This window comes from Enhydra lutris, unplaced genomic scaffold (assembly GCF_002288905.1).
Source record: "Enhydra lutris kenyoni isolate GAN:26980312 unplaced genomic scaffold, ASM228890v2 scaffoldscaffold4, whole genome shotgun sequence".
In the NCBI taxonomy this organism is placed as follows: domain Eukaryota; kingdom Metazoa; phylum Chordata; class Mammalia; order Carnivora; family Mustelidae; genus Enhydra; species Enhydra lutris.
In genome coordinates this window covers 7,479,520-7,764,468 of record NW_019154088.1, presented here as the reverse complement: position 1 = coordinate 7,764,468, position 284,949 = coordinate 7,479,520, and the positions used below count along the sequence as shown (strand labels likewise).

The window sequence follows — 284,949 nt, the reverse complement described above, 5'->3', positions numbered from 1 at the left end:
CAGGCTCCCTGCGGAGCAGAGAGCCTGCTTCCTCCCCTCTCTCTCTGCCTGCCTCTATGCCTACTTGTGATATCTCTCTCTCTCTCTCTCTGTCAAATAAATAAAATCTTTAAAAAAAAAAAAAAAAGATACTACTGTTGAATCTTTCAATTCTCAATCTATTATTTCTCCCTCTCAAGAGGTAACCTCCAGCCTGAAGTTGGTATTTTCTACCCACATTATTCTATTTTCACAGCATTTGTATATATCCATTTGAATAAGTAGCATTATTTTGTGCATTTTTTAATTTATGAAAATAGTATCATAATACAGATATTATGAAACCTGACCTTCTTTACTCAAAAGATTTTCCAGATCATTGCTTCTCCCGTGTTCACAGAAGTAGAGTCAATTCTTTCATTTTAACTGTTGTATTGTCAGGTATGTGACTATACAAATCTGTAATTATTGTCTATTGATTCACATTTAATTGGCTTCCAAAATTACCCTAATACAAGCTTAGGTTTTATTGCTATTTCAAATGTATATTTGTATATTTTATATATTATATATGTATATATGTATATGTATATTTTATATATATGTATAATATATGTATATTTTATGTATATGTATATTTTATGTATTATGTCTATATCTCTATATAAATATATTATGTATAAGTGTATGTATTATATACATATACAGTTTTTAAAATCAGCATCCATTAATTTATAAGAGTCATAGAGCTAGGTCTAGTGAATGGAAGTTCCAAGTCTCTCTTTCAGGCTGAAGCAGTGAAAAGCCATGAGAAATTTTCTGGTCCTTTTCCCCCCTTCTTCAGTGAAAAAAGTAGCTACTTGTTACAGATGGTAGAGCTAAAAGATCATAAGCCTCCATTAGCCACTGTAGAGAGACATAGTCCCAGACTCTTTTGGACGGAAGTTTGAGTGAGAAATAAATGGTGACTATTGAGTCATTAAAATCTTGTGCTTAAAATGGTACTGAGGCATCACCTCTCCTAACCTCACAAATACAGCTTGTTGATTATGTTGTTCAAATTTTTCTACTTCTTAAGAACTTACCATTTAGTGTATTGATTTCAGAGAAATGTGTTAAAACGACTTTGATTATATATAGACAGAAATTATAAATTTCTGTCTCCAATTTTGTCATTGTGGGATTTATATATGTTTGATGTGTGCAAATTCAAAATATAAAATCTTCCTAATGGGGGTGTCTAAGTGGCATAGTGGGTTAAATGTCTGACTCTTGGTTTTGGCTTAGGTCGTGGTCTCAGGGTCCTTGGGACGGAGCCCCTCACTGGCTCTGTGCTCAGCATGTAGTCCACTTGAGTTTCTCTTTCCCTCTCCCTCTGCCCCACCCTCTCATACTCATGTGCACATATATGCTCTCTCTCTCCCTCTCTCAAATAAATAAATAAATCTTTAAATAATAATAATAATAAAATCTTCCTAATGAATTGTTTCTATATCATCATATAATGACATTGTATCTAATAGCAGTTTTTATCTTGCATCTATTCTGACATTGATACAATATTGATGATATTAATATAGTTAAACCTATTTTATTTTAATTAATATTTGCCTACTACCTCCTTTCCTACTATATATACATATATGTGTGTATGTACACACACACAAATATATGTGAACATATTCACATATATTTATATAGTTGGAATATATTTTCACCCAATCAGAATCTCTGTCTGTCTTTTTTTTTTTTTTTTTTTTTTGAGTGGCAGAGAGTGGTGGGAGGGACAAAGGGAGAGAGAGAATCCCAAGCAGGCTCCACACCCAATGTGGAGCCCAACATGGGGCTCAATGTCACAACCCTGAGATCATGACCTGAGCTAAAATCAGGAGATGCTTAACTGACTGAGTCACTCAGGTGCCTCTCTGCCTTTTAAAAAATGTCTTTAAGCCATTCATATTGGTGGAAACGAATTTATTTATACTTGTTTGTATGATTGTATTTTGTTTTTTGTTACAGGGGTTTTTTTCTTTGCTTCTTTATACTCCTTTTCTGACTTAATTGGATAATCATGTTTTCTTCTGTCTTTTTACTGTCATTATTCTTAGAAGCCACCCCCCACTCCAAACACACACACTCTTCTGTTCAAGACTCATTGTGATACTACTCTCTGAAGATTAAACTTTTCATAAAATCAGGAAAAATCTCAGAATATCTCTAATAGTCTCACCAACTACTTCATTGAGAAATTAAGGCCCTCAGGCCCTGCATAGAAATCTGGGAATTAAAACATACAGCATACAACTTAAAACTTAACTCCCAAAATTCAAATAGTCACTCAGTGCTTCCAATGCTTCCAATTTTGCTTTAGATATTTCTAATTCTATCCCCTTTCTTGCATCCTCTCAATTACCATCTTTGTTTACACCATCAGCCTCTGACCTGGAGTACAGTGAAGTCCTAACAGGTCTCCCTATCTTAAGTCTTGGGGTGTTGCATCCTCCAAATCCACTCACCACACTGCATGCATAAAGGTATATGTCTGAAAGTCTGCTATGACCAATCACACCTCTGCTTTAAAACTCAAAGGCTCCCCAAATCCATAAGGTCAGACTTCCTAGCAAAGCATTAAAAAATGTACAAAATTCTTGGGTGCCTGTCTATTCTTGGCTTTCCAGCCCATCTCCTGCCACATCCTCCTGCAAATTTTAGACTCTAATAAAGCCTAAATACTTGTAGTTCCCTACATATTTCATGCTATAACATACCTTTGAGACGTTGTTCATAGGAGTACATTGTACTTAGTGTCTTGCAACACCCTTCCTATTTTTTAAAATACTGAAAAACTCAATCTTCCTAACACTACATGAATTCTGAGACTAATTATAAGAAGCTTTACAGATTCATCTGCAAAGATATACTGCAAAGAGATACTCACTGGTAATATCCAGGCTCCATATTGTGAGAAGCCGAAGGATATGGAAAGACTAATTGTAGAAAAATCAAGTTAACAGTCCTAGCTGAACTCCTAGATACTGACCAAGATCAACTGCCAGCCATGAGCCATCTTGGATAACCAGTCCTGTTGAGCCTGAAGATGATTCCACTGCTGGCCACCATCTGACTGCAATCACATAAGAGACAACCCCCCCCCCCACAATAGGACTTCCCAGGTTAGCCAAATAAACATATGGTAACATAAAATATAATAATAAATTGCTATATTAGCCAGTGAGTTTTAAGGAGATTTGTTATTTAACAATTGATAACCAGAGCAATCTCCTGAAATAGACACTCAATAATTAGTGGTTCAATTGAAAAGGAAACTGATGCCTCATATACATCCATTGGGGTAGCTTACATTTTTGAGATTCCTGTAATGCAGTTTACCTCTAGAGAGGGTAATTCATTCACAAACTCCATGTTTGTGAGAATGTTTACAAATAAATGGACAATTTATTTTTCAATGATTCCTTAGATGCATCACACTCCTTGAGGATGCTAAGCTAGAAACCATGTAAAAATCACATACCTCCGCTTCCCAACTTGAAAAATTAAATGGATTTTATCCACATGTGAGACAATTGAAGTCCGGGCCTATTGTTATTTGCTTATCACTTTTTATGGTGAATTCTAAAGCAGGATGTTTCTTCCCAGTGTTGGGGTCCCAGTCATCTTATATCTCATATCCTGAAGTGTCTACTTAGAAGACCAGAGGAGGCAAATGGCAAACTGGAGATAGAAGGAGATATCCTTAAATAGTTCTTTTGGCTTTACTTTCCAAAAAAAAAGAAAATGATTTGGAAAATGCTCAATATTAACTTCAGTAAGAATGAGCATGCCCACCTTAAAGGCAAATGGTTTGTAGAGAGTTCTTTATCTACCAACATTGTAGGATCATCAGTAAAACACGTAATTGCAATGGGCTGTGAATAAAGTTGAGGTGGTATGGATGTGATGTTCTCCACATAGCTGAAACACAAAGCTTGCCAGGATTTTGAAGTTTGGTGTGCTAAATATCTTCTTCCTTTTGCCCCTTCAGATCCACTCTCTACCCTGCTATAAACCCAGCAGGCTTTCTACCCTAATACAGACCCAGGGGAATTCCATTAAGGGGTTCCACTGATAATCTGACTTCCTGTTGGTTCAGAGACAATGGAAGGCTCTAGCAAGAGGGTAGGAGGCAGGAGGAAAGTGAAGTCAGAGTATTAATTCTCCAGCTCCCCTTTTGATGGAACTTGGTTACTGCCATTTGGCTGCTCCCACTCCTGAAGGCCACAGCTCCTGCTGGGCAGCCTTATACATAAAGTTCTTTCTGTCTTGGTTGCAACAACTAGTCCTTTTCTCGCTCCTTCAGATCCAGGGGTATTACTACCGCCATCCCTGGTTGCTTTCCCTAAATCCTGCTCACACTTTTATTAAACTCTTTAAATCCAAATTGAATGCATTGGACCTGACTGCTATAGAGAGTATATGCTGATGCATCTTTCTGTCTCTATCTCCCCATCCCCCATGACCACACCTATTTCCTATGCCTGGGTAGAGAGGACCAGAAAGGAGGAGAATAGAGTTTCTTGCCACAGCTTCTGGCATGGTTCTTTGAGAATCCCCTACTTGGGGATTACACAGGCAGGTTACTGTGGGGTAGCCAGACCTCCCATTTTAACAGACCCCAACCAACACTTAGGTCTTCTGCTCATGCAGATTCTACAATTTGCCACTGTTCCTCTCCCTGCCAAATGGGGACTGGATGAAGAGTGAACCCAACTGCATATAACCAGCAAATCAAAAACTAAGTCACTAGATCTGAAGAAGCAGGGGGCAGTGGAGGAGGATCTAAGACCTAGAGCCAAAACAGAGAAATAAGGGGACTCAATAAATGAGGCACATTCCAATAGGTAGAAGAGAATTGAGCTGGGAAAGTTCCTTGGCATTTTTTTCTATTATTCCCAGATTTATTATGTGGACATAGTATATTTAATGGGGCTAAAGAGACTGGACATTGTTTTCCCAGAATTTTCCAGTTTTCTCCTTCTTCTCAAACCCAAGAGATTTCTCTCAAGCCTCTCCTTAATGGTTTCAGACTGACTTCCAGGGAGCTCTGGTTCCAGAAAGATACCACAGAAACCTCTTTGAGGGTAAGGCATCTCAGTAGGTGGGACTCCAAGTCAGTGGCTGCTCCCAGTCCTGACCACTCAAATTAGTTCTTTATTTATTTTCAAAATTGGGTTCTATATAGCGTTTCATTTTGTAAAGGTGGGAAGGAAGGAGGAGTCTGCTACTTAAAAAAGAAAAAAAAAAGTGAGAATCATTGCTCCTCTCTTCTCTTTTATAATCTCCATTAGGTTTGCTAGTTCCTAAGGGCTAAGAACAGGCTCATGATCCTTTTTTCCTTATTTCACTGCCTCTTACAGCACAGAGGTGGAGCTGCAAAATTACTCACAAGCTGAGCATCTCTGAGTTGAAGCAATGCTATGGTCATCGCCTATAATCTTCCACTTTGTCACAGTGTTTTTCACAGCACACAACCAGCCTGTGTTTGGACACCTCTAAGGATGGGTAATTCTCTCATGAGAGCAGCCCACCTTATTCAACAGCTCTAATCATGAAAATGCCTCCAGTTATATGGTTCCAAATTATCTGTATGATTTGGGTCATTTTGCCTTCTAGGCATATACAAATACAAAGCAAGTCTACATGACAATGCTTCCAGTATTTAAATTAAGCTATTGAAGATGTTAATCTTTTCTCCTATCTAAAATTTCCATTTAAGTGCTTCACTGTCCTTACAGGAGTCCTTGTTTATCCATATCCACTTTAAAAAACCCAAACTGGAATAATTTAGATGTGGTGTGAGCAACTAGAACTAACCCTTGATACCACACTAGTATTAAAAGAGCCTAAAATACCTTGGTTTTAGCAGCTGCATCTCACTTAGAGTTCATTCACAGTTTGTGATAAATAAACACCAAAGTCTGCTTTTAAGCCATATACCTCTATCTTGTCCTTAACCAATTTTTTTTGGTGGGGGGGGGGTGTCTAAATGTAGAATTCCATTTATCTGTATTCTATTCATTCTACCAGTTTTAGTCTATCACCATAGCTTATCTTTTTTTAAGTTTTGATTCTATTATTCGACATACTCAACATAGTTTTGACATACCCATTATTAATTATGTATGGGTCATTAATTATGACATACCCATAATTAACAAGAAAGTGAACGTATAGCACTTACTTCAACTAACATCCAAATCATGAAGTTTCCAATCACTGCCATATTATATCTATATAACAGGTTAATCAAATACATTAGAAAATGGCCATTAATTGCTGAAGGGGAATGAACAAATGAACTTTAAAATTAAATTTAAATAAGATCCAATTACAACATGACACCCAAAAGGAACATTACCAGGTCTTCTTTAAAGGAGATAAAGAGTTGGGGACCTTTTGTCAGCCAATGAGCCAACAAAAGCATGAGATGTAAGGAACAGACAAAGGCGTAAGCAAAAATGTTGGTCCCAGGCCCTTGGGCCATGACAGTTTCAAGTCAAACAGCAGAGAATGCTGCCTTGATCCTTTCTAAACAATCCATTAAAACTCCAGAGAACAGAAAGCCTGGATTGAACTGATGAAACTGGCACTGGCTGGGAGTAGGGGGATGCAAGGAGACTCTTGTCTTGAACTCTCTAATAATGTGATTTTTGAGTCACTAAAAGAAGTGATGACCTTTAGGATCCTTGTAGTCCTGGATTTTAGGATTAGATGAAGGAAAAAAATAGACAAAACAGATTGGACTACATCTACAAAAGATAGAAGAGAAAGAAAGGGATAATAGAAACTTGACTGGATGTGTATCTCCATGTGTTTTCTCTCTAACAGGGTTTCCCCCTTAAAAATATGGCTGGAAGTACATTATAGGGATGGGAGAAAGTCTTCGGCAAAATGCAGCATTTTTTTCATTTAAAAAAAAAACTTTTAACAAATTAGGTATAGAAAGAATGTACCTTGATGTAATAAAAGTTATATATGACAATCCCACAGTTAACATCATACTCAATGGTGAAATGAGTAGGCACTCAAAGAATAAAGTGAAATTTGTGTTGTGTGTGATGGTTTAGATGTAGGAACCAAAAGGCCTATGTTTGAATCCTCTTCCATGACGTTATTAGTATGACCTTGGAAAATGTTCTTAAGTCCTCTGACTGTGACCCTTGTCTTTAAAAGGATGGTAGTTATTGTATCCACCTCACAGGTATTTTTGGGAGGATTAAATGAAGTAATAATCCAAAAGTGCATAGAGCAATGTCTAGTGCCTAATAAGCATCCAAGAAATTAGCTATGTTGTTAATTACAGTAAAGTACTGGTGCTAGAAAAGACGTTGGAAGATCTATATTCAAATCTCTTTATGAAGGAAGCCCTAGATAAGCATGAATAAGGTAGATGAGGAGACAATGATAAGACTAAATGGGGTACATTGGAGTGTATGTGCCCCTTTTTTCACTACATCTGTCTTTGGGGTAAATACCTAGTAGTGCAATTGCTGAGTTGTAGGGTAGCTCTATTCTTAACATCTTGAGGAAGTTCGGTACTGTTTTCCATAGTGGCTGTACCAGCTTGCATTCCCACCAACAATGTAAGAGGGTTCCCTTTTCTCCACATCCTTGCCCACATTTGTTGTTTCCTCTTTTGTTAATTTTTGCCATTTTAACTGGTATGAGGTAGTATCTCATTGTGGTTTTGATTTGTAATTCCCTGATGGCTAGTGATGTTGAGCATTTTTTCATGTGTCTGTTACCCATTTGTATGTCTTCTTTGGAGAAGTGCCTGTTCATGTCTTCTGCCCATTTTTTGACTGGGTTATTTGTTTTTTGAATATTGAGTTTGAGAAGTTCTTTATAAATCTTGGATACCAGCCCTTTATCTGTAATGTCATTTGCAAATATCTTCTCCCTTTCTGTGGGCTGCCTCTTAGTTTTGTTGACTGTTTCCTTTGCTGTGCAAAGCTTTTTATCTCAAGGAGGTCATTTTTGCTTTTGTTTCACTTACCTTTGGAGATGTGTCTTGACAGAAGTTACTATGGCTGATGTTGAAGAGGTTATTGCCTACATTCTCCTCTAGGATTTTCATGGATTCTTGTCTCACATTGAGGTCCTTCATCCATTTTGAATTTATCTTTGTGTATGGAATAAGGGAATGGTCCAGTTTCATTCTCCTATATGTAGCTGTCCTATTTTCACAGCACCACTTATTGCAGAGATTGTCTTTTTTCCATTGGGTTATTTTTTCCTGATTTGTCAAAGATTAGTTGACCATAAATTTGAGGATTCATTTCTGGAATCTCTATTCTGTTCCATTGCTCTATGTATCTGTTTTTGTGCCAATACCATGCTGTTTCGGTGATCACAGCTTTGTATGTAGCTTGAAGTCAGGCAACGTGACGACCCCAGCTTTGTTTTTCTTTTTCATCATTCCCTTAGCAATTCAGGGTCTTCTCTGGTTCCATACAAATTTTAGGATTGTTTGTTCCAGCTCTTTGAAAAATGCCAATGTTACTTTAATAGGCGTGGCTTTGAAAATGGCAATTGCTCCGGGCAGGATAGACATTTTAACAATGTTTATTCTTCTAATATTTTTGTGTCTTCCTCAATTTCTTTCATAAATTTTCTATAGTTCCTAGAGTATAGATCCTTTACCTCTTTGGTTAGGTTTATTCCTAGGTGTCTTACGACTTTTCTTACTATTATGAATGGAATCGATTCCTTCATTTCTCTTTCTACAGTTACACTGTTAGTGTATAGAAAAGCAACTGATTTCTGTGCACTGATTTTATATCCTGCCACATTGCTGAATTGCTGTATGAGTTCTAGTAATTTTAGAGTGGAGTCTTTTGGGTTTTCAATGAATCATTGAACTCTACATCAAAAACTAGTGATGCACCATACAGTGGCTAACTGAACATAATAAAAAAGAAAAAGAAAAGAAAAGAATAAATGGGGAAACTCACTCTCTTCAGACTCTACCAGTTATCTGCATCAGGGCATTCAAAGATTAATCAAGAAACCAGAATGCATGGAGTTTGAGGGGAGATGTTGGGTGTTATTGACATGTTAAGGTCCTGAGGCTTCCTCAACTTTAGAAAGATAAATTAGATGAGTGACACCATCTTCTATCAACAAGATAATAAGCAGGTTTCTTGCAGCCCTAGACAACTTTCTTCCTTGGGTATTTTTCTTTCATGGTGTTTGCCAGAAATTAACAATTGGCAGAGGTTGTCCTAGGGTTTGAGGTGAGGCCATGACATAAATGAGCAGCTGTTTGGTTTTCTCAGAGAGTTTATAAATGTTACTCTTTACCTTGAGAGACCTTTTGGGGATGACCCTTGGGTTATTGAGGATGGTCCCACTATTGGTTCTCTATACTATTCCTGAGACCTGATTCTTTGTATCTTCTAATGAAGGTGGCAATGAGGTGTACGTGGGGCAGTGGAAGGGAGTCCCAGTCTGCAAGTTAGGAGGCCTAGGTTCCACTCTGGCTACTTGTATAGTTTTGAAATCACTTATTTTCTCTAGGTCTCAATTTTCACATGTGTCCAGTATGGAGTAAAGTTAGATACTTGCTAATCGTGCTCTCAGCTATAATATTCTACCCACTCTGTGTAAAATGTCCCAATGTCTGGGGTGCCCAGTCATTATTAATTTATTTCATCTATTGATTTATCCCTTGATTTAATATTTAATATTTTCCTTTTCAATATTTTTAAGTTCATCACACATAAAACACAAAAGAACTACAAATTTTCATACATCTACCATCTAGAGCTAATAGATGTTAGCTTTTTACTATATTTGATTCAGATTGATTCTTTAAAAAAATAATAAAGCCCCATTTCCACTATCTTTAAATTAGTATCTATTCTCAATATATAGTACTATTTTTTAATTTTTAAAGTGTACATACATAATATACTATAAATTTCCTCATTTTTGCTGAACTTTATATTTTCCAAATTTAGTCACATTACCACCTATGGAATTATTCATTCATTCATTTTAACAGTGGCTTCGTATTCCAGTGTATGAATATACCACAGTTTATCCATTCCCTGTTGATGGCCTTTTAGATGGTTTCCAACATTTTGCTATTAAAAAATAATAATAATAATAACATTGCAACAACCAACTGTGTAGAACTCTCCCTGAGCACATGTGTGAGTTTCCCTAGGGTAATTACTTAGAAGCAAAATTACTTGGTGGCTGGGTATGTTTATTTTCAAATTTTCTAGATAATGTGAAATTGCTCTCCAAAGTGTTTGTAGATATTTATACTATCAGCAGTACTAAATGACATATTGTTTTCCCATATCCTTGCCAGCATGTATGTTATAAGACTTTTAAATTTTTTCCAATCAATGGGTATGAAATAATATTTTCTTGATGTTTTCATATATTTATTGGTTATTCAGATTTCTTTGTAAATTTCCTGTTCCTAACCTTTGCCCATGTTTTGTGTGTATGTGTGTGTGTTTGTTATTGATCTGAAAGATATCTTTGTGTATTCTGGATACTAATTCTTGTTTTAATTCTTTTAAGAGTTAGAAATATCTTCTCCTAATTTATTGCTTATCTTCTAATTGTTATGTTTGGTTTTTTCACCCAAAAGTTTTTCAGCTTTTTGTAGCTAAATTTATAATGTTTTTTAGTGTTTGGTAACTTTTGTTCCTTGCCCAAGAAAACCTTCCTTACACCAATATTATAAACATATGCCATATAGTCTCACAAAAGTTTTACAGCATTGCTTTGTTTCAATAGCCAGGCTTTTAATCCATTTGGGATTTTGTTTTGCCTAGAAAACTGATTTTAATTTACTTATTCTACATGAATAACTAACTGTCATTGGATCATCCATTAACTATCTTATCCTTTCTCCATTGACTGGTATTGCCACTACTCTCATTCACAAAGTTTCTATATAGATGTGGGTCCATTCCATTGGTATGCTGGGCTAGCCCTACCTTAATTTTTGTAGCTTTAGGGCAGTTCTTAATAGCTAGTATGGTAAGAACTGTTTTTATTCCTTTTCTTCAAAATTGTCTGGACTATAATTGACCCTTCACTCACTCATGTGACTTTTACAATCTTTTTGTTCACTCCTACACAAAAAAAGTATCAAGATGGTATTTGGAATGGCACTGAATTTATATGTATATTTGAGCAGAATTATTATAATGACATTGAAACTTCCCTACCATGTGTCCAGCATATCTCTTTATTCAGATCTTCTTTCTTTATTTGTAAAATGTTTTATAATACTTTCCAAAAGTTTTGTCCATCTTTTGTTAATATATTCCTGTTTACCTTATATTTTTTGTTGCTGTTGTGCACAGGATCTTTATCTAAAATTATACTTTCTAATTTTTTTCAAAAACTAAAATATCCCTTTTTTGGTCCCTGGAGTAGAAAAATGTCGATTTTTTTTTTTTTTTTGTATTGATTCTTAGCTTGCAAACTTGTTCTCTGTTCATGTAAATATTTTTGTCTGCAGAAGCTCATGAATTTTCTATGGAGGAAATCATATCTGCTGATAATGAAACATTGATTTTTCCTTTCCATATCTTTTACTTTTTACTTTTTTTCCTTGACTTATGCTAGCTGGGATCTCAAATTCAACATTGAGTGGAGGAGGTGAGGAGGAGATACTTGTAATTTTCTTGGTTCTAGAGGACCCTCTTGTATTGTTTCATCCTTAAGTATGCGATTCAGGCCAGGTTCTTGATTGGGATTCTCTTTAAAACAGTGTAAACCTATGAGAGTCCCTTTTCCTCCTCTCTCAACAGTTATTCCTGGGAGTGGGTGAGTACTGATCAGACATGCATTTAACACTTCAAGTTGTGGAGTTATTCATCAGCTAAGCAATCAATTGATTTGGCTTTTCCATTTTTGACTTGGTATAATAAATATTGGGCTAGATGAAATGCACAATGGTAAATTTCCTTACAAAATAGAAGTCATTTTTCTGGAAGATGTAGCTGTGGAAGAATGTAGGTCATGAGCCAAGTGCTTGGTTTGTCTCAAAGGTCTGACTATACCTCTAGATGGAACATGAAGGTGGTTGTAGAGTGGAGGGCACAACCTGGTAGAGGACTGGCTTCTTGGGCCCCACTCGGGCCACCAGACTTCAGTTATTTTGGAGGAAAAATTTCAGGGAGTTTTAGATTATGATTATTTTTGTAATATATGTTAAATGATAGAGCTAGGGAGTGAACTCAAATTATGAGAGATCCAGCACCTTTAGCAATGAGTGCAGGAAAGAGAACATCTTGATTACAAATAAACATAAATCCAACATGTGTTTATTTCCTGACCCTAACTGCCTGGCAGAACTTTGGACTGGGGCTAATGGTTTAGCCAAGTAATATTCTACAGTAGAAACTCATCAATCATAACAGGTTGTAGTTTTAAAGTCAGTAGGATGCAGAGCCACCATGGCAGACCTGGAGGGAAGAAGAAGTTTATTATAGAACAATCTCACCTGTTATCCATTCTTCTGGGATTGGCTCCATGGATGATGTTTTATGGACTTTACAATGACATGCACTGAGATTACCCGAAGAAAGCTTAGGCCAATGGATTCCCAAGGGCAAAAGTCTTATAAGGGATGGGGCAAGTGGTTCCCCCATAGAATAAATACCTAGAATGCTAATGCTTTTATTATGTTAAGATTCTCCTAATAACTAGTTCTACTGGAGAGCACTTACAGAGGAAGGAGGGAAGGAAGAAAGGAAGGAAAGGAGGGAGGGAGGGAGGAAGGAAGTAAATGAGGGAGAGAAGCAAGAAGGAAGGAAGGAGGGAAGGAAGGAAAAAGCATGGTCTGCAAAAAAAAAAAAACAAAACAACAACAACAACAACAACAACAAATTCTTCATCAGTCATCTAAAGAAGAAATACAAACTGTTGTTGATTTTGTGTCAGGAATCACCTAATTCTTTGGGGTGAACTCTTACCTAAGTAATGTGTGGCCAGTCTCAGGGTGACATAAGGGGGCTTAGTAGCCATACTTTCTCTTTAGCTGGAATGACCCTATGTGCTGGGTTGCCTGTAATGGGCTTAGATCATGAATTTCTGTGGGCATATTAGCTAGCATTATAACTCTTCACTCTAAATGGTAGTCCTAGTTGTACTCTAAGCAACACATGCGTCCCATGGAGCACTCCCCCAGATCTCTTTTGTAGATACATTGCAGTGATCTGTCACTTCCCTGACTCCCTGCTGAAGAGTGACCTCTATCAGGCTAGAGGCTCTATGTCACTCATCTTCATGTGCCCAGTTTTTATCCCTGTGCCTGACACTTAGTAGGTGCTCTGTATTTCAACAATGAATGGATACAATGCTACTTTAAGGAGTCCTTCTGTAAGTATTTGAATTAATGAAAGTACCTTTGGGAGGTGACATTGTGTGTCCTTTATGAATGAAGTGCTTAGGACTGGATCAGAGGATGGACCTCCCACCCCCTTGCCCAGGAAGAGTGTGGGAACTACGTGAGGAAGTACTTTAAAAAGCTGATGTGTAAGATCAAAGCCAAATTCTGTATGCTTCTCGGTTTGGCGTCAGTTCTGACTTTGAGCCTATCTTCTTCATGATGCTAAAAAAAAAAAAGCCAGAGTAAAGATGATTCAAACAGTCCTTTGAGATCTTAAAGGGAGCTTTACAGTTCTTAGGGGGCCCGGGCTCTCAGCCCTGCAGTCATTCCCTGTTCTGTCAGTGAGAGCAGCTTAGGAAGGGTATGCTCTTTTCTGCACTCTGCAGATAGAATCACAGATCTGTAGTTGCAAGTGGCATTGCACTGTCTAGTTCCAGTCTCTCATCCTAGATCTGAGAAAACTGGCTGAGGCAGACCGAACAACCGGCCAAGCCCACAGAGCGGGTTAGCGTCAGGAGCCAGTTCAGGTAAAGAACTTTCCCTCGGGCTCCTCCTGTCCTCAAATATCATTGTAAAACCTAATTTGCATCCCTTTTTTGAGTATCCTGATTTCAACCCCTTTCCTGCTTTCCAAGACCTCCACAGAATTAGGCTTTGCCAGTTGGCAAAGTCCTGCCTTGATCAGCAGAGCTCAAATTTGCACCAAGTGAGAATTCAGGCTCTCAGGGGCAGAGGAAAATGCTGCAGACCAATTTCCAAATAATTTTGGAAGCATTGAATGGCTCGGGCCCCTGCTGACGCTCCTGGGGGCAGGTTGCTTGTCCTGTGTACAACAATAAAGAGAAGAGTGAAGCGAGGCCTCAGAACAATTTGAGGGTATAGAAGGGAGAGTAATTTCCCACAGCCTGTGGAGAAGGACGGTTGTGTTTCCACACACACACTAAAGTGACAACAGTTCCTCTCGTGTGGCGCTTGAGGCGAAGACCAGCACTTTCCTTTTGTGTGTAACCCCAGCATAAAAACTGACAGGAACAGATGTTCCATCCATGAAATCCCAAGTTTGGCAGCTAATAAAGGGGCCTGAGACATGGCATAAATGAAGGCAGATCATCTTGGCTGCCCATCCTGTCATGTGGATGGAAAAATGTGCTGGGTAGAAGTAAACAGCCTGCAGGACACTGGGCTGGCTCGGGAGGGTGGTCTCCAGGGCAGCTTGGGAAGCTGGCCTTTCCTCCCGTCTCACTCAGACCTGTCTTTATTAACGACCTCGGGGAGCGAGCAAGGGCTTGAAGATGAACTTCGCAGATGATGCGGAATGGAGAAATGTGACAAACCTCCGCGTAAGCAAAAGGATCACCTAAAGGAATGAGAAAAACGGGAAAGGCCAGGGACAAAATACAGATCATCACGGGAAAGTGCAAATGGATACGTCTGAGGCCAAAATGATCCACAAACCAGATATTCATGGGGCAGAAAAATTTTGAAGCACATTAAGAATAGAAACACTTGGCTATGAAATGGTTGCTCTGACAGTTGCAAAGACCAAGGTGGGGTGCACAGGCAGGGAGGGAGGGGGCTGGGAAGGTGGGGGGGCCCTTACAGGAGGCCTACGTACAGGTGGGAAGTGACCTCCTCACCTAACACCTGCATGGCCCATTCCGATCCCCCGTGGGGTTAGCGGGGTGGGGGAGTGCACGTCTTGGTGCTGTGAGAGGTGTGTCGGAAGTAAGCAGGTAGCACTCCAACCTCCAGGCATCGGCTTTGGAGTGACTTGTCCAGACTGCACTCTTTTTTTCACTTTTATTTTTGTTACCTTTTTCTTCTTTTTATAAAATAAATTTCCTCTATCAAAGAATATCTATTCTTTTTTTTTTTTTTACTTGAGGTAAAATTGGCATATATCATTGTGTTAGTTTCAGGTGTACAACATAGTGATTCGATATTTGCATACACTACAAGTAATCACCACAATAAGTCTGGTTACCGTCCTTCACCATACAACTAACCCTCTTTACCCTTTTCCACCCCCCAACCCTCTTCCCCTTGGATAACCACCAATCAGGTCTCTGTATCTGGAAGTTTTGTTTGGTTTGCTTGCTTGTTTGTTTGTTTCTTTGAGGTTTTTATTAGATTCCACATATGAGTGAAGTCAAACAGTATTTACTTTCTCTGACTTATTTCACTTAGCCTAATGACCTTGAGGTCTATCTATGTTGTCACAAATGACCGGATTTTCTCCTTTTTATTGCCGAATATTCCATGTTTATATACACCACATCTTCTTTATCCATCCATCCATTGGTGGACACATATGCCGTTTCCATATCTTGCCTATTGTAAATAATGCTGCAAAGAACATAGGAATGCATATATCTTTTCAAATTAGTGTTTTTACGTTCTCTGGGTGAGTAGCCATAAGTGGAATTGTGGCATCGAATGGTAGTTCTATTTTTGATTTTCTGAAGAAGGTCCATCCTGTTTTCCACAGTGGTTGCACCAATTAACATTCCCACCAACAGTGCAAAAGTATTCCTGTTTCTCTACAATCTCTCCAACACTTATCTCTTGTCTTTTTAAAATAGCTACTCTGACAGGTGTGAGATAACTCGTGGTTTTGTTGGCATTTCCTTCATGATGTATGATGTTGAGCATCTTTTCATGTGTCCGCTGGCCATCTGTCTGTCTTTTTTGGAAAAATGTCTGCTCTCTGCCCATTTTTTAACCAGATTGTTTGGCTTTTGCTATTAGGTTATGAGTTCTTTATATATTTTAGATATTAGCCCCTTATTAGATATATGATTGCAAATATCTTCTCCCATTCAGAAAGTTGCCTTTGTATTTTATGGATGGTTTCTTTCACCGTGTGCAGAAGTGTTTTAGTTTGATGTAGTACCATTTGTTTATTTTTGCTTTCGTTGCCATTGCCTTTGGAGTCAGACCAAAGGAAAAAAAAAATCCAAGAGTGATGTCAAGGAGCTTACTGCCTATGTTTTCTTCAGACTGTTCTTTAAAAGAAAAGGAGTGAAAAAATATTTCCGTCATAGAACAAACATGTCCTATTTATGTCATGCGGGATAATAAATTTGGGATAATTTTGTCTTTGTTATTTTGCTTTGAGAAATTTGTTACCAAAATTCTCCCTTTTACCCCCACTTGTAAAACTTCAACAATTACAAACTGATGATGACCAGAGATCCTCACATTTTCCAAAACAGCCGGCATGTTTATAACTTTGGAAATTGCTCTGTTTTGGAAAGTCCTGCCTGAGACCCCACTGAAGTGCTCTCTATTGATGGGGCCTTCAGCCTAAGGAATTCTGAAGAAAACCAGAGCCCTCCACTCCTTTCCTATTATAGCGGAGTCGGAGGTCCCTGGCAATGACCTCCTTTCCCTGAAAGTCTGTCATCTTGTTAGGAGCAGCTCATCAGTTTGAAAAGCAAGACCAGCAATGACGGTCTCATGACTGCTGACCAAAATCACTAAAGAAAGTGCAGATTCCTGGAAATTTCTGTTCTCCCGGTGATATTACCCAGAGGAATTAGTCCAAAAATATAAACTGAAATGGCATATTTAACCCCTCATAATTGAAGAACACACCTATCATTGCAACAGGAAACCACTTAATACGATGTTGGGGTTTGGTTTTCTGATCTCTTTCCATCTTCTTTTAATCACAGGAATTCCCAACAGGGCAACAGATCAGAATCACCTGAGGTGCTCGTTAATGACTGGGACTTGGCATCCCCCAGAGAGGGGTCCTGGGGAGTGGGGTGGGGCCTGGTGGTCCAGGATGCAGTGAAGAGAGATGGAGGCAGAGTTTTTGTGTGGTTTGTGGAGCCTGGATGTAGGACTCGCTTCTAAGGCAGAGCATCAGTAGGTGACTCTGGGTTCAGAGGCCAGAGGAGGGTGGAGTCAGGCAGCTCAGCTTCCTGCCTCTCATCCCCTGCCTCTCATGATAATCCTGGAATACCCATTTCCAGGCAGTAGCTTGGCTGGTCTGAGCTGGGTTGAGTTGAGTCTGGACGGGGGAGGGAAGGTGAGGGTTTATCTCCAGGAAGTCAAAATCTGTTGTCCATTCCGTGGGGCCGAGAAACAAGAGGCAAAACAACAGGGTCTGAACAAGGGAAAACACAGCAGATGATGTGGGAATGAAGAGAAATAGAGAGGGAGTTGCTCTCAACAGTGAAGGAAAGCCTGAAACTTAAAGCTCGGCTTGTGTTTTCGAGGGAATGGGTAGGGAACAGCCATTGACCCTAGAGAGCTTGGATGGGCACGTCTGGTGTAGAAGTTCAGTGTTAGGACAACTGCAGCTGACTACATCTTGGCTGAAAGCCCACTTCTGCTTCTCCATGTCCCACTAAGTATGGCCTGTCTGATAGAAATGAATGTGGTTGGGATGTGGGACTTCCTTATAGCTGATAGAATATAGAAAATTGAAGGAATTTTGTGGATGTAATTAAGCTTCCAAATCAGTTCCCTTGAGTTCATCAAAAAGGAGAGCATCTGAGTGGGCCTGACTCAACCAGGGGAAGGCCCCTAAAAGGACATTGGGGCCCTCCCTCAGACGAGAGCCTCATTATAAGACTCTGGCCTTGAAGGCTATGAGTTCTCCAGCTGCAAAGAAATAAATTCTGCCATCCATCATTCCAGGCTAAGGAAGTGTAGAAGTGGATCTTGCTCTAGTTGAGTGAGCCTCTGATGAAAGTGTAGCACAGCTGATTACAGTCTTTGGCACTCTAGGCAGAGGACACAGCTTAGTCATGCCCGAGCTCCTCATCCCTGGAAACTGCCATAATAAGTGTGTGCTGTGTTAAGCCTCTACACTTGAAGAAATTTGTTATGCACCAAGAAAAGCTAACATAGCTTCAACTAGGAAATGACTCTTTTCTCTTCCTACAGCATCCTTCTTTTTGTTACACAGACAGAGAGATCATACCCAGGCAAGAGCACTATTATAGGAGAAAATGCTGAGAGGAAACTGTTATTGTCAAGCAAGACAAAAACCATTGAGTTGGGGCACCTGGGTGGCTCAGTTGTTAAGCCTCTGCCTTCGGCTCAGGTCGTGTTTCCAGGGTCCTGGGATCGAGCCCCACATCAGGCTCTCTGCTCAGTCGGGAGCCTGCTTCCCCTCTCTCTCTGCCTGCCTCTCTGCCTACTTGTGATCTCTCTCTCTGTGTCAAATAAATAAATAAAATCTTTATTTAAAAAAACCATTACGTTAAAAAGCAGTACAGAAAGCGTGCTGAAGATTGTACTGCCGTAAGAGACCAGTGTGGTGATAAATATGCAATGAAAAGAGAGTGTTGAGAATGTAGAGAACTCTTGCAACTCAATAATAAAAATATTTTAAATAAACATCTCTCCAAAGAAAATATACAGATGATCAACAATCATACAAAGAAACCCTCAACATATTGGGAAAATGCCAATCAGAACCACAGTGAAACACGACTCCACACATACCATAGGATAGCGGTCATAAACAAAGACAGACAACAAGAAGTACAGGTGAGAATATAGAGAACTAGAAACCCTTCTGGCTTTTGGGAATGTGAAATGGTCCGGTCACCTTGGGAAACAGTCTGACACGTCCTCAAAGAGCGAACATAGCCTTAACTCCTGGCTCAGCAACTCCGTTCCCACGTATACAGCCAAGAGAATTTAAAATGTGTGTCCACAAAATAACTTGTGTGGCTTTTGTAGCAGCATTATTCCTAATAGCCAAAAAAGTAGAAACAGTTCACGTGTCCATCAACTACTAGATGGATTAAAAATGTGAGATATTCATCAATGGAATATTATCCAGTTATGAAGAGAAGGGTCGCCTGGTTGGCTCAGTCAGTTAAGCGTCCGATTTTTGATTTCAGCACAGGTCATGATCTCAAGGTGGTGAGATCAAGCCCTTCACTGGGCTCTGCACTGGGTGTGGAGCCTGCCTAGGATTCATTCTTTCCCTCTGTCTTTGCACCTCCTCCCCAATTTGTGCATGCACTCTCTCACTTGCTTTCTCTCTAAAAAATAATAATTATGAAGAGGAATGAAGTCCTGATTCATGTTACAATATAATAAACCTTGAGATGTAAAAGATTGTAAGATTTTACTTATTTATAATTAACATATAATGTATTATTTGTTTCAGGGGTACAGGTCCGTGATTCATCAGTCTTATACAATACACAGCACTCACCACAACACATACCCTCCCCACTGTCCATCATCAAGCCACCCCATCCCTCCTCCCCTCCAACAACCCTGTTTGTTTCCAAAGATTGAGTCTCTTCTGGTTTGTCTCCCTCTCTGGTTTCTTCTTGTTTCATTTTTTTCCTCTCTTCCCTTGTGATCCTCTGCCTTATCTCTTAAATTCCACATGTCAATGAGATCATATGATAATTATGTTTCTCTTATTGGCTTATTTCACTTACCATAATACCCTCTAGTTCCATCCACAGCATTACAAATGGCAAGAATTCATTTTTCATTTTTGATGGCTGCATAATATCCGTGTGTGTGTGTGTGTGTGTGTGTACACACACATCACATTTTCTTTATACATTCATCTGTCAGTGGACATCTGGGCCCTTTCCATAGTTTAGCTATCATGGACATTGCTGTTATAAACATTGGGGTGCTTGTGTATAGGATTCTATTTAAATGAATGTCCAGGGGTGCCTGGGTGGCTGTCAGTTAAGCATCTGACTTTGGCTCAGGTCCCGATCTCAGAGTCCTAGGATTCTGGTCAGGCTGCCTGCTCAGCACAGAGTCTGTTTCTCCCTCTCCCTGTGCCCATCCCCCTAACCTCTATCCCCTCCCCCACTTCTATGCCCTCTCTAATAAATAAAAATCTTAAATAATAAATGAATGAATGAATGAATGAATGAAATGTCCAGAAAAGGCAACTCAGTAGGGACAGAAAGTACATTAGCAGCTTGCAGAAATTGAGAGAAGGGAAGGATAAGGCATGACTGGTAATGGATATGAAGTTTCCTTTGTGGGTAATGAAAATTGTCTTACAATTAGCAGTAGTGGCTGCACAACTTTGTGAATATACTAAAAAAAAAAAAACCACTGAATTGTACATATGAGAAAGATGAACTTCATAGCATGTTAATTATATCTCAATACAATAAGTAAATTTTGAGTTGCCACATCATAAGACACTCCAAACAAGGAACTGATCAAGTCCATTATGGATGGCATGGAGTGTGAACAGTGAGAGGTACCCAGAGGAGTATTTGCAGAGGCTGCAAGAAGTTTACATTGAAATAAATTTGGTCATCCTGACCCAATGTTTGTTCCCAAAACTTAACAAGCTAGAACTGGACAGACCTCAGATCAGTGCTGACTGGCCATGCCCATAGCAGCCTGTGATGGCCTCTATCCCTCACCCCCAGCTGGGGATATGCTTCCTCCTTCTCTTCCCTTGTTTGCATTGATCACCACACCAATCAGTGGCAGGATCAGTATAGGCTCAGGTGTTCTCTGCATGAACTCTGAATCACAAATGAAATATGTCTTGAGTTCACTCCACATTGATTTGGAGAACCAATGGGTATCTAAAAATTAAACACAAAGGAATTTGGATATTAGGGCATAAAAAGTGAATGATCCATGGTCTATCCTCTCTATCAGCTTTCGGGTTAGTTCAGGAGGTAGCTCACAGATAACAATTACACAAAGAAGCATATCACACACAGTTCTACAGTTATTAATGTTACTGAGTGAAACTATGACAGCTAATAGGAGGCTTTCTTTTTTTTTAAGATTTTTATTTATTTGACAGAGAGAGATCACAAGGAGGCAGAGAGGCAGGCAGAGAGAGGGGGAAGCAGGCTCCCCGCTGAGCAGAGAGCCCGATGCGGGGCTCGATCCCAGGACCCCAGGATCATGACCTGAGCTGAAGGCAGAGGCTTAACCTACTGAGCCACCCAGATACTCCTAATACGAGGTTTTCAACTAGACCATGGTGCCAAGGGAAGTTCCTCTGAGGAAGAGATATTCAAGACGTGTCTGGAAAGCTGGATTTGATTTAGATAAGCAAAGAGAATGGAACAGATCTCTAGGTTGGGGGAATGGCGGGCATGAATGTGTGGAGGCCAGAATGTTCACAAGATGTCCTAGGGAGTGTGATCTGACCAGTTTTTAAAGGAAGATTTGCTTTGGGAAGTAATGACATAGAGGTTTGGGAAGAAATGGAAGGGGAAGAAAGAGGAGGTCACAGTGAGATGAAGGTTCTGTGACTTCTTTTGGAGGTTGGAACTCGATTGAAAATGCCCTACGGGGTTCACTCCATTTGTTTGCTCTTCTCTTTCCCTGCCTGGAGGAAAAATGAATCTAGAGCTTCCAGAACCTTAGGATTAACTGCATTTTACCAGAGAAGACTACCTCTGCATGTGTGGGAAAGAGAAAACCTCAGGCAGCACAAATACAGCACTGTCTAATGTTCATGATGACATATGTTGAAAGATTTCTCTGGAAAACTCTTAGACTGTGGTGGTATTTGAGCCCAGTATTTACTCCATGATGCAGTTGTTCTCACACAGGATGCTCTCATGGACCAGCTTCATCTACAATGATACCATGACGTGTACATGTTGCTGTGGATACATAGAACAGGTTTCCAGCAGTGCTCGCTTACAAGTCAGATCCACAATCCACCCTGTGCACAAGCAGCTGCAAAAGTCCAGACAGAACAGCTTTGTATCTACTGCCTCACCTTGAAAGAGAAATGTAATTTTATGGTCTTTCTTGACCTAAGTTCTTGGCAGTTTGGGGCCTTTTTCCTTGGAGACATGTCACATGTGGCTGTGGCCATGAGGGGAGCTCTGCTTTTCCGTTCTGATCCAGGAAAGATGCCATGGAACACTGGGGAGATTGAGTATGTCTTCTCTAAGCACATGAGTTTGTGAATATTTCCCTCAAGTTAGAGATCTGTTGTTTACCAAAGAAACTCACCAATCCTTTAGCACAGGAAAATTCTTAATTTACAAAATTGCCCATGGAAAATTGATGCTTTAAGCAAAGGATGGGGAAATGAGCTATTTTCTCCTAATTTCCATCCTTGATTGCTTTATGATGGTGGCAGGGATGGGCAAAGGGCCACATAAGTTACTTTCTCCCCAAAACAAGTTCTCTGAGCCCTAGAGATCTCTAGGTGGTATCTCTGGACAGAGTATCTGGATTGCCATCCAGGCAGAAGTCAGTGCTCCAGGTGAATCAGTCTGTTACCACATCACATGCCTCGAATACTTCCTCTTCTGTACCTGTACACGTACTTTTCCTCTAATGAAAATACCCTCCCTCGGTCACATGTCATCCCTCTTTCATTCTCTGAATCCCAGGCCTTCCCTTTCAAGAACAGTCACTGGTTATCTCAGCCCACAGGAATGCCTCCCATCTGACTCCTGAATCCTCACGTGGCCCCACCCCCAGATGCTCCCATGTTTGTTTTTGTTGCTTCATTGACCAGACAGTAACCATCCCTGGCACAGGATCTCTGATGGACTGAATTGCTGAGATTGGAAGGAAAATGAAAATTCGGGACTTGTAAGAGCGCGGTGATAGCATTTACATATTTATTTTACTTCTAGGAAGAAACGTAAGTCATGCAAACTATCCAGAAACTATTACCATTAGGAGAACATCACCAAATGGTTATCAAAGGAGTGTTGCCTATAGCAACACATCCTAATTTCAGAACCAGGTTCTTTGCCCTGCCTAAACATCTCTCTTAGAAAAGCCAAAAATGGAGGGTCTGGAACCAAGGTTGGGGATAATTCACCAAGACTAAGTCACAATGTCTAGAGGGAGTGATGGGTAAGAACAGCAATACCACCCAGGCTCTGGAGCCTGTGCCCAAAGCTGTGGCATCAGAGGGACTCTCTGCTTTACAGTGACTTTATATTTGTGAGGGGCAGGGACCTGGGACAACCTTGCTTGCCATTATTTCCTCCATAGCTAATTAAGGGCCTGGCACGTATTTAGTGAATAAATATTTCTTAAGTGAATCAAAAATGACAGAATGATCTGTGAGAAAGGAATGTGCTAATGCTAAGTAAAGGAAAGGTGGTAACCCTCAAGGCGTCTCCGTGTATGAAAGTGGACTCCTGAATTGTGACTTAAATAAGAGTGACTTTTCTGATCCATCCCAGAAGAAGAGCCTGGGTGACTATTTCAAGGTTTCCCTTGGGGAAATTTAGGTCTAGCATTTGCTAGGTCAATTAAGTCTCTATTCAGAACATCAAATGTTCAACCATAGTTTTTATCTTAGCCCAGGAGACCCTGAGAACTCCAGTGAACCCCAGAAGACCTTTACCTTTCAACCTCATAGAGAAATTTAAAAATAAGAATAATATTTAATCTTGTAAGTCACATGGCCTTCTGTACAGTGAATTCTAAAAAGCTGGCTTTTAGAGTGAGCCAAAAACAAATGGTATCTGCCCACATATATCTGTCTCAATTGAGATTTATGCTTTCTCTGCCATACCCTAGAAATTTTAGAGTCATTATTTTTGTGTATTATAGGGAATTTGGGACTCGAGAATTCCCAAGGATTTCCGGTGACCCACTTTTACACAAATGTCTTTGTCACTCACCGAAGGCATGCATCCCTGAAGCTGGCCAGTGATCTCGGCAGCCAGGTCACAGGAAATTCCAGGTTACCCACAGACATTTCAAGGGTCCTGGAAATTCTCTAACAGACTAACCCAAACACACACAGGGGCAGGATTTTAACATGGCCAGATTGACCCAGAAAGCATGGAGGTATTTACTTTGTTGGGCTCCTGTGTGTTCCAGGGTTCCAGGAGGAGGGACCTCATCCAGTTTGGGGACCTCTCCTTTGTGTCCAGTAGCTCTCCCTAAGGAAGACCTGTGTTCACTTGCTGCTCTCCCATTCTTCCAGGATCTTCAGAAAGTGTTTTTAGTTGCTATTTCTGAGGACACAGCAGGCAGCAAGGGGCAGTAAGACTGTCTTGACTTTTCTGGCCACAACTCCTGGGCTCCCTGACCCCAGCCTGAATGCATACCTATGGAAAAGGGTGTCTGGAGGGGAGGAGAGTGAGGGACAAGCTCCCTTGCTATTGGCTTCACCTCTAACCCCAAGAAAATTTTCCATGACTTCCATTATTTCTGGCACAGAGCCACACCGTAGGAAGACAGACTTTCTGTTCAGAGAAGAGGAAAGATAGGGTCTAGTGAGGAAGTACATGAGGAGATTTAAGAGAAAAGGAGAGCAAGAAAGCAAGAAGACAGAAAGACAGAAAGGAAAGCAGTTGGTGCTGGCCATGGATGGGCAAAGCCAAATGTCTGAGCAAGCCTCTGAACAGCAAAGTGTGTGTAATGAAGTTAGAGTTGTCTAGTTAATTATGAATCATGTTCAGTCAATGTGTTTTGACTTAACTATACTTCAGTAGAAATTCCCTTAAATTCTGTGTCACTCAAAATAACTTCAATATTCATGAGGGAAGGGCTGTGGAGCTCAAGGTGCTTAAATTCGTTATTGAACAAAATACAGATATTTTTTCCAAATATTATTTTTAGAATATAAATATAATAAATAAACACACATGTGAACACACTGCCTTGTAGTACCCAGACTGACTGTGGGGTATCCTCATTTCTGATTACTTCTGCTATTTTGTGGCTTTCTCTTCTATTCAAGAAAACATGGGAATGCAAAGGGTGAGGATTATGGATTACAAGGATAACTTGCAATCCTCTCTGATTTCACTTTTCAAGAATTCACACACCTGGGTGTTAAGATTATTAATTGGTGAATTACTTGCAGTGCACCTCAGAAAAAATTGAGACATGCAGCTCTGACTTAAAAACCATAGTCTGTGGAGTGGACAATCCTAGATGTTCAAAGCACCAAGATTATTGTTGTGTAGACACAGGAAACAGAATGAGACACTTTTTTCCCATTTCCAACAAGAACTACAACATAAAGGAAGTGATGCCATCTCGAGAGTGAAACTTTGAGGTAAAATCATAATGGACCAGAGCAGATAGAAGCAAAATTCTGAGGCACTCTATGTCCTGGGAAAGAAAAGTAAGGAAAAGAATAGAGAAATATACAATGAAAGAGAGAGAAGAAGGGGATGCTGATGTTCCAAAGATTTCCCAGACAGAAGGGAAAGATAGTACATGTGTATAATCACACAGGAGAGAGAAGAATGGAAAATTGCAGAACAAGTTAGGGTACAGAGAACAGCTCCCTCCTGCCCTTGAAGAACTTAAAAATTTCTTCAGCTCATGAGTCATCTAAGGGCAAACTTCTATGGTTCTCCTCAATACATGGTATACCCTAAGAAGACATTTCTGGAAAAGACTACTAAGAATTTTGGTCATTAAGACAATTTCTCTATGTTCTTTCATTAAAGATTTACTTTTAACCATTGAACTTTCACATCTAAGATACATACTGTGATTGCTTCTATGAGTTTCTTCCAAGTTTTAAATTTAACCAAATTAATTGTTATAATGAAGGAATAAATTGGGCTTTGAAATGTAAGTCAATGCTAATTTTAGCATTTATGAACATTAAATAAGATTTTCTCTTACCTCTGACAGCTCTCTCTGCTATTTAACCTGGAGATGGTGGGATGTTCCCAGGCCTGCCCTTAACAGTTTAAGTCCTTTAGGATCCCATTGGTTAGAAGTTCCTAAAGTACCCAAAGGCCAGTCCAAACTTGGGTTAAAAGTAGGAAGAAAAAAAACAAAAAGAGGGAGAGGATTTATTTAGCACTTAACACCGCCTAGCGGAGTGAGGGCCCAGTTGAAGAATCCTAGCAAATTACACCAACAAAAGGTGCTGGCGCCAGCTCAGTGGACCAGGGGAATTTTTAAAATATAATTAGAGTCCGTCACCTTTTATCTTGGGTCAGTGGACACATTTGCCCCACTGACAGCCTGTTTAATCATTCACTCTATTCACTTGAATGTTAAGAGAATTATTTGGTGGAGACGAGCTCAAATTCTTGATTTCAATAAAAAGAAATGAGAGGGAAAAAATGGTTTTTAAACTCTTAGGACAATTTGTTTAAAACTCATAACCTAGTGGTCATGATGGCATCTTTCCTGCTACAGTCAGGGGTCCTCAGGCTCTGTCCTCAGCCCTGTGCAGATCACTCTGTACTCAGTGCCTACGGGGGGCACCCACCAAACACCCCAGCTGTTGATGGCTCCACAGGTGTGCCTCCCACCTAGGGCCAGGTTCCTCCAGTAGGAAACACGAACAGAACTCTAGAAGGTCCCCACTCATGTGCGTCTTGCCCACTCACCAGTGTATCCCCAGTACTGACCATAGTAGCTCATAGCGGGTATTCAGTAAATATCCAGTGGATGAATAAATGAGTGACTATTTCTAGTTGTCTCTCACCCAGTCTGCTCACCAGACATCTCCCGATTCAAACTCACAATGTTCCCTTTTAACCCCCCTCCCTATTCCACAAGAACCCCAAATTTGCGGCTGGCAGTCAGCCCATGTTCTCCTTCTCTGGGCCCTATACAGAGTCCTACCAACTTCCCCTTTAATGTATCTGATTATCTCCTTTGTCCCCCTCTCAGCAACCAAGGGCACACCATACACCTCAAGCTTTTAATATAGTAACAGTTTCCTTTCCTGTTTCCTAGTTTCTCCCTGTTTGGTACATCCAGAGGAGTGGCACTTTATCATGGCACAGCTTCTTTACTTCCTACAATGGCTTCATGTTCATGACCGGACCAAGCACGGGGGCAGGAATGTATGGAGGAGCAGGCATTGATGACTCGTCTGCCACGGATACCCTCTGAGACCCTGGGACAGTTGCCTTACTGCCCTGAATCTCCATTGCTTCACCGGTGAGACGTGAGGTTTGCCATAGATGGTTTGTAAAGAGAAGCCCACACTAAAATACTGTCATTGGTATCCTGCCAATTCCATAATATCCTCCATTAATTTTGCATTCCTCATCTATTTAAACTATGTCCCTACCCCCACTGCATACAGACCAGTTACCTTATACTTCTATCAGGCTTCCTGGTCTATACCAAGAGGCTCGATTCCAGCACTTAATCTTGGCTCATCTGACTTTGTTTTTCTCCATGTGATAAACCCCACCCCACCTCTCCCCCTTCCTTACAAGTCCTTCCTTCAAACCTGCACTTTCTTCAAGGTCCAACTCAAGTGCAACCTCTGTGGAGCCTTCCCTAAGTCACCAGTCTACACTGACATTCCCTTTATCCAAGTCCCTATAGCAAAGCATCATATTGCCTCCCAAGGCAAATACTCCAGGACAAGAAGTTCTCTGCAAGGAAATTTCCATGAATCTCTAAATGAAAGGGAGTGGAGGTAGATTCAAACCTTCTCAGACTATGTTCCCAAATTAAACATTTAAAATGAATTTTGTGTTTATTTATGTTGTGCTTTGAAGCTACGTGCATAATGATATGGAGAAAATATTATCCTCTTGGTAATTAATGTAGAAGAATTTTCCTTCGCAAGAATAGTGGATGTGTTTCAAGAGATAAGGGGGAGACTCAGAAAGGATGAAACCCCAGAGAACATGCTCAAGGAACAACAAATCCCTAAATGCCCTTTCAGGAGGGTATTTCCCATGAACTATAGGGTTTTCGTTTTGCTCAGCACTAAGAAGAGTGTAGTATTCCACTGTAACAGGATATTGAGTGGGTCTTTTCCTGTTGTCTAGAATTTTTGACACAGTCCCAAGTTGAGAACAATAGAGGAACAAATGAGGCTATCTTTCCTCCAATAGAGGAAAAAGTAGAGGAATAGAGAATTTTCTCAATAGAGAAAAAAATAGAGGAAAGATAGCCTCACATTCCAAGAAGAGATGTTCAACGCACACACAGGACTGACTAAAAAGCTGGGCCACTGACCCTATGATTCCTGACCTCACTACCTACCAGTTGGCTGTTGAAGAGAAGCACGGAGGCATATCTGAACACAGAAACTGTTCAGATGGACAGAATTACTTCCCATGGACAGAATTATAAGTATGTAGTCTTGTTTAGGAAAAAAAATAAATCAGATTGAAATTAGGTTGTTTTGGATAAGATACAGGTAGAATAGGATAGGATGGTGTTTAAGAACCTGACCTTGGAATTATATAGCCTGGGCTCAGATCATGGCTCTGCCTTAAGTTTTCTGCCAGCGAACTTACTTCACGTTTCTGAGCCTATTTTCTCGTCTTCAAAAATGCAGCTTTGAACAGCACTTGATTCACAAGGTTTGTGAGGCTTAAAAGAAGTGATGCTTACACTGTGTTAGCACAGAGCCCATCCCTTGGTCAGTGAATGTATGGTATTATTATGTACCAGACAATCAACTAGCCAGCAGCAGAAATCCAGCTCAGGGAGGCACTTTCTTCTTCATCTAGAACAAAAATATTTATTCTTTAAATGAAAAAGCCCTTTCCTGTTTCATATGAGATTTTGCTTCCCAAGTAAACAACTATAAATCTCAAGTACACATCTGGATCGCAGAAGCTAATAGGGAGACCCAGTAGGAAGCAGGCCAAAAAAATGTGAAAAACCTGTTTTGCACAGTTTCCCTAACATTTTGCAGCGGATGGGGGCCCTCCAGTGGGAGAATCATCCACTCAGTATTAAACTCTTTCCATTCTCTCAGCAAGCCTAGTTACCTTCTCATTTCTTCCTAATTGTTGTGTGTGACGATTAAAAAAAAAAAAAAATTAGGAGTCCCATAGAAAAAACTGAGTCAGGAACCATAGGTTCATACAATGTTATGCTCGGGAAGGTGGTTGCTCTGTAAAGACAAAACTGGCACTGCTGTTGGGGCTGACATCATGGAGTGCCTCTTCTGTTCAGCATCAAGGAGCATTGAGTTATGCTCATTATATTTTCCATGTTACCAATAACTCCCGCTTTTGCCTGGGTGAAAGCGCATTCCTCTTGGTGCCTGGAATACACAGGCTCTCTCTTCTCGGATTTGACCGATCTTGCCACAGATTGTTACTGTGACCTTGGATGTCTCAGAGCCATGCTCAAACCATCTGAGCTAAGTGGCTTAGACGTTCTTGGGAAGGAGGCAGGGGGACCCCCCCAACAAACTCTGGGATAACAACACCCCATTTCTAAAAGGGCCTGTGGGAAATTTACAGGGTCATGGCCATGTTATTTATATGCAAATAGGAAAAGAAAATCCATTCCAGCAGTTCACACTCTAACTACAAATACCAGAAGAAGTTATAAACATACAAGAGGAAAACCAAGCAGTCTGTTAGCATTATTTCAGAATGCCTAGGAAAGTGAGCCAGCTGCATCAGTGGTTACAAAGGGGTTGGGCAAAATCCTATGGCCCTTGGCATCAGATGTTTTCCTTATGCTAATTTTGTACATAGCGAGTTTTGCCTTACATTTCCATGGTTAAACCAAGAACAGCATAACATACATGTATTCTTTAGAACTCCATTTATATGGAATTCACTTATCTCTTCTGGTCCTGGAGCAGCAGGAAGTCCCAGACTGGTCTCCAGGCTTCCTCAGAAGTTTTTTCTGACCTCTTTCTTAACAACCAGAAGTTACCAGTAAACACTCCTCTCATGACCTCCTCCACGTTCAAGTTCAGTATGAAGTTCAGATCTGGTGACTTTAAAAGTGGAATTCAAAGTCAGTCCTTCGTCATTTTTCATCCCTAGCTAATAATTTTTTTTTCAGTCTTAAAGATTTCGTCTCGCTTGCAGATTTGAGCAGTTTATTAGTCCCAACAGAAACGGAATGGGGTGCCTGGGTGGCTCAGTGGGTTAAAGCCTCTGTCTTCGGCTCAGGTCATGATCCCAGGGTCCTGGAATCAAGCCCCGCATTAGGCTCTCTGCTCGGTGGGGAGCCTGCTTCCTCCTCTCTCTGCCTGCTTCTCTGCCTACTTGTGATCTCTGTCTGTCAAATAAATAAATAAATAATCTTTTTTAAAAAAAGAAAGAAAAGGAATGAAAGCTTTAGCTCTTGACATTTCACCTGGCTTCTTGGAAAACCACCAGCATTGCAGGATGTGGAGTAAAAGTTGGCCCACAGCACCATCTCCTGGTCCCATCCACTGTATTGCACTGAGAGAGAAAAGCAACTGGGAACAGTGGAACACTTCTGCATGAACTTCAGGCCCTTAAAGTGTGCCAAGCCAGCCATGCTGTCAGTGACCCATCCCTCAGATATGAACGTGTGAGTGTGGCCTTCCCAGAAATGCCCAGGACATTGACTAGTGCTAATATTAAAATCCACCAATGTGGTGTAAAACCAGGGACACTAAAAACTGGCAAGAACATACGGGTGTTAAAAGGCGAAGTGAAAACAAAGCCTCTGTAACAACTTGAGAAAACTTCCAGGAGGATGCTGGTAGGAGGCTACAGCACTGATTATGATCCCAAGCTTCAAAAAAAAGGAATAAAGACAAGTGAAAAGTGCAATGTGTGACGATGGCAACAAGGTGGATCTTTTCCTAGTGTCACTGAATAGTGCACATTGTATGTGCAATAAATGAGGACACATGGGTAATCAGCGAGTCGTCCGCATGAAACTGAATGAAACAGACAAGAAGGATGGATCCTAATTTTTCTTCATGATGGTGTACAATACAGGAAATATCCTCTCAAATGGAAACAAAGCAAGCCCACCCAGCTGACACATAGCGACCACTCTCGATCCTGCACAACAAACCCATTTCTTTTCTCCCCTAAATCAGAGCAGATCATGTGGGTAAGGATGTCCCTGAAACTGAAATGACTCGAGAGTTTTAGTACATGTCACTAATCCCCAGGAAATGTCACCTGCCAATCCGATAGTCCCTGAAGCAGTCATTTCTAAAACTGGCTTATGAAGAATCCCTTGGAGAACTTATTAAAAACAGATTTCCAGGCCCCACTCCCAGATCGGCTGTAACAGAATCTCTAGGGCTGGAACCCAAGAAACTGCAGGTTCAAAATGCTCCCCAGGTGATTCTAAGTGTTACCAGTCCACGAACTCATGACTGGAGCCCACGTGGGGATCACAGCTGTATCTTATTGAAAATGGAAAACAGACCCAAAATCCTTGCATTGTCAGTACTGCGGGGCTTACAAGAGACGTGGCTTCAGCTCCAGATCGTCAAAGGTAAACAATCTTTTACTACAAACGCTTGCTTATAGTTAACAGATTTTCTTTTAGGTAGACCATTTTTGAGTGAATAACCCGGTCTGTACATAATCCATGGCTACGTTCTTCCCATAACCTTTCCATATGAATTATGAGTCCGTATCATTGTAATGTTGATGAAAGTCTGAATTCAGGAAGAAAGATGTCTTGGAGGGTGACAAAGGGGGGTGCACAAAGGCCTGTCAGAAATTTACAGAGTCTCCAAAGGCGAGACCCCTTCCGGCCCAAACACTGTGTGGATGACTGGAACATTAACTGTGGTGCTGGGCTAGAAGGCAAGGCCAGGAGCTGGAGGATTCATCTGATGTAACTGCAGCAAATTTCTCATAGCAAATCTGGAATGAATGAGTGAATGCCAGAGCTAAGAGGGTGAGAGAAAGGAGGCACGTTTCCCTCAAAGTCCATGAAGGCCCTTCTTAAGAAAGGTCCACCTCTGTTCCCTTGTTGAAATTACTCTATGCCACGCTTCCCGTTTCACCCATTCTCATGTCCCGATCAGAGCCCACGTGTCACAGTATTAGAATTGACTGGATGATGTATGTCCCAGCTCCCAGTCCAACAGTCTGATGCCTCAGAGGACAGATCTGCTCTCTCACCTTTGCGCGCCCAGACACATGTAGAACAGGACTTTGGAAAGCTCATCAATGTTGGTTGAATGTTGCAAAGAGGTCGATGACTGATTTAGTTAAGGGGCAAGAATGTGTTGCCCCTGGTGGTGTTGATGAGAACAGGCACTTTGTTTTAAAAGACAGGAATCACAGTTCCTAATGATCAGATTCAAGGGAGATAACAGGTGGCTGTTGGGGTCAATTTAATGTTAAAACCTGTTTAACTATTAGGGCCTGCTTAGCCAGAGCAACTCCATATTGCCTAGGTAGCCATATTGTTGTTTACATCCACGGATTTCATTCCGGGAATAAACGCCCCAGTAGTTCCTGGTATGGTTCTGGGTATCCATTCCGGGAGTAAACGCCTTAACAATAGAAGCCACGTACCTTGGGTCTGCGGTTATGCCCTATAAAACCAGCCTGTGAGATCGGGAGGGGGTCGCTCTCTTTGGAGGCGGCCCTGGCCTGTCAGTCTGACTACTAATGCTTGGCATAGAATAAGGCTTTGCATAACTTTCACTTTGTCTCAGTCTCATTCCTTTGATAACGGATCCCAACAGTGGCCTTAGCAGAAGCTGTCACCTGTGATAGTACCCTCAAGAATCTTTCAGGCTGTGTGTCATTAGCCATGACAGTGAGGAGTGTGAACCCAGGACAGTCTCCTCAGAAACACTGTCTCATCTGGGCACGAGGCAGAGCAGGGATTATGAGACTTGGGGAAACCTCTAGCTTCCCCACCATCTATCTGAAATCTCACAGCTCAACATACTGATAATGAAAAAGGAAGGTGTGTACATAGAAGGTCAGGAAGGTCCCCGGGCGGCCATAGAAGAGACGTTAAATTAGAGAGTGGAAATCATGGGCTTTGAAAGCCAACGTGTTGTGACAGTCTCAGGAGCTCTGTGGGTTCTGTTGAATCATCTGCTAAACCCGTCTATAATTCTGCATTTCCTCATGCTGGTGGGGAAGATGGACAGTCTTCTACTCCTGGGAAATCCACAGGGGCAAAACAGATCATGAGTTGTTATGACCATAAATCCTGTAGTTGTCTTCTTGTCAGTGAAAACATCGGAGTAACCCACCTGTGTACCACTAGGCAGTTTCACAGAATACCGTTTTCATTTATTTTACTGTTTCTGTACGAAATCTCTGCCAAGCTAGAAGACATTTACTTTTGTAATGTAACATAATGTTGTGTAATCAACCGACAAACACATACCCTGAGCACCTATTGTTTTTACCCTATATGCTGGGAACCACAGCTTTAGAGATGGTCAGCTGATTCCTATCCCAGGGGGCCTTCATTTGTAACTAACTAACGAGACACAGGTTTATGAAACTCTGAGTGAGTAAACACCACACCACACAGGTTTCATGTGTGAGCTTCTCAGAACAGGACAACATACAATAAAACAAACCTCTAAAGTCCTTACTTGTCAAAGATCATTTTAAGTCACTATTTGCAGAACGCTCTCATTTATTATAAATTCATCATATAGGTACGTGCCTCCCCCCCACATCAAGTAAAGTTGATGTATATATAATTGTAGATTTTTACCAGATCTAAAACATGGAAAGTTTATAAAATCAATACGCATTTTAAAGGATTTATTATGGCTCCTTTGAAATTGTGAGCTCAAAAGAAAAGAAAAAGGAAAAAAGAAACTGTGAGCTCCTGGGAGCATTTGCAAGCAAGTTTTGGTAATTAAGAGCCCAGTCTCCAGAGCAAGACAGCTAGGTTGGATTGTGAGCTTGGCTGGTTTCTTGCCTTGTGGCTTTAAGCAAGGGATGCCACATCTCTGTACTTGAGTGTCTTCATTTGTAAAAAGGAAATAATAGAAGTGTGTCCCCATAGGGGAGTTTCAAAGATTAAATTAGTTCATGTAAGTGAAAGTTTTTGGCACCATGTCTCACACGCGACTGCCGCAGAAAGTGGGGCACAGGACTCTCAGGTCCAGGTGCGTGGGAAGCATCTGGACCAGGTAGCAAAGTTGGCACTAGGTAGACTTTTATTTTCTCCAGAATCAGAACATAGTTGTTTATATCTCTTCTTTAAAAGCAAATTGAAATTATTCCTTTGAGCGATGCAAGAAGAAATCCCAAGCACTATTTTTTACATACTTTCCCCCTTTTATCTCAGTCTTTTTTTTAAAAAAAAGATTTTATTTATTTTTTTGAGATAGAGAGAGCGCGCACAAGTATGGGGAGCAGTAGGCAGAGAGAAAAGCAGGCTCTCCACTGAACAGGAAGCCTGAAGCGGGGCTTGATCCCAGGACTCGGAGATGATGACCAAGGCCAAAGGCAGATGCTCAACCGACTGAGCCACCCAGGTGCCCCACCCTTTTTATCTTGATCTTAAAGCAGAGGTACTTCCTCTTTGACATGAATTGGTGACAGGATCATGCCCCCCACTTCAGAGTCTATCCTAACCAGCTAGAAAGGGAGAGAAATTTCCAGGGAAACCATAGAAATCACATTTCTAATTAGATGCTGAACTTCTTTCCATCAGGAATGACAGACAATCTTCCTATCAGAAAGACAGATAGGTGGCTGGTAGATAATAAATTGTTCCTTAAAGCATTGATGCTGGATGATAAGTATATATAATTTCTATACATAGAGAAGCCATGTTTTTTATCTGATACATGTTAGCAGTAAACATTTGTTTGGAGAAAAAAATGACCATAATAATTCTTTTCACTGAATTGAGGCCAACTTAAAACTAAATATAAAGATAAATTTAGCAAAAACTCATGGCAAATGAAGTACTGGTTTAGGGGCGCCTGGGTGGCTCAGTGGGTTAAGCCTCTGCCTTCGGCTCAGGTCATGATCCCAGGGTCCTGGTAATCAAGCCCCAAATCAGGCTTTCTACTCGGCAAGGACCCTGCTTCCCCCTTTCTCTATCTGCCTGCTTGTCTGCCTACTTGTGATCTCTGTTAAATAAATAATAAAATCTTTAAAAAAAAAAAAAAAAAGGAAAGAAAGAAAGAAAAAGAAATACTTGTTTAAAGAATATTCTTATGCTTTGATTTTGTCCAGGCCTAGTGTAGTTCAAAATTCCTGGTCCAATTAAGACTAAGTGGTTTCTCAGAAGAGTGAGTAGAGTTTAAAATATAATAATTTCATAGATTTTCTGGATATTGGTTCAACCCAATTTATTCTGGATTTTTATTTCAGTTCCTGATATAACTCTGTGTGTGTGTGTGTGTGTGTGTGTGTGTGCGCGCGCGCGCGTGTGTCTTACCCCAGCCAAGTTGTCCTTGAAAAATGGGTAGGGGCAAAGTGTTCTATCTTTATAAAATTTTGTATTTGGGTGTAATAAAAATATAGGGAAACATGCAGACTATGAACACACAACGCAATGAATTGTCACAAAGGGAACACAGCTGTGTAATTAGCACCCAGATCAAGAAACAGAACTTGCCCACAACTAAGAAACCCATTTCCTGCCTCCTTCAGGTCATTATGCACTTTTCAAGAGTAACCTCTACTCTGACTCTTAACTACATAGTTTAGCATATTCATTGGTTATTGCTATATAATAAGCAACCACACAACTTCAGTGACATACAAAATCAAGACTTCATGACACATTCACTTGAATTGTAGAGGCAATTCTGCTCATCATGGCTGGGCTCTCCCCCATGTGTCAGGGTGGGGGACAGCTCTCCTCCAGGCAGCTAGCCAAGGCACAGCCATGGTGCTGGCAGAGGATAAAAGAATGGACAGCAGGGGCACCTGGGTGGCTTAGTGGGTTAAGCCTCTGCCTTCAGCTCAAGTCATGATCTCAGGGTCCTGGGATTGAGCCCCGTATCAGGCTGTCTGCTCAGCAGGGAGCCTGCTTCCCTCTCCCTCTCTCTCTGCCTGCCTCTCTGCCTACTTGTGATCTCTGTCAAATAAATAAAATCTTAAAAAAAAAGAAGAAGAAGAATGGATAGCAATATGCAAACTTCCTATTTATGTCAGATAGGATCTGATGGAGCCAGGATGAATATGGGGCTAATACAGTCAGTTGTGCAAGTGCAGGGTCAGCTCCTGTCTTTACTGAAAACTGATAATTTGTTCGCTATGATTTTTTTTTGCATTAATTTTGATTTTAAAAAATTACATTAAAATCTTATTTTCCTCAACTACCAAGGTTTTTGGCAACCCCTTAAATTTTGTGCCAGGATAAATGACTTACTTATGTCATCTAGAGAGCTTGTAATGCAGTGAATTACCATTGGTTTGTGCCATTTTTGTATTAATGTGGGTGGTACAATATGTATTCCTTTGAGTCTGGCTTCTTTCTGTAACATGCTTATGACGTGCATCCATACTGTCATATGTAATTGTGTCTCATTCATTCTCATTGCTATATAGACTTCTATTGCACAAAGACACCACAATGTTGATGGGCATTTGAACTGTGACAGTTTAGAGCTATTATGAATCATTTTGCTTTGAACAGGGTAATATTAATTTTTGTTAAATACATATGCATTTTGGTTGGACACATACAGGAGAGCGGAATTGCTGGGTCAGATGGTGTGTTATAAACTTTAAGTAGATACTAACAGTTTTCCAGCAATTAATTCTTTCAGCTTTATTTTTTTTAAGAATTTATTTATTTATTTATTTATTTATTTGAGAGCGAGAAAGAAAGAGGAAGAGTGAGGAGGAGAGGTAAAAACAGACTCCACACAAGAAGGGAGCCTGCTGTGGGGCTTGATCCAAGGATCCTGGGATGATGAGCTGAGCCAAAAGCATGTATTTAACTGACTGAACCTCCCAGGCACACCCTCCTTTAGCTTTATTAAAAGTCTTGTCTGCTGGGGCGCCTGGGTGGCTCAGTGGGTTAAGCCTCTGCCTTCGGCTCAGGTCCTGATTCCAGGGTCCTGGGATTGAGCCCCGTATGGGGCTCTCTGCTCAGTAGGGAGCCTGCTTCCCCCTCTCTCTCTCTGCCTGCCTCTCTGCCTACTTGTGACCTCTGTCTGTCAATTAAATAAATAAAATCTTTTAAAAAAAATATTGTCTGCCCACTTGTGATCTGTCAAATAAAAAAAAACTATAAATTAATTAATTAAAAAATTTTAAAAATAAATTTTTTTAAAAATTTTTTAAAAAATAAAAGATTTAAAATAAAAATATAAATAAATAGGTAGTTCTTGATATCTGGTGGTAGAAGTCTTCTACCTTTTTTTTCTTGTTTTTCAAGATTGTCTTGGCTGTCCTCGGCCCTTTGTATTTCTAAATGAATCTTAGAAGTATCTTGTCTGTTTCTACAAAAGAAAAATAAACCTGGTAGGATTTTTATTGGATGCCCTTGGCATCTCCAGACTTACCTGGAAGGAAACTGTCATCTTTACAACATGCCCCCTGTATCTTCTTAAATTTCTCTCAATGTCTCATATCTACTCTTGTATCTACTTTGAATAAAATAAGTAGCCAGTAAGTACCTAAAATAGGTGGTCACTAAATGCATTGTGGGCACAAGGCTTCAGACTGAATTATATTTGTGAGACACACTTCTAGTTTGCTGACACCTGACCTTGTCATTTTCTTCCACCCTTCTGGGTCTTGCATGTGCTCTAGGATTCCCTATTAACTTCTATCCCTACTGCCTGACCAAATCTAATCTTCCTTGATGACTCAACTCAAATTTCATTGCTGTACAACATTAGCAGATCCTCCTATGGTCCCTACCGCATTCTCCTTTAACCAAATTTAAATCACCACAGTGTATTGTGATGAACTGCTCCATTAAACTTTTGAATGCTAACCACAGTCCACCCATATGTGTTGGATAATGAAGCCAGCCGTTCCATTTTTTGTTCATTTGTTTGGTTTCAGTGATTTGTCGGTTGGTTTGCTTATTTTGTCTGTGTAGGATTCATTTGGATTTAAGAGTTGTCAAAGGAAAAATGTAGTGTCCTACTTTGGCACTCTGGTACATGTCAATCTGATTTTTGCTTCACTATTCATCCTGAATTAAAAATATCCTTACACACTCTGTCTCCTCCCATTAAGGTTTTGATGCACATACATGGTTTGATCTGATTCATTTCACAGCTTCTAAGTTAGATGAAAAGAAAACCATCACTGAATTGTTTTCAGGTACCATTAACAAAAGAGCTCCTAAAGGGGCACCTGGGTGGCTCAGAGGGTTAAGCTTCTGCCTTCAGCTCAGGTCATGATCCCAGGGCCCTGGGATCAAGCCTCGAATTGGGCTCTCTGCTCAGCAGGGAGCCTGCTTCTCCCTCTCTCTGCCTGCTTCTCTACCTACTTGTGATCTCTGTCAAACAAATAAAAAATATTTAAAGAGAGAGAGAGAGAGGCGAGCACACGCTCTCCTGAAAAGGCGGTCACACTTCCAATGACCACTAGGTGGCGGATTCACTCTCAGTACGATCAACTTGACAATGGCTGTCATTTAAGAAGTCTGGGGTAGGCAGGATGAACCTTGGGGTGAAGCTAAGTAGGCCTCTCAGAGGCAAAATGAAGGTCCCAAATCAGCCCTGAAGAAAATGGAGTTATGGAAAGGAATGCTAGCAGATACTATTTCACTGAAAGTTAGCAAAAAGCTTAATTAACCATATCCAACAAATCAGTAAAAAAGGTATGTAGGACCGGAGACAGATGGTGTTGGAGGACAACAGATTCTCCTGTTGGCCCCCGACAACTGAAGTCCAGCCCCTTGGGGTGGGGGCGGGGGACAAAAGATGAGGCGATGTTGCTGGCAGAATAGAACCACTGGTGACATTCTTGAATTCTCCTGGGAGGAAGGAGGTTTCCAGGCTTTGGCCAACACTGGATGGGGCCTGCCCAAATGTTTTTGGTTGAAACTGCCTTTGGCCACAGGGTTATAGGAGTACTGGGCCAAAGTTTTGCTCTGCCTTTGAGAGGTGGGGTCAGAGGACATGTATTAATCACCTTTTCCATACAAGGAACTTTATGGATTTTATTTCACTTAATCCTCACAACTTTATGATTAGATAGCCTCATCTCCATTTTATAGATAAGATACCTGAGGTTCAAGGTAAGTATGTTCTCTAAACCCACAAAGTAAAAGGTTGGGGGTTGAAACCCAGTACTCTGACTTTTGCCATGACCGCAGGCTGATTCCCGAGGAATCCGTCCTCCATCCCCTGGGAATAAGGAGAGCATCTCCCTCCTTGGCTTGCTGTGGGAAGAGAGAGATCATGCTCATGGGGAGCCTTGGTACAGTGTCCGGGACGCAGTCTGCACTTGGTGCTTCTGAGGCTCAGGGTCCCTCCCCACCAAATGCCCTCCTTTGTTGAACCCTGAGAAAAGACAGCAGCCTGGGGATCAGCCTCCCTGTTTTGTCCAAGTTGATCTCTCCTAAGAGGGACAACTCCACCAGCCAAAGGAGAATTTCTCCGAGGTCCTTGCTGCAGGGACTGAGCCAGGGAGCAGGGTCTGAAAGCATCGACTATCTTCTATCAGAACTTGATCTTCTGATGCCACAAATTCCTTCTGACCTAGAATAAGGCCTCTGAGGCCCGCAGGAAGCAAGTGCTGGGGTAAATGGAACCTGTGTGACCAAGAAGGTCACTGACACCTTGGATGGGCCCGAGGAGACCGAAGCCAAGGGCCCAGCTGTCCTGCTGATGACTTGGTTCTTAAAACATGACATCCACTCTTAAGCCTGTGGTGGGGTCTTAATTGTTGCGCACAGAGAATCTGGGGAATCAAAGGAATTCTTCTTTATTCTCTCTTTGCTACCAACCCTCCAAAGACTGCTCAGAACAAAGACACTCGAGTCTAGGCCACACTGGAGCTTCAGAGAGCACTGCACCCGCTGCAAGTTAATCACCACTGGGGATTACAGTCTCAGGGAACAGAACTGGCTTCTTTGCGTGTCCCCCCTTGCTCCGTGTGAGCTGTCAAAGAGACTAAGGAGAAAAAAGAGAGAGAAGTTTAGAAGGAGAGCTCATACAAAGGGGCAAGTAGCTTCTGCACCGCCATGCCCATCACCGCAACCGATACCAACCCTCAGGCCTTTCCCACATGGAGTGTTGGGGAGGAAGAAAATAGGCAAGTACTCCCGGAGATCCAAGGAGAGGGGACAGTGTATGCTGTCACTCAGATGGCATTCCCCAAGTAGCAGCCTTCATAGATGCCTCTGCCACTGGGTCCTGGAGAGAAAGGAGGTGGAGAGTGGGCAAGGCACAGTCAGGTGGGAGGGGCTGGAAACCACTTTCGGGCTTCCCCAACATCATGTGTTGTCATGGAGGAGGTCCACACATTTCCTTGGACCCAGTGTGGTCTGAAGACATTAGCTGGAATGTGACACAACTTGCCAGCCCCAGAAGGATGCTTGCCAGCCCCTTGGAGGAGAGAAGAAGAGGTGTATGAGGGGTGGAGGTGGACCACCTGCCTGGGGTGAGGGGCCTCCCCGAGCAGCAGAGATGATGGGAAGCAGTAGAGGGCCCTATGTGCTTCATGAAGAGGACAGCCTTTAGTGACATCTGGCTGAGGGGCCATGTGGGTGGGGATGCCAGTAGCAGATAGCAGCATAGAAGTAAACCCAGATGTACCAGGAAGCATAGAGGACCAGAAGGAAGGATGCCTTCCCTGCCCCCAGGACATGGCCAACTAGGAAAAAGGACTTTACCACCAGCAGCCACCACAGAAATGAGGTGTGTTGGAGGCAAGAAAATTACATTCAGTTATAAAATACATTCCACTTTGTGTATTAGTATTCTGTGGCTCCCATAACAAATTACCATACTTAGCCCAAATATGTTGTTGTCCCCGAGTTTTCGCGTCCGAGAGACCACTAAGGAGCCAAGCACCGATGCAGTCACACGAGGGTTTATTCGACAAGCTTAAGCTTGGGCCCAAGTATAACCGATGCAGCGGAGTAGGGACTTGGACCCCGAGCTTAGTTAAGGCGGGGGTATTTATGGGTTCCTGTTACTAAAGCAGGGTGGGGATTCCTGGAACCAAAGCAGGGTGGGGGGGGGGGAGGCGGGGGGGGGGTCTCTGGAACTAAAGCAGGGTGGGGGTTACTAAAGCAGGGTGGGGGAAAGTTCGGCCCTTGGGCACAGGGGTCTGAGATGGCTGCTGGAGCTAAGATGGCTGTACTTATGCTAAGGCTAAACCTGAGGTGGGATGGCCTTGATTTTCTCGGCCTCCACAATGTCTCCGTGTTCATGCTGTAGGGTCAGAAGTCTCCCTGGACTACCATCAAGGCATCAGCAGGGCTCTGTTCCTTTGCGGAAACTCTCAGGAAGAAGCCATTTCTTTGCTCACTCAGCTGTCGGCAGTTCCGTGAGGTTGTAGGACTGAGGTCCCCATTTCCTTGCTCGCTGTTGACTGGACATGACCTTAGCTCTTAAGGGCTCTCTCTGGTCTTGGTGTGTAGCCCCTCACATCTCGGAACCAGCAGCGGGGCAGGAAATCCTTCTCATACTCCTAGCTCTCTGACTCTTCTTCCGTGGTCATATTCATCTCTCCAACTGCCCCCTGGGGAAGGTGGTCTGCTTTTAAGAACATGTGATTAGAATGGATCTGCCCAGATAACCCAGGATAACCTCTTCATTTCAAGGTCCATAATGTTAATCCTCCACCCCAAATCCCTCTTGCCATGTGAAGTCACATATTCATAGGTTCTGGGAATTGGGACATGAACTTCCTGGAGGGGTGGACATAATTCTGTTGACCACACCATTATCTATTCAACAAGTATTTATCCAGTACCTTAAGGGGCCAGGGAGAGTGTCAGGTGCTGACTTAAGTGATAGGCGCTAATTCTAGGGAAGTTAGGCCAGGGTAGAAGCTGGAGTGGGGCTGCACACGGAAACTTGTGTCTTCAGGCTCCTTTGTAGCTCTCCAGGGGGCGTCATTTATATAAAATGCACTGTGGATTGTCCCCATGCCCCACACACCCTACTAACCCCTTGACTGCTCTACCCTCATCCCTGAGTTATGCAGACTACAGCCTGGTCTAGAAGTTGCTGGAGATCTCTGGAGAGGGTCCATCGAGTTCTGCTGGATCCAAGGTTCATCCACAGCAGAGAGACAACAAAAGTAACATTCCAGAGAGGACTGGAGACAGATGCTTCTCCCCCTTTTACCCTGTTTTCTGACCTGGCTTCAGGCCCCTCCCCCTGCCCAAGGAAACCAGAGATGGAAATGCTAAGTGTCCTCTTGAGCCCCTTGTGACTTCACATTATAAAAGAGAGATCGTCAGAAAAATGTTGATTTTTCTCACTCAACTAAAGACCTTTCTGGCTGAAGCTCCCTGACCTTTATTTTGCAGCTCCCGAGCTCATGGAAGCCACCAGTCTGCTGGGTTTTTCTCAACCACAATCACAGTGAGTCAGCACAGTGTCCGCTCTCAGCCTGGAGGCTGCAGACCCAGCAGAGCTCCAGGGGGAGCTGCCTCCAGATGGGCCTGTCCCCACTGTTCCTTCCAGTCCTGGGCCTCACTGAGCTGATGGGCACCCCCCATACCTGAGCAGCAACCCCTCTGGCTGGGTGTGTGCTTCCAAAGCCAGGGCATGGAGGGTGAAGGTGACCAATCACACAGAAATCATCAGCCCAGTCTGACAAGCACAGGTTAGCATTTGGCCAGGAGCATCTCAGACTCTGTGCTGGAGGCCAGACTTGAGATGGGAGGAAGTGGGGAGGGCATTTGACTGTCCTTGGCTCCAGAATCCTACATCTGGAAGCCACGCCCTGATAACTAATATCCTTCAGCTCCGTCCACATCATACCACCTCATTCTGGCCAACCAGACTTCTGGAGTCAGAACAGCTACCAAGAAGGGGGTGCTCACTGCCCCCTCATTTAAATGGCTCTTGGCCGGGACGCCTGGGTGGCTCAGTTGGTTAAGCAGCTGCCTTCGGCTCAGGTCATGATCCCAGTGTCCTGGAATCGAGTCCCGCATCGGGCTCCTTGCTCATCAGGGAGCCTGCTTCTCCCTCTGCCTCTGCCTGCCATTCTGTCTGCCTGTGCTTGCTCTCTCTCCCTCTCTCTCTTTCTGACAAATAAATAAATAAAATCTTTAAAAAAAAAAAAATGGCTCTTGGCCACTCACACTAAACAACCCCAAATGCCAGTGGTAGTTGTCACTTTCTTCTTCTACCACCTAAAATGTGCTGGCAGGGGACACCTTGGAGGGTGGGGGGAGTACACCATCATGAACATAGCATCCTTTGGTCTAGCCTTCCTGTACCCCCTCTTTAGGACTAAATCATTGTCAGACACCCAAGTGACACAAAGCAAGTTGATAGCAAGGAGGAAACCTGTCAGAAATTATAAGCTCCAGACAAGATCCCCTTACTATTTGGTCATAATAAAGTGATCAAATCTGCAGTAGAAAGCAGTCACCAGAAATACAAGTGTTTCTTGAAAGGTCTTGTACCAGATTCCACAAGCGGCTGTATTTACCCTTATGGCAACAGAATTCCTGTCGCAGCAGTATGGAGGAGCTGCCTGAAGGGGGCGCTTGTGGGCGATGCTACCAGACCATCTCATCCTGCACTTTGAGCATCTGGAAAGAAAAAAGTCAATGCTGGTCTGTCTTTTCTTCCTGATAAAGTTAATTGCCTTAAGTTAACACACAGCATAAGACTTTGTGGCACAAAAAGAATAACAAGATTATAAAAGGTATAATTTTGAGGCTTTGTCACAAGCTGTGATGATCATACCGTAATAGGTATAAATGCTCGGAAGCACTCATGCTTGGTGACAGGGGTGCCTGAAGGAAGAACAATGCCTGCATTCGCCTTCAGGCTCCAGAGAGAAGAGCTTTTGGGTCTGCAATTACTAATCTGCTATTCTCTACTTCAGAACACATCGACTTGATGCCTGTTATTTTCTCAGGCTCCAAACTTCTCCCCTGACAGAATCACATGCACATTCACATGAGTAAAAGATGCTTTTTACACTTTGCTGGGTGTTAAAGCCACTGCCGGAAGGACTCAAATCCTCACCTTGGGGTGACTTTTCCTAGCACGGGGTTGTGAGCTTCGAAGTTCAAAACACAGGGTCATCTAGATGGTACCATACTGTAAGGCCACTGAGTTTGCGTTTTCTGCCCTCTTTCCCAAGCCTGAATCCTCATGTGTATCCTAATCATGTTCTCCCCACGGAAGCCCTGTAAAAGTGTGTCCTTGCTTCCACGAAGAGTACGCTGCTTCTAGAACAGGAAATGCTAACTAACACTTTCTCTTGTATGACTTTGGCAGTAACGGACCTCCCACCTCCCTTGTTGGTTCCACATCACCACCATCCCACACCCTAGTACTTTCCCACCTTGGGCTAAGACCAGCGTGGTGTCATGGCACATTGCCCTACTTTTAGAAGATCCCAAACTCTTAACTAGGGTTGCTCTGGTTCTTCACTTCATCCCTTGAAGATCAGGTCGGATCCTACCGAGGAGAGCTTTTGGGGGGAAGAAATTGAGTTGAAGAACTCTTTCTGATTCCTTATATCTTTAGGGATGCTGAACTGGGCTGAACTATGAGAGGTAGAAAGGTAGGCAAGATGGAGACCAATAGAAATGGACTGCCAGTTGGCATTGCTCCAGCCTCACCCCTCCATAACTCCTAAAGCTGCAACTTCCTGTAAGATGGAAGACCTTCCCCTCTGTCTTCTCTCCATCTTCCCAGCCTGTTGGCCTGGCCCAACTTTCTCTCTCCTGCTCCCTCGGTTTCTTTCATCCTCCCGGGGTTGTCTCTCGAGGGAAGTGGTTGAAAATGAGAGAACTAGAAAGGCTGACTTGGGGAATGGTGGTGAACGGCCAGGAGCCTGAGAACCCAGGTGACCTTGGCTGAGGAATGCCTTTTCCCCCTCTCGGGCCTCAGTGTGTTCCCCTACTCCACATGCATGCTTTGAATAGAGAGGTGCCAACACGACCCCTAATATCTCTTCTTTATGACCAATACTTGTCGCCCAGACTAACTGTAGGTCTTTGGAAAAGGCGTCTTTCCAAAGTCTCATCCATAAGCAATTTCACAGCCAGAGGGAAGGTTAGCACGACCTCTCACCTGTGCTAGAGCTTATGACATTTAAAATGTTCAATTGTCCTTATATTTGAAGGCTTCCGGTTTCTCCATAAATCTAGCCAAACCCAGGGGGTGAGCAAGTGCCCCAAATCTGCGCCCATGGGTGCGCAAGAATCACTGGCTAGGGTTCCTGAGATCCTCACTCGAAGAAGTCTCAACATATTTGTTCTTCCCAAATGTCCTTGCGTTGACCTGATGTTTATCAGGCCCAGTCACTCTGACCGCATTGCTGGATTCCCTCCCAGCAAATGACCGTTAACAGCCCTCCACTCCAGGTGCTGAGCACTCAGCGGGCTTTTATATATCACCTCGGGTCACCACCACACGTCAGCACTGTCCTCCTTCCCGACTGACCACTGAGGAGCCCTGAAGTGCAAAGAAGGTTCACAACGTCTCAAAAGTAAGTGACATAGTAAGTTATGTGTAGTGGACCACGGGAGCATGACAAAAGAACAGTTAAACCAAAATAGAAGACATAACTCCTGTTCAAGGAGCTCTGTGTGTCTAGTCCTGTGCCAGATGCCACAGAAACTTTCTCCCCTTGGGCCTCACCTCAGCTAGTCTGGAAATTACCTCAGAAACACGGGCAGCTTCTACCATCAAGGAGAGTGAATGTGTTTTTTAAAAGGCCCTGTGTTTTGACCATCTCCTCTGTCATCTCTTGCTCTGACCAGTGAAGTTTCGATGCACTTTGAACAGACCCAGCACCCTCACTCCTTCCTCTCAGGCCCCTCATCCAGGTCATAACGGTAGTCATGTCTGGGATAACAACTGTGCTCCCTCACATTCCCCCCAGAATCTCTAGGTGTACCCCTGGGAATTGTTATTACCCCCATCTGGGAGGTCAGTAAACCACTGCTCAGATGAGTAAATAACTTGTAGAGAGGCATTTGGCTTACAAAGGGAGGATTTGGGGCCTCAGGGAGAGAAGGGGCATAAGGCCAATGTCTAGCTCCAGAGCAAACAAGGGAAGTGAGGGCATCAGAGGCAGAGGAAACAGTCTGGACAGGAGTGTGAGGAAGTGTCTTTGGTCATGACCTACAGACAGGTGGGTGTGGTGGGCACATAGGACAGGGAGAGGGATGAAGAAATATGGCCTTGCAGTTAGCTGTTGAAGAAACTTGTATGTCATGCTGAAATGTGACTTTCTTCTGTGAGCCACAGATTTTTAAGCAGGTTTTAATGTGATCAGATCTACTTAGTATTAAGGCCATTGATAGGGTGCCTGGGTGACTCAGTCGATTAAGCGTCTGCCTTCAGCTCAGGTCATGATCTCAGCGTCCTGGGATCGAGCCCCATGTTGGGCTCCCTGCTCAATGGGGAATCTACTTCTCCCTCTCACTCTCTCTCTCTCTGCTCTCTCTCTCAAATAAATAAAATCTTAAAAAAAAAAAAAAAAAGACGTTTGACCAGAACATTTCCAGATAATTTACTACTTTTGATTGATTCCATTAATTAACAGAACCCATGAGACAGGACAGCAGCACTATCCTCGTGTGCCCACCCCCCCAACATTGTAGCAATAGAGAAACCGAAGCAGAGACACACTTAGAATCCTGGACTGTCACTGACAAAGCCAAAGCTTATGTCCTCATCTTCCAATTCCTGGTCCTAAACCCTGTCCCTTACAGTGACCCTATGTTGACTCCAAGATCACTGCCATTCCCGGGCACACTTACCCTGTGCTAAAAAATACAACCACCCCTGAGCCCCATCCACCACCCTGCGGCCTTGTTCTGTGCCTGCTTCTGCATCCTGGGCTCTGTGCACGCTCTCCCATTGTTCTGCAGAGAGGTTTCTACCATCCTCCATCTTTTCGTGTGTGTTGGTGCAAACATTCATTCACATAGCAAGAAAGTGAGCTCTGAGCCCAGCGGACCTTTCTCACCTGAATTACCTTTTGCCCTATCCCTGCCCAGGTCAGAGCAAACACGAACTGACCTTCAGAAAACTGACTTTGAACAAGTTTAAAGCATTTCGCTGAAGAAGATACTAAACTCTGATTTGGTGTTTGAGCAATACCCTGTAACCCTGCAATGCTGGGTTTATCCTTTGAAGAATTCTAAGAACCTTCTTACAGGAAAGGGCGGCTCTGGGGCCTCTGGCGGATCTCTCTGGGTGCCTTCGAGCTCTGAGTTTTGAAGTGTGAATAAGGCCAAGAAAAGTGGTTTGTGGGGGAGGGGAAAGAGTGGGAGGACTGGCAATGAAGAGACAGAAGAACCAGCCATGCAAAACCTAGGTTGGCCAAATACATCACTTCTGGGAACAGTGGGGTCCCTCCTTCACACGTGGCTATGTCGCTAGTCCCAGGCACTGCAGAATAAATAGGTTTTGATGATATTGAGTGTGGCTCTTTATCACTAACTAGGCAAGGAAGAATGGAGGGGTGCAGGAAAGGTGGCATAAAGGGACAAAATGAGTCGCTAGGAACTCTATGATGCCAAGATCTAGGAGTTACGATTCAGGGTGCAGAAGGACAGAGTGACCACTGTATGGACCCGTCGTGAAGGCCAGGATTCTGGGGACAGCAGGCCTAGAGTGGAGTCCTGGTCCCAGTCCTCCTAGTTACATGACTTCAGGCAAGTGATAGAACCTTTCTGAGCCCACTACTCCCCTCTGAAATGGGGGTCACAGCAACATCATAGCAACACAGAGTACCTGTGAGAATTGAGGAATAAACCATCATTTAGCACTTTTCCTACTGCCTGGCCCTACCAACTGCCCCAGAAATGTGAGTTTTTATTGATTAAAAATTCCAGATCCTCCTCGGTTCCCAAAAGGCTGCTGCCTCAGTGAGCTTTCTCTCATCGTTTTTTCTTGATTGCTTCCAGAAATGGTATTGGCAAGGAATGCGTATTTGTCATTCTCTGTTCGCCAGCTTATTGCCCTTTGGTGCATTAGTTCTTCCCAAAGCAAAGCAAACTTCTCAGCCTGTGGTGGAGAGGGCTGAGGTTCCCTCTCCTGCTTTCTTTGTTGTTTAACTACGTTTTGTTTCATTTCTTCTATTCTGGGAAATGGTGTTTGCCTTAGGTTCCTCCTCCCCGGGGCCAGTAACAGGGCACCGCAGTTTCCATATCACTGAGTGCCCCCCCACCCCGGGGCATCCTGGGGAGATAATGGATTCTGGAGAGCAAGGAGCCACTTACATGGAAGAGCCCAGAGTCTCTGGGTGCAAGATGACAACGCAGAAACCTCGCTAATGCACTCCTTCCATTACTGTTCTCCAATTTGCCCTGCTTCCGACTCTTACCTCCAATTAAGCTTTGCTCTTGAAAACCTTCTGTCCACCCCTGGGGTTATTAGCTTTCATCTGACACAGCAGAACTGGCCCTGGCACGTCTCAGAAATCTCCAAGTTTGGAGCCAGATCATTGTTTGGAAACCTCCCGAATGTGTTCTTTACCTTGAATGTTTTCAGCTTTGACAGCAACCACTTGAATGTGGATTCTGAAAGAGTGATGGACTGGCAGTGGGGATGAGGGGGTGGGGGATGGGAAGGGGAAGGTTGCTAATGTCGTCTGTTTTCTGTCCCCAGTGCTGAGCGTGGTCAGGCCAGAGTTCAGGTAGACCAATAAATCAGTTACGGGGAGATTTTTAAATTCTATTTGGTATAAAATTGAAAGTCCCTTTGTCTCCTGACAACTATGAAAACCCAGGCTACCTCAGAAGCTCTGACACAAGTCACACTGGGAAAGAGGGAAGACTTGGGGGGTGGGGGAAGGCAGAAATGAGAGGACAATTACCCTATGACATACAGACATTCTCACTCTAGGGTGTTTGTCTACTGAAATCTTGAAGCATCTCTCATTTTCAAACGTTCTGTTCCACCTCCCCACAAACCCACTCGCACACCCCCCAAACAATGGAAGTTTGAGAGCTTAGTCACTACAGAATTTGAGACAGTGCTCTGCAATACATGAACACGACCACCAGATGGCATCAAAGGTCACAGTTCTGTTGGTGTACTTTATGCCTGAAGCCTTACTAAGGCATTAAGAATCCAGTAGTGGACCAAAAAAGAGAGTCCCAAGCCTTCAAAAGGTCCACGTCTAGCAAGAAGACGGACACTAACCAAAATATTATAAATAATTAAATTACAATACTGGGAGGCAGTGTTCAGACTCAGACTGGGAGCAGGCAGAGACAGCAAAGCTTACCCCACATGCTCCAATCACCTAACCATTAGGTGGGGCCCTGTGACTAGTGCAGGGCAATGGGCTGTGAGTGGGAATCCCATGTGACACTTCAGAGCCAAAGCAGAGAAAAGTGAGTATAATTTCTCCACGCTTCTCTCCTCCTTTGCTGTAACAGCTAGTGACGTGACAGACCCCCGTTAGCCCATATCCCTGAGTGACTGTGTGGAGCAGAGCCATCACTGATCCTCATGCTCCATGACCTCCACGGCTCATGGAGGCTAGGTAGCAGACATCTTTATTGAATTAAGCCACAGGGATTTGGGCATTAATTGCTTCTGCGGCATAACCTCGTAAGTATGCTAATCTAAGGCTTAACTTTCTAGTTACAGAGTTAGACTAGGAATGTGTCTTTTAGCTCGGAGTGAGTGGGCCTTTGCACAAGAAGCAAGGACTTGGGAGAATGGAGAACACAAAAGCAAGCTCCATGGTCCCCGCCAGGCCTCCTAAGACCAATGGGAGGACAGGGAATCTCCATAACCGAAGAGGCTAGCTAAGGTAACCATCTCCAGCAGGATATTGAGCACACGGTAACAGACCAGGATGGTATGATTGTTCCAGCAGGCCTGGGTTTGGGCCAGGGGTAGGCAGAGTGCTAGGTGGCTCATCTGGGCAGAGGTAGCTCATAGACTTGTCTCAGGCTAGCCACAGAGGCGGCCACAAAATCTCTAGCTGCAGCACACATGCATAGTCGAAGAGAATAGTCAGGTGTTTTCTGGCTGGGCTGGCCAGGCCCCAGTCACCCACAAGGCAGCTTCCTTTTGGGTTATATATATTTTTGGAACTTCTATTTTGATATGACTTCACACTAACACACAAAAATGAAAGAACAGTAGAAAGAACACCGACTTACCCTTTACCTAGATTCACTTAAAGTAGGGTTTCGGGAAAGCAGTTCTCTCTTCCATATCAAACATAGATTTCATGCTTAGCTCAAACTTCAATATTTAATTGAAGCTTCATAACCCAGTTTTATATTTAAGACTTGTAAAATATACAGGATATAGCCTTCATATACAAAGAGTTGTTTCAAATCCATAAGGAAAAAGTAACCCCTCCTAGAAAAACAGGCCCTAAGTAGCCAGTTGGTCAAAAGAAGTAGAATTGACAAATGAAGCTATGAAAAAAGTCAACATTTCTAGTTATTAAATAAATACAAAGTCAAAGCCTTATTTCCACCTAGCAGACTGGCAGAGCTTCACATGAATGATCAGATCTGTGTTGGGGGAAACGGGCATTCTCATACATTAGTGCTGGCTCTGAAAAATTGGAGCAGCATTCTGATGGGTCTTTCTGGCAACAAAATATCAAAAGATTTTGAAATGCACTTGCCCTTTTACGTAGCACCTTCAATTCTAGGAATTTATCTGAGGGAAATGGGCAAATAAATATCCTAGATTGTCCCCCAGGTAGAAGAGCATTCATCACATTATTTATCAGAGAAAATACCAAAAAGTGGAGACTTAGGTTAAATAAATGGTGGTGTTTCATACAAAGCACTAACACCATCTACCTAGCACTTCCTAAACGCCAGGCTCTTATCTTAACACTCTACACATGGTAGCTCTTCTAATCTTCCCAAAAAACAGGTACTCCAATACCATCAGCATCAGACTGAAGGACTCAGAGCCTCCCCAACTCATCCCACCCCTGCAAGCCAGTGCATACAGAGCTAACATGGCCACCAGGCAGTGTGGTTCCAGAGTCTTCCTTCTTGGACAAACCCCATCCAGCCTCTCCTTCAAGGAAGCCTTTCTCTGCAGCCACTAAAATGACAAAATTGATTTATAGTCACTGTCAGAGAAAAATGTTCATAAAATATCAATGAGAAACGTAGATTACGAAACGTACAGAATGTGGAGACCCAGGAGGGGACCCCAAACTTCAGGGAAGGTGAAAACCCCAGTCAAGGCTGGTTGTTGTGCCAAAGTCAGAAATTCGGTTGGGGAAATTAAATCCTGACTCCTGAGATGAATTGTCTGGGTGGATTTCCTCCAAGCTCTCAAATTAATTTCCAGATTCCTTTAAACCCTCAGAGCCTAAAGAAATGCTCCACCTCTCCCATTAAGAACTAGGACCACTCCCTTGTTTAGAGATGATGCAGAGTCCTCTCCCTCTCCTCCTGATCCTGAGGTGGAGTTGCGGCTTATAGCAGCAGCAAATACACTGCGCTAGACCTCCTACCAGGTACCCGCGCGGAACTGGATCCTGAGGGTACTTGATCAAGGAGGCCAGGACATAGCACTCAACAGAGGGACGTTTATTGAAGTACAGATTTTAGCACCCTGGCAAGACCCCCCAGAAATGGGACATACTTGCTACTAGGCTGTTTTCTAGAAGGTTGGACAAAGCAATGGCTCCTTACAAGGGACCGCGAAAGGTCAGAATTACATAGCAGATGCTGGAAGAAAGGATTGAAAGATTCAGACAGGTGGGTGTGCTGAGTAGATACTCTTCTCTGGGCTACCATCCCTACCCAGGGATTACATTCCACAGGAAAGTAATGCATAAGTACACGAGCGGAAGGCAGGCCAGCATCCCTAAGAAGTACAGTGATGGCACCCCTTTTTGACCAATCTTCAAATGGCAGTAATATGAGAAAAACTGCTGATGTTAGTTGTCATCTCAGAAAAATACAAATTAAGGGACGCCTGGGTGTCTCAGTCAGTTAAGCATCTACCTTCAGCTCAGGTCATGATCCCAGGGTCCTGGGATCAAGTCCCACATTGGGCTCCCTGTTCAACAGGGAGCCTGCTTCTCTCTCTGCCTGCCACTCCCCCTGCTTGTGTGTGCTCGCTCGCTCGCTCTCTCTCTCTGGCAAATACTAAATAAATTCTTTAAAAAGAAAAATACAAATTAAGATCACAGTGAGAAACCATTTTTGACCCACTAACATAGCTATTACAAAAAAGACTGATATTACCAAATGTTGGCCATAATGTGGACCATTTGATTTGGGGATCAAAAGTCAGTCTCATAGTCCTCAGACAGTAGACCTAGTGTAGTCAGAGCACATGATTGGGGCTAACACTGCCCACCCCCAGACCCAAAGTATGCAAAGTGTTCAGGTCGTTGGTACTTTCTTCCATGGCTTCTTTTTTCCATTTATTTAAAAAGTCTTTAATCATGAAGATACGTAACCTCTGAACACTTCATTTTTCTGAAAATATTTTGGTATATAACCTTCTGGACTTCTTCCCATGCTGGGCAAACCAATCAGTAACCTATTTTTTTAGACTTAATTTTTTTTTAAGATTTTATTTTTTTATTTGAGAGAGAGCACAAAGGAGATGGAGAAGCAGGTTCCCCTCTGAGCAGGCTTGATCCCAGGACCCTGAGATCAGGACCTGAGCTGAAGGCAGATGCTTAACCCACTGAGCCACCCAGGTGCCCCTAGACTTTATTTTGGATTTACAGAAAACTTGAGAAAATAGCACCGAAGCGTTCCCATATACCTCTCATTCAGTGTCCCCTATTATTAACCTCTAACACTAGCATGGCACATTTGTTATAATTAATGAAGCACTATTGGTACATTATTGTTAACTGAAGTTCATGTTTTATTCAGGTCTTCTTAGTTTTTCCCTAATGGCTTTGCTCAGTTCCAGAATCCCATCCAGCGTACCACCCCACATTCAGTTGTCATGTCTTGACTGTGGCCGTTTCTTAGACTTCCCTTGGTTTTGATGACCTTGACAGTTTTGAGGAGTACTGGGCAGATATATCCTAGGATGCTTCTCTGTAGAAATTTGTCTGACACTTTCTTCATGATGAGACTGGGGTTATGGGGCTTCCTTGGCTTCTTTGTATCCAATTTTGGATAACTTTGGAAACATTCCCAATGACTCACTGAAGAGAGCATTCTTTCTGCTGCTTTGGTGGGTTAAGCTAATGTGCAAATTCTGAGCATTGGAAATTATAGAAGGAAAAGTCTCAGAATATCCGCTTTTTTAAAAGATCTACTCTTTGCCCTGTAGTACCTATTAAAAAAAAAAAAAACTTGGCAATTTCCATTAGCTTTTATTTAATTCCCATTTGTTTGAAAGTACTGTTTGCCCCATGGCAAGAGCACATGTCTTATTTCAGCTCCATAGAGATATTGTGTGAATCACTTATAATCCTTACATTTTAAGAAAATACCAATGAGCAATTAGTTTTCATGAAGATAATTGGCATTAAAATATTACCTGTGCTTGAGGTTGTTGTTATTGTTGTTGTTTTTTCTCTTCCAATACACAAGAGCAGAATCACATGGTGGAGAAAGCAAATTTATGCACATTTAATGGACTCAAAATAGAAAAGCCAGCAGCTGCTCTTGACACACATTCGTGGCACTTTCCTTCCCTTATCAATACCTCAAGCTGCACAAGTGACAAGCGAATTCAAGAGGAAAGAAAGGTGGTTTTCCCATATAAGAAATATGTGTTTTTTTTTATCATGAGGTACAACTTACTATAAAGCACACAGATCCGTGATGAGTTTAATGAGTTTTGACAACTGTACACCCACGAACCACTAACCCAAACAAAACAAGGAACCTTGCCAACAGCCCCGAAGAGTTCTTTTGTGCCCCTTTTCAGTGAAGTCACCCTTTCCCCTCTGGCCAGAGGAACCACTTTCTGATGTTCACCGTGGATCTCTTGCACTTATTCTTGGACTCCACATCCAAGGAATCCTACCGTCTGTAATCATTTGTGTCATCTTTCACTGAACATCATCCTCTGGGGTCAATGAGCTGGAACAGCAGCTCTGTGCCCAGCTCAGGCGAGATCACAGCCCCTCGACCTCTACGCTAGGGCAAGCCCGTCTGTAATACTTATTTGTCCAGGACAAGGGACTCTGAAAGCCCAGGGTGTTTCCAGAAGAAGGGTCTGGAAGTCAGTGCAGAACAGCTGAGAGAACCCAGACCTAGACATTCAGACCTGAGAAAGAACAGAGAAGAGAATGAGGGACAAGAAAGCGGTCACACAATATTAGAGTGCTGTCATCTGAAAGAGGAAATAGATTTTGTGCCTGTGGTTCCAGAATTAGAACCTGTGGGTGGAAATTACTGGGAGGCACTCTTCAGCTCTGTATAAAGAGGAACATCATTCAACAACAGGTCATTGGGGTACCCTGAAGTGTCCTTTCCTTGAGTTTCTCATCACGGAGACTGTTCAAAAGGAAACTACTAGCCATATATCATGGACGCCATTAAAGGAAATCCCCCATGAGGTGGGAGAGGACATCTTCCTATGACTTGTGGTTTTTTTATTCAGACAAAGCTGGGATCTCCCTGCACTGTATTCTAGTTGGTCTGTGTGGTTTGGCATAGCGTGTATGGTACATTGACAACAAGTTCATGTGGGTTTCACTCCCGAGTATCTCAGAACAAGCTGCAGTCATGAAAACTAAGCCCAAATATTTAGGACCCAGGGTGGATTTTGTGTTCTTATTTTCAAAGCATTCTCCACAAGAGAGAGTCCGTCCCTGCCTTGGCCCCCAAAGATCCTGCTGGCTAGCTCCAAGCAGTAGGAGGTCTTCACTCCTCACAAACAGGAACATATCATCCGAGAGGGCCAAGGCCACCAAAGGGTTTGCCTGAGCCTCCTTCAAGGTCCCACTTGAAACTAAAAATAAAAACCAGAGCTCTGCAACTCTTTTGTGAGCTGTGAGTTGGATAAATAGAGAAGAGGAAGTAATGAGAAGAGAGGCATCATTTATAAGAAAAGGTGGCTGTCCTTCAAGTAGCCAAACGTCTCCTGAATCTGTCTACAACTGCACACACCTGTCCTCCTCCATCTTCCAGCGTGAAGTTACAGGAAGTCTCACCACCTGCCTTGGAGACCTGGATGTAGTCTCTATCCCAGGCAACCGTCCTCAGAAGAAAAAAATAAGCAGAGGAAATAACTGGATCATCATCCAGTAGACCCAGAGCTGACCTCTTATCTTTCAATGAGCACCTTCTCTGTCCCCGTATCTTGTTCTTTGAGTGCTCCCTCTCCCACCTACTTTGAAGCTCCAGTCCATCAGTATCTCTACCATGCCTGGAACTGCCTCCCACTTTTCCAAAACCATGGTCTCAGAGAAGCCAGCCAGAGAATCTCACCCCTTCCCTCCCTGACCCCACCTCCTGCGCTTTGTCAATGGCCAGGTGTGTCCCTGTGACCTCATTTTCTATATTGCCTTGTAAGCATGCCAAAATCTCTTTCAGAGATCCGTGATACTGACTCAACAAAAACCTCATTTACTTTTCAGTCTGGACAGTTGACAAATGTGATCTTTAGGGGCAAAGTAGAAAGTCCTCTTATGTTGCAGCCCCAAGCTATTCCCTGAGACAACCCACTTCCAGTGCCTCATTCCAAGGAGGCTGGGTCAAAGGTGGCTCTCTCAGCCAAGACAGATTAGATTCTTGTACTGGCTCCTTCCTCCCACGACATTTGCATGAGACTCTGCCCCAGCCACACCCCTCAAGGGAGCTAAGAGGCAGGAAAGGGCTAAATGAGGGTTCAGATGGGCATGCAAAATAGCTAAAGCAACCTGGGCTTTCCCTGGGCTTTTCAGAAGGTCTCTGAGAGCAGAATCAGAGACCATCTGAGCCCCCAGGGCAAGGGGCTTCTCCAGGGCCTCCCTGTTAATGAGAGCTAGGGCCAGAGCCCACATTTCCCAATGGGTGCATAACCTACCTTTGGCAAGGAGCCAAACAGGATCCGGAAATGGAACTGTATCAGCAGGAAGCGGGTATAAGACAAAAAAGGCTGGAATTGACTTGGTCTGTGACTACATGCATCTGGCATTCTTTCCAGGTTTAACATCACCCCAAATACAACAAAAATTGTCTCAAATATTGGAAACCTGAAGCTTTGTGCCACATTAAAATCTACTCTTTAAAGTGAATGTTTATTTTACGTTATTTTGCTAGATTGCCTGCGATAGAATCAAACAAAGAGGAGATTTTTCAAAGCACTTTGTGGCTCTTAACTGCTGTTGGAAACATCTGGGGCTTGTTTTTCACCTTTGAAGAAGATCTTACCTTGTAATTTTACATCTTCAGGCATCAAATACATTGACATGTTGGCTGGAGATAACAAGCATGAGAAAAACCATCCTGATTGAACGATACCGAGATGGAAACTTCTCCTCCCTGAGAATCTCTTCCTTTAATTTTGAAATGCATTTGTAGAGCAGAAAGGCCCTGCCAGCATTGAGAGGAGCGTAGTCAAGAGAGTGGGAAACAACCACCACGTTTTATTGGTAGGGGAACCAGAGGGCTCTACAGTCAGCCTTTGGGTGGGGTGAGTGGGCCCAGAGCCTGGACTGGCCTGGAATATCCCACTGGGTCCTTAGCTGAGCTGTGACCCAGGCAGGAAGCGTGAAGAAGGTGAGACCATCAGCTAATGACCCAACCAGCCATCTGTTAAGGCCAAAGAGGTGCGCCCACTCTCCTATATCCCCTTCCCCAATAAGCATACCGTACACCTCATATCCCCAAGCTGTAGCCTGTTCTTTTATGACTTTCCCTTTCAAGCTGCCTTGGTGCTCTTTGTAACCTGATTTCACTTCTAAAAAACATGCTGTGGGAGATGAAGCGCCCAAAAGAAAATCTGCCCCAGCTCTATGCCACCAACTCTCCCCTCTCAGGTGGTTCTAGCTGCAAAAGCTCACATTTTGAGCTTATAGGTATGTTGGTATTCTGCCTTGAAAAGCTGCTTTGCTCCACATTCCCTCTATCCTTAGTGCTCCAGAAATGCCCACTCTCCCCTCAGAGGGATGCACCATGCCACCGCTCTCCAGCATAGGGCTATTTACTCTGCTGGCATCCTGCATACATTATCATTTTGAAATCCCAGCCCTGAGAAGCATGCCCTCTTATCTAGACTTTAGGGAGAGAAAACCGAGACTTACATCACTCAATACAAAAACAGAATTCTAACTAAGTGTGTCTCCTAACATTGCCCATCCTTCAATAATTTCTCCCTAAACTCAATCCACAATTAAAAAAAAAAAAAAAGCATTTTCTTTCTTAAAAAATAAATATGCCATGGATTTATTTTTCAAGCAATGCAGTGACATTCTCGGCTGCCTATCCAAAAATCTCGACACCTTCCTTCTTCCTAATAAAACCCCAACTTCACTTTCCATTCCATGTTAGCTCACGTCTCTTGGGGAAGTGCGCCCCCCCCCACCCCAGGTCAGCGATGGGACAGACTGGAAGGAATAATCCAATTCCTCTAGTTAATGATTGGTTCACAAGTGGGCATGTGACCGAACTCTGGCTAATAAGACACGAGAAGAGCTGTGACGGGGATCTTCTGAAAACTGTCTTTCTCTTAAGAAAGAACCACAGATAGTGACTGTCTCACCCACTGAATGTGAACAAGGAACCAAGCAGCCACAATTACTACGGGCAGCCTTCCTGCCGTAAGAAGAGGAGTTAGAACAAAGCCAGTACTGCAAATGTCACAGAAGAGGAACGAGATTCATGACCTCAGTAAGGTACTGGATCAACCAACCCAACGGTGAACCCACATCTCAGGACTTCCTACCTAAAAAGCAAACATGTTTTCATGCTACCTTAACAGATTGAAGTTTTTGGTTCTTCACAGCCGAAAGCAACTTTAACTGAAGCTGAGGTCCGTCACATCTCCTGCACCACATGACTGCACTCACCATTCGCATCTTGAATGATGGTCAAGAGACCCCACATAGTCCTCAGTCAACAAACAGGAGTTGGGTTTTGAAGGTGGCAGGTTTCGTGAGGTGCATTAAAGAGGCTCCACAGTTGGGGCGCCTGGGTGGCTCAGTGGGTTAAAGCCTCTGCCTTCGGCTCAGGTCATGATCCCGGAGTCTTGGGATCGAGCCCCACATCGGGCTATCTGATCAACAGGGAGCCTGCTTCCCTTCCTCTCTCTCTGCCTGACTCTCTGCCTACCTGTGATCTCTCTCTCTGTCAAATAAATAAATAAAATCTTAAAAAAAAAAAAAAAAGAGGCTCCACAGTCTTTGTCACTGGGAGGTCATTGAGAGACTGGGTCAGTTCCCCCTTCTCTTGAGTCTGGGCTGCCCATGGAGACTTTTGAGCAACAAAACGCAGTGGAGTCATATTGGGTGACTTTCATCCTGGACCTTAAGAGATTTGCAGCTCCCAACATGCCACATGGGATACTGTCTCTCAGAGCCAAGCACACCCCATTCCCCCGCCACTACCATGCTATGAAGAAGCCCAAGCCCACCATAATGAGAGAGAGAGAGAGAGAGAGAGAGAGAGAGAGAGACAGACCCTCTGGAGCAGCACTGAGGTGCCAGACATGAGGGAAAGCCTTTTCAAATACGGCCAAGTGAATCCCCTCAGACACCATATAGGTCTAAAGAAACCCCCAGCTGAACCCTATCAAATTCATGACTCACAAATAAAGGGTTGTTGTTTTAAGCTGCTGAGTTGTGTGGTGGTTTGCTATACAGCCATAGATGACTGAAACGGGAGGAAAATAGAGAAGCTCTTTTTTTCCACAAACTTCAGTAATGGAAACAAAAGACTTTCTTTCCAAATCCCTGTTTATCTAGAAACTTCATTAGTTGGGACACCACTCCTCAAGTGCCTCAACTAATCCTGGTTCTCAGAATGCGTGACTTTATAGGAAGCTGTGTTTGCATAGCATATGAATGTCTGTGAGGAAGGACAGTGCCATTCTACCCTCTCCTCTCCCTCCTTCTCTACCATAAGCAGATCTTGGGTTCTTATCAAAGTTTTCAAAACACTGAAGAAAACATACAGGGGAGTATTCCACAACCAAGGGGAGCCCAAGTTCTTGGCCTCACCAAGCATTCTCCATCTTCACATATACACATGTGTGAGTTCTGATTGATTCCTAGTCACTGTGCTTGGCTTGGCAGGACAGCAATTGTTTGAGCGTTTGTCCCATAAAAAGTCAGAATTTGAATTAGCCACCAGTTTCTTTTAAAGTTGAGCTGACGTTTTGAGCTAAATTTATTTTAACTAGGGATTTATGACAGGAAAGGAATAGTTCTAATTAAATAAGTATTAGCCTCAAACAGTGTGAATAATGACCCATTGGAAGTTTCCCAGTCCCCTAATAGCTAATTAACAGCTCATAACTGGGTTCCCTTTGTGTCCCAAGGCAAGTGTGAGAAGGAGGCCTTGACTGATTAATGAGATGGGCTCAAACCAGATTAAAAATGAAAATTGGCTTTAAGAACTCCAGACCTGCAAATCCACTCCATGTGAAAAGATGGGATTATTTTTAAGGCATTCGGGGCAATCACTGTGGGAAAAGAAAGTACAGAGCCAAAGGCATTGATCTCTTAACGCCCTCCCTGTGACCCCTTTCACAGCAGCCCGAAGGAAAGACAGCCTGCTCTGAGGAAAATGGCCTCATCCTTGTGAGGGCTTCGGTGCTCTTCCTCTGTCGTGTTTGTGTTTCAGATAAATATTAAGACAGACAGACAGCAAATTAGAAGCCAATAAATACCAATTTCCATCTCTGTGATTCTGTATTACAATGTGTTAGAAACTCTTCCTCAGCCATAGGTGGGGACAGGCTTTTCATCATTAAGGGAGATTGTGCTTGGCTTTCCTGAGGCAATAGTAAGGCTTTACCATGTTGCCTCCCACATAACGCTTTCTCTGACACTTACCAGAAAATGTTCTTGAATAGACAATCGTGGACTCTGGAAAAATACCGCGGGTGTTTTTGGAAGCCCCTCTTGGATGGAGAGAACCACTTGGGGCCCTTCCCATAGTTGTGGTCACACTGGCTGAGCCCTAGACAGGCCCCTGCTTTGACTTCCGCCCCCTAGAAACTTTAAAATAGTACGTAGAGCCCATATCTATTCGCCCCATAAAATTCCATTCAGGGCTTGGTAACTGCCTTCAGGTAAAGCAGGGAGGGCAAGCAAGGGGCTCCTGTATTACCATGAAGGGTCAACTTCTCTGTGAGCAGCTTGCCCATGCTCACCACCCCCCGCCCCATTTAAACTGCGGACATGATCGAAGGGTGCACCAGAGCAAGGCCTCATTTGTAAGCATGCTGAGCTGGGGTCACCACAGAGCAGTGGTGGGCCTTCGTCCACGGCTAACCTGAAAGGAGCAGGTCACAAGAATAAGGCGGAGGAGAAACACCTTTCAGAGTTTATAAGTAAAGTTTATGATCCACCACAGTCAGGAAATGGGATGCTTTCCGTTAACCACAGAGATTGCCACTGTTCAAAGACTTGGGATTATATAGAATTTAACTTAATCTGGATTTGATGATTTTAAAAAGGCATTGGAGACTCTGTAGTACTTTCAATTCTTCATAACAAACCTTATCAAAAGGTAAGAGCTAATGAATAGAGAGATTAAAAGCCTTTGTATGCCTACGCTACATCCCAGGAGATCCCTAATCTTCCAGTGTATCCAGTACCCACCCACCCACCCCCCCCAGCTCCACCCATTTTACCATGGCAAGGAGAGAACCACAGCAGGATTAGACAGTCGTTTGCCCTCTCCTCCGACCATATCCCCTCCAATCTGTGCCCCTCACTTTCATCTACCCAGAATGAAAAATGGATCAGGAATCAAGAACCATCCGGGGGTGCCTGGGTGGCTCAGGGGGTTAAAGCCTCTGCCGTCGGCTCAGGTCATGATCTCAGGGTCCTGGGATCGAGCCCTGCATCAGGCTCTCTGCTTTGCAGGGAGCCTGCTTCCTCCCCTCTCTCTCTGCCTGCCTCTCTGCCTACTTGTGATCTCTATCAAATAAATCAATAAAATCTTTAAAAAAATATATTTAAAAAAAAAAGAGCCATCTGAACTTGTAACGGACGGACAGCACAAAAAACAAGTCCGCATCCAAAAAGCAATGTGTGGAAAACACCTGACCTTTATTTAATCTTTGCAAAGCTTAATGCCAGCCTATTTGGTTGGCTGCCGAGGAAGGTGTTAACTCTCAAGAGATGGTAGAGACACTAAAAATCGGTTAATTAACACTCCCTCAAGGTGAACAGAAGTGCTCTCCTAGGCTGGAAAGAATCTCATTTTCTTCCCAAACTGTGACTTAGGACTGACACTTGAAATTGTCAACAGTGATTTGGGGAATGGGAATGTGTCTCTTTAGTTATTTTAATCAAGCAGCATGTACTGAGCACACTTCGGTGCAAAGCTCAGTCTGCGTGGGCTTCTGTGGACAGACAAGAAATGATGACCATGTCCGCCCTCAGTTAGTTGATCAGGATAGGTAGGAAGTTAGGACCAGCATACATCATAAAGGATATAGGCAAGTCCGTACATAACAAGTAATATTAGTGTTGTGCATGCATGGACTAAGAACGATTAAAGAATGGCCACCACTTACATTTTAGTTAAGGTCGAGGATGAGAACATTTTAAACAGTGTGTTGGAGGAAGTGGTGGGTGAGGATTAACCACAGAAGAGTGAGCCAGTAGATCCCATGGAGGGATTGGCCAGACAATTTGATAGAGTGGGAACATTTAAGAAGTCCATGGCTTTATAGAACATGAAATAAGAGGAAAAGTCACAGGATTTAAGTACCAAAAGTAAAAAAGAGAAGAACATAAAAATCAATAGCGTTAGTAACCAAAATTGGAAAAGGCATAGGGAGTGGGGAGACAGTAGGAACACTCTGATGCTTACCCTTCATAGAAAGAAGAAACAAATACTGTCCAAAGTGAAGAAATCAGGAAATAAAACCACTAGCATATGATGTAGTTATCGGGGTAACTACCGGGACAGCTAAAATTATCAATCATTATAAGAAGGGGACTAAGTGAAGAAAGGAATCAAATAAAAATTGGTGGTTGTCGTTTTGGATTTGGCCGCACCAGCTGATGCTTCGCCGCGTGTGGGTATTGCCTTGATGATTTATAACAGGCAGTGGTAGGCCCTGAGGTTCCAAGTACCTTTCATGTTTTTACCATCCCTATGATGACCTTCTCGGTACGCTAGGTACAGCTGGAGGGGGAAAAACAACAACAACAAACTAACTCCTTCAAAAATCCGTACTTAGTAAGAAAGAGAGAAGCTTCAGGTATTCTTTTTATATTATTCTTGCTAAACAAGTCCCAATATAGGGTGCTTCATGCTTGACCGTATATTTTGAAGCCTTTACTCTTATTTACTCTTATTTCCCTTTGAAGGGGTCTTGGTTATGGCCCAATAGTAAAACTGGGCACTCTCATCTAGAGCAAAATCAGCAGCATTTCTGGGGGACTTGGAAATATGACCATTATAAAATCCTTTATCCCATGAAAACAGCAAATCCAAAGTGAACCAGAACGTTCCGTTTTCTGGATGTCTATAAAGAGTTGATCTGATGTTTTGTTTCTAGTCTTTTCCTTAGCTCCCTCCCATATTATATTCCCAGAATACAGAACAGAATAGAATTAAATAAACAGAATCAGAGTAGAACAGAATAAATAGAATCCTAGTATTTAGGAGTTAATCTTAAGGGTTATCTGGACTAGTTTCCTCATTTTAAAGGTGAGAAAATTGAACAAACTAGTAAACCTTAACCTCTTTCAGGGGTTTTTGATAACTACGATTCTTTTCCACAGGTCCCTTTCCCCTCTACCCCAATGAGATCCTAGGAGAAAAAGTTGCTAAGAACAGTCATAATTGCCTTCGCAAGAAAGAGGTGAGTCACGTACCAAAATTTCTCTCCCACCCATCACTTCTTGTGCACTTCATCTTAAAGCGTCACTTTTATTCTGTGAAGGAAAAACAGCCTTTAAGGGTCGGATATTCTTACTTCAGTCAGTGTGGAAAGGGGGAGGTGAAAAAGGAGCTCTCCGAAGATAATCACAATGAGAACAAAAGCTTTTCAAAATTATGCAATGCATTATAATTATGCCATAAAATTGCTCTTCAGCTGGAGGTGTCAATGGAGAGCGTTGCAATTTTTAAATAGTTTTGTTCTTGATGGGAATTCACGAACATTTGAAATGTTCACATGTGTGCATACATATTCAGGCAAACCATGGGGCTATAAGCATTTGTCCAGAGCTCTGGCATCCATCTCAACGCCCACCCCCCACTAAAAATAGAAAAGAAAAAGCAAAAACCAAAACAAAACAAAAAACCAAACCAAAACTGAAACCAAAAAACAAAACAAAACAAAACCAGCTGTCTAGATGTACCGGCCGACGTTGCTGTTATGGTGGGTTCCTTGAGGGACGAGAACTATAGCTCTAAATTCAACACATCTGAAGATCTCCAGGGCTTCCCAAAGCTATCTGATTTCAATTTATTTGCCCTAAGCTGTCTGTCCACCCACAGATAAAGCCCACTGAGGAACAAGCAGGTGAGTGGGTTCTGTAAGAGAATGGAAAAGAATGCCAGAAGCAAAGGGATCTATGAAGGAGAAAATGCAAAGTGTTGATATTAGCTAAGTAGCTCTCTGAGCACAGCTCCATACTGGACACTTTGGGAAGTACAAGAAAGCAAAGATTTTTCTTATCTGTAGAATGGAGGAGATCTGTGATTTTAGCTATTGGCTCTTGCCATGCCCATTATAAGAGAGTCATGATTTATGAAGACACTACTTTGAAAGGTTGTTCTGAGTTTTAAATTCCTTCCCTAAGATCTCCTCTTTTCTTCCTCCTTGCCTTAAGGTTTGACCGAATCAACCATTTGTTGTTGTTAATGTTTTCATTCTTATATATCAATGGTACCCAATCTGGCCTCACATTAGAGTTTCCTGGGGAAATCTTAAAAAAAAAAAATCTCCCTGCACTCAACTAATACCAATTATATCAGAATCTCTAAACCTGGGCATTGGTATTTAGAAAAGCTCCTTCAGGGGCACCTGGGAAGTTCAGTCATTAAGCATCTGCCTTTGACTCAGCTCATGATCCCAGGGTCTTGGGATCGAGCCCTGAATCCAGCTCCCATCTCAGTGGGAAGCCTGCTTCTCCCTCTCCCACTCCTCCTGCTGTGTTCCCTCTCTTGCTGTCTCTCTCTTTGTCAAATAAATAAAATCTTAAAAAAAAAAAAAGAAAAGCTCCTTCAGTGTTTCTGATGTGCAGCCATGAGTGAGAACCCCTCTTATTATAGAGTGTAACAAGATTCTGTAGAAACTTCAGTTAAAATCAGTTTTGCCTATTGATTTAGTCAAAAGTTCTGGATGTGTAAATAGGCCTTGTGTGGGATATGAAATTAATGGTGCCTATTCCAAGACCTGTAGGTGTCAGTGGATGAATCTAAGGTTCATAGAAAATTCCAGAATTTTCGGACTTCAAGTCAGCCATTTTCTGTTATGGATAATGCATTCTGATTTGTCTCTAGGAAGCACTACTTTTCTACCCCATTATGTGGTTTTCTAAGACAGTCTCTTGTCAAAATCTTTCCCCAGCTGACTAAAAACTCTTTCCTTTCACAATGGCCCTGGAACTCTTTGCAAAATAGACATGTTCTAGGCAGATATATCTGGTAATAGCTATAATGGATCTCTACCCACTGGCTCGATTTTAGAACAATTTAAATCAGCCATGCTTTGCTTCCAGAAGGAGGACAGAGCTCATGTAGTATGAGTTGCTGCCTTCAGTAGCATTTCTCTCTCCATTTTGACCCTGTAAACTAAGTCTACACTGAGTGTGGGGGATGTAAGACTCAGATCAGGTGGGGACAGAAGACAAGGAGGACAGTGCTAAAGACTAGGGGCAGCAACATGGAATGGTGGCCCTTGGATAGCATTCTGTGTGAGTGGCCATGGAAATCTGGAATTTACATAGTTATATTAGAATCATTCTTTGGAGTATCATATTTTTACATATATATTTCTAAACACATATGAGTATGTGTGTGTTACATACAATTATATATGTACATATATAGTATATATGTATACATATATATAATTTCTTGGAAAAATATATCAGGGTTCTTGGGTACACTCAACAGAAACTAGTACTATCTTAGAATAATAAATTTTTGGAAAGATATTGTGTACATCAGAGAACTGACAGAAAGGATGAGATCCAGACTCAGATAATACAAGGAAGGCATGCTGTTTATGGTTCTTTGCTGATGCTATCATTTCCAGACACTTGCTGTCACCGCTGGCCCCATTGCCATGGGACACTCACCATGATGTTTGCTGCTGAGCTTTGGGTTCTCCAGTGTGTCAGTATCCCCAGTTGTGCCATCAGGATTGGGTACCTTTGCTGAAGGCGCATCAGAGTTGGGAGCATTAATAGAAACATAAACAAAAGATTGTAAGTTCTTTGGACAAAAAGAACATACTACGTCCATCTCTCCCTTAAAACACTGCCTTGCATAAAATGGTGCTCTATAAATACTTGTGAATATTAAAAATGACAAGAAATTAACTAGCCTGACACAGCATGATATGAGATGACATGGATGACATAGCATAAAATATACAGGCAACACATGATGAGAAGCAGACTGTTACTACGGAGTAATCTCTGTGGGAGAATGTTAGTCTTACCTCTACAGCTTAGGAGTTTCAGACAATGGATAATCGTTTACTCCATCTATGCCTTAATTTCTCCATGATAAAAGAAGCTGCCCCTTCTTGATAAAATGACCCTTGTTTCAGTACTAGGCAAGTTTTTTGGAAATACACATGCCATACTTTACAACTCTGTGGATATAAATGATTTCCTACTAAAAAGTACAAATCGAAGATCTTCAAGCAGCCCTCCCATCCACTTCATAGTCTCAACCCAGAGAGACATTGCCCGTCTTAGGAGAGTGTACATGCTGATAGATTCCTGACTTAGAGATGCAATGGGGATTTCTTGGGGAAGGTGCTTAGCTTGGTTGATGTGGGCACCATGAAAGGAGAAGAGTGAATGACAACTGGGGCAATTTACAAGAAGCTTTATTTCCCAAGGTCTCTGGATACAGTTAACTCCTTTATACATGCTACAGGCCACACCTGGAGTATGACATTCAACTTGATAACTTGACTTATACAGAAATATAGCATTGAGGAGAAAATAAACTAGTGTATGTATTATATTTAAAGGGCTACAAAATTCATGAACTGGGACTCCGTGTAGACAGGGAATATTTCTTATTTATCTTGGTATTTTTAAATAAATGTTGCCGAACTAACCACCGAATAAAGAATCATGTACATACATAGTATGATATAGAGCCATTTCCTTAGCCCAAGCTGCCAGTATGCTGTGTAAGTGAGCACATGGGAATGGTGAAAGAAGGGGCTAATGGATAAAGAATAAATGAGAAAACAAAGATCAAGGGAGCTCCCCTCTCCACTCTTACCCATATCGTCCTCAATCCAGTCTAAAATGCCACTCTCTGCCACCACTGATATTCCTGTGCATTAAATCATTTCTAAGCACTGATTTAAAAAGAAACAATTTCCCCTTCATCTCGCTTCTTCCCGGGAAGAAACTTAAGTACTGCCTATTGTCCAGGGTTATAAGAGCAGAAGAATGGAGAATATTTGCAGAAGATAAAAAAATGTGTTATGACGGCCTGCATTTGTATCATACCTTATACTTTTTTTAAATAGACTTGCTTTTTGAGAACAGTTTTGGTTCACCACAAAATTGAAAATACAGAGATACCCCACAAATCCCTGCCCCACACATGCAGAGTCTCCCCATTTTTGGCATCCCCCACCTGACTGATACAGGTGTTACAATGGATGATTCTCACCCAAAGATCACGGTTTCCATTAGGGTTCAGTCTTGGTGTATTACATTTTATGGTTTTGGACCAATGTATACTTGTATACAAATGTATATCTTACACTTTGTCAAAGTATGTTTACTACACCATTTCTGAACAATCCTCCAAACAAGCTAATGAAGTGAGTAGGAAATTTGTTGAAATACGAGTGAAGTGACTTATCTGCCATGATGAGTAGAAAGAGCCAAGAGAAGACCCCATGTCACCATGGTGAGGGGTCTTTTAGCTCCTGTCAGTCACTGTCTATGGTGTTTATTGCACATAGCGATAAGGTTAGGTGAGTCTGCCCTCAGTCACCACACCAGATATGAAAGCGCTCAGTTAGGCACCAATGCTGAGACTCAGGCCAAGAAGAGCTACTTATAAATAGATTACATAGAAAATGTGATTTCTGACTCACTATTTTGGGGAGGGAAGTTAAATAAAATGTAATTTCCCAGGTTGTTTTGCGGTTTTTTGGTTTTTTGTTTTTTGGGTTTTTTGTTGTTGTTGTTGTTGTTGTTTTTCATAAACTTCCTCAGGTAAGATAATTCTATACTCCAGAAAGAGCAAGAAGTAGTGGGGGAGAAAGGAGAAGGGGAGATTGACAGAGTATAAGAATAGAACATTCTAATTAAAAGCTGTAAAGTGAAGATCTTGCAAGGCTTTTAAGGGGGAGTACCTTCCTTGAAAAAAGATATAAATTGAAGAATTCAGAGAGAAACAATAGACGTTGGTGTAGGGACTTGACTTGATTCTTGTGGTTTGTTCACATATATCACAGTAGAAATGCTAGCCACTCAAATAATCTTAGGACCCTAGTTTCCCCTTGACTCAAGCTTCATGAAAAAGGTGACACAGATAAAGAAGGAAAGAATTAGTGCAGGGTCACCAGTCCATCAGCAGAGATGGACAACATGGTCATCACAACCTCCAAGGAGTTACTAACAATTTGAGAAGTTAAAGAGAGGCAGGACACAGGAACAGAGGAATTCAAGCCAACGAGTAGTCAAGTGCTTTGGAATGTAGAGAGGGCCACGGTTCCCCAATAGGGGGTGCATATACTGCAAGAGAGGGGTGACCCTAGGATCTTCGCCTAGACCCTATGCCAGATAGTCATGGTAATGAGGGAAGAATGGAATTTTCACAAGGTGGAAGAGTTGACAGTGGCTGCTCTGCTTTCCAATAATTGTGACAAATGGACCTCTGTGTCCCCACTTGAATGGATTTATCAACTGGTTAGTAAAGACTGGATAATAGAATTCCCATGAAGTGAACAAATGCCATGAAATTTTCTTTTTGTTAATTTCCATGGGTTGAAAATAACTTTAGCACAAATTAACTATAAGAAGATGGCAGGGCTGACACTTCCATCTCTTCTGGTACAAGCTCTTCATCAGTTTCAATAGGAGATAAACTTAAGGATGATCTTTTCAGATCTGGCCGGGTGTCAACAAATTTTTGAAATTATAAAAGAAGAAGTATTTGAAGTGTCAATTTACATCCAGTATTGTTAATTATGAGCCCTACCGCTAAAGGAATACTTCCCCTGGAAATATAAGTTGATGAGAACATGAAGACATAACAATGAGCATAATATTTTAAAATATTGTTTATTTCATTTTTAGCTCATCTTTTAAAATTTCTCTCATTTCTGTAAAATGTTTTAGAGCAGTTGCATGTATACAGTTTAAAGAATCAGTAAGTGGACGTTATCAGAAGATACGTTCAGAAACACTCTATTGGTAGGGATGTGCAATCAGAAAAGCAGAGATCACTGGATTAATAGTGAAGTGGTGGAGGGACGCCTGGGTGGCTCAGTCAGTTAAGCCACTCGCTGCCTTCATCTCAGGTCATGATCCCAGATTTCTGGCATCGAGTCCCGCAGTGTGCTCCTTGTCCAGCGGGGAGTCTGCTTCTCTCTCTGCCTCTGCCTGCCACTCGGCCTGCTTTGCTCACTCTGACAAATAAATAAATAAGATCTTTTAAAAAAAAATAGTGAAGTGGTGGAAACTCAGAAGATAAATCATCTGGAGCCAAAGTCAGGGAGAGTTTCACAGAAATCGGATTTGAAGAATGGGGCCGCATATAGAAGTTAAGTCCAGAAAAGGGAAAAAAGTGTCAACAGGGCCATAAAGAAAAGAATGTGAGGTAGAAGATGTGACTGATCAGGGGCTGATACTGCAGGGGAATGAAAGCACAATAGTTTGGTTTGGAACATACCTGCCTCCTAGTAACAGGAAGTCAGAATAACTAGACTTTGAATTCCAGCCTCGCCCTACAATTCTCCCTCAACTCCGTCCTTCCATAACCTCAACTGTCTCCTATAAAGACAGCCCCACAGGGGCATCTGGGTGGCTTAGTTGGTTAGGTAGGGGGGTCCGGATTTTGGCTCAGGTTATGATCTCAGTGTGGTGAGATCCAGCCTTACTTGGGGCTCTAGCTCAGCACGGAGTCTGCCTAAGACTCTCTCTGCCTCTCTGCCTCTCCCTGTGCCCTCTCTGTCTAAAATAAATAAATAAATCTTAAAAAAAAAATAGCCCCAGAGATCTGTCTTGATCTCTAGGCTAGCTTTGCCGGGTGCCTGTTGGTTATCTCCTCAAATCTCTGGCTCCCCAAATTCCAGAAGTTCGAAAACTTTCATCAGCCTGAAAGAACCTCTGCACCAAACTTGATCTTCAAAAATCCTACCTCCTTACATTTCAATCAAGTAAAGGGATCAGTTGAGCTAGTATCTATTTATGGTTCCAAAAGCTACATTTTACATCTTTTTTTAAAAAACTAAAAACAATTATTTATTCAACAAGTATTTAGTACTATGTGCCAGGCACTAATAAAGGCATCTAGGATACATCAGTGGAAAAGAACAGTGGCAAGAACATCTAAATTTAAGAAGATAAATAAACCTATAGGTAAAATGAAATGTCAAGTTCACCAAATAACTGATCTTTGAGAAATATTTATGACATATTTAGCAGCAACATTTTTTTACTTTATAGGGACAATATGCTGGGGTTCTTGGTGTCAGACAGATGTGGGTTCAAATCTGAGCTCTATCACTAAGAAGCTTATCCTTTTCAGACAAATCACCTTAAGTCTGTTTTCTCAGCTGCAAAGTGGGCAAAAAACCCCACAAAATCGGTTAAGCATCTGACTCTTGATTTCAGCTCAGGTCACAATCTCAAGGTTGTGAAATGGACCACTCTGCCCATCATGGGCTCCAGCCCCAACAGGGAGTCTGCTTAACCCCCACTCCCTCTTCCCCTGCCCTGCTCATGCTCTTTCTCTCTCTCAAATAAATCTTTTAAAAAAAAATACAAAATTGAGCTATTGTAGATCTCTATGAAATAAAATCTGTAAGGGCTTTATACATAGGTGGTGCTCAATAAATGCTAGTTTCTTTCTCTTTAATAAACTCTTTCTTATTGATTTCACTAAGAAATGGTATGTACATGTGGATGCCATGCAAATAAACCAAATTGAAAGGACAATTTGAGATGGGAGTGTTGAGGGAAGAAGGCCTACCCAACCACTGCTATCTCCTCTATGGAAGCTTTTCCACTTCCCAGTCAGAATTCATTTTCCTGGACTCACAGTATTGTTTTTAGACCACAGGGATTTGTCCTGTGGTGATCTCTGTGTCTCTACCTCTACACTTCTGGAAGACAGTGTCTTATGCTTCCTGTTCCCTTTAGCACCCAGTAGGGTGCCAACCACAAATGTAGGCCTGGTTGAATTCAGGTTGCAACTGAACACATCAGTGAAATATCCTGTTCACTCTACCCTAGTAAGACATTCTGTATCACTAGAAGAGAGAATTATGGGGTGGACTCTGTATTAGTCAGCATGGGTTGTCATAACAAAACACTAGAGACTTAAATATGGCTGTGCCTCTGTGTGTACAGAGAGTTCTTCCTCTTAGGAGGACACTAGTCCTACAGGATTAGGGCCTCACCCTTATAACCCCATTTGACCTTATTTATCTCTTTAAAGGCCCCATCTCCGGTTATAGCTACATTGGGGGTTAGGGCTTTGACATATGAATGGGGGGTGGAGGTGGTGGTAGAGAGAGACCATAAAATCAGGTCCAAAACTGGTCCGAAGCTTTATTTTTTTTGTCCACAAAGAGAAATGTTAATTAAATAGGAGAATTTTTTTGTCCTTGAACTCATGAAGCTCACATCTATCTCCATCTACTGAGACGTGAAGACAGAGCTAGAAATGAAGAGAAAGGAAGGAAATGAGGACCCGCCAATTACGCCAATATGTAAATTATGTCACCAAGATAAAAAAAATCATTAATCAGGGAATTAGGAGTTCAGCACTAAATGCCAACCAGGCCAATGACTTACAATGTACCAATCTCATGCAATGCATCTAACCTCTTTTACCTGATTTTCTAATCTGTAAAATGAGGTTAAGACATCCTGCTGCACCATCAAAAGAAATGAAATCTTGCCATTTGCAACAACGTGGATGGAACAAGAGGGTATTATGCTGAGTGAAATAAGTCTATCAGAGAAAGACAATTATCATATGATCTCTCTCATATGAGGAATTTGAGAGGCAGGGCAGTGGGCTTGGCTTGGGGAGTAGGGAAGTTAAAAATGAAACGAGATGGGATCGGGAGGGAGACAAACCATAAGAGACTCTTAATCTCACAAAACAAACTGAGGGTTGCTGGGGGGTGAGGGGTAGAGAAATGGTGGCTGGGTTATGGACACTGGGGAGAGTATGTGCTATGGTGAGTGCTGTGAAATGTGTAAGCCTGACGATTCACAGACTGAGGCAAATGAGACGATTATTACCCCTGAGGCAAATAATACATTATATGTTAATAAAAATAATTTTTTAAAAAAGACTTCCTGCTGCAAAGATGATGATTCTGCGATTCAAAAATAAACAAAGCAATATTTTCCATTTTAAATGATCTCCTTTCCTCTAATTAATGTCAGCACACTACCTTTGAAAATATATCTAAGCTTGGTTATTTTTTTATTGTTTAGTGCTTGGGATGAATTTGCTCTCCAATCACAAATGCCTTTGTGTTTACTTTTGCTTCGTGACCATTTCTGGTATCTGAGCAGACTGTTGCTCTTGCCCAGGGCAATTAAGAAGCTGAATCTTTGATTTCTTGTCAGAGGGAAGAAAAAGAAAAAAAAAAATAGTGACTGCTCCCTTGTCTCCTATTTGAACCTCCCCTGCCTGAAAATGTGTCTTTCTGGACCTTCCCCTCCACAAAGCTCAACATCGAGCTCCTATCCCTGGATATAATCTGAGTTTACTTCAGAACAACAAGCCAAGGTCAAAAAGATAGTCACAAGTCCTGTTCACCAAGTTGTCCACCTCTCTGCTTGACTTTTGGGTACATTGCAGAATTGCATTTCCTGGTCATTTTGGGATTGGGTGTAACCATGACACTGTTCTAGCCAATGAGGGGAAGCAACTCACGTCATTTAGTTGTGAGCCTGTTCAGAGCACTTTTCTCCTCAACTGTGGTGACCACCAGTGTTCCAGACAGCAAAATGCTCTGCCAGATTGGATCAGAAGCAAGCCTGAAGAGCAGTCTCCACATCCTTCCAAATCCCTCTTTTACCAGCCCAGGTTGGATGCATACCCAGCTTTTGTTGGGTGAAACCACCAGTGTTTAGTCTATCCCGACTAGTAAAGACAACTACGTTTCTGACCCTTTCCTACATTCTTAGAGTCACCTAAAGGACAGTCTTTCCACCTTGGACACCACAGTCCCAACTGTGGTTGTTCAACCATACACAACTAAATTTCACAAGAGAAAATAAACTCTGAAGTTCGGGAAAAACATAGATTTTCATCTAATTCCATTTTCTAGATCCAAATTTAAAGTGCTACAAGGTTCCATAATTTGAGGGCCCTTGTTCTAGGCTTGCACTTTCCAACATGGTAGCCACTAGTCACATGGGCTGTTGAGTACTTGAAATGTATGAGGAGCCAAATTTTCTATTTGAACTAATTTTAATTAACTCAACATTAAAATTAGTGTAAAATATCTCAAGCATTACTTATATTGGTTATATGTTAATGGTAATATTTTGGGTATATTGAGCTAAGTAATAATACATTCATAAAATTAATTTTACCTACTTCTTCCTTTTTTAAATGTGGCCCCTAGACGATTTAAACTTATATATGTAGCTCACATTGTATTTCTGTTGAATGGAGCTGTCTGGAACCTTATCTTTAGGGTTGCAGTTTCTTTATTCAAATCCTGATCTATCTTCCAGTCCCATGTGGACTATGCTGTCAATTCCCTTTAGTGTCTAGAGGAGCAAGTTTTTTCCTTAGAAAACCCTCCTTGGCTAGGGATTGAAAGGAGTGTTTCCCCTGCTTCACCAAGTCCTGAAGAGCTCCTCTCTAGGAATTCTACTGCATGGTTCTCCTCTCTCAGGCTCAGAGGCCCTCTCAGTCCTACTGATGGGTCCTTCCCCAGCTCTTCCTCCTTGGAAGGAAGGTTTCCTGTTTCCCTGTGTGTTCTTTTCTCAGAAGTACCGCCCAGATTATCCTGCTTAGACGTTATTCCTATTTGCGTGCTGACTCTATCACTCGGAGACATCGGAGACATCGCCATAATCTTCTCCTGAAATAAGGAAATTACAGGCCCTTGTGTTTATTTGCATTTTAAGGATGGGCTTCTTGTGTAACGTGGGTGGGGAGAGTGCCTGTCAGCTCACCATCGGGTTTTAGGAAAGAGGGGCTTTTATTCTCTCCTTCTTATGAAGAGATTTGACTTGATCTACTGTTTTCCTTAGATGGGTCTCAGAAAATAGAAATCTCTTGGATGCATTTCCCTCTGTCAGAATGGCTAGAGAGTAAAAAACTCCTGTTCGACAACCTTGACACTCAGTGACATCATTCTAACATCTGTCTACAGATTTCTCCTGAAGATTTCATGGTCTCTTGATCTTCACAGTGAGAATTTCAAGGATCCTGGATGGTTTAAAGTCAGGTCACTAGAGCACACTTCCAGAATCTGTCAGAACCTAGGGAGGAGCTAGCTTGTGAAGGGGTGAACCCTGCCCCTCAGTTGTTACCCTCAGATACTTATCTGGCCTTTGGTGCTTGGCCCCCTTTCAGAGCAGCCCCTCTGAATTTCAATTCGCTGACCCAGTCCCACATTCTTCAAAGATAGGTAGAAAGTTACCGCCACCATGGCCTATCACCTACCAAAGGCCCACTGGAGGTGGTTATCATTTCTGAAGCCTGCAAAGATCAAAGAGTTCTTCTAAAGTTGCTCAGACAGCCACAGAAAAACTCCACCCCCCTCCCCGACCTCACTTCCTGACCCCAAAACCCAGAGTCTAATCACCAAGCCAATAGTTTTAAGGTTGGGGTTTTGACAGCACAGAACGCCAGGCTGCAACAAAGTGGCTCCCAGACAAGGGCAGAGGAGAACTCACAGGAGGGTTACTTACTTACTTGAAATCTGCTGGGCCTTCTCATCTGCATGCTGCTTTGCATATATTTTCAGTCTGAGTACCTTCTCACTCCCGCCCTTGAAATTACTTCATTTCAGGGATTAAAGCCAAGGAGTTGTCGATTTTATGAATTAATCAGCAGGACAAGTCTGAGTATACCCTGCACGGCTTCTGTTCCAGACGGAGGGTCCCAGAACACAGAGGCCAACGCAGGGCAGAGTTTCAGATCCTATGCTTTGGGCCACCAAAATGATGAATGTGAATAAGTGAATAATGAAATGGATGAATGTTTTTATGTTGAGAGTATCACCAAGCTTCTGACCTAAGCTCCTTGACGGAGCTTCATACTATATAAACCTCAAGGCCTGGAGGCTACAGCGAGCCATCCGGCCGCAGCTGGACGGGCTCGATGGCCTGGGCCCTGGTCCTGGCATCTCTGCGCCAGTTTCACTCGGATCAAGGGTCTTTTGCCTTTGTGCACAGGAGTGTAGGAATACAGGTCACTTAACAGGGAGGGTTTATGCATGCTTTAAATGTGTTTAGGGCTGTAGACTGCTGTGTTTCTGCGTACGCGTGTAGGTAGCCATTCGTACGATTTTAGAGGCAGAAGACCCTCTCCCACACCGTCTCCCATTCATGAATCTCAGATGCCTGCCATGCCCCACAGAGTCATTTGTCTTAAGGTTAAGAGTATCCCCGGAAGGAATGGCACATAAAAGCTCATTAATTATCTATAGCATAGATGCCTCTACGGTGTCTTTCTATACTGTAATGAGAATACATTTTTATCACACCCTTTCTGAGAGCTACTTTGAGAGAAGAGAAGACATGGTCAAGGGACTTGGAGAAGTACTTCAGACAGAGACAGCTGGTGCAGCAAGTTCCCCTGGCAGTTCTCCGTGCTGGGCCCGCTCTGGGGGGGGAGTGGAGAACTGGAGAGGCCAGGAGACAGAGGAGTAAGTGAACTGGGCAGGTGGGCAGGACCCCCAGTTCTGCTTTCTCTTTCTTGCCCTTCGCTTCAGCGTGCTCATTGCCGGAGCGTTGAGGCCAGACCGGGGAAGGTTATCTTTGTCACCTGGAGGGGAAGGAGGTGTGGTTTTAACTTCAGCTTCCTTTGCTTTCTGAGCGAAGTTCTCACAAGTGTTCACTTGCTCTGCCCCTTGGAGTTCAGTAGTTACTACCTGAGCCCATATATATTGCAGCAGAGAGAGGAAAAAACTATCCCTTTGAAGAGAAGGTGGGTGAAAGAGAAAGCCACATTAAACAACGAGCCGGTGTTAAATTTGGGCTTTGCTCCTATTTGTAAGAGGTTTAAAAATACCCTGGGCCATTTTCTGCTTTTGCACTTTTTCTTAACCTAGCTACTTGCCCCATTTCCAAGCAGCCCCATGTAAAAGCACTTCCTTTGACTCTCTTACACCTGCCAAGAGCTTTGCTATCATTCTCTGAAGGTTCAGGGGCTCTAGAAACTCCTGTTGGAAGCTTGAAGACTCTGGCCCCAGCTAGTAAAGAAGGTCTAAATTCAAACATAACAAACAACAATAAAAAAGAACTCACCATCCTGCCCCACCCACCCGACACACACCCCAGGCAAACCAAACTAAACCCACACTCGAGGGGTGTGTCCCCTAAGGTGCTTACTCAAAAATAAGTTGATTTAATTGTTATTGTGTGAGAGTCGTGGCGTGCACTCCTGCGATGGTGGGGTGAGGTGGGGGGTTGCAACTGTCACAAGAGTGTCTTGATTTGTTTCTGACAGCTGAGCAAGTAACTGGAGCCACGGAGCCCCTTGTGGGAAATAAAACCCTTCCTGCGTCCTAAGGGAATGAGTTCTTAAATACTGCACTCAAAACAAAAAAACAAATGGGAACAGATATCAGTAAAGAGTGGGTTAAATATAATATGACATAACCATTAGTGGAAAACAGAACAGTTACAAGAAAAAAAAAAAAAACAGAATGAGGAAGCTCTCTGGGCACTGATATGGAACAATTACCAAGAGATGTTATTAAGTGATAAAATGTAAGGTACAGAATAATGTGGATAGTCTGCTGCTATGATTTCGGGGGAAAAAAAATGTCTTCTCTCGTTTTTCCACACATGGACTATCTAGGATCCACAAAGGAGCTTACTCTACACTGTCTCCCAGAACTCCAGAATGTCCAAACCCCAGATCCCCTCAGAGACCCATCCTCTGCGTGCTTACAATTTGCCAGGCCTTGTCTTGAGCAACTACAACCCAGAAATACTCAACATAGCAAACCACACAGAAACACTCAGCAACAACAGCATGAACTCATTGTCCCTCTTATTTTATCTATAACTCCATCCACTGCCAGTCTTCCCCCTGCCCCTCCGACATACTCATACTTAGGACTATTCTGAAGGAAATCACAGACATCATACCACTTTATCCACAAAGACTTCAGTATAAACTTCCGAAAACCTTAAGGACTAAGGTTTAAAATTAACCATCATGTCGGTGTTTTACCTCCAAAAATGAACAGTTCTTTAAAATCACCAAATATCCAGACCATGTTCCCTTTCATAAGATGACCAGGAAAATTTGAAGACTAGATTTGCACATAATTTTTATTCTTGTTCATTTTGATTCATCCAAATTAGGCTCTAAACAGAGTATAGTAGCATCTGTTTGATAGTGACCTTAGGGCTATTTTCATCTATATATGGCCTTTTTAAAAAAATGTATTTGTTGAATAAACTGGTTTGTTTGACCTTGGAGTCTCACTTTCTGGATTTGACTGACTGTATTCTCACCGTTTTGTTTCAGTTTTGTCTATTCAACTTCCTATGTAAATTGATTATCGATCTAGAAGCTGAGTTCGATTCAGATTTAATCTTTTTACAAGAATACTTCACTTGTGTGCATCCACTGGCTGTCTCTCTCTTAGTGCTATTAGGAGCTATTGATGGTTGATACCTAGATCTATTATTTCAATTAGGAGTTGTAAAATAGTGCTATCCCGATTCTGCCGTTCTTCCTTATTAGCTGTAATACTCCTGTAAAGAGAAAAATTCTTCTCATTAACTACTTGCTTACCCTGAGAGGAGTTGTCACGTAAAAGGAAAGATAAATGCTTGACTTTCTCCTTCTACCGTGAATAATTCAGGGCACTGCCTTGGTCCTTCGGCATCCCCCAAAGATGACCGATTAGCTTTAGTTGGCTCCTGAGAAAGTTTGACACAAGCCTAATAGTCTTTGATAACTTCCCTATGATCTAATATGACAAGATATCCAGGTTCCTCTTGCCCATTTGCTGCCTTTAGACCTGGAACATCCACTTCTCCAAAGAACCCTGGTTCTTTTTACTGGAAAATGTCCTTTAGATGCTATAGTCTGGACACAAGGGGTGTTTACTGCTATTGGGTTGACAGAACCAGGCAAAAAGTATTTTTTTAATATATCATAAATTCATACTCTTATTGTGAATTCAACTGTAGGATTACAAGTCTTTGCTTCTGTGATTGTGTATCCTTTCTCCTCTTATGTGGCAAATTTCAGTTTCTAATCTAACATAATCATTTATTTGCTTTATACTATAATATAAGTAACCATTTCAGGAAACTGCCTTTTCATGACAGACCATGCCATCATTAAGTTGTTTGTTTGTTGTTTTGGGGTTTTTTTTGCAGTTCTTTTTATCCTCACAGTTTATCACACTAGGGCTATAATATAGCCACATAATATATTCACATAACAAGTTTTTTATTTCAAGGAATTGCTTCTTTAATTTTGATTTAATTTTTTACCATTATATAAGACATTTACATTGTGCCAATGTTATATCTATGAAACAAAGTACATTCAGAAAAGTCTAACTTTGTCTCTATCCTCTTTATCCTCCTCCTTCTTATTCCTTTAAGTAATTATTTTATTTATTTTATGGTTCTTTAATTATCAGCAAGTATATGTACATATACTCATATCACACTTTCTTAGATAAATGTTAGAATACTATTATACCTTGCCATCTAATTTTTTTTTTTTTTTACTAAATATCTTACTGAGCTGATAACTCTTAGCAGTATATAGAGATTACCTTCCTGTTTGTAACTGCATAGTATTCCACTGGGAGAGCTTTCCATTGTTTATTCAATTGTTTCCAATCTTTCACTATTATAAAAAATTCTACAGTGTATAGTCATATATAAAAGGCTTTTTTTGTACTTTTCCAACATATTATTGGATAAATTCCCAAAAGTTGGATTACTGGATCAAAGGGCAAATGCATATGTAATTTTACTGAATATTTCCAATTCCCATCCATGGGATCTGTACTATCTTGCATTCCCCTAGCAATGTATTAGATTGCCTCTTTCACCACAGCCTCACCAACAAAATATATTGTCAATCTTTTACGTTTCTGTCAATCTGATAGGTAAGAATATTGTATCCCAGTGAAGTTTTATGTGTATTTCTGTTATTAAAAGTAAGGCCTTAAGCATTTTCATATGCTCAAAAACCATCTTCCTTTCTTTTTCCGCAAACTGTCTGAGATTTGGAGCACCATTCTTATTTTCCCAGGAACTTGCAGCCCTTCTTCCTGGAAGAGAAAAGCAGTGTGAAGATTACTAGTTAACATATACAAGCACTCTTCTTTGCACAGAAGGAAAATACATGTTCACACCTGCTAACACAGACACCTGGCCTTTGACCAACACAAATCAATAAAGATCCCTGTACCTTTGCAAGTGGCTTCTTGTGCAAAGTTTATCTAGGCACTTTCTAAGTTTTTTGTGGGAGTTTTATTTCTGTTTTGCACTCTGTGAATTCTTAGAACATTATCACATTCTCAGTAAACATTAGTGGCTGCTTATTTATTAATTTTACTTGTTCGGCTATCAAGAATCAGTTTCAGCTGCCATGCTGCTCTTGCAAGCAGCAACAACAAGGAGAGAAGCCAAGAAAATGATTCAAAATAAACATTTCCCATGCTTTACCCCCTTCTCCCTCCCATCCCCCACTGCTGATAATAAATGTGTCTTTTTCTACCTGAGAAAAACCTGTAGAATCTGGAAAGGGCAATGAAAAGCTAAATGAATAATTATCAAACAAATTATAAACTCCTGCCAAGAGTACAAGAGACCTAGGACAGAATATCAAATGCTGACTCTTTTTTAATAGGATGCTTGTTTAATTTGGGATATGAAATATTCTACTTGCGAAATGTGTTCCCTAAGCACTTTTCATCTTTGGCTATAAATGATATTCTTTTTCTTCCTGATGACTGTTTCTAACTTAGTAATTGATTTTTATTCCAGCGGACACTTATTCTCACACACAATTGAAGAAACTATTTAAAAAGAAACCCAAAATATAGATGTCTTCCTTAGATCCAGTTAATATTTAATAAGTGCCTACCAGATGCCTGGTACTTTCACAAACACTCTGATTAAATTTTCTCCTAGTGTAGTCAAGTTTTTTTTCAGTAAACATTTATTAAGCACCTACAGGTGCCAGTGCCATGCCAAATGCTGGGGATATGAATCAATTGGGATGGACTTGCTCATATTGTGATATCACAGAAGCCCACATCATAGTGGTTTAAAACAGAGAAAGTTTATTTTATATTCATAATAAATGTGCTCCATAGGTTGTCTAGGGATCTATCTGTTCACCATCTTCATCATCCTCACTCTGGGACTAGGTTGTCAGAGCAGTCAGTACCAGTATATTGCCAGTCAGCTAAGAGAAGCCGGAGTATTCTAGAAGGTTTCCCACTTACAATTCACTTTTCTGACCCAGGACTTACACAAATCACTTTCACACATCAGTCATTGGCCAGAACCAGTCACATGGCTCCAGAAGGAGCATAAGTACGATCCTACCATGAAGCAGAGAACTAGAGACAGTCAGTGACCAGCATTAAAGACATTACAAGACAGACAACTAAAATGACATGTTTCTTGCATTTGTTGGAGCAACCAATCCAGTTGGGTAGACAGACATAAACAGAAATTTTCAAACACTGTGTGCTGAGTGCCAAGACTGAAGTCTGCAAAAGAGGCTTTGGGGTGCGGGGGGAGGGTGCTGAGTTCAAGACGGGAGGTATGGAGGGTAGCAGAGGCTCCCTAGTGAAGGTAACACCCAAGTGAGTAGTGCACAATAGGTAGCATCTAGCAAGTGAAGAGAGCAGGGAATGGGTTAGCACTCTAGGCAGGTGGAGCCAAGGCAGAGGAGAGAAATAGCTCAGTGTATGGGAAACAGGAAGCAGGGCATTGGTGCAACATTGCTGAGTGTATTGTGCTAGACCAGAAAGGACAGAGGAGAAGACTAGCTATAGGCAGGAACCAGGTCCTGCCATTGTAGGGAGCGTGAGCCTTAACCCGAAAGAGGGAGGCATAGAAATATTTTAAGCAGGAAAGTGCTATGGTCACTGTGTCATCCCTTGGGACATACAGTCCAGCATTATCCCTGAAGTTCTTTGGAAATAAAAGAACAAGATGATACTTGGAGCAAAATTATGAAACCAACCCAAATTTGATTAAAGCTAAGAAATGGAAAGTTACCATAAGGAGACAGAATGTCTCAAGTGTTTGCAGACTAGAACCTCTATCAATCAATCTAAAGATACTTGGAAGTGAAAGGAATGGGGAAGTATTGTTCAGTCTGAATACCTTAAAAATGAAATTCACAAAGTCAAATGTAGACTCTGCCCATCCAGCTCTCTCCAGAGGAGAGACAAACTTTGCAAACGGACTTAGAGAATTTCCAATCACATTGCCAAGGTCAACCCAAGTATGAGACGGCTGCCTCAGGTGTTATCAGAGCCTGATGCTGTTAAACAAAATCATTGTTTAAACAATTCTACTTAGTCCGATCCGGTATGCATTGAACAAACTTCCCCTTAGGACTTTTATTCCAACATTGTATAAGCCTGAGAAGGTGTCCAACACCAGGAATATTAAGGTCACTGAATGCTTTTTTCACTGTGAATGATTTGCTATCAAATCAAAATTTTGAGTCTGAAAGATCTAGGTTCATTGTAGAATCACCAAGATAATGTCATCGTATAAAATACTATGAAAAAAAGGCCTGTTACCACTTCTTCCTTGATCAATAACCTGACTTTGAGTTACCCATGGACATGAATCTAATTCATCTGTAAATTTATTTTTTGTTCAATTTTTAAAATATGAAACATTTCAAATATACAAAAGTACAAAAATCATGTAACAGCTATCCACACACCTATGATCAGATTTAAACATCTTGATACTTTGCTATATTTGTTAAATTTATTTTTTAGAAATAATATAACCATTATTCTGTGTTTTCAAATGACATAAACATAGTATGTGATCCTTTTATAACTGGATTTTTTCCTTAACATTAGCTTCACGAGATGTATCCATTATCAATATATGAAAAAAAAAAATGCATTCCTTTTTTTTTTTTCCAGATTTTATTCATTTGTTTGAGAAAGAGAGAGAGAACATGAGTGGTGAGAGGGGCAGAGGGATAGCCAGACTCTCCACTGAACACAGAGCCCAACATGGGGCTCAATCCCAGGTCCCTGAGATCATGACCTGAGCTGAAGTCATTTGTTTAACCAACTGAGCCACCCAGGCACCCCAGTGCATTCATTTTTTTTTTTTTCAGAATTTTCATTCGTTTATTTTTAAAATTCCAATATAATTAACGTACAGTGGTATCTTAGTTTCAGATGCACAATATAGTGAACAGACACTATTTTGAAACTAATTTGAAAAGATATATTTACCCCTATTTTTATTGCAGCATTATTTACTATAATCAAAATATGGAAACAATCCAAGTGTTCAACAACAGAGGAATGGATAAAGATGCAGTGTATATATTCACAATGCAATATTACTCAGCCATAAGAAAAGAATGAAATCTTGCCATTTGTAACAATGTAGATGGATCTAGAGGGTATAATGCTAAGTGAAATACTCAGAGAAAGATAAATACCATATAATTTCACTCATATCTGGAATTTAAGAATCAAAACAAATGAACAAAGAAAAAAAGAGACAAAAAACACTCTTAAATATAAAGAACAAACTGGTGATTTCCAGAGAGGAGGCGGGTGGAGGATGGGTGAAATAGGTGAAGGGGAATAAGAGTACACTTACTTTGATGAGCACTTGGTGCATTCATTTTTAATTGTTTTATAGTGTTTCTCAACCCCAACTCACATTAGAATCTCTTAGGGAGCTTTAAAACAACTGATCCCCGAGATCCACCCCTAATCAATGCACTCCAAATAATCAACTTTTGTAAATGCTACAATTGCCCTTAAAATCAACATATATTTTCTAATTGATGGATATAGGGTTTTTATAAAAGTCCATCAGATCTACTATACTAACTGTATTAGTCAGAATTCCTATGTCCTAACTTGATTTTTATCTTCTTGAGCTATCAAATTCTAAGCAATATATGTGATAAAATTTCCTACTGTGTGATTGCTGATTTATCAGTTACTCTTTGGAGTTCTTCAATTTGGGGTTTATATACTTTGACACTTTCTCAAAAATTGTTCTTTTTTAGAAATTGCTTTTAATAACTGTCATTTATAATAATGTGTGTGTGTTGAGGGGGGTATTTTTAAAGTCTGCTTTATTTGATACTAGGCTTTCTTGGTATTAGTGTTTTCATGGTGTCACTTTTACTGGTATTTTATTTTCAACTTTTTGTGACACTGTATTTATGTACTTTGAAGCCATCATATATCTAGGTTATAGAATCGTGGGGTTTGTTTTTCTTGTAGTTGTTGTTGTTTTCTTCAAATATTTTATTTATTTATTTGACAGAGAGAGATCACAAGTAGGCAAAGAGGCAGGCAGAGAGAGGGGAAAGCAGACCCTGCTGAGCAGAGAGCCCGACGTGGGGCTGGATCCCAGGACTCTGGGATCATGACCTGAGCTGAAGGCAGAGGCTTAACCCACTGAGCCACCCAGGCGCCCCTGAATCATGGGGGGTTTTAAATATAATCTGAGCCTCTGTATTTGAACTTATGAAGTTAGCCCATTTACATTTATCACGATTCTTGATCTATTTGGCTGGGTCTATTTCTATAATTTTATATTGTGCTTCCTGATGACCCATTTCATTGCTACTTTTGCTTTTCCTAAATTCTTCTGGACTTACCATATTTTCTACTTCCTCTTTGCTTTCTACTGTGTTTGAAGTTTCTTTTTTAATTTCTATATTTTGAGAATTACTCTTAAAATACTACATACATGATTAATCAACAAAATCTAAATTTAACCAATATTTCTAACTTCCCCAAACATGATAGAAGACACTAGAACTTTTAAGTCAGTAAACTCTCCTACATATCATCATTACCTTCTACTTTAATTCCACCTTGAAATTACATCCCTACAGTAGTCATCATTTTTTTTGGTGCTGTTATTATTTATATCACTGCTTGACAATTTATCACTGTTTTACATCATTTATTATGCATTTTGAATTCCTGGACCATGTGGGCAATATAAATTTGGATATCAAGCCTATGCAAGGCATATGTCTGTAGTTTCATTTTCTCAGGTCAGAGTTTTTTTTTCATCAAGAACCGTATAGAAACAGAAAAGTTTCCTTTTAGAGTAGATTTTTTTTCCTTTTTGTCCTTTCACTGAGATTACAGTGTCAGCCTCTGAATGTCTTGGCTTTTTCAGATAGATCAAGTTTACTCTCTGCACCATGTAAACTCTAGCTCATTTCGCATGCACTAGTCCTACAAGCCCAAGGCCCTGGTTGCAGGAACCCATAATCTGCACCCCAAGGGCAGCCAATGTCCATTTCTAAGCTTACTGATCTGGTATTCAGTTCCCTCTTTATTTCTGGAATCTAGGGACCCCCCCCCACCTTTTTTTTCCTTATAGGCTCAGATATAAATTTCAAAGAATTTTTATTTTTTTATTTTTATTTTTTTAAAGATTTATTTATTTATTTATTTATTTGCCAGAGAGAGAGAGAGAGATCACAAGTAGGCAGAGGCAGGCAGAGAAAGGGGGAAGCAGGCTCCCTGCTGAGCAGAGAGCCCGATGCGGGGCTCGATCCCAGAACCCTGAGATCATGACCTGAGCTGAAGGCAGAGGCTTAACACACTGAGCCACCCTGGCACCCCTCAAAGAATTTTTAAACATTTTATTTAGCTTTCCTCAGAATTTATAGTGGGAGAGTTTCGGGTTCTCTTGGTCTGCTCTTTTTCCAGAAGCCACAGATTTTCTACGTACTTGCGCATGTGTGTATTTATGTATACATCCACATATTTGTACATGTTTTCTATGCATTTACATCTTATGTATTTTCTACATCCTCTATACACTTAGATATGTATATATACATGCATGTATATATGTGTATATGTAAAACACATATATAAATAACATGTATACAACATATCAATACAACTGCGACAGTGACACATGAACTCCCATAATTGCAAAAGGTCAGATTTCTGTAAAAAAACTCCTTATTATGATATAATGATCTAGAATTGCTCATAGTGGTTTCTGCTTCTTTGATTGAACCTTGACTAATATCAAATTTGTTTCTGGGAGTGGTTTGGTTGGTTGTTTCTAAATGCTCTGGAAGACTTAGAGAAAGAAAATGATGAAATCAGGGCAAATTTCCAGCTCAAGATCTGCATAAGGGGCCCAAAATATGTGACTTCCCTAATAGAATCCTCTATCTCCTACAGCCCTAGGGCCAAGATTTCCAAAAGCCACTCTTGCAGGTGGCCGAATTGTGATGCAAATTGACTTCCCTGTCACACAGATTCCCATATTAGAGTATTATTTGGCAAAGAGTGGGACCTTGAATATCAGGATGGGGTTTTATGGGTATATTCCAATGAAAATGGGCAATTTGAACCCTTGAACTCTACTAAGCCTCCCTTGTCAGGAGAAGCAGCCCATCATTCCCTGTCTATGGAGGTTAGGGTCCTTTTGCGTGAAGAACCCCAGAGATATTTTACCTTGCAGGGAGTTGCTGATCTTCCTTCAGACCAAATCCTACCACCTCTTACTGCTCTTATAATTAGACTCAAGTCCCAAAATATCCAAGAGAGCGAGGTACAAAGCATGAGTCATGAGGAGATAGAATAAATAACAAAAGAATTGAATGTTTTTGTCAGATTACATCAACAGAAATCTAACAACCAACTCCTAGACTTGAGCCAGCTCACAGACACAGAATCCCTTGAATAAAGAGGGGTCCCCTTGAATAAGGACCCTGCCACATGCACAATTTATATTGTAAATCTTCCTAACTTTCCCCAAAGGTACCTATGGCCATTTATCAGTGCAACTATACACTGGAGAAGGAACACTAATACTTTTTAGGGATTAGTGGACATTCCCTAATTTCCTGGAGATCCAGAGCACCACTGTGTCCACTAGTCAGAGTAAGATTTTACGGGAGACTGAGTGATGAACAGAGTTTGACTCAAGTCTGTCTCACAGTAGTCACACTGGTTACCCTAACCTTCGAGAAAATCAACATTATATGCCCTTGAAATTTTTGTGGTTGGTTGTTACACAACCTTAGTGTGGCAGCAGGTAACTGATACAGTTGATTTAAGGAAATGTAGGGTGGTTAAGTTCAAAGGGCCTGATTTTTTAGATGTGATAAAGTGGCATTAGCCCTATTTACAAATAAAGAGACTGAGGGATAAGGGAAGGCAATTTACTTGTGTAAGGTCACAAAGGATAATATTAGAAAGTGTCCCATTGTTATTCTTTAGTGTGAGGACATGTAAAAGTAAGGTGTAATTATATGGCAGAGAGGTTATCATACCCCATTTAACTAACAGACGTTTGCAAAGTAGGTGGTAGGATTTAAGAAATTCCTTTACATTTTGCAATAGGCTAACTACCATTTGGCCATCACGTTAATGGTTGCCCATCCCTATCTCAACTTCTTTGCTTAGTATCTCACAGAATGGGTTACAACTATAATACTACCAATTTTTTTTAAGAGTTTATTTATTTATTTGACAGACAGATCACAACTAGGCAGAGAGGCAGGCAGAGAGAGAGAGGGAAGCAGTCTCCCCGCTGAGCAGAGAGCTCAGTGTGTGGCTTGGTCCCAGGACCCTGGGATCATGACCTGAGCCGAAGGCAGAGGCTCAACCCACTGAGCCGCCCAGGCGCCCCTATAATACTACTAATTTACTTTATATGAAAACATTCTCCAAGCTGAGTCACCTTTTTTGCTTAAGACAAAGTAGTAGGTCCAAGTGTAGCTGTCTGCTTTGGCAGGGTAAGGGGCCAGCTACAAGATACAATTTTCAGGAGCACAGGAAATCAATTTGTCCTAACTGAATTCCCTAAGTACGTACTTGCTACCACCCCTCTTATATTAAAAGGAGCTAGTAAAATTCAAATATTCCTTGAGAAGTGTAACATAAAATGTAGGTATGAAAGATTTTTCTGCTGCTCAGGTAGGTTGGGGGGAAGGGAATGTATGTGGAGGAGAAAGGTCAGGTCCAGTGAGGTTGGTAGCGGAGCAGCCCAAGCTGATGGGCAACCACTATGCTTGGAGGCAGGCAGAACTCCAAGAAGCTCCTCAGGCTGGAGCAGGGAAGTCAGAAGCAGGTTAATCTACTACTTCATTTGAAAGAGGCAGGTGCTTGCTTCTGGGAGTCGGAGTGGGATATGATCAATTTCAAGAAGCAGGAACAAAAGTGGCAAAATGTAAGAATAATTAATAGATTGGAAATTAGGAGACCTAACTGGTGCCAGGTTCCACCTTGATCCCAACCAAATAGCTGTATGACCTGGGGGAGTCACTTCACCTCTTTGCCCTCATCCTCTTCCCCAAAGTGAGAATCCTCAGGGAACCTTTCCTGTTTTCATATACAGAGCCCCTAGAGCTAGACAAAAACACAACAGAATTTTTTTTTTTCAAGTAGACTCTACACCCCATGTGGGGCTTGAACTCACAACCCCGAGATCAAGAGTCACGCCAACCGAACCAGCCAGGCACCTGTGTTTTTGGTTTGTTGTTTTTTCTTTTTTAATCCACACAAGTCCCAAAGTCTCACTGCAGTTTGTGAGGACAAGTTTTGTGTTTAGTTCTCAGAACAACCACATTCGGCACTGCAAGACCCTGATTCCTTATCTTTGAGGCCAATGTGCCCGGGACTCATGGGGTCATTGCCATCGCTGGTATCTGTGGCCCTTGTTGACTTAACGGCACTGTTTCCAAAAAAGATTACTGCGAAGCCATCTTCGCTGTGATATTCAAGGTAACAGGTGGTTGTGGTTTCAGAATGCGTCTTTGTACTCAACCTCACACTTAACTCAAACTTCTCTTCAAGTCATATCAGTCTCCCGGATGCTAGAAGCTCTGAATCTTACTACCAGCTATAAAAGCTGCCACTGCAGATCATACCAAAAACACTGTTCCTGATGTCTTTAATCCCCAGCTTCAGAGTTCATTTAACAAAGAAGCCCACAGCAATCCATACTCCCCTCCCTTGGAGGAAAGGGCTATTCTGTTATACCCTCTGGCTGCTTGTCCAGTTATTAAAGGTCTTTGTAAATTCTTTGCAAATGCTGATTAATTCTCTCAACAGACCAAGAGGGAAATCTCTATAGTGAAATATGACAAAACTGAGACATGGAGAGCATGAACTGCCCTTCACTACATCACAAGTGGACCAAAGTCATATGATCCTGTCTCTCCTGACTCTAAATCTCTCTCACTTGGAAATCCCTGATCCATTTACAGGTTTCTCAAATTCCATCTTCACTGTTAAGAATATGGACTTTATAATTCTGCCAGATAGATGTGGACTACACCAACCTCATTCTATGACTACTTCACATTAATAAGTATCTATTGGGCTTTGTTGAGCATACTCCCACGTGCAAAAAACACACCTCTGTTCCAACATGTAGGCATGATAATCACCCTTTGGCAATAACATGACTCCTCCCAGCTAATACGTTAAAGTAGAGACAAGGCCAGATGGATCCAAATTTTGCTGGCCCAACTTGTGACTTCAGAGTGAGGAGGAAAGTCTTCCAAACCTGTCCTACTTGTAATACTCATTTTAATTCATACCTCGTGGTAGAAACTGAAAAGATTTCTCAAGAAGCCTTTGCTTTATTTCAACCACGTTTTCTATAGGCAATGTCTGAACTTCATCTGAGAGTTCTTTTAGCAAAGAAACCCACAGCTAATCCATATTCCCCTAACTTTGGAGAAAACAGCTGGAGTGGGGTCAAAGAAAGAAAGAGAAATTATCCACATCTATGCAAAGGGAATGTTCTCTTGAAAGCAGGGTGGGACACCCACTTTAGGCTAGTTGTACCCTGGTAGGCATTTGGACAATGGATTTGCCCAACATCGTATGGAGTAACTTGAACTTTTTCCAAAGATCCAAGAGGAGTGAAGAATGAGAGCTGCCTGGAAATTTAATCAAATTAATCCAACTCTTCCAATCAGTGGGCTTCCTGGCTTAAGGCAGGTATAAGTCTGCAGTGGGAGACTTTCTCTCTTTATACATTCCCTTGGTAAACAGAGAAGTTGTTTCAGGAGATAAGCTCAAGTTTAAATTGATCTTCTCCTTTCACTGTCACTACTGGTGCCCTAATGGAGGCCCTTGCCACCTCTCATATGTGCTCTTACAAAGTTTCTTGCCTGGACTTTGGTCTGTAGTCTTGCCTTCCTTAATCCATGCTCAGCACAGTTCCCGAAGTGTTCTTCCAAAAATGAATTGTTCTGGAGGACCCACAGAATAAAATCTGAACTCCGTAACTCGGTTCTCGAGGCTCTTCTAAAGGTAGCCATGACCTGAATTTCCAACCTCATCCATCATTCCCAATCTTCATGTGCCTTTTCTGCTGACATGTCTAAGGAGACAGCACCAATCATTTATTGCCACATTAATTCTGTGTCACAATCTCCCTAAACTTCGTGGCTTGAAACAATAATAATTTGTTCTCAGGCTCCCAGGTTTGCAAATTGGAAGGAGTGGCTCTGTTAATGTGTGCCCTTTATGGGGCCCAGGCTCAAAGGGCATCGGCTACCAGAGCAGCAGCTGCTGGCTCCTCTTTATGGAAGAATATGGAAGCTCCCAGAAAGTTGGGCAGAAACATATGCTACATCTTAAGGCCTAGATGGCTAAGAACAGACATACTGTCATATTTGCCCACATTTCCTTAGCCGGACCAAGTTACATGACCCAGTTTAATGTCAATGGAGCAGGGAAATATATTCTACCTCTAGTGGGAGAGACTGCATTATTATATAGCAAAGGGAACTGATGCAAAAAAAGGGGGGGCAAAGAATAAGGAATGAATATCTATTGTTGCATAATACATTTTCTTAAAACAGCAAATATTTATTATCTGGAAGCTTCTGTGGATCAGGAATCCAAAAGCAGCTTAGCTGGGTGGTTCTGGCTCGTTGTCTCTTATGAGGTTCCAATCAAGCTGTCAGCCAGAGCTGCGGTTATCTGAGGCTCGATGGCTGACAGAGGCGCTCTCAAGCTCACCCCATGCTTATGGGCAGACCTGATCTCCTCCATGTGGACTCCCAAGGCTGCCTGAGCGTCCCCGCAGAGTAAGCGACCCAAGAAGGAGAGAGCCCAAGACGGAGCCACCGAATGTGATCACCTCCACTCAGAAGTGATCTTTCATATTCTATCGGTCCCCCAGACCAACCCTGGCAGAGTATGAGAGGGGGGCTACATGAAGGCTTGGAAACCAGAAGGCAGGGATCACTGGGGGCCATCTGGAAGGTCCCAGTTCTGACTTAAAAGATCTTACTTATTTAGTAGTCCCCTATAAGCTGCCAAACTCTTTCTACACCTCTCTTCTACAGGGTCTAAATCATTGTAGCAAGTCAGGGTAAAAAGCAGTTGCACAAAATTCTTTGTCAAATCCTGTTGGTTTTTACCAAAAATGGAAGCCATAAATAGCAATGTTTTTCATCTTTTGGCCTTTTTTTTTTTTTTTAAACATATCTGTCTTCCTATCCATAAGCTTATTTCGCGCTGGTGCATCGTACCCATTACCACTCTTCTCCCTCCTCCCACCCTCAGCAAGCCGATGAGCTCTCGAACAGCCCCGTCTGTAAACCTTTCCTGTCTCCTGCACACCTGCGCCATCACCCTCCTACGTCCCCACAGCACTTGGTACGTCGTCTCTTGATTAAAAGCCCTTAGTCAAAATAAATAAATAAATAAAAATAAAATAAATAAATAAAAGCCCTTAGCTCATGGCGGAGTATTTGTATTCCTCTCATTCCGCTCTGTCTCCTTCATTAGACTGTGAGAGCGCCAAGACAGCAACTCAGGAGAAGTTTGGAGAAAGCTTGAGAGGGAGGGGAGGAGAAACAGAGAGAACACTGGGCCAAATCCCAACAGGCTTTCCAGCCACGGGTTTCCTACCATCTGCTGGTTGATCTCCTGCTAAGTGCCAGACAGCGTTGGATGCTTTTATAGTCAGCCCTCATTATGACCTTGCAATAATCTAGCACGTCGAAGAGTTACTTGGGGGAGGATTTGGTATTCAAGCTCAGAAAAGTTAAATAATTTTCCACGGAAGTGGTAAAACCAAGATTTTATTCTTGACTCTTGCATTCCAAACCCATGCTCTTCACACACACCCCCATGTCTCCCCCCACCCACACCGCCCCACCCTCCCCGCCCATCCCCGCAGCCTCTAAGGGAAGAGCCCCATGCTTTTGCTGTATTGAACCGTGAGTTCACTACCTGCTAGAACTAGTTCTCTCACTTAGTGATCTAGCTATGACAGTCCCTGGTAACCATTCGTGAGGCTTTTCCTCGAATGATTGATTTTTCTCTCTTCCCTGGTGCCTTGATTGTGTTCTAAACCCAGGTAAAACCTTGAAGTTTCCTTTTCCCATAAGAGAGTGAGCTGTATCTCGAGGAGAAGGCACATTACAGAGCAGCCTAGAGAAACCCCCGCAGGGCAGCAGAGCCCAACAACAGAGCCCAACTCCCCCACAAAGAATGGCATCTGACTGCTCCCAGTGTCTCCCTGTAGATATCCATCATGGGGGGGAGGGAGGAGCTGGGCAGAGAGCTCTATGGGCTTTGACATTTAAAGGTCACACCTCCCAGGATATCATGAGGAAGAAAAATAATGGTATACATAAAAGCATTAAGAATTCTTTGAGAGAAAACAGCTATATAAACTCAAGGTAGCATTAGCATGTCTTTGAAAATCACAGTTTGTGTTAACTTCTTCTTTTACCAGTTACACTGGTAACACATACAAAAATAAATATGCACATAAATATAACATTGTATTTTTTAAATTATAAATTAAATCATGTCACAGATATGGGAGTGAGGGTATGTTGCAGTCTTTTCTTCCTTTTTTTTTCCCCCCTTTTTCTGGCCTTCTCTTCCCCACATCCTCCCCATGAGGTGCTAAACCTAATAGGAATCCTTCTGTGTCTTTTTCTCCATGCTGACATGCACACTAGTACATCTACTGAGAATGGGTCATGACTTATTGGACAATAATGGAAATTCTGTTACATAAACTTTCTAACATCATGCATTTCTAAGTCAACAATGTGTCACAAAAATCCCCCCAAGTCAAATTCTTTTTTTGAAAATTTTTATTTTTTTTTTGAAGGTTTTATTTATTTGTTTGAAAAAGAGCAAGAGCATAAGAGATCACAGAGAGAGAGGGAGAAGCAGACTCCCCGAGCAGGAAGCCCGACAGGACGGGACTCCATCCCAGGACCCTGGTATGATGACCTGAGCCAAAGGCAGCCCAGCCACTTACCCGACTGAGCCACCCAGGAGGCCCTAAATTTTTCTTTTTAAAGTTGCGCAATATGTGATGGTGTGATGGGCCCATACTTTTTGTATTTTTTCCTTCTGAACTGGCCCTTACTTGTCTCCCAATTATTCTAGCCGTACAAACAGGCTGCAGTAAGAACTACAAGTAGAGCTTCGAGTTCGGTGTTTACTTCTGTGGAATATATACCCGGAAAGGGGATTGCTGGCTCAGAGGAAATAGATATTTTGTCTCTGAGAGACTGTTCCCAGTCCGGTGGCATTAAAGAGATGGCTTTTTGTTACTGGTGCATTTCCCTGAGTGAGAGTGAGCACCTCTTCCCGCGTTTGTCACCATTTCTATTTTTCTGTAGTAAATTGTTTTTCCATTTCCTTTGCCATTTTGTAGTTGTTGTTGTTGCTGTTGGATGATTTGTGTCTTATGGATTTATTTATAAGAGCTCTTCAAATATTACAGAGAAAATCTTGCTCTGTCTTCTACATTGGAGCTGTTTTTCCATATTTATCATTTGTTTCTGGACATCACTCATGGTCTCTGAATTCACTGGTATTTTTGTATACATATGTATACATTTATATATTCTTTCATAGCGTCTGCTTTTAGTTAAGAAAGTATCCTGTAGGCTCGATTATTCATGAGGTTTCTTAGATTTTATTGCATTTTTTGTGGTGGTTTTTTTTTTTTTTTTTTTGTGTTTCTTTTTTCTATCTTTAATTTATTTGATTTTTGAACATGGTATAAGATCGAGTCTAATTTTATCTCTATCCAGATGAAGAAACAGTTGTACCAGCACCATTTACGTAAAAATTCATCATTTCCCCACTTTTGAAGCATATCAATTCCTCACGTATATTTCAATTGTTTTCTGGTTTCCTTATTTGGTTAGGCTTGTCTCTTTCTCTATGCCTAAGACAACATCGTATTTATATAATTACAAATTGTTCTGATATCTTGGAGTGCAAATCCAACTCTAGAAAATCCTCCTTTTTAGTCTCATTTTTAAGCTATTTTTGGACATTCACTTTGCAATGTGATATTTAAGATTATTTTATCTGATTCCAAGGGAAAATCTATTGAGATTCTCATAAAACTTGATTCGATTTTTATATTAGGCTTAGGAAAATGTATTTATAATTCTACATCTTCTTCTCCAAGAACAAAGTATGCCTTTGTAAATCTCTTATAATTGTTACTGCTACTGAGAATGGATTGTTTTCTGCATGTTTATTTTAGGTGCTTATGGTAATATGGGGAAAATCTCATGATTTGTATGAGCTTATCTTATACATAGCCACCTCCACAATCCTTTTATTCCTCCTAGTATTTTTTTTCTAGCCACTAATTTTCCAAGAATACAACTGCAGATCCAGCAAGAGGGGTTATTTTCTCTTATTTTCCGAAGTTTATACAAACTATTTCATTTTTTTAAAACACCATTGCACTCACTAGAATCCCTAAGCCAATATTACGTAATAATATTGATGATAAGCAATCCCATCTGGCTCCTGATTTTTACCAGAACGGTTTTAGCAAGGTTGGATCATTTTAGAGAATGACTTTGTCCCTCTCCAGGAGCTCACTCCCTAAATACTCTTCACTTGCTGAGAGCTGCCCAGGGATCTCCCAGGAGACAGCTTGTTACTGCTTTCCTGTAGGTCCATCTAGAAGGGAGACTTGGAAGAAGAGGTGAGCAGGGGGAGCACCAGGAGTGGTGGAAATCCTTCTCTTTCCATGGAGGAGGGGGTGCTTCATGGAGCATCACACTTGGAGCAAAAGTGGGCACAGAGGCCAGAGCGCATGAAGTCATGTGTGCACTCGCAAGAAATTCTTCACCTGCCCCCAAAGCACCAGGCGTTCCGCTGCCCCCATTTATTGGATCATCACTTACCTTCTATCAAACTCTCCTTCTGCTTGTCGCAGACCAAACTTTTCGTTCCACACACCCAGGCATGGAAACCACCCGCCCCCTACCAACCCCAGCTCACTGCAGACTCCCTAGTCCCACCTCTGCTTCCCAGTGAGACCTACTGAGTGGGCTTCACGGGTCTCACTGCAGACACTTTACTACAAACACACGTGTAGCGTTATCTGTCTGCCCAGGCCAATCATCAACCATGGTAAAAGAACTGAATTTCTAGGACAGGGTTTCTCAACCTTGGCCCTATTGGTATTCTTTGTTATGTGGTGCTGTCCTGTGTACTGTATGATATTCATTTAGCAGCATCCCCGGCCTCTTTAAATGGCAGTAACATCCCCATTTCCAGTAGTGACAATCAAAAATATCTCTAAACATAGCCACACACTCCCTTGTTGGGGGGAGGGTATGCAAAATCATCCCAGTTGAGAATCACCGCCCCTAAGCTCCTTGGCCTGAGGCACACTACCTAGAGTTGCCAGGGTATGAAATAGCTCATTTGCAAATCATTGCCTATAAACTGAAGCATCTGCCCTTGTCACTTTCAATGTGAAACTTATCTGAAACTACCGCTTCTTTCTTCTATTCAAAGAGACTTAATACATATGGCTTGCCTCTCTTGACTGGCAGTCATCCAGGCCTCTGGTTGAAGGATGATGGCTTAGGGAGCCTGAAAGTTCATTTTGTGCATGTCACAGTAGGGTCAGTTCCCATCAATGTTATCTATTTTTGGTTGCAAGCGTAGGATCACTTTTATTTAGCTTGCTGGTATATCACTCAGCATGAAGATACATGTCCTTCAGTTCCTATTGGCGATGTAATCAAGTATGTGCAGCCTTCAGAATGGCAATTTTCAAAGGAAATTAGCTTTCCCCTGAGCAGCTGGTGAGATCCCGGTGAAAAACCTCCAAACAAACTCTCCACTCTAGAAAGAAGTGGGAGCTATTTATATGCAAAAACTGATTGTTAAGTGGGTAGGTCAAAAGAAAAAGCAAGGTGAGAAAAGTCAGCAAGGAAACTCCCCTTCACCCAGCATCTTGAAGTGAGGAACGGTAGGGCCATTCACCAAAATGGAAAGTCTGCGTCACTATTACTAACAGAGAGATGATGTTTTGGGGCATTTTCGGCTTGTTGAAAATGTCAACTCATTTCTTTAGACACAACTGCAGACTCCATTTAAAACATACAAACCTGAAGACTTAGCCTTAAGACACAGGAAACAAAGGGATTTCAACCAGGATCTTGGAAACATCAATCAGATGACAAGTATCCTAGCAACAGGGCTGCTGGTAACATGCTGTCTGCCAAGTGTGAGGTTCCCCACTCAGGCTCTTTGAGATAAGTCTCCATGTGCGCGTGAATGTAAAGTCCCTCAGCATTCTGAAAGGGGGTAGTGGCATGGCCGCTCTACTTTATGCTAAGGAAGATCAGGAAACTCTGACTTGGGCCTGGAGGAAGTCCAATCGAAGACTGGAGACAGGGTGGCAAGCAGCTCCGAAGGCAAGGAGATAGGGCCCTGAGCGCAGCCTTCCTGTGTGGGCTCTGCAAAGGCAGAGGTCAGTTCTTGAGGCAGTTGAGCTATGTGGTAGCTGCCCAGGGATGACAATCTCCTTCGCAATCAGCCTTCCAGAGCTGTGTATCCTGGCCTCGGCCATTCACGGCTCCCGACTCAGCTGGAATTTAGGACAAAGTTCAAGGCAAACAGCGGCTGCTGGTTGATGGGGAAAGTGTGACTCTCGGTGTCCAGAGGATTGGGACAGAGCTTGCTCTCTTTTACCATACCACTGATCTGAGTGCCCAAGTCCTGGGATATATAGATGTTGTTAACCTTGACCGGGTACCAGTAAAATTTGTCTGGAAAGAGTAAGGAAGGAAATCTGTTTGGCTTTTCAGGCCATTGGGTCTTAGCTACTACTACACCAGAAGCTGCCACAGACAATATGTAAAAGAACGGGTGTGGCTGTTTCCAAATAAAACTTCACTGACAAAAATAGGGGTGGGCCTGATTTGGCCCTCAGGCCCTCCTTTGCAAATTCCTGATCTTGAGGGAAAACATCAAAGTAGCGAATTCTCCATCTGGAAAGTCCACGCCTGCAGATCTCTCTCCTCTGTTAATACCTCTTCCGGACCCCTATGTCCCCTTCCTCCAACAATTATTTCCATTGCTGACAATAGTGTCTTCTCAGGATAGGTAATTAACCCACCACTCTCTACCTTAAAACCTTTCATAGTATCTCAGGGCTTAGAGGGGGAAAAAAAAATCAAAGTTCTTCAGTACAGCCTTCAAATCCCTCCACAACCCGTGGTGCCTTCGCAAATGCATTCTGAACTCCTTTGGTGGTGGCCAAGGTACCACTCCCCAAACATGCTGGGCAGCCACCATCTCCAGACTCCGTCTAGACAGGTTCTCTGCCTTGGGCAACCATGCCCACAGTATCCACCAGTCAGGGACACCTTTGCTTTCTGCCCTCTCTGCGTGAATTGTGCTTGCATGGGCTCCCATAGCATGGACAGTATCCCGCTCTTAAAACAGCATGCCTTAAATTAAAGTGATTTCCACTTGCTGGCCCCATTCAAGAAATCATGGGCTCCCTGGTCATGCCTTGTCTATCTTGATATATACCACCGTATGTTCAAGTCCATCATGTGATCATTCACCCATTAACAGAAATGTTTTGCATACCCACTGTGTGTTTTGTGCTATTCTCAGTGCCGGGAAGACAGCCATCAACTAGACAGTGTTCTTGCCCGCAGGCTTAAATGGCAGTAGGGGAGGACAGATAGGAAGCAATCAAGCGTGGAAGAAACCAACATGTAAGATCGTTTCAGATGGAAATAATCACCACTGAAGAAACCAAGCAGGGGAACTGTTTAGGAAGACTGAGAGTTTGGGTATGCACAAACTCTCAGTCTTCCTGAGACTCAGTCTCAGGAAGTCCTCAGTCTTTCTTCTTTTGCTGCAGTGAACAGGAAGGAAGACTCCCTGGAGGGGACGCTATTTGGACCGATACCCAGTTCGGGTATCAAAGATAAATTGAATATGAATGATGAGAAAGAACCATTTATGGCCCCACACAGAGGAAGCTCTGCACAGAGAAAGTACCTTTCAGTGTCCCTTAAATAAATGATCCATGAAAATAGACCTACAAGTAAAAAAATGATAATACATTTGTTAAAAAATTAGGTCGGCACATCTACATGCGTATATGGGAAAAGATACCTAAGAATACTGTTAAGTAAACGTAAGAGCAACTTGCAGAAGTATGTAAAAGCTTTTAAAAATTGAAATTGAAGGCACCTCGGTGGCTCAGTCGGTTAAGTGTCTGCCTTCAGCTCAGGTTGTGAGCTGATTCTGGGGTCCTGAAATCGAGTTCCGCATTGGACTCCCTGCTCAAAGGGAAGTCTGCTTCTCTCCCTCTCCCTTGCCTGCGTGCGCATGCTCTTTCTCTCTCTAATAAATGTTAAAAAAAAAAAAAGAAATTCAAAAAAATCTTATATATACACGTTAAATTTACAAAATTTCTAGAAGGATACACAAGTGAAAGTTAAGAGCAATAACTTCTAGGGATGACAATGAAAGGTTGTAATACATGTGTTTTCTATTTTATACCTGTATGCACAGTTGGAAATTTTTATAAGCATATATCCCTTCCATAATTGTACACACACAAAAAAAGTCAATTTATCATGGAAAAAATATTTTCCTTCATGAAGCCTTCCTCGGTGTTTTCAGTCTTTAACTTAGAGGTGAATTTTTTCCTGACATACTGGGAAAAATTCTTCTCATTCTCTTTACCATTAATGATGTTTTTTCCCTCCCTCCTCATTCCCAACAGCGAGCATCCCTGTCCCGTCAATACCTTTCACACCCACCCACAGCCACTCACTCTCACAGTGCATCAAGGGCCTCTTTTTTGAATATACCATTGTGTCTGGAAGCACTGATTGAGATTCACTGTTTTAAACAGGTGAGGGTTGCCAGATAAAACACCGGGCCCCCCCAGTTAAGGTAATTTAAGATAAACAGTGAACGATTTTTTAAAGGTATGTCCCAAATATTGCATACTAGAAAGGTACACTGAACAATTATTCTTTGTTCGTCTGAAATTCAAACTCGAGAGAGTATCCTGTATTTTTTATTTGCTAACTCCAGCAGCCCTAAAACAGGCACATGCCCTAAACAAAAGATGCTCAAACATTGAATGAAGGACATTAGATGTTGTCCATAAGCACTCCCTCCACTGAGTCCGAAGAACAGTGGTGCATTTTTTCTAAATCTTGACTCTCTCTGAACCTAGTCCCCATGGCTCCCTTTTCATTGCTTTCTCAAAAAAAAAAAAAAAAAAAAAATCAATCAATCAATCAATCTACACAGGCTAGGGCTTCATTGTGTACTATAGTGTTTATTCTAATGTCCTTCCTTGAGCCTGGTCTACGTCCATGCTGATTTAGAGAGTCCTCGTCTTTGTACAGATCCACATCCTCATGACGGCTCGTCCAGTTCTCCATAGCCAGGACTTGGCTTTCCTTTGGGCCATGGAGCTAAGCCCTGATGGCACCCAAGAAACTTTTTCGCGTATTTCCGCCCTAGATAAATGAATGCAGCATCGGAAGCAATGGGACCCAGTCTGTAATACGTTCTAGAGTTCCCCAGGTGATTCTAAGGTGCAACCAGCCTAGTGAGCAATTGTCTTAGCCTTAAACCGTCTGTCCCCCACCCTCAAGCTTTTAGTTCCAGAGGACAGTGCCTCCCAAATGTCTGGTGTACACAGAGAAGCTTGGGATGCTGTTAAAATACAGCCTCTGATTCCATAATTCCGGGATGAGGCCTGAGAGTCTGCATTTATTTTATTTTATTTTTTAAGATTTTAATTATTTATTTGACAGAGACAGTGAGAGAGGGAACACAAGCAGGAGGAGTGGGAGAAAGAGAAGCAGACTTCCTGCTGAGCAGGGAGCCCAGTGCGGGGGGCTTGATCCCAGGACCCTGGACCATGACCTGAGCTGAAGGCAGATGCTTAAGGGCTGAGCCACCCAGAAGCCCCAAGAGTCTGCATTTATAACAAGCTATCAGGTGCTGCTGCTACTGGTCCTTGGGACACACTCTGAGGAGCAAGGCCCTTAAAAAAAAATGCAGGACAAAACCACCTTGAAACCAAAGGCATGGCCACTTTATCCTTTATAATTTGTATCAGAAGCAGAATAAATATTATAATGAGAACATTAATAAAAACTTTCTCTGTAGGGGCGTCTTGGTGGCTCAGTCAGTTAACCATCTGCCTCCCAGGGAGTCTGCTTCTCCCTCTAGTCTTCACCCCTGCTCGTGCTCTCTCTCTCTCTCTCTCTTGCTCTCTCTCAGATAAATAAATAAAATCTTAAAAAAAAAAAGAGAGAGAGAAAAGAAAACTTTCTTTGGATCCACAACGGTCCTAAGACGGCACCATATGTGCGCTGCGGTTTCAAGTCGCAACTTCTCTGGATGCGTTTCCTATCTGTGGGAAGCTAATGAGAGAAGAACACTGGTTCGAGTTCCAGCACAGATTTCTCTCAGACGCAAATAGTCAGAAACCTCAGGCTAAAGCTTCCTGTCTCGGGGTCATGAAACCCCCATAAGATTGGTCAGACTTAGCTGTGGAATGACTTCCCTCCCAAATATTTTCAGGTAGGAGCGACAGCACCCTCCTTGCCATGTGGAGCAGACCGGGGTGAGACGCAGGTGCTCCCCAGGCAAGTTATGTCCCCTCCCTTCTCCTGAGACCCCTCAGGTAGCTCCCATCAAAAGGGAATACAGATGGGCCCACAGATGAGATTACAGCTCCGGTGTTTTGTTAGCCCAGTGCCTGGCTCATCTGTCACGTTAAATCTTCGCTAGCTATCGGCACGGGTCCCCCTCTATTTAGGAGTTAGATGGAAATGGGAGCTTTGACGTCCCTTGCATGGAAAAGCTGAATTGTCGCGTTCAAGTACCACGTGCACCGAAGTCCTGCTGCCCTCAGCCCTCTCCTCTGGCTTTTGGTTGTAGCCTGAATGAAGGACATCTGTGGGGGCCCACAAGAAACACGATAACAACGCTATCAGACCGGCACACACGAAGAAACCATATGACGCTTGAAAGCAAACAAAATCCGGCAGGTTTTTCTCCCACGGCATGGAAAAGGAAGCTGGTCTTGTGACCAGGGCTCCTTCCTTTTAAGGCCATGGAAGAGAGAAGCGGGGACAGCTTGCATTACTCTATGCGCCCTTTATAGGAGCAGAGCCTCACAGTGTGATGCTATTAGTGGGGTCTGCAAATGGCAGGGGAGAGGAGCCAGTGAAAAGAAAAGTGCCACAGCTTTTTAATATGGATGAGAAGCTGCCTGCTCTCTCCTAAGCTCCTGGGGAACAAGAGTGGCAAGGAATTCAGCCACATTTACAGGTAGCCTCTGGAATAAAGGGCAGACAGTAGAGGTGATGTTGTTCAGAGCCACGTTGCAGTGGGAAACCTACCAGTGTTGAGTCTGGCTTCTGGGAGACAATCCCTGATTTGTTTCGACAAAGAGACAACAAAAATGTAAAAATAGCAGATAACCCTTAAAGTACCAGTGTCGGCCTCAAAGAACAGCTCCCAGAGATGAGGAGTGGGTGGACTTCCAGAGACACAGATTTGGATTCTAACTTTAGCCTGGACTTTCTGAAGCTGCTCAGCAGTACTGGGAGGGTGGGGGGAGATTTGGTGTGAAGGTGGCTAAGAATAGCAGCTCAAATCAGGCAGTGGAATTAGAGGAGTCTCGATCAGTCGCATGCCCCCCCCCCACTTTCTCTTCCCCTTCTCCCAGCTCAGTGGGACATGACCCTCCCTAATGCTGGAGAGCTGGAGTTCCGGGACAGAACTGAGACCCAGAACGGTGACAACAAAAGCTGACATTTGAGTGATTAGGACTGCAGGCCTTACGCTAAGCATTCCACATAGATTGATGCATTTAAAACTCACCCAAATACTAAGAGTATCACCACCTTGCACCCGGGGATTGTTACTTAGAGATATCCAAACAGTCCTCCAAGGTCACAGAGCTGGGTAAGTGACAGAGCTGGAAAAAGAAAATGGAGTTCTGGGAAACAGGAAGAAAAATGGGAAGAAGTGGAAGATCAAAGACCTGGAGAAGGAGGGCAGACGTTCAAGTACAGAGCGGGCTGGACAATGAGGAGATGCTTGTCCTCTGGCTCTGTGAGAAATGAAGAAGGACTTCTTACACTTCAGCAAGAGTCAGGGTGTTAGGTTAGATCCAGAAAAAAAACAAACATCTGGGTTATGAAAATCTGTGACATAGGATTCATTATTGAGGGACAGCGAGAAGTCTGCTAAGTCAATTACAAAACACTCATGCATGGTGGTTTTGTGGTTCTCCAGGAACGATCCACAGAACATCAGATCTTGAAGACGTTAATAGGTATAACAAAACAGATCCAGGAACAACTGCGCTAATCAGAGCCAAACAAGTTTCCTGGCTGGAGGAACTCTAGGAGCTTTCCGTCAGCAAATCTATGTTGTGAATCTCTAGTGGTAGAATCTACCAGGGAGTGTCTCCCAAATGTACTTGACCAGAACCTTTTCGGCAAACTAGTCTTTCCTCAAATACACATGGGTTTTCTATGATGATTTCATTTGGAACTTTCTGGAGCCTGGGGACTAGCCTCCCCTTCTGAGAGCACTCCGTGTGCTGTGTCATCAGTATACACATGACTTAGGAGCTGCTGAGAAATACAGAATCTCGACCCCATTCTTGACCTACAGAATCAGAAACTGCCTTTTAACAGTATGCCCTGATGATTTTTTTTTTTTTTTTTTTGGCAGATTAAAGCTCGAGAATCTCAAAGTGTCTTCAGGCCTTGGGATTTGGTTGTATAAATTTCATAGCAACAACAGCCTGACATCAGCTGCTTGTGGCACAACAAACCAGCCCCAAATGTGCTGTCTTGAAATACTGATGATTTATTTCTCATGATGCTGTATGTTGACTTGGCTCAGTTGGTAGGTTCTTCTGCTTCAGGGGACATGGGCTAGGGTCAGTCACTAGGCTGAATTAATGGGCTGGACTGGAAGATTCAAGGTTTCACTCATATATCCCATGCCCCAGTGCTCCTCCCTGGGTTTCTCTACATGGATAGCATGCACTTCCTCAAAGCACAGTGTTCTCAGGGTTTGGGACTCCTTACATGGCAGCTGTTTCCTCCAGAAAGGAGGAAACAGATGTTCCCAATTCTAATAAGGATTGGGCTCAGAAGATCTAGAACATCACTCTGCTGCTTTCTATTTGTTAGTCAAAACAAATCACAAGCGCGGTCAGATTCAAGGGAAGAGGAAATGGTTTGCACCTCTTGAGGGGTCAGGTGGCATGCCTACACAGGGAGGAAAGACATTGGTGGTGGCTGTCTTTGGAGACTATCATACTGCCCCTCTTGGGTAATATCAGATGCCATACATGAGCTGTCCCTAAACTCCAAGAGCTTGAAAAGTGCTCTGGTGTAGGTCCTAGGCTAGCTCTTTCTCTGTAGTAACCAGGCACTTGGACCCATTTTACAAAAGGAAAGCTATGTCCCATCCATGAAGCACATCAGTGCCGTGGGGATGGGGTAGTGGGCAGGTTGTCATCATTCACCAACCTACCCAAACTATTGTGGACCTACAATGTGCCAGGAACCTACATCTGGGAAACAGTCAATAAACTAGTAAACTGTTAAATAAGAATAGTAATTCTACAAAGTGATAAGGACTATGAAAAGAATAAAATAGGGTTATATAATTGTGAGGGTTTCCTAAGTTAATTTAAGAGGTTAAACAAGGTCATGGAGGAGATGTCAGTGAACTAAGATCCAAAGAATGAGATGAAGGAGCCATTCAAAAAGCTGAGGTCAGAGTGACTAAGGATGCAAGTACAAAGGCCCTGAGGCAGGGGCACGCTCTACATGCTCAAGGCACAGAAAGAAAGCCATTGTGCCTGGACTGCAGTCTATAAGGGGGAGGTAGCCTGAGATGAGGTTGGGGGGCTGTGTGGGAGCCAGGACTTCACAGGGCTTTACAGGGCTGTGTAGACCAAAGTAGGAATCCAAGGACTGGACCAGGGCACGAATAACAAGAAAATGGAAAACCACTGGACAGTTTAATACAGAAGGTGACACAATTTGATTTGCATTTTTATGAGAAGACTGGAGTACTGAAGGACCATGTGGAATATTCTTGGCCTCTCTATCCTGCTACCATGGGGAAAGGCAGTCAAATATCCTTACAGCCCTGTGTCCACTCAAAGAAATACATCTTAATTTAGGCCTTCACAGAGTAGAATATTGCCCTGCATGTCTTTTTTCCTTTTATTGGGTTAAAGTAATGAGGATTAGGATAAAACTTTCCTACATATCCTTTTGCACCTAGAAATATGGTTACTGTGGCATACTTCATTTCCTTCCTTAGTCCTCCAGGGTCTTGACCTAAACCCAAATTGGTCAGAATGAGCAGAAGGCGAGTGTCATACCACAGTGAATTTGGGTAGCAGTTGATGACACCAGCTGACTAATATATTTATCATTACTCATGTTTTGCATATTTCAGCAAGAGCATCTCCTCTAGTCTTCTGAGATTAAACAGAAAGAAGCTGCTAGACGATTCCTGTCTTCCAGTTTGAATCCAGAATGCCCACAGATGCCTTAGCTGATACCCACCCCAATCCCATAGCTACTCCTGGGTTGTGACAGCACTAAGGGACAAAATTTGCATTTACTGTTTCTAAGATCATACTTTTAAATCCTTTACAGGTTGCAGCTTCTGATTTTGCAAGCCGCAAGCATGACCTTACATGTTTAATTTTCTGAGATCACCCCAACTTTTATATACTATTCTCTGCAATAAAGGTGATTCATTTAATACATAACAAAACAGTGTTTGGGTGTGTGTGTGTGTGTGTGTGTGTGTGTGTGTGTGTGTGTTTGTATTTTCATGTAAGTCTCAAAATAGGAAACAACTACTTGTCAAGCCCTCTCTCCAAATCTTGTTTCTAAAATGCCATCATCATCAGTAACCTCTGCCCCTGAGAAAGTTGCAAGAAGTGTAACTTTGTACATCACTGACCCCTTCAAAAGAAAGCACTCGATGCATTCTTGCTACCTGCCAGTCCAGTAAGAACTTAGTATATAACCTTTGGTCACCATGAGCTAATTTCTTTCAACTCTGTTGGGTAGAAGTTATAAAACATCGCCTAGGTAAACTACATGACAAGGAGACAGGCTAGGAGAACAGAAGATCTAGCAACATGTAATTCATTCCCACCTTCATTGGTTTCCCCAAAACCTCATTTAAAGTTTACAGCTAAGGAGAACAAGCAGTTTGGGGTCTCAACCCTAATGACCACTTTTCTACAAATTGCTAAGAGACAAGGGACTCAGTTTCCCTAGTAGTTCATCAATAAAGGCAAAGAGTGACTTTCTTATTTCTCTGAGAGCTGGAAATAACAATCATGCTTTTTTGTGTGTGCATTATGCTCTAGAAGCTATTACTTACAAACTAAGGCAATGGAGTTGATGGTCAGCTGGGCTGAGAAGCGGAAGGAAAAGAGAAAGAGAGAAGGGAGGGAGGAGGTTGGTTAAATAAGGAAGGAAGGGGGTGCCTGGGCCTCAGTAGATTAAACCTCTGCCTTCGGCTCAGGTCATGATCCCAGGGTCCTGGGATCAAGCTCCGCATCAGGCTCTCTGCTCAGTAGGGAGCCTACTTCCCCCTTCCCAGCGCCCCCCCCCCCGCCCACCGCCTGCCTCTCTGCCTACTTGTGATCTCTCTTTCTCTCTCTCTCTTTGTCAAATAAATAAATAAGCTTGAATAAATAAATTAATTAATTAGTTAATAAGTAAGGAAGGAAGGTAGGAAGGAAGGAAGGAAAATAAGGAAAGAGTGATGAGAGAAGATTAGAAGTGCTGAGATTAGAAGCACAAACTCATTTCTCCAACCCTCTCTTAAATCATCAACAGACTAAGGCCAAGTGGCAGAGGTAGGACCAGAACGGGGCTCTTTGGATTCTCAAAGCTTTTCTTCCTCCAGGTTAACCTTATTACATCGTGATTTTGCGGCTCTGGAGAAACTCTGTCTCCAGGTGTAAGTGTGACACAGCACCTTGTGCTGGGTGGAACTCTCTAAATATTTAATGGCACAAACCTAGGTAGTGATGATAAGCTCCTACTATCAGTATTAGCATGAAGGTTTCTGCAGGTTCCTGAGTAGTTTGCAAAAAGGGAAAGTCGATGACAAGGGTGGGGAGCCTTGTAAAGAGCTGTGGTTTGGTTCTAGTTTAGGATTCCTCTCACTTTCTGTGCTCTCGTTCCGTGGGCTTTTCTCCCTGCTGGCTGCCGGGTGGGGTGCAGGTGGTTGTCAGGAAGAGAGAGAAACATCTAAAAACAAATGGAAGCATGATCTTCAAGCCCTCAGGATCAACAAGACAGGCACCAACCTAACTAGGGGCAGCTCTTTGCTGAGGAGCTGGAATCCAAAACATGAGGGTCTCCGGAAAACACCTGGCATAGAGCATTCTATGAATTTTTGGAAAATACATAAATAACATATCCCCTTGCTCCATCTCTTGCAACACAATCCTGGGCACAGAGGAGAGGCTTGAACACACAAAAGGAGAAGCCAAAAGAAAGGGGGGTGGTGGTGAAAAAATAATAATGTGTTGGTTCCTCTCTTGCCTGCATGTTCATTTCAAATTACGTATCAGTTCTTGGATATTTCAATTACAGTTTAATTGCTTTAAATTTAATTTGCTTTAAAAGCTAGGAATGTCCCTCCTGAAACTGTAATTGAAATATCCAAGAACTGATACATAAGCACTCAGTGGCCAGTGGAAGGTGCAGATCAGTCTGTAATGCACAGGGCACCTGCAAAGTAACACACAGGTAACACATTAAGCCAAAGACAACAGAAGCAGGAGCTGCTCCACATCTCCCAAGGCAGAGAGATCTGAGGACCCTGGTGAGCTAATGGAAGTCCTGGACTCGGTGGAGAAGAGGAGGAGCTAAAAAGAGGATCCTTAATTCCAGGTGGAGTTGGGAGCAAAGCAAGCTCTGGCCTCCCTGCCTTGAGACGGTGGTCCCGACCCGGACCTGAGCAGGTGAAGCCCTGCGGCGGTCTCTAACACCTTGACTCACCCGTGTGAAGGAGACTGGAGGCTTAAGAGAGAAGGAGAAAAGGTGGGGAGTGACAATTTGTTTTTATATTGAGAGGCTAACATTCAGACCCAATTTGCAGTACATGAGATACCCAAAAACTCATTTCTGACCCCTTTAAAACCAGTGGGTTTTATCCAAGGGAGAACATGGGGCAGGGATACAAATGTACCCCTTAGCACCTCCATCTCTAAGACCCTCTGTTCTCGCCGTCTTCATGTCATCTTTTCTGAGATAGTAAGTTCCTTGAAGGCAGGACTCAGGTCTATTTCATCTCTGTATGTGTCAGTGTGGAGCACAGGGCTCTGCAGAGAGAAGGTACTGATTGTCGGGCAGCTTCACATGGAGGAAGGCTGTTCCCATAGACTTTGCCCATTCACTCCGTATATTACTCCACAGCCAGATTAACCTTTGTGATACATGATTCTGAGTATGTCTATCTGTACTCAAAACTGTCCATGGTTCCCTAGAGCACACACTTTATCAAGTCCACGGTCAGTGGCGGATGGGTGCGCCCAGTCTACCATGCCAGCCATGTCTCACCCCTTCCCCCTTTAAAGGCTCTCTGCTTTCCACCCTCTGTCTGCACTGTTTCCTGATTCCCAAACACTCTCGATGCTCTTGAGTTCTGTCCCTTTACTCATGCCTTCCTTCTGTAGGGGAAATCTGGACACGTGGCTTTAAATCTCACCTCTATTAGTTCATTAGCTATGTGACCTATGGCACTTGGGTTTTTTTTTGTTTGTTTTTTGTTTTTTTGTTTTTGCCTGGTGAGTCTCATTTTCTTCTTTTTCTTTTTATGAGAATTTATTTATTTATTTGACAGAGAGCACAAGCAGGCAGAGGAGCAGAGGGAGAGGGAGAAGCAGACTCCCCGCTGAGCAGAGAGCCAGACGCCTCAGGGTTCCATCCCAGGACCCCGAGATCATGACCTGAGCTGAAAGCAGCCTCTTAACCAACTGAGCCAGTCTCATTTCCTCATCTTTAAAATTAGAAATCATAATATTAACCTCGCAGAGTTGTCGTAGAGAGAAATAAAAAATTAGGTCACATCCGTGAAAGCATCAGCTGTTGTAGGTGCCTGATAGATGTTTATCTCTCCTCTTTGGGTTCCTTCAAGTTTGAGCCCATGCCCGTAGGCAGAAGAGCCTCTCTCTGCACCGAACCTGAGCAAGTAGTTCTGGGAGATGTTCAGGTAACAGTGATGGGGGGAATCTGTCTTCAGTTAGCCACAAGGAAGGAGGTGGCCAGTGGATGACACAGCCACGTGTCCTCACACGCACAAACCTGGAGCTGGAAAACCCCAGCAGATTATCTGGCCAATCTCCTCTTTCAGAGATACGGAAACCAAAGTTTAATGAAGAACCAGGGCTGGACTCCTCCCTTCTGCTCCTTGCTTTTCATCTGCTGGGAAAAACAGCCAAAATTTACTGAACCGACCAGATGCCCAGGAATGCCTCAGGCCAAAGCTATAACTGGACTCACGGGCTGAAGAGCCTCCTCAGAAGTTTCTAGTTCATTGTCTTGCTCCAGACAGTCCCGCACCTACTACTCACTCGGCATGTACTGGGCTCCTACAAAATGTTAGTGCCACACCTCCAAGGAGAATAATAAAATATCTGAGATGGACATCATCCAGCCCCAACTCACAGCCCAGCGAGGGAGGAGTCCCGTGTTCAATAATTGCCATGCACTGTGGCAACTGTGTCCACCCCGCCATTGGCACACCGAAGGTACTGAGAGAAGCTCCCAGGCAGAGCAGAAAAATCTTCACAAAGAAGAGAGATGAGTTAGGCCTTGAAGAAGAATCAGGTGAAGGGTACAGGTGTTGGGATGGGCATTCTCATGCAGTCACTGATTTCACAGTGCCGAAAATTATGGTAGCATGTGTGGCAGGGGCAGCCGCACACCTGTGTCTGCCGGGACAATCCAGCTCCATGAAAGACAGCCAAGGGCTGTCCCAGGCTGTGCCAGGCTCAGGGACATTCTTGAGCTAAATGCCAGTTACTGATATCATTCCTGATTTGTTTGTTTTATACAGATTACTTGCCAGGGTTCCTCATCACCTCCTTTATTACTGAAACTGAAGTGGGCCTCAATCAAATAAACTAGAACCTCAGATTTGGGAGTTTTTATCCAGAAAAAAAAAAAAAAAAAAAAGAAAAAGAAAGCCAAAAGCAAATGGGAAGTCTCTTAAGTAAGAAGTAAGTGGGTAACTTCTCAAAAGAAAAAGGATTGGTGCACAATGAACTGGTTGGGTCCTCCAGGAAGCAGACACCAAGACCAAGTTAGGGATCTGAGAGATTTGCCGGAGATAAGCCCCGTGAAAGGGAAAGAAGAGAGGAAGCAGGAGTGGGTAGGGAAACGCCTCCGACTATGACAGAGGCCTGACCCCTGTGAACGGTAAAGGGCAGAAAGGAGGGTGGGGTAAGAAGTCCAGGTGCCAAGACTGGTGGGAGAGATGAAACACTGGGCTCCTGGGCCTCGGTGAGCTCGGTCTTGGCTAGGGAGGCCTGGGCAGTGCTCGATCAGTCCCAAGGCCGGGCCAGATCCCCAGGGACCCTGCTGCTGACAGCAGGCCTCACCGCCAGCTCTTGTGGCAAGAAAGATCTCGGCAACACATCCCCAGGGCTGCCGCACACATGCGTCATCCTGGAAAAAAAGAAGTTAGAGGGGAATTGACTATGCTGGTAGTTTGGAACTTGTTCTGATCTTAACATTAATCATAGGTTGTTTTTGTTGGTTAATTACCAGTGTCTGGCAGGGAACATTCAATCCCTAGCATTTGTGACTGACCTGGGTTGAGGGTAAAGCTTTGGTCCTGGAGTACGTTCTTAGCTCCCTAGGAACCACATTCTTCACTTGAGCAAGCCACTCAGCTGTCTGATCACTAAATGGAAGGAAGGGCAAGGCAACGCTGTCAGCCAGAGAGAGGAAAAGAGGAATGAGCTACTAGACCTTAAGCACCAGGAGTACAGGATCCCATTAGTCTTTTCCCCCGTGATTGGCTCCTGCTGCTGGTATCTGGCACAGGGATGTCCTTACTCAATATGGGATGAAGGAATGAATGACCGGTGAATGTCACCCACCACTTCCAGATAAGACAGTTCTCTCTCGCATTTATCCTTCCCTGTGTTGAGCTTCTCAGACATACTCATTTTGTTTTCTGTTTTTTTTTTTTTACCTACCGCACTACATCCATTGGGGTTAAGCAGTAGAGGACAGAATCCTTTCTAACTCATTTAGGCAGGAAGTGCTTTACTCCAGGTATTAAGCGGCTCATAGACTTGTTGGTCGGGCGGAAGAAACAGACCGTAGGTCGAGCTGTGAGGACGCACTCCTGAGGCACACTACAGACCCGACCCAGCCCAGCCTGGGCACTGCTTCTCTCTTCTACAACTGGGAAGCTACCTCTGCCAGCACTACACTTAGGCTGCAACAATAAGGAAGCTGCCGGATTCTGGAATCTTCCAGGGCCACCAGCTCTGGATCATGCCACACCTGCCGGGATACCGGCGAACGTCCCACACTGCCTCTCACCACCCATGAAAGTAACAAAAGGTGCTGGAAAGCACATGCCTCCATGTGCTTGTTGGTCCTCAGAAGCAGCAAAGGGCACGTGAGCGCCACTGGTGGGTCAAACTTGAATCACCTCAGGAAGCCAGGCTTCCAGGGACTTGAGAGAATGTCATGGTTTTGTTTGTTTAGTTCCAGCCTCTGCGGGAGAAAGGCAAACACTCTCTAAGTGGAGCCGAATGAATGGATGGGCCATTCCACCATAGCCCCCCATGAGGAAACCCCAAAGAAGGGCTCATTCTCTACCTTCTATCAGTTACATCCTGGGCGCCGGGGGCCAATCCGAAGGTAGGGTTGCATCCTCACTTGTGGAAAGATGGAAAACAACTCGCCTCATTTTGTAAGGAGACAGAAGAGCAGGAATCATTGATTGTTAGCTGTTGTCCACAAAGGGACATCATCTATGGGCTTTGGCTCCCTGGACCCTCTACCCCATTCAGAATGTCATGTGGACCCTGATGTCACCCTGTAATGGTAACTTTTGTGAGGCCAAATAGTTAACAATCTTAAATACCTCATAGCAACCCCAAACCACAACTTCTAGGTTTGACTTTGGGTGCTCGTATAACTTCTGTATCTCCACATGGGGAGTTCTGGTATCATCGCCATAACCTTATTGTCATTACTCGGTAAGAACACCTGCTGCATGTCAAGTGCTGTTTATATGTGTAATAGGCGTGTTGAATAAGTATGACTCATGATGTACTCAGAACTGTTTTTGTCTCCCAATGTCCCATACTGGTTTTTTTCAGTGGGTTAACCTCTTGGGTAAAAACCCTGGTAGGTGTTTGGGCTTTTTGGCTCACTTCTAGGTAATAGCATAGTACTGGAGTCACTTTAAGTCACAAAGACATTCCCATTTTGGTCCCAGTGATGTCTAGCCCCGTGTAACGATCAAGAGGCTGAACTCAACTCAGTATTGAATCCTCTTTCCAATTTCCTCAGTAGTGAATCCTGAGGGCTGGACACCTACAGTGAGGAATGAGGCTTGACACTTCCGCTCTCCTCTTCCTACCACAATCTTGTCCACTCCCTCACTGTCAGACCTAAAGGAGGAAGGGAGAGGGGAGAGGGGAGGGGATAGGACTGTACTTACTTGACGATGGCTCTGTGCTCCCTGAGCCCGGCACATGGCTCAGGCTGGTGTCCCTGGGTAGGAGAACTCTTTCTCTTATGAAGTGCTTTTCTAGTTCTTCTTGGGTCTCATATGTCCTGCAGGCCCTTTTGACCTGGGCAATGCAATTCCACTCTTGGTGGCCTCTTCCAACTTCCTCATCCCCTGAGCATTGTGCAGTGTGCCTCTGGCTCTTTGCTGTAGGGTTTTTCCTGTGTCTTGAGATAGGACAGCAGTTCTTGCTAGATGCAACCCAAGCTGGCTCCACCTCATGTCTTTCCCAGGTAGCTTTTGTCTAGTCCGCAGGAAATGCCTCCCTGCGCTGCACTGGTCTTGATCTGACCAAGGGGCTGACAGACAGGAAGCATGTCCTCAGAGTTACTTCTGCAGAGGGTATGGAGGTGGTGGGCTTTGTTTTACACGGTCGTTGGCAAGTAATAACTCTTGTGTTGGTGCCTCAGTCAAAACAGAGGCAGGAGTGGTCCCACTGTAACATTCTATAATGCCTGCTCGCCAAACCCCTTCACAGAGGGTCCCTGACCCTCCCTTTAGACAGCGAGTTCCTCAGCAATAGGAATTGTGCTTGTGTCATTCTCCCCCATTACTATCCATCCCCTTCACATCCTTCAAGATCCAGCTCATTCTTTACTCCTTTGGTGAAGCATGAATTCTTTTTATATCTTTCTAACTGGCCAGTGTTTCTCAGTCTTTCACATTTCTCAAGCTTTCACATGTCTCCTCTGTGTTTGCCTCCTCCGTGAAGTCCTGACCCACAGCATGCCCCCCAACACAATTAACTCCCTCCTTAGAGCTCCCTTAGGACCCTTACATCAACCAATTATCATATTTTGTGTTGCTTTCTCCCCCAACTCTTTGCCTTACATAATAGCCTAAGAACTCTGAAGGACAGTACCCATGTCTTAGCCAATTCATACCTCTAAGTCAACTCATACCATACCCTACTTAGCTCATACCTCTAGCACCATACTCCATCCATTGAAAGCAATCAGTTTATGCATCCAACATGGGCTTATTGAGCCAACACTGAGGACACCATGGTGAACAAGACAGGTGAATCTTTGCCTTCATGGCACTTGAAGGAAACCAGGAACAATGGCGGCACCCCATAGACTCTCCCTCACTGAGGTCCTGGTCTGTGCTGGGCACGGTGAGATTCTCAACTACTGAACATGGAAGCCCAGCACACTTCTAAACAGCAGCCACAAATACTGCTGGAGAGGCCTGACCTATTTCCCTGATGTGGATTCAACCCATTCGATGACACAATTTATTCAAAACAAGGCCTGTGAGTGACCTGAAAGTCTAATATTGGGGACTTTTTTTACACTTCATGAGAGAGCTTATGCTCCCCAGAGGGGTGTGGCCCTCCCCATGAGTCACCTGAGCACCCACCCCACCCAGGCTTCCCCAGCAAATGACACCAGTCTGTGCATGCAGAAAGGGAGGAAAAAATATGCTCCCATAGCAAATGTCCTTGCCCTCACTTCTCATAAGAACGTATGGCTTATTGAGGTCCTAGGTTATGGGACTACTATTTTGTTGTATTTCTTTATGTGAGGTGGGGGAAGAACAATAACAATATGGCAGATCACGGGAGTAAAGAATATCTGAGTCTGAATCTATAGAGCTAGGAAATTCTGTGCAGCAAACTCATTGACAGCAACAGTCTTCTCCTAGAGGGTGCCCTAAGGACAATAGCGCCTGGAAAGGACCTTCCATTCAAAACATATTCTTACCCTCACTCTTTACCACAAAGCAAGAAATTCCCACCATGGAACTCTGCCTGAGGTAAGATGTTCCTAGAAGCTCCATGTTTAGATAGCCATGAAGGGGAGTGGACATCAGAAACTCCAATGAGAGTGATTGACAATAGTTTCCCTGAGCCCTAAATATTTTGATTCACGGAGCTGTCAGAGCCCAAAACACTATAGGATCTTCTGTCACTTTTTCTATATTTGTTATAGAATTTACTCTGCATAGGTTCCATTTGTCAAATGCCTGTGTTTTATCTCAAAGGATACAGGACTGGGGAGACCTACCAAGGGAAAAGTTGACAGACTATGTCCAGAGGTGGGGTAGACACAGAGAAGAGCAGTCCCAGGGAGGCAATGCTGTTGGAGACCAGGCTGTGGAAGAAGGGAATCCCTCAGAAAGACAAATTCCACATCAGATCCATGCCCAGGCTGTTTGTTCATGGAAGGAAGGGAGGTGTAGTCCTGGGTTCAACACAGAGTTACGTATAGCAAAGGCACATGGCAACTTTTTCTTTTAAAATCTTTCTAGTTTCTTAGAAGTCTTCCTGGCTAGTACTCCTCTGTCCTGTATAAATCTTTCTTGTAAAAGACAGTGTCGGTACCACAAAACCAAGTTGTGAATCAGCTGAGCTGCCAACTTCCTGGAGGCCATCACAGAGCATGAGGCTGGCTCAGATTGGACAGAACTGGCTTTTCCAGGCGTCTCAACTCAACCAACAGATCCAGAACTTCCTTGCAAAGATGAGGTGTCTCTTCAGCAACAACCATTGGTCTTCTCCTTGCATTTGGAGCTGGGTTTTGCATTTGGAGCAGTGACAGTGGAGTCCAAGAATAGAAATGAGACATCTTCAGAGCTAACTAGAGGTTACCTAGCTTTGCTACCAGGAGCGGCAGGAGCACTGTTCCACCTACTTTAGAAGAGACTGCTTAAAAAAAAAAAAATTAAAAAATAGGCCAAGATGATGCTGAATCTGCAAATGTCCATGCAAATTTTTAGCCTAACACTCTGCCCTTGTGGCTCTCCCTTTTGGACATGCTACTCCTGTTTCATAGGTCTCCCTATTTCATCCTCCATCCTCTACCCCCCCGCACAGGTCACAGAGAGCCCAAATTCCCTGCATCTGCTCCTCCTGTCCCCCTAGTCTGGAATGTTTCCCCCTTTTGTCTCTCTCTCTCTCACAGCCTCTGTAATCCAGTCTAATTTTCAACATTCTATCCAAGTATTGTTGAGAACCCCAGACTCCAGAAATTCTAACTATACTTGTGACCTCTAGGGGCAATTCCAAAGGGACAAGACAAAGGGACAAAACAAAAACAAAAAACAAAAACAAAAACAAAAAGTTTCTAAGGAGATTTTTAAATATTTACTATTGCCCTCCTCGGGCTGTCTGAATTTGAAATTTGGGAAGCTAGGCTAGAAAAATCTGTCTTCTGGTTTTGGTTTTGGTTATGTTTGTTGTTTTTTTTCTAATGTTCCTATAGGCCCTCATTTAAGAACCATTGGTCTGTAACGAAACATGTCATACTTGACACATACTATCATATAATCTTTCAACTGTTTTGAGTTTGCTATTTTGTTTTTTCTACCAACCCATCAGCTCTTCTGGCCAGAGACAGGGCTACACACACACACACACACACACACACACACACACACATGATTCAGCACACACACACACCCCAGTGTGGTATTAAGTACATGGTGAAAAGAAAATAAATCATTCTTGCCAAACTGCCACCCTTGATGAGGAAAGAAGGAAATGGAATGGTGGGAGAGTAAATTATTTATATTGTCTTCCTTTTGCTGTGATTCTATGAAGAAGAAATCCTGCATGTGCCCTAGACCATTCTCTCAAGAACTAATCTTAAAAGGGGTGGGTTTTGGCCAAAATCCAGGGCAGTGACACCACTGAATGCTGGTGAGGATGGAAATTAGCAGGAATTTTCATTCATTGCTGGTGGGAATACAAAATGGTGCAGCCACTTTGGAAGACACTTCAGCAGTTTCTTACAAAACCAAACATGCTCTTACCATACAATGCAATAATGACATGTCTTGGTATTTACTCGAGTGAGTTGAAAATTTAAGTCCATACAAAAATCTGAGCATGGATTTTTGTATCAGCTTTATTCATAATCACCCAAACTTAAAGACAACCAAAATATCTTTCAGTAGGTGAATGGATAAATCAACTGTGGTACATCCAGACAATGGAGTATTATGTCAGGGTAAAAAATGAGCTATGAAGCCATGAAAAGACAGAGGACACTTAAATGCATATTACTAAGTGAAAGAAGCCAATCCAAAAAGGCTACCTACCATATGAGTATAACTTATGACATTCTGGAAAAGGCAAAACCACGGAGACCATAAAAAGATCAGTGGTTGCCAGGGCTGGTGGAGAGGGAGGGATGAATGTATGGAGCAGAGGATATTTAGGGCAGTGAAATCACTCTATATGATATGATAATGGTGGATAAATGTCACTATTAATTTGTCCAAACTGACAGAATATACATCACAAAGATGGAACCCTAATGTAAACTATGGACTTTGGGTGGTAGGTCGATATATGTTCGTCAAGCTTTAACAAATGTGGTAACAAATGTACCATTTTGGGGGGATGTTGATAATAGAGAAGGCTCTGCATGTGTGCGGGGAGGGAATACATGAGAAATCCTTGTGCCTTCTGCTCAATTTTGCTGTGAACCTAAAACTGCTCTAAAAAATAAAGTCTATTTTTAAAAAGCGGGGGAGAGGGTAAGTTATCTCTGTACCATATGACAGCCCATGCATTCCCATCAAGTCTCACTCTAGTAAAAGGAGGGTTATGATAAGGATACAATGCTGGAATCTTATAGGAATAGAAATTAAGGAAAGTCAGACATCAGGAAAACAGAAAAGCCACCAGAAATATTAATAATAATGATAATAGCTACCATGTAGTTAGTGCTTATCCTGTGCCAGGCATTGTGCTAAGCAATTCACCTGATAGCAATATTCCTACTTTACAGATAGGGAAACTGAGTCCTAGACAAGTTAGGTAATTGGCCCACTTTCATAATTAACAGAGTCTAGATTCAAACCCCCGTCCATTGGACCCCGGAGTTGAAGTGTTTGTTTTTGTTTTTTTTCTCCATTTCTTAGTATCCTATGGCTCTTTCTTTTCTCTGCCTTTCTCAGTTCAAGAGTTCCCTCTACTTCCTCATCTACTTACATATGATCCAAAATGGCTGCTGCCTCTTCTCTAAAGCTTTTAAAGAGACTCTTATCTCTAGGACTCCTCATTCATTTGAAAAAATATGACTGGCCAATGAATTGGTGGGCTTTGAGACAGGTATCCTTCAAGGATCCAAGCAGCTATGGCTAGTCCAATCAGCTAAGGCTGATTGGCTCTTGGATGGATATCTGTTGGCTCATACCAGAGCTTCAGGTTGTCCAGGCAATTTGCCTGATATGTCTACCATATTAGGACATCCCTTACTATCCTTGAAACCAGAACCCTGGAGTGTACATTGTAAACCTGGTCCTTTCCTCACATGTAGAATCAAGTTAACAATGGTACACCCCCATGGTGTTATGAGATTTAAAGGAAACAATCTATGCCAGCTGCAGAGAACACTGCATAACACACAGTAGATGCTATGAATGGCATTATTATTCAAGCCCTACTACAGGTACTTCTGTGCTGGTCTTCCAGCATGCTACGCCCTTGACTTGCAAAGTAGTTTGTTTGCCAGACCCACCCCTTTCAAGAACATTTGTGTCAACAGTTGCCAAACTTAAATGTCCCCGGAAACAAATCCTTTTCTAGTGTGGGTTTGATAACACCCTTAAACAATGGTTAAAAAAAAAAAAAAAAAAGAAACCAAAAATTCAACTGAGTACATTTGAAGATCTATGCTTTATTAAATGGTTGACTCCAGCAGCATGCATACCTTCTAGGGGTTAGAAAGGCCCTCTGAGGAGTTGTACAAAGTGAAAGGTTTATATAAGCAGAAGAAGATGGGGCAAGGAAGTTATTAGCAAAAGAAAAAGAAAGATTGCTTCAGGCCAGTTCATCTTGTGGGGGAAGGGAATGGCAGGGGTCTTCTTATACAGATTACCAAACTAGCACAGATCAGGAAATTTCAAATTGACGGTTTAAAGATCACATTGCTGGGAGAAGTCTTGGTTTGTTGTAGTGGGGCAAATAACTCCATTCTGGACCCATTGTTTCTTCTTCCACACAACAAAGTTAGGTGATTCGCAGTCTGAAGATGTCCAGGGCTATTACTCTAAAATGATCTAAGTCAACGCTAGCCTTTTTTCTTTGGAAAGGTAGTTAAAAAAACAGTTCCGTTTTGTTTTGTTTTGTTTTGTTTTGTTTTGTTTTGTTTTGTTTTAAAGTAGGCTCCATGCCCAGCATGGAGCCCAAAACAGGGCCCAAACTCATGACGTTGAGATCGAGATGAGAGCTGGTATCAGGAGTGCATGCTTGACCAACTGAGCTACGCAGGCGCCCCACAAAATGAGGTCTTATAGGAAGAAAACTCAGCTCACAGAAGTGATAGGCAGAAACGCCCTACAGCAAAATCTGCCCCCGAAAGTCACGTTTCCCTCCACTGGTCCATTTAACAAGGAAACGATTCATTAATGACTGTGAGTAACAGGGGAAGAGGGCGATCAGACTGAGCTTGTCCGGACAACCAAAGTGATGTATGCATTTGCACAACATCCCTAACAATGCCACCCCAGCAATCTTGGGATTTTAAGTATTTCCCGATGATTGCTATGAATCTTAGCAGAGTTCTTCTAGAATCAACTCAAGCAGTGCTTTACACAAAATAGGCATTCAGACTCTTGTTCACTTGGTAAAGAGTAAATAAGGAACAAAGAGAAGCGGAGCTGCCATGAAGTCTCATCCAAATAAAGAAGATAAGGGATTTCCCAGCCCAGATAGCAGAACAATTACCAAGTTACACTGGTGCTATTGCAGATTCCTCCTTTGATATTCCCAACTATTGCTTTGCAAGCAAAGGCCACTATTACTCCGTTTTACAGATGATAGAATTGAGGCCCAGCAACTCACTACTACTTGCCACTGCTAGTAAGAAAAAATAAGACAGAACCCCAATCCCTGACTTGTGTTGATTCTCTGCCCCATGGTGGCTCTATGGTGTGCCCTGGTGAAAACGATGGAAGGAAACTTCCAGATGGTGAAGTCAACTAACTGATTGAAAAATAGTCAGTGTCTCTTAAAGTGTGAAATAGTGTCTCTTAAAGTGTGCTCCTTAAATCACTAACGTGCCATGACACTTCAAGATGAAGCTTTGGGAATTGGGAATTACTGCTCACCAGATAATCTCCCTTGATGTATATACCACCTCTGAGACCCCAAGGAAGCATCCTACCCCAAGGAAACATGTACGACATATTAACCCTGTATTCCTCAAACTCCTTTGACCATAAAATTCTGTGTGTTTGTGTTAATATCTCACGGAAGAATATTCTTTGAAGATATTTTAGGTTATGTTAAAAACAATTATCTGGGGGGTCGCCTGGGTGGCTCAGTGGGTTAAAGCCTCTGCCTTTGGCTCAGGTCATGATCTCAGGGTCCTGGGATCGAGCCCCGCATCAGACTCTTTGCTCAGCAGGGAGCCTGTTTCCTTCTCTCTCTCTCTCTCTGCCTGTCTCTCTGCCTACTCGTGATCTCTGTCTCTGTCAAATAAATAAGTAAAATCTTTAAAAAAAATTATTCGGGGATATAAGTAAATTAACTAAAAATTATGCCTCATTCCATTTCACCTAATCCCTAGTTTCTTAGGCCCTAACTAATTTCTAGAAGTAATACTAATTGCAAGGAACATTTCTGGACATGTTAGGAAGTATATAAGGAGAATGAAACTTTCAAAAATTGAAGTAAGCTTTAGGAGGGAAATTAATATAAAAATAGAGTTTCCATCTCCAACCTCCTGGTGGTCTACAGAAAGTCCAGGAGTTTCTTCATTTTTTTCTTCTCTACCTGCATAGTTTTTCATGTATCTACAGCTATGTCAGTGGTGTGGGGAATAAGATATTTCCCCTTCTCTTTCTCATCTTGTGGCTTTCTCCACAAAGAGAACTTTCTCTAAATTGGAGGGAGAAAACTTTGGCTTCTCAGAGACTAGCCTCCTATATGTAAAGTAGAAAGGTCACCCTGTGGTTGACGCAATGACTGGCAGCCTTAAGGAAAGGGGGACTGAAACTTCCTTGCCTTTCAAAAACCTTTCTCGAGAGTCAATTAACCAACCAACTGAAATCCACTGCACAAACAGAGCGAGCCCTTTCATTATCAAACTACTTTCCATGACCTTCTCATCAGTGCCTGCATGTTTTCTTCTTCATAATTAATGCTCCGAGACCCGATTTGTTTTTTTCCAGCCATTGATTTAAGACAGTTTCACTGTGGACACTTTGTAAGCTAACCATGTGCAGGATGTCTTTTAATAAGCCAAGAAAGAAAGAACCCCTCCAAACCAATGATAGATTAATCACACTATTGTTCCAGGCAAGGGCCGATGAACGGAATAAAGTCCAAATTTAGCTGACCCAAGACTTTCTCATGTCTAAGGTTTCTTCTTCATCATCAGGACAGTTCTCTCAGGAGACAGTCTTGAGGCTTAGGACCACATGCCTCAGAGGTCAGGCCCTCCTCCAGCCCGCAGGCTATAGGCATCACTTCCTTAGTGGCCTCAGGCCTCTCTCCACAAACAGTGGGTTTCTCAAGAGTGGTGATGGGTTAGCACCTTCCCGAGTGCTCTCTGGAGACAGGTGGGGGCCCACAGCTACTACCTCCATCTGCCCCACCTCCACTATCTCCCAACACCCCGAAGGAGAGCTTTCCCAGTGAGACTGTGTGCTTCCTCATAGCTCCCCTCTGGGAGCTTGGGCCCTGGAGCAGAGACCATCCTGCTCCATCATTTGGGATGGCCAACGCTGAGCACTTCGGAGTCCCGCACCTGGGAAGGCCAGTGTGCTACTCTCTCTTTGCTTTCCCTTTTGCTCCGAGCAAGAGCAAGTTAACTCTCTAGGCGTTACAGAGAGAAGCATTCTTCCTGGAGGATTTTAACCACGCAGGGCAGAAGAAAGCACGCCTACTCACGATTCCCCTTCTTAGCAGCTTGTGAGGTCTTTTGTGCTATTTATATCACTCTACCTAGGTGAGAAGTGGTGCTTTTCTTAAAGGTGAGGAACAACACCTTTAAATAATAAAATCAAACACGTGTGAAATGCACATAAGTACTCGATAAATGTTCCTGTTTACAGTGTATAAATAAAATCCGTATTATAAACTCACAGAACAATGCTATGAGATAGTTACTGTTATATCCATTTTACAGATTGGAAAACCGAGGAAGGGAAAGTTAAATCCTCTGTCCAGCCAGTACAGTGAGTGGGAGAGCTGGTGTTTACTTTTTCCCTCCCAGACTCTCTGTCCTGGAGTTCTCACTGCAAGGTGTTAGTCCCTCTAGAAAAGGTTCTCTCTCCCTCTTCTTCTTTCTCTCTCTTTCTCTCTCTCTCTCTCTCTCTCTCTCTCTCTCACACACACACACACACACACACACTCTTAAAGAAACAGCAATTCTGGCTTATTCAAGACTATTGCAATAAGAGTATTGCCATGGGACAGGATCCTCAACTCCAGATACAATAAGGACATGTGGAAATTGAAAGCCAAAGAGCAGAGTGAGGGGTCAGTAGATGAAACGTTACTAAGAGGAGACATCAAGGCTAGGGGGATTCTTGCTAAACTGGCTCACAGGCCCAAGACAGGACAAGGACTGACTGGGAGGCCTAGTTGAGAGGAACCTGACTAAAGTTTGGTTAAGGAGACAATCTTTATCAACACACACACACACACACACACACACACACACACACACACAAATACTAGGTTTGCCCTCTGGCAGTTCCACTAGTGTTCTTCCTCTTCTAAAACTTGGGGTCACATTAGTAATCAGAAAACTTGAGTTCTAAACATTGCCTCCCCTTGCTTTCCATCTTTACCCATGAACCCTCAGGATAAGTAAGGATACACGGAGCAAGCATTCCCCTCTTCACAGGACTCCCAGAGAACGTACTTCCTGGGTGGTGGAGAAAGGCAAGAGAGAAGTCATCTGGGGTCCCCGCCATCAGCACGAGGTCTGACCAGGCCCAGTCAGGCAGAGTTCTCGGGGAGCGGCAGGAAGCAAGAAGGTAAAGCAAGTCTGTTGCCCTGCACAGGTTTTCAGGAGAACCTAATGTTCATTTGAGCTGATTTTCAGCTGCATAACAATGTTGCCAGAGGGGATAGTAGTGCTGTGAAGTATTTCCTGTCATGATCTCAGACAAAGGCCATCTAGCCCCCTACAGATTGAAGCATACAGTCTGGTCAAGGGAAAAAAAAATGAGAAAAAAACTTGGAAATGGCCCAGATAATTGTATCTACTTTCAATGGAATGCTACATGTTGTCTGGAGGACCCTTCCAGGATGGTCAGGTTCATTGGAGGTCTCTGCCTTTCTTGGTCTTCAATGATTGCACAACTCTACCTTTTTAACTTGTGGAGAACTGAGATTTGATGAAAATGATTTCTGTCCATGAAAAAGCAAACGAATTTGGCCCATGAAATTACGATTGATTTCCACCCTGTGGTGCAGGCTGTTTTTGCATCTATGAGCAAGTGAAAATCAACATTTCTGGTTGCCCATGTAAATGACCATCTTGAGCTTCGCCTTTGACGTAATTGTAACATCTTCTTAGTTTCTCAATATCCGTGAGTTAAATAAAACCTTTGAAATGTTTTCATTCTATATTTGTGTGGGAGTGTCATGCTTGTACTTTTAAAACAATTTCCCCCTGGGGCACCTGGATGGCTCAGTCAAATAAGCAACTGACTTCGGCTCAGGTCATGATCCCAGAGCCTGGGATGGAGCCCCGCATGGGCCTCCCTGCTCAGAGGAGAGCCTGCTTCTCCTTCCCCTTCTGCCTGCCGCTCTGCCTATTTGTGCTCTCTATCTCTCTGTCAAATAAATAAATAAAATCTTTAAAAAAAAAATTACTCTCTAACAGGAGAGAGTCCACGATGTGATAGCCAACCATAAAATCCTTTCTCACTCCTCTGTTCTCAACCGTGACCCTAAAATTAGACTAGATGCCAGATCACGTTGCTTCTCCAGAGGACTCAGCTTTAAAAGTAAGTAAATGAAGATTTCAAAGGTTCCTTGCAAGGGGAGTAGGACCTCAGCAGCCATGTTTAATTCGTGGTTGAAGATGGCCTGGCCCCCAGGCTGGCAGGAAAGTACCAATGAGAAGCATCTGGCCAAAGAAAGGATGGGAGGGGTGTGTCTGCAAGAACGCCTCACGTACACTAGCCCTACACCAGAGGAGCTTGGACAAAATTATCTTAAAGAGGGGGGTGGCCAAAGCAGGGGTTCAGAGAGCGGGAAAGAGTTCTAACTCACATCACTGAAGTGATTTGAGAATTGGCGATTCATTAGCTGATCGAGTCTCACTTGTCTGTTTTTGCTTTTGTGGCTTGTTCTTTTGGTCTCACATCCACGGAATCAGTGCCAAGAGCAGCGGGATATTATTCAGCCTCAGGAGGAAATCCAGCCATATGCAAAAACTATGATGAGCCTGGAAGACTCTGGGCAAAGCAGAGGAAGCCAGTGTTTAGAAGGACAAACGCTGCATGACTCCACTTAAATGAGGTATTTAAAATAGTCAGACTCACAGAAACTGAGAGTAAAACGCTGGTTGCCAGGGGTGGGGGGAGGGGAGGGGAAATTGGGTTGCCGTTCAATGGCTATAAAGTTTCAGTGACACAAGATGAAGAAGTTCCAGAGATGGTTTTTGTACAACATTGTCTATAAATAACAATATCATATGGTAGATTTTAAAAATTTTGTTTTGTTGAGAGGGTAGATCTTGTAGGGGAGCAAGAATGTCCTGTCCCCTTCAAGGTTCTTCTAGCTGGACTAAGACTCAAATTAACATGAGATAGATTCATAGGAGAAAATCAAATTTAATACCGTGTGTATACGGAATCCACAGGGACATGGAAATTCCAAAGACAGGTAAAATAAGATATACATGTCATCCTGAACCAAGGAGAGGTGGGGAGGGGTCCGCAGTTCACAAGGCAATGAGAAAAGCAGATGTTGGGTAATTAGGTGTCATCCGACCATACAGATGGGTCACTCAAATAAAATTTATCTGTGGTAACAATCATGATTCTGGAAAAGACCTCCAATTTATATGTTTCCATATTGTTAAGGAAGGGCCAAAATTTCTCTGGAGCTGCAGGGTCTTGATTGCCTTCAACCCAGAATAATCTACATGCCACAGCGGCCATTCTGGGGGTAGCCTGCCCTCAGCCCTTACAATGTCATGTTACCACAACAAAGAAAGGAGGAAGGAAGGAAGGAAAGAAGGAATGCAGAAAGAAAGGAGAGAAGGAGGGAGAGAGGAAGGAAGGAAAAAACAGATAAGAAACTTAAAAAAGAAAAGAATTGGAGGGTCTTTAAAATTTCAACTTTTCTCTGCAATGGTTATAATGATAGAATAATCAGGGTACGCACCAACATCCATTCTATGCCCCCAGGTTTTGAGCTCCTTTAATTCTACTTTTACCTGAGGAAAAAGGGTCAGAGGTAGTGAAGTGAACTGTGAGTAATCCACCACCATTGCCCAATTCCCACGACAAAAGCAGACCAGAACCACCACCACCACCACCACCACCACCACCACAAGGAGCCTGGTGTCATTAAACAATAAACAGAAAGAAGGCCAAAGTATCAGCTGTTTCCAATCATGGTCCAAAGACTGACTTGCATCAGAATGATTTGGAAAGCGCATTAGAAATGCAGAATCCCATTCTCTATTCCTAAATGTGCTGAACCCATTGATGATTTGTATGTACTTGAAAGTTTATTTTTTAAAAATTTTTAAAAGATTTTATTTATTTATTTGACAGAGAGAGAAAAAGCACAAGAAGGGGGAGCAGCAGGCAGAGGGAGAGGGAGAAGCAGGCTCTCTGCAAAGCAGGGAGCCAGATGCAGGACTCAATCCCAGGGCCCTGGGATCATGACCTGAGCTGAAGGCAGATGCTTAACAACTGAGCCACCCAGGCGCCCCTGTACTGAAAGTTTAATTCAGACAGCAAACATCAAAAAGAGGGGAATGTGTTGCTGACCCTTAAAAACCTGTGTACCTTAAAAACCAGCCAGAGCAGAGCCAGAACTGGGCTCCAGCTAACACGCCATACAGGCTTTTCCCAACCATGCCCTGCTGCCTCTCCGGCACAGTGAAGGTGGAGAAATGAAACTAGCTTGATAAAAGTGTTTTGCTGTTCACCATCTGTTTACCATTTTCAAACCATCTGTTCCTTCCTGTGAATTATTTTGGCTATTAAGGCACTAGGGAGTGGTGATTAGAGCTGCATTCCTGACCTAGAATACCAAGAGTTATTCTTTTTCATTTAAATTCAATCAGCCAACATATAGTAGTACATCATTAGTTTTTGGTGTAATGTTCAATGACTCATTAGTTGCCTATAACACCCAGTGCTCATCACAACGCGTGCCTTCTTAATATCCAACACCAGGTTACCCTATCCCCCCGCCTCAGTTTGTTTCCTGGGGTCAAGAGTCTCTCATAGTTTGTCTCCCTCTCTGATTACTTCCCATTCAGTTTTCCCTCCCTTCCCTAACGATCCTCTGGGCTATTTCTTATGTTCCACACGTGAGTGAAACCACACGTCAGGGAAACTGATTGACTTATTTCACTTAGCATAATACCCTCCAGTTCCATCCATGTCAATGGGTGGTAGGTTATAATACCAAGATTTAAACTTTGACTTTGCCAATGGGGTGCCTGGGTCATGCTGTCGGTTAAGCATCTGACTGTTGGTTTTGGCTCAGGTCCTGATCTCCAGGTTGTGAGATCAAGCCCTGAGGTGAGCTCCACACAGAGCATGGAGTCTGCTTGAGATTCTCTCTGCCCCTGCCTGCATCTCCCACCTGTGTGGGCACTCCCTCTCTCTGAAAAACAAATAAATCTTAAAAAAAAAATAAATAAATAAATTCTGACTTTGCCACTTCTGAGCTTTGAAACCCTGGGTAAGTCGTTTAACCTCCCTATGCCTCGGTTTTCTCATGCATAATTATAGTATTTCTCCTATTGTTATTGTGAGAAGTATACTAATTAATACAAGTTGTGACAGTTGAAGTAACACAGGTTGTGTGAATTCAAATAAAAATGCAGGCAAAGAGCTTCAAGAAAGCCTGGTATGTAATAAATCTCAGTGAGTAATAATCGCCCCTTTTATGATTATTTGTTTCTCTCCTACAATTAAGATAGAAGGAGGGTTGAACTATTAATTTGGCTATCATGGGTTGATATGGAGAGGCAACAATCCAGCTATATTCTGAGCCCACTGGCTTAATCTCCTTTGTTTGGAGTCGAGTTCACTGACCTTGAAGTCTGCCCAGGTGCAGGTTCAGCGAGGACTGGGATTGGCTGGCACAGACTGAATGAGGTAAGGACGTAAAGGGGACCCAATCATGCCTCTGTGACTATGAGCTATGTCCTTGTTGGTGAATTTTCCCTTGGTTGGCTTCCAGTAGGATTAAAGGCATGCTTTAATATCCCATCCCCTGACAAAAGTCAGAGAGCATCTATTAAGACAGGGCAGGGCACCTCGGGTAAGAACAGTTTGAGACATCCACCTCCCAAGGGGACTGGACCTTGTTCTTACATACCTCACCCCAAAAGCTCTCCTTCTGGAACCTGGGAAAGAGGACTTTCTCAGGGTGGAGACGAATGTTGAGATCAATTCTGCACAACTGTTGCAGAAAAGAAAATGGGCCTCTTCTTGGGCACTTACAGCATGAATCTTGTCCTTTAAAAAAAAAAAAATGACATCAGGAAGTGGCAATTACCAAACCCAAGTTTGTCGTGGAAATAAAGAGCGAGCATGACTATGATAGAGCTGAGTGTGTTGCAGTATGCCCTAGAAATGAGAATCACTTCAGATCAGTGTTCCTCTTGCTTTCAGGAGAACCCAAGAGACTCAGCACGCACCCGGGGTTGGAAAGCCATGAAAACCGCAGGATCATGGTGTGTCACCGTGTTCTGTGTCGCAGAACCCCTTGACAACCCAGAGGCAACACAGACTGCATCATCTGTCTCGACGTGCACGAGTCTCCCAACGTGCAGCCTGCTCAGTAAGCAGTCGGCTTTGTCCCGCGACGCTCCGGGCACTGGAGGCCACGGGGCACGTGTGAGCGCCGCTCTGCACGGTCACCTGCTGTCTACCTGGCTGGGAGCAAATACTGCAAATCTCGCTGAAGTTCCATTTCCTCATCCGGGGCACAGGGAGCCAAATACTTGCGTATATTGGTTAGGATGCTTTCTTTGGGCATCAGTTCCCCCAAAAAGCATGACCCGAGCGCTTTGATAACGAGGGAAGCCCCATCTCATGTCACTGCAAGTGCACAGCTATGGTAGGAGCCGGGACCTGCCTCAGCTTTGCTCGGCTCTGGCCTTTTCCCTCTGCTCTGGCTTCCATTCCAAATCTAGAAATTCCAGGCAAACGTCCAGACACCACAAGGTCCACAGCAAGGAAGAGAGATGTCTCTTTCTAAGTACCTCTCTTTCGTCAACGAGGACATCCCTAGCTTCACTGGCGCCTCTCAGGCTGGAACAGGGTCACATGACCACCTCCGAACCAGGCACGGGTGACGGGTGCCACGACCGGTTCCTTCAGCACTTACCCCTGGCCAGAGGGCTAAACCACCTTTTCCAAGGACACGGTGGTAGGAACACAAACCTGAACAACAGCCGGACTTCCCAGACAAGGAGGAAGCGGGAGCCGGCTGGGGCCGTTGGTAACCGACCGTGTTTGCCACGACACCCTATTAAATTCTTACCATGAATAGATGAGATCATGGGTGAAAATAGCCACTCAGTGCCTGGAAAGTGAGAATAATGAAATAGCAGCTGATATTTTTGAGGACTAAAAATGTGCCAGCACTCTACGTGAATTCCCTGTCGGGTGAGGTAGGCACTACTAGTATGCCCGTTTTACAGATGAGGAGACTGGAGCACAGGTGAGTTAACTGACTTGACCCAACAGATGCTGCATTTAGACTCAGGCAGTCTGACTTCAAAGTCCTGCTCTCATGCCTACATTCTCTAAGATTTCCTGCACTGGAATGGTAGTCAAATTCATCACCCCATCTCTTCCCTAAGCTCAAGAACTATGTAAATTTTGAATTCAATGGGATTCACACACATGAAAAACTTAAATACAGTACAGCAGCTAATGACAATCTCGGTGGTATAATAGAGGAAAGAAGTAACCAACCGACGTGCTGAGCACAGGGAAGACAGCAGAGGATGATGCCATCAGTTGGGAAAGCAACAGGGTCTGGGCCTTGGTGGCAGTGGAGGAGGGGATGCAGTGGAGAGCGTGCCAGACTGGTGTAGCAGTTTGTAGTTCTCAGTAGTAAAAAGCTACTCTTGGGGCACCTGGGTGGCTCAGTATGTTAAGCATCGGCCTTTGGCTCAGGTCATGGGGTCCTGGGATCAAGCCCTGCATCAAGCCCTCCTTCTCCCTTTCACTCTTCCTCTCTCCCTCTCTCTCAAATACATAAATAAAATCTTAAAAAAAAAAAAAAAAACCCTACTGTTATATGATTTGGGCCAAGGGAAGTGGCTTTGGAATCCACTCGAAGGAGTGGGGAAGCAGAGTGAGACTCCAGCTACAGTTGACTTTAGGAGAAACTTTGAAGGCTCTTTTATTCACAAAACCCTGGGCTCGTGAATTACATTACAGTGGACTTCCTGAACCTTACAGCTTTTGTGCAAGGAAAACCAAATCCCATCAGTAAACTCAAGAGTTTTCCTAATGTTCTCGTAACTCATGTCTGTGTATAGCATTGTAAACTTCCAAGACAAGTTTGACATTGGTGGACAAGACCTGGAATGTCCCCTACTCCCATACCCCATCATGGCAAGATCTCCTATAGATCTGAGCTGGATGAAAACAGGTGTTCAAGTTCAAACTCAAGGTAAATATGCACATATCCTCATCTCTCCGGGGATTATATCCCATGCCTGCCATTTGGGGGCCCGCGTGTTCTGAATGACTGGAGATTTGGACCCAGGCCTCACATTCTTATGAAGAGTACCTTGGGTTTCCCCCTCAGAGAGGGCTCTACAGTGTCAAACACTAGATGCTCTTTCCCAGAGGAATCTGATTCAAGGCAGAGGATTTTTCTTTATGTTACATCTTTCCCTGTAGCACCAACTTTCATGTCAAGAAAGCATCTCCAAGGACATGTTCAGGGCAGGGTTTCAGGTCATATTCTGTTCTCAAGGTGATGTGTTTGAATCAAATCGCTATGGCTAGATCCTGTTTGGAGTTTTGTCTATTATTAGGTCTTGTTTATCATCTTTTACTTTATTTGTTCTTTTTTTTTTTTTAAGATTTTATTTATTTATTTGACAGACAGAGATCACAAGTAGGCAGAGAGGCAGGCAGAGAGAGAGAGAGGAGAAAGGAGGAAGAAGGCTCCCTGCCGAGCAGAGAGCCCGATGTGGGGCTCGATCCCAGGACCCCGAGATCATGACCCGAGCTGAAGGCAGAGGCTTTAACCCACTGAGCCACCCAGGCGCCCCTATTTGTTATTTTTAAAATAAGATTTTATTTATTTATTTGGCAGAGAGAGAGAGATCACAGGCGGGGAGTGGGGGGAGGAGGCTCCCTGCTGAGCAGAGAGCCTGATGTGGGACTCGATCCCAGGACCCTGAGACCATGACCCGAGCCAAGGCAGAGGCTTAACCCACTGAGCCACCCAGGCGCCCACTTTATTTGTTCTCAAAATTACTTCCCAAATTCCTCTGCAATCTGATATTTAGGCAACAGGTACCTCTCTAGGTTAGCAAAAATAGATCCAAGTTGGAGAAGGATGGTCTTTGATATCAGAGATGAAGTTCAGATTTGCAGTGTTATCGCTCACCACTGGGTGCCTCTGGGGCCAGGACCGAAGTTGTGAAGAAAAGACCCCACCCTGACCCCTGCAAGATGGCACAGTGCTCCCTCCAGGCAGGGTGAACCAAGTTAAGGGAGGCATCGATGATTGTTTGGCACATAGTTGGTGTTTTGAGTGTTAGTTTCTTCCTCCCTTCTCTCCTTTTCCCTTTACGGGGAGGGAGGGATGTTCAAATGTAGTAAAAGCAGAAGAGGGCTCAGCTAGTTTGCAGGATGCTGGATTGTGCTACTGAGTTGCCGTGTGCCTTGGGACAAAACCTTTACCTTCTCCAGTTCCATCTGCATAAAACAGGCTGCAGCTCATCTGCAAAAATAGGAGGTTGGATTTGATATTCCTGAGGTCACCCCTATATCTCAAATTATATTTCTATTCTATACGGTCTACATTCCCCAAGTTCTGAGTCACAGGAATTTCCCCAATTTGTCTGTCACATCCAGACTCCCCAGTCATCTCCCTCCAGCAGGTGTGGCCTGCAGGACCCCTCCGGCTTCTGGCCTGTTGTGAGTTGGCTGCCATCTAAGATGAACAAGTACCTACTGACCACCTCTTAGCTGGGGGGAGGGGTCTGGAGGGGACCCAGAGAGAGTGATCTCAGCATGGTCTAGACTGCTGGCAGTTCAATCAAAGCACTTGATAGCAGAGATGTCAGCGGAAAGGAATGTGAGGTCACCTTGCCCTGTGGTTTGCAGACTGTGTGTCTCAGAGACCTGAATTTTCGGTGGGGAGGCAGGAACAGATGAGCCCAGCCTCACTCCACCACAGTGCCAGTGCGCTCACCTCTGATTGATTTACTTCCCAGTTGCTGCAGAAGTTTCTGCTGGCAGAGTCTATCGGCTGGAAAGAAAAGAAAAGAGCTTGAAAGCCACCAATTTTATCTCACCCTTTCCCTTTGCAGGTAAGGAAACTGTACTTCATACTTCAAAAGCCTCAGAATGATTCCTATACATCCAGCAAGTCTGCTTTCAGGTAAGTTATCCCGTGGAAGTAACCATGGGTTTGTGAAAGCTTCAAGAATGTTCATCCTACTATGGTTTAAAACGGAAAATTGGGAACCCCAGCAAGAAAGTAGTTGTTGAACAAATATTGGTACAGCTCCAAACATTACTTACATGGAAAAAGTATTCATGATATATTGCTAACTGGAACACATACATGCACACATGTTCAGCCTCTGATATCTCCATTTGTGTCATAGGAGAACTCTCTGGAAGCCTCTAAATGGGGCATCATTTTGCCCATGATCATCTAGTTGACCTGTGGCATGCACCTGTCCCTTTTCTCACATACCAGATCTCTCTCATGCCCGACCTCTACCACTGGCACCAAAAGCATGAGCATGTCCATACCACACTGTCCTATCCAGCTGCCCCCATTCTTCCATCCCCAGTGCATGGGACATCTGTTGGGTCCTCAATAAAAGAGGTAACTCTGAACCACATTTTCTCCTGATCCCAAAGCAGGCCTGCATGTGCCCAGAGGCACAGAGACTTTTTCAAATCCATATCTCGTTGTGGTTTCCTCTCAGCAGGTGTCAAGCCCAGTACCTCAGCCAGACCTAGAATAGACCTCCAGAACCTTCCATTCTCCCCTTCTGCCTTTTCTTTTCTCTCTTACCACCAAACAAATTAAAATCTCACTATTCCTCCTATTATAACAATAACCATTTGCATGTACATAAGTGCAGACAAACAACAGAATGTGGGTTTTTTTGTATATTTATTTATTTGCCAGAGACAGAGAGAGCAGCAGGCAGAGGGAGAAGCAGGCTCCCTGCTGAGCAAGGAGCCCGATGTGGGACTTGATCCCAGACCCTGGGATCATGACCTGAGCTGAAGCCAGATGCTTAACCAACTGAGCCACCCAGGCATCCCCATCAGAATGTGTTTTGAGGATGGGAAGGTGATAGACTAGATAGAATGGTGGATCTCCCAAATTGTCCATGACCTAATCCCTGGAATCTGCTACCTAATCCCGTCAATCTGCTACCTTACATCGCAAAGGGGATTTTGCAGGTGGACATGAGAGATCTCAAGGAGGGGAGATTATCCTGGTAGGTGCAGTGTGGTCACAAGGGTCCTCATAAAATGAGGCAAGAGGGACAAAGTCAGAAAAAGGTGATGTGGCAATGGAAGTAAGATCAGGGTGCTGAGCTGTGAAGGGGGAGGAAATGACCACAAGCCAAGGAGCGCCAGCAGCTTCCAGAAGTTGGGAAGGATTTGCCCCTGGATCCTCCAGAAGGAACATGTCAACATGTGATTTTAGCCCACAAGACTCAATTCAGACCGTGACCTGCTCAATGGTGAGGTTGTAAATTTGTGTCAATTTACGTCACTAAATTTGGGGTGACTGTTACAGCAGCAATAGAGAATGAACAGCAGACCTTCAAGAAAATGGCTGTCATGCCAGGAACAGCCAAACTATCCTATTGTCTGTGGTCAGGGCAGAGTAAGAAATTTTTCTCCTTATCTATATTTCATATCTTTTCTAAAATGAACACACATAATTTTTGTAATAAAAAAGTGAAAAGTTGTTGTCTTCAAAACAGACGTCTGAGGACTCATTGCCTGACCGTCCTGGCAGGGAGCTGGCCCCGGGGTCAGGCGTCAGCCCTGCGGGAAGGGGAAGGGAAGACGTAAAGGATGATCCCCCATACAGTCTGGATCGTCTCTAACACCTCTTGATCTAGCCAGGCAACAATGTCCAGGAACTCTTGAGAGATGGCTGAAACAGCACTCCAGGGCACCTGGCTTCCCCCAAAATGAACTGAGAGGATGAATTTAGAAGTGAGCAAGCACAGGAAGGAGAAGGAAAAAGACTGAGAAAAAAAAAATCCACTAGGGAAAAAAAGAAAAATTAAAATATGACATGAAAGTAAATTCTCAGACACTTTATGAATCTACGTGAAGGAGATAGAGCAGAAGTCAACCCACCAGCCAGACTGAGCAAATGCATGACGTGGAGGGAGGTTTGCAAGACCTTCTTTCAGCAGATTCTTTGGGGTTCCTCTCATCAGGACATCCATCCAGGCCCTCCCAAGAAACAGCCCTTCCTGCAGGTTTTTCCTAGCCTTTTCTTTCTCACCAAAATGTATCTGTTATATTCTAAAGACAACTGTCAAACATTTAAGTCAATGTCATAGAGCAGAAAGGAACGAGGTATATTCTAGAACTGGTTCTGTCCAATAGAAATGCAATGCTAACCACATAAGTCATTTTTAATCTGCTGGTGGTCACATTTGAGAAATAAACAGCTGAAACCAATTTTTATAACATATTTTATCTCAGTATAGCCAAAATATTATTGCAACACGTTATCAACATTAAAATCATACTAATGAGATATTTTATGTTCTGTATTTTATACTAAGCCTTCAGAATTTGATGTATGTTTTGGACTTAAAGTATGGGTCTCGGGGCACCTAGCTGGCTCAGTTGGTACAGCAACTCTTGATCTGAGGGTTGTGAATTCAGGCCCCCCATTGGGTGTAGAGATGACATGAAAAAACTTTTTTTAGATAAAATACTCCGCAATTTGGACTAGCCACATTTTAAGTGCTTACTAGCTATATCTGGCTAATACCTACTGTACTATAAATACGGTTCTCGAGTAAAAGAAATTAAAGTGACATAATGACCAAAGTCAGTAAGTGATTCTAATCTGGATCCCAGTTCTAGAGAAAAGAGCTATAAAAGACATTCTTAGGGGAACTGAGAACGTTTGAATAGGAACTGGACAACTAGGGAAAAAAGAGACTATAGATGAGTTATTAGTTATTATTATAGAATTATTGTTGTTATAAATGAAAATTATGGGTATGTAGGAGAATCTTCTTATACTTATGGGATTTAAGCTGGTGTATTTAGTGGTAAAGTATCATGATATCTACAAATTATTTTTTAGTTTTTATTTGTTTATTTTTAAAGATTTTATTTATTTATTTAAGAGAGAGAGCAGAGAAAGAAAACACAATGAGGGGGAGGGGGTGCAGAGCCAGAGGCAGAGGGAGAAGCAGACTCCTCACTGAGCAGGCAGCCTGATGTGGGTCTTGATTCCAGGACCCTGTGATCATGACCTGAGCCCAAGGGAGACGCTTAACTGACTGAGCCACCCAGACGCCACTACAAATTATTTTTTAAAAGAAAGCAAGCAAATAGGGCAAACTGTTAATAGATGTTAAGCCTAGACGGAAGGTAGGTGAATGTTCCACACACTCTTCTTTCAACTTCTATGTCTGAAATTCATAATAGAAACTTGGAAAAAACATATCCACACTCATCTGCTCTAAACCGCATTCTAAATAGAGACTCTATCTTTATCTGTTGAAGGCCATTAGTCCACTGAACTAATTGTGCTAAAATATTTTTTTTAAAGATTTTATTTATTTATTTGACAGACAGAGATCACAAGCAGGCAGAGAGGCAGGCAGAGAGAGAGGGAAGCAGGCTCCCTGCTGAGCAGAGAACTGGATGCGGGGCTCGATCTCAGGACCCTGAGATCATGACCTGAGCTGAAGGCAGAGGCCTTAACCCACTGAGCCACCCAGGCACCCCTGTGCTAAAATATTTTTAAAGGTAGAATATTTTATGGAGGAAGCAACCTGGTTAGTAGTGAACAACACTAAAGGTAAAGACCAAAGATCAAGATGCCGGTTCTAGATTTACCATTTACTCTCTAACTTGAGTAACCATAGTTTGGAAGACTTCAATTCATACACGTAGCCATATGTATTTAGCTCTTTTGATAGGAATTCCAGGCCTTGGAGCCAATGAGTGACTCATGGCCAATGACTTTTTTTTGGAGGAACCCCAATGATATCACTTTGTTATGTGTTAGCTTGGCTCAAAATGCTGGCATCCTGGAAAGAGAAAGTTTCTCTGAAACCTCTGTCCCCAACCACATGCTCCAGAGCTATGGCAACAGAGCCCCTGCCTTGCCCAGGTGGCTCACCTTTGCTCCACCAGCAGGAGATGGGTGGGCAGGCTGGCTTAACTGAGAGCTGGAAGGGGCTATGAAACTATGAAATGCCAAATAACATCTGGAAGTAGAACTATCCAAATAATGTGGGAAGGGGTCATCCCTATGGACAAAGAACCCTAGACAGCCACAAATATAATCTGTTTTGGCATAGTGTCCATTCGTGCTCAGAGCACTGTAGTGGATATAAGATAGAGACAGGTATGTGGTGTCCACATCTGTCATTTTAAATCAGTCTTAGAACTGTGATCACCAAGACAGCATGGTATTGGCACAAAAACAGACACAGAGACCAATGGAACAGAATAGAGACTCCAAATATGGACCCTCAACTCTATGGTCAACTAATATTTGACAAATCGGGAAAAAATATCCAATAGAAAAAAGACAGTGTCTTCAATAAGTGGTGTTGGGAAAATTGGACAGCTACATATAGAAGAATGAAACTGGACCATTCCTTTATACCACACACAAAGATAAACTCAGAATGGGTGAAAGACCTCAATGTGAGAAAGGAATCCATCAAAATCCTAGAGGAGAACATAGGCACTAACCTCTTTGACACGGGCCACAGTAACTTCTTTCAAGACACACCTCCAAAGGCAAGTGAAACAAAAGCAAAAATGAACTTTTGGGACTTCATCAAGATAAAAAGCTTTTGCACAGCAAAGAAAACAGTCAACAAAACTGTTGAGGCAACCCACGAAACGGGAGAAGATATTTGCAAGTGACATTATAAATAAAGGGCTGATATCCAAGATCTATAAAGAACTTCTCAAACTCAACACTCAAAAAGCAAATAACCCAGTCAAAAAATGGGCAGAAGACATGAACAGACATTTCTCCAAAGAAGACATACGAGTCACTAACAGACACATGAAAAAATGCTCAACATCACTAGCCCTCAGGGAAATACAAATCAAAACCACAATGAGATACCACCTTATACCAGTCAGAATGGCAAAAATTAACAAAATAGGAACCAACAAACTTTGGTGAGATTGTGGAGAAGGGGGAACCCTCTTACACTGTTGGTGGGAATGCAAGCTGGTACAGCCACTCATACAAACAGTATGGAGTTTCCTCAAGATGTTAAGAATAGAGCTACCCTTCAACCCAGCAATTGCACTACTAGGTATTTACCCCAAAGATACAGATGTAGTGAAAAGAAGGGCCATACGTACCCCATGTGCATAGTGGCAATGTCCACAATCTCCAAAGTGTGTAAAGATCCAAGATGCCCTTCAACAGAAGAATGGATAAAGAAGATATGGTCCATATACACAATGGAATATTCCTCAGCCATCAGAAAGGATGAATACTCAACATTTGCATCAACATGGATGCAACTGGAGGGGATTATGCTAAGTGAAGTAAGTCAGGCAGAAAAAGACAATTATCAGATGGTTTCACTCATATGTGGAACATTAGCAATAGCACGGAGGACCATAGGGGAAGGGAGGGAAATCTGAAAGGGGAGAAATCAGAGAGGAAGAGAAACCATGACAAACTATGGACTGCAGGAAACAAAGAAGAGAAGAGAGGGAGGTTTCAGAAGAGAAGGAGGTGGGAGGAGGGGATAACAGGGTGATGGGTGTTAAGGAGGGCACATGCTGTGATGATCACTGGGTGTTATACATAACTAATGAGTCATTGAACACTACATTAAAAACTAATGATGTACTATACAGTGGCTAACTAAACATAATACAAAAAATAAATTAAAAAAAAATCAGCCTCAGAGGAATGAGGCAATTTGCCAGCATCAAAGAAAGAAGGAAAAATAAGAAAGATTCTAGTAACTAGAAAAAAAGCTCCTGAAGGAGTTTTGCATGTCCTTATTCTCCCTAAAAACTGGTCTAATTGGATTTTCTTCCTCATTGCTAGAGACGGGAATATAATACAGGCCTCTTATTCTAAGCCACAAACCTCACAACTCATTTATTATCCCCAAACATAAACCCTATGCAAATGTAGAAATAACTATCTATCTCAGAAGTTCTTTTCTGGTGGGTTCCAATTTTATTCTGTCAAAGATCTTAATACTTCTGATGAAGTTATATGGACCTCTAACTTCCCTTCCTGTTTTTTGATGCTGCAAAGTCTCTTTTACTTAACTAATTCCAAGATGATTTCTTTCCTCTTTTCTGTAGGTAACCTCAAATGCCCTTACTCTCTTCCCTGGGTCTGCTCCCTTACGCTACTTCAGCACTAAACGTCTGTCATCACAGCACACACACCTGCATGGGTGCACACCCTCAGACAGACAGACAGACACACACACACACACACACACACACACACACACACATCCCCGAACAGACTCAGGCATTTGAAGACCACACTCAAAACCCAGAGCTTGAGACTGCCCTCAGAAATCATGATTCAATCAGTCCCTCCAAACCTTACAACGTTATGACACCTAGTTAAACTTCTCAAGTTTGGACCAAATGATGTGAAGAAGGCCAATGCCATACATATATATTTTTTTAAGTCTCATCTATAGAACATCTTTAAGGATATGGAGTTTGTATTATTTTTATTTTTTAACTTCACAGGACATAATAATTGAAAATTCTTTTAAAATGTTGCTCAGTCTACTTTGTTCAATTTCTCTGTGATTAGTAGCCACAACCTTTAAAAAAGTATTTGGATCTTCAAAGAGTTTTCTTCTTAGAAGTTGAGCCCTTTGTTCCTACAATCATATACTTAGGCTTAATAAACAGTTTCTTCATATGAATTTTTTTTAAATAGCAAGCTTCATCTCCTACCCTGGAATGACTAATCTCAAAAAAGATTGAGTCTGGACTAATGATGTTTAACTATACCACGTCACTATCTGAAGAGCATGGAGTTCGTTCAAGATTACGTGAGATGGAAGTTATCACAGGTGCTGCTAACTACAGCATTGCTGGGAAGACCAAGATTTCAGGAGTGACCTGTCTAGTGTACAAAGCAAAGAAACAAAGAACTGAACTAGCAACCTAACACCGTTTACTTAAAAGCTGAGGGAAACTCTATAAAACTCAATGTCTGATGGTCCCTGACCTCTTTGGGAACTAGTTTAACGGTTTCTTGGCTGTGCAGCTTTAGAGGAGAGGGAAGAGGAGTAAACGTCTGCGGCCATCTAGCCCCTCCAGAAATTCATCAGATTTCTGATCAATGTTCTTAGGGATTTTTTTTTTCCTCAGCAAAACAAGCTATGAAATTCCACAGACTTTTGACATTTATGTCCATGATAAGAATGTGTGCTTCCAGTTTATACATACAAGTCCCCATGAGAAAACAAAAATGACACATTCAAGGTCAATACTAAAATTGCTCTTAGTCACTGAGCCGAGTGCTTGCTTCCATAAACTGTGAGAGCAGGTGCAGCCCATAGCAAGGGCTACAGCAGGGATGGTTTCCAGGAATATACACAATCTTGATATGCCATTTTATTTTTTATTACATGGATTTCTGTCTTTTTCCATGAAACAAAAACGCAGCAGAGGAGGAGCATATAAAAACAAAATTGTGTGATGCAGATCCATTATGAAGGCTAATCAAACTTTTCAAATAGTACCTGCTAGACACCAGAAGTGAGATCAACGAAGGCAAAGACCAATGCTTTACCATGTGACTTGATCTTTTGAAGAAAGACTCAATACTGTTTTGGTCAGGAGGCCAAGTTAGACTTTGAAGGCGGGGTGCAATTCTCAATTTGTTAATGAGTCACCCTGCAGCCCAAGACAAGTCACTTATCTCTGTGCCTTGGGAAGGACCCTTGTGAGTAATACAGACACAAAAGGGAAAGTCCTCTGTGGACCAAGAGGCACCACCCATCTACTGAAATCCCAGGAAAAATTCAGGAAGGTTTGGGCTTCCCCACCCCTCAGCCCTGAAAGTCTAGAACTGCTCTGTGTTAGACAGTCTCCGGTCATGAAGACTGAGTCTAGCATGTTTCCAGAGGACGCCCACAACCCTAAATTTCCCCCAACAGACCAGTGCATCTTTAAATGTCCATAGGGTCTTTGGAGGTCTAAAAGTGCTGGGCCCAGCCATTCCAAGAACAGGATTCACCTCCTAAGGTCAGTGTTACAGTTGGTAAGACCCTCCTGAGTCCTCCAGATCAGCACTGGCTCTGGATCTGAATTAGTCCTCCCTAAGAAACAACTAGACTTCAATAGCTTTCAAAAGGAGTAAAAAAAAAAAAGGAAGAAGGAGCCTGGTAAACTGGCAACAATTTCCCTGAGTTCTGTTCTCTTTTGGAATGATTCTGTTTGGTTTGATACATGTAAGTATAGCCATGGCCTCATGAAACACCAGATGAGAATAAATGCAGAAAATACAGGAAAGAGTTATCTATTTCTTCCCCTTCCAGATCAGATTTATGCAAGGCAATGAGCACTTGCTCCCTGTACGTGACGGCTGGCCTGCTAGTCCAAGTCCGCTTGGCTTCCAGCGAGTACAGTTCCATGAACTTTCTCCCTACAAAATGAGCAGCCTGGTTCAGTGAGGGATGAAACCCTGAATACCAGGGACCCAAAGATTGTTTCAGACCCTCTCTTGAAAGCCTAATTTTCTTTAGCTTTTGACCTATTCATGTCACGCAACAAAGACTTACCAGTGAGGTAAAACTGTACCTGCCTAACACCCTGGACCTTGACCCTGTGAGTCAGAAGTCACCCTCGACTCTCAGAAGCCTTTTGGAGGTTTGGGGTATAGGACCTTAGTAAAGATTCAGCATAAAAAATAGGAAGACTATTGTCCGTCTCAGGCAGTTCAACCCCCTGTCTCCAAGTGACAAGGGCAAGAACCTAAGTCTGAGTAGAGGAAAAACCTTTCCCCAGAGGTTGAAGTAGCATGGGACATAGTTGAGTTATTTTTCAGGAACCTGGACGGAACACGATTCTTTGTAGCAAAAGCTAGAAAGTAGGTGGGCCATCCTACTGGCTGCACCTCCATCCTCCCTTACATCCAGCCCCTGTTGTAGGTTCTGTGTTATCGGTGTCCGGAGCAGCTGATCACCTGTGTCTTCCTTCGTGTTCTCCAGTGTTTGCAAGAACAGGATTTGGTATGTACTCGCGGGGCTGGCAGAGATGCCAGACATTGCATTAAGTAGAACATAAAATGAAAAGTAGTCCTCAAAGGTCCTAAAAGAATGAAAGGAAAAGCAAGGCACTAATAGAATAATAGCAAGAAAAAGCAGTTTGTCTGTCACCTCTGAGTCTTCTAGAGAAGCCGAGGATGAGGAAGAAAAGCAGCACCACTGAGACATGACATTTCTGGCACGCAATTTGCTCTGAGTTGAGAGCAAGACGAATGAGGGACTCTTCTTCTTCAGGACCGGGTCTGTATCAGAAGCTGTGAGTGGGCTGGGTATGGCAACAAAGTAGGAAAACGCTGAGAACACTGGGTTTCTGGGACATTCCAGGAAAGGATGGTCTGGACTGGGCACTTGAGGAACTGGACAAAATAATCCAAAACCCAGAAAGGTCAAAATCAGTCTTCACTCCTAATTTACCAGGCTAGGACAAATATCTGTATTTATATTTCACACTGGTTTAGAGTAGGTTTTAATGTTGGAATGCAATTCCATTAATAGCTCAGTTGGGAGAACTTAAAAAAGAAAGTGTGATGACAGCTAAAACTCTTTTCACATAAATAAACAAATCAAATCTCTGGGGTTGTAGCAAGAAAGCCCTAAGGAATAATGCTTGAATCACTTGATCTACTAATCTCTCATTTCTTAAAGAGAAGATCAAAGCCCCGAAAAAAAAAAAAAAAAAAAAAAGAATCATGGAGAAGAGACTGTCGTGGGAACCAGGTACTGGCTCAATCTGGGAACCGTTCACATGTATAGACACACACACTCTAGAGCTACGATACCTGTCACCACACTGTCACCTGTCACAGTGAGAACTGATATATAAAGGTAACCACCATATTTGTAGCACATTGACAATCTTAGACTTTCCTTTTTCAAATAACTTACATTGAAACCTTGGGGTAGGGCCCAAAGAAGGCTTAAATCAGTGGCTCTCTGTCCCCACACCAATGGCCAAATCTTTTTAGGGACAGTTCTAGCCTGAGCTGGGTCACGGAACAGCTGTAACAGACCAAAATTTTGATCCCTGTGATGCTTGGGTTTATAACTTGTGGTTGGAAAACAAAACAAAACAAAACAAAACAAAACAAAAACTTGTGGTTGGTAAGACAGATGAAAGATAGCATCAACATTCCAATACTGGGATCCTCAACAATATGGTTAGCACTGGTTGTCTACCCAGAATTTCATAATGAGTAATTGTCAACAAACTCAACTGTTTTGGGGTGCAAAATCTAATTGCAAGTGGGCAATGTAGCACATGGTGATAAACTCTAGAATCATATTGACTTGAAACCCAGATTCACCTTCCACTAGCAATGCATCCCTGGGTGAATCACACTACTTTTCTGAGCCTTAAATCCCCATTTATAAAGTGGGGACAACAAAGGTAAATCATAAAGATTTTTTTTGTGAGGTTGAAATAAAATAATGTTTATTTATTTCTTGGCACAGTGAGTGATGTGTGGGAAGTACTCACTATGTTGGCTCATATAATCATCATTAGGGATTCTCAAAATGCAGAGAAAAAAGTAAAAAGCATTCTCCATGATCCTAGGATCTAGATCAGTGTAGCTTGACTTTCTGTCGCTTGTTGTTTTGCCACCTACCAATTGTGCTCAAGGGTGGAGCCTACTTTCCGCAGTACCTTGGGGGCTGGCAGGCCCTGTCTGGCTGGGCCTCAGGTACATTAGCCCCAAGTTCAAGTCCCACATGGAAGCAATAGGTACTTATAGGTATAGGACAAGCATTGCTTAATCCCTAAGGCAGCTGGTCAGTAAGTACTACTGTTTTGGTCCCTCTAGACTGGACCCTCTGACCTTGAATGACCCTTCAGAGCCCCTAGTTTAACCTCTCCTCTCCAGGCAAGCCTTGGCTTTCCATCCCATCTCTCATCTTACTGTTCTCCAGGTAATCTTTCCTGTGCCTCCCTCCTGCATGTCCAAAAGGGACAGAGGGAGCTCCTCCTAAAGCTCACTTTGGCCCTTATTTTATGCCAACATTTTTCAACATCTAGAAGCCACTGACTTGCCCAGACCCAAGAAAGAACACCCTGTCTTTCATGAAGACAGCCTAACTCCCAGGGCCGGCAAATCCAGGAGATGCAGTGCCTAGAGCCCACTGTTTAGGCCCATGGAAGTGTTTTAATTTCTTTCAAAATTAGAAGGGAAAAAAATTGATGAGTGAATATATAATAATAAATTCATCCTGGACGATATTCATCTTTATGCTAATACAATCATAAAATATATTTTTAAAGATTTTATTTATTCATCTGAGAGAGAGAGACAGAGAGAGCACAAACAGGGGGAGAGACAGAGGGAGAAGGAGAACAGACTTCCCGCTGAGCGGGAAGCCCAGTGTGGGACTCCATCCCAGGACCCTGGGATTATGACCTGAGCTGAAAGGCAGACGCTTAACTGACTGAGCCACCCAGGAGTCCCCATAAAATACATTTTTATGGAGGTAGGGGCCCACAAATATCAAAATATGGCCCCTACTATGGGGAAGCTCTGAGGCAAACTCAACTACCATCTATCCCCACCTCCTCCTCAACCCATTACCTCCCTCTGGCTGGAACAGGCCAAAGTCACAACAACTCAGATTTTTAGGAGAACTTTCTAGACAACTGCCAACATTGATTATATATAACTTGTCTCTTTCCATCATAAGTCTAACCCAGATTCTTCACCCTATCGCCCCCCACCCAAATACAAACTTATGACGTCAAAGCAGTAACACTCCAGCAGGATCACACCTGCCTGGGCCAAATTAAGGTGCAGCATGTGGTAACCTTTCTCAAGAAGCAAAGCCTCACTTCTGGAACACTTGAAAGATCACACCTAAATGGGCACTGACTGGATTTATCACAACATATGGCAGTGCTTTTCACTGATTAATTTAAAATCAATTCAGCTGAACAGCCAGTTGACTTTCTTGGTTGGCAGTGAGGTCTCTATCCATACTTATGAAGCCACAACGCAGACTTTTCAGGCTACAGGCTTCGTTCAAAGGATCCCCAGTTTGATGCAAGGTGCGGGGGAAAAAAGGCAATATAAACCAAAAAAGACAGTTTTCTTTTACAGTAAATTTTGGCGATCGTTCGGACACATGCTGAGAAATTACTTTGACCAAAAGGTTTGAGTCAGTTGCCAATTAGGCACGGAGGCCGATCAATGTCAATCAATATTTGCAGCAAATTGAAGATTTGGGCTTTGTTTTTTAGTCAATGCATTTCTAATTGGCATGATGTTCTCTTGGGTGTGACTCTGTTATACATGAAACACAACACAGTTACCCACAAGGTCAAAGAAACACCCTTCTTAGTGGGGCCCGCAGAACCTCACTTCCTACTTCCCAAACCAGAGGAATACAGAAGCCCGTTACAGGATTACAAAGGATCAGACTGAACGAAAAGATACTCCCCACGTGGTGGGGTAGGGGAAGACTGAGCTTTGGCACAGAGCAGTGGGATTGGGTGTTCGAACCCCACCTACTGCTTGTAAATTGGGCGTGAAATAAGTTACTTTAGTATCTCCTAAATAGGAGGGAAGAATGATCCCTTTTTAAAGGGAAAAAATTTTTCTTCTAGATTCTTAACTACGTGTCCGCAGACGATCCCAGTTTGAAAAGCACTCACTCCATTAGTTTACAATGATTTTCTCCACTGCTCATATGCAAATACATCTATTAATATTCAGGAGTTTTTGTCTCTATACCATACTTATTACAGTACCTTCTTGAGTGCATATTAAACAGTTTTTGTACCCAGAAAACCACATCCTTTGACGGGTCCAGACCATTTGAATCTTTCTATGAACTTTTTTTCCCCAGCTTTTACCCATGTGTCTTTGTAGATGTTAAATTATTGAGTAGCGGGGCGCCTGGGTGGCTCAGTGGGTTAAGCCTCTGCCTTCAGCTCAGGTCATGATCTCAGGGTCCTGGGATCGAGCCCCACATCAGGCTCTCTGCACAGCAGGGAGCCTGCTTCTTCCCCCTCTCTCTCTGCCTGCTTCTCTGCCTACTTGTGATCTCTCTCTCTGTTGAATAAATCAATAAAATCTTTAAAAAAAAAAATTATTGAGTAGCGTTAATGTGGGTATGGTGCTGGGTGCACAATTGGAGTTTTTAAAGATAGTGGTTGCATTACCAAACTAGTTTTAGCATTTAAGTTATCGCCCTTGGGTTCGCAATGCCAGCCAGTCGAAAAGGAGCCCAGTGTTGGATTTTAATTAACTGGGTCCTTTTTCAACAGTTCATTTCAAGCACCCAAAGGCAGACTTGAGGAGTGGTGTTAATTGAATCACATCCAAAGTGGAGGGGATTTAAAGTTCTTCAAGGTGTGAACCCTCTCAGATTCTGCCAAGGCAATAAGATTAAGTCAGACTTGAAAACCTTATTTATACATTGGCAGGGGCGGGGTGGGGGGGAATCAGTCAGTCCCTGAGTGTCGTAGTCCAGCAAAGCGCTTCTTCCTTCTCCTTACTTCCCCACCTTCCTTTTCTCTGAAAGACTTTCCCCTCTTCAGTCTCCACCCCTCCCCCTCCCCACCAGTCTCTTCTCTTCCCTCCCCCACCCTCTCTTCTCTCCCACCCCCATCCTCCCCTTTGCTCTCTGTTCTGCTCACTGTTCATCTTACCTTTTGCATATTAACCCAGACCTCACTTCCTCTGAGAAGCTGGCTCCCCATCAGTCAAGAGCTATGGTACTGTCCCTTCAGTGTGATCTCTTAGTCCTTAACTAGGTTCTCAAAGCAATCACTTTGAATGCCCACAACTTGGCACAGAATCATCACTCCAAACAGTATGTCCTCAGCGGTTACTGCATGCTAGGCGTAGACCATGCCATATCATTCTTAGCAAGATCCCATGAGATAGGCTTTGCTTGCATCCATTTTCACAGACATGAAAACTGAGGCTTAGAAAAGATACCTTGCTCGGGGTCACATTACCAGGAAGCGTGAGGGCTGAAATCCAAAATCAGTTGAACTCCAGAGCTCCTGCTTTTAACTACTGTGCCATTCTGCCTCCCAAATACTTGTAGAAAACATATTGACTTTCTCTCTCTCTTTCTTTTTTTTTTTTTTAAGATTTTATTTATTTATTTGACAGAGAGAGAGATCACAAGTAGGCAGAGAGGCAGGCAGAGAGAGAGGAGGAAGCAGGCCCCCTGCTGAGCAGAGAGTCTGATGTGGGGCTCAATCCCAGGACCCTGAGATCATGACCTGAGCCGAAGGCAGAGGCTTAACCCACTGAGCCACCCAGGCGCCCCTCTTTCTTTCTTTCTTTCTTTCTTTCTTTTTCATGAATTTGAACAAAATAGATTCACTGGTAACTCATCTTTACTGGCCCCAGCCTCTGGTTTTCCAAAGCCATGCGGGTCAGAATCAGAAAGTAAGCTCTCTGCCAGAATGATTCAAAATAGGATCTATTTATTGAATAGATGCTTGCACATGATACAAAAATAAAAGTTACAAAAGGAGAAACAATGAACTTGAAGATGCCAGCCCCCCCCCCCCATACGCAGAGCCAACCAGTTCCCTTTTCCAGAGGTATTCATCAAGATCTATTGTTATCATGACACGTAGGCTTGGGAGCTATAGTTCATAAACTATGATCCCAACCCAGTCCTGGATCAATCTCGTGGGTCCTGACCAGAATTCATTTCTTAATATCATTCAAAAAATATATATTTGAAAGGATTGTGTTTCACAGAGCTTGTGTTTCAGTCTCACGTGTAGTGTCAATGTACATCTGCGTCACAGAGTGTAAAACATGTAATTTCGTACTTCTCATCGTGAGGTAATGTTCAAAGCAGTTGGAAAGCCACTGGCCTGGGGGACCTAGGAGTTGGAAACTATGAAGGCCACTTCCACAGAGAACCTTCCATCCTTCCCTCTCATGAGTCACTTTGGAACTCAGCAACCTGAGTGACCCCATTAAAGCAGAAGTCCCATCCCGTTCCTCCACTGTTCAAAGCCCCCTTCAAGGGGAGCCCATCTGAGGAGAGTAAAAGCCATGAGACAATGGGGATTTCTGTTTGTTTGTTGTGTTAGAAGCCAAAAAAAAAAAAATAAATCCAAAATAAAAAATATCGGTTGTGTAATATAAATAAATCCGACTGTGGGGGAAGGGCTTCACAGAGCTGGGCAGCATCCTTCAAAGCAGCTGAAATTAAGAATGGATATTTGCAATTAAGGTCTGTATCTGGGATGAGCCATCTTAAAATATAATTCTAGGACATTCATAAAGTCTCCCTAGGAGAATTCTGGGGGTGCCTCAAGGGGACAGAATACTGTCCAGAACAGCTGGCCCATAACCAGAGAGGCTCCCAGGGAGGCACGCTGCTGCATCCATGAGAGGACACACAAGGAGAAAGAAACCAGCAGGATTTCCACCATAAGCCCCCAGCTTACAGGCACGGAGCAAAATGACACTGCTTCTTATGGAGACAAGCCCTCTAGCCTTGGTCCAAGGTGAGCAGCAGCAGGAAGTTACAGTGTTCAGTGTGCTGTTGCTTGGGACAGCCAACATAGCAGCAAAATAATGAGGCCAGTTCTCCGTGTCTCAGAAATAGGAGCAGCACTCAGCAGGAGAGCAAAGGATGGTTCCATGTTGGCTCCTTCCTTTCCCTCTCCATCTCTCATCACTCTCCTCTGGAACTCTGTGCCCCTAAATGTAGCAGCTGCCTCCTCACAGGTCCATGTGGGGGCCTCAACTGGGACACCTCATGGGGTCTTCATCATGGGGGGCTAACCCGACTCTGAAGTGGTAGCTCCTGGAAATCGAGAGTGTAAAACCATGGTGTCTTTGTTCATTTGTTGACTTGATTCCTGTCTGCCTGTTAATATGTAAGCTTCTGTGAACTAGGATCTTGTCTGTCTTGTTCTCTACCCGATGCTCAGTGCCAAGGATGGCATCTGACACTAAGTAGGCAACCAGTGAATATATATCTTACATGGAAGAATAGATGTTAAGCAGAAGAGTAGAAGCTGTGGCCTCCAATAGGTTCTCCAAGCACAAGCAGGCAGTTGGGTTTGCACCCCTCTGCACCTGGGAGGTAGCCGTGTATGTGTCCTCTGGGGTGACTTGTCGGTTTTGACATGCTTTGGGTAAAACTGTGCCTTTGTGTGTTTACCAGGTGAAAGGAAGGAAGCGCAGAAGCAAAAGCACCGAGTCTTGCGAGGGCACTGGGCACAGCTATAGCAAGAGTGCTGCGGTGCAACCTAAGAGGTCAGGTGCCTGGGAGGGCACAGCCAGAGGCTAGGCTGCACAGATGAGGTCCGGTTTTGAAGGGGCACAATGTTGACAAGTTCACACTTTATTCTGTAGGCAACGGGGATTCCTTGGCAGTTTGGAAGCAGAGAAATGACATGATCAGGTAATTCTGAAAGTGAAATGAAAGCAGGATCAGAGAAGAGGATGTCCTGTAATTAGGGAAGTCAATTATAAGTCTATGACATATGTCCAGATTCAGAGATAATGGGGGCCAAGACCACCATGTGGCTGGGGAGATGGCAAGGAAGCCCTTTGGGACAATCAAAGGAGGTGACCAGTTGGAAACGTGGGTGTGGATATTAGATATTGAAGTCAAATATTCAGACGGAGAGTCATATGGGTCCTGTCGAAGTCATGGAAGAAAATAAAAACACCTGATCTGAGTAATGTATCATTTAGAAAATCTGATGAAAGCGGGTGTTTTATGTTTCAGAAGCTTCACTGATACCCACCAAAATGCCAAGTAAAAGGTCCAGGGACATCAGTTAAAATGTCCTGATTGAAAAGAGGAAGAATGACAGAGTCCCAAGGAATGAGCTCACCCAAGAAGCAGGCAGAGGAAGACAATGGTCCCCAAACCTTCTCAACTACTACAGAGACGCCGACTACTGCCCAGCAGAGAGGTAGGAGAAGCAGAAGAGAAAACAAGAGAAAAGGAGAACTTTGTTCTTGAGGTCAGAGGTGCCTCAGACAACACCAGGAAGACTAACCACATGGCAGAAGATGAAGAAAGAGATAGAGCCGACTTCTGATTTTTTTTAGATGTTTGGAAAAGACAAATCGCTTAAGTAGGAATAGTTAGAAAGCCTCATCGAAGAGCTCAGGGTGGGCCCAGACACAGAGTTAGATGCATGTAGAATGCAGGGCTCTCAGGAACCCAGAGAGAAAGATGCTTTCCAGGCAGAAGTAGGCCTCTTTCTTTAGAAAAACTCAACAAAACTCAATTACTGAATGAATAACGAATGATTTCTATACTTACATAGAGAATGGACTCAGATGTACAGGTGTCTACAACTGCTTACATGTGTGTTCAGTATTGTGTGTATACACCAAATAGCCTAGTTATCTGTATATGTAGATATGAACACATACTTTCATATAATTTTGCATTTACATAAGGGTACGTTCATCCATTTCACATATATGCATATGCATGTACAGTATAGTCTAGAAGTGTTATAATTTAATATCTATTAAATATCCACGTGCTCCTTCTATATATATGGCTGTGACTAGAACTTGGTTCAATTACCCAATGTTCATGAGGATTCTCTGGAGAAATTTCTTAGTGGTCTTACTATTAAAAGGAGTTGATGTTCTCTTGAACAATTTTTTTTTTGATCTTGCATGTGACAGAAAATGAATTTCATACAAAGCTCCCTTTTGAACATGATTGCTAGAAATCTGGGAGATAAATTTTGGTCCCACTTGTAGCCAAGTGCATTGGACTCTAGGTGCATTTAAAAAAAAATGACTCACTTCTGGCTCCATTTTATAAGACTTATTTTTCACTTTTTATTTCACACACTTTTTTTGGTAAGTTGTGTACCTTTGTAAGTTACCTTTGCAAGTTTCTTTTTCTAGGAGGTGGCATATAAACATGAAGACATATAGAAATGAAGTCACAGAGGGAGACTTTAAGGTCCAGAACATTATGGCTGGGAAGACACCTATTATTGTGGCCAGAATTAAGGCATGTGACAGTGATAATGGGTGTGTTATTAGGTGTTATTAGGACAGCCCAGCAGCGATTCCAGGGAGTCAGACAGATCTCAGCCCAGGTCACATTTCTCTCCGCTGTTTACTGGTTGTGTGACAGGAGGCATGTTATTCTCTAAACCGTCATTTTCCCATCTCGAAAATAGTGACCTCTCCGGATTTGTGGGGATGGCTTCACTGAGGCAACTTATAGAAGGCCCTTCAGCGCAATGCACTCCGTCAGTCAGCTACTGCTATCATCGCTGTGTTTGGGCCAGGCAGAGCTAGGGCACCATTCCTGGCCCTGCCTGCTGTCAGAAAGTTCTTCCCACCGCTCCCCGCATCTCCCACACCCACAGACGCCAGGCAGCTGTCTCCCGCCAGATACGGATCACACCTCCGGCGCGCACCTCCACACCCGCCGCCTCCCGCAGGGTGCAGGGCGCCGGGCGCCAATCTCCAGCCAAAGTCCTGCAAATTGCTACTACGAAGGCACGGAAGGCGCGGGCCGAGGCAGAGCCACACCTGGGAGTTGGCTCCCTACCCCGCCCCTGGCGGCGCTCCGATAGATACAGGGAGCCCTGCGAAGGGGCCAGGGGTCCCGGCGAAGCGGGACTGAAGTGCAGGGGGGATCCCCCTCCCCAGAGCCGCTCGGCGAAGCCCTAGCCCTCGGGCTCACGCCTCCTCCGCGGCGCCCCCCAGAGCCTCCCCAGCCGTGCGCTCCCCTTCGGACTTCAGCCTGGGGCAGGGAGCGGCGGGCGGCGCGGTGGGGCGCTCGCGAGTGACGGGGGCGGGTTTCGGAGAGGAGCCGAAGCGCGCCACACGGCTCCTGCGCCGATAGCATCAGCGCGTGTCAGGTGGTTGGTGCGGGCGAGAGTGCGCGCGCGCGGGAGGGCGAGAGGGCGCGCTCCCAGAAACTTTGTGCCTGCGGGTGCGCCTCGGGCGGGCTCTTCGGCTCCGAGCGAGGCAGGTGGGCGGCCGGGGCGGAGGGGCCCAGCGGGCGGCGGCGACGGCGGTGGCGGCGATGCGCCGCGCTCCGCCGAGGCCGTCCCGGCGCGCTAGGTGAGGTGGCCGCGGGAGCGCCGGCCGTGGCCATGGGCACCCTGGGCAAGGCGAGAGAGGCCCCGCGGTGAGTAGGGGTCCGGGCCCTCGGCGGCGCCAGCTTCCTTTTTTGGGGCGGGCGGCCCCCTGAGCCCTCTCGGGGAGGGGGTGGGAAGTGGGAGGACGACGAGGGCGCCTCCTTCTACGGGAAGTTGCTGACCCGAGGTGCGAGCGGCGGCAGGCCGGGGGCTCGGCTCAAGTTCGGGCGGAGCGGCGCGCGGGGCAAGTGGGGCAGGGAGCCTCCCCCGGCTCCCAGGCGTCCGGCTCCTGGGTCTCTCGCTTGCGGACTTTACGCTAAATCCGCACCTGCTACGCGCGCGGGGCACGGGGCTCGGGCAGCGCCACCTGGCGGCCTCCTCCGGCTCCCAGCGGACCCCGGGCAGGGCCCGGAAAGGCCGGCGGCAGCCCCCCTAAACACACAGCTTTCTGGGTGGAAACTGTACCCCCCCTCCCCCCAACTGCGACTCAAGAGAGATGTCTTATGAGGATCTTGAAGATGAAGGAAGGGTGATAGTGCAGAATCTTTTGGCAGGAGAAAGCGGCCTGGAGGGGCCAGGCAACTTGGAGCGTGTCCCCCTAGAGCAGGGAGGGCCTGGCCGAAGCATACGAGTGGTGCTCTGCCCAGCTCCCTCCACGTGGACTCCGGTGTGACTGCGCTGTGCCCAGCCCGCACAGACAGGCCCGGGAGCGGCAGGAAGGGTTAACCTGCTGGACTTTATGCAGCCAAAGGCTCTTGGCCCTCTCTGCACTCCCGCTACGGGGGGGGGGGGGGGGGGGGGGGGGGGGGCCCGGGGGTGGGGGGGGGCCCGTGGGGGGGGTGGGGGGGGGGGGGGGGGTGGGCCTTGGTAAATTACATTGCGTCTGTACCGTAGGGGTTGAGGGAGAGGACAGGACTGGAAAGAACCCTCACCAGAAGCCAATTAAAGCCACCTTCCACTGCAGAGAAAGTTGGGGAAATCTGTGTTCTCTTTCCCCCATTTCGTCCCTTCCTCGTCTTGGCTAGATTTCATAAAAAGTTCAACCCGAAATTGTGTGTGCCCTCCAGGGAGGCACCTGTGCCTGGAGAGGATTTGACCTGAACCATTTAGGAGTTCTGACAGCCTTCTGTGGCAAACCCCACTGGGCCTTGGCCGCTCCTAGTCCCAGAAAACACTTTCAAGTTTATCTGTTTCTCTTTCGGCCTTTGTTGTTGTTGTTGTTGTTGTTTTTGTTTTTTAATTTACATGGGAACATTTGGCTACAGTCCTTTAAAAATATGCTTTTGGAGATTTAGACTATTCTTTCTGTGGATTGTTTGATTCCCTTAGATATGCCTGTAATGGAACATTTTATGCATCCTTACCTACAGCCATTTCACCAGAAGAGAGTGGGGTTTGCAGGTTTGACAGGAAGCAGCTGGTCAGGAGACTGCCAGCAAAAAGAGCAGAGTTTCCTAGTTTATGGCGCAGATAACGCCATTTTCCCAGACCTCTCGGGTTGCAGTTTGGTTTTTAGTAGCCTCTCTTCTCTGTCGTGTCTTGGGCCCGGAGCCTCTGAGTCTGTCTGGCCTCAATACTCCCAGACTAGGTCTCTCACTTTCCCTTCCCCCCACCCTGAATACTCCCTTCACGCTCCTTCTTTCTGCTTGAATCTCCCCTGGTCCCTCTTATGTTCTGGTAAATGCATCTACCTCTGAGAATTACTTTGGGAACCAAAGTGGTTTCCTCTCCTGCTGACATTAGGAGACGTGACTAGAATTAGAGCCAGGGGCAGTTTTCAGAGTCCTTGGTGGTGGTCGATACCACCGACTGAGAGACAAAATGGAATTTTCCCTGGATCCAACAGTTGAGAGACTAGAGTTAATACCTGGGAGCCCCAGGGGCAAAAGCCGGATGTGGAGACCCAGCCTCCAGTAGCAGTTGCCTCCTCTTGGGGGGCTGAGAAGTAATGGGGGTGGCCTAAGAGAAAAGGACTCCTCTTGAGAAGGACTCTATGTCATCTTTCCCCGCTTTGCCTTGGGTGGAGGTCTTCATGGTGAACAGGCAGCAGTGAAGGCAGAAGCTGACCATTTCCTTTGGACACTCAGCTCCAGGTTTAGAGAGTTGTCAGTACTTTCAGGAAGGGAAGGGAGCCTGACTGCGGAGCAAGGCCTAGGGGCACAGGAGGCCTGGCTTCTACCAGCTTCTGCACCAGCAGACAGTGGCACTGGCTTTCGGAGCCTGGACTTCCCCATATAGAAATGACTATGAAGAGTTTGCCTAGCTCTGGTGTCTGAGGACTGTTCCAGAGGCCTGCAGGAAGAATAAGACCTGAGATTCAGCCTTTAGGGTAGCAGCATTGCTTTTGGAGGATTTTTTTTTTTTGTCTTGAATTTTCCAGTCCTTCTGTGACCGTCTGCTTGCAGATTCTTGTGTAGCGAAGGGCACATGGTTCCAAGCACAGTAATATTTATTAAATAAAACCAGAGAGGCCCCAGGTACAAAGCCCAGATGTAGCACGGGTGAGTTGTACAACCTTGACTATGTCCTTTAGCGGCTTTGAGAATCAATTTCAACTTCATGAAATGGAGATAAGATCTTTCTGGGGTATCAGCTTTGAAAACCATTTAAATCCCCAGTACAGTGCTTGCCATATCATAAGTACTCAATTGATTATGTTCATTATTTTCTCTTGTTTTCAGATACTGATCTGATCCTGGGGTTATCACAGGGCCTAGATAAAAATCAGTAATGGTCAGACACTTGATCAGATCCGGTAGCACCAACTTGATCTTTCAGGAATCACTTCCTTGGGTTAGTATATTCTCAGCCAGTAGCTGAAGCAATTTCCGTGGCCTCACCCCAGGTCAAAAGCAGAGTCCAGTGGCCACTGCTAGGCAGCGTCCTGGAGCTAGTTTGAAACAGAGCTCAAAGGTCATGGTCTTCCTTCCACTAGTCTGGCTGTGGACGGAGAGTGGCCCAGAGTTTAGTACACGATCTCTTAGCTGGATTCCCAAAATCCGCATGTGCCCCAGCATTTTATTTTGATCTGAGTGTTTCGGCTCCTTCTGGATGAGATTCGGTCTTCTTGGAGCTGCTCCCCACACCACCTGGAACTGGTTCTCTCCTCTAAGAACATCACACTTCTCAGGCTTGACACCCACAGGACACTTAAGATTTATAGGGTTGTCTTTTCACGGACTAGTCTGATTCTCCAACTAGATTTTTGAATTAAGGAACTCCTCGTTCACCTTAATACGACAACAGCAACAACTAGCATAATGAGTACGTTTTCCAGTTTACAGAGACCCCTCCCGGAGGCTCTCCCACTGTGGTCCCCTGCCCCCCTGGCCTATCACAGTGTCTCACTTATAGAATAAGCACTTATTAGTTGATGCCATTATGTGTTTATCAAAATATAGAGTGAGTAGGTGAAGTTCTGGATCTGAGGTACATATTTTTTTGTCTCCTCTTTGTTAGTAAACTGAAATAACCAAAACCACAGAATTAATTATATGTTTGAAGAAGTTACTAGCAACAACACCCATCACTATTAAACTTGAAAAGATTATAGATATGTATCTGCGAGTGTGTCTAAATGGGAAGGAAAGTAAAATGCTTAGTTAACTTTCATATATCCTTTTTCAAACAACTTGACATGTACTCATGAGGTCATGACCAAAGATAAAGCTAAGTGAGAGTGGGTTAGGGTACCCTGTTGGACTCCTAAGCCATTTCCAGATCCAGACTTCTCCTTTTACATTCAGTTCTGGAGTAAAGTTTCTTTTTGGTGTGTGGTTTTTTTTTTTGTCTTTTTTTTTTTTTTTTTTTTAATCAGTAAGGACTTAATAGAATATTTAGTGGTAAGAAATGACTCAATGATTGCCTATATTATCAGCAATGAAAAACAGAACCTTAAATCCAAGATTTGTAAGAAAGGCAGGATTAGCTTCAAATCTAACCACCACCACCATAATCCTCTGCAGGTGGGTCCTTAGTCTTTGACTTCTCCCCTAAAGGCCAGAGGTATTTCTGGGGGTCCCTGGCCTGTCTGCAGCATCTCTGGTATTTCTAAAGTTGAATTAATTTAGCCGAAGACGAGACCGAATTAAGCAATTCTTCAGAACCTAGTCAGCGGGACTCCCCACTAAAATCAATTATGGCTAGGCGCAAAGGATTGTCAAGACGGTCTCGCCTCAGCATCTCTTCTTTGGGAGCTGCAACCAGCAGGCCAAAGCAGTTGCAGCCCGCTACGAAGACCCGTTGCAGCCCTGAAATCTCACCTCCTTACTCACTGGGGAGTTATCTCTTTAACAGCCAACCAGTCCATGGGGTGCTTTTGCTAAGTGGGAGGGGTATGTCTTCTATCAGCCCAGCTCTCAGGATTAATTGTCTTATCTCGACTCCTTTCCTGTCCTATCTGCCTTCAGTTCTCGGAGCTGCCGGTTAGTCTGTCCCCCGGCTACTCGGCTTGCTCTCACTGCCTCCTCTTTTTCCCCAGGAAACCTTCTCATGGCTGCAGAGCTGCCACAAAAGCCCGACTAGAGGCGAAGCCAGCCGGCAGCCCCGTCCCCTCCCATCCCATCCCGGCCCAGATCACCCAGTTCCGAATGATGGTGTCTCTGGGACATTTAGCCAAAGGAGCCAGCTTGGACGAGCTCATCGACAGCTGCATTCAGTCATTCGGTGAGTTGGCTAACTGCCCACATGCATAAAAATCTCTGTATTACTTTGTCCTTCCCTAAAAAGTTGCTTTGTAGAAGAGCAACCTAGATTGTATTTGGGCTTTAAAAATATCTTTTGAGCCTTTGAAATGGTGGAGACCGTGCGCAGTGCTGCTGGCACGTGACTGTGTGGGTGTAATAGGTCGTGATGAGAGGTGTGATTTCAAGTGAGAAAAGTTACTGAGGAGAGTTTACACTTCCATTTCTCTTAGGATGGAGGTTTTTCTCGTGATGAGAAATCTCATAAAATGCTACTGTGCCTCTGGTGCTGGGACATTTTTCTGCCCTGGTGTTCTTAGGGCGCGCAAAGCCTCGGTTCCGTGAGCAAACACGGTCAGCAAACAGAAATTTGAAAGCCTTTGGGTCATGGGGACAGTCAAGTTTCATAATTCCCCTTATAATCGGAGGGTGGTTGTGATGGGCTAGGGAAGGACAGGGTGAAGCCAGAATTGTGTGGCTGGAAGATTCTGGTCAGTAAGTATTGTGATTGAAGGTCAAGGATCTGGGGAAGAAGCAGACAGACACACACTCACTATGAATGGTCTAGAACACTGCACGCTGTCATCACCATCCTCAGCATGAAGGGTGCACCACTTTGTGTGGCTCACGAGCAATTATCTGCAAAGATGCCCATTTTAAAAAAAAATTTATAAGCACTGTCTCTTTTGGGATTGTTATTTGTGAAATAGTGATGGGAAAGTACTAAGTATGGGTTCTGCTCCAAAAGTATGCTTACAATTGATGGGAAATTCATAGATTTCCAGCATCACTGTCCCCTCTCCTTGTCCCCTTTGAGTCTGTCTCTCCCACCCTGAAGGGGACGTGGACATGTGGCTCAGCTCCCAAGTGCCTTCCCAGCCCAGGCCCTCATGGAGCCTCCTGGGGGCACAGGGGAGGTGTGACCAGATCCCAGGCAGCATGACATGGAGAGTGCACGTGGGTTAGAATTCAGAGCTAGGGGTTATTGGCTGGACATGTTGACTGCTTGGTCAGACCTTATTTATAGAATTAGGAAAGAGACAACGTTTTAGGAATACTCTTTTAGTATACTCTACTACAACATTGAGTAGTTTTGATTATTTCAACCTTGATGTAAAGCACTGCTTCTCAAATGTTCCTGCAGAATCACATGGAGGTGTTATTTTTTTAATAAATTGCTGGGGCCTACCCCCAAAGTTTCTGCTCTGGTGGGTCTGGAGCGGCACCCAAGAATTTGCTTTTCTAACAAGTTCCCAGGTGATGCTGGTATCGCTGATCCAAGAACCCACTTTGAGAAGCGCTGCTTTATTGTTGTAGAGTTTTCTTTTTTTTAAACTTGGAAAAGAGGGAACATTTTTATTATAACTGGGTTAGTCTTAAATTTTAATTAAATTTCTATTTATGCTCTAATCTTACAGTAAGGAATGACTTTGGGAGCAGGGTGAGTGGTTTTCTCTTCTTAAATAGCTTTAGAAAATACACAGGCAAGGCAGGGAGCTAGCAGTCAGGAAACTGGTGGGCACATGGCTGTGAGCAGCGTTGTTCCTCGTATACTTTACTTTCAACTCCCCAGTGGAATGAACTGCAAAGCTCCTTACAGGGTCTTGGGAGTCATAGGTCTGTCTGTTGCAGGGCACTGAACTGTTTCAGGAATAAGGATTTTTCTTCTGTCTCCATTTCGTTGTTGAGAAAATAGGGACCAGGCATGGAGAAATGGTATTTATCATGCTAACTTTCTTCCTCGTGTGCCAATTTGGCAACTGCTGGCTGAGGTCAAGGCTGTTTTCCTAACCTTCCAATAATCACGACATCAGCCTGAGAAATCCAGGACCAATTCTGAAGTCCTTCCCCGAAAGAATCAAGCCTAATCCACCCCCCACCCCACAACAAATCCTACAAGGGCACAAGATACATTGTTTTCTGGAATGTGTTAAACTGAGAAAAAAGTATCTTAACATCCAAAAGCTGTAAAAATCCCATTGAGTCCAATAGTCTTTCATCCACACTCAGGAAGCATTGATTAAGCCGCCGCCCCCCACCCCTTGCATCTGACACAGGCTGGGCAGTGCATGAGGGGAATTACAGGGACCAGACAGACCTCTGTTCCTTTATTAGAGCTTCGCAGACCTGGGGGATGCACTGTTCAGGAAAAAATAGATACATGAGGCAAGACAACGATCAGCTAAGGAATGCAGGAAGAATAAATTCTTCATACACAGAGAGTTTGAGGAAATCCACTTCATGGGTGAGGGCACCGTAGGGAGAACAGCCACTGTTCTCACAGCTCCCTGGCCATGGGACTGCAGCAGGAAAGTCTGATCTCAAGATTTCGCAGAGTACGTACTACACGGTTTCGTGCGGCAGAAATTTATATGAAATAGGTGAAAAAGAAAAGCCACAGCTTGTCTGGAGGGAGCGGGAGACGCAGAGTGATTTTTGAGTGCTGGGTCGTCCGGGCCCTGTGTAGTGGGGGAGGGGAGCGGATCTTGAACTACAGAGGTGAGCCGAGCTGGGGATGGATGGCTAGCAGCCCTTGACAAAGAACAATCCAGGGCAAAAAGCCTGCTTGTGCTTCTGCAGGTCTCCTCAGAGGTGATCTGAAAATAGTGCAGGGCCGGCCTCGTGTTTCTCTTGAACCTTATCTTACTGGTTATTTTCTCAGGTTAGTACTGAAAAGTTTTGCTGCAGCATAAAGCAAATCTAGCCTAGCTTTTTGTCCATGAGTTTAGATGCCTTCTCATTTTAAAACCAGTGAAAAGAGAGGGAAATAGTACAGAAATGAGGCAAAACTTTTGGTTTTTGGTAATCTCGCACTTAAGACTCTGGCTTTGGCTACTCCCACCAACTTGGGGGAAAAAAAGGGAAAAAAAGCCTGTTTTGAATCTAAAGAGTAATTAGTTAATTTCTTTTGCCCTGCTTTCTCAACCTCACCTTCATGCAGGTGCTTTGAGGAGGATTGGATTAGCCAGGTCTGTGCTGTCCAGTATGGTAGCCACTGGCCAGATGAGGCTATTCACATATATACTTCAGTTAATTAAATCTAAATCACATGTAAAAATGTAGTTCCTCCCAACATTTCCCAGTAAGCCTCACTAGCCATAGTTCAAGTGCTCAGTAGCCAGGAGTGGTAACTACTGCTGGACAGAGTAAATGGAAACTATTTCCATCACGGCAGAAGGTCTGCTGGACAGTGTTACATGGGGTAAATGGTTGACTTGGAGGGGAAGAGCAACAGAGAGACCTCCTGGGAACTATGGGATCTGCATTTTCCTAGCATCTCTAGATAATAGTCTGAGAACTGTCTAAGGCGTCATGAACATTTGGATCTAGCATCTTTACTGACGCCTCTCTAGTACTCTTAACCATTAATTACCACCCACACTGTTCTCAGAGGAGGGACTTGCTACAGTGTTTTAAAGGATGCCTGACCGGCACATCCAGACTAAGGGTATTCTTGAAGGTCTCCAGCGAGCCTCCCATTGTCACAGACAAGGTCACAGACCTGTGATGAGAAACTCAGAGCCTTGAGTCATAGTTCGCTGCTTCAGCCATGAGACAAGCCACTCCCACCTTCGGTAGTAATCAGAGGTCATGCTTTACCTTCTCAGCATATTATTGCTCAGTAATCTACTCTTCAGCTGAGCATAATGAGGCAAATCATCACAACCTGGTACATTTATGTCAAACATATGTGAATCACACCATCTGTTTCAGGGGTAGAAAAGACCTATGAGATCATCTGGTTTTTAATGTTTTCACTTTTTAAGAGGGCTACCAGCATTTGGGGCCAAACGGAAGTCTTCCCATGTCCAGATTCACAGAACTCTTCCCTTGCTGCCTTCTGAATGCAAGACAGCTCTGAACTGCATCAGAAAGAAAACTGCAAACATGTCTCAGAAAGGGACGCCAGCAGGGAGCCCTCCTGCTCCCAGGTGGGGTGTGGGAGGATATTCAGCGTCTTTGTCCGTACCTGTCAGTGTAAAGGGAAATGCAGCTTAGCTAATATCTTATATTTATGGAGTGTTGTTTAATTTTTCTTGGAGTTCCATATGTATTGGTTTTCTTTTAAACTCAAAACCACTCTGAAATTGACAGGTCAGGTGGTATTGTCTCCATTGGACAAATGAGAAAATAAATTGAGTCTCTGAGGATTGTGGCAATTTGCCTCATGCCCCCAGGTCTAGAGAGAAAACATGCTGCCTGTGTGTTTTTCCTCTGTCCCCACCAGCCACTTGCGACCTGAGCTGGGGTGCGCTCAGACCCTTCTCCTAGGGAGGCCTCCCTTCGTGCAGGGGACACAGAATAGGCCTGAACCCTGTACCCACATTCTGCAGGTCTGGAGTCCTCCAGGTGAGAAATTAAACTCTGTTCAATATGAGAAATATTCATTAGACCCCCTGTGTATATGTCCCCCTGAAACTCTATCGTGAACAAAGTGTTAATTAAAATCACCATACGCATTGTACTAGTGCTATACAAAGACCTCCTAAGCTAATAGGGATATTTTCTGCACCATGGAACACTTAGGTGTTGAAAGCATTTTATAGACCTCAACGTAGTAAGGGCAAAAACTGTTAAAAACCGGAGCCAAAGAAGGCAGACAAACATGTGTTGGGACCACACACAGTTTCCTCTGTGGCAAAGGGAAGGCGAGGTGTTCCTTACCATTCTGCAACTTACAGTCTGCGCACCAAAATGAGCTGCCCAGAGGCAGCAAGGACACATGACCAGAAGCCCAGGGCCATGATCTTGAGCGGCACTCCACCCAAGAACGGGCAGCTCCAAGGAACAAAGCCAAGTGTTAAGAAGGGGCTCATTAGGGAGATTCAAATTAAAACCACATTGAGATACTACCTTACACCAGTTAGAATGGCCAAAATTAGCAAGACAGGAAACAACGTGTGTTGGAGAGGATGTGGAGAAAGGAGAACCCTTTTACACTCTTGGTGGGAATGCAAGTTGGTGCAGCCACTTTGGAGAACAGTGTGGAGATTCCTCAAGGAATTAAAAATAGAGCTTCCCTATGACCCTGCAATTGCACTACTGGGTATTTACACCAAAGATACAGATGTAGTGCAAAAAGGGCCATCTGTACCCCAATGTTTATAGCAGCAATGGCCACGGTCGCCAAACTGTGGAAAGAACCAAGATGCCCTTCAACGGACTATTGGATAAGGAAGATGGGGTCCATATACACTATGGAGTATTATGCCTCCATCAGAAAGGCTGAATACCCAACTTTTGTATCAACATGGACGGGACTGGAAGAGATTATGCTGAATGAAATAAGTCAAGCAGAGAGAGTCAATTATCATATGGTTTCACTTATTTGTGGAGCATAACAAATAACATGGAGGACATGGGGAGATGGAGAGGAGAAGGGAGTTGAGGGAAATTGGAAGGGGAGGTGAACCATGAGAGACTATGGACTCTGACAAACAACCTGAGGGTTTTGAAGGGGCGGGAGGTGGGAGGTTGGGGGAACCAGATGGTGGGTATTGGGGAAGGCATGTATTGCATGGAGCACTGGGTGTGGTGCAAAAACAATGAATACTGCTACGCTGAAAAGAAATAAAAAAGAAGGGGCTCAAAGCCCTGTCTGTTGTGGATGACAGGTCCTTTGTGAGGAAGACCAGAGCTGACCCAGTAGCCTCCTCAGTGGGACCCCTAGTTGCTGGGGTGTCACTTTTGAAAATGGTCCATGGGACACCCATGTGGTAAGGCGTAGAGGCCTCAGAGAAGCTGCCAGTCATGACTGTTGTTAACCCTTTGGAGCGCATTAGCGTTCTATGACCAAGATGCTGTTGATTCCCAGGAGTGCCTCTGCTGCATCTTCGATGGGCTGGCAGCACCCAATGCCCCAGCCTGACGTGTCTGCCCTCTCTCGGGTGTGAGGTACAGTGATTGTGAGGCTCAAGAAAGGAGGAGGTGGGAGGTCCCCTTCACTCTCATCTGTTCTCTCCTCTGTGGTGGTGTCCATGGGAGCCCTCCCTCTGTGATAGAAAAATGTCAGTGCATAAGGTTGTCAATGCCTCAGGAATCCTGAGCACATTAAATCGGTGAGTCCGTCCAGAGAGATAAGGGTTACTGCTGAGAGACTGACAGACAGTAGCTGAACACTAACTGTGGGCTGTGTGGGGTGCTGGGCCTTTACCTGAGCTGGGCCCGTGAATCTTCACAGCGACCCTATGAGATGGGTATTATTTTGCTTTATTAATTACTAGGGTGTTGAAGCTTGGGGATGTTACATAGCCTGTGGAAAGTGGCCCACCTCATTAGTGGGAGAGCTGCTGGCATCTGAACTCAGGTTGGTTTATCTCTGAGGCTCTTGTTCTTTCTACTCTACTAGAGGTTCTCCAACTTGAACTTGAGCAGTAGTTGTTTGGGGCAGGGAGGGTTTCATTCAAATTCTTGAAGGTCACCTCCAGAGATGATTTTTTATTTATCGCACAGTCACTGTGGTTTGGTTTTTGTTTTTTGTTTTTTGTTTTTTTAAAGATTTTATTTATTTATTTAACAGAGAGAGAGAGATCACAAGTAGGCAGAGAGACAGGTGTAAGAAGCCTCCCTGCTGAGCAGAGAGCCCGATGTGGGTCTGGATCCCAGGACCCTGAGATCATGACCCCAGCCGAAGGCAGAGGCTTAACCCACTGAGCCACCCAGGTGCCCCAGTCACTGTGGTTTTGAGGGAGGCGACCCATGAATTGATTTGGAGAAATCTTGTTTTCTAGCACACTTGCTGGCCATTCTCAGGTGTGCAGACTCCCTTCAAAACTTCCGCCTATTAGTCGTTTGACTGTGGAAATTAACAACATGGGTGTCTGTTACAATTACACTTTTGTTCTTTGCACTCCAAGGCAGTATTCCTTGCCTTCATTTCCACCTGTCAGCCACACTCAGACCAGTTAACTGGGGTGCTTTAGGGCCTTGCTCCTTGCTGTGTGCGTGTTCCCCAGAGGTCGGAGGCCTGGAAGTAGTGGCAATGCTGGGAAGCAGGAGAGGTGCTTCATCTAAGTACTTCCCAGAAGTGCCACTTTTCTGAGGCATCTGGGTGGCTCATTCAGGTAAGCATCTGCCTTCAGCTCAGCTCATGATCCCAGGGTCCTGGGATTAAGTCCCTCATTGGGCTCCCTGCTCAGTAGGGAGCCTGCTTCTCCCTCTACCTGCAGCTGCTCCTGCTTATACTCTCTCTCTCTCTCTCTCTCTCTCTCTGACAAATAAATAATATTTTTTAAAAAGTGCCACTTTTCCAACAGATTTTTTTTTTTAAAGATTTTATTTATTCATTCGACAGAGAGAGATCACAATTAGGCAGAGAGGCAGACAGAGAGAGAGAGAGGAGGAAGCAGGCTCCCCACCAAGGAGAGAGCCCGATGCGGGGCTCGATCCCAGGACGCTGGGATCATGACCTGAGCCGAAGGCAGAGGCTTTAACTCTCTGAGCCACCCAGGCGCCCCACCAACAAATTTTTTTAAGGCCACATGTTGACATGAAGATTATTAAGTCCATGGTAGTAACACAGTAGGAAATGGTATGAAAGCAAACGCACTGTCCTCAGCGATTGTCTGAAACAGTCCTGATGGCAGAAGCCTCTGGAGGGCCCACCCCCAGGCCCTCTTCTGCCTGGAGCAGTTCCAGCTGCTGGACTGTGAGCCTTGGTCTGCAGATAGTTTGGGCTACCTCCCAGTTAGGGAAAGACCACAAGCGGGAGCAGGGCCAGCCAGCCTCACAGGCACCACAGTCGATTACGCACTGGAACAGTCCCGAAAGTCTTAACCTGCAAAAGCAATGCTGCATTTTCTGAAGTTTTTAAGCCAGTTGTTAGACACAACCTCCATTAAAAATTAAAGCATGTCAGCTTACAATTATATTAAAAATGAAGGCAAGAAGTCCCTAGACTCACCATTTCCTAATGTACGACCGCATTTTACTCTTCTCTGTGCTCTTGAGGTTTTGCCTGTTGTATCCACACAGTGTGGATGCCATGCTGGGGGGGGCCTCTGTTCACACCATGGAAATAGACAAATGCTACTCCTGATGAAACCCCCCCCCCCAACCAAGAGGCATTGTTAACCCTTTCCCAGCCCACCACCTCCTCCCAGCTGCAGAGGGTTCTTAGCAAAGTGTCTGTGGGAAGGAGAGCTGAAAACTGGAAAGGTTACTTTGTATCACCTAAGTAGGAGAAGTAATTATTTGTCATCTTTTGTCTTCTTTCCTGTAAGTATCCTATAAAACAACTTCACAAAGGAACAATTTACGTTAGAGATAAGGAAATGAAACATCCGTGAAGTTGCAAATTTGTCTTAAAGCCACAGTGGAACTTAAAAACTCAGGGAGTCTCAATCTGGAGTTGAAGCTATCTGGGTTGTTTTGTTTTGTTTTTAACTTTACATCCTCTAAAAATTCTCTGTCATTAAACTATCCCTTATTTTTGGCCAACCCAGTCTCAGTTTTGTGACCTCTGTTCTAAATGCGTTATATGCTGTCTCTCTTTCTGATTGCATCTATGTAATCATTTGCCTCCATTTCCCGCAATGTGGTAACAGGTACTACTGAGATATAAATGTATATCTCTATCCAAGCTTCTGTTGAGTATGTTTTCATAAGTTTGTTTGCTAACTGTATTTCCAACTGTGTGGACTGTTCATATCCTTTACCTATTTATCACTCACTATTTAATGTTCTTATTATTAGAGGTTTGCGAAAGCTTTTTATATGATAAAGCTATTAACTCTTTGAATGCCATTTGCTATGGACATTTCCTGCACCTCCATCCCATTTCCATTTTTTATGTCAGTTTTAGGATTTTAATGTTTAGAAATTTTACATTTTTTTGTTGTTCCTCATTTTTTAAATCTTTTCCTTTATGTACTCTAAACTTGAAAAAAAAATCCATATTACAAAGTTTTAGTGAATGTCGCATTGTCATTTTAATGAAAGTTTAAAACAAAATAAATCCATCATATGATAATAGTTCCATATACTAGTCTCGCAGATGATCAGTGAAAGTTTGTCAGTAGGTTTTTGCTGAGGCAAAAAAAAAGAAGCCTCCAGTTTTGTTTCTGAGACTGTCATTGGCTTAAAACTAGGGAGCTTGGACAGTCACTTTGTAACTCAGAGCCTCAGTTTCCCCTTAATATGGTGGTATTGAAGTGATTTCTGGTATTGACAGTGTCTGGGGGAAGTTGTCATGTGTTCTTGATCATGATATTGACTGTAAATTTGAAGAAAGTCCTTTACCTATTTATGTATTTAAAGAACATACTTTTGATCTCTGAAGTACCCTCACCGTGAAGATGTACATAACCAGCCCAATCTAAATCAATTTCTTCTAAATTATTAATATAGAGTGAGTCTGTTCTTATTTTTTTTTTACTGCAATAAAAAAAGTACACAGCATCCAATTTACCACTTACATAGACTTTTACAATATTATTTAGTAATAGTTAACTCCTGAGTATTTACTGTGAACAACATGGTGTTCATATTTTTTTTTTTTAAAGATTTTATTTATTTATTTGTCAGAGAGAGAGAGGGAGAGCGAGCGAGCACAGGCAGACAGAATGGCAGGCAGAGGCAGAGGGAGAAGCAGGCCCCCTGATGAGCAAGGAGCCCGATGTGGGACTCGATCCCAGGACGCTGGGATCATGACCCGAGCCGAAGGCAGCTGCTTAACCAACTGAGCCACCCAGGCGTCCCAACATGGTGTTCATATTAATACACCTTAGACATATATTGTCATTTAATCTGCACCGTTTGATCAGTTCTTACGTTTACAAAGATCTAACTGTAAATCAGCCCTCATGTTTACTTTTTAAATTTTAATAACTTCAAAACTTATTTACGCTCACTACAGAAAATTTAGAAAACACAGTGTAGCAAAAAGAAGAAAATTGTAGTCATCCATTCTACCACCAAGAGCAAGATAAGCCGTACTAACGTTGTTCGGTGTATCTCTCTGGATTCTCTTCCATATGTGTTTTTCACATGTGCGATAATCATGGTAACTTTTCCATAGTAGAGTCACTGTAACTAACTCTTTGTTTTCCACCATTCGCATTTTAAACAGTTACAATCTCTTATAGTCAGTATTAGTATTTGCAGAGCTGTGCTTGCACACAGAGTTGCTATTCAAACCTAAAATGGAATTTTTTTTTTTAAAGATTTTATTTATTTATTTATTTGACACAGAGAGATCATAAGTAAGCAGAGAGGCAGGCAGAGAGAGGAGGAAGCAGGCTCCCCACTGAGCAGAGAGCCCGATGTGGGGCTCGATCCCAGGACCCTGAGATCATGACCTGAGCCGAAGGCAGAGGCTTTAACCCACTGAGCCACCCAGGCGCCCCTAAAATGGATTTTTAAGGAATGATTTCAGCACAGTCCCTTCAAATGTGGAACATAAAAGTGAGGGTTGTCTGGCAACTAAAATGGGTCTAATGAGGAATGAATGGCATTACAAGAAGAGTAGCTACTCATTTCTTTTTACTGCTGAGTGCTAATTATGATAACCATGGCTGACCATAGTTGTAATAAAACAAGGAAATAGGGGCACCTAGGTGGCTCAGTGGGTTAAGCCTCTGCCTTCGGCTCAGGTCCTGGTCTCAGAGTACTGGGATCAAGCCCTGCTGAGCGGAGAGCCTGTTTCCCCCCTCTCTCTGCCTGCTTGTGATCTCTCTGTGTCAAATAAATAAGTAAAATCTTAAAAAACAAACAAACAAAAACCCAAAACAAGGAAACAAAAATACTTCCATTAACTCAAAATTCAAGATGTGTTTGTTTTATTTTAATGCGTAGAGAATGTCAGGTGGCTTTTGTTGAAAAGAAGCTTTACTTTCAGAAACAATGAGAAAATCTGTATTTATTAATAAACTTTCTGAAGGAATCTTAAGACATAGAAACTGAGAAAGATACATAGAAGAAACAAAGATGCTACAATTTGGCTCATGTCTGATTGTTCTGCAGAGTGAAAGAGGTGGTGGGTGGTGGTGCGGCAGGCCATGTTGAGTACTTTGGTTTTTTCCAGAGAACAGTCAAAGGCCTTGGGGAGATTGCGGAGGTATTTCCAAAATCTTCAAGCTGCTGGGACGGAGCTTGGATTGAGGGACACCAGTGATTCACTGAAGTGGACAAAAGAAGTGGAAACCAGAGGCACTGTTCTTGGCAGGGGAGGGAGAAGCAGAGATGACTGGTTTTACAGTGAAGGAGAGAAGGTACTAACCAAAGTAGGCAGGTGCTCCGAGATGAAGTCATCCAGGAATTTCTGGGGTGGAGGAACAACGATAGCCAGGTCTGGCTTCCCTTCACTGATCTCTCTGAACCCCCTTCCGAGACTTGTTTTTGTCATCTTGTGAACAACCCCATTTTAAGAGGGCACCAAGGGCATTGAAGAGGCCAAGAAATGTTGTAGTTTTAGCATTTATGGGTCCATTGTGTTAGAATGGGGTACAGCCTACAAAGCATCCTTAAAACCGATGAGCAGTTAATCATTCTGGTGACTTTGGCATCCGGGTATTCAATGCCAGAGGCTTTTTTCAGTTCATCAGCATCATGGGCTCCAGATTTACTCCATCCAGACCTGCTCTGGTGGGTTCAGCATTTACTTCTACTCCAGGTAGTTGAGGTCGCACAGTGCGTCACTCCAGCTTCTGATGTGTTGCTTCCCAGAATATGGCTGGAGTACCCATGCTGCCGGCTGCCCGGCTCTTCCGTTATTGCCAAGCAAAAGCAGGGCACGTGGTCTCAGAGAGTCACCCTGGGGTTCAACTGTCTGGTTCTGCTTTAAGCCCCAAAGAAAGAGCTCCTCACACTTACTATGCCTGTGGTTCCCCAACCCCCTCTGTCCCCAGTGGCTTTGAGTCCTGTTACCTGCCCAGCAACCACCAATGTCTACTTGAGATGGATTTAGCCTTAGTTAACTAAGAAAGTGTGCCCTCAAAATCCCAGGAACGGTGGAGGAGGACCCTCTCGACTAAAGAGACTTACGGGACACTTCACTCATAGTGAATATTTTCAAATAAATAAAGAAATATTCACTATTTTTAAAAGAAAAAATAGTGAATATTTTTTCTAAACACTGTGTGTATATGTATACATACACATATAAACTCATATTACATTAGTATTAATTATTTGTATTTGGAAATTGGTATGCTGACTGGGTATTCCATGATATTAAGGAATTAATATTCATTTTGTTTTAGGCATTTTAATGTATATTTTTCTTAAGAGTCCTTATTTTTAAAAGTATATACTGAAGTACTTACTGATGACATTCTATGTTTGGAATTTGTTTTAAAATAATATGAGACAGAGAAGTGAGTGTGGTACACAGGGACCAAAATTGGCAATGTGCTGATCATTGCTGAAGCTGGGTTAAGTCCATAAATGCTCTCTACGTTGCTTTGCCCACTGGGGTGTATGCTTATAGGTTTTCATAAGATCTTGGGACGTCTGGCTGGCTCAGTCCAAAGAGTATGCGACTCTTGATCTCAGGGTTGTGAGTTTGAGCCCCGCGCTGGGTGCAGAGATTACTTAAAAATAAAATCTTTTTTAAAAATCAAAAATAGTAAAAAAATAAATAAATAAATAAAAAATAAAAAAATAAAAATCAAAAATAGTAATTTTCCATAAGATCTTAAAAAGTGTCCTCAAAGCTAAGAAAAATAGATTATTAAGAACTACAGAAAATTCAAAGGAATGTTTTATTCTAACTTTCTTGGATGATGAAATAGAATATTATGCATATATTAAAGAGGGAGGCAAAGAGTAAAGAATAAGAATGGGAGGGATGCCTGGGTGGCTCAGTCGTTAGGCATCTGCCTTTGGCTCAGGTCGTGGGGTCATGATCCCAGCATCCTGGGATGGAGCCCTGTGTCCAACTCCCTACTCTGCGGGAAGCCCATTTCTCCCTCTCCCACTCCCCCTGCTTGTGTTCCCTCTCTGGCTATTTCTCCCTCTCTGTCAGATAAATAAAATCTTAAAAAAAATAATAATAATGGGATACTTTGGTTCCATACCAAAGAAATAATTTATTCATGTTCTACACTTGATTTTCCGCATCACATTCAGCCCATTCCCTATTCAACATAGAGATGTTGAATATCTGGTATCCAGAAAGACAAACAAAACTGAAATCTTTAATCTTTAATCTCACCATCAGAGGTGGGAGTTGGAGTTAAGTAAGTGAGAGAATGTAATACTCTCTTCCCCACCCCACCTCACCTCACACACACCCAGGTTTGACCTGGAAAATGCCATGCTTGTGGCATAGCCTGATTTCAGGGGGCAGTGAGCAGATTACAGAGGGGGCCATGGGAGACCACGTAGCATTCATGGTCTTTGGAATCTACTCCTGACTCAACCATTTACCAAATTATTTGGCAAGTTATTTTACTATAGTTTTTTTAATCTATAAAATGGATGATAATGGTGAAAAATTGTGAAGGTTTTAGTTTGGTTGGAAAATAAATATGGTTGCCTTAGTAGAATGTATTTACATAAAATATTATCAAAGTGCCATTACATAGTAGCTACTCAAAAATAGTAGTAATCATTATTACTGTAGATTTGAATGTTAGTGTATCATTCTCTCAGAGTAGTGCAAACTGCCTAGGGATCCCAAACCACATTATAGAGATATAAGTTGGAGATACCTGGCTAGAATGACTGCGTCAAAGAAATGACCAGAATGTTGTCATAACAGACAAGCAGAGATGAGTCTAGTAGATATCACTATATATATTTTAAAATTTTACATGAATTTAAGCTATATTAACATGTATTGAGTAAATAAGACCCCAAAAAGTAATTCTCTTATCTTTCAAAATACTAGGTCAATGACAGAAATCCAACATGAGCTATCTTATGGAATTTATTAGGAGGAATACAGACATTTCCTGTAACTAGAGCACGGGACAGGTATAGGATGCCTGTGCAGGCCTTGGGGACATCTGAAATCAGAGACTAGAACAGCATCAGGTGACACTAGCACTTCTCTGTCTCTCTCCCTTCGTTCCTCCCCCTCTTCTCTCTCAGACTTGCTTCTCTCTGCTTGTCAGTTAATCATTCTGTTTCACTGAAGATTTGTTTTCCTTCATGGGCAGGAAATACAGTACTAACGGCTGCAAATCTTGGATCTCTTATCAATAAAGATTTAGTTTTTTTCCCCCCCTCAAGTTCAGTGAAAAAAATTGCCAGGGAAGAACTTTGAGCGGTTGAAATTGAGGCCGGTGGCTACTGTTTGAACCAATTAACTGTGGTCACAAGGATGGAGTAATTTAAGAATGGAGTGTTCCTGACTAAAATCACATGAGTGAAGTTGGGGAAGTAATGTTTCCCAAAGGAAGGCTGATATTCTGGGCACACACAACAATATCTGCCTATTGCACCAAAAAAATCTGATCGAACCCAAGACTAGAGAGTGTTATTAAATTCAGGCTTGCTCCCTGAGTCTCGGGATAGGAATGGAATGCTAAGAGAGGACAGAGGAGATAAACAGTTAAGACAAGATACAGAAATGTAGAAGTAGAACCTGTGAGGATAAAAGATGGCAGCAGCTGAAAAGAGGACAGATAAGTGGCTGTTTCTCTTTTCTTTGTCTTCATAGTGCTAAGCACATGTTTGTCCCAATACTGTTAAGCATAGAAGAGCCAGAATGAGTTATTTACTTCCAAGAGGACAGATAAAGAGTACATTGGATTTATATTTCAGCAAAGAACTGCAGCTTCCCATTTCTAAAGGTATTAAACATCAAAATAAGAACTAGTTTGGGCCATAATGAAATATTGGGTACGGGAATTCTCTTTTTTTTCTATAAAAACTGGATAAGAGATGTGAAGCAAGTACTTTGAGGTATGAGAGAACAGGATAGACTTGTGATGGTGAATAAAATCAAAAGATAAGAGGTAAACTCAAAATTCATCTTGGCTCTCTGCCTGGGGCACTTTACAAATTGTTGTACAGGGAACCAGAGCCCAGAGAGGAGCGTCTCGCCTGATACAGGAAACAGACTTTATGGCTCTGGGGTGGCTGGCATTGGAGGAGTTGCGCCCTGGAGAGGAGGCATTTCCTTTAGTCTTTGGCTCAATACTAAACTGTGTATGAATATGATGGAAATCCATGATACGGAAATCTGTGAGTCAGAAGAAGTTTCATGGTTGGGAAATATTACAGTTCCAATCAACCAAAACGGAAAGATAGAGCACCTTGGACAATCAGTTGAAACATAAAAAAAAAATTTTTTTTTAATTTGACAGAGATCACAAGTAGGCAGAGAGGCAGGCAGTCAGAGAGAGAGGAGGAAGCAGCCTCCCCGCAGAGCAGAGAGCCCGATGCGGGGCTTGATCCCAGGGTTGTGGCATTGAGTCCCTTGTCGGGCTCCCTGCTCAGCGGGGAATCTGCTTCTCCCTCTTCCCCTCCCTGCCACTTGTTCTTGCTCCCTCTCTTTCAAATAAATAAATGAAAACTTTAAAAATAAAAAATAAGTGCGATGTAGGCATTGAGGTACTCTAGCCCTAGAGTAAGAGCTACCGATTCTTAACAAAGCCTAAATCTAAGCCTTGACAGGATCGATTTAAGGCTCCCATCAATTACATGTCTCTGTAAAGAAACATGATCCAAATCCCCAGTATTGTATCCACCGTGCCCAGAGTGTAATATAAAATTACCAGACCTTTTAATAAGCCAGAAAATGTGACCCGTAATCAGAAGAAAAAGTTTAATAGAAATGAACTCTAAGTTGATGCAAATGTTGGAACTAGTATTTAAGGAATTATAGACGCTATTAGAAATATGTTGAAGGATTTAAAATAATGTGAACAGATGGGTAACCTTAACAGAGAAATAGAATTGATTAAAAGAACCAAATGGAAATTCTAGATGTGAAAAGAAATACCAAAAGGAAAAATCCACTGAATGAGCTTAATACTGTATTGGACACTGAAAAAACAAAGATCTGAATTTGAAGGCAAGTCAGTATCTCAGGGAGAAAAGAGTGAAAGTTAAAAAAGACAAAAACTAGAGTTTCAAGTGACACAACTAGAGCTGATAGGGGGATGAAAGGACCTGGGACCGCGAAAACAACCTGAAAAAGAAGAATAAAGATGGAAATTTTACAGTGCCTGATTTCAAGATTAACTTTAAAGCTATAAAAATCAAGACTGCGTAAGGTCAAACATAACCATGGAACAGGAGAGTGAATTCAGGGCACCTGGGTGGCTCAGTCGGTTAATCGTCTGCCTTCAGCTCAAGTCATGATCCCAAGATCCTGAGAATGAGTCCTGCATCACGCTCCTTGCTCAGCAGGGAGCCTGCTTCTCCCTCTGCCTGCCACTCCTGCTGCTTGTGCTCTCTCTTGCTCTCTGACAAATAAATAAAATCTAAAAAAAAAAAAGAGTGAATTCAGAAATCAACATATATGGGCAACTGATCATCAGCAAAAGCACCAAAGCATGTCCGTGGAAAAGGCATGTCCCTTCAACAAATGGGAACAACAAACTGATATCCATGAAAAAAACCAAAAAACTGATACCTACATTTGGTACCATACATGAAAAATAATTTGACATGAGCCTGGGACTTGAATATAAAGTTAAAACAATAAGGTTTCTAAAAGGAAATTAAAAGAATACTTTTGTAAACTTGGGGTAGGTATTTTTAGACAAAATGCAAAGGACTTACTCTAAACGATATATATAGTAAGTTGGACTTCATAAAAATAAAAGACTTAGGCTCATTAAAGGATACCATGAAAGAAAGAAATGAACAAACCTCAAAATTGGAGAAAAATGCTTGGCAATACATGTCTTACAAGAACATTTATTATATAAAAGTATATCATTTTATATAGTTTTATGTACTTATGTATATATTTATAAATATATATTTCATACAGATAGTTTGTATTTTTATATGTCACATAAAATATAAAATATATATAATATATGATTATATATCATATATTTATATTTATTAAATATATATATTTATATATACTTTTATATATTTGGTATATAATTTTATATACCAAGTATATAAAGAACCATTGCAACCGAATAATCAAGACAACTATGATAACATGGAAGAAATAGTTGAACTCCCACTTCACAAAGGAAGATCTATAAATGCAAATAAACACATAAAACATCCTCAGCATCACTAGAAAATATGAATTATAACCTCGAGTTACCACGCTACACCCACTAGAAAGGCTCACGACACCTGGAGACCACCAAGAGCAACTGGTGAGGTGGTGGAGCATCTGGAAGGGTCATAAAATGACAGAATCACCTTGAAAAACTGTCTAGCAGTTTTTTTATAAAGTTAAAGGTGCATCTACCCTATGGCCCATCAAGTCCACTCCTCGGTATTGATGCAAGAGGAAGGAGAACCTATATCCCCAATCTGACCTATACAACAGTGTCCGCAGCAGATTTAAACCTAAAAATCCCACACTTGGAAGCAACCCAAATTATTGTTCAACATCATATGATATGATTCCAATCATATGAAGTTCTGAAACAGGCAAAACTAATCTGGGATTTGAAAAAATGAGGGTGGTGCCTTCATGGTGGCTGGGGTCAGAGGAGCTGACTGGGAAGATTAGGGAATTTGCTGGGTCATAGAAATATGCTAGATCTTGAGAGAAGTCTGGGTTACATGGGTGTATCTGTCAGAAGACATTGAACTATACAGTGAGATACGTGCCTTTCACTGTATTTCAGTTAAAGTAGAAAAAGTTACTGGAAAAAAAAAAAAACCAACACCCAAACAGGCTATAAGAAAACTGTAGAATTTCCTTCTATAGGAACTTTGAGGGGAGAGGTCCTTTTAACAATCCATGTGCCTGTAGTAGAACTTGTTAGGAGGCAGACCGAGACCTTTCAAGACCGCAGTAGATGACCAGTGAAAATGACTAACTTCGGGTTCACCTCTGGTTTAATCTGGTTTAATCCTTCAGGTTCCTCTGCATTCGTGTGTGATCTGATATCTGAGGGCCCAGATCTGAGGATGAAATGTCTAGTAAATCAAAAACCAGAGGTCCTTTGCAAGGACTCACTGGGCAGGGGTGGGGAGATAAATAAGACCCTGTGGGAGAGGACATCTCTGTTTAATCCGCCAACTGGCTGCTAACGAAATGCCCTTCAGAAAACCTAGGAAGTAAGGAGGTGAAATGCCAGATTTCTTGAAAGTGGATTCAGAAGACCACACCAGTCTACAGGAGGGGTTCCCTGAAATATACCAGGAACTCCACACATTTTGTTTTAATCATTCTTTTGAGTTTGTTCCAATTATTTTGCCAGAGTTGCTGAAATACTATAACTAGGGTTCAGTCCCCCTGTGAGTCCTCTCAGGCAGAAGTGTTGTTAGTGGTAAGGAGCCCGAGAGTTGGGTGGTGAGAAAGCGAAGTATTTTAATATCCTGGATAAAATTCCTTAGTTTAAACAAAGGAGACCAGCTTCATCCCTGGGGTTGAGATTTTGGTGTCCCTTCATTAATGCCTGGAAGGTGATAGACCCCCAGTGAACACTTCCTAGGATACCAGGAGTGGAGGGGAAGAAGACTGTCCACACACCACCGAAGAGAAGGTCCCGTGAAGGCCCCAGGGGAATGGACATCTTTGTTTTGGAGAGTATGAAGGGCCCTCCTCTCTGGCCTCAGGGATAAAATGTCACCTCAGCATATGGCTGTGCAGGCCCTATCCAGAGGTGAGCTTTGCTAACGACAGTAGGAAACTCTGTGGCCCAGATCTGTTACCTTTGATGGTGGGCCTCCGGCTCACCCCATATTGATTTCGAGTGTGCTATTGATTGTGCTTCATAAATTAGAACTAACTCAACCCCACCAGGAACTGGTCATGTTGTTACCAAGTCACCTCTTTAAGTACGTCTGTTGTGTCTAGCCCTGAAGACAACTGAAGGACCACTGATTTCTGAAACCGCAAGTGTCCTCACGGGGTCCTTCAGTAGCTCCTAGACCTACCCCAGGGCAGGAAATGAGCTAAATGGTTTCCATTAGTCTTCTCAAACTTGATTGGTCACCAGATCTCTGAAGAGATTGGCGGGGGGATGTGGCGGGGAGAGAGAGAGGGAGTGCAAGCAGGGAGGGGCGAGAGAATCCTAAGTGGGCTCCACGCTCAGCACAGAGCCCAGTGTGGGGCTCGATCTTACCACCCTGAGATGACTTGGTTTTGGCCTGAGCCAAAACCAAGGGTTAGATGCTTACCAACTGAACCGCTCAGGCATCCCAAAGAGATTTCTAAAAGTATAAATTCTGTGCCCCGTCCACGGATATCTTGATGCCAGCAGACCTGAGATGAGGAGCCTATTTGAGGGGAGGTTATCCGTTTTATTCTGGTTTGTGTTTAAGCTACCCAGGAGGTTTCGAAAAGTCCATCAGGTTTCATATATTCATTTGCTCTGGATAAGCCTGAAGGGCTTCATTCTAATAGAGAAAACCACTGGTTTCCCCACCTCCTGCCTGAAACTCTCCATTAACATTAAGGCCTCCTCACTGAAAAAAGGGATTCACCCACCAAAGCCCCAAATTTTACCCTAAATTGCAAACTTTTCTTCATTATGTTATCTCCCCTCAGGATGACTGTTATTATGCAAATATGAGTTGAAGAATATTGAAGTCCCCAACACCTTTTAACATAAGTACATCTTTCCTATGGTTCCCATAAGTCACTCGGTGTGCAGAGACACGGAAACGAAAGGGAGAAAACACACCAAGTGGGGAAAGCATCGAAGTGCTCCCTCCTTCGTGCTCAGCCCTAGAACTGTCTGGACTGGCAAAAGAGTGTCATGTTCCCTAAGTCACGAGCGTGGCTTGGGCAGCTGTGCCAGGCGGTCCTTAAGAGGGAGCAAAGATGAAGTGACGATGTCTACCTTCCAGTGATAAAACTCAGCCAAGCAGGTGAAGCGAAAGCCAGCCGTGAGCCCCCTCCTTGCCGACTTCTTATACGTGGGCGGAGGGGGTGTCTGAATTTGTTTGGCAGTGAGTGATCCAGCATCCCAGTGACTGTTCTGGGGACCCCTAAAATCTTTGCTCCCTTGTAATCATGGTTGGCTTCCATCTGGTTCCTCAGCTTCTAAGCAGGCAGGGAAGCACGTGGACAGGGAAGGAGGTTGGGAGTCACCGTGCTGATGCCAGCAAAGTGAGATAGGAGGAATAGTGACTACACATAACCGTGCTGCTCCAATAGCAGAATCAGCTGAGCTCAGCAAAAAACAGGGTTTCATGCTACGCATGTAACAGCAAGGGCGGGCACACACACACACACACACACACTTCCTAGGCTTCCCTGGGTGGCTGTGTCTCCTCCTTGGGGGGTCTGCGGTTAGGGAAGACTATGCAAGTGGAGATGAAAATAAGTTCAAGGTACTTTAGAAATGATCTACCTTGGAAAGAGCCCTTAAGGCCAAGGTTGTGAGGTGCAATAGCTTGGCAATTGGGACAGAATGTGGGGTGAGAGGACACTGCTTTGCTCCTTCTGTAGACCATCTACCCTGGCAGAATTTCAAGGTAAAGGTCAGGGTAAGGGCAGCTCCCCAACTCAGTGTGTGCAACCCTGAGGGACATTTTCACATTTCTCTCCCTGCCTCACCAGTGCTTTCTGTTTCAACCAAACTGGACTTCAAATCTTTTCCCAGATATACTCGGACCTCTCTCGTCTCCCACAAAATGTTTCTTCCGCAACCCAGAATATGCTCACCTCCATCTTCATCTGTCAAAATCTCAGCCCTCTTGGAGGCCCAATCTCAAGGCCCATCTCAGAGGCCAGATCTTCATGAAGATGAAGAGGTTGCTTCTAGTCAAACCTGGCTTTCCCTCTCCACACTGTCTTACTGTTTTGTTCACGCCTCTCCCCCGACTCTTACTGTATTCTGTACCGTATTATAGCTGGTCGTCTCTGGATACTTCCTGGGACAAGATCCTGGTTATCTCTGCAAGCTACCTCCCCATCCCCCCCCCCCCAGTACCTAGCACAGCACTCTTGAAACAGAAAACCCCCAACTGACGATGAGAACATCCAAATCTGAAACTCCACCTCTGCTCTTCCTTGATGGTGTTATCCACAGGCCAGTTGTCTATCCAGGAGTGATACCCGAAATATTTACCCGCTGTGGCACAGGCCCTCATCAGCATGAAGCAGATGCCAGTTGGTCAGACTGAACATCCTCCCTCTTGTGCCATTCTCGTCTCTAAGATGGATACAGCACCTCCCCACCTCCCAAGGGGACGGTGATGGTCAAGTGAGATTATGCACCTGAAAGTATGTTGTAAAGTGAGAAGTGTTACGCAAATGTAAGTCAGGGTTGTTGAGTGGGATTTCTGGGCTGTGTGTGTGAGGCTGGTTACTCTGCCTTTAGTATTTCCTTCTGCTTTGCTCAGAGCAGAATCTCAGGAGCTGACTGGGGAATTGTTGGTCAGTTGAATAGGACACAGAAATTAGAGAAATCTTGGAATCAACCTTTTGGAACCTACAGAAACTCAGGATATCAACTCTTTGAAGCATCTCTCTTTAACTTTCAGCTCTGAATATTTCAATTTTCAGTAAATAAGTTTTGGAAGACCTAATCAAAATCAAAAGAAAGTGCTTTTTGAACATTAATCTAAAGCTTTTCTCACTGAAGCTTTCGTTATAATTATTTTTTATTGGAGTGTAGTTGACATACAATATTACATTAGTTTTAGGTATACTACATAGTGATTTGACATCTATATACATCACAAAATGATCACAAGTCCAGTTACCGTCTGTCATCATAAAAGTAATTACAGTATGATTAACTATATTCTCTATGCTGTACTTTACATCCCTGTGATTTATTTTATAACTGGAAGATTATACCTCTTAACCCTTTTTACCTGTTTCACTTGTCCCCCCCCGCCATCTGCAGCCCTGAGTTTGTTCTCAGCATTTATGAGTTTATTTCTGTTTTTGTTTTGCTTGTTCCTTTGTTTTGGGGGTTTTTTGTTTTAGTTTCCACATATAAGTGAAGTCATAACATATTTGTTTTTCTCTGGCTTATTCCACTTAGCATAATACCCTCTAGTTCTATCCATATTGTGGCAAATGGCAAGATAAATTCTTTTTTTTTTTTTTTAAGATTTTATTTATTTATTTGACAGAGAGAGATCACAAGTAGGCAGAGAAGCAGGCAGAGAGAGGGGGAAGCAGGCTCCCTGCCGAACAGAGAAACCGATGCGGGGCTCCATCCCAGGACCTTGGGATCATGACCCAAGCTGAAGGCAGGGGCTTAACCCACTGAGCCACCCAGGCGCCCCAAGATGCATTCTTTTTTCTGGCTGAGAAATATTCCACTGTGTATGTACACCACATCTTCTTTATCTGTTCATCTATCGATAAGTGGACAAGTTGGTTGCTTCCATACATTGCCTACTGTAAATAATGCTGCAGTGAACATAGGGTTGAATAGATCTTTTTGAAGTACTGGTTTTTTTTTTCCTTCAGATAAATACCCAGAAGTGGAATTGCTAGATCATATGGTATTTCTATTTTTAATTTTTCAAGGAACCTCCATACTGTTTTGTACAGTGGCTGCACCAGTTTGAGTTCCCACCAACAGTGCATGAGTGTTCCCTTTTCTCTGCAGACTCCACGAGGAGTTGCATGCTAAACCAACTGAGCCACCCAGGCGCCCCTTCTTATCTTTCTGACACTGTCCATTCTGACAGGGGTGAGTCATGATTTTGATTAACATCTCCCTGATGAAGAGTGATGTTGAGCATCTTGTCATGTGTCCGTAGGCCATCTGTATGTCTTCAGTGGAAAAATATCTATTCATGTCCTCTGCCCCTGTTTTAATCAGATTTTTCGGGAGGTGTTAAATTGTATGAGCATTTTATATATTTTGGATATTAACACCTTGTCAGGTATATCATTTTCAAATATTTTCTTCTATTCATTAGGTTGCCTTTTTGTTTTGAGGATGATTTCCTTTGCTGTGCAAAAGATTTTTGGTCTGATATAGTCCCAAATATTTATTTTTGCTTTTGTGGCCCTTGCCTTTTTTGGATTGTTGCCCAATTAAAAAAATATATATATATTGCTAAAACTGTTGTCCAAGAGTTTACTGCCTCTGTTTTCTTTTGGGAGTTATAGGGTGTTGGATCTTACATTTAGGTCTTCAATCCATTTTCAGTTGATTTTTATGTATGGTGTCAGAAAGTGGTCCACGTTCATTCTCATGCATATAGCTGTCCAGTTTTCCCAGCACCATTTATTGAAGAGTCTATCTTTTCTCCAGTGTAAATTCTTGCCTCCTTTGTCATAAATTAATTTACCATATAAGCATGGTTTATTTCTGGGTTCTCTATTCTGTTCCTTTGCTCTAGGTGTCTGTTTCTGTGCCACTCTCATAATGTTTGGTAACAATAGCTTTGTAGTGTATCTTGAAATCTGGGGTTGTGATACCTCCAACTTTGTTCTTCTTTCTCAAGATTTCTTGACTGTTTGGGGTCTTCTGTGGTTCCATACAAAATTTAGAATGATTTGTTCTAGTTCTTTGCAAAGTGTCATTGGTGTTTTTATAGGGATTGCATTGAATCCGTGGATTCCTTTGGGTGGTGTGGACATTTGAATGATACTGTTTCTTCCAATCCTTGAACATGGTGTATCTTTCCATTTATTTGTGTCATCCTCACTTTCTTTCATCATTGTCTTACAGTTTTCAGACTGCAGCTCTTTCATCTCCTCCATTAAATTTATTCCTGATATTTCTTTTTTGATGCAGTTGTAAAGGAGATTGTTTTCTTAATTTCTTTTTTTTCTTTTTTTAAATTTTATTTTTTATAAACATATAATATATTTTTATCCCCAGGGTACAGGTCTGTGAATCGCCAGGTTTACACACTTCACAGCACTCACCATAGCACATACCCTCCCCAATATCCATAACCCCACCCCCCCTCTCCCAACCCCCCTCCCCCCATCAACCCTCAGTTTGTTTTGTGAGATTAAGAGTCACTTATGGTTTGTCTCCCTCCCAATCCCATCTTGTTTCATTTACTCTTCTTGTTTTCTTAATTTCTTTCTGATAGTTTATTATTAGTATATAGAAACATAATAGATTCCTGAATATTATTTTGTAACCTGAATCTTTACTGAATTCATGTATTAATTGTAATAGTTTTTAATTAATTCATGTAATTAATTGTAATAGCTTTTTAGTTGAGAGTTTAGGGTTTTCTATATATGGTATCATGTCATCTGCATATAGTGACAGTTCTATTTCTCTTTACCAATTTGGATGCCTTTTCTTTGTCTTGTCTGATTGCTGCAGCAAGGACTTCTAGTACTATGTTGAATACAAGTTGTGAGGGGACGCATCCTTCTCTTATTTCTGGTCTTAGAGAAAGGCTTTCAGCTTTTCACTGTTTTGATGTTTGCTGTGGGTTTGTCATATATGGCCTTTATTATGTTGCAGTATGTTCCCTCTATACCCACGTTGTTCAGAGTTTTTAATCACAAATAGATATTAAATTTTGTGAAATGTTTTTTTCTGCATATATTGAGATTAGGTTTTTATCATTTATTTTGCTAATGTGATACCGCACATTGATTTGTAGATATTGAACCATCCTTGAAAACTGGAGTAGATCACACTTGATTGTGGTGTAGGGTCTTTTTAATGTATTGTTAAATTTAGTTAATATTTTGTTGAGTATTTTTGCATATATCTTCATCAGAGGTATTGGCCTATGATGTTCTTTTTTGTATTGTCTTTGTTTAGGTTTGGCATCAGGGTGATGCTGGTCTCATAGGATGAGTTTGCAAGTACTCCTTCCTCCTTCAGTTTTTTAGAGTAATTTGAGAAGGATAGGTATTAGTTCTTCTTTGAATGTTTGGTAGAATCCCCTGTGAAGTCATCTATCCTCTTTTTGTTGGGCGTTTTTTGATACTGGCTTCATTTCATTACTAGTAATCACTTGATTCAGGTTTTTTATTTCTTCTTGATTCAGTCTTGGAAGAGTGTATGTTTCTGGGAATTTATACCTTCTAGGTTGTCCAATTATTTGGCATATAATCATTGATAGTATTGTTTTATGATCTTTCAAATTTCTGTGGTGTCAATTATAACTTCTCATTTTTTTAATTTGAGCCCTCCCTCCTTCCTACCCCTGCCGCCGCTGCTGCTTTTCCTCCTCCTCCTTCTCTCTCTCTCTCTCTCTCAATCTAGCTAAAGGTTTATCAATTTTACCTTTTTGATGAACCAGCTCTTAGTTTCATTAATCTTTTATATTGTTTTGTTTTCATTCTCTGTTTCATTTATTTCTGCTCTGATTTTTTGTTATTTCCTTTTCTACTAACTTTGGTCCTTGTTCTTCTTTTTCTCTTGCCTTTAAGTGTAAGGTTAGATTGTTTGAGACTTTTCTTGTTTCTTGAGGTAGGCCTGTATCATTATAAACTTCCCTCTTAGAACTGCTTTTTCTCTGTCTCATGGATTTTGGAACATTGTGTTTCCATTTTTATTTGTCTCAAGGTGGTTTTTTGTTTTGTTTTGTTTTCACTGACGCCTTGGTTTTTTGTAGCATGTTGTTTAGTCCCCCGTGTTAATTTTTTCCTGTTTTCTTCTTCATTTCTTCTTGATTTCTAGTTTCACGCTGTTGTGGTTGGGAAAGATTCATGGTATGATTTCAGTCTTCTTGTATTTATTGAGACTTGTTTTGTGGCCTAATGTTCTTCCTGGAGCATGTTCTATGTGCAGGTGAAAAAAAATGTGTGTTCTGCTGTCTTTGGATGAGATGTTCTGTGTCTGTCTATTAAGTCCATATGCTCAAATGTGTCATCTAAGGCCTCTGTTTCCTTACTGGTTTTTCTGTCTGGACGATCTATCCATTGATGTAAATGGGGTGTCAGTTTCTCCCTTTACATCTATTAATATATGCATTATACACCTACGTGCTCCCATGTTGGGTGCATAGGTACTTATAGTTGTTATGTCCTGTTGTTGGATTGATCCCTTTATCTTTATGGAATGCCCTTTTTTTTTTTATCTCTTGCTATAGCCTTTGCTTTAAAGTCTCTTTTGTCTTATCTAATTATCGCTACACCAGCTTTCTTTTTGTTCCCATTTTTGTGGAATATCTTTTTCCATCCCCTCATTTTCAGTTTCTGTGTGTCTTTAGATCTGCAGTGAGTCTCTTGTGGGCAGCATGTAGATGAGTCTTATTTTTCTAATCCATTTAGTTACCCTGTATCTTTTGGTTGAAACATTTAGACCAAGTGCATTTAAAGTAACTATTGATATATATGTACTTGTATTTTGTTAATTATTTTTCTGGTTGTTTTTTGTAGTTCATCTCCATTCCTTTCTTCTTGGTCTCTTCCCTTATAGTTTGATGACTTTCTTTAATGTTATTTTTAGATTCCTTATTATCTTTCTTTCTTTTTTATTTTTGGTATACCTATTTTGGGTTTTTGGTTTGTGGTTACCCTGAAGTTCATATATAACAAACACCCTATGTGCATAGCACATAGTTCAAACACATTCTAAAAGCACTATATTTTTATCTCTCCTTCCCCAAATGTTGTATGTATTTGACATCATATTTTGCATTTTTATTTTGTGTATCACAGAACCAATTATTGTAGATACTGTTTTTACCAATCTTGTCTTTTAACCTACGTTTAGCTTTATAAGTGGTTGATCCACTACCTTTAGTATGTTTGCTTTTACCAGTGATATTTTTTCTTGTTTTATCTTGTTTATGGCCTTACTTTTCTTCTTAAAGAGCTTTCTTTAACATTACTTATAAAACCAGTTTAGTGGTGATGAGCTACTTTAGCTTTTGTTTATCTGGGAAATTGTCTCCTACAGTTTTTAATAGATAGCCACCGGGGTAGAGTATTCTTGGTTGTAGTTTTTTTCCCCTAGCACTTTGAATATATCATGAGATTCCCTTCTGCACTGCAAAATTTCTGCTAAAAAAAAAAAAAAATCAGCTGATAGTCTTATGGATGTTCTTACCTTGTATGTAATTAGTTGCCTTTCTTTTGCTGCTTTTAAGATTCTCTCTTTATCTTTAACTTTTGACATTAATTATTATGTGTGTTGATGTGAACCTCCTTGGGTTCATCTTGTTTGGGGCTTTCTGAAGTTCCTAGCCTGTATCTCTATTTCCTTTTCTAAGTTAAAGAAGTTTTCAGCTATTATTTTTTTCTCTCTCTCTTTTTTTTTTTTTTTTTTGATTATTTATTTATTTATTTAACAGACAGAAATCAGAAGTAGGCAGAGAGGCAGGCAGAGAGGCAGGCAGAGAGAGAGGAGGAAGCAGTCTCCCCACTGAGCAGAGAGTCTGATGCGGGGCTCGATCCCAGGACCCTGGGATCATGACCTGAGCCGAAGGCAGAGGCTTTAACCCACTGAACCACCCAGGTGCCACAGCTATTATTTTTTTCAAATAAGTTTTTTGCCTCTTTTCTTTCTGGGACCCCTGTAATACAAATGTTAGTACACTTGATGTTGTCCCAAAGGTCCCATAACCTATCCTCATTTTTCTTTCAGTTTGGGTGAATTCCATTGCTCTGTCTTCCAGATCACTGATCTTTTCTTCTGCATCCTCTAATCTGCTTTTGATTTCCTCTAGGGTATTATTGGTTCCATCTTATATTTTCTCTTTTTTGAAGTTCTTACCATATCCATCCATTCTTCTCAGAGGAGTTCAGTAAGTTTCTTTATGACCATTACTTTTTTTTTTTTTTTAATGGAAGTCCTGCCTTTTTTTTTTTTTTTTCTTTTTAAGATTTTACTCATTTGAGAGAGAGAGAGAATGAGAGCGAGTGAGCATGAGGGGGGAAGGTCAGCAGGATAAGCAGACCCCTGCTGAGCAGGGAGCCCAATGTGGGACTCGATCTCGGGACTCCAAGATCATGATCTGAGCTGAAAGCAGTTGCTCAAGCAACTGAACCACCCAGGTGCCCAGTGACCATTACTTTGAACACTTGATCAGAAGTATTGCTTTTCTCCATTCTTATAGTTATTTTGCTGAGTTTTTGTCTTGTTCTTTCATTTGGAATATATCTGTCTCCTCATTTTATTGAACTCTCAGTGTTTGTTTCTATGTATTAGATAGGTTAGCTCTGTCTCCTAGTCTTGAAGGACTGGGCCTATGTAGAAGGGGCCAGTTCTGGCTAAGGCCAGTTGCTGAGTGTGATGTGACAGGAGCCATTTTGAGAGGGCACTGTCTCAGCCAAGGCTGCCTGCCAGGTGTAGTAGGGCAAGAGCCCCTTTGGAGGGTTGTCTGCCAACATAGGTGAGTTGAGTGGTGCAGGTCTGTAGGGGAACACTGGAGTTAGGTGAGCAATGCTAACAAGGTGGACAGTGTCTGAACTAGTACCCAGTGTTGGGCCAGTTAGGCAGAAGCAGGGGGGAAAATGTGGTGCCTACAAGTATGTCATTCCCAGAGAAACTTCTTATAGATCACTGCCCCTCCAGCACATGCCTGAAAACGAGTAAATCTCCCTTACATATGGCCCAGACACTTTCTCATCTTCCATCTCTGTGCTGGGTCTTGGAGCAAGTAAGATTGTATGTGGGCCCTTGAAGAGTGGAGTCTTGATTTCCTATAGCTCTCAAGTTTTTTCAGTGGTAAGCCCTGGTAATTTTCAAAGCCAAACTTTCTAGTGGTTATTCTTCCTAGTGCTGGTCCCCAGGGAGGGGTGCATCCGATGTGGCTTGAGCCCCTCACTCCTCGGGGAGGACATCAGTGCCTGTGATAGCCCTCTCACTGTGCACCTCTGCCACACTGGGGGTATAGGTCCTACCCAGACTGCATCTCTGCCCACCTACCTTTCTTGATATGACTTTTTCATGATACTGTTAGCTGTAAAAGAGCTGTTCTGCTCCAGGTCATTTTCAGAGAGAGTTGTTCTACATGTAATTGTAGCCTTGGTGTATCTGGGAGGAGGTGAGCTCAGGATCCTCCTACTCTGCCATCTTGATTGGGTTTCTCACTGGAGGACATATTGTTCTCTTGCACAATGACCTTAAAATTAAGGATTCTTAAAGCAATCTGAGAAGCTCTTATTGTCACTGTGTCAAGGACTGCTCTATCTAGGTCTGTAAATGGAATTAAACACCAGCGACATTAACGCAGATTGAAAGAACAGTCTAAATCTTAGTTTGTGCTTTGTCCTTAAGTTTCTCAACTTTTTTACCCTTTTTTTAAAACTATGTTAATTTCCTCAGCATCACCTCCCTGCATCTTCTCATGTTTCCAAGTCCTGGGACTAGAAATCCCTAGCTGTTTCTTTCTTTGAAAGGCATTTTACTCTTTCCTCATAGTAAGTGTGCAAGTGCTGTTTCGTGTCATCAGTGCTAGTCAATGACTGTTCTTCTATACTGCGATTTTGGGGGAGGAAATGGCCCCAGTGTAATGGGTACAGGAGGGCACTAGAGACTGTAGGAAACCAATAGAAAGGAAACCAACCCTTTTCCTTATCCTTCGGAGGATTCCCATTTAAAAGATATTGCAGGCCCATCATAGACTGGAAACCCTGGAGTCAAAAGGATAACCAGAACAGTAGTTCCCCCTCATCCCACGTCCTTGCTTAGGGACCACGATTGAGTGGTTTTACCCCTCTTGAGTGTTTCTCCATGTGTGAAACAGAGACACATGTAGCACGCAGAGCCAAGGCGATAGAGTAGATGTCACACGGCATCGCCTGCATGAGGTTCAGTCCCCGGCGGTGGTTGTTGATGTCAGGGTTCTCGTTTACCAGGGAAGCTGGCTCCTGCAGCCCTCAGGAGCCAAGGGGAAGTGATCTTCCCAGCTCTCAGGATGAACAGCCATGGCTGTGGGGGAAAGGGCAGAGCTTAAGTCAAAAGACCAGAACTCAAGTCCCAATACTGTCACCCATCGGCTGTGTGACTTCAGGTTGATCCCATCGCCTTACTGTCCATTTCTGCACCTATGAAATAATTAAACTAATACCCGTCCCCCAGATTTGTAGTGAGGCTCAAATGAGCTAGCATGCAAGGAGGCCATAGTTGGCAAGAGGGCACCGGTAAATGCACGTGCATGGTACCTCCGCAACAGAGCAAGGGTTTCATGTGCCTACGTGACAACTGTCAGGCAGCCCAGGTTTTCAGGACCCATAAGTCAACCAGATGTCACATGGTTTGGACTCAGTTCAGGACCTCGTTCTCCCCAAAAGATATCAAAGCTCTTTCCTTATCTCAGCCGATCTCCTGATTATTGCTCTCTGCTGGGCTGCTGGGGGCAAGATACTGCCAAGCTCTCATTATGCAAATGAGCGAGTTGAGTCTCAGAAATGAGCTACCTCAGGCCCCTTCAGCCTGGGTTCAGACTCCAGGTCTGCCACTTCCTACCTGGACTCAGAGAAGTTAGACCCTTTCTTTCAGTGTCTGTATCTGTCAGATGACAATAACACCGCCTTCTGTGCAGAGTTAATACACGTAAGGCCTCTCTCGTACACAGGAAGCATTTCGTGTGTGCTAACGAGAAGATAGAGACAGCATCAGGCTAACTTTTGAATATACTTCATTTCCTCTAATCAGATACTACCTTTACTCCAGCAGCACCAAATAGCCCTCCTGGCTCACCCAGCTTCCAGTTGGTACCAACATTGTGAGTTTCAGTGTTGGATCTGGGCTATTTCTGTGAGATGCTGACAAGCTCTGGTTCGTGAGTTGGGGTGCATTGGAACATTCTTGTTTTGCTCTTGGCTCCTGAGTAGAGGGAGGCTGCTGCTCTCCTTCAGGCTGGAAGAGAGTCCTGTCTGGATAGCAAGGTCATCTAGGTGTGTGGGTCTATTAGAACCAGAACTGTTTCCCAGGTCCTCATGCAGACCTCTCTCTAGCACCTCCCAAACTCTACGCTGTCCTCCTGTCTTGAGGGTGTGAGGGGCAGGGGCACTTCAAACCTAGGATGGTGAGGAAGTTTGGATAGCCTCCCAGTTAACTATCCCATGGAATGGGACCACCCTTGAGAGGAAGCCAAGTCCAGCGTCATTGGCCTGGGCAGCGTGACATCCCACCATGGACAGCCCCTCAGAGTCGTGATTACAGCATTTCATGAAGAATCATAGTTCCAGCTGGAGGAGCTGAAGACCAGCAGGAGCAAAAAGAAAAGCAAAATGGTGTTCCAGATCCAGCCAGAGAAATAAGAACAATTCACCGACCATTGTAACGCCTCACAGGCCACTAGGCCCTTTTTTGTCCTTTATCAAACATAATCTAATCCTAACTACAACCAAGGAAGGTGACGGGAGACTTTCAGAGTAACTTCTATCCGATGATGAAAGACTTCGCCGAGTTACCTTTGCCATACAGGGTGAGGTGACCATGGTTTCGTACAGGACTGTTCATGGCAGAGAATTGTAAGCTGAGAACCGTGTCCTTGGAGAATGACCACACTCGGTGTGCTGCTGTTCGTGTCAACACAGACCGATTGCTTCAGCCCCATCGTGTCCCGGAACAAGGGGCCCGAGGCATGTAGGTCTGTTAGGATCGAGTCACACATTAAGAAAAACTTTTTGAAGAAGGTTGATTGTGGGGCTGCCCAGTCCATCTCAGGGAGGCCTCGTGTTAGTTCACCGTGTGGTATGTGGGAAGTTCCCCAAGTTGCTCCTCAGTACCTCTTCAGCCTGTCAACGAACATGCAAAAGAGGCCCCAAATTTAACAGACAAGAATGAAGCGATAGGAAGGCGCTCCAGTGAGCTGGAGTAGAGTGCTGCCCCAGATTTTCCTGCCTGTTGTGTTGGCACTGTCTCTTTTTCTTTGGGTCTACCCCCCTTTGCTGGCCTCTCTCCTGGCCACCTGCTGGCAGCCGTGTGTGTGTCCTCTAGGGAGCTGGGACAGGCCTCTGCCGGGCGGATTCCTGTGGTGCTGTGCTGGGGAATGATCTCTGTGGGAGCCAAGTAGGCTCTGCTGATGGCAGCTCACCCAAGAATCAAGTGGTGGCCCAACTCCCCAGGCAGACAATCCAGTTGTTCCCCGGGGAATGGAGCCAGAGAAGCGGCCGCGCACGGCATTCAGTGGGTGCTACCTTCTGATGGCCGCTCAGAGAGTCTGAGGTCATGGTGTTATCCCAGAGTCGATCACTGGGCCTGCCCAGCACCGGTCACAGCTTTCCCTCCCCTGGCCTGTTAGTGCCAGCCCAACTCCTGCCTCAACTGTGTCTCATTTGCAGAACTGAAGAGGACAGCTTCTCTCACGACTTGTCAGCCCCCTGATTCTTCAGACGTGACAGGCCCAGACTGAGGCAGCGGTTCCCGAGGAAGGCCGGCTGTCTTGCTCAGCAGAGACAACACAGCTAAAAGCTCTTTTTCATGTTAGGCAGTCCGTGTACTTGGTTAGACATTTATAGATTGCAGTCACTCATCCAAAAAATCTGGGTCATCTTTTACATAGAGCTTCACGCGTTGGAAGAACAGCCGTGCCCAGGGAGGAATGTTCCTGCTGCTGGCTGGGCCAAGGGAGCAGAGAGAGCACCTGCTGCGCCAGAGGGGGGAGGTGGGCTAACACAGGAGGGCTGGGAGCTCCCGGGGGCCTTAGCATTTCCACCCACACAGCCACTGGCTCCGCAGGCATTCTGGGTTCTGGTTGTCCTAGCTAAATGGTGCCAGTAATAGCTGCTTTGTGTGGATGTCATGAAAAGTGGTAGGTTTAAGTGTTAGGATCTCCGGGGTGATTTTTAGAGAATGTATCCTAACTGCAGTGAGAGAGCTGGTCCGTACGGGGACAGGGCTTCTTGGAGAGAGAAAGAGAAGTAGGGCTGTGGGTAAGGGGGTTTGCCTTGTACTGTGGATGGCTGAAAGGCAGGGCTCTTCCCGGTCTAGCCAGTCTTCACCCCATTCGCCTACTCCTTGAGGAGACACTCGTGCCAAGGAAGAGCCCTGAGCAGGGGTCAGAAGGCCATTCCTGCCCAGGAGCCTCCACTCACCAGCCCTGTGACCATGGCCAAGGCATGACACCTTGTTTCTTCATCTTTAACATTGAGCCCACGGCCCCTGCCACAGCACAGAGTTGTGAAACTCCCACGTTCAACACGGATGATTCTGTTCGTGGAACCTAAGTGCAGGAAAAACCAAGTATTGCTATCAGGCGTTGTCATCTGCGGAGGCCAGCGCGGTTCTCTGTCTGCTGCCTTTAGGAATGGTTTGCTCACATGCACATTGTGTGTGTGTGTGTGTGTGTGTGCATGCGCGTGTGTGCGCATGAAGTGTCTAGGTGCTGTGCCACTTGAAATGCCTGCCCCTCCTCGCACCCCCACCCTGCCCCAACAGGATGGAGAGTAGGTAGAATGAAGGGAGGAGGCACAGGGGCTTTTCCCCACCAAGTGTCTTCCTGGTCGGCCTTTCTGGGACAGGAGACAAGGGAGGCCTGATGGCACCAAATCCCCTTTATGGTAGAGGCTGATAAGCCAGGTTTTCGCCTTCTCTCGGTCCCTGGCCCAGCGGTTGGGTGGGAGTGGGGAGAAGAGGTGAGCCTGGCTGGCCCCTTCCCCACTTGGGGAGGATTCTGCCTCTAGAGGTCGGTTGGTCAAGTTTGCAGGTGCAGGTCATGGTTAAATTGAGGCTTATGTCTTGTCCATGTCATGGTGTCCCCCGGCCACTGCAAATAAATAATTAAAGCCAGTTGTCACCGAGATCCTCGGAGCCCCTGGACGCCCTGCTGGGCCACGGGTTAGCAGACACTCTGCCTACATCTTCACGCTCCCATGGCCGGCCCCCCACCTTTGGCCTGGCTGTGATGGGCCAGGTTATCCCAAAGGGAATAAGGCCGAGGCTGGATTTACAGGGAACTGGGCGCGTCCCTCTTCCCAGATTCTCACCTTACATTAAAACTTTTGTCCCTGGGTTAGCGCATGAACCACGGGCAAATCGCTGTTGTAGCTCCTCAGCGGCTTCACCCTTGACATCCTTCTCCACCAGCGGAGCTTCTGGGTCTGGATTAACTGTTCCTTCCATCACTAGCCAAGGTCCAGAGGGAGACGAGGAGGGGGTGAACGTGGGTTCAGGAGCACCTGGTAGGAAGGAACACCGCAGGCTGCTGGACAAGACCAACCTTTTCGACCTCGGGGGCTGCTGAGCCTTGCACCCGCCCACCCCCCCCACCCCCGCTCCCGGCGTGCTGGCTCGGGGGCCCAAGGACCAAAAGCAAGACCAAGGTTTTTTTTTTTTTTTTTCCCAACTAGTCAATATTTTAATAATAAACAATCTTAGCTGATACGTTAAAAAGTGCTTTCACAGGTTGTTACCATCTAAAATAACACATCATATAATTTTCAAAACGTGTTCTTTGACTTCTAACCTCTGCTCTTCTTTAGAATTACCTTTGCTGCAGCCTGTACATGCTCCTTTTTAATGATTCCATACTTATTCTCAAAAGCATTCATTCTGGACTCTTCTGCTAACCGATGAACAAACAGTAAACAATTCAGATGCACCAGTAAGTCGCTACTTGTCTCTAGACGAAGGTGAGGTACCCGACACATGTTCTCAGCTGTGCAGGTGGTTGGGAGTTGTGGGAGTTCAGGGTACGGAGCACCCCCTTCTCTCTTTCCGTGGACATCCTGCCCTGGTGGCAGCTGTTAGTGCTAAAAAGCAAAACAAGGAACGGCCACAAACTCTTGACGTATTCTTCAGCTTGCCGATTTTTGTATCCTCCCCAAACGGGATTTCTAGTGTCGCTGTCAAGTAGATTTTGTTTCTTTAGAACATTTATCCGGTGTTACGCATTCACGATTCTCCATGTGTCTGTCAACTTCTCCCTGGATCCTGTCTTCTCATTTTTGGAGACACTGACCTCCACTCACGGTTTCTGCTCTGCTTGAGGCTCTAGATCCACTTCTGCCCCCCATGCTTTTGACCCTAGAGTTCCCATTACCATTTTTTCTGGTCCCCAGTTTTGACACAACTGCTGTTTGGTGTTGTGCCCCCAAGACCGACAGCTGGCTGCTCGCAGTATGCCAATTTCTGATCTTCTGCCTCTGTACACTCAAAATTCTCCACATATCAAGAGATGTCCATGGAAACCAAAACAAAAAGGAAGCAAAGACTGTGTTCTGCAGTTTCTCTGGTGTTGGTCATGTTTTATGTCCATTCTGCTGCAAGTCGTTCATGCCTCATGCTCGGACAGACATTCGCTGTAGGAAAGTCATCCCCACCTCTTGTCAGTAAGAAGCGGTACCTGGAGTGCAGTGGATTGCTAGTTTACTCTCATGGGATTCCAGTCATTAGGGAGCAATTCATTGCTGTCAGAGGCAAATAACTTATTTAAGATAAAGCCACAGAAAGGAAGAAGAGTGTGCAGACCAGTTGAGGGGCAAAGGGCTGAACCAGATGACCTCTTGAATCTCCAAGTTCTGAGTCACTTCTCCACAGACATCAAGATGCTTCCTGAACCATCATGACTCGATAGGGTCTCTCCCTCCTCCGAACTTTGCCATTCTTCTGTGTGCTCACTCTTAACATTTACTGCCTGATAGATTATGTCTTGGGCGTACATCTTACTCCCTAACTAGATTGCAGGCTCCTTAATGACGAGGGGTTTCCGTAGCGCTCCTCAGCTCTCCTTTAGGACCTAAGACAGTGCCTCACACAGAGTAGATGAGTCACCAGTAGAGGTTAATCGCATCAAAAAATGTTTTTAGTTGAAATGGAATGAAAAGTCACTACATAGAATAGTTGGGGAGCCATATCCTTTCCCTGGAAAGGTACAAGTAGATGCTAGATAGCCACTTGCTTTCCTGAGTTAGAAGGTTGAGGTAGAAAATGTCAAATGTCTTTTCCACCCCGAGATTTTGTGATTCCACAAAGTGTAACTACTGCTGCCACTGAGCCTAATGATGGAAAATGATTTTGTTTTCTTTCTTCTTCTTCGTTTTGTTTGTTTGTTTGTTTGGTTCATAGATAAATGACTATCTAGAAGCCATGTGGCTTTTCTTTTTGTTTTGTGGACCAAATGGTCCACAGGTTGGATGGATCCTTAACTAATATACTTCTCCAACAGTATATATTACTCCCCAGGTCTAGTGATAGAGTATAGAAGATTGACATTTTGTAACCCGCTGAGGGTTCAACCCCTTAAAGAAGTCTCCCCTGAAGTGTGAGAAGCAGATGGTACTGAGAAAATATGCACATTTTATTATGCATTGCACATTTTACTTATTAGAATTTTTAGTATGATACCCTGCATTTTGAAAAGCCTAAAGATGCAAACAAAATGAAATTATTCATTGAAATATTTAAATCCACTTGCAGCAATTATATCGAAATATCAAAATTAAATCCTGCAGTCTGGAAGGTAAATTCCCCTTGACCACCCACTTAGAAATCTGACTTTCAAAGGGAGGCTCTTCTTCTCAAAAAAGAAGTGCTTGTTCGTGAGATGAAGTCAGGAAGGGAAGGCACCCTTGATGAGGTCCCACAGAGGCTGAACATCGCACTGGGGAGAGATGGCAGCAGGAGCGAGGGCAAGGGAACGTGCCAAATTCCTCCTGGTTGGAAAGGAGAGCCAAGAAGGGAGTCTGAGTGTAGGTGCAGACATGCTTCTTCCCTCACCCCATCCCTGCCTCGCTTTGCTGAGTGAGTCACCCACTCCTGGCCTTACCATTTGCCAGCCTTCACGCCCACAGAGAGCATGTGACGATTGCCATGCCGCAGTGGGGGAACATTGTGGAACTCTGGAAGAAGGGGTGCAGGGTAACAGCGGAGAGCAGATATGGTTTGGCATCTTAGGCACAACACCCTTCTTATCTTAAAGGCAACTTTAATGATCAGTGTGTATCCGCCAAGGCATCCAAAAGTTTTTCAGAAATCATCAAGAGTATAAAAACTCTTTCAAACGTGCATTGCTTCCAATCCAGCAGCCCAGCAGCATGTCTTAGACTCAGCCCTGAGCACTGGAAGAGATCTTGAAGCTGGTCTCCTTCAGCCCCCTCTTCACACTTGAATTCCCTCTCCTAACTGATGGCCGCGTGGCAGGCAGCTGCGTCTAGTGGAGAGAGCTGGAGTTCTGGAATCAGACAGACCTGGAGCCAGATCCGGATCCTCACTATTTGTCTCTTTGACCTAGAACACATTACCTCATCTTTCTATACTTTGATTTCCTCAGCTCTCAGTGTGGGGCCACACCAACATTGCTCAATTATTTTAAGAATGAGAGATGACACATTAAGGAGCTTATTGCAGCCCCTGGGATTAATAGGACTTCAGTGGGTAATGGTGGCTCTGCCCTTGTGGGTGCAGCCTCCCCGTGAGCACCTCCGTGGTGAGAGTGCTCCCGTTTTTGGCAGTCCTGGTGGTTAGAAGTTTCTGCCCCGTGTGGTGCTCAGTCCTCTCTCCTCCTCTGCCTCCCTGGTTCTGCCCCCTGGTTCCTCTCAGCCTCCCCTACAGAACAAATCTAAACCCTCTCCCACAGATGGTACTGCGGACATGTGAAGATAGTCCTAAGAGCTCTTCTCAGTTTACTCTGGAATAAACCTGTTTAGTTCCTCAAATCCTTCCACATGTCACTGGTTTTGAACTCACCCCGGACACTTTTAAGCCCTTTTCCCTAATCCATGAGCATCCATGGAAAGATGCCAGGCAGCCACAGAGAATGGTGGAGATAGCAAGCCTGCCCGTACTGGAAAAGCCCGTCACTGTGTCTACAGCTCCCCTGAATGGTCTAATGCATACCCCACAAAGATCTTCATTTTCTCTGCTTTTTACCATAGTATCCTGGAATTTGACCCTACTACCTCGGTGAGGAAAGGAGCATTATAGAAACCATATTGTCAGATGCTGAATTGGAAAAGTTAGCCACCCCCCATGGGGCACCTGGGTGGCTCAGTCAGTTAAGCATCTGCCTTCAGCTCACATCATGATCCCAGGGTCCTGGGATCAAGCCCCACATCAGGCTCCCTGCTCAGCAGGGAGTCTGCTTCTCCCTCTGCCCCTCACACCTTCCCCCCTGACCTTGCTTTCTTGTACTCTCTCATTCTCTCTCTCTCTCAAATAAATAAATAAAATCTTAAAAAATGAAAAGTTAGCTTCCTCATAATTGTGATAGATTTGACGATGTTGTTACACCTGTCCCCCATTTTTCACCTTCCGTGTGTCAATGATATTCTTCATGGGGATTTTAAAGTTCCCACTCTTTTGCTGGAGATTCAGTAGTATGACTTGCTTTGGCCAGCAGAACGAGGCAGAAGGGACAGCATGCCACTTCCAAGCCTAGGCTTAGGAGGCCTTTGTATTTCCAGTTGCCATTTCATGCCCCGCTGTCGCCATGAAAGAACAGAACTCAACCAGCCAGCTGGTCCTGGTTGGGGTGGTGGTGGGGGGGGTCGTGTAACAGAGGTCCCCAGCAAAGCCCAGCCTTTCTCAGCTGACTCACCAGCCAGTTCACTCGAGAAAAAATAATTGAGTGCTGTTTTAAGTCACTAAGGTTTGGGGTGGTTTGTTATGTGGAATTTCCGTGGCAAGATATCACTGTTACAGAAATTGGGCCAGAAAGCAGAGCGCAACGCTAACCAGTTCCAGGCAATTTCTGCACCAACACCTGTACAGTGAGCATTTTCCCCATAATCATTTTTGAAGCATAACTAATCAGGTGAAAAACAATTTGGCCATGAAAGATAAAAATCTCTCTCTCTCTCTCTCTCTCACACACACACACACACACAGGGATATTCATTTAAAAGGACATGAGAAAACATGAAAACAATAACAAAATTAAAACAACTTTATTGCACAATACAAAACATTTGAGTGCCTTTAACATGTGCCGTGGCAGTACTGTGCAGATAACTGAGTGTTTCTGTGTGCTGTAGCAAAGCACAGTCTTCAAAGTCTTTCATACTATAGATTTTTTTTTTTTTCTTATGGATTTGTCTCCTTGCTAAAACATCCTCCATCAGGGTGCTTGGGTGGCTTAGCGGGTTAAGCGTCTGCCTTCTGCTCAGGTCATGGTTTCAGGGTCGTGGGCTCAAGTCCCACATTGGGCTCTCTGCTCAGCGGGGAGCCTGCTTCTCCCTCTCCCACTCCCCCTGCTTGTGTTCCCCCTCTCTGTGTCTCTGTCAAATAAAATAATCTTAAAAAATAATAATAATAAAATAAAATATACTCTGTCATTAAGAGAGGTACCAGTTTCCAAATACCAGGATGCATATTTGTACCTGAGCTCCAGACCACATTGTGAAGCCTTTCTCCACTCCTGTTTGTTCTTGGCACATTGTCCTGTGTCTGCTGACGGACATTCCAAGTTCTGTGGGAAACGTGGGCTCAAAACTCGGTGCCACTGTATAGACCATTGTGAGGGCTGAGCATCTCCTATAAAAATGGGGAGCACAGCAGCATGGAAAGATGAAGCCAAACTGTCAACTGGGTTTTGTTTTTGTTTTTGTTTTTTATCTTTTACAGCAAAATTGCCTTAGTTTTGCCTGTTACTTATGCGATGAAAAAGCTTGTGGCAAAGATGCTTATGATGAGAAACACCTGACATGATATCCACTGTGCCTCACTAAGCTGAGAAGAATTCATGAAAGATTAACGAAATGAGGGCCCCTGGGTGGCTTAGTCAGTTAAGCATCTGCCTTCAACTCAGGTCATGGTCCTGGGGTCCAGCCCTGCATCGGGCTCCCTGCTCAGCAGGGGGGCGTCTTCTCCCTCTCCCTCTGTCCCTCCCTGTTGCTTATGTGCTCACACACACTCTCTCTCTCTCTCTCTCCCCCAAATACAATTTTTTAATCCTAAAAAGAAAATGAACAACACTATAACCAGCCTAACTGAATACTTCATAAAAATGATACGTCAAGTTGTAACCTCGAGGGTTTTTTGGTAAATTTCAGCCAAGAAGAAAAGAAATACATATATTATGTATATCATCAGTGAAATAGGTAATGACAAAAGCAAAAGCAAATCCAGTATCCAAAGACCTAAGAAAAGGGTTGCCCTAGTTGATACAGTTCACTCATTTACTCAACAAATGTTTATTGAATACCTGCCCTGTGTGCTCCTTGTTCTAGGCCCTGGAAACAAGGTTGTGGGAGAAACAGGGCTGGGGCATCACACAGCTTGTATTCTAGGGGAGACTCACAAAATAAAAATTGAAAAGATAACTTTTAATCCTGGTAAGTGCTACAAAGACTCTCACGCAGGATAATGGCTACATCAGCAGTTTAAGGAAGACCTCTCGGAGGATGTGACATTGAGGCTGAGACTGGAATGACGTGAAAGGCCAAGGGAAGAAAGGCCACACTGCAGGAAATATCAAATGCAAGTCTGTGAGTTAGGAAGAAACTTAGAGGCTCTGAGGTAGAAACAGAGGTATTTCCCCTCTGAAGAGGAGCAATGGGGGTATGAAACGTAGGAGAGGTTAGAAGGGGCCAGAACACTGTGGCCAGTGGAACATGTGGAGTTCCACTGGCCACAGCAAGGAGTTTGTGTTTCATTACAAGTGGAATGGAATCTGTTAAAGGGTATGAACCCCATGACCTGACCTACGGGCTGCCTCTTGGCTTCTGTGTGGAGGATGGACAAGAGAGGAAGCAGGGGGTCATTTGGGTTCGTGCCTCATGGTACTGGTTACAACTAGTTTGTGCAGTGGCAAGGATGGGGAGAAATGGACTGGTTTGAGGCTCATTTTGGAAGTAGAATCAAGACCTGCTGATGGACTGGATGCGAGGGCAACTGAGAAATGAAGGATGACTTCTGGGTTTTCTGTTTGGGTAACTGAGGATGGTTGGTGGTGCCATTTCCTGAGATGAAGAATGGAGAAGCGCTGGACTGGGGGGAGCGAGAGGTCTGGAGCTTCGATGGGATGAGTTAGGTTTGAAAATTAGACCTCTGCGTTGCTTTGCCAAGGAGGATGTTGGACATGTTAATTTGGTACTCAGGCTAAAGATGGAAGTTGGGCAGTCATCAGCAAATAGATGGCATTTTCGCCAAAGAACTAGATGAGTTCACCCTAGAAAAGAAAGTTAAATTTTTTAATTTAAAATTTAAGAAGTTTCAAATTTTTAAAACTGTTTTTAAAAGGAAGTAGGAGGGCTAAGCCACAGAGCATGGTGACATTTAAATGCTCAGCAGAGGAAGAGGAGACAGAAGAAGAGTGTGAGAGAGAAGCTGAGACAGTGTGATGTTATGGAAGCCAAGAGAAGAAAGTGTTCCAGGAAAGAGGATTGTCAGCTTGGTTGGGTTGGGTTGAATGCAACCTGAATCATGAAGTCAGACGAAGCCAGTGAAACAAACTTATTAGATTTGGCAACGTGGAGCTGGTTGGTGGCCTTGAAAATAAACTGTTCACTGGGATAACAGAGGTAGAAGTTAAAATGGTATGGTTGAAAATGGAATAGAAGGTAGGAAATTGATGAGAACAAAGCTTTGCTAGAAAGGGGAATGGAGAAGTGGAGAAGTCTTAGAGCTGGTGAGAGCTTAAGGCTTTTTTACCCTGTGTTTATTTATTTATTTTTTAAAAGATTTTATTTATTTATTTGACAGAGAGATCACAAGTAGGCAGAGAGGCAGGCAGACAGAGAGAAGGAAGCAGGCTCCCTGCTGAGCAGAGAGCCCGATGCGGGACTCGAGCCCAGGACCCTGGGATCATGACCTGAGCCGAAGGCAGAGGCTTAACCCACTGAGCCGCGCAGGCGCCCCGTGTTACACTGTTTAATGGCATGAGTGAGGAAAGCAGGAGAGAGGGAGGGAAGTGGATGACACAGGAGAGAATGTGGACAGAGGCAGTATCGGCATCCTTGAGAAAGAAGGAGACTATGTGCCCACTGGAAGCCACGGCCTCAAAACGGCTTCCCGGGGAAATCGGGGAGGGCAAGAAGGGGGAGGAGCAGCACGCACAGAAATCGGTGGATTCGGTGAGGGGAAGGTGAGTGATCTGGCCCCTCGATGCGTAATTTCTCAATGAACTGTGACTTTAGGTCATCATCTAGGGTGAGCCAGGACTTCCGAATCTGGAGCCCAAGTGCACGGTGCCCTTCATTTATCGTCTGGTGTCCTTGGAAAGAGTGAAAATGACAACCTCTTTTACATAATGTGGTTTTTTTAAAAGATTTTATTTATTTATTTGACAGAGATCACAAGCAGGCAGAGAGGCAGGCAGAGAGAGAGGAAGGGAAGCAGGCTCCCTGCTGAGCAGAAAGCCCAACATGGGGCTCGATCTCAGGACCCTGGGATCATGACCTGAGCCGAAGGCAGAGGCTTTAACCCACTGAGCCACCCAGGCGCCCTGCATAATGTGTTTTAAAGAGCTTTGAAGTGCTACAGCAAGTCACGTCCATTCTCTCCTTTGATGCTTTGCCCTGAATCGTCCAAGTTCCCCTCAGAGGATTGAGTTCACACCGCTTGGTTGAAGGAGAGCACTGGAGTGAAGGAACCGCTTACAGAGATGGGGGTGGAATTAAGGGATGCTGGACCCAGACTGTCAGCAACCAGATGTCATTGTCCCTCCCCCATGCGCCAGGGATCCGTGGGGATCCACAGGGTCAGATCTCGGTAAGAGCTGAGGTCATGAAGGATAGGCCATTCACTGAAGAGACCTAGAGCTGCTATCAGGGAAGTGGCACCAAAGCAGAGAGGGCACAAGAGAGAAGTACTGTGACGCCTCTCCCCTCCTGCCCCTTGCCGATGCTTCCCCGTGGCTGAACCCACCTGGAAGCTGGCTGGCAAGGGTGAAACAATCCGTGCAACACAGCCCCTAACACTTCATGGCGTAAGTGTTGAAAAGATTTCGGAAACCGCTGCAAAGGGAATCTGTATACCCAATGCCCGTGTATAGAATGCATCTGACCATTTGGTACCTGCTGGGATTTGGAAAACCTAGCTAAGCATGATCTTTGAAATGAACCCAGCCATCATCTCCAAATGTCACATTCGCCTCTAGTCTTCCTCCTTTCTTTTCATCCGGAGGCATTTTGCCCATAAAACTAGGAAAGCTTAGATTTCCCTCAATGGCAGGAAGCCCTTCCAAGGCTGTGAGAGAGCCCTAGAAATGTATTCCTATGGTCACCTGTTCTTGTAAATTTTTCAAAGTTCAGGTGTTTAACTGTAATCTCTTAAGACTATATATTTTTCACTCTGACCCTGGAAAGGACTCCCCCACCCCCCACCTTATATGCGCTTTGGGCTGCATAAAACTTGAAGGTGTGTCTGCTTTCAGCAGAGACTCGAGTGTATGGTGCAAGGTTTATCCCTTTCCCAAGGTCCCACCATCTTTCTGGCAGGGTGGTAAATGCAGCAGGAGGGTAAGAAGCAAAGAAGGGGGTTGCGTGGTGCTCAAGGCAGGCAGGGGGAGAAGGCAGTAAAGCGAGTGGCGAGGCCCCCTGGAGCGGCGAGGCTCTCACTCCAGCCCTCTACCTTTGGGTAATGGACGTTGTCAGCAGGGGACTCCTTTCTCTCAGGGGGCTGCGCTCAGATGCTGCTTTTTGTGTTTTCAGATGTGGATGGAAACCTGTGTCGGAGTAACCAGCTGTTGCAAGTCATGCTGACCATGCACCGAATTATCATTTCCTCTGCCGAACTGCTCCAGAAAGTCATCACCCTATATCCTTTAGCACAGTGACGGCCGAGTGGGATTCATTCAGAAGTACCTTGAAGTTTGAAACTTGCTTTCGTTTTGAGTGGTTTGGAACCACTCAGAGTGGTCAGTGGGTTCAAATGTCCTTTCGGAGGTACGGGGGTTGTGCATGGGGGTGTCGACATGTGTGTCTGTGAGCACACAGGCGCACACATATGCGTCACTGCAGTTGGGCCCGTGCTGATGGCTCGGGCAAGACGTCCAAGAAATCACTGGTCTTCAGTATGTCTGGCGAGTAAAAGTCCCTTTCCCGTAGGTTACTCAAAATTCCTGTTCGTCCTGTGCAGGTTGACATGGGTGCAGCCGTGACTGCAGTGATGAGCTGGCTGTCCTGTCCCATTCCGCCCCCTTTCCCCGGGGCTCTGAAGAAGGGTCCGTGACACCACAGCATCTGACGCAGCCACTGGTGCTTTTATGCTTCAGGCAGAGGCGCTGGCTGTGGGCCAAGCAAACCCTGCTGGATTTTAACCTTCCTACGGGGTGTGAATGCAGTGGGATGGAGAAGGAGCCTGCCCTCTCCCTCTCACCCCGGGGGACGCTGTAAGCCGTGGCCCAGGAGGAAGGACTGCAGGTGGGAGGAGACCGTGGAGCACCTGCAGCCCGTGCCCTTGGCATTGAGTCATGCCTGGTGGCTCTTCTCATTCTCTACCCCTCCCCTGGCCCCTTCCTTTTCACCTCATGGCACACAGAAAAATAAAAGTCACCAGAAGAGACTGCATCCTTCTCTAAACCTACTTACAAATCTTCACTTCTCGTATCCAAGGATTCCAAGGGTGGAGTGTTGGCAGAGGTCTGTGTAGTAAGAGCTGCAGGTAATAAGTGGGTGTCTGGTCTGCAGAGAATTTTCAAGCCGTTATAAGGCTGACTCAGAGGCGGTTGACTTCTGTTAACTCCACGTACCAGCAGTTCTAAACAGTGTCAGTGGTTAAAGCCTCCTCAGTGAGAAACTTGTTGCTCTAAGGACTGGATTGTGCCCCGTGACTGCCTCCACCCTGTGCAGACCCCGCTCCCTTCTGCGCCCCGCAGGGTCTGACCCTTCACCTGTGTCCCCTCTCCTCCACTTTGACCTCTGCCCCTTCAATGATACCTGCCAGTCAATCTAAAACATATTCAGGTCTCCCCAGTCTAAGAAATAATTCTCCTCCCTGCCCTCCCTCCCCTGTTAGGGTTAGAAATTTGATGCACAGACCTCCTGAAATAGTCTGCATCACTATCTCCCGTCTCTGGACTCCCACTCACTCCTTCACTCAGCTGGGGCCCCACCCCGGCACTCAGACTTTCCTCTGATGTCACCACTGGCCTTCTGGTAGCTCAGCCCCTTGGCTCTTTCCTGTCCCTATTTACTCTGGGCTTTGTGGACACCCCTCCACCTCTCCAGGGCCTCCCCTTCTTGGGCTGCCAGTCCTTTGTCTGGCCTCCCATCTAGCCCCTCCTCTGAGCACCTCTCAAACAGGGGGACAGCATCCTGGTGTCCTTCTCACTCTACCTCCTTCCCTGGGTGATTTCCCACCAGGATTTCCACCTCTGTCCCTCTGTGCTGTGGCCTTTCAAGTCTGTGTTTCTTGTGTTGTTGTTTTTTTTAATTAAGTTCAATTAATTGAATTGAACTTAGTATATGATTAGTACATGATTGAACACATAGTAATAGTACATGATTAGTTTTTGGTATCATGTTCAGGGATTCATCAGTTGCATATCACACCCAGTGCTCATCAGATCCCGTGCCCTCCTTAATGCCCATTATCTGGTTACCCCATCCCCCCACCCCCTCCCTTATGCAACCCTCAGTTTGTCTCAAATCTGTATTTCTTTAGCCCAGACTGTTTATAAAAAATACTTGGACTAGTTTGTGCTGCAGACACTTTCCGTCTTAATAAGCCCAAAACTTAATTCATTTTCTCATCTTCATCCCCGATTACTACCTATTAATTCTGCTTTGACACCTGCATTTTCATTTTCAATTTCAGTTTGTGGTGTCCCTGCCCATCCACTTAGCCAAACCAGAAACCTCAGAGGCACCCTTGACTCCTCCCCCCTTTCACCTCCTATAGAGTCCATTACTCAGTCCCTGGGCTTCTACCCCAGAAATGACTCTTAGCTGCTTTCTTTTCTCCATCTCCCTGCCGCGGCCTTAGTGTGGGCTTCTGTCTTCTCTCCAAGGTCCCTCTCTGTTCGGACTGCCGTTCTCACCAGTGTGCTGACCTCCCCACCTCCCACCCAGTTCATTACCCACCTCTGAAGCCACTTTTCTGAGAAGCAGATCATGAAGGCCATTGCTTCAGAGCCTCTGCAGACAGCAGGGGGATGCCCAACTCTCTGTGCAGCTCTCTCAGAGGGCCTGTCTCCCCCACATTGAACTTCTTGGTGCACCAGATGGAACGGGTCCTCTTTCAATTCCTGTGCCTGGAATAACTCTTCCTCCCTCACTGCCTAGCAGACTCTTTCCAGACCCCTCTGTGAAGTCTTTCCTGACATTGTCAGCCTTACACACACCTCTCCCTTCTAAAAACACATGTAGTGAGCTTAGACAGTGCTTTGAAAATCTAATTCCTTTGCCTTTCGTTTTGTATTGCCTAAATGAGTGTCTCTCACATCTCTAGTCTGGATGTAATCTGCTTTGAAAAGCTTTTCATCTTCGATTGCAGAAAGTGCCAAGTATTTTTATTCTGTTAGCTAAATACATTGATGGACCCAGACTTCAGTCTGTAAGTTTTGCAGTGTGCTGCTTACATGCTCTGGTCTCTATAGATGACAATTTCAGGTACGCCGCAGCAACTTTGTGTCTAGCTGTTGTAGTTTGAGTTGTGTTCCTATTGTAGAAAGTTACAAAGGTACTAAAAATTTAATTACAAGTTACCTTAAGAAAAAAATGTAAATATATTTTTAACATAGATTTAAAAATGCATACACTTGTAACTTACCTGTTTACGTGTCTCCCACAGTAGTCTGTCTGGCCCCGCATCAGGAACTAGGGCTTATTTATATTTATTTCTCTAGAACTTAGTTCAGAGGCCATCTCACAATAGTACATAATGAATGTTGCCTGACTATGGGAGCAAAACATTGGATACGCTTTCTGTATTGGGACTTTTAGGTGAGAAATTTAGGCTTTGTTCTGGGGCGGGGGGCGAGATTCTAAGAAGGGAATATGAAGTGAGATTGCCTGTCACTGAAACCCGGGTTAAACACTGACAGCAGAACAATTTTTTCTTCATGCTTAAGGTCTCTGTTTTCTGACCTGGAAGTAATAGGATTATTAGTTAAGTAAGCTCATGGTTTCCTGATGCTTCCTGGTTTTTCATAATTAAAAAGATTTTGAAACCTGCTTTGAATGGATCAAATGCCTGAAAAGTACAGTCAGAACCATACAGTCAGAATACCGGCTGTGGAGAGAAGGAGGATGTGTGGAGCCTGAATCTTCCAGCAAACAGTGACATGAACCCCCCCTGCAAGGCAGATGCCAGAGCCCTCTGATACCGGCCTACACGTGCTGGGCGTTCGCTTCAGGGCCCCAAGTGAGAAAGCGGGTGCCTGGCCTCGCTTCAGGTCTCCCTTTGTTGCAGCTTAGGGGCTCTGATGAGGGGCGTGCTCTGCCCTCCTGCCCAGCGTCCTGCCAGGCCCTGCGCAGGGAGCGCTCCGTGCACACTGAGCCATTCACTCGGGCCCTGCCCACAGGCTGGGCCACCAGCCCGGAGCCGCTGCGCACCGCACTCAGCTGCCGCTGCTGCCTCTGCGGCCCAGCACCGCAGGGATGGACGTTGGCAGGGGGCCACCAGATAAAAGCTCTGCGGTAAACGGCACTGTGTTGGTTTATAGATCTACTTGGCTGTTGTAAAAGAGAAGTGCGTTTTCCGTCCCTTCTTCATGAAAAAAGGAAGACTAAAATGTCAACAAGTGCATCAAATAATAAAAACACAGAATCTGGGCCATATTTATCTAGAATGTGCCCTGTGCTTGGAGCTCTTTGCGTTGACGGCACACACTTCCTCAGCGATATGGACTAAAGACATGTAAAGTCCTTGTTTTCACTTTTAGCTTTTATGCCCAAAGAAAGGCAGATGTCAGACAGAGCCTTTTATTACATCCGGTTTGCCAGTTGCCTGGACTTGTTTTTTTTATTTTCTGTGTTGCTGTGCATGTGAGTTTTTGTGTTTTGTTTTGTCTTGTTTTGATGCTTTTGAGGATAGATATTATGGGCATTAAGTCTATTAAAATTTAGTTTTTAAATTAAAGTGATTTTATTAAAAGTACAAATTTTACAGCCCTAGCTCTTCTTTAGGCCGGCTTCAAGTTTAGTTTGCAAATATAATTCTTTCTATATATCTAGCTTGTTTCTCCAAGCGTTTTTAAGGGGCCTTGAAAAATGTTTGGTTAATTTGAATAATGCTAATTAACTAAATACTTCTGATGGTTGTAAACTACAGTTATGAATTTTACATTTTGGATGATTTTTAAGTACTTCAGATGCCTTCCTGAATTCTAAATAGTTTTTTATAACTATTAAAGTTATAGACAGATAACATCATCTTAGAAGTTCCAAAATTTCAATTTAAAACCACAAGTCTAAAGCACTTAATTATATATTCTAAAGGGAAGTTTCGAGACTCTCATTCTAGTGTGCTCTTAAACATTACAGGGATATAAAATCAGATTCCTTCCTAATCAAAAGCACAGATCCTAGGATGTGAACTTTGACTTTGCTATGTTTACCTCTACATTTTCCCAGTTTTAAAATACACATGCCCCCCTGAAGGAAGACCATGCCACCCAGTTACCTGAGCTCTCTGCTAGCCCACTCACTGGACTCCTGGAAGGGGCCCTGCAGGAATTCACTGAACCCCGTACCGCAGTTATGATGGCACAGTGTTTAGAAGGGAGAACGGGTACAGCCTCACAGGACACATGGTGCACAGAGCCTGATTCCTCAGTCAAGTGACCAGAGATGGTAGACCCACCCGGGGTACCACTGGATTGGATTTTGCAATTCTTTGGCTTGTAAAATGAATGAAATACTCTCTCCACAGATCTCTAAAGAGTTCAACAAAATGTGATCTTACTGTTCTTTCATATTCTTAGGATGGCCGCGTTCTCATGGAATATTCTGAGTGCCACAGACCCTTAAACGTGATCTTGGATCGCATTTTCGATTATTCACATAGCTTTGTCTCTCTTGTCCTCACTTCCAAGGTCTATCTGCTGGCCTCCTCCAGGCATAGATTATCATTTTTCACATTACTGCTCTTAATTATCAGTAGAGCTGAATATTTATTCATTCCTCTTCTAATTCACTGCACAAATTGTTTATCCATTCTTCATAAGAAAATATTAGTGCGGGGTGTTTTAGCAAATTCTTCCAAAGATGAGATGTTGTTTGGTTTCTATGACAAAGGCTTTTACTTCCCTTAACCATAGCTCTACCTATAAGGATGCCTTGGCGAAGAATTCCCCAGGGCTTTGCCTGAAGATCTGCTATTTTGTAAGGTAATGTTTCTGTGTGCAGTTGGGACTTGTGGAGTAGGGTGAAATGAAAGCCTGAAGCACGGGATTCTAGTTCTTTCCTCATGCTCCCCACCTTTACTGTCTATAGAACAGCTCTGGACGGACTGGAAAGGGCAGTGCAGCCTACTGGAGATTCCTTATTGGAACACGGTTTTGGCTAGTGTACTGGAGCTTAATATTTGATACCCACATTTTATTCAGTCTTAAAGAATTTTTGTATAAAATGGCATAGGGAGAGATACAGAGATAATGAAGGACCTCTTTGTCATTTCGTTTTTATTCCTAATTATTAAAATAATACAGCTTATATTAGAGCATTTTGAAAATTCAGTAAAGAGTATAACTATAGTAATAGTTATCCATATCCCACTACCTATTTTGGAAAATTTCCTTTGTCAGTTTTCTAAGCAGTTTTATTTTTCTTTTTTAATGTAGTTGAGATCAAAATACATTTTTGTATCCTGTATTTTTCACTTAATTTTATATCCTAGGAATCTTCTTTAGTCATTAAAAGCTTTTTCGTGGACTTTATTTTTCATGGTAATATATTGTAAGATATGAGAAAGTGTGATTTACAGATTGACCCCCATCTTTGGACATTTGGTTTGTCTGTAACCATACTCCTTGTAATTATCTCTGATACACATGATTGTGCCTAAATCTTTGCCATGGCTTTTTCTGCTGTGCTGTGCCTATCCTGTCAAAGCATATGGTGTGTGGAGGGGCAGAGGACTCCCAGCAGGTGGTTTTCTTTCCATCCCCCACACCATCACCCCACCCCCTTATATTCTGTATATAGAATTTACATTCCATATTCCCAGGCACATAGAAGGACAAAGCAGCCTCTGTCTTTTTCTGATTCCTCTTCGTGGGAAGAACCCACCGAAAAGCACGAGTCCTTGGCTTCAGTTTTGGATTGTTGTGGTGGTTGTTGTTTTAACTCCCCCCCCCCCCCCCCCCCCCCCCCCCGTAGGTACTGGATAACAGAATTCTGGATCATGTTTAAAATGGATGCCAGCTTGACAAACACTATGGAAGAGTTTCAGGAACTGGTGAAGGCTAGTGGTGAGGAGTTACACTGCCACCTGATCGACACGACTCAAATGTGAGTGTCAGGGTTTTGACTCTTCTTTCCAGACCACCTTACATCCTTACATGTCTCCTGGGCTGCTCAGACAGGCTCAGATTGTATCCCCATAGGGAAAAGACTGATGTTTAACAGAAAAGCAGAGAAGCTCCCCACCCTTGTGCCCCTCCCCTCCCCACCGCCCTGTGATAAAGCTGTGAGGGACTAATATCAAAGAGCGGGTTAAAAAAAAAAAAAAGTCCCAGTGAAGAAGAAATCAGGTAGCGAGATAGTGACTAAAATGTATCCCGATCATGAGAAACTGAAAGTACCACCCTTAGAAGCTTCCTCAGCAGCTACAGCCTGGGGGAAGGGACTGCTGAGAAATGGATTGAGTGGTGGGTTTCTAATCTATGGGGATGTCTACAAGAGACACTTAGACTTGCAGAGATGGGAAGGCTCACGGGAATAGTTCAGATTATTCCTTGGATTTCTTATCTATGATATTGGTGCCCTCTGGAAAAATGAGGGCATTTCCTAATTTTGAGAGAGAAAGGTCACAGCTAAAGTTTTTTGCAACTTGACCGCTTTATTTTGCAATGCTAGAAATCCCTAGGACATAGAATTCTAGGATTGAAGCATATTCTAGAGATCATGTCATGCAACGTCCGGGGAACCAAAGGCTTGGCAAGGTCGTCTGGGGTCACACAGCGGCAGAACAGAAGCTGGACTCAGGTAGTCCTCCGTGCACTGAGCCAGAGCCCCACAGAAATGACTTCAGAATCACATTGAATCGTCCTGGATACCGCTGTGGATGCCAGTTTGGATTCCCTGTACTTCTCTGCTTAGAATTTACAACTTGAAAGATAAAAGAAAATCTCAAAGTAACAGTGTTCTTATTTAAAAGCTGTAGAACCTGGGGCACGGGGCAGTTCTCAGACCCTGATCTCCTTGTCCTAGGGTGTCCCTAGCTGACTGTCATCTCCCAAGATTTTCCATAGTATATTCTTAAGGAAGCAGTCAGTGGGATATTGTCCGACCAAATATACTTGAGAAATAATGAGTTCATCTTCCCTTTGGTATCTCACTCTGTAACATGTTATAACATATACAGGCTACAGAATTTGTAACCTTTCCCAAACTCACTTGACCACAGAATCCTTTGTTAAGGGACAAGTTTCTCATCAATGCCAGTTTGGGAAACAGATCTGTATCCTGCTACCTCTCAAAATGCTGCTTCCTTTTGCTTCCTTAGTGAAGGAAATTGAAACTAAGAAACACATGGGTCAATTCTAAGAAAATGTGGGGATGGAGGGCACTCTAGAGTTAGCTAGCCTTCCTCGGTCATTTCCTCAGCTGGGAATATTTGAGGAAAATGCCCCAAGTCTGCCCAGAGTGATGACATGTTCCTACACGATTCCCTGCATCATGGCTTCTCATCTGTGTGGTTCTCTGTGCTCTCCTGGCATGAAAGCTGCCTTACCACCTTGAGATAGAGTCCCCATCACCCTCCTAAGAAAGAAGGAACTTGCAGAAAGCACGGAGAGAGCAGAGATGCCAGGAGCTAGACAAAGGAGAGCAAGGACCAAAAGCCAGGAAACTGTGACCCATGCCTGAGACTGTCCTTCCCACGACCTTAAAGTAAAAACATTTACCCAGGTCTCATGACGTGTTCAGAAGGTTCACTGAAAACCAGTAAGGCTTTCCTACTTGGTGCCATAGGACAAAAAAAAAAAAAAAAGTGATTGGGGGAAACTATTTAATGCTTTGTTTTGGCCGAGGAAAGCTAGCTAATTAATGGTGCTTTGTATCTCGTTGTGGGAAATGTAAATGAATTTACTTGAATTAAAAAAGTAATTTTGATTTACTTTTCCCCATCTTCTCCCTTTCATGTTTACTCACAAAAGCAATGCCCGTGACTGGTCCCGGAAACTGACTCAAAGGATAAAATCAAACACCAGCAAGAAACGTAAAGTTTCCCTGCTCTTTGACCATCTGGAACCAGAGGAGCTGTCGGAGCACCTCACCTATCTGGAGTTCAAGTCTTTCCGGAGGATATCCGTATGTATTTAAGGAGCAGAAGAACTTCCCTGGGTTATTTCAGAAAATGAGAGAAATTCAATGGACCGTCTACCCTGGATCTCCCCTCGGGGATGGTTGATTTTCCCATCAGACTTAGTGTAGTCTGGAAAATGAGTACACTAGAAATTCCTTTGTAGCTGGGCTGTGCTCTCCTTCTCCCATCCTCCGTGCCAGTACTGTGGGCACATAGGACACCCTGCACACAGACACACGTGTGCATACAGCATACACACCCTCACACAGACACACCTTACCCTCATAACCATTAAGCTTCCAGAATTTTTTTTTAATTTTCCTTAAAAAAAAATAGGGATATGACTTCTCAGAGTTTTATTGGAAGAGGCTTTGAATGGCTCAGGGAAATCCTAAAATAAAGTAGATGCTAATGGTCTGGCCCAGAATATACCTAAGTTCTTGAAGTAGTGCCAACCGGGCCCAACGGTCACCCATGATTCTAGATCTAAACCAGGCTGCCCCAAACCTTGCTCCTTAAAACTCTGTATGTGATACCCAAAAGAACTTGTCAACATGTCAGATCAACAGACCCCCACTGGCCAGTGGGCTTACCTGAGAAGTGACACCCTTAGCCCACTCAGGGCCCATCCCTCCCAGAGGTACATACAAGCTTCAGCTTTGCTCTAAAAATAGAGCATAGCTAGCTGTTGGATGTGTTTCTTGGAATGACCTGGGTTCCCCAGTTGAGGGGATGGGTGCTGCTCAGAAAGGGGCCTAAACAAAGTCATTCAGCTCATTGTAGTCAGAGGTGGGGCTGGAGTCACATGCCTCCTGGTCACTCAGCTCCAATTTGTATGTGGAAGAAGGACAAACCAGGTTTCAGAGTTTATCTTTTCTCCTGTGATGTTGACGTCATCCTGTTTTCTCACAGTGGTTGGGCTGTTTGACCTTGACCCCCCTACCCCCAGCTCCCATGTGGAAACAAGCCACCAAGCCTTAATCCCCACCAGCCCTCCAGGGTCCCCCCACTGACCACCCCCCCCCAACACGGCACTCCCAAACAAAACCACAGGCCCCTATTAGGAAGCTCCACCCGGGGAGTTTCCATCTGGCAGTGTGGCTCCTGTCACAGGGAAGGACACTGAAAAGAGCCCTTGAGCACACAGCGGTGTGAGCCATGTGGGGGCCCAGCAGGCAGGGCGGCTCTGGCAGCCTCCAGGAGGCTCAGCTCCACAGAAGCAGGAGTGAGGATCCCGGAGCACTGGGACTAGGCACTAGTTCTCCCCCCAGGTGGAGGCCGTGCTCCATTTACCAATGAAAACATCCATTTGAACTTTCTTTTGGGAGGCATCATCCCCTCCTAGGAGAGGATTTGGGTGGGTGGGTGGGGGATTTTTTCATTTTCCTACACAGTTCTAAGCAATTTCCCCAAATATGTTCCTTCAGTGTAGTTGGAGGGAAATTTCTGTCTGCTGTGAACAGAGTGGCATTTGATATTTTCTGCTAATTATAGGCCTTATTATAGTACTTATTCTAAAAACTAAGTGGTTTTGATGTTTTATTTACAGTGGGAGGGGTATATCCATGTATTCACTGGAGAAAGTCATGGGAGCTTTCGGAACCAGGAAGATTGCTTACAGTGTCCCTCTTGAGTCATTTTTGCTCATATTTTTCCACCCAGCAGCAATCACTGGCTCCCCCACGTCTGATTTCAAAGGGGGAGGGTGGTTCAGAAGCAGAGAGCTCCAAAGAGCTGAGAAACTGCACCAAAAGCTTCCTCTGAGCAGATGGCTCCTCCCTCTTGGTTGTACCACTTGAACAGGGGACCATCAGGGAGAGGGATGAGGTGGCTGCAATCCTTGCTTAGCCAGTGACCTGCCCAGACAGCTCCCCTTTCACAGGAGCTGACCGCGGTCAGCCCTAGTCAGTGTCATTGTCCAGTTGGAAAACTCTGGTCACTGCACAATAGCTAACCACACGGCCTCTGCTCCAGCTGGTAAGTCAAAGGGAATCCAAACAGGTTTGTTGTCACTTGAGGCTGATTATCCTGTCAGTGACACCTCACATGCGCAGCACTCTGAAAAGTTAAAGTGCTTTCAGACATTGTTATGTTTGTAACAGTTCCGTGACTTAGGGCAGAGTTTATGATCCCACTTTCAAGAAAACAGGTGCGGGTACACGGGGTGGGGGGAGAGTGAGAGAGGGGAGATTTTTTCCCTTTAACTTCATCGACAGAGCTCAAACTAGTATAGATCTTACTCAGTGTATGATGGGTTTATTGGGCCATAAACCCATTGTAGGTTGGAAATATCACAAGTTGAAGACGCCTTAACACTTCTAACCTGCCAGCATCATACACAGCTCTGCCTAGCCCACCTTCAGTGCGCTCAGAACACTTTATTAGGGGCACCTGGGTGGCTCAGTGGGTTAAGCCTCTGCCTTCGGCTCAGGTCATGATCTCGAGGTCCTCAGATCGAGCCCCACGTCGAGCTCTCTGCTCAGCGGGAAGCCTACTTCTCCCCCCTTCCTCCTTCTCCCCCCCCCCCCCTCCCCCTCCGCCTACTTGTGATCTTGTGTGTCAAATAAATCTTAAAAAAAAAAAAAAAAAAACATTAGTCTACAGTTGGGCAGAATCATCTGTTGGAAAGCCTATCTGTAATAAAATGTTGAGTATCTCCCGTGATTTACTAATACTGTACTGAAAGTGAAAAAGTTTATAGGAGTACAGGATGGTTGTAGGCATATCAGTTGTTTATCCTTGGGATCGCATGGCTGCCTGGAAGCCACAGCTCGCTGCCCAGCATCACGAGTTTTGCACTGCATATGGCCAGTCTGGGAAAAGATCCAGATTCAAAATTCAAAGTATGGTTTCTTACGAATGCATATGGCTTTTGCAACATTGTACAATTTAAAAATCCTGAAAAAAAAAAAAAATCCTAAGTCAAACTATTCTAGTCAGGGACTGTCTATACTGAGATTTCTCTTCTATATTGTATTCTGTAGAAGGGCCAGTATCATTATTTACTCAGAATACAGTATTTGGATTAACTAGTGTGTGGACACATCCACTTGGGCCTGATGACTTTTGATGTAGAGAAACCATGCTTTGGGTAGCATAAGAAAGATTTCCTTCCCACCATTCTTATCAGCCAAGTGGAAGACTTGCAAGAGAGGGGGGCCACAAGGTCCTCAGCCCCATAGCATCAACTGAACCGTCCGCGGAGCAGAAGTGTTGTGCCTCTCTGATCTCCCAGATGACCAGAGGGCCAGTCCTGATGGGTTTCTTTTTCCCTAGTTCTCCGACTATCAGAATTACCTTGTGAATAGCTGTGTGAAGGAGAACCCCACCATGGAGCGGTCCATTGCCCTGTGTAACGGCATCTCCCAGTGGGTACAACTGATGGTTCTCAGCCGCCCCACCCCACAGCTCCGGGCAGAAGTCTTCATCAAGTTCATCCAGGTGGCTCAGGTCAGTGACTAGATTAAGAATTTGACCCCTATGAGGCAAAGTACCCCCTCTTCCCCCCACCCCCAAGCCAGTCTGTCCGTTAGAGCTGCTTTCCCCTCCCAAACCACAGTGGAATTTATGTGATGTAAACTGTCCCAGATTTAGATAAGGTGACATTTCTATTTTCCACATAAGAGCAATATGGCGAGGACCATGCTGATTATCTCAGGGGTCAGGGTACACTTTTACACCTGTTTAGATCTTTAAAACAATATTTTTACTTATTTTTTTATTTAAAGTAATTTCTACACCCAATGTGGGGCTCAAACTCACGACCCCAAGATCGAGTCACACACTCTTCTGACTGAGCCAGCCAGGTGTCCCAAGGTCTGTTTAGATCCTTTAACATATTCAGAAGATGCTTCCCAGCCCACATTGTTTCCCCAAATCTGGCCCACATGGCAAAGGGCAGTCTCCCAGGTTTTAATGGGGCTGGACCACCTCAGTTGTCTTAGCTCTTTGAGCCCATATTGTGTTGAATGGCTGCGTTTAACGTATGAAGGCAGAGTTTAAGCATCCGATGAGAGGAAAACAGGTAGTAAGAACACGTAATTAAAATTCCCCAGAAATTCTAGCTCCTCTCTCCCAGTGACTGTCCTCTCTCCCAGTGACGTAAGAGAATAAGACAAAGTCTCTGTCCTTAAAAATAAAAGTTTGGTTGAGATGAAGAATATAAAATATTATTACCTCTAGATGGTCAAGACCAGTGTTTCTTAAAGTTTGGTACATGGGCCACTTGCTCTGATATTAACTGAGGATTTAACCTAAGTTCAGCCCCACATCTCAGGAATCAGAATAGCTGCACTTAGATCCAGAAATCGGCGTTAAGCAAGTATGCTGGGTGGTTCTTAGAAACACTGATGTGGAGGATGGCCCGCAGAACTAGTGCAACAAAGGAAGGAGATGTGCCACCTTGCTAGATACGGTCTGAAGTTAAGCCTACAGGGGAAAATAGAAAACCCCAACACCTGACTGCTAGGCTTTGACCAGTATTAGGAAGACTAGTGGTGCAGAGCGGAGAGGCATGTAACTGACATGTGCATTAACTATTTTCATCTCTTTTCTGTGTCACAGAAGCTCCATCAGCTACAGAACTTCAATACGCTGATGGCTGTGATAGGTGGACTCTGTCACAGCTCAATCTCCAGGCTCAAGGAGACAAGTTCGCATGTCCCGCACGAAATCAATAAGGTGTCACTGCTTCCTTCCCCCCAGGCCCTCTTAGCAGCCTCAACACTTATTGAGAGGGAACCAGAAGGCATTTCCAAACCATATCACCCTTTGTTAACTCAACACTTATTGAGAGGGAACCAGAAGGCATTTCCAAACCATATCACCCTTTGTTAACTAACTAGGCAAAATACTGGAGAGGCAAACCCCCGCAAAAACCCACAGGATGGGAATATCCATCTGAGTCTGAGAGTGACTGTAATTCAGTCTGACCTCAGTGTCACTGCGCGTGTCCCATGTCCCTGTGGGTCAGTCGAAATAATGTGTGCCTCTCTCCTGTACGCCCATAAATATTCAGAGTCACGGTCTTTAATATCAACTCCCTTGATCCAGCAACTTGTTCCAAAATGGTTTCCTAAAAGAGTGGTTGGGTGGACCGTAGTTCGTTTTGTATGTGAGTGACACATGAGAAACCTACTTATCCAGATCTCTTGGAGAATGACCTTCCAGATAGTTGAATTTTCCCAGAGTTGAAAACGAGCTTTTCAGGTGCCATTTTGTAATAGTGTTTTATTGAGGAATATTTTCTTAAATGCCTTATGCACTTTTCTCAATTCTTTAAATTTTACAGAATAGGCTTTAGTCCTTTATAACATAGGGCTGTTATTATGAATACAAACCACTAAGATACACTGAAGATAGAAATGCAGTTATGTCTGGTATGGATTAGCTAACAACTGCTCTTTGAGCATTTTCATCTCACATGAGGACCTACCAGCCCTCCCTTACTAACCTCAACCCCCCAGGTCCCCCACCTGTCCTCCCGAGCTGCACAGAGGCTCTTCTTTGGGAGACGTGTCTGTGTACCATTGTCCTGTCATTCCCAGCTGTTCAGCCTACTCTTGGGAAGTCTCGGATTCATCATCCCCTGCTCTCACCATCCTGAGTTCTGGGGATGCTTCCCCACCATCCCCCTTCCAGGTCCCTACTAGTTCTGGTGAAACTTAGTGGAACCTTCAAAAATACTGCCCATGTCTCAGAAGTGACAGAGGGAGACAGTTCTGGAGATGAACATGCCCTCGTGTCACCTTACTGGCAAGATCAAGCCTGCTCCTCTCCAGCATGGCGCCCCCACAGCAGTACTTCTGTGTCTGAAGCTCCTTGACCCTCAGGACAGTCTGCACAGCCCATTAGTGAGGCCAGAAGTAAAGCAAGAACCCCCTTCTCCTCTAGTAGTTTATTTCACCTCCCAAGGGGAGCAGAACTCTCTCATTTTTGCTGTTAGTCTGTCGTCATGTGAGCCCCTTCCATACTTCACGCTCATGGGCACTGTTTGCTGAGAGGTAAATGGGAAGGAGGCTCTTGCCCACTCACAGTGATTGAGGGAGCTAACTCCAAGCCTCAAATCCTTCACTGAAGAGAAATGGTACTTGTTAGGCCACAAGAATTTCCAGCAGCATTTAAAAGTTACTTTGTGCTCTAACATGATTGGTGGACAGTCTTTGCCTCCCCGTCTTTGCGTCTGAGGAAGCTGTTCGTCTTGCACGAGGACTGGGCTTCTGTGAACTGCTTGCCCACTTGAACCAGGCATGTTTGTGGACCACCCAGAGCTGGCTGCTCCCTTTTCATGCTGGTGAACAGCCGTGCCCCTTTCAGGGCTGGGGCAGGGCGTGGGCTCTCGGGAAGAGCTCCCTAGGCCTTCTGCCTGGTCTTCCTGCATGCCCTCTGCTGGGACTCCGTCTCCGGTGCAGTATTTCTGTCTGTGAATGGAGTAGCACGGGCTTCCTCTGACTTAGGCCCATCAGAGAATCCCTGAGATAAAGCCCGCAGAGCATGCGTGGACCGCTGAAACCCCACAGCTTCCCCCGTCTGCAGTAGTCAGCACTTCCAACAGCGCACTTCACATGTATCTCTGGAAGCGTGCAGATGATACTAGGGAAGGAACAGCATGGCTCGGGGATAGAGGTCAGAGGGACATTTACTATGTACTATATATTCTTGTGATTTCATCTCAGGTTTGTATTTTTAAAAAAACTAACATAAAATGGTAAGACTGCACTTAAAATTTTTCAGTTACATAGTAAAGCATACCTTGTGTTTGTAGACGCACTCTGACATTTGAAGGAAACCAGAGGTTTAACTTGGGAGTCATAGTCTGCAACTTCTAAGTGAATCAGCTCCTGCCCCATTCGGGATGGGGTGAAATCATGGGAGGAGTTGAGAGTATTGCAGACAACACACGCTGCCTGGTGGGTACCTGTGACTGGGTGTCTTCTATTTTGTAGGTTCTGGGTGAGATGACCGAGCTGCTATCCTCCTGTAGAAACTATGACAACTACCGGCGAGCCTATGGGGAGTGCACCCAATTCAAGATCCCCATTCTGGGGGTGCACCTCAAGGATCTCATCTCCCTGTACGAAGCCATGCCCGACTATCTGGAAGATGGGAAGGTCAACGTCCACAAGCTGCTGGCCCTTTACAATCATATCAGTGAACTGGTCCAGCTGCAAGAGGTGGCCCCACCCTTGGAGGCCAACAAGGACTTGGTGCACCTGCTGACGGTGAGGTTCCCATAGGAGGCAGTTACTAAGGATGAGCTGTGTGCCACCCACCTCTCCCTGCAGCCTCACAGATACTAGCTCAGTTAATAAAAACTCTCGGAAGTGGATACTATGATGGTCACCATTTTATGGATGGGGATACTGAGGCACAAAGGTTTAATTGGTCAGGGTACCGCACATGATTAAGCAGCAGAACCTGGATTCAGATCCAGGTAGTGGAACTCCAGAGGCTGTGCTTATAAACAGTATGCCCTTAGGACTTCTAAAACTGTTTCCCACCCCTCTACAAAAGCAATCCTTAACTCTCTGGGAGGAGCCAATAGCAAATCAGGACCTAAGCTTTGTAAGAGACAGAGTACGCGTATTCTCATTTAAAAAAGAGTAAGGCAGTGAGGAAAAAATAAAAAAGGAGGCATTCATGGCAAGAATACGTGAACACTGTGGTACAGGAGACCAGGATTTGTGCTTTGGGTCCACAGTGAGATCAGATGAGCTCCCTTCCAGACCCACAATTCTGTAGTTCACCAGCTGTGTGACTATGGGCATGTAACTCTAAATCTGTTACCTTTTCTGTAAATCAGAGATCAGTCTCTGGGATAACTTGTAACTTCTTTCAGTTCTAAAATTACACAGTTCTTAATCTGCGCTTTCATAGAGTGGCATAATTATTAGAACCTCTTCTGCCCTTACAGGATAATTCCAAGAGCTCCACGGTTCACATCCTAGCCCTTTTGGCAATTGGCCAGGTGACCATGGCAGGTCTCGGCCATAGACATCACCTGTGAAGATATACCGATTTTAATTTTTTTGAATCACAAAATCACATGATGAAAACTGTTAACATTCTTCCCAGAAAAATATACATGAGTTCTGGACCTCTTGAAGTCATCCACAGGCTCTAGGTTAAGATTATTATTATTTTTTAAAGATTATTTATTTGTTTGACAGAGAGAGAGATCACAAGCAGGCAGAGAGGCAGGCAGAGAGAAAGAGAGAGAGGAGGAAACAGGCTCCCCGCTGAGCAGAGAGCCCATTGCGGTACTCGATCCCAGGACTCTGAGATATGACCTGAGCCGAAGGCAGAGGCTTTAACCCACTGAGCCACCCAGGCACCCAAGAATAAGATTATTTTTAAGAACTCTCCCTTCTAGATTTTATGGTGTTAAGATATATGAAACTGATTAACTCTTAATATCATTTAAAAACTGTTATCACTTAAACTGGGTCCGGCTGTAGAGAACAAGTGAGGTGTGGACCTTCTGACCAGATAGAGCCTTTTGCCTAAGCTCTAAAGGATTAGATATTATATCATATTTTAAAAGAGGACATCTTGATACTTCCCCACAATTTAAAAAACATTTTAACAAGGAGCTAATGCTAGCCCAATTACAGTAGTAAGTGTTACACCCCCCAAACTGTGTGACTTGTAAAAACAAGCTATTAGAATGGCCTAGAAGAGTAAAGAAACACATCAGCCATGGGACAGACAAATGGCATCCTAGCAAATAACTGTGTTCTGCTTTGACCTGCAGTTGTCTTTAGATCTCTACTATACCGAAGATGAAATCTATGAGCTTTCCTATGCTCGGGAACCAAGGAACCACAAAGCCCCAGTGAGTTGTGCATATTTTTACACTAAGATTACTGCATGTAACACGTACTTTACAAGCTGCTCATCGAGGCCATCATCTTAAGGAACATATTTATCCAGTTTAATAAGTATTAGGTTTCCACTACGTGCCCAACCTTGTGCTAGGAACAGAGCTTCAACATATGTATCAGTAGTTCCTGACCATAGTGAGCCTGTCGTCTGCCTGAAGGGATGAGACGAATATGGGAACGGTAAACGAGCATGTGCCCTAAGCACATCCCAGTGAGTGGCTGGTGATTTACCAAGTAGAGAAGGGAGAGTCGTTGGCCATAGGGACCTCTCCTTCCTATTTATTAGAGTATCCCCGCATCAGTTGTTTCTTTTCTCTGATTTGTTGATAAGCATATGCATCCCAATTAGGAATGACCGATCATCCTGTATTCATCTGGGTCAGAAAGAGCAGTCTGCTGGGGCCTTTGACCTCTTGTGAGGAGGAGTCCTCAAAACCGCAGTCTAGGTACTGCCTGGTAGGACCCTCACAGGTTGTCTGGCCTGCCCCTCCTCCAGGCAGGCGAGAATTTCAGCCTTCTTTCCGAAGGATGGGTATCCACCAGTCTCCTGCGAAGCTTCTCAGCCCCCAACCATGTGGTACTCAAGCGGGGAGGTACCCGTGCATAAGTAAACCAATTTCTCTGTTCAGGTGGCTAGACTTCATTGTCTCTACACAGAAAAATCACATTCTAGCTCCCACTGTCATGAAAGCTGTTCACTGAAAATAGTTGGCAGCTTCTGTTTTCAGGGCGTTAGAGGGCATTTCAGAGGAAAGGGTACATTCTCCCATGTTTGGAAAAGATTTTCATAGGGGCCAAGTCTCATGTTAAGAATGGATTCCATCGCAGCTTGTCCAGGTCTTAGACCTCTCCTTCTGTCATCCTGCCTTGGTTTCAGCTATTTTTCTCCTCATCTATGTCTTTAGTAAGTAGAGAACAGAGAGAAAATTTAAAGGAGCCACTGTACTTTTGCTGATAGCTCTGACAAAAGGTGTAATGCAGAGGGAATGGAGAATTTTGAGTTACCTCAAAATTGTCAATGTCAAATAGACATATATTTGAATATGTGTGAGGAGCACTTTGTCAGCTGTGAAGCACACTTGCATTGGCCACAATGACAGTTGGGAGATTTCAATTCCACGTGGGCTCTCAGCTCCTTGCCCCTGCACAGAGTGGGCAGTTGTCCGCAGTGCGGCCATGAGGTAGTGGGAAAGGAAGGAGCTGTCCATTGTACTGCATTCTGGTCATGGGGATTTCTCTGAATATTTCATTTCAGCCACTAACACCCTCAAAACCACCAGTAGTAGTGGACTGGGCCTCTGGAGTATCTCCCAAACCAGACCCAAAGACCATAAGCAAACACGTCCAGAGGATGGTGGATGTAAGTACAGCTATGTTTCAGCAGACAAAGCAAGGCACAGCCTGGCTTCGCTTTATGGGGGGCAAGGGAGGCACACCCACAATGGCAGAAACACAAAGGTGGGAAACTTGAAACCTGTTCCTAGTGAGCACAGGGAGCCGCTTCTCATACTGTGCCGGCAGGACAGTTCACAGGTTACATTTTGCAAACACACTTGGGCCTCATGTTGGGGGGAGGTGTGCGGTCTCTTGAAGACCTAGTTAGGAGGGCATATATTTAAAGGCTGGCAGTTGATTTGTGAGACAGAGGCATTAGAAAAGGTTTGAGTAAGGATAATAAGGAGAATCTAATACTGAAAATTTGGGGCCTCTTTATTGTCTTCACTATTTCTGTGGAGGAGGGAATACATCCTTTTGGGTCTCTGTATTCATCCTTGTGGACCAATCCAGTGTAGTAACAGAAAAGTGAGAGCCAGCATGTGACAGAACCACGAGCAGTGGAGGCCTAAGGGGGAAGGAGCACTTCCGCTGGGCTCTTGGCAGCAGCACTGGAAGCGGGGCAGAGCGGAGGGAGAGCAGCCCCTGTGCAATGAGCAGGGAGCACCCAGTGGCCAGGGAGGTGGCACTGTTGATGGGCTGCTAGACCCGCAAGCTCCCAGCCCCCGCAGACACGGGCCCAGGGCAGACCTGCCACGTGCCCCAGTGCTTCTCTGCGGTTTTGGGAGCACGTCTCCTCGTTCTCTCATTCAGGCTGAGGAGAGGCTTTTGTCAGATATTCCAGCCCCAGAGAGAAATGATTGGTTTTGCTTTGGTAATCACCAAAGAAACTCCTTTTTTCCCCACAGTCTGTTTTCAAGAACTATGATCATGACCAGGATGGATATATTTCTCAGGAAGAGTTTGAAAAGATTGCTGCCAGTTTTCCCTTCTCCTTCTGTGTGATGGACAAAGATAGGTGAGCGTTTGTGAAGGGGAACAGGAGGCTCCTGGTGCTGAGGAGCGAGCACCACAAGAATGGCTGTCTGGTGTTGGTTCGGACCGCCACAGACCATGAAAAATAAAAGTGTTTTAAATGCGTCAGAATTGAAGGTTTCAAAAATCTGTCAGTTAAGGAATAGTCGACTATAAATTAAGAAAACCTTTAGTGTTCCTTCTTGCTTGATCCGGCAGATTACGAGAAACAATTATTTAATACTTTGCCCATTACTTTTCGGAAGGTTACACAGGCTCTATATTGGATCTCTGTATAAGGTCAAAGGATGGCTGGTGGGCTCCAGTTTTGTGTCAGGTATGGTCTAAAGTCAGAAACCACAGCATAAGGCACTTCTCTCCCTTACAGTTCCCATGTCTTTTCTAAGTATTCAGATGGGCTAGGAAAATTTACTTTAGCCAAGGAACACCTCTGAAGAAAGGACTCTTGCCATCTTGTCTCCTAATGACGTGCTATCCACACATCCCTACGGAAAAGCAGGGCTCATGGAGACAATCCCCAGTACCCCAGTACTACGTACTATACCTGCCAAAGAAGGGTAAAAACAGAGATGAGTTTCTAAGGCTAGAAGCCACTCTCATTACCCCAGACCCCACTTATACCTTGTCTGTCCCTTGCTGGCAGGGAAGGCCTCATCAGCAGAGACGAAATCACAGCCTACTTCATGAGGGCCAGCTCAATCTACTCCAAACTGGGCCTCGGCTTTCCTCACAACTTTCAAGAGACCACCTACCTGAAACCTACTTTCTGTGACAACTGTGCTGGATTTGTAAGTAGTTGTTTGAATGCTTGAGGCTGAACTGGGGGTGGGGTATGAGACAATTTAAATGATTAAGCTAGGCAGAGACCTCACCACCCTTATTAACCATCCCAGCTTAGAGCCTAAGCAAACACCTAGAATAAGCTCATTCTCAAATGCATGGCTTTTACTTGAACTCCTCTTTACCATTTCTCCCGGACTGATTTCTTCCTTTGGTCCATGAGGCCTGGGACAAATGTAAGAAATGTTGAACTGCAGATATATTTTTTAAGTAATTATAGTCATTTATAGTCATTAGTAAATATAGTCAATTATAGTCATTTAAGTAATTATAGTCATGCTGTTGGTATTGTAAGAGAAAAGAAGTATGAGACATCCGTGCCCATTCCCCTTCAAAAGGAACTGCTTTAAGAAGTCATGTGGCTCTGCTCCTCTCTGACCTCCCACCCTGGCTCTTCCAGTCCATGACCCCAGAATTCTGCATGCTTGTTCTTAGTTTGGAGTCCTGAGAAAGTGGTTAGTTCTTTGATTCATCTACTTCAGGCCTCAGGAAGGCCTCCTAAGTCCATGCTAGTGAGTTCTTGAGAATTTTTTACTTTGATCAGCACAAACTCTTCCTATTTGCAATTTAAGGTCAGGAGAGTTAAGATGGGGAAGATAAAGATTTCCTTCCCACCTGAGGAAGAGAACACAATGAGGGAAAATAAAGAATGGATGCCACTGGGTAGCCTTATACTGGACAGATGAATGGTGGCCAGCACACTCTAACCATATCTTGTTTGTCTTATAGCTCTGGGGAGTGATCAAACAAGGATATCGATGTAAAGGTAAGGCTCAGCTTTGTCTACTTTGTTGTTTTCCCTGGTCTCAGAGGCTCTCCTAATAAAGCATTTTTTACCAGAGGAGTTGTCCATTGAATCCACAACTTCTCAGCACAGCTCCCAGCCTCATTCCCGAACTGGTTTCCCTAGAGCACCCACTGCCACCACAGAGAAGAGGAATGCCTGAGCGACCAGTTATGAAGCTCCCCCTCCTTGCATGGTCCTCTCTCTGTGTGGGCTGTCCTGGAAACAGGGATGGTGGGTCTCCAAAGAAAGGCACTTTGGGAAAAGAAGTATTTACCAAAGGCCCTTGTCAGCTTTTCTTTTTTTTTTTTTTTTTAAGATTTTGTTTATTTATTTGACAGAAAGAGGGAGATCACAAGTAGGCAGAAAGACAGAGAGGGAGGGAGGCAGGCTTCCTGCTGAGCGGAGAGCCCGATGCAGGGCTCGATCCCAGGACCCTGGGACAATGACCTAAGTGGAAGGCAGAGGCTTTAACCCACTGAGCCACCCAGGTGCCCCTCAGCTTTTCTCTTATCAGTAGATTCCTCTGGACCTAACTGTCCTTCCTTATAACTAGAAAAATTCAGGAGTGAAGGAGAGGAGATTTTTATGGCAAGGAAGAAAGAATAAGACCTAAGAGCTGCGAGCCTCCAGGCGGTCTCTGTAAAGTAGGCAGTCTATGTAGGATGACTAAGAAACCACTTCTCTCTAAGATAGTGGATGCTGCTTCTGATTCTGAGACTCATGATGAGAAGACTACTAGGTGCATAAGGAATAGGAGGTGGCAACTCCAGACTAGGACAGGCATGTGTGACAAGACAGCACTGCACAAATGTGGTTTGAGACTCTGGAAAAAAAAAGTGAAAGACTTCCTGACCAGAGTGTCTTGTCCACAGACTGCGGGATGAACTGCCACAAACAATGCAAAGATCTGGTGGTGTTTGAGTGCAAGAAGCGAGCCAAGAACACAGCAGCTCCCACAGAGAACAGCCCCGGCGGAGGGCCAACATCTAGCCTTTACCCACTGGGAGCCAAAGACCTGCTCCATGGTAAGTAGGCACAGAGAACATTTCTCTTGGAAAATGAAGTGGGAAGGATAAAGTTTTCGGGGAGCAAAGATTACCTTTGTCCTTCTCCCTTTTAGTAAAAACCACCGCAGACACATTTCAAGAATTACATATCACTTTTGGGGACCACAGTTCTGTCACATAAAATACAAATGTGGCAGAGAGCAGCACAAAGGTCAGGTTGTAAAATGGGAAATTAAAAAAAAGAAAATCACCCTAACACTCCAAAAAATATAGGGTTGTTATTTTAGGGTAAATAATTTAAATATTCTGATACTTGAAACAGTATAATTACAATTTTGAGCTTTATTTGGGTAAATACGTCAAGTCAATTTATGTTCCCCTGTGAAAAAATTAAGTACGATCCTTATAAGGTTTCTAGTATTAGAACTACTGGTTTAAATTGTAACTGTCATTTGGACAACTTTTTGTTGTCCAGAAGCCATTTTGACTATACCAATCCAGTATCTTGGCTATAAAGTTTAGTAATGAAAAATATATAACATTTTAATAGAAATGCATGTTTCTTAAAAAACACTTTGTTTCATTTTCCCCAATCCTGGAAGGTAACCTTTTCATCCTCATTAAATGAAAAAGGCTAAACAGAATCTAAAATCTATTTATAAATGTGTTTCAAACAGCCCAGAATTACTGTTGAGTCTTTGTAAAACAATAAATTTAGATGATCAGTAGTCTATCTTACAGCCTACCAATCATCTCAAATATATCCACTCTTTACTTTTCCAAGAAATTACTCCTAATGGTCAATATTCAGGCTGGGTCCTGGGCAAGGGTGGTAGTTGAAAGAAGAAAACCAGAATGATTCCTCTCTCCTTTTACCAATTAGTATCATACTAAGGGTAATACATTTTGAGACTTATTTCCACAAAGCTGGAACTTTAACTCTCACAGTTAAGCCACATTAACTGTACAAATAGGTCCCAAAGAAAATTCGTACCAGCTCCTGGAGGCCACCTGCACGAGGACCAAAATTTGAATGCTGAGAGCTACCACATTCCAATGTCCACAGCAAACCTGCATGGACCCTTTCTCTCTAGAGCACTGAAGCAGGGTCTCACTTCAGCTAATCCACAGAAACCAAAATCTTCTAGGCAACCTTTGTGCAAACAGAAAAATGTCCTGTCCTCAGGGTAGATGTAGCCTGGCACCAGTGGCCATGGCTTCACCAGCAAAAGCCCCTGGACTTCAGGCCCCTTCACCCCCTGAAGAGGGTGCCTGAAAAGGAATCCACTTTGGACCCATGGAACTCCTATAGCAACAAGAAGGGTCTCAGTTGAAACTAATAGGTCAATCCTGAGTCTCTGCTTTTCTGAGATAGAGTACTAATACGTCATATATCTTTCTACAGCTCCTGAGGAAGGACCTTTCACATTCCCTAATGGGGAGACTGTGGAACACAGTGAAGAAAGTAAAGATCGGACCATCATGCTCATGGGAGTGTCCTCACAGAAGATTTCTGTTCGGCTAAAGAGGACTGTCGCCCACAAGGCCACCCAGACAGAATTACTGCCTTGGCTTGGCACTGAGGCCCCTTCTGGTTCCTTTATGCTGTCCTCTCCAAGGAAGACAGCCCAGGATACTCTGTATGTGCTTCCCAGTCCCACATCTCCATGCCCCAGCCCCGTCTTGATCAGAAAGCGGGCTTTCGTCAAGTGGGAAAACAAAGAATCCCTCATAAAGTCAAAGGAGGATCTCCGTCATCTCAGACCTCCAACCTACCAAGAGCTGGAACAGGTACATTCCTTTTCTTTTCTTTCAGATTCAGAGAAAGGGGGTTAAACCAGGGAAGAATATGTAAGCTAAAAATTCCAACCAGGTTGGTTAATAGCAGGATAAGACCAAAAAAGGAAAGAAAGGATTCTGGCTTTCTTTCAAACCAGTGGAGGCCATGTCTCACATTACATGAGTAGAACAAGATATACCAGGCTCCCTACTGCCCTTTCAAAGTGTTGGTGCCGGGACGCAAAGTCTGTTCAAAGTAGATGCTTTGAGGAATAAACTAGTTTCTACTGATCAGCTTTACGGTGCTGACACCACACCCTTTTTTCTAAATGAAACTCAGACACATCGAAGAATGTGCAGATCTTCTCTATGCAGTAGACAGTACTGGCAAGTGCATATAAACAGCTGTATACAATCTATGAACAACTACAGAAGCTGCTTTTTCTTCTGTTCAGCTTACAATGTCCTAATTATAAGGGGCCCCATAAAGGCATTATAAAAAAGTTTATCAAGAAAAGAACACAAATTTGGGAATATGGTTCCAAGGTTAGAGAAAAGGGCATAATGAAAGAGGAGGACAGGAAAGGGGACAACAGGCAGTTGCCCAAATACTCAATTCTGTAGGGAAAATTATTAATGTACTTTTTGTTTGGCGTACAGGGCTCTTGGTGAGGCCTGGCTCAGATGGTTTCCTACCAATGACAGGGAAGCTCAGATCCACTTCATCACAGATTTTTCTAAAATGTCAAGGTTAGCAATGTGTTAGCAGTACAAACAGAAAACCAACAGCCACCTAGCTAGGATTCATTAAATAATTCAACATACTACATAGTGAAATTGCCCAAAATGGCCTCAGAATTCCCTGCATTTTTCTTAGTGTTGTACCTTCCCTGTCAGACTCCTAGAAACTGAAATAAAGAAATAGTTGAAGAAACAAGTGAGATAATACATGTGAAACTCTTGGTTTGGTGCCTGGAACAAAGAACATAATAGTAGGAGGAACATAGGAAAAAAGAACACATTTTCTTGATGAAAGGTATTCTCTGGCTCAGAGTGGTTTTTTTTTGTTTTTTTTTTTGTTTTTTTTTTTTAAGACCTGCTTTAAGAAGTCAATCAGAAGGTGACAAAATGTGGGTTACACAAAGCCCTTTCTCTTTAGGCGGAGAAACTGCCAAAGGCAACTTACAAGAACTCATCTTGGGGACACAGATTTGTGATTCTAATCTCAGAGATACTGTGCCTGGCTTAGTCCTCTGTAAAATACAAGGCCAGGAGTCCATGCTCTCTATGGTTTGCTCCAGATCTTGAATAATTACTCTGTTATCATGGAACGCATTTACCTAGCACACAGCAATCCAGATAATTTCCATTAAGAAACAACTCATATTATCCAGAAACTGCTTACCATTGCAGGGAGGGAGTAATCAATATGGTATAATGTAAGAACACTGGATTCATAGACTGGAGACATCATCATGGCAGCGGGAGTTGTACCTTTCTACTCCCCCTTTTATTTACAACAAACTGGTTATTCATAACCAAAAAAAGTGACCTCACGGAACACCCAGGGGATCTATACCTGCCTGTGCCCAGAAACGAGGGGGTGAGCCTGCTCCACCCTCTCTTGTCATGATTAGGCAAGAGCAACCCTGGAAAATGTAAACCAGGTCAGACATGCTGGAAAGATACACAAGCTGGAGAGGTCCCACCAGCTGGGGCACCATGGGAGTGGAGCCAGACCACATAGAGTTTGGGGGCAGACGCTGAGGACAATCTTAGGACTCAGCCTCCCTCCCCAGGATGACGCTGCAATGCACTGGCTTCCTCCCTCACAGAGGATAGGGAAAGCAAAAGTGGTGAGTGACTGACCCCCGTGACAGCACAGGCTACAGCTGGAAGGACCCACTTCTCTCCAGCAGCACTCAGGTTTCTGAGGAGGGACTTCCAGGACTGGGGGAAGGAAGAAGAAAGGGAAAGAAGCAGATATAAGAATAACAAAAGGCACCAAAGGAACACATCCTTCCTCCCCCCACCACCCCCCACCTCTGGGTTTCAGGTTTGCCCATGGACCTCTGGGAGTACCCCCACTTGAGGATCCCCCTATCATGCCATGGGCAGTCCTCCACCTCTGCCGTCAGCACTCTAGACACCAGCTTTTTTAATGCACACTCCCAAGTGCAGCACCAGAGCCAGCTAAGGTAAAAAGAAACCCAAAACTTGCTATATTATGTGGCCACCTTATGAAAACTAAAAGGACTTTAACTGCCAGCCTGCTGAATGGTAACAAAGTAAACAACTTAGAGAGGTGTATGCTACTTCAAATACGATGGCAGAGGCACATTTCATGAGACACTATGGAAACTCACTTATCACAGAAAAGAATTTCAGCAACCAAACTCAAAGGCATGGAATATTGGGGTCTAACTGATAAATTCAAAATAGCTGTTATGAAGAGATTCAACAAGCTACAAGAAACACTCAGGTAATTCAGTGAACTAAGGAATAAAATTAATGAACAGAAGGAGTTCTTTGTCAAAAAGACTGAAATTTTTAAAGAACCAAATTCTAGAGCTGAAGAATTCAATGAGATAAAGAATGCACTAGAAAGTTTAGGAAATAAGGCAGATCAAGGAAAGAACTAGCAACTTAGAAATGACTGTGAAGAGGCAAAAAAAAAAAAAAAAAGGATTTTTTAAAAAGTGAAGAAACCCTATAAGAGGGGCACCTGGGTGGCTCAGTGGGTTAAAGCCTCTGCCTTCAGGTCGGGTCATGGTCCCAGGGTCCTGGGATCGAGCCTCGCATCGGGCTCTCTGCTCAGCGGGGAGCCTGCTTCCTCCTCTCTCTCTCTGCCTGCCTCTCTGCCTACTTGTGATCTCTATCTGTCAAATAAATAAATAAAATCTTTAAAAAAAAAAAAAAGAAACCCTATAAGAGCTATCATTATGATGGAAAAAATATAGAAGGAAAAAGGAGCAGAAAGCATATTTAGAGAAATAACAGCTTAGAATTTCCCAAACCTGGAGAAGAAATTGGAGCATACACAAGTCCAAGAAGCTAATGGACCACCCAGTTATTGTTACTTTTTTAAAGATTTTATTTGAGAGAACGAGAAAGAGCATGAATGGTGCAGAAGGGCAGAGGGAGAAACAGTTTCCCTAAGGAGCAGGGAGCCCAAAGCAGGGTTCAACCCCAGGGACCCTGGGATCATGATATGAGCTGAAGGCAGATGCTCAACCGACTGAGCCACCCAGGTGCCACCTGATTATAATGCAATTGTCAAAAGCCAATGAGAAAGAATCTTAAAAATTGGGGGAAAAAAAACTATGAAGGAACCCCATTAGCTCTCAGCAGGTTTCTCAGAAATTCTATAGGCCATGAGAGAGTGAAATGACAAAGTATTAAAACTGTCAGCTCAGAGTACGTCATCCAATGTCACCTTTCATATATGAATGTGAAATAAAGGCTTTCTCAGACAAAAACAAAGTGCTCAACACTGCTAGACCTGCCTTGCATGAAATGCTGAAAGTAGTTCTTCAAGCTGAAATGAAAACATGCTAAGTAGTGACATAAAAGCTAATGAAAGTACACAATACACCAGCAATGATAAGAAGCAGAATCAGAAAACTAGCTATATTAGAATGAGGTGTTCAACCTTAATTGTAGGAGAAAGGCCTTAGGAAAGGAACATTAAAAGGTAACTATAGCTACTATAATTTCTCAATGAATTCACAGCATAAAAAGATGAATTGTAATGTCAAAAATATAAAAGGGAAGGAATAAAAGAGTGGAGACAGCACTTTATCTTTGGTCACCTATAAAGTTTCAAGATAAAAAGGACTATTTTAATTATGAGATGTTTTACATGTAAGCCACATGGTAATCACAAAGCAAAAAGAATGAAATCTTGCCATTTGCAATGAGGTAGATGGAACTAGAAGATACTATGCTAAGCAAAGTCAGTCAGAAAAAGACAAATACCGTATGATTTCACTCCTACGTGGAATTTAAGAAACAAAACACATGGGCATAGGAAAAGGGAAGGAAAAATAAGGAAAACAGAGAGGGAGGCAAACCATTAGAGACCCTTAACTATAGGGAACAAACTGACAGTTGCTGAAGGCGAGGAGGGTTGAAGTGAGTGAGCGATGGGCCTTGAGAGCACTGGATGTAGGGAGCACTGGGTCTTGTATGCAACTAATGAATCACTAAATTCTACCTCTAAAACTAATAATACAATATATGTTAGTTAAAGTAAAAATTTTTAGGAGGCTCAACTCACTATGGAAAATCACACTTTACAAGGATAAGCAGAAACAGAGGGAAAAGGAGATATAAAACAACCAGAAGGCAAATAAGATTAATAACATGGCAGTAGTATGTCCTTACATAACAATAATTATGCTAAAAAAAAAATGGATTGGTTTCACCAGTCAAAAGGCACAGAGCAGCTGGATGGATTAAAAAAAGACCAATTCTGTGCTGCCACAGGAAACTCATTTCGATTCTCAAGACACATACTGGCTCAAAGTAAAGGGATGGAAGAGGATATTCCATGCAAATAGAAGTCCAAAGAAAATGGAGCATAGCCATACTTATGTCAAACAGGTTTAAAGCCACAAATGTTAACAAGAGACACGGTCTTTATATAATGGTAAAAGGCTCGATACATCAGGATATTACATCAGCAAGATATAACAGTTGTAACATATATGCAATCAACATTGGGCTTCACTGGTGCAATCTACCAAACAGTCAAAGAAGAATTAACGCCAATCCTTCTCAAACTCTTCCAAAAAATTGAGGAGGGAACACTTCCAAGATATATAATATATAATGAGGGAACCTCATTATATACCATGACCAAGTGTGATTTATCCCTTGGATGCAAGCATAAACAAATATACACAACTCAATAAATTTAATACATCACATTAGTAAAACAAAAGAAAAATCACATGATCATCTCAATAGAGGCAGAAAAGGCATTTGACAAAATACAACACCCTTTCAAAATAAAAAAACAGATTGGATAGAGAAGGAACATACCTCCACATAATAAGGGCCCGAAACGACAAACCCATAGCTAATAATATACTTAGTGGGAAAAAAGTTAAAACTTTTTCTCAAGATCAGAAACTAGACATAAGGAGGCTTATTCTCCTCACTCTTACTCAACACATTACTAGAAATCTTAGCTAGAGCGATTAAGCAAGACAAAGAAATAAACAGCATCCAAGTCAGGAAAGAAGTAAAAGTATCTACACATGATGAGTCTGCATATGTAAAATTGCCAAAACAACCAAAACACTGTTTGAACCAATCAAAAATTTAGGTATAGTTGCAGGCTACCAAATCAACATACAGAAATCAGCTGCATTCCTACACACTAAGGATGAAATATCTGAAAAAGAAATAGAACAGTCCTATTCAGAATAGCATCAAAAGCAATGAAATACATGGGAATATATTTGACCAAGGAAGTGAAAGAAACAAATGAAAAGATATCTCATGTTCATGACCCAAAGAATTGTTAAAATGTCCATACTACCCAAGGCCATCTACAGATTTAACGCAATCTCTATTAAAATACCAATGGCATTCTTTTATAGAAATAGGAAAAAAGCAATCCTAAAATCTGTGTGGAACCACAAAAGAACACAGCTAAAGGTATCATACTTCCTGATTTCAAAGTATACTCAAAGCTATGGTAATAAAATCAGTATGGTACTCAGACAAAAACTAACACAAAGGCCGCTGGAAGAATAAAGAGAGCCCAGAATCACACCTTGCTTATACAGTGAGCTAATGTAAGGGCACCAAGAGCACCCAAGGTGGAACGGATAGTCTCTTCAACCAAGAGACTAAATCAAACTTAAAAGTTTTTGCACAGCAAAAGAATTAACAAAAAAGAAATATACAGAATGGGAGATTTTTGCAAACCATAAACCAGATAAAGGGTTATAACCAAATTATGTAAAGAATTCATATAACTCAGGGCGCCTGGGTGGCTCAGTGGGTTAAGTCTCTGCCTTCAGCTCAAGTCATGATCCCCAAATCCTGGGATGGAGTCCTGCATCAGCCTCCCTGCTTGGCGAGCAGGGAGGCTGCTTCACCCTCTCTCTCTGCCCTTTCCCCCAGCTTGTGTTCTCTCTCGCTCATTCTCTTTCTCTCAAATAAAACCTTTAAAAAATGAAAATAAAAAATAAAGTGGTAGTTACCAGGGGAAAGACAGGAAGTACAGACGTTGTTTAACGGTACCAACTTGCAAGTGGTAAATAAGCCTGAAAGATATGATGCATGGTACAATGAATGTAGATAATACTGAATTATCATCCTCAAACCTGCTGAGTCCAGAACTTAAATTATTCCAATTATTAAAAAGGATAATATAACAATGAAAGGTGCTGATTGTCTTTACAATGGCAGTATTACAATATATCACAGTAACATGATGTACATCTTAAATTTATACTATGTCATAGGTCAGACATAATTCAGTTTAAAAACCGCAATAGCCTGGAAGTCAACTGCCTCAGAAAATTAGATAATTAAATCCCAGTTTAGGGGGTAGGATAAAATTCTTTATCAAAGGAGTCCATTAGTTTTCAGTGATTTGTTGGAGGGGGGGAGGGACTGAAGACTAAAAGAACTATAATATTTATGAAAGTATTCTAAGTCACTGTTTTCATACCTCAGAACTGACCAAAGACTCCATTTCTGCCAAGTTTAGGTCTCTCGCTATACAGCATTTGAAGGTTTTATATCCCCCCTCTTATGGTTTATTCTGCCTGCTAGCCATCTTTGATATGATAACAAAAACTAACTACTGTTTGCACGTGCTCACTTGATATTTAACTTGTTATTTTCTATTCAGAGCAAAATAAATGTCTTGAAAATAGTTTTTAATTCTCAGCCACAGTGAACAGAAAATGCCAATCAAGTGTAGTACTTCCAATATTGCAACTGATTTGCTATTCATTACTGCTTTATTAACATACCTCATCTCCTTCCCTTTAGGAAATAAATACCCTGAAAGCAGATAATGATGCTCTAAAGATCCAACTGAAATATGCACAGAAGAAAATAGAAACCCTCCAACTTGCAAGCAAAAATCATGTCTTAGCTCAAATGGATCACAGTGACTGTTCTTAGCCCGGAAACTGAAGGATCACAATGTGTAGAGGAATGTATCAGAGATCTCTTAAGTAAAATGAGTAACACAAACACCTGGGGAACCTTAGATCAACCAGTTATATAAAAAGGGTACTTTAAAACAGAAAAGCAAGTTACTCTTTTTTTTACTTAGAAGACTCCTAATGAGTGGAACTGTCTTCAGTCAGTGAATCAATGGGTAGGAAAGCTGAAGAATGCAGAATTTTTGCCATTCACACCATAAACTTTTTTTTTTTCTCCTGGGACTAATACCAATAGCTTGATAAATACATGACCAAGATTTCTGACAAGGTTGCTTCTCCTACGTGGCCTGTGTAGCTACTACCTACTTCCTCAGAACTAAAATCCCTGGAAAATCAATTTGCTTCCTTCTGTGGGTTTTCTTTGAACTGAGGGATTTATTTTGTTCCATCCAAAGCTTGCTTACAATGGGAAGATACTCACATTCCCAAAAGAGATTCACTTCCTCTGTATTCCAGCATTCTTTTTGAATCTGGTTCCCACTTCACTACCTCAGATATCTAATCAATTAGCCTTCTCCCACTCCTTCCTCACTAGGCTCATACTCACATGAGGATATCTCACAGTTTTAGTCTCATAGTCATAAGTAGGCAAACTAAAAACCTGGAAACATAGCTAATACCACCTAATACATGACTGGCCAGGTAGCTATTTTTATTGTCAACACAGTATTTGTCCTTGTTTATCTACACTGGATAGAATTAGGAATTTATGGCTTTTTGAAAGAGTCCGTTTAACTTTTCATGTGCCATCTTTATCTTTTTTTCTTTGAAGTAACTATTTTGAACTGATTTTGTGCTGTACTGTCTTCACTATTAATATTATTTAGAAATAAGCTAGTTGGATGAGAGGCTTCCATAAGACCCGAGAGCGTGTATATGTGTATATATTATGTGTATATATATAATATCAAGCATGCATGTGACTTGGAATTTTGTTTCTTCCTTTATAAAATATGGAAATGAATTAAACAACTTTGTCATTTACACAAATCCACAAATATAAAGTTAGTTTGTTACAGGATACATAAATTGCTCACAATGTAAAATGTACTGTTAAGCAAAATTACAATTAAGAGTCCTAGGAGTTTTTTTTTATTAATGAAGGTTAAGGATAAATGGTCTCAGTTAGTTGTCTGGACAATTGTTTACAAACTCCTGATCTATAAAATTTATCACACTCTTGATTTCTCTAAAAAGTTCATATAATCATTTTCTTTTTAAGGGGAACTTACCTTCCATACTTGGAAAACTTGGTACCAAGCAGACTTGAAATTCATATGCAAGCTGACCAACTGCCAAGAACATAATCTCAACAATTAAAAGGTTGAAACCTAAAGCCAGCAACACCCAATCTTATTCAGAATACAAAGTATATATACAGTGCAACTTCCTTGGAGGAGTCAGATCATTTGAGAAGTTTCTTTGATGAAAGACCAGTTTCCATTTGCATACTTCCTTGTACTGAGCTTTAGTGACAAAACTAGTGAGTAGCTTTCAGTTAGTGTTTTAAAAAATTACTTTACACACAAATTTACCCTTTCCTAATTCCAAACTCAGAAATCCCCATAGCAAGCTGCTTAGGTCCATCACCTGGTATACAAGTTAAGATGTACTTTGTCCATATAAGTAGCAAATGTGAATTTATGATAATCTTTAAAATTCATGTTCTTCATTATTATTCTTTTCCTCTGATACAGACCAAAGGTGGTACAGCACAATTTCTTTATAAACATAGACATGTGACACAACTTTTTTCATTCTCCTTACCCTCCATCCAAAATACAGACCCCAGGTTAATTCCTGTGTACATAATCTATAATCCTAGAATTCCAAAGGTCAGAACTCCCTTAATCAGTTAAATTAATATGGCTAGAGGGTCTCAAGCACTCCAGAATTTACCACTGAAATGGATAGAAAGCAATAGTTTTACCACAACTTTTTGCAGTCCAGCAAGGGCAAAAGACGAATAGCATGTAAGTTAATATTTGCACTGAGCTACATGGGATTAGTAGTATCTACAGAAATAATCTGGAAAAAATTCTTTGTCAAGCCTAGGATACACATTTTTCTGTCTTATACGGACTTGACTTGAAATAAGTTTGTGCTATATTTATCCATCAAAACAAGGACAAATCTTGTTTTGTCAACAGCAACATCACTTCTCATTTTCTTTGGTAACTGACTTGCCTTTTTACTGACCATTTGTGAATTTCTGTCTAAGGATTATAATGTAAAAGAAATGCAAGGAAAAAACAAGTGTACAGATTATAAAGGGTTTTTTTTTTTATACGTAATGTAAGCTTTCTTTGTGTAATATTTATATGATAAAAGACATTAGGATCCCTACCACATAGCTGTCTTGTGTTTCTTCTAGTTCATGAATATGTAGAAGCTTCTCCAGAATTTCTACTAAAATCCAAGCTGATACCACTTCCCTATTCTATTAACCAAACTGGGTTTTCCTGGAAGGAAAAGCAAAGCAACTAATTATTCATTTAAGTTATTCTAAATCTTCTTATAACATGAAGTAACAGTACAGAAATTTTCAACCTTTTCCTTTCTTACTGCATAAGGACTTACAGCAATCTCCAAATATTAAGCCTATAAATACTTAAGAATGGAGACAAATGTAAGGTTGTCTTTCTGTGGCTTTCGTCTTTAATTCAACAGTTCTAAGAAAACTAGCAAGTTTAGAACTTTGAAGTTGTATGTGAAATTGGTTCACTGAAATACAGTTCAGTCCAGTGTAGACCACCCGGAGCAATTCATTTGTGTTCATGACTACTTAGAGTGATTAAGAGGTAGCTATGACTTCCTCTTATTCCCAGCCAACTTTTGTTTAACCTAACCAATGAGGAGTGGGGGTAAATTCAATCATTCAAATTCACTATGGAATGCATTCTGGTACATTCAGATGTGGGTGATTTTTCATTTTGGCAATTCCTAACACTTCATACAAATTAAGTCACACTGACAACCTGACCCGAAGGAGAGATTAAACTGCCTCCTTTCTTCCATCCCCAGATTCCGTCCCAAATTAATCTAGCCTGTGCTCCTTATAAGGTATAATCTCATTGCTCAGAAGATTCCCTGGTCACAAATCTTTTTTGGGTCACCATACCTTCTCTTGACATAAATATAGGTAATTAAGCGTTCTTGTTTGAAAGGTTTTTTTCTCTTTAGTGAACCAAGATTTCCCTGATCTGCAGAACACAAGGCCATAGGTTCAAAGAAAACACCTGGTCCCTTCTTCTACTGAGCTATGTGTAAAATGGATGGGGACACATATTCTTTATAAGGTCCAGGTAAGAGGTTAGTTACTTTAATCCAGAATCTCTCAGTTAAGTCATGTCTGTAGGTGCTATTAAGATACCAAAGGCTAGACTAAGGCAGGGAGGAAAAAAAGGGGGGGGGATAAATGAGGTAATAGGGGAAAATGAAACTGAGATCCAGGCAAAAAGGAATGAAGAGGAGGCCCATAAAAAAGTTTAGATTGTAGGAAACTGTAAAGTACCATTCATCATACTCTGCATTTGTACTGCACTCAATTTATAAAACATTTTCCCATTATGGCTATTGATATCAAAGCCCCAAACTGCCTACTGTTAGTCTAGATACTGCTTAGCACACTCTTCTACAAAACAATTTTTTCTTAAAAAAGAACATCATGAAAATCCTACCTTCCAGGGAAGCATAAGATATTAGGGTCTAGATCACCCTGTTTTTTATTTGAGTGAAGTTTATAGGAATATATAAATAGGAGTGGTTCCAGCTCCAATAGGATTCCAGGAATGATAAAATCAGGTAAGATTTACAGTGAGTACAGTGGGTAACTCAACAGCACTCCTATGAAGTTACGAGGAAACCTTACAGAAATGGATAAATGAATGTTTCTGCCATTGTTTACCATAAACCTTTAGTGATGAAAGCAGTTGTAAACCCCTTCTATATCAGCAACTATACTCCAGTAGTCTTTAATTACATACTTTTAAAAATTATTTATTTTTCAAAGTTCATAGCTATTGAAAAGAATCCTTTTTTCCCAACTATCACAAATGAAATTAAGTATCTTCATTAAATATAAACACATTTTTAAAATCTATTTTACAAATAATCTAAAGTTTGTTTTCCTATCCTGAACAAATTCCTTTAAAGAGTTAGCTTGAAAAATACATGGCAAAGACTGCAGTATATACACAATATTTAAAGTTTTAACATTATTTTAGATTTCACTACAGGGTTTACTATATAAAGCAAAACAAAACAACAACAATGAAACTGCCAAATATCAAATACCATGTGTCCACTGGTAAACATCTTTCTATCTGTTGAGTTTGCTAGATCACAAAAAGTTGTTACGCACAGGTCAACCAAGAGCCCACACTGGGATACACATTTTACAGTGGGAACGAAAAAGTGTGTGTATCTTATCTAACTCTCTATACTAAGAGAAAAATGCGTTACTTGGCCCACTTCACAACAAGCCCTCAATAAATGGTACTTGTACTCAGGTCTTTATGAAACGATCTGAGAAGAGTGCAAGTGTCACCATTCCTCATCTGACAAATGAGGACAAATCAATCCTTGAGAACTATGGTCATTTCAGCCCACAGTACCCCGTGGGTTAGTGCCATGATTGAAATTCACAACTCTTGATCTCCAAACCTGCTCCAACCACCAAATCACATGTAACCATTCCCTGACTCTGTTTCCCAAATTGAGCTATGAATCAGAATTTCCAAGGGATGCCGAGATCCTACCTCTGATGGACTGACACTGGCAATTACTGCCCTAATCCTGAGCAATGTAGCTCAGCCTGCTTTTAATATTCAAACACCTAAGGTGATGGCACAAATGATGAAGAGACGGGTTTATATGATGAATATTTTTTACATCACCATGTAAAATTATTACTTGTCCTCATCCCTTTAGAGTAATTCTGACCTCGGTCTTTAACTTTGCTTTCTTAAACAAAATCACAGATTTCAAATCCACCTGGAAAATAAATCAAATATGCATAGCAAAAAGTAGGCTTAAGCTTCAGTTAATGGACCTTTAACAGAAACCCTGGTCAGAGGAATTGCTGCCTATAAAAGAACAAACAAGTCATGACAACTATCTATTGAACACAACTATTAGATCAGTCCCATTCCCTATTTCATAAAGTATAATAATCAAATACAAAACACAGCCACAGGAATACAGATGAGGCAATAGTCTATATTCCTTTCCATTACAAGTTGGGTAATTTATGTTTCAAACCTGAATAAAATACAGGTAACAATCTAAATTCAATCATGACAATAAAATACTTTCCATTTTCCAAGTATGATGGTAATAAATATTTACATTTTTAAAAATAATTTTTGCTCATTTTTTGTTTTTTAAAAAGACATGCTCAAGGGTACACAGAATATGGAAAAATCATCACTCTAAGAGATCAAATGGTAGTATAAAACAATGCTCTTACAGATTAACCCAATTCAAGAATGGTATAGGGAATCTAACATGGTGTTTACTTCAAAAATGACATTCAAGTATGTTATCTAGAACACTACAGCTAATGTCTCTGCCAAGAAGTAAGCACTGCTATCTAATTTTGGTAGATTTTAATATCTTCTATATCCACCACCACCTCCTCCATATGGATCTCCATAACCTCTTCCACCATAGCCCCCTCTTCCACCATAGCCCCCTCCTCTTCCACCATAATCTCCCCTCCCCCCATAATCTCCTCTGCCTTGGAAACCTCCTCCTCTACCACCCCCTCCCCCGCTTCCTCCCCACCCTCCTCCTCCACCACCACCTCCTCCACCACCTCCCCAACCTCCCCCACCTCCCCAACCACCTCTTCCACCCCCACCACCTCCTCGACCACCCCCACCACCTCCACCACCCCAACCACCCCTTCCGCCGCCATCTTGTCTCTTTTGCCAAGGGGGCATTTCAGGGGGTGGTGGTTCAATTTCATTCGGCCGTCCTCCTCTGTCAGGCACCCTTCCCATCAACACCTGTGTGAAGAAACACTGTCTTTCAGTTCCTAATATTTTAGAACTTACAATTTATATAAAGGATTCAAGTGATATTGAACTTATTGTTCTAATAAAGAAACAGAAGCCAAATATTTAAGGACATGAAAGCATCAGACAAGCAGCATGAATTAATAATGAAAATAGAAATGTAATGTATGACAAATTCCTCACAGTGTGGACTACTTTTAAACAAGCCAGCGAAGGGAAGCCTGGGTGGCTCAAGGCGGTTAAGCATCTGCCTTCGACTCAGGTCATGATCCCAGGGTCCTGGGATTGATTCCCATATCGGCCTCCTTGCTCAGTGGGAGCCTGCTTCTCCCTCTGCCTGCTGCTCCCCCTCTTGTGCTTTCTCTGACAAAATTTTTTTAAAAATTAAAAAAAAATCTGGGGAATATTGCTGAAACTTAAGGGCTTGTTAATTTTCTCTTGCTCAAGTTTGTTTCCAAATTCTGTAACAAATGCAGTACCCACCATACTAAAACATTTTTAGCAAAATAATTTCAATATACATAAATTATATACCCTATATTCATGAACTTTGTATCTATTTATACACAACTCTGGACTTTCCACTGCCATTCATTTGGTCATGGATTATCCAATAAAAAAGTCTATTCCTAAACACATGTTATTTTAAAAGTGTTAAGTATATATGGTAACATGTGAATTTAATGAGATGTTAGAGATGAATAGGACTATAATCCAAGGTTATTTCTCTAAAGATACAGGGATTCTCAATGAACTATTCCTTTCTTATGAAACTTAAGCTCACGAATTTTCAATGATGATACTAGATACTATATTATCATAGAGAAAATAAAGTTTCGATAGGCTCTCTTAACCATGCTTCACAATACTTGAAGGATAAGCCAGGAAGAGTTTGATTTTAAGTCCCCAGCCTTCTGTAGAAAGGGGCTACTTTATATGCCCATAAATACAGACAGTGCTAACAAAGAAAGCTAGGAGACTAGCTTCCTGCTCGTCTCTTTCAGGAAAGAAGGTAAAACAGTAACTGCCTCAACCAAAATGACCTACAAATCGGTTTGATTCTACTTCCATTGATCCTCTAATCAAAACCATTTTTTAGTAATTTATGTCATAAATTAAAGACAAAAAGTACAACATCCTTACTGTGGGGCAATGTTGGAAGAATGCAAACATTCTCTTCAAGTCACCAATAATATGTCCTAATTACCAAATGCAAAAAACCCAGCTTTTCTTGGTGGTTATTTTCACTGGTCTCTCCACAAAACAAAGGTGCTATGTTGGTGACCACATGGGGACACTGCTCCAAGAACTGATAAAATTGCCTTCAAATAGACTACAAATTATAAATTTGGAAAAGAGATGGGCAATGTCACTTAAAGTAGAACTCTTGATCCCATTAGACTAGATCATGACCTGATATAAGATACTAAGTAACATATTTAAAGACGGAATAGTCTCAAAAGGCAGAGGAGGCTGATCTAAAATAGAAGAGGGAGGAACAAACACTGGTGACTAACTTAGCAATAATCAACAAGTCAACTTTATACACCACCACCCCAACAGCAAGATATACTTTATCAAGTACACTTTTTTTGCTGAGTAACAATGTTTCAAAATTGCCCAAATCTCTTCTTTTTGCTCCAAATACATAAAGTGCTCTAAGATGCTCTAAAGTGCTATACAGAGTCCATGCCAGTCAAACTGACAAATCTAGATTATCGCCATCGCTGCTGTTGTAAAAGATTCAATCTCTTTGAGCTTGTTTTAAAGCAATGTTGGAGAAATGGATCTATACTCTTCATCAGAAAATGGAACCTCCAAAAGATTCACTAACCTACCCAAGGTCTATGTAAATGACAGAACTGGAATATGAATCCAGACCTATAGGTCTCCAAAGCATGTACTCTTCCTTTACACCAAGGATATAAGGAACCTGTCAGTACCTGAAACAACTACTGCAGATTTTTACTGACAAAAAATAAATACATTCTTGAAAAGAAGGCAAATAATTCCTGCTAAAGTTACTGATAAAATCAATTCTTAATTACTCTAATTCAAATAAAACTGTGGTTTGATTTATGAACACGGAGATTCAAATGAACATGCACAAGCAAAACTAAGCCTGGATAAACTGAAATAATTTTGCCACTTTCTGTTCTAGAAGTTTACCAGGGTGTAAGAGAAAAATGGATTGAAATCAGTAAAAACATCAAATGAAGATATAAATTCATTCTCCACTATACTGAAAGAAAAACCAACCTTATTAATGGCACATGCCGTCTTCTCTCGGCTGGAGCCACTACTTGTTCTAATGATCTTGGACAGATCTTCACGAGCAGCAAGCAGATGTGCCAGTGTAATCGTTGTCTTGGGTGATAAAGCATAACGCTTAGGCTGGTAAATTCTTGCTATGTCATCTGTTTTTACCTAAATAACCAAAGATAGAGGAAAAAAGAGCCAAAGAACATTTCAATAAAAGAACAATGGCAATCATCATCTTCAGAAAGAATAAAGAATAAAGAGATAATGAAAGAAGAAACAGAAAATAAAATATTTAAATCTCATCATTTGTATGCAGAATGAAAAAAACAGACCAACAGGTGCCAAAAAATACATAATTACCAATAACAAGTCATTAAAAAATAACACACAAAAAAGATTCCATCAGTACTAGCTAACAAAAAAATACTTAAAAATAGCTTTAACCAAAAACACATATAGGACCTTTAAGAAGGAAACATTAGTAAGGTTTTTAAAAACAAAAAGAAAACTTGAATGAATCGAGAGAAATGCCAAGCTTCTAGATAGGGACATTGAGTATTGTCATTTTCCCCCCAAATTAACTTACAGATTTACTGTAATACTAATGGAATTTTTTTTTAGAGGATGGAGGGGGGAAAAAAAGGCATCTAAAGTTATCCAGAAGCTAAATATGTAATTATAACTTAAAGAATTTTGAAAAAGAAGAGTTCTACCAGATATTATTATGTAATATGAAATCATCATCACTGTCTTAACAGTTAACATTCCTTGAGTACTTAGTAAATGTGCCAGGATACGGTCCACTTAATAGTCATTTCCTTAATCCTTAAAACATCCTTTTAGAGTGGTTGTTTTTATTATCCCTTTTTGCAGACAGAAAAAGAAATGAGACCTGGAAAGCTTAAACAATTTCCCCAAAACACACAGAGTCCCAGTTTTGTCTACTAATTAGAGGTTCTAGTTGACTCCCAGGCAAAGGTATAGATAACAATATAATATCCTACCTCAGTCTAATTAAATGGAACTTGGCAGAAAAAATAAACAGATGAAAAAAACAGGTGATTAAAATCCAGAGCTTCATAAATATATGAATGCAATAAATGATAGAGGAGACATCAAACATCAGTGAGAAATGGATAGGACGTAAAAAAAAAAATCAGTGAGAAAAGGGATGGACTAATTTTTAAATGGTGTTGGATGGAATGAGCTGCTATTTATTAAAAAAAAAAAAAAGGAACAATGAGGCACACCATATAGCAAAGAGAAATTCCAAATATAATAAAGAGTTCATTGTTTAAGGTTTAATTTTAAATTGAAAAACTTAACTACATTACAAAAATTAAAATTTCTATACATCAAAAACATAAAACAAAAAAACTGATAAAAATATTTTAAACAAATAAAGCAAACAGCTAACTTCCTTAATATATAAAAAGCTCAATCAAAAGGAAAATAGGAAGATCCTAAGGGGATAAAAAGAAAAGACGCAAAAAGAAATTTCGAAACAAGAGGAAACTCAAAGAACTAATAATCTTATGAAAAAAGGTTGAACTTTACTTAAAACAATTTAGTCTTTTAACCATCAAGTTAGCAATCAAACTGTTTAATATTCTAAATATTAAAGAAGCTAAAGAAAGGACAAAATTTTATTTACCCTATTGGTAGGAGTTTAAATTTATAAAAACTTCCCAGAAAACAATTTGGCCATGGGAAACAAGACCATTAAGAGTCATAACCTCTGACAAAGTAAATTTCCACTTAGGAATCCACCGTAAGAATATAGCTTACAATTTACAAATAAAAGTTACATGCATTAATATTCCTAGTAGTAGTTAATACAGGAAAAAATGTTTAAAATAAGAAATTATGGCATCATTATATGATAAAATATAATGCAGTCATAAACAGGATACTGAAAGGAAGTACTGCTACATTCAGTAACAATGGTAAACCTTGAAAGCATTATGCTAAGCTATCAGACATAAAATGCCACATACTATATGATTCCACTTACATGAACTGTCAGAATAGGTAATCCAGAAAGAAAGAAGCAGATCACAGTGGTAGCTGTCAGGGAAGGGAGATAGGGAGTATTGGGAATGACTGCTAATGAGTACATGTTTCTTTTTAGGGTGATGGAAATGTTTTGGAATTAGACAATAGTAATGGTTACAAAAATACAGTGAATTTACCAAAAACCACCCAACTGTGCACTTTAAGATGGCAAATTTTATTGCAAAAAAAATTAAAAATTAATTTTTTAAAAGATTTTCTATTTATTTGAGAGAGTGAGAGAGCGTGTGCACAAGTGGACGAGAGGCAGGCAGAGGAAGAGGGAGAAGCAGGCTCCCAGCTGAGCAGGGAGCCCGACATGGGACTCGATCCCAGGACCCCGGGATCATGGCCTGAGCCAAAGTCGACGCTTAACTGACTGAGCCACCCAGGCGCTCCCTAAAAATTAACTTTAAAAAGAATATTAAAACCTTTAGAGGTATGGGACAATGATCATAATACAGTGGGGAAAAAAAGTAAACTATATAATTATACTCAGTCTTATCTCAATACTAGCAAAATGAAGAAATCAGACTAATAAACATATAATCTTTCCAAAGGTCAATTCTAGAGTATGCATCAAAACATTATAATCTATTTATACATACCGTTTCATCAAGAAATTCCATTTTAAGAATACATCATGGAAATGAACAAAAATTTAACTGCTGAGCATATCATTAGAGGGTCAGACAAAATTAAAGAAAACCTCAGTATCAATACAGTATACTTATATGATAAAATATTCTACAAAGAATTTAAACGCTGTAGAACAATATTTTATGAGTCATTCAACAATCTCAGACACATGAAATGGGGTGAAATGACAACGATATATTAAATTTAACAAGAAAACTCGTGTATAATTGCATGTATTCATATAATTAATTGGAAAGGATCAACTGAAAGGACAAAACTGACCTAAAATAGCCTAAGAAGAATTCTGAGAAATCATCCAGACTAAGGAATAAAGAACAAAAAGATAATTTTTGACCTAAACATGATGAAAAAAAGACCAAGATGAGAAGTTAATTATCAAGGTATTGCCTAAAGGCATTATTTTCTCAAAGTCCCCAAGTTTAAGGCTAGGAAAGAGTCAACATGTCTACAGTGTTTTAAATGGTGTTGGAATGAACTGTCCCTCTTAATGTTAAAACAACATAACAAAACTCATTTTGGATTTCTGGGTAAATTTAAGGACAATAGTGAAAACATCCTAAATTAGCATGTTAAGACACCTTTAATGCACTACATTTTGCAATTTTCCTTATATTCTCAAATTCCTTTTTCTCATTACAATTCTATCAGGTTAAGGGGTACCTGGGTGGCTCAGCCACTTAAGTGCCTGCCTTTGGCTCGGTCATGATCTCAGGGTCCTGGGATCAAGGCCTGCATCAGGCTCCCAGCTCAGCAAGGAGTCTGCTTCTCCCTCTGCCTCTGCTCTTCCACCCGACCCACACTCAGTCATGGGCACACTCTCCTTCTCTCTCTCTCAAATAAATAATCTTTAAAAAAAGAAAATTCTATCATATTAAACTGGAGACCCAATACATAAAGCAACTCCATTTAAAGTTACCAGAGGTGAATAAAATTGGTATCTCCCAAACATCTGAACTTTATTCCATTTCTTGAGGTCCCCAATCATGTCATCTACTTCTTTGTTAACTCACAGCTCTTAGAGTTGGGTACCTTGCATACAACAGTCACTCCAGTGACATGGACACACACACACACACACACACATACACATTTCTGGAGTTTATCCTGGCGCACATGGAGAACACAAACAGGCTTACCCCATTTGAGAAGCTGATTAGGTATGGTGGATACAGAGATCTTCTAAAAATGTTCTATACCTGATCATATAGGATACTGAAATGCTCATCCAGAACCAGGTACATCATAATGCCTGACACATATGAGGTGCTGAATAAATGTTTATTGAGAGAAAAGACATGAATGACAGTCTACAACTCTGCCTTATAGCTATTCGATTACCATGCTAAAATTTTTTTCTCAGAGGAGGGTTCAGACAGTGGCATAAGAGGATCCCGAAACTCACCTCCTCCCCTGGTCAAAACAAATACACAGATACACAGATACATGAGGAGTAATTCCCTCAGAAAAAGCTCTGAAAACTGAATAAATAGAGCCTCCACAAAGAGGAACTAAGAGGCAGCATCAAGAGAAGTAGGAGTGGCAGAGACCTCCTTTCACCCAAGGGGAAAAAAAAAACAAAAAACCCACACCAGCCACAGCCATCCACAGTTGGGAAAGAATCTCTAAAACATGGAATGTCTCCCTGAGGAGTGAAGGGTTAGAGCTCAACAGAGGCACTCCAAGAATTATATCCTGCACAAGAGAGATAAGCCCCCCAAAGTTAGACTTTGGAAACAGAGATTACAACCAGGAAAACCACTAAGCTACATAGAAGAGAAAATCTGTTCTTAAAGGGCTCACTGAACCCAGAACCCAAAGATAAAACACAGGTTGGAAAAGAACCCAGACCATGGGTAAACGTGTCCACTCTCTAGTCCTGGGGGTGCCTGGCAGGCACAGAGAGGCAGGCAATTGTTGAGATATACTCTAGGGATGGAAACACTGTTATGTGACAGTTTTGAGATCACATTCTACTTTGATAGTGTTGATGTTTGCAGGCACCATCTTGGAACTCTCAATCTAATGTGCTAATGCTCGCAGTGCTCCACTGAGAGCCTCATTCACAGGCAGACTCCCATAAATAATGGGAGTCCCATACACAGCTCACACAGACAATGCCCCTTGAGCAGGTGGCACTGGTGATCGAGAGGAAGTGCACTTCTGGACCCAGCAGGACATCACCTACATAAAGCCACAAAGTCCTTTAAGACTGGGAGAGGCAGCCAATTTGCCTAATACATACAGAGAGAGTCAGACAAAATGAGGAAACAGAGAAATACATTCCATATGAAATAAAAAACAAAACCCAGTAAAAGATCTTAATGAAACAGAAGTTATCTATCTGAAACAGTTCAAAGTAATGGGCATAAAGATGCTCATCAAACTCAGGAGAAAAACAGGTGAAGTGAGATTTTCAACAGTGTAAGACTGTACCAATCACAGCTGAAACACTCAATAAATGAAATAAAGAAGAGAGGAGGGAATCAAAAGCATATTAAATGAGAAGAACAGAGAGTGACCTGGAAGATACGGTAGTGGAAATCACCTGCTCACAACACAAAAAGCAAAAAGAATTTTTAAAAATGAGGATTGTTTAAGGGAACTCCAAGACATCAAATGTACCAATATTTGCATTATAGGGGTCCCAGAAGGAGAAAAGAGAAAAAAGAGAGGCAAAAAACTTATTTGAAACAATAATGGCTGTAAACTTCCCTAACCTGGGAACGAAAGGGACATCCAGGTCCAAGAGGCAATAAGAGTCTCAAACAAAGAGATCCATACCACAACATATAAGTAAAATATCAAAAGCTAAAGATAAGGAGAGAACTTTAAAGACAAGAGAAAAAACAACTAGTTATATACAAGGAAACTCCCATAAGTATATTCATAAGTATATTAGCTGATTTTTTTCAGCAAAATTCTTGCAGGCCAGAAAGGAGTGACATGATCTATTCAATGTGCTGAAAGGAAAACTTAAAACCAAGAATATCCAGCAGGGTTATCATTCAGAATTAGCAGGGAGGTAAGAATTTCCCAGACAAACAAAAGCTAACAGAGTTCATCAACACTACACAGATCTTATAAGAAATGTTAAAAGGATTCTTTAAGCAGAAATGAAAAGCCATGACTAGAAATAATATATAAAAGAAAAAAATCTCACTGGTAAAGGCAATTACCTAATTAAGGTAGTGGATCAACCATTTATAAAGCTAATATGAAGGCTAAAAGACAAAGGTAGTAAAATCAACTATAACTACAGTAATTAGTTAAGGATACATAAAATAAAATGATATAATGTACGATGCCAAAAACATACAATGTTGGTGGGGATGGGAAGTAAAAAATGTAGTGCTTTTAGTATGCATTCATCAACTCATTCCAAGTGACCATCAGCTTAAAACAGACCATTATATACACAGGTTGTTATATATAAAACTCATGGTAACCAAAACCAAAAACCTACGATACACAAAAAATAAAGCAAAGAGAAGACAAACATAAGACTACAGAAGGGCATCAAACTACAAGGAAAGAGAGCAAGGCAAGAAGAAAAGACAGTGAAGAACTACAAAAATAACTGGAAAACAATTAACAAAATGGCAATTCTGGCAAAAATGGCAACACACATATCAATAATACTTAAAATGTTAATAAAATAAACTCCAGTCAAAACACACAGGATGGCTGAACAGATAAAAGAACAAGATCCATTTATATGCTGCCTATAAGAGACTTACTTCAGATCTAAAGATACACAGGGACTAAAAATAATGGAATAAAAAAAGGTATTACATTCAAATGGAAAAGGAAAGAAAGCTGGACACCACAAGTCCAAGTGTGGACTTGTATCAGACAAAACAGACTTTAAAACAAAGAACAGGGACACCTGGTTGGCTCAGTCAAGTAAGCAACTGCCTTCAGCTCAGGTCATGATCACAGGATCCTGGGATTGAGCCCCACATCGGGCTCCCTGCTCAGCAAGGAGCCTGCTTCTCCCTCTGCTGCTCTCTCTCTCTCTCTCAAATACATAAATAAAAAATCTTAAAAACAAAACAAAAACAAAGACCATAATGAAAGATAAACCGGGGTATTATATAACGAAAAGGGGGGATACCCAACAACAGGACATAACATTTGTAAATATTTATGAACCCAACACAGGAGCACCTAGATATATAAAGCAAATTAGCAGACATAAAAGGAGAAGTTGAGAGCAATACAGTAATAGTGGGGGACTTCAACACCCCACTTACAACTATGAATAGATCATCCAGACAGAAAAATCAACAAGGAAACATTGGCCTTAAAAAACACATTAGACCAAATGGACTTAAAAAATATACATAGAACATTCCATACAAAATCAGAATACATATTCTTTTCAAAGGTATGTGGAACATTCCTCAGGATAGAACAGATGATAAGCCACAAAACAAGTATCAATAAATTTAAGACTAAAATCATACCATCCATCTCTTTCAGCCACAACTGCACCAAACTAGAAATCAATTACAAGAAGAAAACTGGAAAAAACAAAATGTGGAAACCAAGCAACATGTATTAAACAACCAAAGAGTCAATGAAGAAATCATAGAGAAAACTTAAAAATACTGAGACGATGAAAATGGAAACATTCCAAAATCTATGGGATGCAAAAAAGCTGTTCTGAGAGGGAAGTCCATGGCAATACAGGCTTACCTGAAAAAACAAAAGAAACCTCAAATATGCTACACCTAAAGGAACTAGAAAAAGAACAACAACAAAGCCCAAAGCTAGCAGAAGAAAGGAAATAATATAGATCAGAACAGAAATAAATGCACTACAGACTTAAAAAAAAAAAAAGAAAGAAAAGACAATGAAACAATGAACTGATTCTCTGAAGATAAACAAAATTGACAAACCTTTAGTCAGACTCATCGAGGAAAAAAAGAAAGAGCCCAAACGGAATCAGAAATGAAAGAGAAGTTACAATCAATAGTACCAAAATACAAAGTGTCATAACAGACTATTATTGAACAACTACATGCCAATAAATTGGACAACTTAAAGAAACTAATAAATTCCTAGAAATGTACAATCTTCCAAGACTGAACCATGAAGAAACAGAAAATATGAATACACTGATTATTAGCAATGAAATTGAATCAGTCATCAAAAAACTCCCAACAACAAAAAACAAAAAACAAAAAAACTCCCAAGAAAAAAGAAGTCCAGGACCAAAGAGTGTCACAGCTAAGTTCTACCAAACACTTAAAGAAGAATTAATATCCTTCTCCAACTATTCCATAAAATTGAAGAGGACGGAATGCTTCCATACTCATTTTTAAAGGCCACCGTTCACCTGAAACCAGACAAGGACACTAACAAAAATAAATTACAGGCCAATATCCCTGATAAACATAGAATCAAGACTTCTCAACAGATGATTCGCAAAAGGAATTCAACAATACATTAAAAATACATAATCAAGTGGGATTTATTCTATAGATACAAGATGGTTTAACATCTGCAAATCAAATGTGATATACCACATTAGTGACATGAAGAATAAAAATCGTATGATCTGGGGCGCCTGGGTGGCTCAGTCATTAAGTGTCTGCCTTTGGCTTGGGTCATGATCCTGGGGTCCTGGGATCGAGCCCGGCATTGGGCTCCCTGCTCCGCAGGGGGCCTGCTTCCCCCTCTCCCACTCCCCCTGCTTGTATTCCTGCTCTCGCTCTCTCTCTCTCTGTCAAATAAATAAATAAAACCTTTTTAAAAAAAATTGTATGATCATCTCAATAGATGCAGAAAAAATATCTAACAAAATTCAGCATTTATTAATGATAAAAACTCTCAACTAAATGGGTAACGTACTTCAACATAATAAAAGCCATATATGACAAACCCATTGTAAACATCACACTCATCAGTGAAAAGCTGAAAGTTTTTCCTCTAGGATCAGGAACAGAACAAGAATGCCTAATTCTTGCTACTGTTACTCAACATTGTACTAGATGTGCTAGCCACAGGTATTAGGCAAAGGGAATAAAAAGGCATCCAAACTGAAAGTAAGAAGCAAAACTGTCATTATGTGTAGATGACAGGAGATTGCATACAGAAAACCCTAAGGACTCCACCAAAAAAACCTATTAAAACTAATAAATGAATTCAGTAAAGTTGAAGGATACAAAATTTATACACAGAAATCTGTTGTGTTTCTATATACTAATAATTATCTGAAAGAGTCATTAAGAAAATAATTCCATTTACAATTGCATAAAAACAAAACAAAACCTAGGAATAAATTTACTAAGGAATGAAAAGATCTGTACAATGAAAATTATAAGACACTGATGAAAGAAACTGAAGGCAATATAAATAAATGGAAAGATATACCATACTCAAGGATTAGAAGAATTAGTATTGTTAAAATGTCCATACTACTCAATACATACACAATGGAATATTATGCAGCCATCAAAAGAAAGGAACTCTTGCCATCTGCAACGACATGGATGGAACTAGAGGGTATTACACTGAGCGAAATAAGTCAGAGGAAGACAATTATCATATGATCTCTCTGATATGAGGAATCTGAGAAGTAGGGCAGGGAGTTGTGGGGGGTAGGGAAGGGAAAAATGAAGCAAGATGGGATCAGGAGGGAGACAAACCATAAGAGACTCCTAATCTCACAAAACAAACTGAGGGTTGCTTGGGGGTGGGGGGGTAGGGATAGGGCGGCTGGGTTATGGCCATTGGGGAGGGTATGTGCTATGCTGAGTGCTGTGAAATGGGTAAGCCTGACGATTAACAGACTTGTACCCCTGGGGCAAATAATACATTATATGTTAACAAAAATAATTTTTTTAAAATGTCCATACTACTCAAAGCAATCTAGAGATTCAATGCAATCTCTATAAAAACACCAATGGCATTTTTCACAGAACCAGACTACTACTACTAAAATAGTACTAAATTTCATATGCAACCAGAAAAGATACCAAATAGCAAAAGCAATTGTGAGAAAGAACAAAGCTGGACATATCACACTCCCTGATTATAAACTATGGTATTAGCACAAAAACCAGACAAATAGATCACCGTAACATAATAGAGAGCCCAAAAATAAACCCATGCTTATATGGTCAATTAACATACAATGGAGGCAAGAATATACAATGGGGAAAGGACAGTCTCTTCAATAAACGGTGCCAGGAAAACTGGACAGCTACATGCATAAGAATGAACCTGGACTACCTTATACATCATCCATAAAAATAAACTCAAAATGGATTAAAGATCTAAAATAAGAACTGAACCTATAAAATTCCTAAAAGAAAACAGTAAGCTCTTTGGGATCAGTTTTAGCAGGTTTTTTTTTTTTTTTGATCTGTCTCCTCAGGCAGAGACAGTAAAAGCAAAAAAATAAAATAAACAAATGAGACAACATTAAATAAGAAAGCTTATGCACAGCAAGGAAAACCAATAAAATTAAACAGCAACCTACTGAATATGAGAAGTTAATATGCAAATGATGTTACCAATAAAGGTTTAACATCCAAAAAATGTTAGATATAAAGTACTCATACAACTCAGTATCAAAAAACATTAGATTAAAAAATGGGCAGAAGACCTGAAAGACATACAGACAGCCAAGAGACACATGAAAATATGCTCAACATCACTCATCATCAGGGAAATACAAATCACCACCATGAGATATCACCTCACACCTGTCAGAATGGCTATTATCAGAAACACAAGAAACAAAAAGTGTTGGCAAGGATATGGAGAAAAGGGAACCCCCATGTACTATTGGTTGAAACATGAATTGTGTAGGCACTGTGGAAAACAGGATTCAGGGTCCTTAAAAAATTAAAAATAGGACCGATCCAGCAATACCACTTCTGGGTACTGACCCAAAGAAAACAAAAACACTAATTTGAAAAGATTATGCACTCCTATGTTCACTGTAGCATTATTTACAATAGCTAAGATTTGAAAGCAACCTAACAGCTCAGTGGACACTGACAGATGAATGGATACAAAAGATGTGCGGAGGCTGTCTGTGTATATATATACACACATATACACGAATAATGGATTATTATTCAGCTATATAAAAGAAAGAAGTCTTGTCATTTTTAACAACCTGGATGGATCTAGAGGGTATAATGCTAAGTGAATTAAGCCACACCAAGAGAAACACATTATGATTTCACTTACATGAAATATATATAACACATATGTGAAATCACGTAAATGTGAAATCACATACACGTGATTTCACATATATGAAATCTAAAAAGCAAACACACAGTTTTATTCAGTGTCTTGCTCTTAAACAGGAACAACCAAGAACTGTCCTGCATTTGAAGAAAACTACCATAAGAAAGAAACTAAGAGGGGCACCTGGGTGGCTAAGTGGGTTAAAGCCTCTGCCTTCAGCTCAGGTCGTGGTCCCAGGGTTTTGGGATCGAGCCCCGCATCAGGCTCTCTGCTCAGTGGGGAGCCTGCTTCCCCCCACCACCTGCCTCTCTGTCTGCCTCTGCCTACTTGTAATCTCTGTTTGTCAAATAAATGGGTGGAATCTTTAAGAAAAAAAAAAAAAAAAGGCAAGAAAAAACAAAATCCAGTAGAAGGAAGATGACACCCAAAGATGTGCATATCCTAATCCCTGGAACCTGTGAATATGTTACTTTGCAGACATAGATGTTATTAACTCAAACATTTCCAGATCGAGAGATTATCCTGTATTATCCAGGTGGGTCCACTATAATCATAGGAATACTTATAAGAGAGAAACAAAAGGTGATGTGACAAAAGAAACAGAGAGAGAGAGAGAATGGAAGATCTCACACTACTGGTTTTGAAGATAAGAGGATGAAATCAAGAGAAAGGTACACAGGTGGCATTTGGGAGCTAGGGAATACAAAGTAAACAGATTCTCTCCTGAAGCATCTGGGAGGAATGCTAACTTAACCTCGCTGAAGTTAACCTGGTTATTACCTTCATTTTAGGACTTCTGATCTCCAGAACTGTAAGAGAATTAATGTTTATTATTTAAGCCACTAAGTGTATGCTGATTTGTTACAGCAGCCATAGGAAACCAATACAAGACACCACATGAAGACAGAGACCACATAAGAACCAAGAAGATAACAAAAGCACCCTAGCACTCAGCAGAAGCCAGATATATGAGACAACCACCTTGAATATTCCAGCCTAGTCCAAGCACCAGCTTAACGAAGCTCCGTAAGTGAGCCCAGCTGATACAACGTGGGGCAGAGGAACTGCCAAGTCAATACAAAAAATGTAATAATGATGATGATGATGATGTTGTGATGATAAGAGGCACCAGATTTACCCTCCTACCTCAAACAACTAGCAAAGTGGACAACCTACACAAAGCAATGATTTTCAGACTCTAGACATCGAGGAGCACAAAACAGTAATCCCTGAAACAGGAGAAGCAAATGTGGTGAGCCCTATAAATGTCCCAGCTAACTGGAGAGTTTCTAAAATATGATGCAGAGTGGAGCAGAGTGCCCAGATGAAGCCTGGGTACAGATTAAAGGCATAAAATGGGAGTGATGGGAGACAGACAGCATTCCAGGACTATGTGAATATATTCATTATCTGGCCTCCAATGTCCTCTTCAACTAGAACACAGTTCACAGCCTTAGACACTTTTAAGAAGACTTGTTCTGGTATCTGTACTACCTGTACTTATTCCAATATTCTGCTTTCTTGACCAGTTGCTCATTCTATGTCACTGTCTCATATAATGTCCTTTTCTTTATGAATATCATTGCATAAATCACATCTAGGAGTTTAAAATAAATGTGAGAGATTTGGAGAGAAATTAAGGTATCTGCAGACAGAATTTACAAAAGACTAGGATCATTATATAAGACCAGCAGTTGGCCTGGGCATGTGCTTCAGACAGAATGGTCAGTGCAAATGTGGCAAGTTATACAATAAGAGACAAGACAGCCTGAAGAGCTGTCACAGAGTACCACCTACAGGACACAAATGGGAAAACAGTCTTACCTTTGCTCTATCAGACCAACCAAAGGACTGCACAGTCACATCTAACCGTTTCATTAGCATCCGCCGGCGACACTCATATTCACAAGAAAGCGCATCATTGATTCTTTCCAGTTGTTCCTAAAGAATTCAGAAACAAAAATCATAAACTTTACACTCTTTCTGGCATAGCCCAGAAAGAAAATTGAAAAACTGTACTCAATACTTCCTACTGATTCAAAAGATATTGTACTTGGTGACTACTTTCTGTTCCCATGAGACTTTATGGTAAAATTTTTTACATAATAAAGAGTATCTGATAGAACATTTATGATATTCAGAAGATAGTAAACATAAGAATTAAACTCTTACACTGGGAGACTTTACCTCACCTTCAAGCATGTTAAGTAAAATATCTACTTGCTAAATGGTCGACCAATAAAGAAAGAAAATACCCCAAATTTCTACCTTGTTGACTCTGAGCTACTAACCTTTTCAAATCACAACTATGCTAACATATTGGGTGATATACATACTCTTGGCCAAGCATTATTAAAACTACTTTACAATCTGACTGAAAAAATGTTATGACCTATTACTCTAGGATATCAATTCTCCAAAATAATACACACATGCTACCTACTGTAAAATTAGGTGTCCAATAACAAAATTAAGCCGTGTTCACTATTCTAATAAAGGGAAGGAGTTTACCGCTTGTTGCAGATTTAAGTCAATTTTCAGCAGTGGTTTTCCCACATGATTTTTCTGGACTTTTGAGAGTATATCTTTCACCTAAAAGTAAATATAGAAGATAGTGAAAATGTATATCTCCAATTTAAAACAATCTTATTCTTTCTTAAAATGTTGTTTTGAATGCCAAAAAATAAGTGAAATGTTAAAGTGAAGTAACTGAAATTCCCCTTCACATACCAAGAAAGAATATCACCACAATGTAGATTATCTTTTTCAAAGATGCATTAATTAATTCAAACTACAGCACAGCTCTCTTCCAGAGTAAGAAATAATATACACAGATGACTACAGAAGCAGCTGCTGAAAGGTTATACTATGAGAATCTGTATGGTCTTATGTGAAATAATTTTCGGAATTTCTCCTTGAAATGGCACATTCTTATGCATACTCTTATACACGGTACAATTCTAAGCATTCTGGTTTCACAGTTCAGCAAGACAACCTAGGAGAGCAATCCCTCCAAATTATAGTGACCACATATACACTTGGTTACTTTTACAAAGAAACACTTTTATTTTAGTGAACAAAATATCAGACATTTGTTTTTACTTTAGCAATATCACCCATTCCAATAATAATAATTTATCCCTAAGAAAAGGACTGAAAAATAATAGCCTAAGTTGGGCTCATGCTCCTATCTTAAGTAACTTTATCTAAAGAAACAATTTTAAAACCAAATGGTCTATCTACGGTTTCTTAGTTATAAGGTAACTAGGGAAAATAATCAAGAGATTTTTGAGGAATATGAAGCTTATTTAATGTTAGGGGCACTCTTCAGAAAAACAGTTAAAATTTTTGAACACAAAATTAGTTCAGAAACGTGGTGATGATGGCGAGTGACTGTAAATGGGCATAAGGTTTTTTTGAGGGTGATGGAAATGTTCTAAAATTCTATTCGGATGATGGTTGTGCCTCTAAATACACTAAACATAACTTAAAAATACTAAAATTGACCTACTTTAAATGAGTAGATTTGATATGTAAACTGTATCTTCAGAAAGCTATTTTTTAAAAATTAGCTTAGAAAGAACTTCTGCAAATGAGGAGCCCCAAAGCTTAAGCTTTCTTAGCCTCACAGCAAATATGCTTGTACAATGATCCAATTCTTACATATCATTAAGAATTTTTTTTTTAAGATTTTATTTATTTATTTAATTGATAGGGGGAGAGAGAGAGAGACAGTGAGAGAGGGAACACAAGCAGGGGGAGTGGAAGAGGGAGAAGCAGGCTTCCCGCTGAGCAGGGAGCCTGATGTGGGGCTCGATCCCAGGATCCTGGGATCATGACCTGAGCCAAAGGCAGATGCTTAATGACTGAGTCAGCCAGGAGCCCCAAGAATTATTTTCTTAAGATAGTCAACTTCTGTAGATTTCCCAAATATTGTATATAACTCCAACTTTAATCATTCCATGTATTACTAAAAGTATGATTTGTAACTCCTCACTCATGTAGGATTCTGAATGCATACTTACAACTTCTTACACATAATCACATTCAGCTCCTCTCTCAGGATTTCAACACTGGACAACAGTTTTAGTAAGTTTCAGAATTAAATCCAAATAGAGAGGGAGTTAAGAGCACAGACTCTGGAAGTTGCCTGTGTTCAAACCTCAGGTCTACCACTACTGCTCAGAAACATACTTGTCCCATTTATTAAATATTTCCTCATATGGCTATTGTAGAGAATAATAGTAACTACCTCATTATCTATAATGTGAGAAATAAGTGAGTTATTATATATAAACACTTAGAACAGTAAATGCTGTAGGTCTGTCATTATATTACTATAATTACATTAGATTCACATCTGAGCAGCTTCAAGTTAGAAAATAATAATTTTCTTTGCCGATGGTGACAGAGTATTCTAGACACATCACATGTACAATAAGGAAATTTTTGCTTCTGATAGGAACTGAATGGAGAAAAATATCTTTTAAAGTAGATATTTGGCCACAATGGCCAAGTAACAACTACCTTATAATTAACCTGCCAGCATCTGAACACAGGTATTATAGCCTACTTCAAGTAGGGAAACAAAAGGTTTGGGGTATTTTTAATACTAAATGAGACCCATAAAAGGGAAAAGCCTCTTTGGGATCAACATGTAGAGGCATGGGAAGATTAGAAAGAGCCTAGAAATCTGTCTCAATCTGAAATAATCCTAGACATTTTAGCCAATTCCATATCATTCTTAATCCAGATGAAAAGAGAAAATAAACATTGAAGAGTAACTTGTTAATTCCAAAACAATGTTTTTGAGCGATTCACAGTGTTATTCTTTGGTCTGCAGGTTTCACAAAAAAGAAAAAAATGTTTTTAAAATGGGGTTTTTTCATCTAAATGATACCAAAATTATCTTACATTCAATGAAGACAAATCTATTTTTTCAGTTCAAAAATTATCAAAGCAAAGCTATTTTATTCACGGATTTAGTATAACAGTGTGTCTAAAAATGGAGTTTACCTAGTACCTATTCTTGAGAGTGCAAGTGTTCTTTTCTTTTAAAATAAATCCTGTATTATTCCCCTAGAGGACTCCTAGAAACTAGGCTGGAATTTGGTGTGCAAGAGTAGCATTCTCTCTAATATGTGGCTCAACAGGGAAGAAGGGCAGGTAGTTTAATAACTGAAAAGAAATTTTCAAAAAAGTTTAAGGTGTACAGTTTGTGGTTGTTTTTAACTATATCAGGTAACTCATTCACTCATTCTCTATACAACAAACACTTACTAAACACCCATCCACCAGAAACTGCTTGCTCACTGCCAAAGACAACCATGCTACAATTCTGCATTAATATTTTTTTAAATGTAGTCTGCCTTTGACTTTGGAGGATTACTCTACTTCTTTCATTATACTACAACACAACTTTATTTAGGAAAGGGATCCTTTAACTTGCAAAGTGATTTCTAGCACAGAAAACTCTGGAAAGGCCTAAGGGCCCTCACTCATTAAGATCTGATTCCTGGGGCACCTGGGTGGCTCAGTGAGTTAAAGCCTCTGCCTTCAGCTCAGGTCATGATTTCGGGGTCCTGGGATCGAGCCCTGCACCGGGCTCTCTGCTCAGCAGGGAGCCCGTTTCCCCCTCTCTCTCTCTGCCTGCCTCTCTGCCTACTTGCGATCTCTGTCTGTCAAACAAATAAATAAAATCTTTAAAAAAAAAAAAAAGATCTGATTCCTGAATATTAGCTATAGGTAAATTAAATCACATGCATATTAATTCAAAACCCAAAATTTGGTTTACAGGAAGATACACTTCTCCAGAAATAGAATGTATCTTAAAGGAAATATTTTCATTTTTAATGCAACATTTACATGTTAGCATTTAATTCCATTTTTGGGAAATGAAAAATAAAACAAATACAGTACCTTTGATTCCACTTGGTTTAGCATAAGCGGAATGTCAGAAGTTGCTGACTTGGGTACACCAAGAGTATCACAGATAGCTTGAACTTCCTGATAAATTTCACTGTTTTTATCTAACTGAGAATTTTTATGTTTCTTGTTCTGCAGTATCTGTAAAGCTTGAAGCTCTGTACTTAAAAATACTGTAATAAAAAAAGGGAAAAACATAATGTTAAAATATGCAAGAACCACTTAAAAATCCCATTTCTAGGTATATATACAAAAGAACTGAAATCAACATCTCAAAGAGATTTACACTGCCATGTCCTCTGCAGTACTGTTCACAATTGCCAAGAGAAGGAAATAACCTAAGTGCCCTTCAGTAGATGAATAAAGAAAATGTAGTATAATACACAAAATGGAATATTCAGCCTTAAAAAAAAGGAAATCCAGCCTCTTGCGAACACATGGATGAACCTGGAGGACAGTATGCGAAGTGAAATAAGCCAAACACAGAAGGACAAATATAATGTGATATCACTTTTATCAGGAACCTAACACAGTCCAACTCATAAAGCAGAGAGCAGAATGGTGGTTGCCAGGGGCTGGGGGAGGGAGGAAACTGGAAGTTATCAAACAAATTTTTACGAAACAGGTGATCTGTTTTAATAAGGTTTTAAAATCAGAGGGGCCGTGGCACAGTACTCATAAGCAAAATCTGATACATTTTGGTCAGCGATCTCAGGGTCTTGAGGTCAAGCCCCGAGTCAGACTCCCCACTTAGCAGGGAGTCTGCTTCTTCCCCTCCTCCTCTCCCTCTGCCCCTCTTTCTGCGTTCCCTTTCTCTCTCTCTGAAAATAAATTAAATCTTTAAAAAATTTTTTTCTAAGGGGCAGATCATTATGTTAAGTGTTCTTATCACAAAAACAAATATAAAGAGGGCAGGAGGAAACTTTTTAAAAAAGAGATCATGCCTACTGCAGAATTTAAAGTCTAGTAGGAGAGACCCACCAGTAAATCAATAATGTAAGAATGTAGAATGTGTAAAACTAAAATTATGCTCTCTCATGTGCACAGAGTGCTCAACTCAGGGGAGAATGCACAGCTTTAACTGATCTATAAACTGACAGAGCAATCTGAATAACCACTGGCCTTCAGGATAGACCACCCCAGGCTGTTCATAAGCTCCTTTACCATCATTTCATTTACTCCTTTCAATAGCCATACAGAAGAAAATTACTCAATACTCTTATATGGTTACAGTTTTGTTTTAAATTAACTTTCACTGTAGTAATCAAAATACTGGATTGTGTTTTTGTTTAAAATTATATACACACTACAAACACACTCCACAACACAGTCGTTTCAACTCCAGCTGAGAACTGAGAAAACTAAAGTATAGACATACCTGATTTAATTGCACTTCACTTAACTACACTTCACAGACAATTCCATTTTTTACAGATTGGAAGGTCTGTGGCAAGCCTGTGTCGAGCAAGTCTATCAGTGCCATTTTCCCAACATTTGTTCACATCTTGTCTGTGTGTCACATTTTCGTAATTCTTGAAGGGGATTAAAAGAGCTATTCCAGGAAACACACAACTAAGTCTTGCTGCGGATATGGAGAAAGTCTGAGTGGTCTAAGTAAAAGACCAGACCAGCCACATCATTCCTTAAACCAATCTAATCCAGAGCAAGGCTCTACCTCTCTTCAATTCTATGAAGGCTGACAAAGGCGAGGAATCTGCAGAAGGAAAGTTTGAAGCTAGCAGAGGTTGGTTCATGAGGTTTAAGAAGCTGTCTCCACAGCATGAAAGTACAAGGTGAAGCAACAAGTGTGATACAGAAGTTGTAGCAAGTTATCCAGAAGAGCCAGCTAAGTAATGAAGGTGGCTATACTGAACAACAGATTTCCAGTGCAGATTATACAGCCTACTATTGGAAGATGAGGCCATCTAGGCCTTCTCGCAGAGACAAACCAATGCCTAGCTTCCAAGCTTCAAAGGGCAGGCTGACCTCTTGTTAGGGGCTAATGCAGGTGGGGACTTTAAGTTGAAGCGAATGTTCGTTCACCATTGTAAAAATCCTGGGGCCCTTAAAAATTCTGCTACACTACATCTACTCTGCATGTGCTCTGTAAATGGAACAACAAAGCCTGGGTGACAGCATGATTTATTGACTATTTTAAACCCACTGCTGAGACCCACTACTCAGAAAAAAAGATTCCTTTCAAAACAGAATGGCTCATTGACAACGCACCCAAGGGCTCTCACAGAACTCTACAATGAGATTAATGTTGCTTTCGTGCCTGCCAACACAATAGCCATTCTGCAGCCCATGGATCAAGAAGTAATTTTTACTTTCAAGTCTTATTATCTGAGAAATATAATCCCTAAGACTATCACTGCCACAGATCATGAATCCTCTGGTGGATCTAGGCAAAGTCAATTGAAATCCCTCTGAAGAGAATTCACCATTCCAGATGCCATTAAGAACATCCATGATTCATGGGTAGAGATCAAAATACTAACAGGAATTTGGAAGAGGCTGACTCCAACCCTTGTGGATGCCTTCAAGGGGTCTAAGACTTCAGTAGAGGAAGTAACTGCAGATGTGGTGGGAATATCAAGAGAACTAGAAGTAGAGCTGAAGATGTGACCGATTGCTACAGTCTCTTGCCAAACTTAACAGATGAGGAGTTGCTTTTTATGGATAAGAAAATGGTTTCTTGAGATGGAACCTACTCATGGTGAAATATTGTGAAGACTGTTGAAATGACAACAAAGGATTTATAATATTCCGTCAACTTAGTTGATAAAGCAGCAATAGGGTTTGGGGGGATAAACTGCAGTTTTGAAAGAAGTGCTCCTGTAGGTGAAATGCCATCAAACAGCATCACATGCTACAGAGAAATTGTTTATAAAAGAGTTGAATGATGTGGCAAACTTCACTGCTGTCTTATTTTAATCAACTGCCACAGCCAACTAACCTTCAGCAACCACCACCCTGAACAGCCAGCGGCCATTAGGACAGAGGCAGGACCCTCTACCAGCAAAAGATTACAACCTACTAAAAGATCAATGACAGGGGCACCTGGGTGGATCAGTGCGTTGGGCCTCTGCCTTCGGCTCAGGTCATGATCTCAGGGTCCTGGGATCGAGCCCCGCATTGGGCTCTCTGCTTAGCAGAGAGCCTGCCTCCCCATCTCTCTCTGCCTGCCTGTGACCTCTCTGTCAAATAAATAAATAAAATCTTTAAAAATAATAAAAAATAAGTAAAAAAATAAAAGCTCAATGACACCTAGTATTTTTTAGCAATAAGGCATTTTTTAATTAAGCTGTGTACATTTTTAGACATAATGCTATTATTACACACTTAATAAACTATAGTATATTGTAAATATGACTTTTTTATGCACGAGAAAACCAAAAAATTCATTTGACTTGCTTCACTGTGATACTCACTTTATTGCAGCAGTCTGGAAATCAACTCACAGTATTATCTAAGATATGCCTGTAGAGGTGCCAGGGTCCCACCCTCAAAGATTCTGAACCAGCAGATCTGAAGCAGGAACTGAGCTACTATATGCTATTAGACCTAAGGTAATTCTTCATAGGCAGGCAGGATTAAGAGTCACTGACTTAAAGACTTTTCCACAAAGTTTACACGTGACAGTCAAAAGACCCCACAAAAAGTTAAGACCAATATGTATCAAGCCATGTTTATGAGGACTATGCCAAAGTCCTTCTGATTTCAAAACTTCATTTAAACAGATCACCAGCTCTTCAAAAATCTGTATTTTGGACAGAACCTAAGCCAGTCTGCCTTTGTTCTGGGAAACGTGTTCCATGTAATTCTACAAACAAGAGTTCAGTCTAATATTTAAAGTGCTAATCCATTCAGATGGCAAACAATATAGTAAAAAGTCTTCTTCCCACCACAGATCTTCAGATTGCCTCCCTAAAGGCAATCAATATTAATTTCCTGGGTATCTTTTTAGGCATATGTGTATGTATACAGAGAATGCACATCTACCATCTACACACTTTACTTTTATACAAATAAGAGCATACTGCACATTTCTGTATATTTTTTTAATTTACCAATACAGCAGAAGTCAGTCCATATCAGTACATTTGATCTATTTTCATTCTAATGGCTATATAATGGTATCACTAGAAGGATATACCATTTCTTTTTTTCTTTTCTTTTTTCTTTTTTTTTTTTAATTTGACGGAGAGAGAGAGATCACAAGTAGGCAAAGAGGAAGGCGGGGGGGTGGGGGGAAGCAGGCTCTCCGCCGAGCAGAGAGCCCAATGCAGGACTCGATCCCAAGACCCCAAGATCACAACCTGAGCTGAAGGCAGAGGCCCAACCCACTGAGCCACCCAGGCGCCCAGGATATACCATTTCTATTTAACTACTATGAATAATGCCATAATAAACATCATTTTTATACATCTTTGTACACTTAGGGAAATAGGTATGTATTCCTAGTCATGGAATTTCCAAGTCAAAAGGTAGGTGAAAAAAAAGGTAGGTGAATTTTAACAGTGATACTGAGAATTTGTCCTTCTAAAAGGTTATACAGTTATTCTCCCACATTTTCATGCCTATCGTATATGAGAATGCTTATTCCCGCCTAATACGATGACTTTTTTTTTTTGGTATTTACTTGCCTATTAAGTGAAAAATGGTATCTTGTCATTTTATTTTTGTAACTCCTTAACTCTGAGAAATACTGTTTCATCTTTTCATGTTCAGAAGCAATTTTTTTTTAAAGATTTTATTTATTTATTTATTTGACAGAGAAATCAGAAGTAGGCAGAGCAGCAAGCGGGGGTGGGGGGGTGGGGAGCAGGCTCCCTGCTGAGCAGAGAGCCCCATGTGGGGCTCAATCCCAGGACCCTGAGATCATGACCTGAGCCAAAGGCAGACGCTTAACCCACTGAGCCACCCAGGCGCCCCTCAGAAGCAATTTTTAAAAAACTTTTTTTCTGTAGAGTGCCAGTTCATGTCTTTTGTAATTTACACATTTTTCCAGTGAGTTTTTATCTTTTTCTTCTTGATTTATAAAAGCTCTTCACATAGTAAGGACCTTTTTATCTTTTACATGTTGCAAACACACCCAAGAAAAATATGAAGAGGCTTATTAATCAGTATGTTCTAAAGACAGTCGAACTCAAGATGGAAGAGATGGTGGTAAGACTGTGAACTGGTATATCTCTGAAGCAAAATATGGCAATATATCTAAGTAAAAGTAACAACAAATATGAACGAGCAAATTAAAAAATATGAACAAATTAAAAACAGAAAAGAATCTAAATACCATTATGTAAAAATGTTATGCCCATAGCATAGAATGTTATGTAGCCAATTTATTTTTTCCAAAAAAAATTTTAAGTGATGAAAAAATGCTCACAACACATTAAATGAAAAGAAAGAGAAGGAACTGTATCTATGATAGACTCCAATCTTATTTAAATGTATGTGTGTAAAGGAAAAGAGCTGGAAAAGAAAATATACCAAGAAGTTATTAATGATTCTCTCTGGGGAGTGAGATTATCAATGATTTTTTTCCTTACAATTCTTTCTACTTTTTAAGATTTCTAGGATGATTATATAATTTAACATATAAAATTTTCCATTCTATTTTCAAGCACATAGCAGCATCAAATACATTCACACTGTTGTGCAACCATCACCACCATTCAACTCCAGAACATTTTTTATCTTCCAACAAATACTATACCCATTTAACACTAATTCCCTGTTTTGCCCCACCTTGCAGGCATGCATTTTCATAATCAGAAAAAGCTATACCAATTTCTCTTACATCTCCTCTTCACTTTTACTTGTACCATAAATCTGTATTGCTATTATTGCTCAGATTTTTAGCAGATAATGCAAAAAGGGAAACACAATTGAGTACACAGTTCTCACTGGCTGAAAGAGCATAAAAGTTCCTCTAGGCCATTGCTTCTTAGCTTCCTTTCTGTCCCAATATATCTAAGGGTTACTGTACAACCTACCATTATTAACAATGGTTCATTAAATCAGTGACTCATACTAAATGGAAGATGGGGAAACAGTGCAAGAGATAGGGGCAGAGGGCACATAATTTTTAATCCCCCCAACACACACAAGGTAATTCAAATGTCGACACTACTATCAGTACCACTCAACATTTATGATTTCTGCACCAATGAAACAAACATTACTAACACTAGAGCCTATTAGGAATATATCACACGGATCGCTTTATAAATGGTGAAACCCAAAATAATAGAAATCTTCAGTAATAAGGACGCTAGAAAATTTCTTTCAAATGGCCACTGTAGAACTTTCAAAACAACATGAAATTCAACTGAATTAAAAAAAAATGTAAAGGATCCCAATACAAATAGACATTATTTATGGTAACTATCTGGATGTAGGGTAATCAAAACTCCAAACTCACCCCTGAAAAAATTACGCCACACTCACTAGAATTCAAATGTCCAGAGAACACAATTTTTTAAAAAACAGATATAACCCTCATGACTAGAACAGTTTCTAGTACAGTAATTGGTGATCAGTAAGTATTTTTGAACTGTCATTCAACATCTATCACTACAAACAAGATGAAATAATCTACTTAGCTGCCTAGTTTCAGAGTTTTAAGAATAAATAGAATTCTAAATGACCAACTTTAGTCATGTAGTCATGCATGTTCAGAGATGAATTACATGAAAGAAAAAGAACTAAAATAATATATAAATCACTAACACAGGGCATTCTATATTGGCCAAATCAATCGTAAGTAGTTGAAATCTTTGCACTTTAGAATTTATACCACATTTATGTAAGTATCTCTAAGTCAGCTTCAGATTAAAACCTTTCTAACAAAATTTCTAAAGCTTCACTAATGAAATTTCATAAATACAGAAAATAACAAAAACCACAAAAAACAAACGAGTTTAAATGTTCAAAGAAAGGTAACTTACATAGAAGCTTCAAACAGTCATCCTTCTTTTTTAAACGGTCCTTAATATCTCCTGATATGAGTACAGAATATGGGCATGCCATTTCTTTTAAAAACCCACTTATCTCAAGCTGGAAGCTTTCTAGATCATCTCTCCCTTTAAAGAAGAAAAATCATAAAACACTTACTAAATATTTACAATCTAATCTGAAACTATAAAATCTACCTCTACATGATTTCAATTTTACATTCAATTATAAATTTTCAACTTGAAATTAAATCCTTACACATGTGACCCCAATGCTCAGGTAATCAAACAACTTCTACAGAAAGCAATACTTAAATTTAAGAACTTAAGTATCTAATCATGAGATATGTATTTTTGTATTTCAATCCCTGATGGGTATTTCCCAACAAACTTTCCACAAAAGCAGATAAACTGGGAATATTTTATGTCAGTAACTGAAATATTAAAAGCATTACTATGGCTATAATTATTAATTGGCTTCAGAGCAAATGATCTATTTCTACTGTATGTCTACAGATTCAGATAACAAATGCAATCATCTAATTAAGCCTCATTGCTTATCTTTCTTTCACAATCTAATTATGTAGAAATTTGTGCCACATGTTTTAAATTCAGCTAATTTTACTTTGCTACTTTGAATTCTATTGGATGTGGCAAGAAAAGAAAATTTTAAAGTAAAGATAGCTTCAGAAGGGAAGACTACTTTGTACCCCATCAAATGCTCAATCATAAAAAATTTTTCATTGTAGTTCTCTCACTGAAATTCTACAAATTGAAGACCCACAAAAACTCCAGTTACCAAGACAGTAAATGAATTAAACTTTTCTGAGGTAGCACAGGAGTTTTTTTATGGTATTCCTATGTAAATCCATGTCCTGAGTTACAGGCTTGCTAATGCAACTCAAACTACTTTAACGAAACAAAAACAAAACCTTAATTTAAAATAAGCAATATTCAAAAATTGTTTAAATAATCAAATTCAGACTCTACTTTTTCTAAAGAATACTAAGGTTAAGACTAAACAGTTACTGTTTATAATCTTATATAAATTTAAGAACCAACTTTGAATTAATATATAATTTAATCTAAGTATATTTAATATTATATACTGTAGTCCTTCATGATATTAATGCTTTTTCTTTGTAGACGAACCACGGGCAAAACTATAAATCATAAGCTATCATTTCACTTTACTATTATACAAAAGTAAATAAAACACAATGACAATACCAGCTGAAGTGATACTTTCTTCCAAGTTGCACAATGATTTTATTTGAGAGCCTAACCAAACACAGAGCTCTGAAAATTCAGGTGAAGACAGTCCACCCTCTGCTGCCTTGGTAAGGGCTTGCTCTTCTAACAGTGGTCCCTTATACCTAGAAAGGAAGACATAAAAGGTTTAAAAAACAAAAAAACAAAAAACTTGATAGTAATCTATACCAAGGCCTGCTGCCTATTTTTGTAAATAAAGTTTTAGCAGAACATCGCCAATAAAGATATCCATTCACAGACTGTCTCTGGCTGCTTTCACAATGCAACTGCAGAGTTGTTAATATGGTCAGCAAAGCCTATGATTTTTATTATTGGGTCTGTTATAGACATAGTTTGCCAATTTCTGCCCTATTTAATTGACATTTGGCTTTTTTCCCTTTATTTTATCATTGCTTAGTAAAATTATCAACCAATTTTAACATAAATATTACAACTAACACAAAGTCAAATAGAACAGAGTCTAATAACCATATACTAGTAGCAAAAACTAGAAAAAAGAAAATTTAGTGAAAAAAGAATACATGCAAATTTTAAATTAAACAATTAAAGCTGAGGGGCACCTGGGTGGCTCAGTCAGTTAAGCATCTACTCTAGGCTCAGGTCATGATCCCAGAGTCCTGGGATCAAGTACAGCATCAGGTTCCTCACTCAGCAGGGAGCCTGCTTCTCCCTCTGCCTGCTGCTCCCACTGCTTGTGTGCGCTCTCTCTCTGACAAATAAAGAAAATCTTAAAAAAAAAAAAATTCCTTTCCATGTGATGAAACTACCTACTCAATATACTGATAAACATTTCTTTCATTTTGCTTTCAACTCAGCAATTTGTTGTCTCTCTGTTTTGACTTCATTTTATTTAATTTAGCTTTATAATTATGTAAAACGTTTACATTGTTTCAAAGTATAATTTACAAAACAAGGTACATTCAAATTAAGCTTGCAATCTTTTTTCTTCTTTAATTTTTTAATTTTTTTATAAGTAGCTTGCAATCTTAATCTTGTTCCCTCTACTCTGTTCTCCCCCACCCCCATAGGTAACTATGTTTATTAGTGTGGGGTTCTCATTCTGTTTTTAAATATAAACATATACATACTTCTTTTTTAGGTAAAGATAGTCTACTCTACACTCTTCTATTCCTTGCTTTAAACAATACACACACATACATTTACATATACAGCCAATCCCTGAACAACAGAGGGGTGAGGGGTATCAATCCCCATGCAGTTGCCAATCTGCATATAACTTTTGACTCCTGAAACACTTACCTACTACTACCCTACAGTTGACTGGAAACTTGACTGATCATATAAACAGCCAATTAATACACACTTTGTATAAGTACTATAAACTTTCTTCGTATAACAGCCAATTAACACATACTTTGTATACATACTATATACTTTCTTTGTACGGTAAAGAAAATTATCCTTAGTTTCACAGTGTACATAGCTTACTGAAAAAGGTCCACATACAAATGGAGCCACACGGTTCAAATTCATATTGTCAACTATACTGGAGAACAGCAGAGACACTACTCAATTACTTTTTTTTTTAATTTTATTTTATTTTTTATTTATTTATTGGACAGAGAGAGAGAGAGATCACAAGCAGGCAGAGCAGCAGGCAAAGAGAAAGGGGGAGGCAGCCTCCCTGCTAAGCAGAGAGTCAGATGCAGATGCTGGGCTCGATCCCAGGACCCTGAGATCATGACCTGAGCTGAAGGCAGAGGCTTAACCCATTGAGCCACCCAGGCGCCTCACTACTCAATTATTTTATATGTGTACAGTACTCCAATGTCTGGAGTATTTGGGCTATTTGCAGTGTTTTGCTCTTACAAAAAAAACTGACAACTTTTTGGCAGGTTATACCTGGGATAGATTTCTAGAGGTGAGACTGCTGGGTCAAAAGGTAAATGAATATGTAACTTTGCTAGATATTATTAAATACTCCTCTACGGTGATTGTACCATCAGGTGTAAGAGTACCCATTCCTCCATAACTCACCAAAGTTGCCAAACATTTAGATTTTTGACCATCTGGTATCTCAGTAGAGTTTTAATTTACATTTCTCTTAAGAGCAAGGCCGTACATCTTTTCATACGTTTAAAGACCATTTGCATTTCTTTTTCTCTGAATTTTCTGGTCATAGCTCATGAAGGGTGAGTATTTTCAAATCCTCATTTGGCAGGTAAGAAATTAAGGCTTAATGAGGTTAAGATACCTGCCTTAAGTAGCAGGCTAGGCACAGTAACAGGCATGCACAAATAGAGATACAGCCATAGATACTGATAATTATATTTATAATTCACTTGGTCTTCAGAGCAATGCTGTGAAGTCGGCATGATCTTAATGCTGTAGGATCAGAGATAATAGCTAGGTGATGACACTAGGATTTAAATCCAGAGTTGAACCCAAACACTCCATATGAACTCAAACTTCTGTCTATGCTAATAAGGAAAGTTAATGAAATAACCTGGCCAGTTGACACAGCCAAGTAGAGAGCTGGGACTAGACCACTGTCTCTGCTCCTACAGGCAAGAATGGTTCTTCTATACGTTACCTTTCCTCCATATCTCACAGTGCCTCTTACTGAGATTTAATAGTAACATCTTCTTTCCCCCTACTTACTTTCATCTCTACAATAAAGAAATAATCATAAACTCTTGAATAAATTTAATTAATTCTTATCATTGGTGAGGTTATTTTTAACTGAAATGCCAATTATAAAATTCAATAAAATTTTTCAAATCACCAAAAAATACTGAATTTAGAAGGGGAAAAAGCCCTACAAATCTTAATGCCTCAGCTCACCAAATCAGGTAAAAATAAAAAGGAGAAAAAATGCATTTAACAAAACAAAACATCTAATAATAATCACAATTATATGGCAACTAACACCAAAAACTGCTTTTACACTAGGCCAGTGCTGTGTGCTTTATGTGTATCACCTCACTTAACTGCCATATCTAATAAGATAGGGATTATTATTATGTTCTTAGTTCATTCAAGGTATTTTTATTTAAGTAGGAAAGCGCTATTCTTATTCCAAACACTGGGGACACCTCCCCTAGGCCTAGACTCCCCCAAAGGCACCTATATGGAAAACACAGTTGCTTCGAGCTCTGGTGATCCAATCTTCAATCCATTAGGGCCATTGGCAAACCCCCACAAAGACACAGGCGATGACTAATTTACTTTCTCTTTTCCATTTCCATCAGCCAACATATAAAATATGAGACCCTTTCCTTCCCTCTGTCATTTGTATGCCCTCCTGGCTTGCCTCTGATCTAGCTCTCCACTTACTGACCCAAACTCTTCCACTATGTTTCATCTACAAACAACTGTTCCAGATTGATAGTCAGAAAGATTATCCCTACCACCTCTAGCTTTGGTGATTTTACTTTCTGAAAGTTCTTCAAGGACAGATGGTAGGGTTTTTGCCCTCCTTGCTTTCCAAAACAGTATCCATATTATTGGTCCCACACCATCTTATAAATACCTCCTTCTCTCTTTAGGCGCAGGCCAGTCAGACTTGTCACTCTCCCTTTTGTGGTTTTCACCTATTAATTGCTTGGACACTCCCCAAAATTCCTTGTGCTGTTTTTCTCTCCAATCCCATTTCTGCTATTTGCTTGTATGCATACCATATGCAATATCCTGAGCTCTCGATTCCTGAAATTCATCTTTTCAGACCTTTGCCATGAGATGTCAGTGAGGCACCCCTTAGACATTGCCATCACCAGAAACTACTCTACCTCCAAAATCACTAAATCAAACCTGTCACTCCCTAACCACAACCTACTACCTATTCTTTTAGCTTGCTCTTTTGACCACTCACCTTCACCTCTCCTTGGATCTCATTTCTACCTCCATTCCACTGGTCACTCCATATTCTCTGTAATTCCTACCTCCCTGCTATCTTCATTTTCTTCCCTTTCCAAATTAGATTCCAAGGTGTATCATTTCATTTTGGTTCTCAATACTTCCTGAAGAAATGAATCCTTGATACCATCATCCCCTTCAGCTCTTATATCCAATCAATCACTAAGTTCTACAGTGCGCACTTTTTTCCATATCTACCTCCACTGAGTAGTCATCACTTCTTGCCCTGACTACTAAATTCTCCAAGCACCTCCACCTTACTGAAGTAACTTTTCAAACTAGATATCTGATCTCTCCCTTTTTTATTTAAAATCCTTCAAACACGCCCCACTGCTGTTAAAACAAAGAACAAAATCCACAACACAGCCTAAAAAGTGCTGCGTGCCTTCATCCTCCCCTAACTTTTCAATCAGATCTTCCACTATCTTGGCCATTGCTCTCTGCTCTCCAGGTGCATGGGCCTCCTTCCAGTTATTCTTTTTTTTTTTTTTTTTTTTTTAGATTCTATTTATTTATTTGTCAGAGAGAGAGAGAGAGAGGGAGGGAGAACACAAGCAGGCAGAGAGGCAGGCAGAGGCAGAGAGAGAAGCAGGCTCCCCACTGAACAAGGAGCCCGATGTAGGTAGGACTCGATCCCAGGACCCCGGGATCATGACCTGAGCCGAAGGCAGCAGCTTAACCAACTGAGCCACCCAGGCGTCCCCTTCCAGTTATTCTAATACAGCAAGTTCCTTTCCACTTCAAGAGCTTTCATCTTTTGTTCCCAATTTAAAAACACCCTTGTCCTCTTTTCCTATGAATCTCACCTAGTTTACTCCTGTCCACCTCCTGTCATGTCATGTCATGTCACCCTGCTCTTTTCCTTTAAAGAGCTTATTAAGGTTTATAGTATTTGTGTGATCACATCCGTTTTTCCACTGGACTGTAAGCTCCACGGGGAGAGATCAATTCTGTTCAGCACACAAGTGACTTCTCAGAACAGTTTTCAACATACAGTTGTGTTCAATAAGTAACTGAAATAAACTTCCTTCCATAATGCTGATTCCAAACTAAGATGTGAAGATTTTTAAAAATATGCATGCTGTACTGTACCCCTTAAATCATGATCCAGCCAATATCATACAGTACAGACTGGAACCTTTTATTTCACAAGCTCCATACATGATTCTGATGCACAACCAGGGCTGAGATCCCCTCTACAAAATCATAAATGGTCAGAATTAAAAAAAGACTTCTGAAATCATGTGCTTCAGCCTCCTCCTCTCAGATGAGGAAACAAAGTTATCTCCACCCAGTTTTCATGTGTATCACTGAACTCTTCTTTCACCTACATTTTCCCTTTTAACTCTTCCCTTTAATTTCCAATTTTACCTTATAAACTAAAGAACTTTCACTAATAGGCTAAATGTCCAGTCACAACAGAAAATGCATTATTCACAAACTAAATGGGTATTTTACAACAGTGTTCAAATACAACACATATTGTAAGTAAATACCACTTTCCACATTTCATTATCATTGTAAGAAAAATCAACTTCAAAATTTTGTCCTCAGCTATTCCAGGAAAAATGAATTCTAAACTATATAAACTGTTTTACTTTCCATATGGAATAATCTGAAACTAATTTTCCTTGGTAAGAGTCAAGATTATAGCAAAGTTCATTTTTCAAAATGCCTACAAAAGAAACAAATCCGGGGCAGCTGGGTGGCATAGTTGGTTAAGCATCTGACTCTTGGTTTGGGCTCAGGTCCTGATCTCGGGGTCATGAGATTGAGCCCCTCATGAGGATCTGTGCTCAGAGTTATTGTCTGCTTAAGGTTCTGTCTCCCTCTCCCTCTGCTTCTCCACCCAGCCCCTCTAAAATAAATAAATAAATCTTTAAAAAAAAAAAAAAAGGAAAGAAACAAATTCAAGGAATGAAATAAGAGAAAAAAGCACTGACTTTCTCTTTGTCATAAACTACTTACAGAATCATACTATTTTTATCTGGAGGCCCTGGAATCTGAAACTATTTGGGATTTACACACTTCTAGTAAGTATTTTAACTTGTTTTGCTTACCTCCTTAAGCAAGTCAGGTGAAAATTTCCAAGAGATTTTACAGAATAAAAATGCCCCTTAAGTGATCACTGGTTCAGTTCTTTCAGTTGACAAACATTTATCCTGGACCTATCTACTAAGTGCAAGGCTTTGTTACATCATAAAGTAGATAATCCTGGGGTCTACAAGAAGCAACTGATAGAAGAGGCAAGTGCAGTTTTAGAAAAAAATAAAGGGGGGGTGGGGTTTTCAAACTTCACTACAGAACCGTAAAGTGCAAAGGCACAGCCTTTCCCATTCAAGAAATTCCAGCATTTAGCAAGGCAAACTATTGTGCAGATGGCTCCAATCTCTTTAAGTAAGGTGTATTTTTTGATCCTAAACTATCTGTCTCTATGTCTATCTCTATGCACTCTCTTCTTTGAACTTCTCTTCATTTACCCATTTATTCAACCGCTATTTATTCTCCCAGACCACACTGTAGGAGGTTGCTGAAACAAGACAGGTAAAGGCACCTGATTTCCTGGAGCGTGGGGGGTGGGAGGGTAGCAGTACCAGAGAGGCTAAATAAATACACAGGACAAGATAGTTTGGGATGACAACAGAGGGAGGGAGACTACTTTGCCGGCATTGATCCCAGTGCTTCGAATACTTAAAATCATTCCAGGAGTTCTCACAGCACTTAGCATTCTGAATTGTAAATTCCGGTAGACTCTTTGTAGCCCTCAACAACTATGTGAGCTACTGGTAATCTGCAAACTGTCTCCTTCCTCTGCCTAGCACATAAATATGCATTAATTAATGCATATTAATGCCACAGTAATATGTAATTAACAAACGGATGAAACGGTTGAATGAATGGACCCACAATTAACTTGGACACTTGCTCCGGTCAAGGAAGCAAGAGATTCGCTCCCCAGCCCTAATTAAGCCACAGGTTGTACCTGGCAGGCGACAACAGCCCCCAGCCGCAGTCGGGGTTCCAGCACCCCACAGCCCTAGGCGGGACAACTACGTCAACACAAATAGCACCCGTGGGGCAGGGACACGCTCCTCAGACGGGCTGGTGAGAGCCCTGCTGCTTCACGCCAACGCCGTACCTCGCGACTACGGAGTTTCAAGGCCAGGAGTTTGGAAGAGGGGGCCACGCGCCCCAGCTCTCCGGCCCTGCTCCACCCCCCATACGGATTTCCCTCCCGCCTCCCTCTTAACTCCGTCGGCGCCGGCGGGAGCACGGCGGGGAAGGAGGCCTCCACCGAGATGCCGGAGCCCAGCGGAGGCCCACGGGCAGGAGACCACAGCAGCCAGGCGGAGGGAGAGTTTACGTTTTCAGGGGAAGGGCGTCCCCGGGAATACTCACCCCAGCGCCTCCAGGGTATCCAGAACGTCCCCCTCCATCGTAGGTTCGGGACCCAACTCCGGCCCTCTCATGGTCCTTCGGCCCAAAGCTGTTCGGCGCTCTAAGAAGCCCGCCGGAAACCTGCGTCACGGCGCCAAGGTTCCGGGTGGAGTCTCGGTCTGGACTGCCGAGGAGCGCCTCCGACTGGGGGCGTAACCGTTCCGGCCGCTGCGCGGGCGGTGAGGAAAGCTGCTTGAGAGAACAGTGAGACGTGTTTAAGATAACAGTAAATTCTAGTCGTAAAAAGGTTTCTTTGTGGGGCGCCTGGGTGGCTCAGTGGGTGAAAGCCTCTGCCTTCGGCTCAGGTCATGATCCCAGGGTCCTGGGATCGAGCCCCACATCGGGCTCTCTGCTCAGCAGGGAGCCTGCTTCCTCCTCTCTCTCTGCCTGCCTCTCTGCCTCCTTGTGATCTCTCTCTGTCAAATAAATAATTAAAAAAAAAAAAAAAAAGGTTTCTTTGTGCTGGGTCTCTTCTGTGTGTTGAACTCAATCCTAGCAAACACCGTGATTCTACCCAAGTTGTTCTCAACCTATCAGGCTCCAGATCTTTCTTAATAACGAAAGTCCCAAAATGGAATCGTTATCTTGGGCTAAAATTGGTACATAATGCCATACGGAGACACTTATTTTTAAATCAGTATGCACAGCAATGCTCCAACTTAAAAGAATAAAGGAAAAGGAATGTATGACAATATTGTTAGGCTGTGAAACGTGGATCGGCGGGGTGACGGGGTGCTTCCGTCTGTGTGGAATCCTCAAACATACACACAGACAAGGTGTTGTAGTGCTGACACAGTATGCGCGAGCGGTATAGGAAACAAAAATACCATGGGCAGAGTAGGGTGGTTGATGTGATTTTCCAAAATTGTGACTAACTCTCCATAAAGTTCCAAACAAAACAATATTCCTTCTGTGTACTATTCACGAAGAATTCAGACTCTCTAAGCCATGCAAAAAGAAAATACTTAATCGTTCATATGTAAAAGAGTCAGATGTAAGGTAAAATCATTACTAACAGTTTTATCACTGGGCACCTGGGTGGCTCAGTCGGTGAGGGGTGGTACACTTGATTTGGGCTCAGGTCATGATCTCAGGTTCCTGAGATCCAAACTTGTGTGGGGCTGTGTGCTGGGCATGGAGCTTGCTTAAGATTCTCTCTGTCTCTCTGCCCCTCTTTCCTCTCTCTCTCCCCCTCTCTAAAACAAAACAAAACAAAACAAAAACCAGTTATATCACCTACATGAATATCCAATGGGCCTTCGGAGAGTTGTGCAGACACATAACCATTGGCCCTTGTAACGTACTGTCCCCTCCCTTGTGGAAGATGGCATCCCTTGACCCAGTTCACTAAAAGTAATGCCCTCACCTCTCTATTATTGCTACAGATAAAAAGCTTACCCATAAAACTGTAAAACTCTAAATTTGAATCCATTTCAGTAATGACTACTCTACCATATAACCTAGGCTTTAAATATAAAATTATTTGCAGTTTAATGTATCTGAATTTATCCCTAACCCAAAGAGAGAATGTATGTTTTGAATAGTTGTTGCCTCCTTCAAACAGTTGCAGTCATAAAAAGCACTACTTTTAGTAATCTTGGCAAAAAAGTCTCTACAAGGGATGCCTGGGTGGCTCAGTCAGTTAAGCTGCTGCCTTCAGCTCAGGCCATGATCCCATGGTCCGCAGGGAGCCTGCTTCTCTCAGCCTCTGCCTGCCACTCTCCTGCTCATGTGTGCTGGCTCTCTCTTTCTCTCTCTCTCTCTGACAAATAAATAAATAAATGAAATCTTAAAAAAAAAAAAGTCTCTACAAATATCAAATAGAAATGAGGTAACTGTTCTTTATTAACATTGATCTCGAGTGTTCTGCAATTTTTACTAACTGAAGCACAGAAAAAAAGAAAAATTAAAAATACAAGGGAAAAAAAAGCATGACAGGTATGTGGGAAAGAAAAAAGGCCAGATGCTAAAAGAGATTCTAGACTTGTTTTTTTTTTAAGAAAAGAGATAGCATTAAATATAAATATTAGAAATTTTAAAAAGACTGAAAATTATCTAAATGTGAATCCAGATAAGCTGAAAAACAAAGCAAATGAAATCGCAGAAAAACAAATAGAAATAATAAAGAGACATCAATAACAGACATCATTGAAATGGGAGAAAAGAGAACCTGGGTGGCTCAGTCTGTTAAACATCTGCCTTTGGCTCAGCTCATGATCCCAGAGTCCTGGGATTGAGTCCCACAACAGGCTCTCTCCCTCTTCTTCTCTCTCTTTCTCTCTGTCTCTCATAAATAAATAAATAAATAAAAAGAAATGGGAGAAAAATTAAGTCAAATTTGCATCTTTTTTATAAAAACTAATAACAAACCTTCAGTCACGTTGATCAAGAAAATAAAAGATGACACAAATAATCAATATCCAAAATGAAAAAGAGGACATTAGACATGAGACATTAGACAGTTAATAAGAGGATGTTAGGAAAAACTTTATGCAATAAATTTGAAAATTTAGATAACAACAAACTGACAAATTCCTTGAGAGACAATTTAACAGAAATAATATAAGGAAAAACTTAAATGTGAATGACTTCATATCAAAGAAATCAAGTTATTAATTAAAATTCACCCGTGAAAAACACTTCAAGCCATGATTGCTTTCCTGATGAATGTCTCCAAACATTTAAGAAAGAAAGAACATCTGTCTTATACAAACTTTGGATTCCAGAGACTAGAAGAACATAGAGCATTTTGCAATGTTTTCTATGAGGACAAAATTACCTTAACACAGACATAAGGACATCACTAAAAAGAAAATCTGAGGAGACTGGGTGGCTCCGTCAATTAAGCAACCCACAACCCTTGATTTCAGCTCAGGTCATGAGACTGAGCCCTGCATCAGATTCTCTCTCTCTCTCCTTCCTTCTGCCCTTCCCCCAACCCTGTGGGCTCACTTGAGCTCTCTCTCAAGTAAGTAAATCTTTGAACAGATGTTTAATTTACAGAAATCCATTGAGCTATACACATAATAATTCTTTACTTGTCTCTATGTATGTTTCACCTTAACTTTTAAGTTACTTTTAAAAATAATGTTCTGTACCTAAAAACGGTTAAAATAGCAAATTTCATGTTATATATATTTTGCAAAAAAAAAAAAAATTACTGTAAAGTGCTTGCAACAGTGTCCAGTATATGGCAAGCACTTCATAAGTGGTATCAACAATCTTTGCCTGGGTCTTTTAAAAAGCTGAGTTTGAGGCAAAAAGCTTAGGCACTAAGACCTAGAAATTCAATCCTAGAAAGCAGAACCAATGGGAGAAGGGAGTGGGACAGGAAAGGAAAGCCAATATATGAAGTGTATTATCAAGGTGGTCACAGCTTAGAACAACAATTGGTTTGCTATCTCTGCACTGATGTCTTACGAAGTGAACATATTTCTCAGACATCTCTCTGGGTGAAGAAGGAAGAATTTAAGAGCTAGGTCCTGTCTCCATCTGTCAAAGTCCCTCCATGTGGAGGAGGACTCCCTCACACTTCCAGGTTACTTGTATACCTCAGCAGCTCCACGCAGTCCCTAGGGCAGGAAATACCAGGTATGTGGCACGGCCATAACTTTGAAATATACCCACAAGCCCTCAGTCTGGGGGAGCAAGGAAAGCAGAAGCAACTGAGGTCTCCCCAACCACTGAAAAGCAGAAGCTATGGCTAAGGGCCACTCTGGCCAGAACCCAATGCATGTGCAGGAGCTCTAGATGCTGCATCAATGAAAGCCTGTCACTTCAGCCCTTGCTTCATTCAGAGCCAACTGGCACCCTCTTATATCCGAAGCTAACTCCCTCCCTTCTTTTCTGACCGGAGAGATATAACTGTGGTGGTGGACACTGTAACCTCCTCAAAAGACTTTAAAATGGTTAGCAAACCAAGCTGGAGTCCTTGATGGTACAGCTGGTCAAGCTGTGATGGATACCCACCATCCTGGTCCTCCATACTGGTTTCCTGCACTCTTGGGGGGCATTTCTGTTCATCTAGGTTGGCAGCCATGTTTGCTGAAATTCACCATCTGCAGTCATAAAAGGGAAAAGAGCAACAAGAGACAGTCCAGTAAAGATCCTGTGTTTCAGGTAAATTCCTGCCTCTGCTGTGGAGCAGCAACCTGAGCTGCTCATGGTGAATATCTGGCAATAAAGTAACTTTTTTTTTTTCCAGTAAAATGATAGAAGTTTATAAAGTGAAGATACAGAAAAGTTCTCAAAAGTGAAGGGGTCCTGATAGGGTTGTGACAGGGTTGCCAACGAGGGCCTTCGTGGTTGATCAACCAGCTAACTAGGGAACTTAAATCCTTGATTTTTTTTTAAAGATTTTATTTATTTATTTGACAGAGTGAGCCAGTGAGAGAGGGAACACAAGCAGGGGGAGTGGGAGACAGAGAAGCAGGCTCCACACCAATGCCCATCCAGGACTCAGTCCCAGGGACCCTGAGATCATGACCTGAGCGGGAGGACTGAGCCACCCAGGCACCTCACTAGGAATTTAAATCCTTTTAACATCTCTATTGTTAACACCCTCCCATGGCTTACTTCCTTTGTAGAGGCTGATATTCTTTGTTGGTCATAGTACCAATAAAGACACCTACCCCACACAACCCAACTTACACAATCCACCCCGAAGACCTAGGGCAGGGTGGTCCGATTTGTCCCCTGATTTCTGGTTTCCACACACCTCCACATTTTGGGGATTTCTATGAGCCTGATCACTTAGCCCCCTACCTATTTCTCCCTATCTAGCACCCCCTCAGTCCCATCCCTCATTCATTACCCCCCTGGAATAGTAACCCTAACTGCCATTAGAGAATGGAACTATGACTGCTGTGCCTGCTTCCTGCTGAAGTAGTGTGGCGCTCTGTGTGGCAGTTAGAATCTAACCAAGGGTCAGTACAGGGTCTTGTGGTAAAGCTCCACGGGATCATGATGGGCAGCAAACATACATGCTTAGCAAATGCGAAAGGATGAACATGAAGGGGAACCCTCTTACACTGCTGGTGGGAATGCAAGCTGGTGCAGCCACTCTGGAAAACAGTTTGAAGATTCCTCAAAAAGGTGAAAATAGAACTACCCTAGGACCCAGCAATTGCATTACTGGGTATTTACTCCAAAGACACAAAAGTAGTGATCCCAAGGGGCACCTCCACCCCAATGTTTATAGCAGCAATATCCACAATAGCCAAACTATGGAAAGAGCCCAGATGTCCATCGACGATGAATGGGTAAAGGAGATGTGGTACGTATATACAATGGAATATTACACAGCCATCAGAAAATGAAATGTAGATGTGAATGGAACTAAGGGATATTATGCTAAGCAAAATAAGTTAGAGAAAGACAATTATCATATGATCTCACTGATATGTAGAATTTAAGAAAAAAAGACAGAGGGTCATAAGGGAAGAGAGGAAAAAATGAAATGAGACCAAACCAGAGAGGGAGACAAACCACAACAGACTCTTAATCTCAGAAAACAAACTGAGGGTTGCAGGGGGTGAGGGGGATGGGGTGGCTGGGTGTGAGACATTGGGGAGGGTATGTGCTATGGTGAGTGCTATGAATTGTGTAAGACTGATGAATCACACTGGGGCACCTGGGTGGCTCAGTGGGTTAAAGTCTCTGCCTTGGCTCAGGTCATGGTCTCAGGGTCTTGGGATCAAGCCCCGCATCGGGCTCTTTGCTCAGTGAGGAGCCTGCTTCCTCCTCTCTCTCTCTGCCTGCCTCTCCGCCTACTTGTAATCTCTGTCTCTCAAATAAATAAATAAAATCTTAAAAAAAAAAAAAGACTGATGAATCACGGACCTATTACCTCTGAAACAAATAATACATTGTATGTTAATTAATTGATTTTAAATTTCAAAAATGCTCAGTCGCATTTGTCTTGGCAAGATAACTGTATCACTGCTACTTAACAAATTGCCCCAAAACTTGGTGCCTTAAAGACAACAATACTCATGTATTATCTATCACAGTTTCTATGGGTCAGGAATTTGGGAGTGGCCTAGCTGAGTGGTCTGGTTGGGGGTCACTCATGAGATCTTTGTCAAGACATCAGCCAGGGCCACAGCTATCTGAAGTCTTGGGTGGGGCAGAAGAATGCACTTCCATGGTGGATCTCTCCCGTGGCTGGCAAGTTCGTGCTGGCTGTAGGTAGGCAGTCTTGGTCCTTCCCCATGGGGGCCTCTTGCAAGGTTACTTGGATATTCTCACATCGTGACAACTAATCTCCCCAGAGTGGACCATCCAAGAGAGAGCAAATGGAAATGGTACTATTTTTTTAATGATCTAGGCTTGAAGTCCCAAATTATGACTTCTGCCACATTCTATTGTTCCAAGGAAGTCCCTACCTATGGCCCACATGTAAGTAACTGAGACTTAGACTCTCCACCTTTCCAAGGAATTGTGTCAAAGAATTTGTGGACATACTTTAAAACCAGCCTGTAACCAAAGAAAAAATTAATGGATAAGAGGATGAGGAAAAATTTGATGTAGTGGCTCTATATAAGTTTTAGGATAGAGAAGGAAAAATAACTCTGCAGTAGTTTAAGAGCAATGTAATAAAGAATCAAACAGCAGATTCATGTCTGGAGAGATACTTAATCTCAACAGAGATGCAGAGATGTTGTTTTCCTGAAACAAAGGGATTTTTGGCAGTTGCTTGGGAATATTCTTTAAAGTCCCTGTCCTGAGGTAGACTAACCACAATTGGCCCCAATTACAGTCATTAACCTGGTAAATGAATGAGGGACAAGCCTTCACATCTATTAAGAGGAACAGTGAGAGAGAGAGTCAGCATTCCCTTTGCTGGAGGTGGCCTGTGTCTCCTCCAGCAACCTGGGTTTAATTGGAGGAGGCCTAGGTAGACATTTATCCAATATGTCAGGAAGGAGCTTACTAGCCAACACGTTTGGGCAAATGCATTCTGCAAGAGGCTTTTATGTCAGGATCCTGATTTAGAACCCTGAGAACCCAGATGGTTCTAGGGTACCTCAGTCTATCTGTCCTGTTTCCTGCAGGAGAGACCTGATCCCACTGTGGCCATGCAGTGAGTGTTAGAGGAGCTCAATCCTTTCCTCAACTTGCAATCCAGTTTTTTCCCAGTGGGTTAAAAGGCACCCCACGGAAGAGTCCTTGGGAACTAAAGAGACCATGCCTTGCTGCAAAGGCCACACCTTCTTTTACCCTGCGTTGAAGACACTGTCATGTTTAACCAACCCATGGAAAATACTAGAAAGTTTTATAAAGGGAAATTATCCAATTTTGCAGTACGCAATCCAGAGGAGTCCCCACGGAGAATGGTTTGTTTCCCATCTTGCGATCCCGATAGGAGTTACCCTGTACCTGTTATGGAGAGGGGACTATGAAGGCATCCCTGCATAACAGCTCTCCCCTGGGAACCAAGGCATCCTGTGGTTTCCTACCCAAGGTGAAAAAATGGTCTAACATCTTAGGTTGAGCAGGGCTCAGGCCCTGAGGGAGTAGCCACTCTTACCCATGTGTCACTCGATCCTCCTTTTCTCCTCTAGATTTCACACCACCACCACCACCCCGCATCCCCTCCCCGCCAAATCTGGCCCAATCATAAAGGCTAAGCAGGACTGATAGCTTAAACTTTGATTCAATTATGTTGCCTCACCTTACCCCTGGGCACTTTTTCTGTCCATATACCTGAGGCCCCATTTACAAGCACGGCCCTGTTGACGAGTACAAACATCAAGATTTAGCATTGTCATAATTGCACATTTTTATCGTTAGAACAAGAAAGCCTCAATTATATGACCCATTAAAGTCCCAGCTGCTAATGCAACCAATCGAGGAAATGGCTGGGAGTTTGTAATTCCCTCCTTAATGCCCAAAGTATTCCAAGGGGAATATGGGCAGGAAATCTTCGGCTCCCTCCAACTTTACATATAAAGAGATAGCTCTAATCCTATTTGCCAATAACTTGGGTTTTGATCCCTGGCCCTGACTGAACCTAAACTGTACCTAACAGAAAAACATATGTCTTAGCAGGCAGCAAAAATGAGGCAAAGATTCCCCTAACCTAAGTTCTCACAAAGGACATCGGAAATGTAAAAAACCTTTGACCTACATAGGCTTCGCCCTTCCTGAAATGAATCTATGATTAAACAGGCATAGTGATCACGGGAGACTAGAAAGGGCCCACTATAGGCAGTCCCTGAGGTAGAAGAAAGTCATTTAAAAAAAAGCCAATGAACAGAAAGCAGAACTGGGTAAGGTTAGGCCAACATCCCCTTCTTTTGAGGAGGGGGGCTTGACCAAACCTTTGTCCAGAAGCCCGTCACCTGAAAGTTAAAACCACCGGCTACACTATTCCCCTTTAACTGACCCACAAGTGCCTGGTTTTGCTGTTTATGAGAAGAGGTCATCTAAGGGAGATGTCTCCCTGGAAAGAAAAGAAAAAAGTCCACTTTTACTCACCCTTTGGTGGAAGTGATCCTGGATCTCAGCACCAAAATGAAGCAAGAGAGCTAGTGGGAGAATGAATCTCGCAGACAACGGAGTGTGAGTAAACCGATAGAAAAGTTAATTAAGACACAGAAAAAGGTCTCAAGAGTGAGAGAGGTCCCAACGGAGTTGCCCTAACATAACTATTCTTTGTCTCCAAGTTCACAGGCACGAGGAGCCCAAATTTGAATGAGTTAGTTGCTACTAACTCAGTCAACAGCCTCCCACCCTGGGAGCCAGGGTCTCTAAGAGCCTACAGTTGAGGAAACACTAAGCAAAAACACCGAAAGTATCTTTGGGAGTGATGGGCAGGGGGCCAATCCTACTTTCTCCCCTTAGTCCCTGAGCCCATGTACTCTAACTAGTGGGTACAGCACTACAGATCAGCTGTTGGTTCAACCCCGTATACCTTTTACTGGAAATCAGCACCTCAGGCTCCAGGATGTTGAGCCTAAGCTCATGAGTGCTCAATAGACCACTTTGCCATTCTCTCAGAACATCTGCTTCTTATAAGGTACAGGGTAGGTAGCACCTATAAATACTTCCATGTTTCACCAATTGTCTCACCATCTCGGCCACAAAACATGCCTCTTATCAAGGCAGTCTTGTCATCGGTGGGACATTCTGTGAATCTTCAGTTGGCGATGCAAGCAGAGAAACGGAGCAAAAAAGGCAAGCCCCGATCCAGAATCACAACCCTCTCCAAAATAGAAGATAACCAACCTTCTACCAGGCAGCCAGCTATTACCCCTCAGGGGAAAGCCCTAGTCAGGTCTCTGCTGGCAGTATGGTCACCTTCAGCAGTGCGGTAATGAACTGCGATCTGTGTGCTCCCCTGGCCTGCCCCCTGTCCCTCTTCCATCATCCTTGCTTCCCTAGGGTTAGACAGACCAATAAAATGTTAGGACTTAAGCTTTCACCTCAAACTCTTTTTTTAAGGAAACCAAGCTCAGAGAACTGATAGCATTAAGTGTTTACTATGTACCGACACTTTAAAACACTTTACCTGAGGGACGCCTGGGTGGCTCAGTTGGTTAGGCGGCTGCCTTCGGCTCAGGTCATGATCCCAGCGTCTTGGGATCGAGTCCCACATCGGGCTCCTTGTTCGTCAGGGAGCCTGCTTCTCCCTCTGCCTCTGCCTGCCATTCTGTCTGCCTGTGCTCGCTCTCTCTCCCTCTCTCTCTCTGACAAATAAATAAATAAAATCTTAAAAAAAAATTAAAAAAAAATAAATAAAACACTTTACCTGATGTACTCATTTTTTTAAAGATTATATTTATTTATTGGAGAGAGAGAGAGAGCCCACACATGCAAAAGAAAGAGAGAGCAGGAGCAGGGTGAGGGGCAGAGGGAGAAGCAGACTCCTGCCTGAGCAGGGAACCCAACGGGGGCTTGATCCTGAGACTCTGGGATCATGACCTGAGCCGAAGACAGATGCTTAACCAACTGAGCCACCCAGGTACCCCGTGATTTACTCATTTTTAAAGTAAACTTTTTTAAAGGAATTGAAAACAAAGCATATATGTGAGTGAGTATGGAATTCATCAGACTTAATGAAAGGAAACTCAGGTTTTTGGGTGAAACAAGCAGCTAACGGTCGAGAGAAATCCGAGGAGGCACATAAAATCTGTGAAAAACAAGCACGTGGCCTAATTACACCATGCCGGATTTGACTTGCAAACCTCTCCAAGCTCATCTCCACAGCATTCACTACACTGGTCCCTGATGAGTTTCTCTGTTGAACTCTGTCCTCATTCCTAGAGAGGGTTCAGTAACAATTTGTGGAATGAATGGAATGGAATAGAATAGAACCACAGTATCCAGAGATACACTGTTTTTGATTCTGTGAATATTCTAAAATTTCTGGCCTTGGTATCACCTGTTATCAGAAGATATTAACTTCTCTGGCAATTCCTAGATCACATTCAGATGAATTTTATCCCAAAGACATCAGTAGTACCCTAGGACATGATTAGACAGCTACTGATGGGTTTGATTAGAGAGAGGAAATGAAAGTCCCTGTACTTAGGACTGATTATATCATGTTCCAGTCCCAGTGCAAAATGAAAAAGTTAAAAAAATAATTAAGAATTTCAAGAAAGCCAACAGCAGAGTATTAAACCAAGCATGGAGCTCTGGTAAGAGCAGTTTCAGTGCAACTGCACAGGTCATGCCCTTTAAGTTGGCCTCCTTGTACCCATCAAAAGTCCAAAAGTAGTGTATGAATTCCAACTTTGAAACACTGAAGGCTTTACAGCAAAAACTGCCCCCCCTTTTTTTGCATCAACCCAGGGAACTTATCTGACTGATCTTAATACAGACTGATATATTCAGAAAAATGATCTATGTTCAAACTTATCTTCTGGACCAAGGAAACTACCTCTACCTTACTAGTTGTCAAGAATGGGTGAGCTCTCCTAGACTGTATGTATAGAAAATCCAAGGAGAGTTTCTACAGAGCATCATACAAACTAGAGAAAACAACAGTAGCCATGAACTCTCCTTGATACAGCTCTGTAGGCTCCTTAACTACAGAAAGAAGACTTTAAGAAAGTAGAAATGTGAGACTATACCCTTGACCAGTATCTACCTACCATGCAAAGAATTTGAGGTGGATTTGAAGTATACCTACATAAAGAGGTCTACACAGGGGCTCCAAGAATCTCTTGAGGGATATTTAAAAGTAATGCAAATATAAAGTTTATTTGGACACTTGCTATCCTGGAAATTAGGTGAGGGGGGAACATATTTGGAAAACACACTGGCATTTGAAATAAGATCTTGAATTTGCATGATAGAACCTAGGATTTGAGATGGATACCTGACTTGAACTAACCAGATGTCTGGAGGTGGGAAGTTCTGCTTGTTCCATGACATCACTTGTGATTATTTTCCAGTGCAACTCAAGCCAGACCTTCAATGTGGCACCTGGAACTTGGTACAACCAATAGCTTTGCAAGTGGAGGTAGCAAGTTCCTCCTTGCACCTAGGATTGAATATTCTGTTTTAAATTATAGTATCTTTATTTGTAGTGGAAGGTTCTTTGCCCAAGCAGGGAAGAGGTATTATTGTGAATCCCAGAGGGGAAAAAAGGTGGTTCCCCATTAACACGATGTTATGTCTGTTACTGGTTTCCAGTTATGGAATGAATGAGTTATGGGAATAAAAGATACAGCATAGGGAATATAGTCAATGATTCAATAGTAGTAGTGTATGGTGACTAATTGTAGCTACACTTGTGGTAGTCAGCATAATGTACAGAGATGATGAATCACTGTGTTGTATACCTGAAACTAATGTAATATTGTGTGTCAATTATACTCAAAAACATTTTTAATGTGATGTATGATAGTCAGGGTAAACTAATAACCTCAAAATCTCAGTGAAATAAGATAAGTTTATGTCTTCCTCATGTCATAGTCCAGTGAAGCATTTGGTGAGAGGGTATGGCATATTACATTTCCAAGGATGGTCATGACAATGTCACCAATAAATACCATATTTTCTTTGGCGAAGTATCTTTGCCACTCCCCCATCAAGAAGTAGAGTTTACTTCTCCATTGAATCAAGGCAGGCCTGGTGGCTACCTCAATCAATAAAATATGGTGGAGGGGCACATGGGTGACTCATTTGGTTAAGTGTCTGCCTTCTGCTCAGATCATGATCCTGGAGTGCTAGGATTGAGCCCCACATTGGGCTCTCTGTTCAGCAGGCAGTCTGCTTCTCCTTCTGCCCCTCACTCTACTCCTACTCTATCTCTCTCTCTCTCAAGTAAATAAATAAAATCTTTTTAAAAATATATGGTGGAAATGATGTTGTGCCACTCCAGGTAAAGTCCTTAAATTGCCTGCTACTTCCTGCCTTTTAAAACATACACTTCCAAGATGCTTCCTCTTGGAACACAGGCACTAGGCTAAGAGAATCTTGAGCCACATAGAGAACCACATGTAGGCACTCCAGTGGACAGCCCCATCTGCATACCAAGCAGTTAGTCAACCTCAGCTATCAATGTGAGTGAACCTTCTAGGTCACCCATCTCATTTGATCCATAGGATGACTGTAGTCTCAGCCAAGAATTGCCTGCAATTGCATAAGAGATCTCAAATAGGAACCACCAGGTGAGCCCAGCCAATGGACAGAATCATTACAAATAATAATATGTTTTGAGGTGGTTTGCTGTGCAGCAATAGATAACCAAAATGATGATTTTCTATATAGTAATTCAGGAACCTAGGATCCTTATTGTAACTCTGCTATTTTGACACATAGCAACCAAAGTCAGTATAGAAAGGAAAAATCAGAGAACGGCAGATTATATGAAGAGTTTCATGGTAAAGCCTAGAAGAAAACACTATCTGCTTACATTGCACAGATTAAAACTCAGTCACACTCACATTATCTCAGCCTCTATGGAGGGAAGCTGGAAAATATAGTCTTCCTGTGTGCCTAGAAGGAAAAAATAAGTGGTTGATAAAGCCATTGCATTTTTCCTACCACAGTTTTCTTTCAAAAGACTTATCTCCCCAGTTAGAAATATCTGGCAGAAAGGATCTGACTGAATCCCCTTGATCCCACTTGCTGGCTAGACATAACTCTCTCATTACTGGCTCTTTCCTGAAAGTTTTAGTTTTTCTAACATCATGGATTATAATATTGGCCTTTGCTGTTATCAGCCTCTATATCTCAGAATTCTGTTATTTAGAAACATACTTATTTACAACAACAAAAAAAAAACAAATCAGCAACAAATATTCAACTCAGATTAGCTAAAGTAATAATGGTTTGGGTACTTGAAAAGTCTGAGTTTAAACCTTACGTGTAGATTAGTCAGGGCTCCAGCTCTTATTATCCATTTCTGTATGAATCCCTGTGCTTCAGCCCCATGGCTGGCTTCATTTTCGGGATGACTCCCTTTATGGTCAGTGGGAACCAAGGCCACATGCTTCTTCATTTGTACTCAAAGGCAAAGAAAGAATTGCTTCCCACAACCTTTGGCTGGGGACTAGAACTTCATCTATATAGGCTCCCTCCAATCATTCAGGTATACTGGAAAGGGTTGCTTACCTCCCTGACATCCATTCCCCATTCAAATTTCCCAATAGAACTTCAACTTAGACATGCACACCTTCTCCATGCAACCATATACTTTCAAGTAAGCTGGTCTCATCCTCAGTCCAGAGGCAGGATCACTTGGTCTAATATTACCCCCATCTTCCTTGTGAGAGTAACAGTGTGATATAATCTTCATCAGCATGAAATAAGGGGTGGAGAGGTCAATCCAATAAAAACATATTATGTTTGTAAGTATTTTTGAAGCCATAATAGGATCACCTAAATATATAAACAAATATTAACAGACCAAAATAGAGAAAAAGGCAGCAATATGATAGTAGTAGAAGAATTTAATACTCCACTTTTGTCAATGGATAGGTCTTCTAAACAAAAAAAATCAATAAGGAAACATTGACCTTAATTGGTAATTAGACCAGAGGGTCTTAACAGACATATACAAAATATTTCATCCAAAAACAACAAATACACATACTTTTCAAACACAACTGGAATATTCTCTAGGATAGATTACATGTTAGACCATAAAGCAAGTCTCAATAAATTTAAAAAGACAGAAATCGTATCAAGTATCTTTTCCAACCACAACAACATGAAACTAGAAACCAATTACATGAAGAAAACTGGAAAACTCGCAAATATATGGAGATTGAAAAGCATGCTAGTGAGCAACCAATGGGTCAAAGAAGAAATCAAAAGAGAAATCAAAAATACCTTAAGACAAATAAAAATGGAAATGATACATACCAAAACTTGTGGGATGCAGCAAAAGCAGTTCAAAGAGGGAAGCAAAAGCAGTTCAAAGATGGAAGTTCATTGCAATAAATGGAGGTGGGAAGTTCTGCTTATTCCATGACACCACCTGTGATTATTTCCCAGGGCAACTCAAGCCATTAAAAAACAAGAAGTTTCTCAAATAAAGGCCATCTGTAGAAAACAAAACAAAACAATAGCAGGCATTATATTTAATGGTGAAAGCCTAAATTCTTCCCCGAATACCTAAGACTGGGAACAAAGCATATCTACTTTCACCATTTTTATTCAACATTATGCATAAGGTTCTAGAAATGCAATAATGCAAGAAAAAGGAAATGGAAGGCTTGCATATTGGAAAAGAAGAAGTGTTCATCTTTGGAGAAAATCCAATGGAATATACCAAAAGAATCTATGAGAACTAATAAATGAGTTTAGCAGGGTTGCCAGATAAAGTTAACATATAAAAGTCAATTATTGCTTCTCAAGCTCTTCCAAAAACTAGAAGAAGAAATACTTCCAAATTCATTTTATGAGGCCAGCGTTGCTCTGATACCAAAACCAGAAAAAGACACTACAAAAAAAAAAAAAAAAAAAAAAAAAAAAAAGAAAGAAAGAAAGAAAGAAAATTAAAGGTCAGTTTCCTTGATGACCATAGATGCAAATATCCTCAAAAAAATTGTTGGCAAACCAAATTCAACCATATTAAAAGGATTATACACCACGATCACAGGGGATTTATTCCAGGGATGCATGTATGGTTCACTGTGATACATATATTATCAAAATGAAGAATAAAAATAATATGATAATCTCAGGAAATGCTTTTGCCTTTGACAAACTTCAACATTCATTTATGATACAAAAATCTTAACAAAGTGGGATTGGGGCACCTGGCTGCCTCAGTTAGTGGTGCATGTGACTCTTGATCTTGGGTTATAAATTTGAGCCCCATGATGGGTGTAGAGATTATGTAAAAAAAAAAAAAAAAAAAAAAAAAAAAGAACAAAGTGGGTGAAGAGGAAATGTACCCAAACATAATAAAAACCATATATGACAAGCCCACAGCTAACATTGTGCTCAAGGGTAAAAAGCTGGAGAATGTTCCATGTGAGCTAGAGAAGAATGTGTATTCTGTTGCTTTGGGATGGAATGTTCTGAATATATCTTTGACGTCCATCTGGTCCAGTGTGTCATTTAAGGTCTTTATTTCCTTGTTGATCTTTTGCTTGGATGATCCGTCCATTTCAGTGAGGGGAGTGTTAAA

At 42.4% G+C, this 284,949-nt stretch overlaps 2 protein-coding genes across 4 annotated transcripts; one reads left to right on the top strand and one right to left on the bottom strand.

Moving 5' to 3' along the window:
* Positions 1-148,929: 148,929 nt before the first annotated feature.
* On the top strand, positions 148,930-229,855 carry LOC111140724 (RAS guanyl releasing protein 1). Of its 3 annotated transcripts, XM_022492938.1 has the most exons (17): positions 148,930-149,050; positions 153,481-153,665; positions 197,112-197,217; positions 202,670-202,732; positions 203,724-203,855; positions 205,724-205,877; positions 209,149-209,322; positions 210,436-210,552; positions 212,817-213,092; positions 214,625-214,705; positions 216,010-216,114; positions 216,938-217,047; positions 217,708-217,852; positions 218,634-218,670; positions 219,564-219,716; positions 221,104-221,489; positions 228,495-229,855. In XM_022492938.1, the coding sequence occupies exons 1-17, from the start codon at positions 149,016-149,018 to the stop codon at positions 228,627-228,629; spliced, it is 2,394 nt and encodes a 797-aa protein (XP_022348646.1). In that variant the 5' UTR covers positions 148,930-149,015; the 3' UTR covers positions 228,630-229,855. The 3 variants fall into 3 exon arrangements, with proteins under 3 accessions (XP_022348646.1, XP_022348647.1, XP_022348648.1); XM_022492939.1 differs by lacking the exon at positions 216,010-216,114; XM_022492940.1 differs by lacking the exons at positions 216,010-216,114; positions 221,104-221,489 and having other exon boundaries at positions 228,495-228,590.
* A 2,794-nt stretch (positions 229,856-232,649) lies between these two features.
* On the bottom strand, positions 232,650-269,490 carry LOC111140725 (family with sequence similarity 98 member B). The gene is made up of 8 exons (XM_022492941.1): positions 269,313-269,490; positions 261,996-262,141; positions 260,760-260,894; positions 253,798-253,976; positions 250,390-250,470; positions 249,703-249,819; positions 236,953-237,120; positions 232,650-234,684 (listed from the first exon to the last, which is right to left on the bottom strand). The coding sequence occupies exons 1-8, from the start codon at positions 269,381-269,383 to the stop codon at positions 234,283-234,285; spliced, it is 1,299 nt and encodes a 432-aa protein (XP_022348649.1). The 5' UTR covers positions 269,384-269,490; the 3' UTR covers positions 232,650-234,282.
* Positions 269,491-284,949: the final 15,459 nt, after the last annotated feature.

Excerpts from the sequence above, each read along its gene's own strand:
- LOC111140724 (XM_022492938.1), top strand. The coding sequence starts at position 149,016 with ATGGGCACCCTGGGCAAGGCGAGAGAGGCCCCGCG. Across the intron at positions 153,666-197,111 it reads CAGCTGCATTCAGTCATTCG|ATGTGGATGGAAACCTGTGT; the intron begins GTGAGTTGGCTA and ends TTGTGTTTTCAG. Across the intron at positions 217,853-218,633 it reads GTGACAACTGTGCTGGATTT|CTCTGGGGAGTGATCAAACA; the intron begins GTAAGTAGTTGT and ends TTTGTCTTATAG.
- LOC111140725 (XM_022492941.1), bottom strand. The coding sequence starts at position 269,383 with ATGAGAGGGCCGGAGTTGGGTCCCGAACCTACGATGGAGGGGGACGTT. Across the intron at positions 237,121-249,702 it reads GTTGGTCTGATAGAGCAAAG|GTAAAAACAGATGACATAGC; the intron begins GTAAGACTGTTT and ends TTGGTTATTTAG. Across the intron at positions 234,685-236,952 it reads CGGCATGTGCCATTAATAAG|GTGTTGATGGGAAGGGTGCC; the intron begins GTTGGTTTTTCT and ends TTCTTCACACAG.